The sequence below is a fragment of the Erinaceus europaeus genome, chromosome 4 (assembly GCF_950295315.1).
Source record: "Erinaceus europaeus chromosome 4, mEriEur2.1, whole genome shotgun sequence".
NCBI classification, from domain to species: domain Eukaryota; kingdom Metazoa; phylum Chordata; class Mammalia; order Eulipotyphla; family Erinaceidae; genus Erinaceus; species Erinaceus europaeus.
The window spans coordinates 35,164,054-35,450,267 of record NC_080165.1 but is presented as its reverse complement, the minus strand read 5'-3'; the positions used below and the strand labels follow the sequence as shown (position 1 = coordinate 35,450,267).

The window sequence follows — 286,214 nt, the reverse complement described above, 5'->3', positions numbered from 1 at the left end:
GTAGCTCTATTTGCATCATCTTATTATTTCTCTCTACTTATTTACTTAATCAACATCTAGTATAATTTTTGGTACATAGTAAATACTCAAGAAACGTTCCTTAAATTAATGAATCATCTTCTATTGGTTATGAGATAGGGAGATATGGAGAAACAGAGATTGAGAGATGAAATAGAAGAACATTGCACCATCCACCTTCTCTTATTGCTCACCTGTGGTGTTAGGCATCAGACTCAAGACTTCACTGATCCAACTCGGGTGCTCTACGACAGAAATCTTCCCAGCAATGAGGAAATAATATTATTTTAATCTTTCACATTTTTACTCAGAACTTTCAGCCTGACTCATGATTTTTCTACTTGTTTTTTTTAACCCACAATATTCTCTTTATTGCACTCTTTACATCTTTGTTTCTTAAAGTATAGATCAGAGGGTTAAGGCTGGGTGTAATGATTGTGTAAAAGAGTGTAAGGAATTTCCCCTCATCTAAGGAGGTGCTATTATTCTGTGGTTTCATGTACATAGAAATAAGTGTTCCATAAAACAGAGTTACAACTGTGAGGTGAGAACCACATGTATTAAGGATCTTGCGCCATCTTCCTGCTGACTTGATCCTCATGACAGCTTGCGTGATGACTCCATATGAGATGAGAATGAGTGACAGAGGTACAAGAAGAAACACCACTCCAAGAGTAAAGACAACAATCTCAATTACTTTTGAATAGACACAAGCCATTTTGATCAATGCTGGCATCTCACAGAAAAAGTTGTCCACTTCCCGTTGTCCACATCTTGGCAACTTCAAAGTCAGGGAACAAAGAATTAAGGCACTTCCCAGACCACCTAGCCAGGAGGCCAGCACCATCTTCTGGCAGAGCTGAGGGTGCATGATGACTGTGTAGTGAAGAGGTTGGCAGACAGCAGCATAGCGGTCATAGGCCATCACAGCCAGGAGGAGACATTCTGTGGCTCCCAAGTCAAGGGCAAAGAAGAATTGCAGCACACAGCCTCCATAAGTAATGGACTTTTTAGGGCCCCAAAGATTCACCAGCATCTGGGGCACAATGCTAGTTGTATAACAGAGGTCCAAAAAGGACAAATTGGATAAGAAGAAATACATGGGAGTATGGAGGTGAGTGTCTAGACAGGACACAAGAATGATAGTTGTGTTTCCTACTAGAGTCATCAGATAGAAAATGAAGACAAACACAGAGATGATGTGTTCTAATTGGGGTCTATCAGAAAATCCTAGGAGAATGAAATCTGTTCCATAACTTGCATTTCTTGTTTCCATTACTTCTTATGAAACTAGGAATCAATACCAAGATAATAAAAAAAAGTCATCATTCTTACATATTTCTGAAAAACTTTTTTGTCATGGATACCCCAGACTCACTTACTTGTACATTTTCTCCCAATAGGAACATATCTTTCAACACTTGTCTTGTGTTCCGTGCCCAAGGCATCTCAACATTAAAGATTATTCACAGTCATTGTAAATGTCCTCTTTTAGTCATATATTTGGTTTCCGGATTATTTAATTGTCTTTTTTATTATCCTTTATATATTTGTAAATCATATGCCATTTATTACTGCTACTGATCCATCTAAGACTATTAGCTTTCTTCTTTCTTCCTTTCCTTCTTTCTTTTTTAAATAATTTATTTATTTATTAAAAATATAGGAGGAGAGAAAGAACCAAACATCATTCTGGTACATATGCTGCCAGGGATCGAACTCAGGACCTCATGCTTGAGAGTCTAATGCTTTATCCACTGTTTTACCTCCCAGATCATAGCCCCTCTTAGCTTTCAAAGTTAAAAGTCAATCTCGTTCTAAAATTATTTGGTTACTTCAAACACATAAAAAGAATATATATGATCCTACTAACCTGGGCAATAGGCAAAATTAGTAAGAAAGTATTCTTTTTCTTTTTATATTTTGAACAAAACACTGCTCAGCTTTGGTTTGTGATGGTACAGTTGGTTTGAATCTGTATCTTTGTGGCCTCAGGCATTAATGTTTTGGGTTTTTTTTTTTGCATAACCATTATGCTATCTCCCCTACCCAATAAGACAGGTCATTAAAAAGGAGTTCATTAAATAATCATTGAGTTATTTTTTTCCCCTGTGGAATTTACCAATCACATGAGTCAATCCTCTGGCCACTTTGAACTCAGTTAAAATCATAATTTCATATTGATTCTAGAATAATACAGATAAAGGATAATAATTGTATGAGTCTCACTGTTTATGAAACTGTATTATACATTAAGTAGAATGTTTTTAAAAAAATCTTTACTTATTTACTGGATAGAGACAGCTAGAAATTGAGAGGGAAAGAGATAATAGAGAAGGGAGAGAGACAGAGAGAATCTACAACACTGCTTCACCCTTTATAAAGCTTTCTGCTTTCAGGTGGGGACCAGGGGCTTGAACCCAGGTCCTAGCACATTGCACTATGTGTGCCCAACCAGGTGCGCCACCAACCAACCCCAAACAGAATGTTTAATGATTGATTTAGTCTGTATTTTTTTGTATATGATTTCTGATCATGAAATTCAAATCCAAGATAGTGTTTATAGCATTTTGTGGCAAGAATACAATGTATTCTGTGATTACAGTAAAATGAGTAAAGATAAATTAACTACAGTACATCATTGTAAGCATTTTTAGTTAGAACATTAAAATAGTAAAGTTGTTATTATCAGGTATCTGAAATTAAGATGTAGTTTGGTTTATGGCCATACCACCCTGAACACGCCTGATCTCATCTGATGTAGTTTGTCTCACTGCAAAGTGAAAACTTAATAAAATAAACTAGTTTTCAGTATCAATAGACAAGGGCCAGGCAGCAGGACACCTGGTAGAGTACATACTTAACCATGCACAAGGACCTGTGTTCAAGTCTCCAGTCCCCATCTGCAGGCACAGTGCTTCAGGTGTCTCCCTTTCGTCCCCTCTCTCCAACTTTCTCTCTCTCTGTCTCTATCAGAAAGAAGCAAAAAAAAAAAAAAAAAAAAAAAAACCAAACCAAACCAAACAAACAACAATAAATCAACAGTGAGAATGGTGGAGTCATCAGGCAGATATCAAGCCCCAGTGATAACCCTGATGCTGGTGATTATTGTTTACTTATATCACAGTAGGATGTGATATAAGTAAACAGTCATGTGTAAATTGTGAACTAAGAATTCTAGGAACAAAAGCACTTGGAAACAATGTGTCATTGTATAATCAATCATTTAATAGGTGTACCAGGCAATTTATAAAGATAAAATGTGTCTATTCTTAAAAAGAGGCTGCCCCAGGCAGACCACCTCACCAATGTGTCCTGAAACCCCATCTCTCTGGGGAAAGATAGAAATAGTCTGGGAGTATGGATCGACCTGCCAACACCCATGTTCAGTGGAGAAGCAATTACAGAAGCCAGACCTTCCACCTTCTGCATCCCACAATGACCTTGGGTCCATACTCCCAGAGGGTTAAAGAATAGGAAAGCTATCAGCTATCTGGGGAATGTTATGCATGTACAAACTATTGTATTTACTGTTGAATGTAAAACAATAATTCCCCAATAAAGAAATAAATTATAAAAAAAAAGTATAGGAAAGCTATCAAGGGAGGGGATGGGATGTGGAGTTCTGGTGGTGGGAATTGTGTGGAGTTGTACCCCTCTTATCCTATGGTTTTGTTGATATTTTCTATTTTATAAATAAATTAAATAAGAAGAGACTGTTTAACATTATCAAAACACTTGGAACTGTGCTTGGTCATATTTAATCCTAAAAATAAAGAACCAGGGGCCTAGGTGTGGCACACCCAGTTAAGTACACATAGTACTAAGCACAAGGACCCATGCAAGGATCTGGGTTCGAGTCCCAGGCTCCTAACCTATAGGGGAGACACTTCACAAGTTGTGTAACAGGTCTGCAAGTGTCCATTTTTCTCTCTCCCTCTCTGTCTCTCCCTCCTCTCTCAATTTCTTTTTGTCCTATACAATAAAGTGGAAAAAGAGCTGCCAGGAGCAGTGGATCCGTAGTGCCAGCACTGAGCCCCAGCTATAACACTGGAGACAAAACCAAACCAAACAAACAAAAAGAGCCACATTCATTCATATTATTATTCTAGCTAGTCTTCATATTTGTCTATGGTGACTTTATCATGATGGATCTAGAACTGTTTGGAATGTATAACTTTTTTGCATAGCTTAAAAATGTACAAACATACTCATGTTCAGAAAAATGACCATGAACACAAATATGTACTGAAATGATAAACCTCAGAAACAGGAAAAGACTTGAACTTCAAAATGCTTTCATTATGAAATTTTCCTGGCTTTTTATTATTGTTATCACTTATAGTTTAGATAGAACTTGGAGTTAAAGTTATCACATTTTGGAGTTGAAAATAGACATCAGAAGGCATCCATTTTGTCTCTGAACTACATAGGACATACTGATACAGAATATTCACAAAATTCTATTCCTGTCACTTCAGTAACATGGAAATAAACTGCACAGGAAATAGCCTCTTACCTTTGTTCAACATCTCAGTTTAGTGAGTTCAAAAAGGAACACAGTAGTCCAGGTGTGCTCATATACTACAAGGAAAAGAGTGAAAATCCATCAGCTACTTACATAATTAACTAATTTATGAGAAAGGAGGAGAAAGTGAAAGACCCAGACACCACTCTGGTACATGTGTTTCTGGTGATTGAATCAGGACCTCATGCTTGAGAGTCCAGTGCTTTATTCACCTCCCAGACCACACTCTACTTACATTTTGTAAGATACAGATCAGCAAGATTTAGCAAGGAAAAAACACTGTTGACTCGACAGTATCTTGTGTCACATAAACTCCCAGTTATCCTTAGCAGAAGTGTTGTCAAGTCAGGAATTAGCTTATTTATTTATTTATTTAAAATATTTATTTAATTTATTTATTCCCTTTTGTTGCCCCTTTTTTTTATTGTTGTAGTTGTTGGATAGGACAGAGAGAAATGGAGAGAGGAGGGGAAGACTGAGAGGGGACGAGAAAGATAGACACCTGCAGACCTGCTTCACCGCTTGTGAAGCGACTCCCCTGCAGGTGGGGAGCCAGGGGCTCAAACCGGGCTTCTTACGGTCCTTGCGCTTTGCGCCACACGCGTTTAACCCACCGCTCTACCGCCCGACTCTCTTTTTTTAAAAAAAATATTTATTTATTTTCTTTTTGTTGCTCTTGCTATTTATTTATTGTTGTTGTTATTGATGTCGTCATTGTTATATAGGACAGAGAGAAAGGAGGGTAAGACAGAGAGGGGGAGAGAGAGATAGACACCTGCAGACCTGCTTCACCGCCTGTGAAGCGAACCTCCTGCAGGTGGGGAGCAGGGGTTCAAACCGGGATCCTTATAGCGGTCCTTGCACTTAGCACCATGTGCGTTTAACCTGCTGCACCACCACCTGGCTCCTGGAATTGTCTTTTTATATTATTTATCTTGTGAGTTCAAATATAGGAATTTTCTTTCTCTCTTTCTTTTTTTCTTTCTTCCTATATTTCTTTTTTTCTATATTTCTTTCTTCCTTTAATATTTATTTATTTATTTGAGAGATATATATAGAGAGAGATACCAGAGCACTGTTCAATTCTGGTTTATGGTGGTGCTGGGGATTGAACATAGGACCTCAGAGCTTTAGGTATGAGTCTTTTGCATAACACTTATGCTATCTCCCCAGGCCCAAAGATAGGAGTTTTCACATTAATTTTAAAAGTGTTTTTCTATATGGAATATATTCTAAATACCATTTTAATTTTCCTTTAGAATTATGATATTAAAATGATACTTAGAGCGTGAGGTGCAGATGTATCTGTTAAACTAGACTATTATTCCATTTTATCTGAAACTCATTTTCACAGTATGAACTACAGTTTCTTATAATACATCATAATTTAATATCTTGTACTTTTTAATAAGATATTGAACAGTGAACCAAATATATTTGGATGTACACAAAGATATGAAGAGAAAAATAGAATAATAAAATTTATTAGGTAACCAAATTTTATTAAAAATGTAGAGATTAAATTGATCTTTCACTAATTTTAAAGAGGCAAATTACTGATACAAAATTAAAGCAGGAAAAGACAATATAAAAATAGTTAAACCTAGAGTTTAGCAAGAGACAAGTATGATTGTTTTAGAGCAAACCTCAGTCTCTTCCTAACTGTGCTAATCAAGCTAATTAAGTTCTTCAAACCCATGATTTTGAGAAAGTGTAAGCAATATCAACTATAAATTATTTAGTATTGTATTTGGCATGTAATGAATATTTAGTAATTTCAAGATCCATTAACTATTCTTGTTGAAACTTAGTATAAGCTCTATTCCTAGTAGACCATTAGTATACTGATATTTATTTAAATCTCATAAATCTTTCACATTTTTCCATAAATGGTAGACCAAAGCCTATGATATCTGAGATCTATGCCATCTTGGATCTGTCTTGTATTAATTTTCTTGTCTTTTTCTTCTTGTTGCAACAGCATAAAATACTTACCAGAAGGTAAAGTGTTAGAATACATTTGTCAAGGAGGAACTCATTGTTGTCATTCTTATGTTCCAAACTCGTATTTACCTCAGGACTCATCAATTCATAATAATTCAGATAAATTCATGTTCAGAAAATTACTGTGTCTCAGACACATTGAATTAGCCACCAGTTTCTTATACTAATATCACAATCACATTAATATTTTAATGAAACAGCCAAGCTAAGATTTAAAACAATCACTTCCGTGGAAGATGGAGCAAAATTAAATGTAGAACTGGTGGAAGAATTGATCAATTATGTCTAATGCAATACATTTTTAATAAAATATTTTTAGTGTGTATTTTTGCTAGACACATTTTTAGGTAAGTTTCTGATTAATTAAGCCAAGAGAGCACTGTGTGGATCTAAGTATAGTGTAAGAATCATTACCCTGAAGCAAGGAAGTATTTATGCACAACTCTAAAGGCTACTGTGTTAATAGGATTTAGACCTTGGAGACTGGTGCTCACAGAGGTGATTAAGAATTCTATGTCAGTGGTCAGAGGTGATCCAAACAACAATTTTCATGAAAGTTCCCTTAAGATAGTACTTCATCTTTTCTTCTTAAAAAAAAAAAAATTTCTTCCATGGAAATTAATTTCAAAGATGAATTAATATGTGAATTATATTAAGTTTCCTATTAAAATAAAAAATAAAATGTAAACCATATATGTGACTATATATATAATTTTAGTTTTTCACAATTTTTTAAAAGAAGCTTACTTTTTTTTTTTTACATTTTTTATATTTATTTATTCCCTTTTATTGCCCTTGTTTTATTGTTGTAGTTATTATTGTTGTTGGATAGGACAGAGAGAAATGGAGAGAGGAGGGGAAGACAGAGAGGGGGAGGGAAAGATAGACACCTGCAGACGTGCTTCACTGTCTGTAAAGCGACTCTTCTGCAGTTGGGGAGCCAGGGGCTTGAACTGGGATCTTTATGCGAGTCTTTGAGCTTTGCGCTACCTGCGCTTAACCTGCTGCGCTACCACCCGATTCCCTAGTTTTTACTATTTATTTATTTATTTATTTATTTATAAAAGGAGACATTATCAAAACCATAGGACAAGAGGGGTACAACTCCACACAATTCCTACCACCAGATCTCCGTATCCCATCCTCTCCCCTGATAGCTTTCCTATTCTTTAACCCTTTGGGAGTATGGACCCAAGGTCATTGTGGGATGCAGAAGGTGGAAGGTCTGGCTTCTGTAATTGCTTCCCCTCGGAACATGGGCATTGACTGATCCATCCATACTCCTAGCCTGCCTCTCTTTCCCTAGTAGGGTGGGGATCTGGGGAAGCGAAGCTCCACAGCACATTGGTGGGGTCATCTGTCCAGGGAAGTCTGATTGGCATCATGCTGTCATCTGGAACCTGGTGGCTTCATTACTCAGGGGAGACCTTTCCTTTCATAGTATTCTCTAATTCCATTCTAGGTGGTTCACTTCTTAACAAAGTCCCAAACCCTAGATATAGACTGATCCCGTGAGATAGAACGTACGTTCACACATATCCATAAACTAGGGCAAAATATCTACCTGAAAGCAAAAGTACACAATAGTCTGCAGTGAGTCCTCCCCCAACACTTCATCTGCACTATTCCAGTCTTTAGGTCCATGATTGTTAAACAGTTTGTTTGGCTTCATATGTTAACTCTCTTTTCAGCCACCAGAACTCCGTATCCCATCCTTTCCTTTGAAAGCTTTCCTATTTTTTTACTGTTCTTTTTTTTAAGGACTAACTTTTTTTCTATTGACTTAATAATGATCGACAAGTCTGTTGGATAGGAGGGGTACAATTCCACACAATTCTCACCACCAGAACTCTGTATTCCATCCCCTCCATTGGAAGCTTTCCTATTCTTTATCCCTCTGGGAATATGGACCCAGGATCATTATGGAGTGCAGAAGGTGGGAGGGCTGCTTCTCCATTGAACATGGGCATTGGCAAGTTGATCCATACTCCCAGCCTATTTCTGTCTTTCTCTAGTGAGGCAAGACTCTGGAGAGGTGGGGTTCCAGGACACATTGGTGAGGTCGTCTGCACAGTGAAGTCAGGTTAATGTCATGGTAGCATCTGCAACTTTGTAACTGAAAAGCACTAAGATACAAAGCAGAACAATTTGTTTAATAATCAGGAACCTAAAGGATTCACAATCTTACATGACCCACCTCCATGAGTTCAAGTTCATCAGGTCCCCATTAGCCATCCTCCTCTCTTCTTCTGGCCTTGCCGCTTCTCCTGGTCTCTAGGTAGATTTCTTTCACTCTGCTTGTGGATCACCTGACTCTGCTTGTGATCCCCAAATCATACATCATAATTTGTTAAGATTACTTAGATTGACTCCCTAGAGCACACCTCCAATGTCAAAGAGAGTGATGTTACCATAGTTGCATACTGCTGCACACTTCACTGTCCCTCCACACATCATGTACAGATTCTGGCACAGCATTAGAGGGGAATGATAGTTTACTTTTTATTTTAAATGTTGGCACCCTTTTTAAAACTTTATTTCTCTTGGGGTAGGGCGGTAGCTCAGCAGGTTAAGTGCACGTGGCACAAAGCACAAGGACTGCTGTAAGGATCCCGGTTTGAGCCCCTGGCTCCCCACCTGCAGGGGACTCTCTTCACAGGCTGTGATAAAGGTCTGCAGATGTCTATCTTTCTCTCCCCTCTTTGTCTTCCCCTCCTCTCTTCATTTCTTTCTGTCCTAACAATGACAACATCAATAACAACAATAACTACAACAACAATAAAAACAAGGGCAACAAAAGGGAAAGTAAGTAAATAAATAAATATAAAAATTATCTTAAAAAATTTTATTTATCTGATAGAATAGAGATAAATTTAGAGAGAAATGTGATAGAGAGGGAGAGAGACAGAGAGACACCTGCAGCACTGCTTCACTGTTCATGAAGCTTCCCCCTCCAAATGGAATCTGAGTTTTTGTGCACTATAATGTGTGCACTTAACCAAGTCATCACCACCAGCTCCAAAATGATAGTTTTATACTTAGATAAAAGCCTAAAAATGAGGTATCTCTGTTCCCATGTTAGTCCTCGAAAGGCCCTTTCTTTCCACTATTGGAGTGTTAGCACTGAGTAAAACTACGATTGAGGAGAATATTATGCTGCTCAGAAAGTAATGTTGTAGCTAGATTGTTGTATTAAAAAGCACGAGGTCAATATTCCCAGCAGGGGAGAAGTAATGGGAGGAAGAAGATAAGAGGGCTTTGAACTCTAGTTCCATTAGCCCCCAGAGAGAGGAGGAAAAGGAGAGGGACATTCGGAGTTACTCATGTTGTCATGAGTGGCTTGGAGGGGAAGAGAGGGTTGGATCAGGAAGAAAAAGGGAGAAACTATGTATAAATGTGGACAGATAGTTGCAGAGATGATGGTTGGTCCATGTCTACAAATTTAGGGGAACTACATTGGCTTGCAGTGGGGAGACTGAAGATTCAGAACCCTGGTGGTGAGAATGGAATGGATTTATACACATGTTGACATGCAATTATGTAAGTCATTATAAAATCACTAATAATTTCTTTTTAAAAAGCATGAGATCATGAGTTTAACTACGTATGCCAGAGTGATGTTCTCTCACACATTAGTTTAAAAAAATTTCACCAGAACTATAAGGTGAAAAATGAAGTAGGACATCACAAAAGACGAGTGGTGTTCTGCTCTCTCACAGATAATAAAGAAAAGACTGCTGACTTCTCTGATCTCCTGAAAATTATTCATAACCATGTCATAGCATCTAATTATATTTTTTAATGATTTCAAAATAATGCTGAATGATAATGAAAATAAAGGTCATCTTTGCCTTTCTTGATCATTGTGTCCAAATCATGTGTGTCTACAATATTATTATTTTTTTAAATTTTTATCTATAAAATGGAAACACTGACAAGACTATAGGATAAGAGAGGTACAATTCCACACAATTCTCACCATCATAACACCATATCCCCTCCCCTCCCCTGAGAGCTTTCCTATTCTTTAACCCTCAGGGAGTATGGACCCAGGGTCATTATAGGGTATGGAAGGTGGAAGGTCTGGCTTCTGTAATTGCTTCCCTGCTGAATGTGGGCCTTCACAGGTTGATCCATACTCCCAGCCTGTCTCTCTCTTTCCCTAGTGGGGTAGGGCTCTCAGGATGCAGGGCTCCAGGACACATTGGTGAGGCCATCTGCCAGGGGAAGTCAGGCTGCCGTCATGGTAGCATCTGAAACCTGGTGGCAGAGTAATGAAACTGGAGGGTTGACATTCCATACCTGATGTTTCTGGACACAGTCTAAAGTGAAACATGCCAAGGTGGTGCTGGTTGCATGGATTAAATCATTTATATTCTGATGAACAGTGTACAAGAGGTTACTCCTTTTTTTTTTTTTTTTACCAGTGATTTAATAATGAAAGTGATCCCTTATTTTCACATCATCTTTGTCACTATTGCTTCTCATTCCTTGGATAATAGCCGTTATCATAGGTATAAGGTGATATTCACCTGTGGTTTTGATATACATTTCCCTAGTAATAGGAGATAAAAAAATAACATTTTAATGTGCTTTTTGTTTTCCTTCTTTGAGGATGTCCAGATTTAATATCCATTTAAAAATCATTTTTCAATGAGAGAGAGAACCAGAATATCACTCTGCCACATGTGATACCAAGTATCAAACTTGGGACCTCAGGCTCACAGGTCAGATGCTCTGCCTGCTGTGCCATTTCTGGGTGGCTCAGTGCCTATTCTTAAATCAGGTTGTTTGTTATTCTTTGTTTATTAAATTTGTTTTGTATTCCAACCTATGGTCTAGCCCTAAGGACCTATGTGCACTTGAGAAGCCTGTGTATTTAGCTGATTTTGAATGGAATATTCTGTATATGTCTGTTATGATCATATGATCTAGTTTTACATCCATTGTTTTTTAATTCACATTTTATTTTGCCTGCATGATCCATTCATGGGCATGAGTGGTGCATTAAAGTCTTCTGTTTCTTTTAGTTTCTCCCTCCAGATCTATTTAGAATTATGCATTTTGGTGGTCTTGTGATGGAAGTATTTTACTGTTATATTTTCTTGATGGATCAACACATTCAACATTAGATAATGATTTATTTGATTCTTACTACTATTTTATTTTAGCAAAAGAACTATTTTGTCAGATATGAGTATAGCTGTACCTACCTTTTTAAAGTGTTCATCTGATTTTAGTGTTCACTTGATCTAGCTTACCACAAATTTTCATTGTGAGTGTAATTTTAAAACTAATGATATTTGGGAGTCGGGTGGTAGCGCAGTGGGTAAAGCACAAGTTAACCGGCATAAGGATCCCGGTTCGAGACCTTGGCTACCCACCTGCGGGGGAGTCGCTTCACAAGTGGTGAGGCAGGTCTGCAGGTGTCTATCAGTCTCTCCCCCATCTCTCTTCCCCTTCTCTTTCCATTTCTCTCTGTCCTATCTAACAATGACAATGTCAGTAACAACAACAATAATAACTACAACAATAATGAAAAACATCAAGGGCAACAAAAGGGAAAATAAATATAAAAAACTAACTAAATAAATAAATAAAAATAAAAAAACTAATGATAATTTTATAGTTGGAGCCACCTGTCTACTTCCATGTACTCCATGAGTTTAGTTCTTAAATTTTTGATTTCTTATTGGCATACTATGAATTTTAGGAGTATATACTTATATGTCTTTAAGACTCACCAAATATCTAGTGGTTTTACACCAAAAAAGTTTCTTCTAGGTAATACCTAGCCCCTACTTCTCCTCACCTTTCATTCTGATAGCCACCACAGTCTTCACAGTGTCTAATAGTCAGTTGTTATTATTATTGTAAAATCATTTGTCTTTAGCTTATTTATTTATGTAACTATAAACCATCTGGAAGTTGCCTTTCACTTCTTTGCTTATTTCATTTAGCATAATCACCTCCATTTCCATCCATTTTCTCCTGAAAGACATGATGCCATCTTTTCTACAGAGCGCTTTTTTATACTCTCCCCCCCAATTCAGTTGTCATACCACATCTACCAATAAAATGTCCAAGTCTCAGTCTGCTGTGCTCCCTCCACCATTTGTGCCTGTTCTCCCTCCCTATCCTCTTTACATTGCTCCAGAGAGGTTTGGAAAGTTGTTTATTGTCACTGTGAAAAATGAAATTAACTCAGAAGTTCTTGAAAGCAGCTACCCTGCAGCCTTGGTTCTCTGGGGGCCAAAAAGCCATATGTGGGAGTGCCACCTCCTGGAGAAGCAATTTAACTAATTATCTCTTAGTTTAGTTTAGTTTGGTTTTTATTTTTTCTGGCTGAAGGATTGATTGATAAAGGAACATATATCTCACACTATGGAGATGGAAATCTCCAGGGAGTAAAAGAGGATGGTGATCAGGGTCTCAAGAACTTTTCTCAAGTTAGTTCTGCCCAATTTGGATTTGTTGAACTGTCGGTTCCCTTATAAAGATGAGTGTTTTAGTCTTGCATAGTTACACTACAAGGAGAATGGAGATGAGAATTTTTCAAACTGAAAACCCTGAAAAAGAAATTATGACTCCCAGTGAGACCCAATTACAAGGACTATGTCAAGAATACTTAGTTCTCATTACAATACAGATAGTCAGGAAAGAACTTTCCCCCCCTATTATGGCAACTTCATGGCAGTCAGCAAAATGTCAATATTAGACAAACACTGGAGTCTCTTTCTATTTAGTTGCGCAAACTGAGACGTTCTTATTTTTGAGATTTGGGATTTGGAGATAATTTGGGGAGATAGTCTTTTTTTTTAAGTTTTTTTATTTTATTTTATTTTTATTATTTATTCCCTTTTGTTGCTCTTGTTGTTTTTTTATTGTTGTAGTTATTATTGATATCGTTGTTGTTGGATAGGACAGAGAGAAATGGAAAGAGGAGGGAAAGACAGAGGGGGGAGAGAAAGATAGACACCTGCAGACCTGCTTCACCGCTTGTGAAGCGATTCCCCTGAAGGTGGGGAGCTGGGGGCTCGAACCAGGATCCTTAAGCTGGTCCTTGTGCTTTGTGGCATGTGTGTTTAACCCGCTGCTACCACCCGACTCCCTTTTTTAAAGTTTTTATTTATAAAATGGAAACATAGACAAGACCATAGCATAAGAGGGGTACAATTCCACACAATTTCCACCACCAGAAATCCACATTCCATTCCCTTCCCTTATAGCTTTCCTATTCTTTAACCCTCTGGGAGCACGGACCCAGGGTCATTATGTGGTGCAGAAGGTGGAAAGTCTGGCTTCTGTAATTCTTCCATTCTAAATATGGGCGTTCTCAAGTCAATGCATATTCCCAGCCTGTCTCTCTTTTTCCCTAGTGGGGCAGGTCTCTGGGGAGGTGGGTCTTCAGGTCACATGGTGGGGTCATCTGCCCTGGGAAGTCCGGCTGGCATCATGGTAGCATTTGGAACTGGGTGACTGAAAAAGCATTAAGACAGAAAACAGAGCAGACTGTTGACTAATCATGAATCTAAAGGCTGGAATATTGCAGATGAAGATTTGGGGTCTCCATTTTGGAAAAAGCTAGTAGGTCTATTTTAGGTATATTCCAAGGGGCCCATGACTCTACTAGTTTTTGCCTGCACCTGACATTTGATATGCAGGTGACCTAAGCTATTGTCTGGAGGGATTGTGTCGTAGTTGGAAAAAGGACCAGAAAGCTGGATCAGAAGAAAGTAGCTCCCAAATATGGGAAAAGTATATAAATCTTGTTAACTATAAACTTCATCAATTTGATCTGGGGCCCATATTCAGCTTTGGAGCCTATGTAACATCTGTATCCCTGTAGGTCTGAGCTCCCATTCTGTGGTCACAGCTAGGAACATTCCAGGCTGTGCCAATTTCAGGACCCATCATCCTTGGGTGATGGGTAGAGTATGCTATCCATCCTCCTTCCTGAGAATGGAACATTCTCTACTATTGTTGATCCACATTGAGGGCAAGGTCTATAGGGGCCCACAAAGGGGTCCAGTATGTTGTTCCTGATGGAAATGACCAGTGACAGTGGTGAGAGGGATCTGTTAGAGGTTTGGGCCCATCATGTCTGTGTGAGAATCCCAGGACTCCCTGACTAGGGCCCCATTTGATGGTGTGACCTGGTAGTAACTAAAAAGTCATCATTAAAGTATTCCAGTCTCTTGCCCTTATTCAACTTTTGTAGTCCTTGCTTTGTCTGACAAGGTTAGCTTTGGAGTGATTGAGGGACATGCAATAGAATGTAGGTGAGGGGATCAGGTGGCAGCATAGTGGGTTAAGCACACATGGTGCCAAGCACAAGAACCAGATGAAGGATACCTGTTCTGGCTCTCCACCAACAGGGAAATCACTTCACAAGCAGGGGAGTCGCTTCACAAGCAGTGAAGAAGCTCTGCAGGTGTCTTTCTCTCCCCCTCTATATCTTTCCCTCCTCTTCTTATTTCTCTCTGTCCTATCCAACAACAACAACAACAATAAGGACAATAATAACCACAACAATGATAAAACAACAAGGGCAACAAAAGGAAAAAAGTAGCCTCCAGGATCAGTGGTTTCATGGTGTAGGCACTGAGCCCCAGTAATAACCCTGGAGGCAAAAAAAAAAAAAAAGGTAGGTAAGAAAGATATCTAGGTCTAAATAGAAATTAGGTATTTTATGGTGTCTTTTTAGATCTTTCTGCTTGCTTGCTACATTTATTGACTCACTGAAAACTACTGTGCACATTTTCCCCAACTTCTGGGTATATATAGATATGCCCCATCTCATGGGCCCTGGTCTATATCTAGGATTTGAGGTTTGTTAAGAGATAGTTTAAAAAAATAAATTAGTGATAATGTACATGTGAAATGCTAATTTACTGTCTCTTATAAGGATTGTTTTCATTTAACATAAATATGCCTTTGTTTACTGCAACCAAATATAAAGATTGGGAATAATGTTACATTAGTTTAAGTAAACTTTTTACTAAAACAGCAGTGAAAAAATTAGTTTTTTTAAAAATTTAGTTTAGACTGTGACCCATCCCTCCCACCCACTCCCACCCCCCACTGGCCCAGGAAGCTGCATGTCTACCCCTCACCACAGGGTTTTTACTTTGGTGCCGACCACAACCTAACCAACGCAACGATTGCCACCTCAACATGCTTCACCTCAGACTGTGTCCAGAGACTTCACGTGTGGAATGACAATCCTTCAGCTTCATTACTCGGGTGAGACCTTTCCTTTTATAGTACACTCTAATTTCATCTCAGGTGGTTCACTTTCTAACAAAGTCCCAAAACCTGGATATACACCAGTTTCTGTGAGAGAGAGCTTATGTTCACATGTATCCATAAACTACTGCAAAATATATACCTGAAAGCAGAAGTACACTAGAGTTTGCAGTGAGTACCTCCCTAACACTTCTTCTCCACTATTCCAAGCTTTGGGTCCATGATTGCTCAACAATTTGTTTGGCTTTGTATGTTAACTCTCTTTTCAATCACCAGGTTCCAGATGCCATCAGGATGCTGGCCAGGCTTCCCTGGACTGAAGACCCCACCAATGTGTCCTGGAGCTCAGCTTCCCCAGAGACCCACCCTACTAGGGAAAGAGAGAGGCAGACTGGGAGTATGGACCGACCAGTCAATGCCCATGTTCAGTGGGGAAGCAATTACAGAAGCCAGACCTTCCATCTTCTGCAACCTACAATGACCCTGGGTCCATGCTCCCAGAGGGATAGAGAATGGGAAAGCTATCAGGGGAGGGGGAGGGATATGGAGATTGGGTGGTGGGAATTGTGTGGAGTCGTACCCCTCCTACCCTAAGGTTTTGTTAATTAATCCTTTCTTAAATAATAAAAAAAATTTTTAGTTTAGAATTGTGAATTGATGTTTTTAATAGATACTTATAGAAGTCTTGCTCATTTCTTTTATAAGTTTGTGAAAGGCATGAGAGACATCTCAGTGGTAAGAGTACAGAGCTTGTGTGCATGAGATGCCAGTTTTGATCCCCAGCACAGCATAGTCTAAATGGTACTCAGAACTCTTACTTTTTCTCTTCCATAAAAATAAATGAGTCTTAACAAGTATACTCTTGCTTTCTTTTTATTTATTTATTTATTTATTTATTTATTTATTTATTTATTTTAAAAAGGAGACATTAACAGAATCAACCGTAGGATAGGAGGGGTACAGCTCCACACAATTCCCACCACCAGACCTCTATATCCCATCCCCTTCCCTGATAGCTTTCCCATTCTTTATCCCTCTGGAATTATCGACCCAAGGTCATTGTGGGATGCAGAAGGTGGAAGGTCTGGCTTCTGTAATTGCTTCCCCAATCAACATGGGCGTTGACTGGTTGGTTCATACTCCCAGTCTGCCTCTCTCTTTCCCTAATAGGGTGGGTCTCTGGGAAAGCAGAGCACCAGAACATATTGGTGGGGTTGTGTGTCCAAAGAAGTCTGGTCGGCATCATGCTGGCATCAGGAACCTGGTGGCTGAAAAGAGAGTTAACATACAAAGCCAAACAAATTGTTGAACAATCATGGACCTAAGGGCTGGAATCGTGCAGATGAAGTTTTGGGGGGGTACTCACTGCAGACTATTGTGTACTTTTGCTTTTAGGTATATATTTTGCCCTAGTTTATGGATACTTGTGAACATATGCTCTATCTCACGGGACCTGGTCTATATTTAGGTTTTGGGACTTTGTTAGGAAGTGAACCACCTGGAATGGAATTAGAGAATACTATGAAAGGAAAGGTCTCACCTGAGTAACGAAGGTGAAGGGCTGTCATTCCACACCTGAAGTCTCTGGACACAGTCTGAAGTGAAGCATGCTTCATTGCGTTGATAAGGTTGTAATGAGCAGATGCAATATTATTTGATATGAATTGAGAGAAGCATGCAGGAAAGTGCGCCCCACCCTAAGGTTCCAGGACTGGGGGTAATATAGGCTCTATAGTGGAAATGTGAGGTTCCTGCTGTCCTAGGGTTCAAGAACACAATGGATAGTTATTGTTATCATCACATTATTTGGTAATTGGGTTAACATAAAAAAGTCTCTTTGTTAAGATTTGTTGTATGATACCCAACATCTTGTATATAGTTGTGCCACCGGTTGCTTCTGTTCTCCCTGGTCTAGGCTTTTGAGAGAGTCAACATATCAAAGACTCAGCCTATGTATTAAAAAGACTCAGTCTGTGTTTTAAAAAGTTTGAGACATACAATCAAATTCTCCCCTCTAACATTAATTAAATAGTGATTTATGTGACAACAATTTAATAAGAGTGTACATAAACACCATTCCCACCACCAAAAGACTGTGTCCCTTCCCTCCCACCCCCCCAACCCCAAGAAGCTGAATGTCCACCCTCCCCCTCACCACAGGGTTTTTACTTTGGTACCCTACTCTAGATTTAGTCAAATCATGCTTTTAATTTCCCTTTCTGTTCTTCTTTCTCAACTTCTGCTGATGAGTGGGATCATCCTATACTCATCTTTATCTTTCTGACTTAGCTCACTTAACATATTTCCTTCTAGCTTCATCCAAGATGGGTCAGAGAAGGTGGGTTCATTGTTCTTAATAGCTGTGTAGTATTCCATTGTGTATATATACCACAGCTTTCTCAGCCACTCATCTGTTGTTGGGCACCTGGGTTGACTCCAGGTTTTAGCTATTATGAATTGTGCTCCTATGAACATAGGTGTACATATATATTTTTGGTTGGGCACTATGGAATCCATATCCCAAGGAGAGGACTTACTGGGCCATATGGAAGGTCTATGTCTAGCCTTGTGAGAGTTCTCCATACTGCTCTCCAGAGAGGTTGGACCAATTTACATTCCTACCAGAAGTGCAGAAGGCTTCCTCTGTCCCCACAGTCTCAGCATTTGTTGCTACTGTCCTTTTTGATGTATGCCATTCTCACAGGAGTGAGGTGATATCTCAGTGTTGTCTTTTATTTGCATTTCTCTGGCAATCAGCAACCTGGAGCAATTTTTTATATGTTTGTTAGCCTTTTGGATCTCCTCTGAAGTGAATGTTTTGTTCATATCCTCTGCCCATTTTTGGATGGGGTCATTTGATTTTTTTGGTGCTAAGTTTGCTGAGCTCTTTGTATATTTTGGTGATTAGTCTCTTGTCTGATGTATGGCATGTGAAGATCCTCTACCATTCTGTGAGGGGTCTTTTGTTTGTGTGATAGTGTCTTTGGCCATGCAGAAGCTTTTCAATTTGATGTAGTCCCATTGGTTTGTTTCTGTTTCAGTCTTCCTTGCAACTGGGTTTGTTTCATCAAAGATGTCCTTGAGGTTTAGGTGGTAAAGTGTTCCACCAATGTTTTCCTCTAAGTATTTGATAGTTTCTGGTTTAACATCCATGTCCTTGATCCATTTGGAGTTGATTTTTGTTTCTGGTGAGATAAGGTGGTTCAATTTCATTCTTCTGCATGTTTCAACCCAGTTTTCCCAGCACCATTTATTGAAGAGAACCCCCTTCCTCCATTTAATACTTTGGGGCCCCCATCAAAGATTATATGTCCATAGGTGTGGGGGTTTAGTTCTGGGCTTTCAATTCTCTTCCACTGGTCTGTGTGCCTAATTTTGTTCCAGTACCAGGCTGTTTTGATGATGATGGCCTTATAATATAGTTTGAGATCTGGGAGTGTGATACTTCCATTTCTGTTTCTTTTCTTCAAGATTATTTTGGCAATTCTAGGTGTTCTCTGGTTCCAGATAAATGATTGTAGTTTTTATTCTATTCTCTTAAAGAAGCTTGGTGGAACTTTGATGGGTATCCCATTAAATTTGTATATGGCTCTGGGGAGAATATTCATTTTGATGATATACACTCTTGCTTTCTTAAAAAGAAAAAAATCATGAAGCAACAGATACAACTAGAGTAAATGTCATTTTTACAAACTCTTGATAATAAAGTATGTTATCAAAATCATAAATTAGTGTAAGACAAGGATTTCAAAGATTTCCCAGAGTTTTAACCTGATTAATGGAGTTTTTTTTTTTTTTAACTAGAGCTCTTCTCAGCTTTGGCTTACAGTGGTGCAGGGGACTAAACCTTGGACTTTGGATCATCAGGCGAGAGTCACTTTGGAGGTCAAGTTTTAATAACTGTCTTGAGTCTAGATAGACACCTGCAGACCTGCTTCACTGCTTGCAAAGCATCCCCATTGCAAGTGGGGGGGGTACTGGGGGCTTGAATCCAATTCCTTGCACAAGGTAATAAGTTCTTTTAACTAGATGTGCCACTGCCTGCCCTTACTCCCTATGTATAATTGCCACCACTGTCTCTATCATAAAAGAAGGAAATCCCTATAAGGAATGATAGGGTTGTCATGTAGGCACTGAACCCCATTTTAAACCCTGCTGGCAAAAACCCAACCAAAGAATAACAACATCAAGACAAACAAAGGATCACTGATTTAATATTTCTACAGAACTTTACTAAATATTTAATTTCTGTCAGTAACCAATGTAGACAGAGCAAAATCACAAATGAGTAGGAAAGAGGTTCTATATTGTTGTAAACCTCCCTAATACTGCTTACTCAAACAAAAATGCACACAGATAAATTACATATCATAAAACTAGTATGTTCAGAGTTTGGAGGAAATTAAGATGATGGATTGACAAAGTTTTTAAGGGCCTTTCAGATGAGGTAAAATATTAACAGTATAGGTGATTAAGAGGATTTAAGTGGTAAATCAAATGTGTCTCAATTTTATCAGCCCCTCTCACAGGGACATTGAGGCTTCTTTCCCATGATTATACCTTCAAATTCTATATTCTATATTCTATATTCTTCTTCTATTATGTTCCTACAATAACATAAAGGATTTTTTTCCCAATAACATCAAGCTTATGCTGTTTTTATTCTGTCATTTGATGTCAATAGTAACATCTTCTCTCAGATTCTTCACTTTTCACTCAGCTTATATAACTTAAAAAATTTGAGTTACCTATAAAAAGTACTAAGATTCTTGTACTAAATCTATATGATACTCTTACTAAGGAAATTTGGGTCAAGACTAGAGCAGAAGATGATAAATCCTTATAGCTCCCCATAGACCAAAGAAATATTTTATGTAGATGGTGGCTATACTACCTGTGAGACAGAACAGAAAGGCACTGAAAAGTGAGTGATCTTTCACTTATAGAGAAGGTTTTCAGTCTCTGAAATGTCAGACTCTCAGAGTTGTGGCATGATTTATTCTCCAACTTGGTGATCTCCAGATTTTGAATGTAGTTTCCATAAAATAAACTAAAAGCAAAGTTACACTAGATTGTGATTTTTTGTTTTGAAAATTCAGAGCATCATTTTTCCCCCCATTAAAGTACCAGATAATTCCACCATTATTAAATAAAGTATAGCATAAGAGCTGTGTAAGAAGGTTCTATTACAGAAGGAATACCATTTGTAATGAAATTAACCTCAGGTGAAACTTATTTTTTTCCTTTCCCCAGGTTGGTGAAAAAGATATCCCATGATCTGGCCCAAGTAGAGTAGGCAGACTTCTCCACACAAACACTACAGGCCAGAAAAGAATGGCAAGACATCTATCGAGTGCTCAATGAGAAAGGCTTTCATAAAGACTACTGTATCCTGCTAGACTGTCATTCAGACTAGATGGATGCATAAAAACTTTCTCAGACAAGCAATAGTTGAAGGAATCCACATCACCAAGCCTGCCCTGAAAGAAGTTCTGAAATATCTCCTGTAAACAATCACATTACCATAAACATGCCATATATCAGAACACTCTAAAAATCTACAATATTGGCATTAAAATATCTTCAATCTATGTTATCAATAAATGTTAATGGCCTGAATTCACCTATTAAAAGTCACAGAGTAGGAAGATGGATCAGAAAACATAACCCAACCATATATTGCCTGCAGGAAGCCCACCTAACTACACAAACACAAACTCAAAGTCAAGGGATGCAAAACTACCATATAAGCCAATGGACCACAGTAAAGGGGCAGGAATAGCTATTCTCATATCTGACACAACAGGCCTTAAAATAAATAATATTTAAAAATATAGGGGTGGACATTACTTAGTGCTCACAGGATCAATCAATCAAGAGGACTTAATGATTATCAACATCTATGCACCCAAAGAGAGGCCATCTAAATACATCAGACATCTACTGAAAGAGCTACAGCAATATATTAACAGCAACACAGTAATAGTAGGGGACTTCAACACCTCACTCTCTCAACTTGACAGATCATTCAGGCAGTAAAATCAATAAAGAAACCAAGGATTTAAATGAAGAGACAAATAAACTAAAACTATTGGACATGTTTAGAGTAAAAATGGTGACCACCGTTTTAAGCCCATCTTGGATAGAGCTTGAAGAAATCATGTTAAGTGAAATAAGTCAGAAACAGAAGGATGAATATGGCATCTCATTCACAGGCAGACGTTGAAAAACAAGACCAGAAGAGAAAATACTAAGCAGAACTTGGACTGGAGTTGGCGTATTGCACCAAAGTAAAAGACTCTGGGGTGGGTGGGGGAGGGGGAGAGTTCAGGTCCTGAAACATGATGGCAGAAGACCTAGTGGGGGTTGTATTGTTATGTGGAAAACAGAAAAATGTTATGCATGTACAAACTATTGTATTCACTATCAAATGCAAACTATGACATCTTCCTGCTAACTTGATCCTCATGATAGCTTAGTGATGACTCCGTATGAGGTGAAAATGAGTGACAGAGGTACTAGAAGAAACAACACAGAAAGACCAAAGGAAACAATCCTAATTACTTTGAATTGATACAAGCCATCTTGAACAAATGCTGTTGTTTCACGGAAAAAATTACCCATCTCCTGGTGCCCACATTTTGGCAACTTCAGAATCAGAGAACACAGAAGCAAGGCACTTCCAAGACCATCTAGCCAGGCAGTCAGCACCATCTTTTGGTAGAGCTAAGGGTGCATGATGACTGTAGTGAAGAGGTTGGCAGACAGCAGCATAGCGGTCATAGGCCATCACAGCCAAGAGGAGACATTCTGTGGCTCCCAAGTCAAGGGCAAAGAAGAATTGCAGCACACAGCCTCCATAAGTAATGGACTTTTTAGGACCCCAAAGACCCACCAGCACCTGGGACACCAAGCTAGTTGTGTAACAGAGGCTCAAAAAGGACAAATTGGATAAGAAGAAATACATGGGAGTATGAAGATGAATGTCTGGAAATGACACAAGAATGATAGTTGGGGGCCAAGTAGTGGTGCACCTGGTTGAGCACACATGTTACAATGCACAAGGACCCAGGTTTGAGCCCCTGGCCCCCACCTGCAGGGGAAAGTTTCACAAGTGGTGAAGCAGGGCTGTAGGTGTCTCTCTGCCTCTCTCCCTCTCTATCACCCCTTTCCCTATTGACTTTTGTCTGTCTCTATCCAAATTAAAAAAAAATGATAGTTATGTTTCTTACTAGAGTAACAAGGTAGAAGATGAAGACAACCAAAGAGATGATATATTCTAGCTGGGGCCAATCAGACAAATCCCAGAAGAGTAAACTCCATTGTAGAATTTATATTGCTTATTTTTATTGTTCCTTATGAAACTTAAAGGACAATATCAAAATAACAAAAACAGCACATCTGTTTCTCTCCTCTCCTCTCCTCTCCTCTCCTCTCCTCTCCTCTCTTCTCCTCTCCTCTCCTCTTCTCTCCTGTCCTCTCTCCTGGATCAACTAGGAATACCAAAGGAGACCACCTGGGACTGAAACAAGATAGGACTAGAATGACTACAGGAACCCACCAAATCACCGGTGAGTGCAAATACGTGGCTGGTGACAGAGAGGAGCCTAGGGAGAGACTAAGTGGCTGGTAAGAGTCTGACACTCTATCAGTTGAGACACCACCTCCAGTCTGTCCCACCAACAAGGGGACAGCTGAAGGGAGGAGAGGACTCCCCGGAGACTCACCAAGTGCAACTCTGAGTCTCCATTGTTATTGCCCTCAAAATCTGGAGCACCGGCAGGGAGGGACACCCGGGGACAGAGATCTAACCAGGAAATTCAGGAGAAGACCTATACCTCGGTGGCATAGCTGTGGGGCTGTGAAAGTCTCTTTGCATAACCACTGGACTATTTCTGCCACACCCTGCCTTATCTCTTGGACAGGAGTCAGTGATTAAGTTAGAAGCCCTCAGACTCCCATAGTCTACAGAGAAGAAAAAAAAAAAAGAGGCTTTTAAATCACTGAGCTCCAACTCAGGGATTAAAATACTACTGAAACAACTGTTAACTTCCACCACTGTGAACCCTTTAATTACCTTATTTAGACACAAGTCAATCTAGGAAATAGTGATCAGTAATTTGAAAAGTACTAAGAGAGGGAACTCATAACATAATATATAAAATGGGTAAACCAACAAGAATATTGGAGAAACAAATGAGGACAACAAAAAAAAAGCACCTCAAAGGGTGAAGCACAAAATAATGAGTTCAACATCCAAACATTAGCTAAGGAAATAATCACAGGAGTGAGTAAAGAGTTTGAAAGAACTGTAATCAGAAATACAGGAAAAACAAATGAGACTCTGGAAGAAAACACTAACTATCTCAAGGTTATTAGAGAGCTGAAAGCTGAAATAGCTGAGCTAAGAACGCAACTAGCTGAACAAGCTAAAACAGTATTAGAACAGGGAAACAAAATAGATGAACTCCAGAAAACAGTAGAGGGCAGAGAGAATAGAATCAATGAGGCTGAAGACAGAATTAGCAAGACTGAGGTTGAATTAGAGACAACAAAAAAGAAGTAAGAGATCTCAAAAAGAGATTAAGAGATGCTGAAAACAACAAACGAAACCTATGGGATGACTTCAAAAGAAACAATATATGCATTATTGGCCTACCAGAGGAAGAAAGACAGGGAGAGGAATAAAGCATTCTTCAGGCCATAATAGCTGAAAACTTCTCTAGTCTAGACAACATCAAAGACATAAAGATTCAAGAAGCCCAGAGGGTCCCAAACAGAATTAACCCAGACTTAAAGACACCAAGACACATCACATTTAGAGTGGAAAGGAATAAGGATAAAGAAAAGATCCTGAAGGCTGCAAAAAAACAGAGTCACCTACAGAGGAAAACCAATAAGATTAGCAGCAGACTTCTCCACACAAACACTACAGGCCAGAAGAGAATGGCAAGATATCTGTCGAGTGCTCAATGAGAAAGGCTTTCAACTAAGACTACTGTACCCTGCTAGACTGTCATTCAGACTAGATGGAGGCATCAAAACCTTCTCAGACAAGCAACAGTTGAAAGAATCAACTATCACCAAGCCTGCCCTGAAAGAAGTTCTGAAAGGTCTTCTATAAACAGTCAGACCATCATAAATAGGACAGATATCAAATCACTCTAAAACTCTACAAGAATGGCATTATATATCTTCAATCTTTGATATTAATAAATGTCAATGGCCTGAATTCTCCTATTAAAAGATACAGAGTAGGAAGATGGACCAGAAAACACAACCCAACAATATGCTGTCTACAGGAAACCCACCTAACTCAACAAGACAAACACAGACTTAAAGTGAAAGGATGGAAAACTATCATATAAGCCAATGGCCCACAAAAAAGGGCAGGAATAGCTATTCTCATACCTGACATGATAGACTTTAAAATAGATAAGATTAAAAAAGATAGGAATGGACACTACTTAATGCTCAGAGGATCAGTCAATCAAGAGGACTTAACAATTATTAACATCTATGCACCCAATGAGAAGCCATCTAAATACATCAAATGTCTACTGAGAGAGCTACAGCAATATATTAACAGTAACACAATCATAGTAGGGGACTTCAACACCCCACTATCTCAACTTGACAGATCATCCCAGGCAGAAAATCAATAAAGACATAAGGGAGCTAAATGAAGAGATAGATAAACTAGAACTATTGGACATTTTCAGAGTCATTCATCTCAAGAAACTGGAATACACATTTTACTCAAATCCACATGGGTCATTCTCAAGTATAGACCATATGTTAGGCCAAAAAGACAGCATCAGAAAATTCAAGAGCATTGAAATCATCCCAAGCACCTTCTCAGACCACAGTGGAATTAAACTAACACTTAACAATCAACAAAAGATTAGTAATAGTCCCAAAATGTGGAAGCTCAACAGTACACATCTTAACAACTTCTGGGTCAAAGAGGAAAGAAAGGAAGAAATCAAAATGTTTTGAGAATTCAATGAAAATGAAGACACAAGCTATCAAAATATTTGGGACACAGCTAAGGCAGTACTGAGAGGGAAGTTCATAGCTATACAAGCACACAATAGGAAACAAGAAAAAGCACAAATAAACAGCCTGATCGCACATCTTAAAGACCTAGAAGAAGAACAACAAAGGAACCCTAAAGCAACCAGAAGGACAGAAATCACTAAAGTTACAGCAGAAATAAATAACATTGAGAATAAGAAACCCATACAAAAGATCAATGAAAGTAAATGTTGGTTCTTCGAAAGAGTAAATAAAATCGACAAACCTTTAGCCAGACTCACAAAACAAAAAAGGGAGAAGACCTAAATAAATCAGATACTAAATGGAAGAGGAGATATCACAATAGACACCGCAGAAATTCAACATATCATGCGAGGCTTCTATGAACAACTATATGCCACCAAACTAGAGAACCTGGAAGAAATGGACGATTTCCTAGATACCTACCAACTTCCAAAACTAAGTAAAGAGGAAGTGGATAACACGAACAGGCCCATCACAGCCAATGAAATTGAAACAGTTATCCAAAATCTCCCCAAAAATAAAAGTCCTGGACCAGATGGTTTTACAAATGAATTCTACAAAACCTTCAAAGAAGAACTAATACCTCTACTTTTAAAAGTCTTCCAGAAGATTGAAGACACTGGAATACTCCCTGCCAGCTTCTATGAAGCTAACATCACTCTGATACCAAAAGCAGACAGGGACACAACCAAAAAAAAAAAAAAAACTACAGACCAATATCTCTGATGAACATAGAGGCTAAAATATTGAACAAAATTCTAGCCAACTGGATTCAGCAGTATATTAAAAAGATTGTTCATCATGACTACGTGGGGTTTATCCCAGGCATTCAAGGTTGGTTTAATATATGTAAATCAATCAATGTGATCCACCACATCAACAAAAGCAAGACCAAAAACCACCGTATCAATAGATGCAGAGAAAACCTTTGACAAAATACAGCATCCCTTTATGATCAAAACACTACAAAAAATGGGAATAGATGGAAAATTCCTGAAGATAGTGGAGTCTATATATAGCAAACAGACAGCCAACATTATACTCAATGGTGAGAAACTAGAAGCATTTCCACTCAGATTAGGTACTAGACAGGGCTGCCCACTATCACCATTACTCTTCAACATAGTGTTGGAAGTTCTTGCCATAGTAATCAGGCAGGAGCAAGTAATTAAAGGGATACAGATTGGAAGAGAAGAAGTCAAACTCTCCTTATTTGCAGATGACATGATAGTATACACAGAAAAACCTAAGGAACCCAGCAAGAAGCTTTTGGAAATCATCAGGAAATACAGTAAGGTGTCAGGCTACAAAATTAACATTCAAAAGTCAGTGGCATTTCCTCTATGCAAACACTGTTAGAAGAAATTGATATCCGAAAATCAATTCCTTTAACTATAGCAACAAAAACAATAAAATATCTAGGAGTAAACGTAAGCAAAGAAGTGAAAGACTTGTATACTGAAAATTATGAGTCACTACTCAATGAAGTTGAAAAAGACACAAAGAAGTGGAAAGATATTCCATGTTCATGGGTTCGTAGAATTAACATCATCAAAATGAATATACTACCCAGAGCCATCTACAAATTTAATGCTATCCCCATCAAGAACCCAAGCACATTTTTTTAGGAGAATAGAACAAATGTTTCAAATGTTTATCTGGAACCAGAAAAGACCTAGAATTGCCAAAACAATCTTGAGAAAAAAAGAACAGAACCGGAGCCATCACACTCCCAGATCTCAAACTGTATTATAGGGCCATTGTCATCAAAACTGCTTGGTACTGGAACATGAATAGACACACTGACCAGTGGAATAGAATTGAGAGCCCAGAAATGAGGCCCCACACTTATGGACATCTAATCTTTGACAAAGGGGCCCAGACTATTACATGGGGAAAGCAGAGTCTCTTCAACAAATGGTGTTGGAAACAATGGGTTGAAACATGCAGAAGAATGAAACTGAACCACTGTATTTCACCAATACAAAAGTAAATTCCAAGTGGATCAAGCACTTAGATGTTAGACCACAAACTATCAGATACTTAGATGGAAATATTGGCAGAAATCTTTTCCACATAAATTTCAAAGACATCTTCAGTGAAACGAATCCAATTATAAAGAAGACTAAGTCAAGTATAAACCTATGGGACTACATCAAATTAAAAAGCTTCTTCACAGCAAAAGAAACCACTACCCAAACCAAGAGACCCCCTCACAGAATGGGAGAAGATATTTACATGCCACACATCAGACAAGAGTTTAATAACCAACATATATAAAGAGCTTGCCAAACTCAACAACAAGACAACAAACAACCCCATCCAAAAATGGGGGGAGGACATGGACAGAATATTCACCACAGAAGAGATCCAAAAGGCTGAGAAACACATGAAAAAATGCTCCAAGTCTCTGATTGTCAGAGAAATGCAAATCAAGACAACAGTGAGATACCACTTCACTCCTGTGACAATGTCACACATCAGAAAAGGTAACAGCAGCAAATGCTGGAGAGGGTGTGGGGTCAAAGGAACCCTCCTTCACTGCTGGTGGGACTGTAAATTGGTCCAACCTCTGTGGAGAACAGTCTGGAGAACTCGCAGAAGGCTAGAAATGGACCTACCCTATGACCCTGCAATTCCTCTCCTGGGGATATATCCTAAGGAACCCAACACATCCATCCGAAAAGATCTGTGTACACATATGTTCTTGGCAGCAGAGTTTGTAATAGCCAAAATCTGGAAGCAACCCAGGTGTCCAACAACAGATGAGTGGCTGAGCAATTTGTGGTGTATATACACAATGGAATACTACTCTGCTGTAAAAAATGATGACTTCACCATTTGCAGCTGATTTTGGATGGACCTTGAAAAATCATGTTGAGTGAAATAAGTCAGAAACAGAAGAATGAATATGGGATGGACTCACTCTCAGGCAGAAGTTGAAAAACAAGATCAGAAAAGAAAACAGAAATAAAACTTGAAATGGAATTGATGTATCACACTAAAGTAAAAGACTCTGGGGTGGCTGGGTTGGGAGAATACAGGTTCAAGAAGGATGACAGAGGACCTAGTTGGGGTTGTATTGTTATATGGGAAACTGGGGAGTGTTATGCATGTACAAACTATTGTACTTACTGTTGAATGTAAAACATTAATTCCCCAATAAAAAAAAAGTGAAAAAAAAAAGAAAGAAATCACTAACAGTGATCTGGGAGGTGGCGCAGTAGGTAAGGCATTAGACTCTCAAACATGAGGTCCTAAATTTAATGCCAGGCAGCACATGTACCAGAGTGATGTCTGATTCTTTCTCTCCTATCATTTCTCATGAATCAATAAATAAAATCTTAAAAAAGAAAAAAGAAAAAAAAAGAAACCACAAACACAGGAGCAAAGATGCTTCTGATGTGTAGCAATGTAGAATCACATATGAGAGAAACACATTCTGATTGGCTTAGTGACACCACACCCGACTTCAAACAACCACAAGGAATGGTGGAGCGGCTGCTCTGGCATTGAAGGAGTTGCGGAGTTTCTCAAATACATAGGTCTACAGTTCAAACATACGGTAATTTTAATTGTAATTGTAATACAGGGGCGTGTAACTGACTCATATGACCAAGCACGTGATGTAACATTTTCACTGCTTCGATCAACTTTTCTTTTTTTTTGCCTCCAGGGTTATTGCTGGGTTATTATTATTATTATTGCAGGTTATTATTGTGTAGTGCCTGCACCATGAATCCACTGCTTCTAGTGGCCATTTTTACCCCCTTTTGTTTTTTGTTGCCCTTGTTGTTCTAGCCTTGTTGTGGTTATTATTGTTGTTGATGATGTCGTTTGTTGTTGGATAGGACAGAGAGAAATGGAGTGAGTAGGGGAAGACATAGAAGGGGAGAGAAATATAGACACCTGCAGACCTGCTTCACCACCTGTGAAGCGACTCCCCTGCAGGTGGGGAGCTGGGGGCTGAAACCAGGATCCTTAAGCTGGTCCTTGTGCTTTGCGCCATGTGCACTTAACCTGCTGCACTACTACCCAACCCACACCCCCCATCAACTTCATAATGAATATATTTGAAGAAACCACAATAGAGTGAAGCGATGTAGCCTGGGATAAAATGGGCACATGGATTTCAGTAGTCATAAACAGACCCCAAGCCCCACCACGGTCATCTCCCCTTTACGTTTCTAAAATTGCTGGTGCTGCTGCTTTCTGCCTTTAAGGATTCTCTGTAAGAATGGACTTGTGCACAGTCAGCTTTTCCGGGCTTGCTAGGTTATATAGCTCCAGTCCATGTGGGACCCAGCTTCTAAAACTCCCTTTATTTCCTCTCTCATTCTCCCCATCCAGGTGAAGGGATTGATTTTTTTTTTATTGTATGTTTGGTTTTGGTTTGTTTATTTCATGAGCTAGATAAACAGGAGAGAGACACAGAGAATTACTTTTGCAACTCCGGCATGTGTGGCACCAGAAGTTGATCTCCGGACCTCATGCTGTGTGTTTCTGTCACCCGTGCCTCAGGACCCACATTCCTAGTGAAGTCTTTCTGGATTGGTTTCTTGAATCAGAACACCCAAGGCATGACTGGCAGTAAGCAAACTACCTCACTCCCTGTTTTCCCTACTTCATGACATGACTCTCTCTGCTCTCATGTAGGCTGTAGGTGTTGCCTTATACCAGTCTATGCATGAATGTGAAGATTCAAAATCTGGGCACAGGAGTGGGATAATATCTGACCATAGAAGAAACAACTTGTCCCGACAGAACATGTGGAGATGGGAAGGTAGGATTATGTTCATCTCAAAATATAGGTAGTGTTGCAAGGGAAACTGTCCAGGGTCCAATGCCCCACAGCCCCCAAGCCAATATTCTTCCGAGAGAAGGGTCCTTCAAGAAATTTTCTTGTAATGCATTACAAGTGACTCTGCTCAATTGTTCAAAATATAACCTCATTATTGCAAAGAAGGGAGGGTCAAGTCATGCAGAAAGAATACTAAGGAGCAAAGAATGATTGTGGGGATAGAGCCCATGAGGGCCATGGAGGGTATGGCCCACCCATGCATTTTTTCTTCTCTTAAATCCCTGATCATTCTCACACCTGGAGCTAGCTTCTCATTGGTCTGCTGAGTTCACCCATCTTTCCAATGAGTTGTAGTTTCCCAGCTATGGCTACCTTTCTAGAACTCCTCCTAGTGTGAAATGGCTGCTTCCTTTGTGCACTAGAAAACCTCACCCCACTACTTCCTGTGGCTACCTATAAATTCTGCTCCACTTGTAAGGGGAAACGTGTGATAACATAAAGCAAATTGACTATGTCCCAGCTATTCAGAGCTCCAGGCCTTCTGTGCCTTAGAATTGTTCCTTACAGTAAGATAGAGGTGGTGGGGGTAGGAGAAGTCTGAAGAGACAGGATACTGCTGAGAAATCACAGGTTCCACCTGCCTCACTGTGCCCTCCACCTTAAGAAAGGGTGAAGACCATCTTGCCCTGGGTACCGTGCATAGACCTCTCAGGAGCAGAAAGAAGCTGTGTGGAGGGCAAAGGAAGAAGCAACTTCTCACCTGCAGGCACCCTCAGAACTCAGCAGCATTTTCTCCCAAGACAAAGATGGCTAGTATCCAGGGCTTGGGTATAGGTCCAGCTACCTAACTGTCCAGGAAAATTTCCTTCTCACTTTTGGGGCTTCACTGTCTCCTGTGGAGGAGGAGGTGTCCCTGATGGAGGAGCCAGCCACCTGCCTTCAGGTAGGCCAGCTCAGATCTCTGCAAGGTTCTGTGCCTTCCTCTACATATGACTCCAAAGCCACTCACTCCAGAATCTTCCAAGAAGAAAATTTAAGCATCCAATTAGATATTTGACAAGGTTAAAATATATATATATTGTATTGGGAAGGTAACATAGTGGTTATGTAAAAAACTCTCATGCCTGAGGCTCTAAGGTACCAGGGTTCAATGCCCAGCACCACCATAAGCCAGAGCTGAGCAGCACTCTGGTTATTTGTCTATATCTGTATCTCTCTCATTAAAATACACTGATAAAATATTTTTAGAATAGTCTAAGTTTTAATTTTCATTTTATGGTTCTGCATTCCCTGCTCTTTCTCTTTTGAATTTAAATGGTACATCATGGGACAACAATAAACCAATGGGACTGTGTCAAACTGAAAAACTTCTCCATAAGTAAAGGAATGCTCAGCAAAACACAAAAGACATTTGATTAAATGAGAGAATTCACATAAAACAAAGGGCTTATAATCAAAATATATAAAGCTCAACAAAAACAACAACAACAGCAACAATAAAAATATTATTAAGATGGGAAAAGGATCTGAATAGATGTTTTATAAAAGAAGATATTCAGGTGACCAGAGGCATATGAAAAAATGCTCAAAGTCACTACTCATCAGAGCAATTCAAATCAAAACAGTAATGACATACTATCTACCAGCTGTGAGAAGATCTTACATTAAAAAGTACAGAAGGTGGGGGCTGGGGGGGGGCAGAAGATTAGTCACCTAGTAGAGAACACACTTTATTTACCATGCACAAAGACTTGATTGGGTGTGGTGTGCTGGCCACCACTTGAAAACACCTTGCAAAGGGGAAGCCTCATGAGTAGTGATATGGTGCTACGTGTCTCTCCTCACTCTGTGTCTCTCTTCAACCTTCATCTTGAAAAAAGGACAGAGTCCACTAGGAGCAGTGAAATCACACAGACAAAAGACTTGGGGCTACAAACTTGAAGAAATAACAGACAAACAATGTCTACGATGTGGCTGGAAGGGAAACTCTTCTACACTGTTGGTGGGAGTGCAGATGGGTCCAACTCCTAAGCAAAACAGTCTGTAGTGTCTTCAAAATACTAAAAATGGGCCTACCACAAAATCCTGAAATGTATCTCTTAAGGACTTATCCAAAGAACATAAAAATCCTTATGCCAAGAGATCCTTGTACACCCATGTTCATTGTGGGGATATTTGTAATAGCCAGAACTTGAAAACAACCCAATTTTTCAGCGACAGCTATAAAAGCTGATGAAATTTTCACTTTTGTTACAACTTTGCTGGAACTGGAAGAAATCTTGTTAAATGAAACAAGTCAGATGGAGAAGAAATGAACACCAGGTGACCTCATTCATAAGTGGGACTTAAGAAACAAAGAGGGGGGAGTCGGGTGGTAGCACAGTGCACGTGGATCAAAGTGCAAGGACCAGCTTAAGGATCCAGGTTTGAGCCAATGGCTCCCCACCTGCAGGGGGGTTGCTTCACAGGTAGTGAAGCAGGTCTGCAGGTATCTACCTTTCTCTCCCCCTCTCTGTCTTTCCCTCATCTCTCCATTTCTCTATGTCCTATCTAACAATGACAACATTAATAACAATAATAACTACAACAACAATGAAAAACAAGGACAACAAAAGAGAAAATAAATAAATAAAGTATTTTAAAAAATAGGGCACCAAAGTAAAAACCCTGTGGTGAGGGGTAGACATGTGGCTTCCTGGGCCAGTGGGGGGTGGAGGTGGGTGGGTGAGATGGGACATAGTCTTTTGGTGGTGGGAATAGTGTTTATTTACACTCCTAGTAAAGTGTAGTCATATAAATAACTACTTAATTAATATGAGAGGGGGAAAATTAATTGTATGTCTCAAAGCTTTTTTTTTTTAATTTTTATTTATTTTTCCTTTTGTTGCCTTTGTTGTCTTTTTATTGTTGTTGTAGTTGATGTCATTGTTGTTAGATAGGAAAGAGAGAAGTGGAGAGAGGGAGGGGAAGACAGAGAGGAGGAGAGAAAGACAGACACCTGCAGACCTGCTTCACCACCTGTGAAGCGACTCCCCTGCAGGTGGGGAGCCAGGGGCTTGAACCGGGATCCTTTGGGTCCTTGTGCTTTGCGCCACATGCGCTTAACCCGCTGCGATCTCGAAGCTTTTAAAACACAGACTGAGTCTTTTTTTTTTTTAATTTAAGAGAGGATTAATTAACAAAACCATAGGGTAGGAGGGGTACAACTCCACACAATTCCCACCACCCATTCTCCATGTCCCAACCCCTCCCCTGATAGCTTTCCCATTCTCTATCCCTCTGGGAGCATGGACCTAGGGTCATTGGGGGTTGCAGAAGGTAGAAGGTCTGGCTTCTGTAATTGCTTCCCCGCTGAACATGGGAGTTGACTGGTTGGTCCATACTCCCAGACTGAGTCTTTTTAATATATAGGCTGTGTATTTGATATGCGGACTCTCTCAAAAGCCTAGACCAAGTAGATCAGAAGCAACCAGTGGTACAGCTATATACAAGATACTGGGTACTATACAGCAAACCCTAACAAAAAGACTTTTCAAAGTTAACCCAATTACCAAATAATGTGATGATAACAATAACTTTCCACTATCTTTTTAAACCCTAGCAGGAACCTCACATCCCCACTATAGAGCCTATATTTCCCCCAGTCCTGAAACCTTAGGATAGGGCCCAATTTCCCGCATGCCTCTCCCAATCCATATCAAATAATATTGCATCTGCCGATCACAACCTAATCAATGCAGCGATTGCCACCTCAACATGTTTCAGCTCAGACTGTGTCCAGAGACTTCAGGTATGGAATGACAACCCTTCAGCTTCATTACTCGGGTGAGACCTTTCCTTTCATAGGTGGTTCACTTTCTAACGAAGTCCCAAAATCTAGGTTCTGTGAGAGACCAGATTCTGAGTCCCAAAACCCAGGTTCTGTGAGAGACCAGGTTCTGTGAAAGAGAGCATTTGTTCACACATATCCATAAACTAGTGCAAAATATATACCTGAAAGCAGAAGTACACTAGAGTTGGCAGTGAGTACAACCCTCCCCCCCCCCCCAACACTTCCTCTCCACTGTTCCAACCTTTGGGTCCATGATTGCTCAACAATTTGTTTGGCTTTGTATGTTAACTCTCTTTTCAGCCACCAGGTTCCTGATGCCATCAGGATGCCGGCCAGGCTTCCCTGGACTGAAGACCCCACCAATGTGTCCTGGAGCTCTGCTTCCTCAGAGACCCACCCTACTAGGGAAAGAGAGAGGCAGACTGGGAGTATGGACCGACCAGTCAACGCCCATGTTCAGTGGGGAAGCAATTACAGAAGTCAGACCTTCTACCTTCTGCAACCCACAAGGACCCTGGGTCCATGCTCCCAGAGGGATAGAGAATGGGAAAGCTATCAGGGGAGGGGATGGGATAGGATATGGAGATTGGGTGGTGGGAATTGTGTGGAGTTGTACCCCTCCTACCCTATGGTTTTGTTAATTTATCCTTTCTTAAATAAAAAATAAATTAAAAAAATAAAAAGAAAAAAATATTAAAAAAAGAAACAAAGAGGGAAAATGGGGGGACCTTTACTTAGCTATGGTCTGTTGCACAGATCTAGGAATTCTAAATGGAGGACATGGGGGGGTTGGAGCTTGACAAAGGGATGGGGAGCCAGAGACCTATGGAGGAGGAAGACGACAAGTTGGTAGATGGTGTGGTCTGCTGATAACTATCAGCTGGAGATGAGAAGCTGTAGACCTGTGACGACAAAAGCCTATAAACCAGTGTTTCCCAAGTAAAGTGATGTCAGAAAGAAATTGTAGTAGTGGGGGTCGGGCGGTGGCGCAGTGGGTTAAGCGCATGTGGCGCAAAGCACAGGGACCGGAATAAGGATCCCCACCTGCAGGGGAGTCGCTTCACAGGCGGTGAAGCAGGTCTGCAGGTGTCTATCTTTCTCTCTCCTTCTCTGTCTTCCCCTCCTCTCTCCATTTCTCTCTGTCCTATCCAACAACGAATTGCGTCAACAAGGGCAATAATAATAACCACAACGAAGCTACTACAAGGGCAACAAAAGGGGAAAAAAAATGGCCTCCAGGAGCGGTGGATTCATGGTGCAGGCACCGAGCCCAGCAATAACGCTGGAGGAGGAAAAAAAAAAAAGAAATTGTAGTAGTAATTATTATGACTAAAAAATAAGTCTACAACAAAAGACAGTATGCTTGCTTTTTTACTTTATCCAGGATGACTGAATGTGTCCACAAAGATCAGGCTGGTCTTCTTGGCTGATAGGGAGAATGAAGATGCAGGGTATGGTATTCTGCAGGTAGCTGGGGAAGGGAGCTCAGTGGTAGAGTACAGGACTTGCATTGTAAGGTCCTGAGTTCCATCCCTGGCACTGCTTGTGCCAGAGTCATGCTCTGATTCTCTCTCACATTTTTATTATTTCTCATAATAAAAATAAAAAATATGAGAAGTAATAAAAATGTGACTGAAGAAATGAACCTGTGTTTATTTGGTAGTGAACCTGGTTGGGCGCACGTGTTACAATGCACAAGGACACAAGTTCAAGCCCCCGGTCCCCACCTGCAGGTGGAAAGCATTGTGAGTGGTGAAGCAGTGCTGCTATTTCTCTTTCCTTCTCCCTCTTTCTCATTTCCTATTCTCTAGATTTCTGGCTATCTCTATCTAATAAATAAAGATAATTTAAAATTTTTATTATTAAAAAACACATAAACTTTATTTATTAATTAAAAATATTTCCAGGTGTGGGTGGTACACCTAGTTATGGGCAGGGCAAATACTACTACACACAAGGACCTGGGTTCTAGTCCTTGCTCCCCACCTTCACAGGGGACATTTCATGAGTGCTGAATCAGGTCTGTAGGTGTCTTTCTCTCTCCCTCTCTATTTAACCTCCCCCTCTCATTTTCTCTATGTCAAGATGAGTAAAAAAGGAGGGAAAAAAGACTACTAGAAGCAGTGGATTCATAGTGTAGGTCCTGAGTCCCAGCCAATGAAGGCAAAAAAAAAAGTTGAAAAAATTATCTTCACCAGGGTTATTGCTGAGGTTAAGTGCCTACAGGAAGAATCTGCTGCAACCCCTACACCTTTTTTTCTCTTTTCCTTTTTGGAAAGAGTCAGAGACAAGTTGAGAGAGAATGGGGAGATAGAGATAGAGATAGAGATAGAGAGGGCAGGAGCTGCAGTAGTCTTCACTGCTCATGAGGCTTCCTGCTGCAGGTGGGGACTGGAAGCTTAAACCCAGGCCTTTGCACATGTAACTTGTGTGCTCTACTTCTACCTGCACCATTGCCCGGCCCCTCAAAAAGAAGGTGTTCTGCAGGAAAGGGTGCTATAGAGGGAAAGGCAGAGTTGGAGTAGAGGGAATGATTTAAAAAATATCACCAGTGACAAAGCAAGGATTCAGATATATGTACACCAATGTCCAGAGCTACCTTATTCACAATAGCCAAAAGCCAGGCGTAACATAAGTACTTGTACATGGATTAGAAAATTGTTCAGTGTATCATCTAAACACAATGGATGTGATATTACTCAGTTTTTAAAAGGAATGGGGATGGGAACTGGAGGAAGGGATATGGGAAGTAGGCATTTAATGAAGACAGTTGCATCTTTGCAAGATGGAAAGAGTTCTGTGGGTAAATGGTGCAGGTAGTTGCATAGCAAGTGAACATAACACTCATGTATTTGTACAGTTAGAAGTGGTGAAATGGTAACTTTTCTTTTACGTGTATTCTGTTACAAGTTTTTAAAATGAAAGGAAGGCAAATTTGGACCCATGCTACAGAGCAGATGAACCTTAGAACATTAGGTTCAGTGGAATAAGTCAGTCCCAAAGGACAAGTTCTGTGTGATTCCATGTCTTCAAGGTGCCTGGACTAACCAGCTTCATGCAGACAGGAAGCAAAATGGTGGGGGCCTGGAAACACTTTATGGACCAAATTCCAGTTGACACCAGTACCCATGGGACTCCGCAGTGGAAATGGACAGTGACGTGTTCCAGAACCTGACCAGCCTCAGAACCAGGTGTTTCAACTTTCAACTTAAACTTCCAGCTTTACTATCACTCATGCCCAGACATTCCACTTGGCCTCTATAATCTAAAGTCGATGTGCTGGAAATAAAAACTGTTTCTCAGATAAATGACTCTAGTTCAAGAGTGCTATGTCATGATCAAGAACAAAAATAGATTTTCAGAAATTGGTAGAATGGGGAGGACATTTCTGTCAACCCACCTCAAAGGGTTGGTTTATAATAGAAATTATGGGCTTGACAAAAGGATGTTTGAAAAGGTTTAGGGTTTTTCTTAAGTATTTTTTTCTTAACTCATATTCATTATCTTATAGGTAAAGAGAAGATTCTGGCATTCAGTGATTCTTGTATTTCTGATGAAATGGGACAATACTAGGAAAAAATATGGAATATTATCTCTTACTGCCACCAGATTTATTGCTGGGACTGGATGCTGGCAGTATGAATCCACCATTCCCCATGGGGATTTTACCTTTTTTTTTTTTTCTTTTCTTTCTATTTACTTGATAGGACAGAGAGAGATTGAGAGGGGAGGAGAAATAGAAAGTGAGAGAGACACCTGCAGATCTACTTCACTGCTTGTGAAGTCCCCTTCCCCCCATCCCGCCCCACAGGTGGGTAGCAGGGGCTCAAACACGGTTTCTTCTGCACAGTAATATGTGCACTTAACCAGGTGCATCACTGCCTGGCACTCCCACATCCAGTGGAATTTTTAAATACTCCTAAGATTACATTGGCTGGTTTTATACCTGACCATTATCCATAAAAATCCAAAGATGAAGTTGTATGGATCCAGAGAAGCATGAAAGAAAACAAGCAAGCTCCAGAGGTTCCTGGACTGGGAGAAATATGGGTTTTATAGAGGACGCAGAAGGTTCCTGCTCTCTTAGAGTTTAAGAAGGCAATAGCTAGTTATTATTATAGCCAAGTTATTTGGGAATTTGATTTACTTTGAAAATCCCATGGGTAGGATTTACTGTAACAAACAAGACCTTACCATGATTTATGTCATTTAATGTTATTTATAAATAACATTAGTATGTCTTACCTACTAATAAGATCAGTTGCTTCTGGTCTCCCTTGTCTAAGATTGTAAGTGATTTCATATTTCAGCAAAAGTCATTATTAGAAATGCTTTAATAATTTAAACCCAGTGTTAAAATACAATCAGGTTACTAATTTGAAACCTTAGGTGCTTAGATTGAAGGGATATATATATATACTCAGAACTGAGGTCTTTGCGTTAAAAAGTTCGAGATCTTCTGATCACAACCAAATCAATGCAACCAGTACCACCTCAACATGTTTCACTTCGAATTGTGTCCAGAGACACTAGGTTGAGATGTCAACTCTTCAGCTCCAGTACTCAGGTGAGACCTTTCCTAGCTCATAGGACTCCTTAATTCCATTTCAGATGGCACACTTCCTAATAAAGCTAGAGAACCTGGATATAGAGCCCATGAGACAGAGCACATGTGCTCCTGTATCCATAAGTTAGGGGGAAAGCAGAATCCTCTGGAGGGTAAGAAAGCCAGACTTAGAAATGATGAGGCCAGAAGCAACACCAAATCACATTGAAGAATTCACTCCAATGAAAACATCATCGTTGCCAAACACTTGGCTACACTTCGGTTTCTGGAAGAGACTCTGTAGTTTGCACTGATCATTGTGAGTGGATAATGGATCCTGGAACTCAGCCACTGAACCCATGTGGTCACACTGAGGTGGAATGAATGCTATTCACATCTGTCTCCTGACAGCAAGCTTTTTACCTTAAAGTACAAGTGTACTATAGTTTGCAGTGACTCAATAAGCACAGCAAGCAAGTAGAAAGACCTAAAGATGATATCAAGTAATTAGTTTTTGCTTAGACCTTGACACTCTCCTCACCTACTTCCCATTTCACTTTCCTCATTCACTGTAAGTTCAGCCATGTCAGATAAAGTAAGGACTACAAAAGCTGGATAAAGGCAAGAGACAGGCACACGTTAATGATGGCCCTTTAGGTCACTTCCAGCCCCCCCCATCATACAAGGTCCTAGTCAGGGAATCTTGGGATTCCCACATAGATATGATAGGCCTAGACCTCTAACAGATCCCTCTCTCCACCATCACTGGTCATCTCCATCATAAATACTGAGTAGCAAAGTATAGGATATACTGGAACATCATCATAAATCCTCTGGTGGGCCTTTACAGGACATTCCCCTCAAAGTAGAACAATATAGTAGTGCCAGGAACAATTTCTCTGCTTGATAGATGATAAGCTTTGAAACAATGGAAGCCCTCGAGACAAGTTTCATTCTCCCCCCCTGGGCAGACCATTTTCCCCTCAGGTAGACCATTTATCAGAAATAGTGACACAACACATAGTTGTGGTAGCAAACATGATTTTATCCATTTTATGTTGCAAGGAACATTCCACTATGAAGATTGCTCCCCCTCTTCCTCCTCCAGCATTTCCCCCCTCCTTCCCCAAAGCCTTATAATGCCTGTGAACACAATAAAATTTTGCAGCTTGATCAGAAACTTGTCTTGCTGTCGTTCTTTCGTGTCTTGTGTCCCTATCATTCCAGGTCTTTTAGGTTCCTAGCCCCTGTTCACCGCCCTGCTGGTCAGGGCATAGTAGGAACTGCCCCACTCTCCAAAGGGAGGCTGAGTCAACATACTCTGCCCTTGAGGAAGACTGGCTCTGCAATGAGTGCAGCCTACAAGGTATCTAGCCGTGACTATTAAAATATGAGCTCAGACCTACAGAGATGTAGAGGTTACACAGGCTCCTGTGCTGAATATGAATAGATATGGGCCCCAGTCTGATCTGTGGAGTTTACAGTTGGCAGTATTTATAGTTTCCCATATTTGGGAGCTACTCTACCCTGATCCAGCTTTCTAGTCCTGTTTCCAACTCTGACAACAACTCTCCAGAAAATACCTTTAGCTAACCTGCATATTAGCTGTCTGGCTCAAGCAAAAATTACAAAAGTCATCTTGATGTTGCCCAGGACATGAATTTGCTGTGAAGAATGGGCTTGTGTTTGGTGCTGTCCAGTGGTTATTACTGGAAAAGCAGGTAGACTCTCGTAATCTTTGCAGGGTTTTTATATCCTATACTTTGCAACTCAGTATCTTCTAGCTTTCTCTGTTCTTTGTCAACTTGTTGGAATTCCTTAATTGGTAGACTGATAGTCCTTTTTTTTCCCCCCATTTTTTACTTTTTAAAAGTGTTATTCACTTATTTATTTATTTTGAATAATAGAGAGAAAAATAGAGAGGGAAGGGGGGATAGAGACAGAGATAGAAACAGGGCCAGTTGGTGGCACACCAGGTTAAACACACACATTGCAGTGCATAAGGACTCAGGTTCAATCCCTGGTCCCCACCTTCATGGGGAAAGTTCCACAAGTGATGAAGCAGGACTGCCAGTGTCTCTTTGTCTCTTTCCCTCTCTATCTTCCCCTTTCATCTCAACTTCTCTGTTTCTACCCAATAAGTAAATAAATATATTTAAAATAAAAAATAGAGGGAGATAGGAAGAGACACCTGCAGCAGTCCTTCACCACCTGTGACACTATCCCAGTCCAGGTAGGGAACAGGGGCTTTTCCCCTGGTCCTTGAGCACTGTAACATGTGCACCCTATCTGGTGCAGCACTGCCTGGACCCACTCATACTTTCTCTCTTTTTTACTTATTTAATATAGATATACAAAAATCACAAGATAACAGGGGTACTATCTGCACCATTACCACCACCAGAGTTTTTAATGCTCAATCCCTCCATTGTAAGCTACAGCAGTTCTCTTAAGGTTATAGATATGGATTAGTTATTATCTCTACAACCATCTATTATTTATTTTTTAAGATTTTATTTATTTATTAATGAGAAATATAGGAGGAGAGAGAGAAAGAACCAGACACCACTCTGGTACATGTGCTGCCAGGGATCAAACTCAGAACCTCATGCTTGAGAATTCAGTGCTTTATCCACTGAACTACCTCCTGGACCATAACTATCTATGTATATTTGTATATATTTGCCTTTTTTCACCCCTATGGTTCCATGTTCTTTTCCTTTCCAAGTCATACATAGACCTGTTACTATATCCAAATGTCCCTTCATCATTCTTCTTCTCTCTCTGGGATCTGAGGAGTTGGAGTTCAGAGCACTCTGGTCATCTTCCTCCTATCATTTCTGCCCCATTGGGGATATGGATCAAAATTATTGTTGTGGTGCAGAAGGAGGGAGTTCTGGCTTCTTTAATTGCTTCTCTGTTGGGTGTGGACATTGGCAGGTCGATCCGTATCCCCAGCCTCTTTCTTTTTTTAAATTTTCATTTATAAAATGGAAATATCCTGACTATAGGATAAGAGGGGTACACTCCCACACAGTGCCCACCCCCAGAGCTCCATATCCAATCCCTTTCCTTGATAGCTTCCCTATTCTTTATCCCTCTGGGATTATGGACCCAGGATCATTTTTGGGTGCAGAATGTGGAATGTCTGGTTGAACATGGGCATTGGCAGGTTGATCTATATTCCCAGCCTGTTTCTCTCTTTCCCCATTGGGGCAGGGATCTGGGGAGGCAGGGCTCCAGGACACATGGTGGGGTCATCTCCTCAGGGAAGTCCAGTTGGCATCATGGTATCTGGAACCTGGTGGCTAAAACAGAATTAAGACATAAAGTAGAACAAATTATTGACTAATCATGACCCTAACGGCAAGAATATTGCAGATGAATATTTGAGGTCTCCATTTTGGAAAAAGATAGTAGGTCTATTTTGGGTATATTCCAAGGGGCCATGACTTTACTAGATATTGTGTGCGCCTGACATCTACTATGCAGGTCTCCCCCCTTCTGTTTCTATCTTTCCCTAGTGAGGTAGGGCTCTAGAGAAGTGAGGTTTCAGGACAAATTGGTGAAGTCATCTGCCCAGAGAAGTCAGAATGGAATCATGAGAGTGTCTGCAACTTAGTGGCTGGAGGTGGCAAGATATAAAACATCCCAAAATGATCAACGAACAGGAAACAAAAAGTAGAAACAGAGCAGATGAGACTAGGGATCTTAGGGTGAAAAGAAACTAAGAAGTCCATTTTAGGCATGTTCCTAGAGGCCCACAACCATGGTAGTTTCTGCTTGAGTTTGATAGCTAACATGGAGGTGGACTAAAATAGAGTATGTCCTAGAATATGATGTTAGAGTGGAGAAAAGGGATAGAAAATTGGATTAGGGCAGAGAGTAGTTTCCAATTTGGCAAATATATATGAATAAAATTGACTGGTTACCACCTACACCTGACCCAGGGCCCATATTTATTTATAGTTAGCACAGGAGCCTGTGTAACCTCAGAGTCCCTGTTGGTCTGAGCTCTCAGTTCACTGCCACAGCTGGGAACCTTCCAGGCTGCACTCATCTAAGGCCCAGTCTTCCCTGAGTGGTGGGGCAGGATGACCCAGCCTCCGTTCAGAGTGGGGTAGTTCCTAATACTGCTGCTTTATGATGAGGGCAAGTTCCTAATGGAAGTGACCAGTAGGCAGATGTTCTTACAGATATTCTCTCCTGCTTTCCATTTCTTTTCCATCTGTACCATCTTTTGGTAGGAAAAAATTAGTATTCTAACTAATCTCTTAAAACATTAATTTCTGTGATCACATTTTTAGTCTGCAAGTTATGATAGAGAGGATGAGACTAGGGAGGGAAAGGGTGAGAGAAGCAGCGCACTGCTCAGCTCTGGCTTGTGATGATGGTTCTGGGGATTGAATTTGCTGCCTCTGGGGACTCAAGTAAGTTGAGGCTTTAATGGGCTGACCTTTCTTCTCAATACTAACTAACTTTTCTATTAGAACAAATGTTAAGATTAAAACAGGTGCCATTTATTTGTTTATTTATTTACTTATCGCCACCAGAATTTTGCTAGAGTTCATTGTCTACAGGATTCTGCCACCATTTTGGAAGCTATCTTTTTTGTTTTCGTTTTCTTTTTTACATTTATTTACTTTGCATAAAGACAGAGAGAAATAGAGAAGGGGGAGATAAATAGAGAGAGAGAGAGAGACCTACAGTACTGCTTTCCTGCTCATGAAGCTTTCTCCTTGCAGGTGGAGGTTAGAGGCTTGAACCTGAGTCCTGGTGTATTGTAACATCCACACTCTACTAGGTGCCCCACCTCACAGTCCCCACTTTGCCTTTTCTTTCTTCCTTACTTTTTTCTTTCTTTTTAGTCTTTCTGTTCATTGCGAGAATGTGAGAGAAAGATAGAGACAGAGAAGGAAGCAGAGGAAGAGAGAGGGTGAGAGAGAGAGAGAGAGAGGAGCCACCTACAACACTGCACCACAGGATAATGGAATATTTAGCCTACAGGGGCTGGTGGCCAGGGAGTGTCAGGGATTTGAAGTTTGATCTTCATGCATGGGAATGTAGCCTCTACTGCAAGAGCCTTTACCCAGAACCATAAATGTGTGTGTGTGTGTGTGTGTGTGTGTGTGTGTGTGTGTGTATAATTTGATACCAATGTAGTCCACACTTGAAGATCTATATGACCTAGTGAATCAATGCAGTACTTTAAAACAAAGTGTTACTATAATGAGTATGCAAGATAGTTCACACTTGAAGATCTATATGACCTAGTGAATCAATGCAGTACTTTAAAACAAAGTGTTACTATAATGAGTATGCAAGATAGTTCCATGACATTAATATAAAAGAACAAGAAATAGTTAATGACATTGTTTCAGTTTTTACTCTTCAAGTACTCTTGGAGATGCCACCACTTGTCTAGTTTCAGTTTAATATCAAACTTGAAAATACACATTTATCTGACAAGGTTGCTGAACAGACTACTACTACATATTTGGGTGAAGCTTTGTTTTTCCCATATAGTTCAACCAAAATAACAGGTAGAGTGCAGAGGAATATGTGAAAATCCAGCTATCTGTTAATGAGACAGACAAGATTTTGACAGTTGCCAGTGATGCACTCACTTTTCACTCATCTAATTATTTCCAGAAACTCACTTTTCTGAAAAGTAACATGAAATGAGTTTTAATATTTGGTGTGACATGATACAAACATAGAACTACTTTTTATACGCGGTGTGGTAAATCGTGACATATAACCAACGTGAGTAAAATTGTACATTGAGTCCACACTAATTTGTAAATCTCTGAGCTGAGATTGAAAAATTTGAGAATCGCTGACTCAGTCCGAGGCAGGACACAGGGAGCCAGTGTGACAAAGCTCTTGGTGCAGAAGAGTCAGGGCCATGTGCCAGGTCACCAGCAGTGGCTCTCAGGGTTCCTGCAAGCTGAACAGTGTAGGGATGGTGGGGTAGTGCTGGGGATTCCCCACCACCCAGGAGTTTCACTTCTCTTTTTGAAAAGTGTTGTCAGGTCATTCTGCCTGGAAACTGATGATGCAAGCCAGCGCGTACTCCCATTGCAGGCCGGGGTCCACAGCAGTCAATCAGCGTCCCACGAGTCTGGTAAAATTGTCTACAGTGCCTGGTCTGAGCCCAGTCTTCTGGGGCGATGGGGGCCCGCAACCTCCTCCTGCTGCTGTCGGGGTTCTTGTCCCTGAGCCTGACCTGGGCGGGTGAGTGCGGGGTGGGGAGGGAACGGGCTTTGCGGGGAGCAGCGCGGGGACCGGGAAGGGGGCTCCGCCGCCGCCGCGTGGAAAGTCCCCCGGGCCCTGCCCGTCGGGTCCGTCCCCGACTTTCGTCTCCCACCCCCCGTACACCTGCGCCCTTTCTGGTCCGCAGTCGCTCTCACTCTCCCGACCCCCCTCCCCACCCCCGTCTCCCTCGCCGCCTCCTCTGGCCCCAGCGCCCTCGGACCCCGGACCCGCGCGGAGGAGGGTAGGGCCGGGTCTCACTCCTCCCTCCCCCAGGCCCCCACTCCATGAGGTATTTCGTCACCTCCGTGTCCCGGCCCGGCGGGGAGCCCCGCTTCCTCGTCGTCGGCTACGTGGACGACACGCAGTTCGTGCGGTTCGACAGCGACTCGGAGGAGCCGCGAATGGAGCCGCGGACGCCCTGGATGGAGGCGGTGGGGCGGGAGGACCCGGGGTACTGGGAGCTGAACACGCAGCGCGCCAAGGAAAACGCACTGACTTTCCGAGTGAACCTGAACACCCTGCGCGGCTACTACAACCAGAGCGCGGGCGGTGAGCGAGGCCCCGGGTGCAGGTCCCCCCACCCCGCAGGGTCTCGGGTCAGAGGTCACCGAGGGCGGGGATCCCCCACACACACCACCCGGGAGGAGCCCTCGGGGCGGGAGCCTGTTGTGCTTTCCGTTCAGGATTGATCTCTGCGGGCGGGGCAGGGGCTCACACCATCCAGGTGATGTCCGGCTGCGACGTGGGGCCCGACGGCCGCCTCCTCCGCGGGTACTTTCAGTTCAGCTACGACGGCGCCGACTACCTCGCCCTGAACGACGACCTGCGCTCCTGGACCGCGGCGGACACGGCGGCTCAGATCTCCAAGCGCAAGTGGGAGACGGCGGGTGCGGCTGAGCACCATAGAGCCTACCTGCAGGGCACGTGCGTGGAGTGGCTGCACAAGTACCTGCAGATGGGGAAGGAGACGCTGCTGCGCGCAGGTGAGAGGCCTGGAGTCGCCTGGGCTCCCCTTGGGCAGGCTGGGCTCCTCCAAGGGCGCAGACCCCGGAGTCCCTGTCCACAGCTGCCTGGGCAAGGCCTGAAGAGCCAGGAGCCCCTGGGCTGCCGTGTTCTGTCACAGCGACCTCGTGGATCAGTGGGCTCCTGCCCTGGAGGAGGAGGGCAGAGCCTCCCTGACACTCCCCACAGGACCCTGCCCCAGGCCACCTAGAGAGCCAGGACTGTCTTCAGACTGTGCTCTCCTCTGAGAGATGGTGGAGGCCTGGCTGCAGCTTCTCTGAGTCCCACCCTCCTCCCGGGTCAGGGCGCCTGGGTCCCTGCGCCCCTAGAGACCCGCGGTCTCCTGCCGGAGGAGAGGCGCCTTTCAGGGCTTTGCAGGGAATAGGAGGTTGTCCCCAATAACCGAGGCCTGGCCGGGGTCTGGGTTTGATGCTTTGTCTTCAAAATGAATCATCTATTAGGAGGGTCGTCATGGTGGCCTGCGTGGGTGACCCGAGTGTGGATTTTATGCGTCTTCCCACTCAGATCCCCCAGAAACACTCGTAACTCGCCACCCCAACGCTGAGGGTGAAGTTACCCTGAGGTGCTGGGCCATGGGCTTCTACCCTGCGGAGGTCAGCCTGACCTGGCTTCGAGATGGGGAGGACATGACCCAGGAGATGGAGTTTGTGGAAACCAGGCCTGGAGGAGATGGAAGCTTCCAGAAGTGGGCGGCTGTGCGGGTGCCTTCTGGACAGGAGCAGAGATACACCTGCCGGGTGCAGCATGAGGGGCTGCCCGAGCCCCGCACCCTGACATGGGGTAAGGGCAGTTGTGAGGGGCTGAACTTGTGAGAGAATGCAAAGTCCTCTGGACACCCTCAGAAAATAAAGAGCAAGTCTGAAGGTTGGGCCTTTCACTTTCCTTCACAGAGCCAACCTCTCAGTCCTCTGCCCTCATCATTGGCATCGTGGTAGCTGTTGTTGTTCTTCTCTGTGTCCTTGGAGCTGTGGTGGGAGCTGTGGTGTGGAGCAAGCAGCAGTCAGGTAGGAAAGGGCTGAATGGTTCTGAGCTTTCTAGTCTCCAGTTTGCTGTGCTTCACTAGTGGGGGTGCTGTTGTATGTTGTCTGTCTGATTTGCTGACACTCCTTGTTGTGAAGCAGTTGTGAACATGAAAGGGATACTTTTCACATTGGCAATTCTGGTGATGGGTCCTGATGTCCAGCAGTCAGAAGTCACAGGGGATGTTCCTGCTGAGGAGAGACCTCTAGGAGGAGATTGGTCTCATCCACCAGCACTTTCTTTCTCTCTTACTCCTTTATTTTTTTCCCCAACTCCAGTATCACTTTCTTGATGGAATGTTGATTATAGGAATATAATTGTGATGGGGGTGGGGAGAGGCTGGACATTTCATTTCCTTGTGTTTTTTTATTCTGTCCTGGTTCTCGTCACAGATCTAGAGACTCCCTTCTGGTCAGAGACCATAGAGTTTTTCTAGAATTTCCTGACCCAGTCTTCTCCCTGACCTCTCAAGTCCTGTTTTCTTCCCACAGGAGGAAAAGGAGGGATCTACAACCGGGCTGCAAGTAAGAATGGGGGTGGGTGGTCATGGAGACCCTTGGGCTGTTATAGATGGGAGTCCTTGGAGGGAAGTCACACCCCATCTTCCTCCTGATGTCACCAGTCATGGATGACCTGCCATTTGTTGTTGTCCCACAGACAGTGACAGTGCCCCGTGATCTGATTCATCTCTTCTGCTGCACAAAGGTGAGGAGACTTGATGTGAGAAGGGTTTGGAGCAGAGGAGACAGGACTGGGTTGTGGAGATTCTTCGGATTGGATGTTTTGAACATGTGGTTGTCTGTTCAGAATGTTTCTGTTACTGTGACTTAACAAAGCTGAGTTTATTGTTTTCTTTCACAGTGTGAGCCAGCTGTCTTCCATGGAACTGAATTGATGGAGGACTTCTTCACACCCCCTTTGTGACATGAAAATCCACTGATTCTCTTTCTGCTAAGGGCATCTCAAAATGTCTGTATACCTTTAACATCGAGTGAGGCTGTGGGGAGAGTGAGCCACCTTACCCACCCTCCGGCACCCCTTTCCCCAGCTGACCTGTGTTCTCTTCCCTGACCACTTTCCTGCTCCCTGGGATGTGGGTCTGCTATATTCTCCCCCTGTTTGCTTGCTAATTTCCAATTAAGAATGGCACATAAAAATGAGAATATAGGATCGCATTTGTTCTTTCCTTATTTCAGGGAGGGTTGTAAATGAATTGGCTATTTTCTACTTTTGTTTTGTGGGGCCCATGACTGAATACAGGAGTATATTCCTAAAATTTGAGAGATAAAATAAATGGAAACACCAGAAGTTTCCAAAATTTTCATGATTGTTGTGCTATGTCTGTTGCAGATGAGGGTGGCAGAAAGTTATGAGGAACTGAGTATGGATGGGTCTGAGTCTAGTCAGTGCTCAGTGCCAAGTGGCTTTGATGTGGCCATTCATTGAAGTGGGTCATTTTATCCCATTCCTTGTCCCAGTTTCTTCAGTAGACCCTTTGACACCAGGACCTGTGATCACAAGGACTTAGCCATCACCTAAGTAGAGCCTAACTTTTATTCACAATGATTAGACAATAGGACCCATAATCCTAAGATCCTCTTTCCTGTAGAGACAACTATGTGCAGGAGGGCTGGAAAATGGTTGGTGGAGAGGAAGTTGAGGATGGAAAACAGCCCTGCTGAGGAAAGTGGAGCTGACATTAATGAACATTGTGCTATAGCTGCCAGCAGAGACCCTGTGGCCTGAGGCTGACTAATGCAGACACTGCCTCCACATTAGAGAGGGGCTCTACACCCCACACTCATTCCTGTGATATTCATTGGATCTAGGAAATTTTGGTGAACTGGAGACAGCCAAGACTTCTGCATCTGTGTAGCTTATATTCTAGTGGGAATGCTGCTGTCTGGGACTAAGGTGGGTGTTTATAAAGACAGAAGTTGCCAAGTACTGTGATGTGGAGATGTGAGCTAGAGTGTAAGTGTGTAGAGACAGGGAAGAGGGCTACTTTCCTAAGGTGTTAGTGTACCTTCCCTGGGAAGCTGACCTTTGAGAAAGGCTTAAAAGACATGAGGACTTACCCTCAAGAATCTCTGTGGAATGTCCTTCTAAGCAAAGGGAGATTCAGTGCTAATGAACTAGGGCTGGAGAGTGTGATCTGGAGAAGGGGAGGGCAGGGAGGAGACTGATGTAGCTGGAGCAGAGAGTAACTGAAGTGAGGCCCCTGTGCACTCAGGCCATGTGGGTCTCTGGGTATATTAGAAGGCGGTTTGTTTTGCTTCCCTCTCAGTCAGATGTGGAGTTACCAATGTTTTATCAAAAGTCTGGCCTGAATCATTTTCTCTTCAGAGTGCTGGTCCAGCTTCTGTTTCAAGCTGAGAGACAAGCTGGCCATGTGACTTGTGGCAGAATTAGGAAACTAGTGCAGGTTCTGGAGTAGAGATGTTGACTGCTTCTTCATCTAGGATGTGAGAAAGGAAAACAAGCGTGATTGCACACACACACACACACACACACACACACACACACAGGCTGAACTTCAGTGTCTTCTAAGTATTCATTGTGGCTTATGGAGAAGTCAAGGGAAAGATCCACAGTTTAGACTGTGCAAACAGAAATATGAAGTTTTTCTTCTGTGAAGATAGGAAAGGCTCTGGAAGTTTTTTATTTGAAGACATAGTGTCATAGGTATTCAGTTTAGGAATGTTGAAGCTGAGATGTATTAGAAAGGTTGGTGATGTTGACAAGTGGGCAATCCTGGAGTTTAGATGATCTATCTCTGTCAGATTAGTATATCTGTATATCTGGAGTATCCTGTATAAATCATAAATAAATGCTTGAGATTGAACGAGTTCACCAAAGGACTTTTACTATGAGAAAGGAACTGGGCTAAACCCTGAACAATGCTCTGCTCAGACCACACATCAAGCACAGTTCTGACATTGTGGCTGGAAGGTACATTCAAACTTTACTGAGCACAGTAGTCATTTTGTATCTTGTAAAAAAAGATTCAGAAAGCTGGAGTAGACTGCACCTTTTCCTGTCTTCGTTACAAGGCAATTGCTGATGCTGCTGGGTTTCAAGAATATAGCAAGAATAGAACCAGATTTCGACCAGATAGTGTATCAGCCTCACCTATGGGGCTTGGGAAATAAGTGACACCTGCACTTTCTGTCCAGTATCCCCACCCAGTGGTGTTGGAAAGAAGTTGAAGTAGCAAATTCAAAGCAAGGCTCAGTTGGGCTCAGCTAGATTTGCAAGCACTGAAGCCATTTTTCATAGTGTGCTCAGGGATGAGGAGTCTTAAATTCACATTTAAGTGTTGGCTTTGTATTGGGGGGAAAAAAAGTAAGACATGTTTAGTAAGATATATTTTGTTTCTTTTCCAGTGAGGAGTAAAAAGGTAAAAATTAGGAAATGATTACAGTTCAGCATGAACATTTCTGGGGTGTCGGGTGGTAGTGCAGCAGGTTGAGCCCACATGGTGCAGAGTGCAAGGATTGGGGTAGGAGTCCCAGTTTGAGCTCTGAGCTCCCCACTTACAGGGGATTCGCTTCACAGGTGGCGAAGCAGGTCTGCAGGTATCTTATCTTTCTTTCCCCCTCTCTGTTTTCCCCTCCTTTCTCGGTTTCTCTTTGTCCTATCCAACAATGAATGATATCAACAGCAACAATAATAACCACAACAAGGCTACAACAACAAGGGCAACAAAAGGGGAAAAAAATGGCCTCCAGGAGCAGTGGATTCGTGGTGCAGACACTGAGCCCCGGCAATAATACTGGAGGCAAAAAAAATTTTTTTTAATTAAAAAATAAAGAATATTTCTGAATCTGTTCCCTAGGTGTATTTCTTACTTCTTAGTGCAAAGAACAGGATCATTTTTTTCTAATTGTAATATGTTAAAGGGTTTAATACATAGATTTAAAACATACCTGGTCATTGTGATAATATTGATTAATTTATAAAGTATTATAAATATTTTGTAAAACATTTCCACAATAAAAATGTATCTGTTGTCTGTGTTAACTTTTAAATGCTAGATACAGTATATATTATATAGAAAACAGTATAGTATGGGAACTATACAAATATAAACATATATATGTCATGGAACAGAGGTGGGGAGGCTCATTTCATTGGGGGGAAGCCAGAGAACAACTGAAGGCTCAGCATTCAGGAGGAAAATGCACAGTTTACTCTCAGCACCCATGGGGGAGCCACTATCTCTGCTGCTGCCACAGATGTCACTGCTCACACCACTGACACCCACGGTGCTGACACTGGATCCTGTGACTGGGAAGCTGTCTCTCACACTACTTTGCCTAATGCGCTCTGCACAGCCCCGGTCATTCCACATCACCACATCCTAGTCAGAGTCCAGCATGTGGTGACCTGAGTGGTGGAGCCTCACACCATGTCCAGCTGCAGGAATGTTCATGAAAGTGACTCCCTCTCTGTGCAGGGAGGTGTTCTCTGCACCCCACCCAGTGTAGAACTCCATTAACATGAAGACGGTACACACTCTAGGTCAATATTAAAGGTTGAGGGATTGGGCTGAAAATGACATATTTCAATTTGATTAACTGTGTTTTTACTTTGTGCTTTCTGTTTCTTCTTTTTCAATTTTGTCTAGAAGTGATCCTCTGTCTGTCCCTGCATCATATCTACTTCACAGCCCCCAGTCCTACAGGAACTGGACTACAGAAGTGCTTCACTTACTTACATGCCCTTCTGGGCCCTTATTCATACCCTGCCTGATTTTCTTGATGAAATTCAATATTTTGCAGTAGTCCTGTCCTGAAAGAGACATTGAGGAAGCTTGGGCAGGAGGGACTTTATTTTGAATGTGGGAGAAGTATAATGTGTGACCAGAAAGCAGATGGTGGTTTTTTTTTTCCTGCCTACTTTTTTGGGGGGTATCAGTGGCTTAAAGTAAATACAGTTGTTGATATGTGTAAAATTTGTTTTGTGCACATTCTCATCCCTAGCTAAAGTCCTCCTCCGAAATTGTGCACCAGGACCTGAACACTGTTCCCCACCTCCCACCTCACCACCCACTCTTGCTGGTGATTATTTTATTGTTTTCTGTAATTACAAATTTAATTATCTATTTTATTTATTAGATAAAACAGGAGTTTAAGAAGAAAGGGGGGTGAAAGGGCAAAAGATAGACACCTGCAGCATTGCTTCACCATTTGCAAAGCTTTCCCCCTGTGTGGGATCTGATGGCTGGAACCCAAGTCCTTGTGCACTGTAGTGTGTGTGCTCAAGCAGGTGTGCCACCACCTGCCCTCACTTGCGATTATTTTTTTTATAGTCTACAAGGTATCTAGTGCTTGAGCCATAGAAACAGTTCCTTTCTCCCTGACTATGGGCTGCACTTGTTGGCTCACTCCTCATGGATAAAGTTCAGTGAGAGTCATGAGTACCACTTCTCAGAGTAAGATAGAAAAGGCACTGTCATTCCCTGCATGGTCACATGCTTTGGGATAACTTACTTTCCCCACTGTGTGGATACTCAGCTAAGGACACACCCATTATAGCAAGGAAATGAAGCTTTTCATACTTACTAGAAGACTGACATTTTGAAACAGGCCTTTCTGTGTCATCAACTGTTCTGTTATAGCAGAGTGACTGGTTGCAACCTTGTGAGACTCAGAGCTTAAACCCCTAAGATAAGTCATTGGTGGATCCCTCACATGCAAAGTGTGTGTAGTAATCTTTGCTAATAAACATCAAAGTACTGAGTGTTGGACCATTTATTACAAAGTGGCATATACAGGGTTGCAACAGTATGATTAATTTCTGGCTGCTCATTAAGAACAACAAAGGAGCTTCAGGAGGTGGGGCAGTGGATAAAGCATTGTGTTCTCAACCATGAGGTCCTGAGTTCAATCCCTGGCAGCACATGTACCAGAGTGATGTCTGGTTTCTTCTCTCTCCTATCTTTCTCATGAATAAATCCAGAGAGAGAGAGAGAGGGAGAGGACAAAATATAGAAAAAAATGAAGTGACAATAAAATCCTGAGAGAAAAATAAAAAAAGCAGCCAGGGCTAGCAAACTATCTCAGGTGGGTAGCATGCCTGCGTAAATTAACAATGCACACAGCCCAGGGTTAGACTGGCCCCCACCACACTGGAGGGAGCTTCAGGACCATGGTGCCCTTCCCACTCTCTCTATCTGAGAAAGCCCTGGGTAACAAAGTCCTAGCAAGACAAGGAGAACAATCAAGTTTCCTCGTGAGAATCTCTATCACCTGATAGATAACTGAAATAATCAGTTTCACTCTTCTTAGGTTATATTTTATTTTTTGTGGCTGTGGGATCATATAGTTTTCATAGTGGTTGTCAGTAGGGATTTCAATTCACCAAAGGAGCCTGAGCTGTGACCCAGGACTAGACTCAGACCTGCCTGCACAGTCACACGTCGGGTTGGGTGAGGCTGACACCGCAGAATAAGTGACCAGGCTGGAGCCTCCAAGACTTCAGAGACCTCGTTCTCCCTTTCTTTTAATTGCTTGACTTTTCCCTCCACCCCAGCACTGGGGGCCCTGTGGGAGGATGTTCTGACTGTAGGGGAGGAGCACTCCCCTAAACATCATCTCCCTGATCCCTTCTGTCAGCCTTGTGTTTGTCTTAGTTGGTGTATAATACTATTCCTGGAAATACAGAACAATGACTAAAACTCAAGGAGTCTGAAAATCTACCTCAGCGCCAAACTCTGTGTAAATCCACTCAGTGGGAACAGAGTTTCTCCCAGAACCCAGCCAGGAGCCCCTGTTTCTTCCACCCCACACCCCACCCCTCCTCACTTAGGTGTTCCCTAAACTGACCCCTTCCCTGCACTTGCTTCTTTGCCTCCTCCCCATCTACTTTTTCTGACCTTCGTTCTCTATGTCTCTGTTTTCTCTCCTCCTCCTCTCTCCAGGAACTACACCCTCCCCCAGCCCCCCCCCCACACACACACACTGTAGTCAATGCCCTGGGGAATCTTCTTGTTCCTCACTCCTCCTGGAAGTGGAGATTTCAGGGATGTTTTCCAGTAAAAGTCCCTTTTTCATTTTTCTGACCTGGGCCGGTTCACCCGTCCTTAGGCAACCTGGTGGCCTCCGGTTCTTAGTAGGTCACCATATTGATATCGAACTTAGGTGTGGACACCGGATCCGCATAGTGCACTGCAGCCCAGAACTCCTGGACTCAAGCGATCCTCCAGCCTCTGCCTCCCAAGCAGCTGGGTCTATAGGTGCACGCCACCGCGGCCGAGGGCTTTTTCATTCTTCAAAGTGTTGTATGCTTCACAATGGTTTGGTCTTGCTCTTCTCCGCCAGGAGAATTGGTTTGGCCCTTGCTAGTTTCGCGCCTCTCTTTCTCCCCGCCCCCTATGCTACGTAGTTTGAGAGTTCTGGTGTGGCCAGGGAAGAGAAGGATGCAGGACAGATCTGTGTGGTGATTAGTTTGGTTTAGTTTATGAATCGTTGTTCGTGATTAAACAAATACAGCTTCCTGGCCCAGCCGTGTGTCCCAGAGTCTCTGTCTCTGTCTACCGCCACAGAGCTAGCCCGGCCAGCTGGAGCCTCTGAACATTAACAACATCAAAACAGCTGTAGGTACAAGTGTGAGAGACTCTAAAGTCCAAGGTTCCACCCCAGCAGAGAGCACCCGTATCCTTTGTTGGCCCACCAGGCACCCAGTAACTGTGTCATGGAGATCTGCCCTGCTCTGAAGTTGGAGTTCATGTGGGGACAAAAATCTACTGGCCTAGCACTGGAATTGGGGCGCCCCCTTGTGTGCAGGATCCTGTCCTGTTGCTTGAACCCAGGAGAGGTCTGGCCCAGCAAGATGAAGTCCAGGGATGGCATTTGTTCTCAAGTCCACAGCCACACGAGGGCGCCTTTGCGTTACTTCAGATTCTGCTTGCACAACCCATTTTGGGCAGTGGTCTGAAGTCAGGCAGAGTTGGGACACTGGGCATCAATGGGGAGTGGAGCATGCTTCATGAAGGGGTGGAGAAGCAGGTCTCAGAAGAGAAGAGAGCTCAGCTAGGTCTGCCTGCCTGCACCTGAGATTCTCATCTCCACACCCATCCGCAATCCTTCTGTCTCCTGAGCAACACTTGGGAAAAAGGTAAAGCAGATATATATTTTTTCCTTCTAAAGCTTATTTCTTCTACGAAGGATATTTTAAAAAATATTTTTGAAATGTTAAATCATTAATGAAAAGGCATAAAAATAAATAATGTTTTTGTTTTAGAAAAACTGTTAGATTTAAAGAAAAGTTGCAAGTTGTACAGAGTCACACTGCCTCCACCAGTGTTACATCTTACACCACATTCTCTCCATAGTGAAGCAACATTGAAGTACTTTTTTAAAACCCAGTAATCCAGATAGAGCTGAAACAAAATTTTCAAAACACTGGGATATGTTGGGTTGCCATAACAGTAACTGTGTGTTATTAAGTTCCGGGGCTCCAGCAGGCCAGGTTAGCGTCGCGGCGGTAGACAGAGACAGAGACTCGAGGACACACGCTGGGCAGAGAAGCTGCAGTTTAATCTTTATTCGCGAGCTGGCAAATCACCACACCATGTGCTTCCCCATCTTTCTCCCTCAGCAGCTGCTCCTGGAACCCTGCAAGTCCTTAGCATAGGGGGCGGCGAGAAAACGGAGTGAAACTAGCAAGGGCCAAACCAATTCTCTCAGAGGGGGGGAAGGGGAGCAAACCAATATGAAACATACCAACAATTGTGGGCTGCTGCTCCGGGTCCTCCACCCCAATGGAGACTGGCAGTGAAGGTCAGAGCGGCCCCCTGGAAGTCCTGGGGTAGCTCCGTGTGGTGAGGGCAAGTGCTCAGAGAGACAAACAGTCAGCTCTGGGAGCCTCAGTGGGGTGACTCATTTATTGAGAGAGAAAGCAGGCTAATATACCCATTGCACAGGGAGAAGATTAAGGTAATCATTAACTCAAACACAAAGCAACACAGTGCATAGTCACATTTTGACCTGCAAACTATTTGATCACAAGTGAAAGGTTACCATACAAGGTTTGATCACAAGCTCACAATGCAATTTTCCCTGGGGCAAATTACAGGCACTTCAGAGTCAGGGGCCAGTTGAGTAACAGGAGTTTGCAGTGGTTTTCAAGTTTGGCCATACACAATGTACAGTAATTTATGGCCTTTGTTTTAAGGGGAGAGGAGGGCATGTGCAGAAAGGTAGCCCTCATCCAGAGAAGCCATCCATCATTACTTCAGGAAGTCAGGGGAAGCTCTCATTGTCTTGACCCGGGGGTGGGGGGGAATCCTGGGGTCTACCCACTTCATGGAAACAACAGCCTGGACTTCCCAGGCAGCAGGCCCACTCTCCAAGAAATAATGGTGTATTTTTCTATGTTTTTCTATGTAAAAACACATCATGATTTTTCTGACAACCCAATACTTCTACCTGGAGAGCATCTACTTTCTCCTATTTGTGCACTGGATTCAAACACCCGGCCAACACAGGAGAACAACTGCTCTGGGAAAGTTTACATGAGGTGGAGCACTGCAGAGGTGACCCTTTCTCTCTCCTGATCAGCCTCTCCCTCCCTCAGTCACACTCTCTCCCTCTCTAACATGCACCTTTTATCTGATTAAAGCAAAAGGTTTTCCATCATGATCTGTGAAATGATGGCACCTACTTCCATATTCCATGGTTACAGTGACACACTCCTCAAAATGTGTTTGTTGAATACATCACAGAAAAATAAACATCTCATGAATAATTGGTGAAATTCTCATGTTAAAAGACACCCTGTAAAAAGCCTGTTCTCTGATTTTAAAGATACATTTAGGAGAGTGGATATAGTGCAGGGATTTCACACTGCTTTGGTGCATGTTGATGGCCTCTTACACTCCAGGTGTATGCAGACATGGTGAAGGAAATTGCTATGGAGTAGAAGTTACTTTGAATACTCTTCATTTTATGTGTTAAGCTTTTCTGTGATTTTTCTCATCTTGCATTTATTCTTGTGAATAATTCCTTAAATTAAAAAAAGCTGTCCTTTAAATACCTCCCCCTTGCCACATACAGAAACACACACACACACACACACACACACACACACACCACCACCACCACCACCACCACCACCACCACCACCATCAGGATCACCACCACCACCACCACCACCACCACCACCACCACCAAAAACTTCACAGAAACACTCTGGTTTGTGGTGCTTTTCTGCCCCCTTGTGGACATGCTACAGATTGCATCTGACCGGGGAATCTGTCTAACAAGTCTATGTAGATAATAATAAATAAAACAGTAACAGAAACCGGAAAGACAGTAGCTGGAGGCCCATCTAAAAAAGTGAAGCCCCAGTGATGACAAAAATAATTTTTTGTTATTTTAAGAAAGCTCTAAAGTAGTTGTTCATAAAGATGATAGTGGGGACACAATAGCAACACAACACCTGTGAAAGTCCAGAATCCTTATAGAAATGCCTGTAGCTGTCAGGTGGAGCCCACATTACAGCTTGACTTCTCTCTCCACTCCATCTTGCATCTCCCTTTCCTCCAAGATGTCTGTCCCAGTGGCATTTTCACAGGGACCGTCTTCACAATAAGTTACCATCTTCACAATAAGTTACCTTGCCAGGTCTCTTCCCAGAGAACTACATCGGTAACAAGAAGCCTCTGGGTGTTTGTGAGCTGAGCATCACAGGCATGAATAGGCTGCGACTGAAGGGAGGCACAAGGTGAGGCAGAGCGATGTCTGCAGATCCACTGCAGGCGTCCCTCATTTACGGCAGCAGATCAGTTCCAGACTCTACCGTGATAAATGACTTTCCTCAAAGAAGGATACCTTATTTACAAATTGAATATTTTCATAGTCAGAACATAGAAATCCTATCCTGTTTATGAACTTCTAAGCACTGTTTTTTTTTTAAACATTATTAGAGTCCTCTAGACATGAAATAACATCCTTTTAGCTTTGCTTCCTTGTTGAAAGAGATAGTAGCCATTGTTGGGATGTTCTTTTCATCTTTACGCATAGAGCAAAAGGCAGCCTCATTCAAGTCATATTGGCCGGCGACCTCCATGGTTTTCTTGCCATCTTTGATCATATTCAAGAGTTTCTCCTGGATGGTAACCATCTTCTTCTGGTACTTCGTTTCACTGTCAGAAGTCTTAGATGAAGAGCATGTTTAGAAGCCATCAATAAAGAAAACTAACAAATGTTAAAAAAAAAAAATAACAAAAATACCATCAGTTTTAGGTACAAATAAAAATCTCTGAAGATTGTCATGAGTAGAAAAGAATTTATTTTCATGCTTTTTCTCAACTGGAACATCACTTTAACCAGAATCTTCAATACCCAAAGTCTCTGAGTATTTAATCATATCCAGAGTGGTACTAAAATGTGTTAAGCTCCTTCATACCAAAAGGCTCAATATGCTATGTCAGTCATTTCTATACATCAAGATTAAATAATAAGTCTATAAAATTAATTTTATAATTTGATGGTAGGATATATTTTTAGGAGTTGTTACCTCCTTGAAACTGTTAGTAAAGGGGCTAGGCGGTGGTACACCTGGTTAAGCTCATACATTACAGTGCACAAGGACCCAGGTTCAAACCCCTGGTTCCCACCTGCAGGGTAAAAGCTTCACTAGAGGTGAAGCAGGGCTGCAGTTGTCTCTCTGTCTTTTTCTCTCTCATAAGGACCCAGGTTCAAATCCCTGGTCCCCACCTGCAGGGAGAAAGTCTCACTAGAGGTGAAGCAGGGCTGCAGGTGTCTCTCTGTCTAACTCCTTCTCTATTTCTCTCTGTCCCACTGTCCCCTCTCAATTTCTGTCTCTATCCAATAATACATAAATAAAATATCTTTTAAAAAAAGAATCTATTAAGTAAAATAGATGGTAGAGACATCATGTGATCATGACAAGCCACTCCTGGAGGTTATTATTATTTTTCACTTTTGTTTATCGTTGTGGTTATTATTATTGTTGCTATTGATGCCATTGTTGTTGTATAAGACAGAGAGAAATGAAGAGAGGAGGGGAGGACAGAGAGGGGGAGAGAAAGATAGACACCTGCAGACCTGCTTCACCGCTTGTGAAGCGACCCCCCCTGCAGGTGGGAAGCTGGGGGCTCGAACCTGGAGTCTTACATGTGTCTTTGCGCTTCCTGCCATGTACACTTAACCCACTGCACTACCTCCCTACCCCCTTGCTTGAGTTAAAATGAAAGTAACTTTTAAGGATTAGTCTCACCATTTGGTAGCAGAATCACTTTCTGTTTTCAACCCAAAAGTCTAATCCAATTTTTAAAAAATACTTTATTATGAGAGAGAAAGAATGACAGAGCAGGAAGAGAGAGAAAGAACCAGAATGCTGTTTAGTTCTGGCATAAAATGGCAGAGGGAGTGAACCTGTGGTTTCCAGTGCCTCAGGCATATAAATTGGTTTTTTAACTGCTCACTACATTCAATCTTTATAATCATAATCACAATCCATCATCAACTTTCTCCTCCTTATATATGTCCTAATCATTTAACAATGCAGACATTTTATTCTTGTATCAGTTTTTCTTTTCACTATGACACTGCCCTTTTTGATGATAGGAAAAATTATCTTTATTGTCAAGATTATCTTTATCTTAAGTACAGAGGTCAATTCTTTCTTTGACTGTCTTCTGTAATTGCTTACAGTATGTAATAGACTTATTAATTTGTTGGAGTATTAAAAATTGAATTCTGAAATCATTTCTTTATTATGTACACATAGCAACAATTGTGTTGGCTCTCAATCACCTGGCCACTCAACACAATTAACAAAGCAGGTAATTCAACAAAAAAGTAGTTGATTATAGAGTATGGGGCAATGGCACAGTGGTTAATCACACACAGTATTAAGTGCAAGGACCTGAGCCCCAGCAATAACCCTGGAGGCAGAAAAAAAAAAGCAGTTTGTTAAATAGTGTGTTATTTCTCCCCATGAGATCTACCAATTGCATGGAAAAGTTCTTACAGTTAGACTGGAACCAAACAATGAATACTATCAGATCATTTTGATGCCTGAAAATACTGATAAGTGGTAAAAATGACATAAATTTTACTAATTATGAGACCATATCTTTTATTTTTATTATTATTTTTTTATTTTAGTTTTTTAAATTTTATTTAAGAAAGGAGACATTAACAAAATCATAGGATGGGGGGTACAACTCAACACAATTCCTGCCACCCAATATCTATAACCCGTCCCCTCTCCACTAGCTTTCCCATTCTCTATATCTCTGGGAGCATGGACCCAGGGTCGTTGTGGGTTGCAGAAGGTGGGAGGTCTGGCTTCTGTAATTGCTTCCCCGCTGAACATGAGCATTGACTAGTCGATCCATACTCCCAGTCTGCCTCTCTCTTTCCCTGGTAGATTGGGTCTCTGGGAAAGTGGAGCTCTAGGACATATTGGTGGGATCTTCAGTCCAGAGAAGCCTGGCCAGCATCCTGATGGCATCTGGAACCTGGTGGCTGAAAAGAGAGTTAACATACAAACCCAAACAAATTGTTGAGCAATCATGGACCCAAAGGATGGAATAGTGGAGATAAAGTGTTGGGGGTACTCACTGCAAACTCTAGTGTATTTCTGCCCTGGTTTATGGATACTTGTGAACATATGCTCTATCTCACGGGACCTGGTCTATATCTAGGTTTTGGGACTTTGTTAGGAAGTGAACCACCTGGGATGGAGTTAGAGAATACTATGAAAGGAAAGGTCTCACCCGAGTGATGAAGCTGAAGGGTTGTCATTCCACACCTGAAGTCTCTGGACACAGTCTGAAGTGAAGCATGCTGGGGTGGCACTCGTTGTGTTGATTAGGTTGCGATCAACGGATGCAATATTATTTGACAAGAATTAGGAGAAGCATACGGGAAGGTGGGCCCTACCCTAGGGTCCCAGGACTCTGGGAAGTTTAGACTCTATAGTGGAAATGTGAGGTATCTGCTGTCTTAGGGTTCACGAAGACAATGGATAGTTATTGTTAACATCACATTATTTGTTAATTGGGTTAACTTTGAAAAGTTCCTTTGTTAGACATAAAATCAACTTTCCCACCTCTCATATTAATTAAATAGTGATTTATATGACTACAATTTAATAGGTGTGTACATAAACACCATTCCCACCACCAAAAGATTGTGTGCAACCCCCCCCACCACCGGCCCAGGAAGCTGAGTGTCCATCCTCCCCTTCACCACAGGGTTTTTACTTTGGTGCCCTAAGACCATATCTTTTTTTTTAATATTTTATTTTATTTATTTATTCCCTTTTGTTGCCCTTGTTGTTTTATTGTTGTAGTTATTATTGTTGTTGTTGTTGGATAGGACAGAGAGAAATGGAGAGAGGAGGGGAAGACAGAGAGGAGGAGAGAAAGATAGACACCTGCAGACCTGCTTCACCGCCTGTGAAGCAACTCCCCTGCAGGTGGGGAGCCGGGGTTCGAACTGGGATCCTTATGCCGGTCCTTGTGCTTTGTGCCAACTGCACTTAACCCGCTGCGCTACAGCCCGACTCCCAGACCATATCTTATATTTAGTTTGATGGAATGTTTTATGTATGACTTAGTTTGCACATTAAAATATTTTTTTTATTAAAGTGGCATTGCACCATTACAGTGTATAGTAGAAAGATTAAGTGTGCATCATTAAAAAGCAACATGTGTGACTCTCTCAAAAGCCTAGCCCAGAGAGAACAGAAGCAACCAGTGGCACAGCTATATACAAGATGTTGGGTATTATACAGCAAATCCTAACAAAAGGACTTTTCAAATTTAACCCAATTACCAAATAATGTGATGATAACAATAATTATCCATTGTGTTCTTGAACCCTAAGACAGCAGAAACTTCACATTTCCACTACAGAGCCTATATTTCCCCCAGTCCTGGAACCTTAGGGTGGGGCGCACTTTCCTGCATGCTTCTCTCAATTTATATCAAATAATATTGCATCCGCCAATCACAACCTAATCAACGCAACGAGTGCCACCCCAGCATGCTTCACTTCAGACTGTCCAGAGACTTCAGGTGTGGAATGACAACCCTTCAACTTCATCACTCGGGTGAGACCTTTCCTTTCATAGTATTCTCTAATTCCATTGCAGGTGGTTCACTTCCTAACAAAGTCCCAAAACCTAGATATAGACCAGGTCTTGTGAGATAGAGCATATGTTCACACGTATCCATAAACTAGGGCAAAATGTATACCTGAAAGCAAAAGTACACAGTAGTCTGCAGTGAGCACCCCCCAACACTTCATCTGCGCTATTCCAACCTCTAGGTCCATGATTGTTGAACACTTTGTTTGGCTTTGTATGTTAACTCTCTTTTCATCACCAGGTTCCAGATGCCAGCATGATGTCGACCAGACTTCCTTGGACAGACGACCCCACCAATGTATCCTGAAGCTCCACTTCCCCAGAGCCCCACCCTACTGGGGAAAGAGAGAGGCAGGCTGGGAGTATGGACCAACCAGTCAAAGCCCATGTTGATCAGGGAAGCAATTACAGAAGGCAGACCTTCCACCTTCTGCATCCCACAATGACTTTGGGTCCATACTCCCAGAGGGATAAAGAATGGGAAAGCTATCAGGGGAGGGGATGGGATATGGAGATCCGGTGGTAAGAATTGTGTGGAGTTGTACCCCTCCTATCCTATGGTTCTGTTTATGTCTCCCTTTTTAAATAAATAAATTAAATAAATTTTAAAAAACCTGATAGTAAAAAAAAAAAAAAGCAACATGTGTGCATACCACACTAGGTTTACCAATGGAAATAATCTATATTTTCCACCAGGTTTCAGATGACACTATTATGCCAACCCGACTTTCTTGGCAAGAGGACTCCAGCATGTGTCTTAGAACCCTGCCTCCCCACCCTCCGGCCCCACCAGGGAAAGAGAGAGACAGGCTGGGAGTATGGATAGACTTTCCAATGTCCATATTCAGCAGAGAAGCAATTACAGAAGCCAGACCTTCCACCTTCTGCACCCCACAATTATCCTGGGTCCATACTCCCAGAGGGGTAAAGAATAGTGAGGGGACTGTATTTGGAGCTCTGGATTGGTTGGAATTGTTTGGAAATGTATCCCTCCTATCCTATAATATTATCAATATTTCCATTTTATAAATAAAAAATAAAAATAATTAAAAAGGAATAAAGGACTGCAAGGGAAAATATAAGGGGAGTCTTGGATTGGGTATGGTGTATTGCACCAAATTAAAGGACGGAGGAAGAAGGGAGAGGGACAGGATGAAGGGACATAGGGCTCTTGTTGTGTCTCTTAGGTACCACTCAGGGGGAGATGAGAGGTTGTGCCTATTTTTTAAAGACTATAATGTAAACGATTGACTCCCATTAAAAAAAGAATTTAATCAAAAAAAAGAAAAGAAAAGAAAAGAAAAAAGGCCACTGGGAGCAGTGGAGTTGTCATGCAATCACTTGAGCCACAGTGATAACCCTGGTGGCAATATATATCATACAAACATATGTATGTACACAAAAATGCTCCAACATTAATGTAGCTATTGAACTGGTTAACCTCAAAGAAGTAGGGCAGGACACGAGCTTTCAAAATAACTTTTTTTTTTTTTTTTTTTTTTACCACTTTATGTTGGGGAAATTAAGTATCAGCAATTCTGAGGCCATGGAGTTTCAGGGATTGTATTGAAGCTCAATGGTAGAGTACATACCCTGCACATATAAGTCTCTGTGTTTGATTCCTTGAAACACACCCTACTCCTGTGAATGTTAGACTTACCTTATGACTGAGCTATTGCAATCTTAGGTAGCCATACACAATTCTAATATATATGATGATGGGGAGAAAACTAGAAATAAAAATATTCTTAATCATCTAATAGTCTGGATCTTTTATTAATGCTTATTAATGGCAGGAGAGATGGTATACTACTGTAGCCATATACAAACAATGCAGAAAATTATTTAAACATAGTTAAGATGCTAGAGAATAGTAGATCATTATGCTTGAATTAAAGCAAATCTTGGTCATTTTCTCACTGACTATGTGAGCTTGAGCAAGCTAATTCAGTTCTTTAGCTTCAGTTCCCTTACCTGCAAACAATTATCCTAATATTGTCTCATTTTTTGAATGACTGTGAGGAAAATTAAGCGATATAGTAAACATAATGTCCCAAGTATGATACCTGACATATAGAAAATATTCATTAACTTCAAAATACAGTAATTACTCTTATAGAAATTTAATATAGTTCTTACTCCTAAGTGTTAATATATTATTTATTTATTTATTTATATTTCAGAAACTTTTTCCATATTTCCTTTTATTTAGACTGAGGTTTGTCCTACCTAGGATCTGTTTTTATTCCATAGCTTTTTTCTCATGAATGTCAGAGAATATACAGACCAGAAGACAAATATTAGAATATCTTTTGTTTTCCTCAGAGATCTCATACTTGTTATTCCTCATGCAGTCCATATGTCTTTATGTTCCTATTATGATAATTCATTTCATAATTCAGAATAAGTCTAGTCTTCAAAATAGACCCAGCAACTACTGAGTCTCTGAAATAGACTCAGGTCATCAATTTTTTATACAAATAGTACCATCATCTGCAATTGAGAAAAAGACTGAACTAAGACTTAGTAGAAGTTACTGTTTTTTTATTTAATTTTTTATTTATAAAAAGGAAACATTGACTAACCATAGGATAAGAGGGGTACAACTCCACACAGTTCCCACCACCAGAACTCCGTATCCCCTCCCCTCCCCTGATAGCTTTCCTATTCTTTATCCCTCTGGGAGCAAGGTCATTGTGGGTTGCAGAAGGTGGAAGGTCTGGCTTCTGTAATTGCTTTCCCAATGAACATGGACATTGTCAGGTTGATCCATACTCCCAGCCTACCTCTCTCTTTCCCTAGTGGGGTGGGACTCTAGGGAAGTGGAGTTCCAGGACACATTGGTGGGGTTGTCTGTCCAGGGAAGTCTGGTTGGCATCATGCTAGCATCTGGAACCAGGTGGTTGAAAAGAGAGTTTAATATATAAAGCCAAACAAATTGTTGACCAATTATGGGCCTAAAGGCTGGAATAGTGCAGATGAAGAGTTGGGGGGGTCCTCCATTTTGTAGATAGCTAGTTGTCAGAGTTTGGGGCACCAGTATGCCGGGCTAGCTTCACGGGTGGGAGACAGAGACCAGGGACACACGGTTGAGCAGAGAAGCTGTATTTCTTTATTCACGAGCTAACAGTTAAAAAAAACTAATCTAATCTAATCACCACAAGTTCTGTCCTGCATCTTTCTCCTCCCGAGGCAGAGTCAGGAACTTGGGAAGTACCTCAGGTAGGGGGCGGGGAGCAGCGAAACTAGCAAGGGCTAAACCAAATCTTCAGGAGGCAGCGGAGTGAGAACAAACCAATGTAACAGAAGAGATCGTGTAAATAGACCACAACGTCAAGCAATTTAACAGAAGAGATCCCAGAAGCAGAACCAGAAGCATACCAACAGCTAGTGGACATATTTTAGTTATATTCCAAAGGGCCTGTGGCTATACTAGTGTTTTGTTTTGTTTTGTTTTTTGCCTGAGCCTGAAATCTGATAAGCAGGTGGGTCCTAATTATTGTTTGGGGAGGTGATGTCATGACTGGCAGAAGGACCAGAAAGCTGGATCAGGGAAGAGAGTAGCTCCCAAATATCGGAAAGGTATATAAAATGGATGATGGGGCAAGAGTGCTGGAAACGTAGTTCACCAAGTAGGGTGTGTGCCTTGCCATGTGTGTTACTCAAGTTTGAGTCCCAGCACCACATGGGAATACCACAAAACAGGGGAAGCTCTGGTACTGTGATGTCTCTCCCTTTTGTTCTCTCTCTCCTCTATCTGAAGCAAAAAGGATAAAAATAAAATGGATGATGGAGCAAAACTAAGACTACTGGAAGAGTTGACGATCTGATTTAATTAGCTGTGGCTTTGATAGAAAATTTGTAGTTGTCTAATTACTTAGTTTGCTCTTGTTAGGTACATTTGTAGGTAAATTTCATGTTCACTTCAGCAGCACATGTACTAAAATTGGAACATTTGTAGGTTAATTTCTATCTAATTATACAAAGAGAGTAGTATGTGGTCCATAAGTAAAGCAAGAGTCATTACCATGTAGTATGGAAGTATTTATTTACAACACTAAAGGCTACTGTGTGGATTTGGTTTAGACCTTGGGGACTGATGCCCCACAGAGCTGATTAAGAAGTATGTGACTATCATGAGAGACTTAATCAAACAACACTTTTGTGAAACATTCCCTTAAGACATTTGGTTTCATGTTTTCCTTTTCTGTCTAGACTTCTTACATGAGAATGAATAATAAATGAAACAATAAATGAACATACTTGAAAATTAGTTTGCTATTGAATTTTGGAAATATAATATACAATTTCCCACTTCCTCAAACTTTAATATAGGTAAAAGTCAGTGAACTGTAATATAGGTAAACTTTAATATAGGCAAAAGTTAGTGAACTCTCATATATACATAGGTTAGCCAGAAGAGAGCCCCTGTGGTTTGTGCTTACTTTACAACAGAAGACTTCTTTAGATAAGACAGTTTTCTAGATTTTAGAATAGTGTTACTTAGTTAGACCCATCCTAGAATGGGTTAAGAAGAAAAGCAATTAGACTGAGCTCCAGAAAAGATATGCTAACCCAACACAGACAGCTGAAACAAAGAGAATAATGTTTGAAGTTATTTTGGCTACACCAAGGCCACACAAAACCTAGGGGAGGGCAGGCTGTCGCAGACCAAAGAAACCTTCAAGAAGAACATGCCTACAATGATAATAATGTCTATAATGATAATAATGTCTGGAGTTGTTTACTTTTTCTTCTTTTTTAAAATTTTATTTATAAAAATGAAACATTGACAAAAACATAGGATAAGAGGGGTACAACTCCACACAATTCCCACCACCAGAACTCCATATCCCCTCCCCTCCCCTGATAGCTTTCCTATTCTTTATCCCCCTGGGAGTATGGATCATTGAGTATGGTCATTGTGGGATGCAGAAGGTGGAAGGTCTGGCTTCTGCAATTGCTTTCCTGCTGAACATGGGCATTGTCAGGTTGATCCGTACTCCCAGCCTACCTCTCTCTTTCCCTAGTGGGGAGGGGCTCTGGGGAAGCGGAGCTCCAGGACACATTGGTGGGGTTGTCTGTCCAGGAAAGTCTGGTTGGCATCATGTTCGCATCTGGAACCTGGTGACTGAAAAGAGAGTTAACATATAAAGCCAAACAAATTGTTGACCAATCATGGACCTAAAGGCTGGAATAGTGCAGATGAAGAGTTGGGGGGGGGGGGTCCTCCATTTTGTAGATAGCTAGTAGGCATATTTTAGTTATATTCCAAAAGGCCTGTGGCTATACTATTTTTTTCCTCCTTTTTTTCCCCTCTGAGCCTGAAATCTGAAATGCAGATGGATCCAAGTTATTGTCTGGGGAGATGATGTCATGACTGCATAAGGGACCAGAAAGCTGGATCACGGTAGATAGTAGCTCCCAAATATGGGAAAGGTGTATAGATATTGTTGACTATAACTCTCATTGATTTGATGTAATCTAGGGCCCATATTCAGCTTAGGAACCTGTGTGACCTCTGTATCCCTGTAGAGCTGAGCTCATATTCTGTGGTCATGAGTAGGAACATTCCAAGCTGCCCCAATATCAGGACCCATCTTCCCCAGGTGTAGCATAGAGTATGTTGTCCAGCTTCCTTTTGGAGGATGGAACATTCTCTATTGTTGTTGATCCATATTAAGGGCAAGGTCCTATGGGGGGGCCCACAAAGGGGTCTATTTTGTTGTTCCTGATAGAGATGACTAGTAGCAATGGAGAGAGAGATTTATCTGAGGTCTAAGCCCATCATGTCTATTTGGAAATTTCAAGACTCCCCAAATAGGGACCCAGCTGATGGGGTGGCCTGATAGTGACTAAAGAGTCATCATTAAAGTATGCCAGTCTCTTGCCCTTATTCAACTTTTACAGTCCTTGCTTTGATAAGGTTAGCTTTGGAGTGAGTGAGGGAAAGGTAATAGGAAGTAGGTGAGGAGGGTATCTAAGTCTAAGTAGTTACTATTTCATTATGAACTTATACTGACCCACTGCAGACTATTGTGTACTTTTGCTTTCAGGTATATATTTTGCCCTAATTTTTGAATACATGTGAAAATATGCTCTATCTCATAGGACCTGGTCTATATCTAGGTTTTGGGACTTTGTTAGGAAGTGAACCACCTGCAATGGAATTAGAGAATCCTATGAAAGGAAAGGTCTCACCCAAGTAATGAGGCTGAAAGATTGACATTCCACACCTGACGTCTGAAGTGAAGTCTGAAGTGAAGCTTGCTGAGGTGGTACTCATTGCATTGATTAGGTTGAGATTGACAGATACATTATCATTTCTTTTTTTTTTATTTTAATTTTTTTTATTTAAGAAAGGATTAATTAACAAAACCATAGGGTAGGAGGGGTACAACTCCACACAATTCCCACCGCCCAATCTCCATATCCCACCCCCTCCCATGGTAGCTTTCCCATTCTCTAGCCCTCTGGGAGCATGGACCCAGGGTCATTGAGGGTTGCAGAAGGTAGAAGGTCTGGATTCTGTAATTGCTTCCCCGCTGAACATGGGCGTTGACTGGTCGGTCCATACTCCCAGTCTGCCTCTCTCTTTCCCTAGTAGGGTGGGTCTCTGGGGAAGCTGAGCTCCAGGACACATTGGTGGGGTCTTCAATCCAGGGAAGCCTGGCTAGCATCCTGATGGCATCTGGAACCTGGTGACTGAAAAGAGAGTTAACATACAAAGCCAAACAAATTGTTGAGCAATCATGGACCCAAAGCTTGGAATAGTGGAGAGGAAGTGTTAGGGAGAGTACTCACTGCAAACTCTAGTATACTTCTGCTTTCTTACTTTGGTGCCATACTCCAAACTCAGTCAATTTCTGCTTTGCGTTTCTACTTCTTTTTTTTTTTTTTTTACATGCATAACATTCCCCAGATTCCCATTTAACAATACAACCCCCACTATTTCATTCATCATTTTTCATGAACCTGTATTCTCCCCACCCACCCACCCACCCACCCCAGAGTCTTTTACTTTGGTATAATACTCCAATTCCATTTCAGGTTCGACTTGTGTTTTCTTTTCTAATCTTGTTTTTCAACTTCGGCCTGAGAGTGAGATCATCCCGTATTCATCCTTCTGTTTCTGACTTATTTCACTCAACATGATTTTTTCAAGGTCCATCCAAGATTGGCTGAAAACAGTGAAGTCATCATTTTTTACAGCTGAGTAGTATTCCATTGTGTATATATACCACAACTTGCTCAGCCACTCATCTGTTGTTGGACACCTGGGTTGCTTCCAGGTTTTGGCTATTACAAATTGTGCTGCCAAGAACATATGTGTACACAGATCTTTTTGGATGGATGTGTTGGGTTCCTTAGGATATATCCCCAGGAGGGGAATTGCAGGGTCATAGGGTAGGTCCATTTCTAGCCTTCTGAGAGTTCTCCAGACTGTTCTCCACAGAGGTTGGACCAATTGACATTCCCACCAGCAGTGCAGGAGGGTTCCTTTGACCCCACACCCTCTCCAGCATTTGCTGCTGTTACCTTTTCTGATGTGTGACATTCTCACAGGAGTGAAGTGATATCTCATTGTTGTCTTGATTTGCATTTCTCTGACAATCAGAGACTTGGAGCATTTTTTCATGTGTTTCTCGGCCTTTTGGATCTCTTCTGTGGTAAATATTCTGTCCAAGTCCTCCCCCCATTTTTGGATGGGGTTATTTGTTGTTTTGTTGTTGAGTCTGGCAAGCTCTTTATATATGTTGGTTATTAAACTCTTATCTGATATATGGCATGTAAAGATCTTCTCCCATTCTGTGAGGGGTCTCTTGATTTGGGTAGTGGTTTCTTTTGCTGTGAAGAAGCTTTTTAATTTGATGTAGTCCCATAGGTTTATACTTGCCTTAGTCTTCCTTGTAATTGGATTAGTTTCATTGAAAATGTCTTTAAAATTTATGCGGAAAAAAGTTCTTCCAATATTTTCCTCTAAGTATCTGATAGTTTCTGGTCTAACATCCAAGTCCTTGATCCACTTGGAATTTACTTTTGTATTTGGTGAAATACAGTGATTCAGTTTCATTCTTCTGCATGTTTCAACCCATTGTTTCCAACACCATTTGTTGAAGAGACTCTGCTTTCCCCATATAATAGTCTGGGCCCCTTTGTCAAAGATTAGATGTCCATACGTGTGGGGCCTCATTTCTGGGCTCTCAGTTCTATTCCACTGGTCAGTGTGTCTGTTCATGTTCCAGTACCAAGCAGTTTTGATGACAATGGCCCTATAATACAGTTTGAGATCTGGCAGTGTGATGCCTCCGGTTCTGTTCTTTTTTCTCAAGATTGTTTTGGCAATTCTAGGTCTTTTCTGGTTCCAGATAAACATTTGTAGCATTTTTTCTATTCTCCTAAAAAATGTGCTTGGGATCTTGATGGGGATATCATTAAATTTGTAGATGGCTCTGGGTAATATATTCATTTTGATGATGTTAATTCTTCCAACCCATGAACATGGAATATCTTTCCACTTCTTTGAGTCTTTTTCAATTTCTTTGAGTAGTGACTCATAATTTTCAGTATACAAGTCTTTCACTTCTTTGGTTAGGTTTACTCCTAGATATTTTATTGTTTTTATTGCTATAGAAAAAGGAACTTATTTCTGGATTTCAATTTCTTCTAACTTAGTGTTTGCATAGAGGAATGCCACTGACTTTTGAATGTTAATTTTATAGCCTGACACATTACTGTATTGCCTGATGATTTCCAAAAACTTCTTTCTGGATTCCTTAGGTTTTTCCATGTATACTATCATGTCATCTGCAAATAAGGAGAGTTTGACTTCTTCTCTTCCAATCTGTATTCCTTTAATTCCTTGCTCCTGCCTGATTGCTATGGCAAGAACTTCCAACACTATGTTGAATAGTAATGGTGATAGTGGGCAGCCCTGTCTAGTACCTGATCTGAGGGGAAATGCTTCCAGTTTTTCACCATTGAGTATGATGTTGGCTGTAGGTTTGCTATATATAGACTCCACTATCTTCAGGAATTTTCCATCTATTCCCATTTTTTGTAGTGTTTTGATCATAAAGGGATGTTGTATTTTGTCAAAGGCTTTCTCTGCATCTATTGATATGACCATGTGGTTTTTGGTCTTGCTTTTGTTGATGTGGTGGATCACATTGATTGATTTACTTATATTAAACCAACCTTGCATGCCTGGGATAAACCCCACTTGGTCATGATGAACAATCTTTTTGATATACTGCTGTATCCGGTTGGCTAAAATTTTGTTCAATATTTTAGCCTCTATGTTCATCAGAGATATTGGTCTGCAGTTTTCTTTTTTGGTTGTGTCCCTGTCTGCTTTTGGTATCAGGGTGATGTTGGCTTCATAGAAGCTGGCAGGGAGTATTCCAGTGTCTTCAATCTTCTGGAAGACTTTTAAAAGTAGAGGTATTAGTTCTTCTTTGAAAGTTTTGTAGAATTCATTTGTAAAACCATCTGGTCCAGGACTTTTATTTTTGGGAAGATTTTTGATAACTGTTTCAATTTCATTGGCTGTGATGGGCCTGTTCATGTTATCCACTTCCTCTTTACTTAGTTTTGGAAGTTGGTAGGTATCTAGGAAATCATTCATTTCTTCCAGGTTCTCTAGCTTGGTGGCATATAGTTGTTCATAGAAGCCTCGCATCATATGTTGAATTTCTGCAGTGTCTGTTGTGATATCTCCTCTTTCATTTACTATCCGATTTATTTGGGTCTTCTCCCTTTTTTGTTTTGTGAGTCTGGCTAAAGGTTTGTCGATTTTGTTTACTCTTTCGAAGAACCAACATTTACTTTCATTGATTTTTTGTATGGTTTTCCTATTCTCAATGTTATTTATTTCTGCCCTAACTTTAGTAATTTCTGTCCTTCTGGTTGCTTTAGGATTCCTTTGTTGTTCTTCTTCTAGGTCTTTGAGATGTGCAATCAGGCTGTTTATTTGTGCCTTTTCTTGTTTCCTAATGTGTGCTTGTATAGCTATGAACTTCCCTCTTAGGACTGCTTTAGCTGTGTCCCAAATATTTTGATAGCTTGTGTCTTCATTTTCATTGAACTCTCAAAACATTTTGATTTCTTCCTTGATTTCCTCTTTGACCCAGAAGTTGTTAAGAAGTGTACTGTTGAGCTTCCACATTTTGGGACTGTTACTAATCTTTTGTTGATTGTTAAGTGTTAGTTTAATTCCACTGTGGTCTGAGAAGATGCTTGGGATGATTTCAGTGCTCTTGAATAGGCTGATGCTGTCTTTGTGGCCTAACATATGGTCTATCCTTGAGAATGATCCATGTGGATTTGAGTAAAATGTGTATTCTAGTTTCTTGGGATGAATGACTCTGAAAATGTCCAATAGTTCTAGTTTATCTATCTCTTCATTTAGCTCCCTTATGTCTTTACTGATTTTCTTCCTGGATGATCTGTCAAGTTGAGATAGTGGGGTGTTGAAGTCCCCTACTATGATTGTGTTACTGTTAATATATTGCTGTAGCTCTTTCAGTAGAAGTTTGATGTATTTAGATGTCTTCTCATTGGGTGCATAGATATTAATAATTGTTAAGTCCTCTTGATTGACTGATCCTCTGAGCATTAAGTAGTGTCCATTCCTATCTTTTTTAATCTTATCTATTTTAAAGTCTATCATGTCAGATATGAGAATAGATGTTCCTGCCCTTTTTTGTGGGCCATTGGCTTGTATGATAGTTTTCCATCCTTTCACTTTAAGTCTGTGTTTGTCTTGTTGCGTTAGGTGAGTTTCCTGTAGACAACATATTGTTGGGTTGTTTTTTCTGATCCATCTTCCTACTCTGTGTCTTTTAATAGGTGAATTCAGGCCATTGACATTTATTGATATCAAAGACTGAAGATATATATTTTTTATTGTTGTTGTTGTTGTCATTGATGTCGTCGCTGTTGTTGGATAGGACAGAGAGAAATGGAGAGAGGAGGGGAAACAGAGAGGGGGAGAGAAAGACAGACACCTGCAGACCTGCTTCACCGCCTGTGAAGCGACTCCCCTACAGGTGGGGAGCGGGGGGCTTGAACTGGGATCCTTACGCCCAAAGACTGAAGATATTTTAACACCATTCTTGTAGAGTTTTAGAGTGTTTTGATAGATGTCCTATTTGTGGTGGTCTGGTTGTTTATAGGAGACCTTTCAGAACTTTTTTCAGGGCAGGCTTGGTGATGGTTGATTCCTTCCACTGTTGCTTGTCTGAGAAGGTTTTGATGCTTCCATCTAGTCTGAATGACAATCTAGCAGGATATAGTATTCTTGGCTGAAAGCCTTTCTCATTGAGCACTCGATAGATATCTTGCCATTCTCTTCTGGCCTGTAGTGTTTGTATGGAGAAGTCTGCAGCTAATCTTATGGGTTTTCCTTTGTAGGTGACTCTTTGTTTTTCTCTTGCAGCCTTGAGGATCCTTTCTTTTTCCTTATTCCTTTCCATTCTAAGTATTACATGTCTTGGTGTCTTTAGGTCTGGGTTAATTCTGTTTGGGACCCTCTGGGCTTCTTGAATCTTTATGTCTTTGGTGTTGTCTAGACTAGAGAAATTTTCAGCTATTATGGCCTGGAGAATGCTTTCTTCCTCTCCTTCTCTTTCTTCCTCTGGTAAGCCAATAATGCGTATATTGTTTCTTTTGAAGTCATCCCATAGGACTCTGTTGTTGTTTTCAGCATCTCTTAATCTCTTTTTGAGATCTCTTACTTCTTTTTTAGTTGTCTCTAATTCATCCTCAATCTTGCTAATTCTGTCTTCAGCCTCATAGATTCTATTCTCTCTGCCCTCTACTGCTTTCTGGAGTTCATCTATTTTGTTGCCCTGCTCTGATACTATTTTAGCTTGTTCAGCTAGTTGTTTTTTAGCTCAGAGATTTCAGCTTTCAGCTCTCTAATAACCATGAGATAATTAGAATTTTCTTCCATATTCTCATTTGTTGTTCCTGCATTTCTGATTACAATTTTTTCAAATTATTTACTCACTCCTGTTATTATTTCCTTAGTTAATGTTTGGATGTTGAACTCATTGTTTTGTGCTTCACCCTCTGGAGGACTTTTAGCTGGACTCTTGTCCTGGTTCGAGTCTCCAATATTTTTTCTTGTTGTTTTAACCATTTTATATATTATGTTATGAGTTCCCTTTATCAGTACTTTTCAAATTATTGATCACTATTGCCTGGATTGACTTGTGTCTAAGTAATTTAATTAAAGGGTTTACCGTGGTGGAAGTTAACTGTTTTTTTTCAATCCCTGAGTTGGAGCTCAGTGGTGTAAAAGCCTCTTTTTTTTTCTTCCCTGTAGGTTATGGGTGCCTGAGGGCTTTTAAACTATCAATAGGCTTCTTCACTTAATCACTGACTCCTGACCAAGAGATAAAGCAGGGTGTAGCAGAGATAATCCAGTGGTTATGCAAAGAGACTTTCACAGCCCCTCAGCTATGCCAAGGAGGTATAGGTCTTCTCTTGAGTTTCCCGGTTAGATCTCTGTACCCTGGTGTCCCTCCCTGTTGCTGCTCCAGTTTCTGAGGGTAGTAGCAATGGAGACTCAGAGTTGCACTTGGTGAGTCTCTGGGGAGTCCTTTCCTCCCTTCAGCTGTCTCTTTGTTGTGGAGCAGACTGGAGGTGGTGTCTCCACTGATAAACTGCTGAATGTTAGCAGTCACTTAATCTCTCCTTAGGCCCCTCTCTCCTCTCTGTCACCAGCCACGCGTGTTTGTACTCACGGGTGATTTACTGGGTTCCTGTGGTCATTCTAGTCCTGTCTTGTTTCGGTCCGGGTGGTCTCCTTTGGTATTCCTAGTTGATCCAGGAGAGGAGAGGAGAGGAGAGAAAGCGATCTGCTGCTCGTAGCTCCGCCTCCGGAAGTCGAATCTCACATTATCATTTCTTATGAATTGATAGAAGCATGAAGAAAAGTGAGCCCCACCCTAGAGGTTCCAGAACTGATTCCCTTTCCTTCAGAAGTCCCTAATAATTGTGGCTAGGGCTGGCCCCCAGCAAGGACTCAAGCCTGGGATGTCCACATGACAAGGCACATGCCCAAGCAGATGAGCTATTTTCTGTGCCTTAATGTGTTTCTTGGTGATCACACTTTCCTAATTTAAACATGGGAAAATTATTTCACTTATTTCCTTAAGAATTCTTTTTCTGGGAGTTGGGCAGTAGCGCAGCGGGGTAAGCATACATGGTGCTAAGCACAAGGACCTGCATAAGGATCCTGGTTCAAGCCGCCCACCCCCGCCCCCTGCTCCCCACTATTAGGGGGTCACTTCACAGGCAGTGAAGCAGGTCTGCATGTGTCTGTCTTTCTCTCCCCCTCTCTGTCTTCCCCTCTCTCTCCATTTCTCTCTGTCCTATCAAACAACCATGATATCAAGAACAACAACAATAATAACTACAACATAAAAATCAACAAGGGCAATAAAGGGAAAAATAAATAAAAAAGTATATTAAAATATATAAAAAAGAATTCTTTTTCTATTTCAAAGTCATAAAGATACTAATGCATAGTTTCCTTTGCAAGTAACAAGTTTTAAAGTTGTTACTTCAGTTCACATGAAATAATTTATATGCATGATAGAAGGTGGAGGTCAAATTTGTTTTTACATATGGATGGCAAAAGTCTAACTAAATTAACTGAATTTCTCCAGTGATCTCATAATCTTGACTATATCAAAGTTGTATGTGTTAGCCTGTGAAGGCATCAATATATTTTGTGTCTTTTATTTTGCTCCATTGCTCAATTGTCTTTTTTTGCACCAATATCATTTTCTGTACTTTATTATACATTTATTTTAAATGTTAATATCTGGTAATATTTTTTTTCCAGCAGTTGTTCCTCACTAATATTTTCTTCAGAAAGGTGTCGATATTTTTGCTTAAATCTTTTTTTTTTCCTTTTGCATGTTTGAAGCACCCTGTTGGATTCTAAAAAATACTGTGGGACTGGGCAGTGGTGCACTTTGTTGAGTGCACACTTTGCCAGCTGTAAGGACTCAGGTTCAAATCCCTGGTCCCCTCCCACAGGGGGAATGTTCATGAGTGGTGAAGAAAGGCTGCCAGTGTCTATCTTTTTACCTTCACTTTATTCTCTCTCTCACTTTAAAATACTTATTATCTTTATTTATTTATTGGCTAGAAACAGCCATAAATCAAGAGGGAAACAGGAGATAGAGAGGAAGAGAGACAGAGAGAAACCTGCAGTACTGCTTCACCACTTGCAAAGCTTCCCCCCTGTAGGTGGGGACCCGGGGCTCAACCAGGTGCGCCACCAACCAACCCCTTTCTTCCCTTTTATTCTCAATTTCTCACTCCTACCAAATAAAAAAAAATAAATATTTTTAAAAACTCATAATGTGATTATGGATTGACTGAATCTGTAGGTCTGTATAGGTCAACTGACACATGCTGTTTAAACATTCTTACTACTGATCTGAGCTACAGTTTCATTTATTGAGGTGTTTCATAATACTTGGTAGTAAAATTTGAGAAATATATTTTTTCTCTTTTTGTCTTATACAATTAATACAAACATTGTGCAAGTTTAGAGAGTACAAGTTGATTTTGATGTTCTTAGAAAATAATCATCACAAAGTAGTTGTCAGCATTAGGTAGTTAACACATCCAGTTTTTGCAAAAACTCTTTATGTTTTAGGAGTTTAATTTCATACCAGTTCAAGATATGTCAGTGCACATCACCTACCACCAAAGCAACAATCTCCTTCCAGGTAGAACATTGCACCCTCACTTCCAGCACCTCCTTCCCTGTCTCCTTGGCAACCTCAGATCTATAGTCACAGGCTGAGCATTTATGTTTCCCTTTGTCAGATCCTCTAATTTGTCTCTTTATATTGCAAATGCTAATGAGATCTTTTGGTAATTGTCTTTATTTCATTTAGTATGGTCCCCTCCAGTCCCATCAATACTGCAAAGGACAAGATTTTATCTTTTTTAATAGCTATGTTGTATTCCATTATATCCTTCTTTATCCATTCATCTGTCATTTGTCACCAAAGAAGACATACTGATGGTCAACAACAAAAAAAAAAAAAAAAAAAAAAAAAGCTCATCAGTACTTCTTTTCAGGGAAATGTAAATGTAAACAACATTGAAATAATGCTTCACACCTGTGAGAATGACTTATAATACAACCACAAATAACAAACACTAAGTGTCCTGTGTCTCTGAAACTGCCATTGAGCTTTTGGAAAGCATTGAATTGAGTTGTTTTTTGTAGCATGCACATTTAGACTGTATTAAGTCTTGCAAAACATGAACATGGATTAACTTTTCAAATGTTTCTTTCTAGTTTTTTTCTCTCTCATCAGTGTCTTAACAGTTTTTAGTGTATGGATCTATACCTGCTCAGTTACATTGTTACAGATATTTTATACTTTGATTCAAGTACAAATAGATTGCTTCCCTAATTTCCCTTGTAGAGAGTTTCTCTTAGTTACTAATTTATTAAAATACAAGTTATTTTTATCTATTTATATACCTATTTTTATTTATTTACTTATTCCCTTTTGTTGCCCTTGTTGTAGTTACTATTGTTGTTGTTACTGATGTTGTCATTGTTGGATAGGACAGAGAGAAATGGAGAGGGAGGAAGACAGAGAGGGAAAAGAAAGACACCTGCAGACCTGCTTCACTGCCTGCCAAGTGACTCCCCTGCAGGTGTGGAGCTGGGACTCGAACTGGGATCCTTGGGCTGGTCCTTGCGCTTTGCACCAGGTGTGCTTAACCCACTGAACTACCACCCAACTCCCTTATATACCTATTTTTATCCATGAGTCCTCAATGTAATTGAAAATTGTTAGTTCTTCCAATAGTTTTCTGGTTTTCTTTATGATTTTCCTGTAAGATTTATTTTTTTAGTTCATGAAAGGTATAGATAGTGACCAGAGAAATGCTATGGTCACATGTGGTTTCCAGGAAAGAAATTGTGGTTCACGTCTTCAAAACATACACTTTACTGTCTGAACACCTCAGTCAAGCATTGCTTAACAATCTGCCTATGTTCTCAGAAACGTATCATTAGTTGAATTCATTACTGTTCCATTGTCATGGAGTGCATTTACACATATATAGTTAGTATAGCCCACTGAATGCCTAGGCCATATGGTGTTACCTTTAGCTCCTAGAATAAAAAACTATAACTGTATTGAAACTATAGGAAATTGTAACACAATTGAATTCATGTATCTAATTTAAATATTTAGTGTGAATTAAAACTACACTAAGATTCCAATGTTATGCATGTACAAACTATTGTATTTACTGTTGAATGTAAAACATTAATTCCCCAATAAAGAAAAAAAAAAAAGATTCCATCTCAGTCCTGTGAGAATGGTCTATATCAACATAGAAAATGACAGATGTTGGTGAGGTTGTGGAGAAAAAGGGGTTCTTCTACACTACTGGGGGAATACCAATTGGTGCAGGCCCTTTGGAAGATGTATAGATAGGCCTTAAACAAATACAAATCAAATTACTTTATGATCCAGCAATACCACTCTTTGGCATTTATCCAAAGAATGCTCAAATACTAATTTGAAGGGATACAAGCCCCTCTGTGTTTATTGCTGCAATATTCATAGCCTACTGAGGGACAGGAGATACCTGGAGGGTACTTCCCAGAAAATGGGAGTAGTGACAGGCATGGCTTGGAAAGGTAGAGGCGGGGCTTGGGTGTTAAAAACAAGACTGGTGGGTGTTGCTTGTCTGCCCAGGTTGCCCCAGCAACATGTCGGTAAGGGAGCTAGCTCTGGGGGCATCTCCCTCTCGCTTTCTCTCAGCCTAATATGTGAATGTTCTCAATTTTCCTGAATAAAGATTAAAATTCCTGAAAATCATGCTTTCTCCTCAATTCTTTGTTGAGATAATGCATGACAAACTTTTTAAATGTTGAGGAAACAAGTGCTGGTCTCTCTTCCCTAAGGCATATGCTAGGGCTCAATTCAGTACCTTATGCTTATGAGTCCAATGTTTTATCCTACTGGGCTCTGTAATATTTTAGTTCATAAACTTTTAAAATTATTTATTTACTATTGGATAGAGACAGAGAGAAACTTAGAAGGGAGGGAAAGATAGAGAGGGAAAGAGACAGAGAGACACCTGCAGTCCTATTTTACCACTCATGAAGCTTTCATCCTGCAGGTGGGGGACCAGGGGCTTGAACCTGGGTTCTTGCGGACTGTAATGTGTGTTCTTACCCAGGTGTACCACCGCCTGCCCACTGCCCCCTTTTTTTAAATCAGAGCACTGATCAGGGGGATTGAACCTAGGACTTTGGAGCCTCAGGCATTAGAGTCTCTTTGCATAACCATTATGCTATCAACCCTCCCCTTTCCTCTGCCCAAACTTTAACCTTTTAACTCATTTGTAATAACACTTTGGGTAAAACACCAACACAGTACATCTAAGCAAAGTTAATGTTTTTTTCTTCCTTCCTTCCTTCCTTTTTTTTTTTTTTTAACAAATGTATTTGTAGAATTATTTAGTTATTTGTATTTACCAGAACACTGAACAGTTTTGACTTATGGGGGCAGGGGTTGGCATGGGCTAGGGGGGTTGAAACTGGGGACATACACACACCTTAGCTCTGGTTTATGGTGGTGCTAGGAATTAAACCTGGGACATCAGAGAGCCTCAGGCATGAAACTCTTCTGCATAAACATTGTGCTGTTTTCCTAGTCTCAGACTAGAAAACCATCAATGTCTCACTTAGATGCTGGATCAAGGGCCTGTGTACTCTTGTTAATTAAGTGTTAGGGAGTCTTTTAAGTTCAATACAACCTTCATGCCTGAGGGTGCACTACCAGAAGCTGGTGTTTAGCAGTGCTCTGGTAAAACAAAAACAAAAACAAAACGACGACAAAAAAGCTAAAATAGAAAAAAGTGCTCCAACAGCAAGATGCAACTTTCTTCATATATTTTTCATTACCACCATCTCCCTCCCAGTGAATTTTACTGTCACAGTGCCATTGTATACCTATTTACAGTGACTTTTTGGAGATTCATCAATTATTGCACCAAAATATTTGCCACTTCCCCAAGAATAGCTGAATACCTCACTAGAAGTGATACCTCTGATAGGGATGTATACTGGGGGTTGGGGAGATAAAGCAAGATACTGAATGTGGCTCAAACTTTAATGCAGATGGGAATGAGTTAAATGAAAAGTATTAAGAAGTTTACAGGTAGAGCGCACATGCTGCTATGCTCAAGTCTCCCCTCTATCTGTGGAGGGGGAAACTTTCCAAGTGGTGAAGCAGTGCTGCAGGTTTCTCTTTATCTTCCCCTTTCTTCTCCCCCTTTCTCTCCCCTCTTTCTTTTCTATCTCCCATCCCCTTTTAACTTTTCTCTGTCTCTATCCAAAATAACTAAATCAATATTAAAAAAAATAAACAAGAGTGCAACCATATCTGAGCTATGAGAAAACAATAATTGTTTAGTTCTCTTATTTTCTAGTCCCCAATACCTAATTATAGTTATCTCTGAGTTATGATATGAAGATTCTGTAATATGACATGTGTGAAAGAAAAACTAACTTCCTACCCATGTAACAACAGCCATACTGTAAGCCATTAAACCCTTCAATTAAATGAGAAAAAGGAAAACAGATGAAAAAGGAAAAACTGAAACTTCTTGCTCTTTTAATCTCAGGTGTCACTTGTGACTTAAAAGTAAAGTCAATCTGAAGATGATACCTAGTGTTCATCAAACATTGAACATTTTCTTTTCTTTTTAAATATTTATTTATTTATTCCCCGTTTTTTTGCCCTTGTTATTTTATTGTTGTAGTTATTATTATTGCCAGTGTTGTTGGATAGGACAGAGAGAAATGGAGAGAGGAGGAGAGACAGAGAGGGGGAGAGAGATAGACACCTGCAGACCTGCTTCACTGCTTGTGGAGACTCCTCTGTAGGTGGCGAGCTGGGGGCTTGAATCGGGACCCTTATGCCTGTCCTTGCGCTCTGTGCTACCCGCGCTTAACCCGCTGAGCTACCGCCTGACTCCTGAATATTTTTTCGTACTATACAGAATTGATAGATTTGCCCTGCAGGTTTATTAGAAAACTCTTCAATCCTAAATTATTCCATTGACATTTATTGAATATGTAATTCATGTAAGAAACTAATAAGCGCAGCAAAGTCAAGCATAAGTAAGGTTCTATATTGTTGTAAAACTCACCAGTATTTTTTCTCAGCCATACTTTAAAATTAAGATATATTCTTCTGGCTTATTTGATTTTGTATGAGTTCCATCCAAGATGAAGCAAAGGAAAAGATTCCATACCACAACTTTCCCCTTCCTCCTCCTTCTCTTCTCCTTCTCCTTCTCCTCCTTCTTCTCCTTCTTTTAATTGGGAGGTTAATTGTTTACGGAAGATAATATCACTTATTGGTTGATTTTAAGAAACAATGAAGGAAAGGTAAAGCATAGGATGAAATTTGGACTAAGCACAGTCAATTGTAGCAAGGTCAAGAATGAGGGTGGAGTTGTTACAGAAATGATCTCCAAAGCACAAGACTAGACCCAGTTCTTGGTGAAAGAGAGAAGTTTTATTACACCAGTGTATAGAAGACTCCAGATCACTCCGGGAAGTTCTCCTAGCACCTTCATAAAGCACACAGTTTTACTGAGAACCCCCTCCCCAAAGGGGTGGAGGTAGCAGGTTTGTTTCACCATTACAAAGTAGGCAAAAACAGACAAAGGCAATCTTTCATGTAATTCCTATACATCTTCCTTATCTGTAGCCTTGGTATGGGTAAAGAAAGGGGAGAACTAGTGTCTGGTATGTATAAGTTTTGAGACAGCTGAATTAGTCATATTTTACCTTTAGCACTGTTGTCTTGGGTCTATTAGCTTAGGAATGTGGAGGGGAGGAGGGGTAGCAAATAAAAATATTTGATTAAATTACATATAATCACGTTGCTATGATCATGAGCCATATCTTTATTGTTCCTCTCAAGGAATTTTTAAAAATCCATATTTCCATCTATGTTTTATAAGAATCTTTAGTGACTCAGTTCAATTTAAAGGAAAACAAAAACTAAACCAATGGAACTATATTAAATTGAAAAATTCAAAAAAAAGAAAAGAAAAAAGAAAGAAAAGGAGAGCTTCTGCATGGCAAAATGAGGCACTACCCAAACAGAGATTCCTTACAGAATGGAAGAAGATCTTTACATGCCATACATCAGACAACAGAGTAATAACCAAAATATATAAGGTGCTCACCAAACTCAGCAACAAATACAACAAATGACCACATCCAAAAGTAGGGATATGGACAAATTATTGGATATGTATATGGATATGGATATGGATATAGAAAAATTATTCACCAAAGAAGAGATCCAAAGGGCCAAAAGACTCATGAAAAATGCTCCAAGTCATTGGTTGTTAGATAAATGCAAATAAAGACAACAACATGATACCACTTCATCCTTGTGAGGATGTTATACATCAGAAAGGATATAGAGGTTGCAGTCTATATGGATATGTGTGTATGCATGTGTGTATGAAGGAACCCTCCTGCACTGCTTGTAGGAATGTAAGCCTATCCAACCCCTGTGAAGAGCAGTCTGGAGAACTCTCAGAAGACTAGAAATGGACTTACCCTATGACCTAGCAATTCCTTTCCTGGGAATATATCCTAAAGAATCAAATACATCCATCCAAGGAGATCTATGTTCATAGCAGAATAATATGTAATACCTCTAACTTGGAAGCAACCTAGGTGTCCAACAACAGATGAGAGGCTAAGAAAGTTGTGATATTTACACACAAACACATACTCACAATGGAATACTACTCAACTATTAAGAATGATGAAGTTGGGCTTCCTAATGATTATGAAGCATAATCGTTATGCAATCAGGCTTTTTATGTATGAGGCAGCAAAAGGTCCCAGGTACAGTCCCCAGCACCACCATAAACTAGAGCTAAGCAGTACTCTGGTGAAAGGAAAAAAAAAAAAAGAATGGTGAAGTTACCTTTCTTACCTCATCTTGGAAAGATTTTGAAGGAATTATGTTAAGATAAACCATGACATCATCTCCTCAGACAATAACTTAGATCCACCTGTATATCAGATGTCAGGCTCAGAAAAACAACAACAACAAAAAACTAGTATAGTCATGGGCCCTTTAGATTATTACTAAAACAGTACTACTATCCACAACATGGAGACCAACTCTTCATCTGAGCTATTCCAGCCTTTAGGTTCATGATTAGTCAACAATTTGTATGACTTTATATGTTAACTTTTCTTTCAGCCACCAGGTTCCAGATGCCACCATGATGCCAGCTGGACTTCCCTAGGCAGACGAGTCCACCAATGTGTCCTGGAACTTTGCTTCCCCAGATGCTGCGCCCCATCATGAACGCCAGGGAGCCTGACAGGGTCATCTCCTCTGGACCTGCATTCAGACTTCAAGGAAGCTGGCAGGAGGACGAGAATGGGCCGATGCATTCTCCCCCCATTATTGTTACAAATAATTATACTGTCACAATCGATTAATAACACTTTGACAGTGCCTTCTGGGAATGGAGAGTCAGAAGCACCCCCTCTTCCTTACACAGGGGCATATTTGAAAGTTACATTATGAAAGTGGGGAAGGTGGGTCAACATAGATGGACAAAAGAAGTCATGTTATGACCTGCCCCTCAAAGAAAGAATACAAAGATTGAGGCCTCCCAGGTACAAGATGACGTATCAAAACAATGAAAGATTAATAGTTAAACTCTACCAGACCTAGATGAGCAGTGGCCCACGACTAGGCAAAGATCCATATGCCCCCCATAGAAAATTAATAATAGAAAGAGCTCTCAGCAAAAGTCAAAAACAATTCTAAATATGACCTCCCCTGAGAACAGGGTGATCCTAAGTATTGTACCATTCTTTACAGTAAAAAGGGGGAGTGACATGTACCCAGTCAAAGTCACAAGACTATGATGCTTATTGCTACTTCCTTATGAGCTAGATGTTTATGTACCCTAAATGTAACCTGAAAAAGTATAAAAGCTAATACAGTTTCACTATTAAAATGAGTCCAGATTCACCCTCCAATAGAGTGTGGTGTCTATCTGTTCTCCCTCGCGCCGACTCCTGACCCACCGGGGAGGTTGCCTTAGAGACCCCTGACCCTCCTGCTGCTCATCCGCTGTGGTGGTCTGCCGCACCCAGAGCTCTGCCCCACTAGGGAAAGAGAGAGACAGGCTGGGAGTATGGATCTACCTGTCAATGCCCATGTTCAGTGGGGAAGCAAGTACAGAAGCCACACCTTCCACCTTCCGTACCCCATAATGACCCTGGGTCCATACTCCCAGAGGGATAAAGAATAGGAAAGCTATCAGGGGAGGGGATGGAATACGGTGTTCTGGTGGTGGGAATTGTGTGGGAATCTCTTACCCTATGAGAGTTTTTGTCAGTGTTTTTTTTTTATAAATAAAAATTAGAAAAAAAGAGAACCAGAAAGGGAAGGATGAATATGGGATGAATTCACTCATGAGAGAAGTTGAAAAACAAGAACAGAAAGGAGAAACACAAAGGAGAACTTGGACTGGGTTCAGTGTATTGCACCAGAGTAAGGGACTCTGGGGACGGTGGGAGTGGGGTGTTGCTTTCATGTCCTGCTTCATGATGGTGAAGGGGGACCTAGGCCAGGGGTGACAGTGTTTTGCAGACAACTTTCATGGTGAGATGAGGAATATTACCCATATATCAACTACTGTACTTACTAGAAACCATTAATTGCCCCAATAAAAAGTAGTGAAAATATCCATATGAATGAATACCTCTGAGTCTGCCATTCAGTGTAAAATGGGAAGCTTGCTAGCAACTGAATGTTGCCTATATGCTTTTTTTCCCCTTTCTTTCTGACTTGAGTTTTGGTATAGTCTTGACCTTGAATTTTGTGTTCAACAACACACTCACATATGTATATGAATGACTAAATAGCATTTATTTAAAGTTTAGGTTTTTTCAACTTACAGAAAGGGTATAAGGTTTGATATTTGCTATGAAAAGTTTATTTTTTAAAAAAAAATTATTGTTTTGGATTTCAAGGCAGTTGAGCTCAAACTCTTTTTTTTAAATTTCTTTATTGGGGAATTAATGATTTGTAGTCAACAGTAAAATAAAATACAATATTTTGTACATGTGTAACATTTCTTAGTTTTCCATATAACAATAGAAACCCCACTAGATGCTTCTTTGTCTTCCAGAAAAACTTTATTTTTTTCACTTGAAATATTGCTATGAAAATTATTCAATATGTTTTGTGTAGCTCTGGCTCATTTATTCCCAAGAAAGTGATTTTATTCCATTGTATAACTTTATCACAATTATTTGTGTATTCATTAATTAGAGTACTTTTTTGTTATTTATCCTTTTTGCCTTGTATGAAGGGCTAAGTGTTAATGAACAATTTTGTATATGTCTCTTGGGGCATATTTTCAAGAATGTCTTTGGAGTATATATCTAGGAAAAGAATTGATGAATCATGTAATCATTATGAATTAAATTGTACAAGTCATTTCCTCAAAGTAATTATATCAATTTATTCTATACTAGGTGTGTATAAATTATTCCATTGTTTCACATTTTCTTCAACACTTGGTCTTGCAGACTTTTAAATTATTTCCATCTTAAAGTTTCTAAATACTATCTAATACTACCTTTATTTTAATTTTTTAACAAGAGATGAAATTGCTTGACAATATAGTTATATGATCACATAGTTATTACTATGTATAATTTACTTTTTATAAAAAAAATTGTCATTATGGCAGAGAACCTAGTGAGGGTTGTATTGCTCTGTGGAAAACTGAGAAATGTTATGCATGTACAAACTATTATATTTACTGTCAACTGTAAAACATTAATCTCCCAATAAAGAAAGAAAAAAAAGAAAAAACTGGTGATTTTGACATTTTTTTCTGTTACGTTGCTTCTCTTTTTCCTATTGTTTCTCTTCCTACATAAGAGTCTTTAGGGCAGGGGAGATAGCATAATGGTTATGCAAACAGATTCTCATGCCTGAGACTCCTAAAGTCCTAGGTTAAATTCCCGGCACTACCATAATCCAGAGCTGAGCAGTGCTCTGGTGTTTCTCTCCTTCTCTCTCTGCATTTATCTCAAAAATAAAATATTTTTTAAAAGGAGAGTCTTTACATTTGTTTCTAATTTTATTAAAACTTTTTTTTTTTTCCCCAACCAGAGCACTGCCCAGCTCTGGCTTAAGGTGGCACAGGGAATTGAACCTGTGACTTTGGAGCTTCAGGAATGAGAGTCTCTTTATAATCATTATGCTATCTCCCCTACCCTAATTTGTTAATTCTATAAAATGACCCCTACTATTTCAAATTTATAAATACATTAACAAAGACCAGGAAGTGTCACAGTGAAGAGAGCACTGAACTTGGAAGCATGAGGTTCTGAGATCCCCGACATCTCATGTACCAGAATGATGCCTTTGTTTCCTTTCTCCCTTTCTACCTCATGCTAGTACATAAATAATTTTAAATATTTTACATATTTATTGCATAGAGACAGAGAAATCAAGAGGAAAGGAGAGGTAGAGAGAGACAGAGAGACACCTGCAGCCCTGTTCATGAAACTTTCCCCCTGCAAATATGGACTAAGGAGCTGTAACATGTGTCCTTAACCAAGTGCTTTGTTTCTTGCTTTATCCATCTTGAGAGAGATCATTCAGTATTTTCCGTTTTTTGTATGTCACTTTAATATTTCTTGTAGAGTTGGTTTAATATTATTGAATTCCCTTAGCTGTTGTCTGCAAACTTTTTCCTCATTCCTTCCTAGATTATTGATAACCTGTACTTGGATAGAGTATTCTTTTCCATTCAAAATACTGATAATCTCTTGTCAATTCTTTGGAGTTTGTTCTGAGGAGTCAGCTGATAATCTTTTTAAAAAAAAATTTATTTATAAAAAGGAAATACAGACAAAAACCCTCATAGGACAAGAGGGGTACAACTCCACACAATTCCCACAACCAGAAGAACTTGGTATCTCATCCCCTCCCCTGAGAGCTTTCCTATTCTTTAACCCTCTGGGAGTATGAACCCAGGGTCATTATGGGGTGCAGAAGGTGGAAGGTGTGGCTTCTGTACTTGCTTCCTAGCTGAACATGGGCCTTGACAGGTCGATCCATACTCCCAGCCTGTCTCTCTCTTTCCCTAGTGGGGCAGAGCTCTAGGGAAGCAGAGCTCCAGGACACGTTGGTTGGGTCGTCTGCCCAGGGAAGTCCAATTTGTCGGGCTAGCCACGTGAGAGAGAGATGACCCCAGAAACTAAGCTTCAGGTAGCGAGGCAATTCAAATCTTTATTCATCAGAGCGCCTGGTTAAGCCACGTGGTGCAAACCGCAATGTCCAGCCTCAGCTTCCAGTTCTGCCTCCGTGCTCCTCCCAGCCCAGACAAAGGAAGAGGCAAGTCAGAAATGGAAGTGGCTTGACAATACCATACATGGTTAGAGAAGGAGAGGAGAAAGGTAAAAGGGAACTGGGAAAGGTAGGGACTTCCTTAGCAACTGTTTCTAGGGGCTTAATTGGTAGGATTAATAATACCCTGTGGTCTTGAGGATAGGAAAAAATATATTAAATGAGCAGAATGGGTGGGGGAATAGGGAGGAGGCCTTAAGTCATTTGTAAGACAAAGCAGATTGATATGTAGATAATAAAAGGGCAGGCCATAGTATCAAGGAATGCAGGGTGGAGCAGGGGGAGCTGGCTTAATGTTTTCAGGAATGCCGGGCTCCTGAAGACAGAAAAATGCAGGGTGCTTTGTGAGGCAGGGAGTCTGATTAGAAGAGGCAAACCTTGGGGGTTGTGTCCCTCCTCGCTCAACTTCTCAGTAGAGAGAGAGAGACTGACAGGATGGATGTCCCCTCAAGTCAAGCCCTGCCAAGCTCAACCACATCCTTACAATTTCCCTGCACCAATTGGCATTGTGGTAGCATCTGGAACCTAAGGGCTGAAAGAAAAGTTAACATATAAAGCCATACAAATTTTTGACTGATCATGAACCTAAAGGCTGGAAAAGCTCAGATGAAGAGTTGGTCTCCATTTTGTAGGTAGTAGGCCTGTTTTAGTTATAATCTAAAGAGCTCATGACTATAATAGTTTTTTTTTTTTTCTGAGCCTGACATTTGATATGCAGGTGGATCCAAATTATTGTCTGGGGAGATGATGCCATGGTTGTAAAAAGGACTACAAAGCTGGATCTTGGAAGAAAGTAGCTCCCAAATATGGGAAAGGTGTATAAATATTGTTGACTGTAAACCCCATCAATTTGAATAAGCCCATATTCAGCTTAGGAGCCTATGTGATCTCTGCATCCCTGTAGGGCTGAGTGCTCACATTCTGTGGTCATGAGTAGGGACATTCTAAGCTGCCCCAATTTCAGGATCCATCTTCTCAGGTGTAGCATAGAGTATGTTGTCCAGCCTCCCTTCGGAGAATGGAACATTCTCCACCGTTGTGATCCAAGTGTGGGCAAGGTCCTATGGGGGTCCACAAATGGGGTCTATTGTGTTGTTCCTGATAGAGATGACTGGTAACAATGGAGAGAGGGATCTATTCGAGGTCTAGGTCCATCATGGCTGTTTGGGAATCTCCAGACTCCACAACTAGGGTCCCAGTTGATGGGTGGCCTGATAGTGACTAAAGAGTCGTCGTTAAAGTATGCCAGTCCCTTGCCCTTATTCAACTAATAATTTTATGGGGTTTCATCTTTAGGTGATATTTCTCTTTTTAAAAAATATTTATTTATTTATTTCCTTTTGTTGCCCTTGCTTTATTGTTGTAGTTATTATTGTTGTTGTTATTGATGTCATCATTGTTGGATAGGACAGAGAAAAATGGAGGGAGGAGGGGAGGAGAGAGAGGAGGAGAGAAAGATAAACACCTGAAGATGTGCTTGTGAAGTGACCCCCTCACACACACACACACACACACCCGCAGGTGGGTAGCAGGGGCTGGAATCAGGATTGCGCCATGTGTGCTTAACTAGCTGCACTACCACCTGACTCCCAATATTTCTTTTTTTTCACTGCTTTAAAAATATATTCTTTTTCTTTTTTATCAACTTATTGTATGTAAGCTTTGTTTGTTTTTTATTATGACTTAATGCCATGCAGGGCAATTTTTTTTTACATGTTTAATGAGGGTAGCTTTCTGTGTTTTAATTTCCTGGATGCTGAACTTTTATCCCTTGTTACTTATTGTTTTTAAGTTGTAACTCAATTCACCTGAATATGATGTATATTTGTGTGTGTGTGTGTGTATTTATATGATGTAGGGTAGAAGTTAAACTTAATTTTTTTTATATAGATAAACAAATCCCAGCTTCATTTCTTGAGATACTTTTTCTTTAAAACCTACCAGAAAGGTAGGGGAGATAACAGTTACACAAAAAGCTTTTTGTACCTAAAGTTCCAAAGTCCCAGGTTCTGCCACTCACATTACCATAAAGTAGAGCTCAGCAGTGTTCTGGTAAAAAAAAAAATTAAAATATTACATAAACAAAACAACAACAAAGAAGCATATAAAATATATGTAAGCTCTCCAAGAATACCATGCTAGTTAGGAAAAAATTAATTTTAATATGCTCTAGTTTTTTCATTTCATGGTTTCCAAATCTCTCATCCCCACTTCTTACCTGCTGTCTTATAAGTCAAGACCTTAGCTCCATAAGAAAATGTGAAAAAGGGGTCGGGTGGTGGCGCTCCTGGTTGAGCGCATGTTATAATGTGCAAGGTGTTGGAGCCCCTAGTCCCCACCTGCAGGGGGAAAACTTTGTGAGTGGTGAAGTAATGTTGCACATGTCTCTCTGTCTCCCTCTCTATCTTCCCCTTCCTTCTCTATTTCTGGTTGTCTTTATCCAATAAATAAATAAAGATAATAAAAAAATTAAAAAAAAAAGAAAATGTGAAAAAAAATTATGTCAGTACAAACCCACTTCTTTCATTATGACTAAAACTCGTAGTAATTTTTCCCATGTGAAGTGGTGATAAATTCATTGCCATAACTATATGAATACATTGTCATGCTAAAGGCATTTATGCAGAGTCTTACATCATGAGCATATACTATTTTAGCCAGGCCAGCTCCTTGAAGAGCATTCATTGCATCTTTGGGATTTATTCTCCCAATGGCTCCAGTCAAGGAGAGAAAGTCATCTTATTGCTTTTACATCCATAAGGGACCCATTTGCTCTGGGATAAGAGGTTCGTCCCCTGACACCTGAAATGCCCTTAAGATTTTCCATGGTTTGGTAAAAGCAAATCTTTTAAACAAATTCAGACTTTCTCTTTTATGACAGTGATAACCAGTAATTTTCAGACTCTGGTTTCTACAGTTATTTTTGGTACAGTTACAAAGATGGTATAGAGAGAGCAGTACATCAATGTTTTCTGACTGATAACAGTCAGAGTCTCCCTTCAGTTTATACACGAGGGCAAAGAGTGACAGAGACTGTGGACAAACACAAAAGGTCAGTACTGAGAGAAGTTGATAGGGCACTACTGAAAAACAAGATTTAGTATAAAGGAATGTCTATGACAGAAATTAGAATAATGTCTTTTAGTTATAGGGGAGGTGAGAAGAGAGTGCTAAAATCCTTCATTTCCCCAGAATGCTTGACTTGAAGAGGGAAAATATTCCATAATACATAAAAGCTACCTTTGACAGGGTCTTCATTTCTCTTTTCCTTATTCTTTTTAAAAAATATTTTATTTATTCCCATTTTGTTGCCCTTGTTGTTTTTGTTGTCCTTGTTGTTTTATTGATGTAGTTATTATTGCTGTTGTTGGATAGGACAGAGAGAAATAGAGAGAGGAGGGGAGACAGGAGGGGAGAGAAAGATAGACACCTGCAGACCTACTTTACTGCTTGTGAAGCGACTCCCCTACAGGTGGGGAGCCTGGACTCAAACCGGTATCCTTATGCCAGTCCTTGTTTCTTTTTTTCTTTTTTTGATAAGAGAAAATTTAAATTTATTTGTAACAAATATATGTCCTGTATATATGAAAGAGACCTGGAAACACTCAATAAAATATCACATGGTCTTAGACCCTGCATTTAAGTCATTTAATAAAGGCAGAGGATTTGTGGTAGATGAAAGGGAAGGTCATCAAGAAAGGATATCAAGGAAGGCACAATAAACAAAGGCATCAGATTTAAATTATGCTCTCTCCATTAATTATATCTTCCCCACACGGAAACTTCTTTCTCAAAGGTAATTTCTATTCTGCCTTCCTGGTCCCTCCTATGAGATTTATATTTTAGCAAAGACATATTTGAGGCCAGTCCTTGTTTCACGCCACATGCGCTTAACCCGATGTGCTACCATCCGACTCCCTATTTCTCTATTCCTAAGAAGTAAGCTATAAAATAATAATTAACTTTTATCTTCAATAATTTTGAATTTTTTGGTCCTTTATTTCTTATCCCCCCCCTTTTTTTTACTCTAGAAGAATACAGCAATTAAAGGAAATATTTCACAACTGCTATTTTCTTTTAATCAATGAAATAAATTCAGGCTACTTTATGAAAGAAGAAAATTATATCTGCACTGCAAAAGTAGTCACAGCATCTGAATTCAAATATTCTGTGAGGTATCATCTCTTATTCTAGTACATGAAAAAAGAATCCCATGGTTTTTTCCATCATACTACGAAGAATTAGCGATAATTTATTTTATTGGTAATATTAAATTGTGTATAAATATGTTTGTGCATTCCTGATGCCGTCTTAAACAAATCCAATGTTTCTAACTCTATTTTATTTAATTATTTTTCTTCAGCTTTAATTCTCCTACCTAGTCACCCATTATATCTTATTTAAAAGTCAAGATTACAATATCTGAGCAGGTTAAAAATCCAGTCACCAGCTAGAGGTGGGTCTGTTTTGGTTGAATTTATCTTTTGCTACATTCTACCAAGACATGAAAGAAACAGAAGTGACAAGACAGAGCCATTAAAGAATTTTTAAATGGTGGGTGACTACTATATAATAAATGCATAATAAAGGTCTTTATTGTTTTCGGTGAAAGACTGATAATGTATAAGAGAAAAAAAGTTGCAGAAAATCTAGCTATTAACATGCATTTGAATTTCCTTAATTTTTACAGAACCACAAGGTGAACTTGTCATGAGATTTTATACAATATTCACATCTCTTTGCCTACTAAAAATAGAGATTTTTCTATTCAGAAGCTGTACCCACAATGTAGAAAATCTGAGACTTATTAATTAATGACAAATTATGACTCACTTTAAATAATGCTTTAATTATTGTCTTATCACATGTGATATTTTGTGGAAACTACTGGAAAGTCCTGCTATGCAGGAATTATAGTTCTGTGATGCTCACTTCAATTCTTCTTTTTTAAATTTTTTATTTATAAAAAGGAAACATTGACAAAACCATAGGATAAAAGGGGTACAGCTTCGCACAATTCCCACCACTAGAACGCCATATCCCAACCCCTCCCCTGATAGCTTTCCTATTCTTTAACCCTCTGGGAGTATTGACCCAGGGTCATTGTGGGATGCAGAAGGTGGAAGGTCTCTGCCTTCTGTAATTGCTTCCCTGATGAACATGGGCATTGAGAGGTCGATCCACACTCCCAGCCTGCCTTTCTCTTTCCCTAGTGGGGCAGGGCTCTGGGAAAGTGAAGCTCTAGGACATATTGGTGGGGTTGTCTGTTCAGGGAAGTCTGGTTGGCATCATGTTAGCATCTGGAACCTAGTGGTTGACAAGAGAGTTAACATACAAAGCCAAACAAATTGTTGACCAATCATGGACCTAAGCAGATGAAGAGTTGGGGAGGGGGTCCCTCCATTTTTTAGATAGCTAGTAGGCATATTTTAGTTAAATACCAAAGAGTCTGTGGCTATACTAGTTTTTTTTTTCCCCTTTTTCTTTTTGCCCCTGAGCCTGAATTCTGATATGCCAGTGGATCTATGTTATTATCTGGGGAGATGATGTTATGGGTGGAAAAAGGACCAGAAAGCTGAATCAGGGAAGTATAGGAAAGGTGTATACATATTGTTGACTATAAATCCCATTGATTTGATGTGATCTGGGGCCCATAATTAGGAGTCTGTGTGACCTCTGCATCCCTCTAGATCTGACCTCACATTCTGTGGTCATGAGTAAGAACACCCTCACTTTCTCTCTCATATCCCTGTTGACTGTCTGTTCAACTCTGCATTTTTGACTTGAAAATTAGTTCTGTCCTCATTAATGTCTGGAAGAATGCTACCACTGAATATTTTAATCTATTTCACTTCTCAGTTAGCCATAACTAATACCTTAAGCTTAGCTAATATTGTGAATATTAATAAGTTGTGTACATGTCTTTATTTTTATTTCCACATACATTTCATTTTTGTTTGGAAATAAACAATTAACATAAATAGATAAGAATACTTTCTTCATACCATATCAAGTGATGTTGACTTTTTCTTTTTTTTTTTTTCTGATGTTGACTTTTTCAATACCCATAAGAACTACAGAATTGTTTTTCATTTCATGGAGAACTTACATCTACACAAAAATTACTAAGAGAATAGTTATTCTCTTCTCTGTAACCACAAAATTGGGTATAGTTTAGAAATTCAGAAAAAGGTCATAAATAAAAAATCCATTTTTTATGAAATAAATCTTTTCTTGGTATGCAATATCTTTTTTTGTTTATTGATTTAGTAATGATCAACAAGACCATAGGATAAGAGGGTACAATTCTACACAATTCCTACCACCAGAGTTATATATCTCATCCTCTCCTCTGGAAGCTTTCCTAGTCTTTTTTTTTTTTTTTTTTTACCTCCAGAATTATCGTTGTGGCTCAGTGCCTGCACTAGGAATCCACTGCTCCTGTAGGGCATTTTTTTTCTTTTTTCTTTTTTTTTTTTTTGCCTTTGTTACAGCCCTTGTTGTTGTCATTATTATTGTTGTTGCCATTGATGTTGTTGGATAGGACAGAGAGAAATGGAGGAGGGGAGACAGAGTGGGGGAAAGAAAGACACCTACAGACCTGCTTCACTGCTTGTGAAGTGAGCCACCCCCCACACACACACACACAGATGGGGAGCCTGGGGCTCAAACTGATGCTGGTCCTTGTGCTTTGTGCCATGTGAGCTTGTCCCTACTGCCTGACCCCCATATTCCTATTTTTTTTCTTTCTTTCTTTTTTTTTTTTTTTTTTTGCTTCCACGGTTATAGCTGGGGCTTGGTGCCAGCACTATGAATCCACGAATTGACTGCTCCTGGAGGCTATTTTTCCCATTTTGTTGTCCTATTCTTTACCTTCAGGAAGCATGGACCCAGGGCCATTATGGGGTGCAGAAGGTGGAAAGTCTGGCTTCTATAATTGCTTCTCTGCTGGACATGGACGTTGGCAGGTCAATCCATACTCCCAGCCTCTCTCTCTCTCTCTCTTTCCTTAGTGAGGCAGAGCTCTGGAGAGGTGTGGTTCCAGGATACATTGGTGAGGTCATCTGTCCGGGAAAGTCGGGTTAGCATCATGGTAGCATCTGCAACTTGGTGGCTTCAACAGATACAGTACCAGCAGAGGCAGAGAGCTAAGCAATGTCTTCAATCTTCACTTACACAAATGCTAACTTAAGGATACATTAAAAAAAACCCTCATTCACTTGAGAGGTTATAGATTGTATCTGCAACAAGACAAATGCCTGAAGGAAGCAAAAATAGTTATATTTTGGTAGTGTGATGCCACTGGACATTTAATGAGGGTGTAGTGAGACATCTATGCATTTAGAGGGGTATAGGTATAGTCCTGGCATTTTATAGTATCATTAACCAATAATAAATCAATAAAACTTGATTTTAAAATTTACTGACATAATGACAATATTTGCAAACAGCATAGGCTCTTTTCCAGTCTATTTGCAAGGGTTTGACAAGTGGGAAGTTTTTGAGTTTATGTGATTCTTTTTTAAGGTATAGGAAAAAAAAATGAATGCAGGAACAAATGCAAGCTATGAAGACTATTTTGTTCTACTGGGTTTTTCTAATTGGCCTCATCTGGAAGTGGCTCTCTTTGTGGTTATCTTGATGTTCTACTTGATTACACTGACAGGAAACCTGTTCATTATTATCTTGTCATACCTGGACTCTCATCTCCACACTCCCATGTACTTCTTCCTCTCAAACCTCTCCTTTTTGGATCTCTGCTATACCACCAGTTCCATCCCTCAATTGCTATTTAACCTCTGGGGCCCAGAGAAGACCATCTCTTATGCTGGCTGCATGATTCAACTTTACTTTGTTCTTGCTCTGGGAACCACAGAGTGTGTGTTACTGGTGGTGATGTCCTATGACCGTTATGCTGCTGTATGTAGACCCCTGCATTACACTGTCCTTATGCATCCTCGTTTCTGCCATCTATTAGCTGTGGCCACTTGGGTAAGTGGCTTTACTGCTTCAGCACTTCATTCTTCTTTTACCTTCTGGGTACCACTGTGTGGACATCGTCAAGTGGATCACTTCTTTTGTGAGGTTCCGGCACTGCTGAGACTGTCATGTGTTGATACCCGTGCTAATGAGCTGACGCTCATGGTCATGAGCTCCATTTTTGTTATTATACCACTCATTCTCATCCTCAGCTCCTATGGTGCCATTGCCCGGACTGTGTTGAGGATGCAGTCAACAACCAAACTTCAGAAAGTCTTTGGGACATGTGGATCTCATCTTATGGTTGTATCCCTTTTTTTCATTCCAGTCATGTGCATATATCTCCAGCCACCATCAGGAAAGTCTCAAGATCAAGGCAAGTTTATTGCCCTCTTTTATACTGTTGTCACACCTAGCCTCAATCCTCTCATCTACACCCTCAGAAACAAAGATGTAAGAGGGGCACTAAGGAGACTTATGGGAAGGGAGAGGGAGATGTGACAAAGAGAACAGCTGTTAAAACTTTTTCATTGAGAGAAGTTTATTCGTCTTAAATTGTGATTTCTCTGCTCCTTTATAACTTATTTTTGGTCTATGACTCAAGGATTCAGTCCCAAATTTGTTGTCTCTTTTATTAGCTAATTCTGGAATATTATTTAGAGATTTTGAGCACTAACATCTACTTAAAAATGGGGAAACAGGAAAAAGGTTATTTCCTTATTGAAAAATATAAAATTCATCATTAAATTGTAAAAATATACACAGCAATTCTTTGAGTTATATTTTTCCCACTGTTCTATCTTGTGAGTCTACATGCTTGTCACACTGAACAGTGCAGAAGTATTTGTTTATAATCTGGGAGGTATTACAGTGGTAGAATGCCGAACTGCAAGTATGAGATTTGATCTGTTTGATCACTGTTGTGGGAAATGCCAGAGTGTTACTCTGGTTCTTTCTCTCTTTGGTTCTCACTAATGAAATAAATAAGTCTTTAAAAATATTTGTTCAAAATGTTTCTTTCTTTTTAACATAAATGAATAAAACACTCATTTAAAATAATTGATTAAGTTATTTGAGGCCATTGATTTATAAGATTGTTGTCACAAGGGTACACTTTATATATATATATATATATATATATATATATATATATATATATATATATATGTTGGTATGCTTCTAATTCTATTTCTAAAAACCTCTTCTGTTTCATTTGGTTTAATCCCCCCCCTCCGCTTAACACTGCATTCTATTTACATAACCACTGTATTCTATTTACATAACCACTGTTAACAAGCACCACCCTCCCTCCAGGGCATTGGTGGTTCAGTGGTAGAATTCTTGCCTGCTCCGCCCCCTCTTCTTGTCACACCCTGATTTTCACCAGTCAATTTTCTCTCCACCCTCTCTACATCACATCCTGTTCACACCCTACTTGGAAAGTATATATAAGGACAGCATTGTTCGTTTTAGTTTTAGTTTAGTTTAGCTCGGCTTAGATTGTGCTGCATCCTGCATGAATAAAGAGATACTGCCTACAGCCCAGCCATGAGTCCCTGGTCATCTGTCTCCCATCAGTGAAGCTCAGGAACTGACATATATATTATTGTATACAGTTAGAGAGAATTTGAGAGGAAAAGGGGAGATAGAGAGAGAGAAAGACAGGAGGCACCTGCATTCCTGCTTCACCACTTGTGAAGCTTTCTCTCTACAGGTGGGGACCAGGAGCTTAAACCCAAGCCCTTGCACACTGTAGTATGTGCGCTTAACCAGGTGTGCCACCATCTGGCCCCACAGCAGTGCAATTTTATATCTCTCCAAAATATGTGTCAGCATGCAGCTTACTCACCACGAAGTGAAATCTCTTTCTACCATAAGACACAGGGTTCTCAACCCTTATTTGTTTGTTTGTTTGTTTATTTATTTGCAACAATGGTTATTGATTATACAGTGCCTCAGTGCCATGATTGTTCAACAATTTGTTTGGCTTTGTATGTTAACTCTCTTTTCAGCCACTAGGTTCCAGATGCTAACATGATGCCGACCAGACTTCCCTGGACAGACAACCCCACCAATGTGTCCTGGAGCTCCACTTTTCCAGAGCTCCACCCTACTAAGGAAAGAGAGAGGCAGGCTGGGAGTGTGGATCGACCTGTCAATGTCCATGTTCATCGGGGAAGCAATTACAGAAGGCAGACTTTCCACCTTCTGCATCCCACAATGACCTTGGGTCCATATTCCCAGAGGGTTAAAGAATAGGAAAGCTATCAGGGAAGGGAAGGGGATACAGAGTTCTGGTGGTGGGAACTGTGTGGAGTTGTACCCCTTTTATCCTATGGTTTTGTCAATGCTTCCTCTTTATATATATAAAAAAGCTCCACTAGGAATATGACAAAACATGAACTGTATTAAAATGATCATGGGGATGGGTGGTAGCACACCTGGTTGAGTGCACATGTAACAATGTGCAAGGACTGGGGAGCTCCTAGTCCCCACCTGCAGGGGGAAAGCTTTGCAAGTGGTGAAGCAGTGTTTTAGGTGTCTCTCTTCCTCTTTATCACCCCCTTCCCTATCAATTTTTGGCTGTTTCTACCCAGTAAATAAAATAAAGATAATTAAAAATTTTTAAATGAGCTAAATTTGCTTCCAGTTTCTTTCCTTTTAAAAAATTTATTTATTTTATTTGCTAGGACAGAGAGAAATTGAGAGGAAAGGGAGAGCTAGAGAGAAAGAGAGACACCTACAGTCCTACTTCACCTCTAGTGAAGCATCCTCTCTGCAGGTGGGGGCTGGGGACTTGAACCAGGGTACTTGAGCATTACAACATGAGTGCCCAACCAGGTGCATCACCTACAGGCCCCTGCCATTTCAAACTAATTTTGGAAAGTGACAAATTCATTTGTTCAACAAAATTACAGGTTTGTCTGGCTTCCTCATCAAATCAATTAATTATATTTTTACCCCGCTACTTCTCGTAAATGGTAATTAAGTCTAAAGGTTTTTATAAGACTTGGATTTAATTTTTAAGGTGCAGGTACACCCTAAGTGGCATTGTGTAACTACTGCATTAGATGAGCAGATATATAACCTCTGTCCCACTTTTAGTGACAGTAAGTTTGCCAGAGGATTCAGGTATTATTCAAGATAAGTGTTTGACCACTATGTTGGCATAAATTTATTGCTTCTCTGTTCAAAACCAGACTTGAGCCTTTTAAACAGTTTTGATTCCTTTGTGAGCAGGCACTGAGTTTGTCAGTAGAGGGCACTAGAGAGTCATCATAAACAAGAATGCCTTTGCTTCCAGACACTGGTAAAGAGCCTGATTCTGCAGGCAACAACTAGTATTTCCAACACTGACTCTTGAGGCACGGGAAACCCAGTGGCATCCAGCCTCTGCAAAGCACAATGGTCACCAACAAACCTGACAACAGCCTACTAGGTCGCCCCCCCCCCCCCCGGGTTAATATTGGAGCCACTCTGTAATGAACAGTGGATGGTTTCTTCTGTCTCCTCCCCAAGGAAAGATTTCTGGGGGGAAATACAGGGTAGCTTTCCAGTAAGTCCTGCTGCAGCAGATCTACCTTGACTTTCCTGTCACCCAGTGAAGCACCGCTGCACCTGCCCTACCACGTTCATTCTAATCACTCCCTGGGTTTTTTCCCCCCAAGATTCTGTATCTATAATCACCTCATCTTCTGCATTAGCACTTTAAGCTTCTCCATGAATTTATCCTCACTAGCACAAACCTACTTTAAAAAAAACTTAAAACTCCTTGATAACCTAAGTTTTTAAGAATTTTTTGCTCAGCCAACTCTGCTGGCACTTCTCTGTTCTGAGCTGACTTTATTCAAATAGAAGGAGATAGAGAAGGAAAGGCTGCAGCATGGAGGCTTCCCCCAGTGCTGTGGCATCAGGCACGGACCTGGGTTGTGCACATGGTAAAGCAGGTGCGCTATCCATGGGAGCAATCTCGCTGGCCCCACTGATCTTGTTTGTATTTGCTATCTCCATTTCCTTTCTTTCCTCTCTCAAAAAACTAAAACATAGCTATGTTAAAAATAATATGCATTTAATGTATATGTTTTAAAATATTAGTAATAATAGATTCTGGCATTCACCTTTCATTCTAATAAGTGAGACATTTCTAGTATCTTTCACTGTGTCCCCCTACCAGACACACCACTCCCTTTCTTGTCTGGAGATAATGCAGACTGTTGTATTTTTTGTGATAATCATTTCTTAGTTTTTCTTAATACTTTCTTGACATGTGTATGTATTCCTAGATGGGGACAATTACCTTTGATGACTGATGCAATTTCTGTGTGAAAAATGTAAGGAGATAAAACTCATCATGATAAATGCTTCTTTTTTGTGTGTGAATTATAGCAGTAGTTTTTTCTGGTAGGAGCAGCCATCATGGGGAGGGCTGAAGAAATGGTGGACAAGAACTAAGGGTGCCCCACCAATGTGTCCTGGAGCTCAGCTTCCCCAGAGACACACCCTACTAGGGAAAGAGAGAGGCAGACTGGGAGTATGGACCGACCAGTCAACGCCCATGTTCAGCGGGGAAGCAATTACAGAAGCCAGACCTTCTACCTTCTGTAACCCTCAACGACCCTGGGTCCATGCTCCCAGAGGGCTAGAGAATGGGAAAGCTACCATGGGAGGGGGTGGGTTATGGGGATTGGGTGGTGGGAATTGTGTGGAGTTGTACTCCTCCTACCTTATGTTTTTGTTCACTAATCCTTTCTTAAATAAAAAATTTAAAAAAAAATAAATAAAATAAAAAAAAAAACTAAGGGTGCTTCACAGCAATATCTTTGAACAGTGATGTGGTTAATTTAAAACTTCTGCAGGTTATTTACTGTGTCCAGATTTTGCTAGCTTCTTCCACACTTAGCTTAATTCACTTTCATTCCTGCATAGTATTTCAAATATGAATAGTTTGCTTCTTTAAAAAATATTTGCTTATCAATGGGAGGGATGGAGGGAGGAAGAGAGAGAAAGAGAGAGATAGAGAGAGAGAGAACCTGAGATTCGCTCTGGCATATGCAATTCCAGTTATCGAACTCAAGACTTCATGTTTCTAAATTCAGTTCTTGCACTTTGCACTACCTGTGCTTAGCCTACTGTGCTACCGCCTGACTCCCAAGTTGATCAATCTTTAATACTTTGAACTCAGGCAAGTTTAGTAAATTCTGTCAGCCTGAGATCACAAGGATAACCTATACTATTTTTAAAATAGTTCAAATTTGTCTTTTAAATTCAAATTTTAATCTATATAGGCTTAATTATTTGTGTGTTTCAAGAATGATTTTTGCTTTTCTCTTCTCGATAGTTAACTAATTATCTTAGGATCTTTTATTTTCTAAGTTCTCTTTTTCTACACTGTCAGCTCTACTGTATACTATTTCACCCATTCATTTGTTCATTCACAAATTTTTATTGAGCATCCACTTTGTGCTAAATACTTCCATAGTTGCTGGGGCTATAGCTATGGAAAGCCAGAAAAGTACTGATGGGGTTTACATTGGGCTGTAGGAAGAAAAACAATGGACACAATGAATAAATTAAAAGTTTACTGTGTTGCACATTGATAAAGAATCCCTATAGGAACTGGATGGTGGCACCCCAGGATGAGTGTATGTTACCATGTGCAATGACTCAAATATTAGCCCCAGCATTTTGGAAAAAAACCCCAAACTTTCATTATGCAAATAATCTTTGGAATCACCACTTGTGATTCCAAATTTCATTTTAGTATCAAAAATGAAAATAAGGGCAGAGGAAAGAGCACACTGGTTATGCAAACAGATCTTATGCTGGAGGCTCCAAAATCCCAGTTTTTGGAAATACAGTTTCCTGCACCACTGTAAGCCAGCACTGAGCAGTGCTCTGGTAATATAAAATAAGTAAATTATTTCAAAACTGAAAGTACATGCACTTATTGGAAAAAGTTGTTGAATAAGACTACTACATATTTGTGTGAAGCCTTATGTTTTTTCTATATACTTCAACCCAAACAACAGGTAAAATGCAGAAGCATGTATGAAAATCCAGCTCTCTGTTAATGACAGACAGGAACAAACAGTGGGAAAACGCTCTTTTTATCACCATAATTATTTTCAGAAATAATTACTGACTACTTCAGAAAGCTATTTTTCTTGAGTGCTTGTTTGGAGGTTTGAGCAGAGGAGCACAGTTACTCCTATATCTGCCACTGGAGATGATTTGAGTTCAGAGAGATTAGTCAGTCTCTATTCCAGGAAGGCAGGCCAGTCAGTATTCCGGGAAGGCAGTCCTCTTTGACAAAGGCTTTGAGAGGGACACACATGGAGCAGTGAGGGAGGAAGGGGGACACCCACTTAGCCAGCCAGACCTGCCAAATCAACTCTGATCATCAATGGGGTGATAGATTTCGCAGCCAGATAGTGCTCTCACTCAAAAAGTTTTCTTAAAAGCAACACGCAACAGGTTTTAATATTAAATGTGAGATAATAAAAATGTCAAAACAGATTTTATTCCTAGTATGGTAAATTCTGATGTGTAACCCAAAAGAACTAAATGATACTTTGGGTTCCCACTAATCACTGTGTACTACTATTCTGAAGTTGAAATGTTTGAGAATCATTGAGTCCTGAGCCAGGACACAGGGAGACAGTGTGAAAAAATTCTTGGTGCAGGAGAGGAGAGGGCTAGGGCTAAGTCTCAGATCACCAGGAGTGACTTTCTGGATTTCACTGGAAATACAGATCTGGGAAGTTCAGTGTTGGGGATTCCCCAAAGTTTCACTTCTCCCTCTGATAACCTGTATCTTATCCTTCCACCTGGATACTGATGACGCAGCCTCAGTGCTAACTCCCATTGGATGGTGGTCTAGAGAAGCCAATCAAGAGGTCAGCGGTTCTGGTTATAAAATTCACACCGACAGACCCTCTGGACACCCGCCGTCGGGGCCTATACTCTCCTCCTGCTCTGGCCTGCGGTGGGGGGTGCTGGCCCTGACGCAGAGATGGGCGAATGCAGGACTGGAAGAAAACGGTCTTTGCAGGGAGTAGCGACGGGACGCCAGTAGGAGGGTTGGAGCCTGGACTCAGCCCTTCCCGCGCCCAGGCCCCCACCCCATGGGGAATTTCCACACCTGTCCCGGGCCGGCGGGGATTCCCACTTAGCGCCGTCGGCCACGTGAACCACAAGCAGTTTGCGCGCTTCAGCCGGGAAGGGAGGATCCAGGCGGCGGCCGCGGGCGCGGGGGATGGAGCGGGGCGGGGGCGGGGGGACCCGGGGACACAGAGCGCGAGACGCGCCAAGTCCGGAGCGAAGCAGCGAGTCCAGAGCCCGAGTCTGAGCAGCGCGCGGCTACTACAACCGGGCGAGGCGGGTGAGCGAGGCCCCGGGTCCGAGTCACTCCCCGCGCCGGGTGGGGCCTCGGGTCAGAGGTCACCGAGGGCGGAGACACACCCACCCCTGCCCCCACCCCGGAGGAGCCGGCGGGGCTGCGAGCGGGTTTCGCTTTCAGATCAGGATTGATTTCTGCGGGGCGGGGCAGGGGCTCACACCTTCCCGTCCTTGTGGGGCCTGATGGCCGCCTCCTCCGCGGGCATAACCGGTACGGCAAGGACGGCGCCGATTACCTCGCCCTGAACTAGGACCTGCGCTCCTGGACGGCGGCGGACACGCCGCAAGTGGGAGGCTGCGGGCCGGGCTGAGCGCCTGGGAGCCGCCCTGCAGGGGGAGCGAGCGGAGTGGCTGCGCCAGTGCCTGCAGCCAGCAGCTGCGAGTGCCCAGTGACATTTTCAATCTTTCTTTTGTTCTGGAGTTGCTACAAGAAAAAAAGGAATCATTGTCCGATTCTGTTTTTATTTCTAGTCTGAGGAAGGAGGAGTCCACCTAGGTCTTCATACTGTGCACAAGAGCGACTCACCTGCAGAACCAGCCCCAGCTTACTAAAGGTCAGTTAGGAATCTCTCTCTCCTGGGATGAAGGAGGGAAGATCATCCCTGAAATGACGGATGAGAGGTTCCCTCCGACCCAAATGCCTTCTTGTGAGCCATGACTTTGAAGACTGAGAACATACTTGGAGATCTGATGCCAGCTTTTTTTTTTTTTTTTTTCCCCTTTTCCCCTCCAGGGTAATCTTTGAGTGCCAAACACCAAGTGCCTACACTACAGGTGGCATTTTTTTTTTTCCTTATAGAGGAGGGAGGAAGAAAGAGAGATATACAACACTGATCCACCGTTTGTGAAGTTTCCCCTTGCAGGTGGCGATTGGGGACTGAGGACTTGAACCTGAGTCCTCATGCATTGCAATATGTGAGCTCAAGCAGGAGTGCTACCACCCAATTCCAGTTTTTATGTTCTCCTACGTGACCTGGAGGCTCCTACCTAACTCGCTTTCTAGATATATTTATTTATTTATTTATTTATTTATAGAAAGGAAACATTAACAAAACCATAGGATAAGAGGGGTACAACTCCACATAATTCCCACCACCAGATCTCCGTATCCCATCTCCTCCACTGATAGCTTTCCTATTCTTTATCCCCGCTTTCTAGATCTTGCCAGTAAATAGATCACCTGAGACTCAAGACTTTATGGTGATGTCTGGACTTTATTCTTACTCTTTTTAAACTCATTATCCATTTTGAAGACAGTTACACTGGTTAAGTGGCCCATGGGGTGACTCAAAATTTATGACTTCCCACTCAGAACCCCCAGGCACACATCACATCAGTGAATATAAGGCCACCCTGAGAGTTGCTGAGCCCTGGGCTTCTACCCGGTGGAGATCACCCTGGCCTGGCAGTACCATGGGGAGAACCTAAGCTAGGACATAGAACTTGTGAAGACCAGACTTGGTGGGGATGGAACCTTCCAGAAATGGGCAGCTGTGGCAGTGCCTTCTGAAGAGGAGCAGAGATAAACCTGCCATGTATAGCACGAGGAGCTGCCTGAGCCCCTCACCCTGGGAATCCCGCAGAGCTGAGAGGAGGATACTGAGCCCTCTGGACGTCCTCAGTAATTTCAGAACTCAAAGCTACGGCCTGGACCCCTCACCTTCCCTCCACAGAGCCACCTTCTGAAGTCCTCCTTCCTCCTCACTGGCATCATTATTGGTCTGGTCCTCGTTATGGTCACTGGAGCTGTGACTGGAGCTGTGATGCAGAGGAAGATCAGTTCAGGTAGGATGGAGTGAGCTGCTTCTAAGTTGTCCCCAGAACTTTGCTCTGCTTCATCACTGGGAAGTACAATCATATGTTGTCCAGTCTGATCTACTAATTATTTGCTTAGCACTTAAAATAAAAGGCATGTTTTTTACTTTGATAATTCACAGATATTCCTATTGGGCATAGATTTCTGGAGGAAATTGGTCTAGTCCAGGAACAACTTCTTTCTTCCTGTTCCTTAATCTTGCCCTGAATCTTTTGTCATAGGTTTTAGAAATTTCCCTGGGATTCCTCTAGAATCTTATGACCCAGTCTTGTTCCCTGACCTTTCACATAATGTTTTCTCCCCACAAGTGAAAAAGGAGGGAGCTACACTTAGGTTGCAAATAAGCAGAGGGAAGGCTTGATCACTGAGACTCTGGAGTTGGTATAGACATGAACCCATGGAGGGAAATTACACCTCCTTTAGTCTCATCTATTGTGGGTTCTGACCATGTCCTTTTTCATTGTTCTCTAGAGAATGATAGTACCTAGGGCTCTGATGTGTCTCACACAGATCCAAAGGTGAGGAGACTTGAAGTGGGTAGGGAATGGGGTATAGGCCTGAGTTGTGGGGATTCTTTGATGCATTGTGAACATGTTTGTTCAGAATGTCACTAATGTGCTACACCAAAATTGACATTATTTTTTTTTCCACAGTGTGAGAAAATGGCCTGGCTTGTGACTATGTGATAGAAGATATCTGCGTGATCCCACTTTGACTTTAAGATTCTCTTTGTGTAAATGGCATTTGATTGTGTCTGTGTTCTTCTTACATAATGTGAGGTGGTGAAGAGACTGGGCCACACTGCCCATTGTGACGCCTTCCCCACATTAAACTTTGCAGTTTTCCCTGACCCACTTTGCTGTTTCAGGAGACACGAGGCTAGGCTGTGTCTGTCCCTGCAATAATTGCCTGTTTTTCTGAGTAATTGTGTCAGTTTCCCATTTGCAAATAAGAATCTAGTCTGGACTATGTCATTATCTAATTTTCCTTTTGTAGGGCTGACGGGTTAATAGAAGATCCCTAAAATTTGAGAGGAAAAATCAATGGAAGCACCAGAACTTCCTAGAACTTGAATATTTTTTTCTTACATTGTTATAGGTGGAGACATGAGAAGTTGTCTGTGAGGAGCTGAGCATGAATGGGACCTGTGTTTAGTCAGTGCTGAGTGCCTCAAGGTCTCTGATGTGGTCACTCATCATGGGTGCTATTGTTCCTACTCCTTGTCCTTTTTTATTCATTAGAAACAGGTACTACCCGGTCCTGTGATCACAGAGACTCATAACACCTAGAGCTTGTTCTGTCTATAGAACCATGCAAAGCATGTAGTTTCTGGGATCAAGTTAACCTCAGGTCTGCATCTGATTCCCCAGCCCACATATTTGTGTGTTTCTTGTATATTTAGACTATTGAAACTTTTTAAAAATTTATATCTCATTCTCTGTTGTGTGTACCTATCTCTAAGAGTAACAGGAGACATTTTTGCCTGCCATTGTCCCCACAAGACACAGACTAGCCCCTACACAGAAGACTTTTGGGAAAAAACTTTTCTTTTGTTTTATAATTTTTCCTGTTTTTTTTTTTCTTTCTTATATGTGATAAGATAGAGAGAAATTGAGGATGAATGGATGGGAGGGGAGAGAGTGAAGCTTCCCCCTGCCAGAGGGAACTTGAGTCCAGGACTTTGAGCATGGTAATATATATGTGCTCAATCTGGTGTGTCACTGCCCAATCTCCTTCAAAGAAGAATTATCAATTGCCCAGATCTTACCTTCTCTCTAGAGTTCCTGGATTATACATTCCAATTTCTCTCTGATTCTATTGATTAAATTTCACATTCTAGAATTAGTAGAGTGGAGAAATCATATAATTTCTCATTTTCACTAAACTTCTATTGGGGATGGAACTTTTGGGAGGCATGGCTATGGAGTAACAGATGCCACAAAGTTGCTCTCAAAAAACAAGGACTACTGAATTTAGCCAACCATGCCAAAATCCAATGGAGACATCTAGAGAAGCACTTTAGCCACAAGTAGGTGCTCATGATCAGGCTGTGAGAAGCTGGAGAAGACAGAAGCCAGGAACAAAAAAATCCACAAGAATTGGAGCTGGTACCATTTTTGTAACTATGCAATAGAGCACAGTGCTAGATGTGAGAAAGGGGGAACTCTGGGCTCTTAAGCCATGACCTCAGGTGAGTCAAGGTACTGAACTTCTGGCAAGGCCTTGCCACAGTGGCACAGAAAATACCTGGCAAAGAAGCTGTGTGGTCTGTCCCTGAACTAAGGTAGACTCACCTGGCAACTGGTGGCTGGGGAATCGGGACTGGCAGCTGGTAACTGGTGACTTACTTGAACATTAAGCCACACTTTTTCAAACACAGAAGAAAATAGACACTGCATAGCTACTCCCTGAGGTCTGTGTACAGAGAAGCCTTATATCCTGTATACTTTAGAAACAGTTCAAGAAAATAACAGGAAACAAACTCCCACCCCAACCACCCAATATATCAACAAAATAAAACTCAGTATCATATCAACAGCACCTTTTGCTGGCTTAACACTAAATGCACCAACAGCAGAGAACTTCCCAAAACAGAGCCCCCCAAATGACAGACTGTACAGGTAGGAAAAAAAAACAAAACAGAAGATATCCAGGGAAATAAAGATCTGGAGGATTTATCAGAGAAAAACTTTAGAAAGTTCATTATGAGAGCTATCCAGGAATCTAAACTTAGCATTAATATTCAAAAAAACTGAAAGAATATTTCACGAAGGGGTTAGGAAACACAAAAGAAAAGCTCCAAGTAGATTTAGCAATGAAATTAGAAACTCTAAGGGGCTAGGTGGTAGTGGACCTGGTTAAGTGCACATATTACATTGCCCAAGGAACTGGATTCAAGTCCCCTATCTAAACTGGCAGGGGGAAAGCTTCGCAAGTGGTAAATCAGTTCTGCAGGTGTCTCTATCTCCCCTTTACCTGTAAACTTCTTCCTCTGTCTATAACACACACACACACACACACACACACAATAAATTAGGAAATATGAAAGGAAAACATTGTAGTTCACTAAGGAGCTAGGGATCATGAAAGAAAGACTCCAAACAGTGTTCACTAAGGAATTAGGAAGTATGAAAGAAAGACTAGTTTCAGGATATAAAAGATACTTTGAATGTAGTTACAGGTTTGGGAACTAGACTTAACCATGCAGAGAGAATGTCTGGGCTAGAATATACAGTGATCTCATGGTAAATTTAAAGATAATGGAGAAAAAGGTTTAGGAAGAATGAAGCAATTCTATGCAAAATAGCAGACTGTCAAAAGGCTGGATGTGAAGTGATAGAAATTCCACAGGGAGAGGATGGGGTGAAGGGAACAGAGACCACATTCAAGAAAACCTTGCAGAAAAAAATATCCTTATCTGGCTGATCTTTAGGACATAGGCATTCAGTAAGCTGAATGAATACCCAAATTCCTGATTCAAAAATGATCAATAACAAAATGCATCATAATAAAACCATCAGAAATCAAGGACAAAGAAAAAATATTGCAGGCTGTGTGGGAAAGGAAAGAAGTGACATACAGAGGTAAATTTATGAGACTTTCATCAGGTTCTTATTACAAACCACAGATTCAAGGGGAAACTGGAATGATATATTCAAAATATTAAAATATTACAATTTCAAGACAAGAATACCCTACTGTGCAAAACCATCCTTCAAACATAAAGAAGAAATAAAGGTCTTTTCAAAAACAGAAAAGTTAATGGAATTTTGCACTACCAACCCTGCCTGGCAAGAGTTACTGAAAGGAGTCCCATTAAGAAAAAAAGAAGGGTGAGTCGGGTGGTTGTGCAGCGGGTTAAGTGCAGGTGGCACAAAGCGCAAGGACCGGCAGAAGGATCCGGGTTTGAACCTCTGGCTCCCCACCTGCAGGGGAGTCATTTTACAAGCAGTGAGGCAGGTCTGCAGGTGTCTATCTTTCTCTCCCCCTCTGCTCTCCATTTCTCTGTCCTATCCATCAACAACAATAACTACAACAATAAAACAACAAGGACAACAAAAGGAATAAATAAATATTTAAAAAATACAAAAAAAGAAAGAAGCAGAAGAGTACACATTCTAAGTGAAGTAATAAGCAGTTCTTAGGATAGAACTAAGGACATAATAGTAACAGGAAAGAGCAATGAAATTGGAAAAGGGAGGGAAATAATGATCAGATTGATACTATCAAATTCTGAAATCAAAAGCAACCAAAATAATTTCTTAGATATAATAAATTAGATACAGTAGTTCATGAGGTGGCACAGTCTATATAGATAGCGTTAGACTCTCAAGCATGAGGTCCTCAGTTCAATCCCTAGCAGCACATGTACCAGAGTGATATCTCTCTCTCTCTGCCTATATTCTTCATGAATAAACAAAGTATTAAAATAGATAAATAAATTAGATACAGCACTTTTTAAATTTTTTATTACCTTTATTTATTTATTGGATAAAGACAGCCAGAAATCAAGAAGGGAGAGGGCATAGAGAAGGAGAGAGATAGAGAGATACCTATAACAGTGCTTCACCACTTGCAAAGCTTCCCCCCTGTAGGTAGGGACTGGGCGCTTGAACCTGGGTCCTTGTGCATTGTAATGTGTACACTCAACCCAGTGTGCCACCATCTGGCCCCATTACAGCACTTATTAACCACAGTAGAAAACATGGAACAGAGATCTATAGAAAGAACAAGTGAAATCAGTAAGGAAATAATTATAGAAAGCCATCCACTAAAGGCAAGAGACCAGCACATTTTAATGATGGCCCTTTTGGTCACTTCCAGGTCACCCCATCATCCAGGGCCCTAGTCAGGGAATCCTGGGATTTCCACATAGATATGATGGGCCTAGACCTCTCTCCACCATCACTGGTCATCTCCATCAGGAACAACATCATAAACCCTCTTGTGGTCCTCTACAGACATTGCCCTCAACGTAGAACAACAGTGGTAGAAACTGCCCCACTCTCCAAAGGGAGGCTGGGTCAATATATTCTGCCACCTGAGGTAGACTGGTCCTGCAGTGAGTGCAGCTTACAGTGGTGACCATGGAATGTGAGTTCAGAACAACAGGGATGCAGAGGTTACACAGGCTCTTGTGCTGAATATGAATAGACATGGACCCTAGGTCAGACAGATGAGGTTTATAGTTAGTGGTATTTATATACTTTTCCCATCTTTGGGGACTATTTTCTGCCTTGATCCAGATTTCTGGTCCTATTCCCAATTCTGAGACCATCTCCCCATACAATAAATAACTTCAGCCCAACTGCATGTTAACTATTGGGCTCAGGCAAAAATTAGTAAAATCATAGGCCACTTGCAATATACCTAAAGTAGATTCGTAGCCTCCTTCAACATGAAGACCCCAGATCTCATCTGCTGTATTCTTGCCTATAGGTTACTGATTATTAAACAATTTGTTCTGTTTTATATCTTAAAGCTTTTTAGTCACCAAACTGTAAATGCTACCATAACACCAATCAAACTTTCCTGGGCAGATGACCTCACCAATATGTCCTGGAACCCCACTTCTCCAGACCTTTAACCCACCTGGGAAAGGTAGATACAGGTTGGGGATATGGGTCAACCTGTCAGCACCATGTCTAGTGAAGAAGCAATTACATAAGCCAGACCTCTCACCTTCTGCACCCCATAAAGATATTTGGTCCATACTCCCAGATGGATAAAGAATAGGGATGCTTCCAGATAAGCCAAGAAGGGAAGGATGGTCTCACTTATAGGTGAACCTTAAGAAACAAGGAAAGAAAAGGAAATCACAATGTGAAACTAAGGCTGGTTATACAACACCAAATAAAGGGCTCTGGTATGTGGGAGTGGGAAAGGACCTAAGTTGTGGGTGACAGTATTCTGCAAATACCTATCACAAGAAGATAAGAAGTCATACTCATGTGTCAATAACTGTGCTGTAAATACTATCCCCCTAATAAAAGAATAGGAAAGCTTCCAATGGAGGGGATGGGATATGGAACTCTGGTGGTGGGAATTGTTTGGAATTGTCCCCCTCTTACCCTACAATTGTGTCAATCATTATTAAATCACCAATGAAAAATAAAAGTAATAAAAAGAAAGGCATAAACACAAAATGACATAAGCATATAGAAAAAGAATCAATGGGAGTCTGGAGGTAGCGCCCCGGGTTCAGCGCACATGGCACAAAGCGCAAGAACCTGTGTAAGGATCTCGGGGGCTCCCCACCTGCAGGGGAGTCGCTTTACAGGCAGTGAAGCGGGCCTGCAGGTATCTATCTTTCTCTCCTCCTCTCTGTCTGCTCCTTCTCTCTCCATTCCTCTCTGTCTGATCCAACAACAATAACAATAACAACAATAACTACAACAATGAAAAACAACAAGGGCAACAAAAGGGAAAATAAACATAGAGGGAGTCGGGCAATAGTGCAGCAGGTTAAGCATAGGTGGTGCAAAGTTCAAGGACTGGCTGAAGGATCCTGGTTTGAGTCTTTGGCTCCCCATCTGCAGGGGAGTCACTATACAGGCAGTGAAGCAGGTCTGCAGGTGTCTATCTTTCTCTCCCCCTCTCTGTCTTTCCCTCCTCTCTACATTTCTCTCTGTCCTATCCAACAACAACGGCATCAGTAACAACTGCAACAATAAAACAAGGGCAACAAAAGGGAATAAATAAATAAATATTTAAAAGTAAATAAATAGGGAGTCGGGCAGTAGCGCTGCAGGTTAAGCGCAGGTGGCACGAAGCACAGGGACCAGGTATAAGGATCTGGGTTCGAGCCCCCGGCTCCTCACCTGCAGGGGAGTTGCTTCACAGGCGGTGAAGCAGGTCTGCAGGTGTCTTTCTCTCTCCCTCTCTGTCTTCCCTCCTCTCTCCATTTCTCCCTGTCCTATCTAACAACAACGATATCAATAGCAACAACAATAATATCTACAACAACAATAAAAAACGAGGGCAACAAAAGGGAAAATAAATAAATATTAAAAAAATTAAAAATAAATATAGAAAAAAATTTAAAAAGAAAAGAAAAAATCAACAATAATTTGCAACAACCTCAAAACAAAAATCAAAATTGATGTAAGCAAATCACATGTTTCAATAATCACCCTATATGTGCATGGTCTAAATTCACCTGCCAAAAAACTCGGAGTAGCTCTAGGGAAATGCCCAGGAAATATATCTTAGCATGTCAATCTTATGCCTGTGACAGGTTTGTACTGCTAGTGGACTAATTACTCTCTGTGACAGCAGAAATTTGTAACTTCTCAAATGCTTCTTCTTCTAGCATTTGCCCTTCTTCCGTAGCCAGTCAACAGCGTCAGGTTGAGCCTGATGTAAAGTTTCGAGACCTCCTTTGAATCTGGAGAGGTGGCAGTCGTTGACTATGTGGGTCATTGTCTGTAGCCGCAGGGGCAGTTCGGGTCGCCTCTGGCTCCCCAGCGATGGAACATAGCGGCGCACCGGCCATGGCCTGTTCGATAGCGATTGAGGAGGGCCCAATCATAACGTGCTAGGTCAAAGCCGGGTTGACGCTTGCAGGGGTCTGTGATGAGGTGTTTGTTCTTTACCTCAGCTGACTGCCAGCTCTGTTTCCAAGAGACTGGAACAGAGAAGTTCAGTGTAGGCGTAGGGGACCAGATTGGATGACGAGACGTCAAGCGTTGGACAGGGTGGGCGAAGATATCCGCGTATATTGGCAGGTCCGGTCGAGCGTAGACGTGGGAAATGAACTTAGATGATGCCGCATCCCGACGAATATCTGGCTCAAATGCTCTGGGTCTCAAATGCTGAAAGTTATCAATGAAAGCCAAAGGTCCACGAGCCATGGCACTAGGTCATAGCATATTTCATGCCTAATATGAATAAGAGGGTATGTGACTTGCTAATTACTGCAGCTATTAATTTGCTGAGATTGCTTTGGAATTGACAGTTAGAAGACATCTTGAAATATAGTATGTCAGAAGAGACTTCATGGCCTTTCTACCCCTAATCAATAGCACAGCCCTTTTACAGATGATACTCCTACTCCTTTTTGTTCCATTTTTAATGAACTGTTATGCTATTTACAGTTATAGGTTGTTTTGGCTCCTCTGATGTATCCTGTAATAAGTGTAGGGAATGGGCCCTACACTTTGTGTTTCCCTTTCTGTCCTTATGTCTCAACTTATGCCCATGAGTGAAACCAACCCATATCCATTCTTCTATTTCTGGCTTATCTCACTTAACATGATCCCTTTAAGTTTGGAAGTATCATACTCCCCAACTTCAATTTATACTACAAAACAGTAGTAATTAAGACAGCATGACACTGAAATAAAAAGACATTTAGACTAGTGGAACTGTATTAAGAACCTTCCAAGTTAAGTTCATTTTTAAAATTCAGGTTCTATTATGCAAATAATTTTTAGATATTTCTTTTTTACAAAATATTTTATTAGTGAATTAGTGGTGGTTTACAAGATTACAAGTGTATAACCTACTACTATCCCCTGTAGATAACCACTATAGTTTTAAAAACTTCTTATAGTCCTCTCCTCCTCCTTTTCTCCCTCTTCATCCTCCTCCTTTATCAGTTCCTATGTTTCAGTTCTTCATATTGCATATATGAGTGAAACCATATATGGTCTTTGAGGGAAATGCAGGTCATCTGGTAATAGATATAAACTGTAGCAATAGGAGACTTTATTGAACATGTCTCCCGGTGTGGAGCTATGGAGAGGTAGTCTCAGGAAGTCAGCTCTCTCCCCAAACAAATATTACAACAAAATAATGAATTTTATCAGAGAATAAGTAGGTTTTCTGATAAAGAGACAAACATCACTGTCTGAAGACTGGTGATTTCTCCTGGACACCAAGAACAGGAAAGGAGGGAGAAAAGAACCCAGCAGAGGGAGTCTGGTGGTAGCTTAGTGGGTGATAGCTTAGTGGGTTAAGCACAGGTGGTGCAAAGCTCAAGGACTGGTCTAAGGATCCCGGTTCGAGCCCCCGGCTCCCCACCTGCAGAAGAGGCACTTCACAGGTGTTGAAACAGGTCTGCAGGTGTCTATCTTTCTCTCTCCCTCTCTGTCTTCCCCTCCTCTTTCCATTTCTCTCTGTCCTATCCAACAACAATGACATCAATAACAATAATAATAACTACAACAATAATACAACAAGGGCAACAAAAAGGGAATAAATAAATATTAAAAAAAAATTCCAGCAGAAATGCAGCACTGCATTGCTTGTGGACACCATCTTTGCAGTTGTTTCAAATCCACAAGGTGGGACCCCTTACAGAACTACTCTGTCACGGAGTGGAAAATAAAAGGCTTGGGATTTCTGTTTAGAGTCATAGAAGCTGTTTAGAAGTCATAGAAGTGTCCACTGTTGTTTTGTCTCTTGACTCACATTACAATTGTTGGCCACCCTCTCCCCCCAGTTCAGACCTAGTCCTTTTTGATCCTGACTTCAAAAATTTAGGGACATTATGCATTTTAGTTCAAAAGTTAGTATATATGTATGTGTGTGTGTGTGTATACATATATATATATGTGTATATATATTGAACAATAAGAAGTTCAGCCTTGGGTCTGGGAGCTAGCTCAGCCTGTTAGAACACCAGCTTGCAATCTGTAGGACTTTCTGTGTATACTATCATGCCATCTGAAAAAAGTGCTGATTTTACTTCTCTTCCAATTTGGATTGTTTTTTTTCTTTTTCATTTTAATGTATTTTACATTTTTTTCCTCATAAATACTATTTCTGGGGAGTCGGGCAGTAGCTCAGCGGTTTAAGCACATGTGGTGCAAAATGCAAGGACCGGCATAAGGATCCCGGTTTGAGCCCCCGGTTCCCCACCTGCAGGGGAGTCGCTTCACAAGTGGTGAAGCAGGTCTGCAGGTGTCTATCTTTCTTTCCCCCTCTCTCTTCCCCTCCTCTCTTCACTTCTCTTTGTCCTGTCTAACAATGATGACATCAACAACAACAACAATAATAACTACAATAATAAAAAGGGCAACAAAAGGGAAAATAAATATAAAAAAATTTTTAAAATACTTTTTCTGATATTATTATTTTGATCCTATAAGGACATATATGTTTTCCCTGATTTTTCTACCATGTTGTGACTCACTTCCAGAGCTGATGATTCTATGTTGTGCTGGTCACCCCAGAATCACTTCCATCTCACGGTGAATGCAGGGCAGAATGAGCACAGGCAGAGCTGAGGTCAGACACAATCCAACTTCATCCTCATTCTACTTCCTTTCATTCACTGGCTCTTTATCTTCTTCTAATCTCCAGGATTTCATGAAGGTCAAGGCATAGATGAGCAGGTCATGAGAAATACAGAACTGACCCATAGTGCTGCTACAGGAAGGCCTTTCTGAAGTCTGCCCGCTCCATTTCAGCTGTAGTATTGATGTCTTCCCAAATGGAGCTCAGATCTGTGACTGATCCTAGAATAACACTCTTCCTCCCAGTAACTAAGGGCTTACTCTTCAGAATATGAGGGCAGAGGCTGGCTCTGGGAGAGTAGAATTCCTGTAACCACTTTCCCCTGCAACCTTACATGTTTGACTTATACTATACTTGTAGTACAGAAACATGTCTAAAAGTTAATGTAGTTGATAGAGATAACCTCTGTATTTTTAAACAAAGACTCCATAAGCATCCCAGTAAAAAGCTGTATTTCTCACCATACAGATACTCACTAAGCTGACCCCTCCCCTGTTAATTTCCTGTGTCTTTCTCATTTTTTGTTCCTCTATCTCCCAATGTTCATCTTTCCTCTATCTCTCTCCTTACCCTTTCAGGAATCTCCCCACTTTCTATGGTCATAATCCTGAGGTATTCTCCCCCCCACTCCCACCCTTCTACTCCAGTTTAAGAATGGAAAATACAGAATTTATTCTTTGGAAAAGGAGCCTTCATCTATAGCATCATTAGCTGCAACAAGTGACAGGAGTTCCTGGGATCATGTTTTCATTCCAGGAGACTGAGAAACTTCAGCGTGTTTGTGGGACCCAATCAAGTCCTAGGTGACAGTTATGGTCTAGAAAGAATTCTTCTGCCTTAAGCCAAAGTTCAGGGCGATACATGGTTTGTGTAATTATTAATTCGAGAAATAATTCAGAAATTATACCTGATTTGGAGTGGGACAGGGTCCCTTTGCACAACTCTGTCCTGCTGTTGGGAACCCAGGGAAAACCCTAGGGAACCAAAGAAAAAGATCTTTTGTGTTCACTTCTGTTACCACACGGGGGCGCTGCTGCTCTCTCAGATTGGGCACTGCCAGGGTTGAGGAGGGACTGTGCTTTGACTCAGGTTGAGATGGTGCACTAGGAGACTGGACATAGATGAGAGTGCAGGAAGCCAGTATGAGCTGGAGGATGAAAATAACTTGTGAGAAATCCTGCAGTTAGGGTCGAGGGTGAAGCTGGAATGGGAAAAGACAGGATCTGGAGCTCAGTGCCATGATTAAGGTTTTAATTCCCACAAACTTCTCTCTGATGACAACACTCTAGAAACCGCAAAACAGAATTTATTTCTTCTATTTATTATTCCTGTTACAAGTGATTAGTATCATTGTTGTTCTTACTATCACCAAGGTTATCTCCAGGGCCCAGTGTCTACACTAGTCTATTTTTCCTGGTGGCCAGTCCTCCTTCTCCTCCTTCTTTCCTTTTTCTCTTGATGGAGGGTGAGAGACAGAGTAAAAGAGAGAAGGAAAGAGAGACACAAAGAAGGAAAGACACCTGCTTTACTGCTTCCTTCCTCTAAATGGAGATCAGGGACTGGAATCCAGGACCTTGCACATAATAACATGTGTGCTCTACCAGGTACACCATCACCCAGCCTCCTGAGAACTATTTTTTTATATTTATTCATTTCCTTTTTGTTGCCCTTGTTGTTTTATTGTTGTTGTAGTTATTATTGTTGATGTCGTCGTTGTTGGATAGGACAGAGCATCTTTTACTTCACTAAACATAATCACCTCTAGGCTCAACCATTTTGTCCTTAAGAACAGTATGCCATCTTTTAAAATTACGGAGTAGTATTCTATAATTTCTTTTTTTAAAAAAATATTTATTTATTTATTCCCTTTTGTTGCCCTTGTTTTTTTATAGTAGTTATTGTTGTTGTTGTTATTGATGTTGTCATTGTTGGATAGGACAGAGAGAAATGGAGAAAGGAGGGGAAGACAGAGGGGGAAGAGAAAGATAGACACCTGCAGACCTGCTTCACTGCCTGTGAAGCGACTCTCCTGCAGGTGGGGAGCCGGGGGCTGGAACCGGGGTCCTTATGCCCTCTCTTGCACTTTGTGCCAACTGAGTTTAACCCGCTGCGTTACTGCCTGACTCCCAACTTCTTTTTTTTTAAGTGTAAATATGCATAGATTTGTGAAAATATTTACAGAAGAATTGTTAGAAATGTAATAAAAGGACGTTTGTATTTTTTCTATTTTTGACTAGTGGCTTAATAATGTTTTAGGAGATTATAAGATTACAGAGGTATAGTTCCACACCACAGCTATCACCCAAGTTCAGCGACAACCCCCACCCCAATGATAAGCACTATAGTTCTCACAAAGGAGACTATAGAGAGGATCCTTAATTGACTATAGTTTATCACAGCAGACTTCAGGACTCAGAAGGGGAGAAAGGAGAACTACTAAGGGGGGTGGGATAGGGACCTAAGTATCTCTGGTAGAATAAGATGCTGATTTGCTTGAAGGTGAAATGCACTGACACCTATTTTGTGGAAATGTATTCTTCTGACAACAAAAATTCCGTAAATCAACATTTCCTCAATAAAGTGATAGTGGAACTAGGAAAAATGAATGTTAAAAGAGAAACACTACAAATTAAGAACAACTATAATCCCTATACTTGAAGATATCTTGTTACATTTTCTTCTGCTCTGTTGTATATCTCCCTCCTCATTCCTGGGTATCTCTCTCTCTCTCTTTCCCTCTTATTTAGAACTTAGCAGACTCTCATTACTTATCCTTTTTATTTAATAAAAAGGTTTTTTTAAATGTGAAATCACCATTTATTTATTTATTACTATTGTTTTATTGTTGTAGTGGTTGCTATTGATGACATCTTTGTCGGATAGGACAGAGAGAAATGGAGAGAGGAGGAGGGGATGACAGAGGTGGGGAAAGAAAGACACCTACTTCACCTACAAAAGATAGCAAACCTACTTCACGGCTTGTGAAGTGACTCCCCTGCAGGTGGGGAGCTGGGCCTCGAACCAGGATCTTTATGCTGGTCCTTGTGCTTTGTGCCACATGTGCTTAACCCCTGAGCTACCACCCAACTCCCTACTGTGTCATTTCTATGACACTACTTCTAGAAAAATTCCTCAGTCCTGTTCAGACTTATTATAATTCCTTCTTAATTTTACCAAATAGATATTTGTTTTTTAAAATATTTGTTTAATTTTATTTATTTATTCCCTTTTATTGCCCTTGTGTTTTTTTTTTAATTGTTGTAGTTGTCGTTGTTGGATAGGACAGAGAGAAATGGAGAGAGGAGGGGAAGACAGAGAGGAGGAGAGAAAGATAGACACCTGCAGACCTGCTTCACCACCTGTGAAGCGACTCCCCTGCAGGTGGGGAGCCGGGGTTCGAACCGGGATCCTTATGCCGGTCCTTGTGCTTTGCGCCACCTGCGCTTAACCCGCCCAAATAGATATTTGAACAATTTCAAAAGCCCAATGTAGCTACAAGTCTTACACTACAGTTATCCCAGTCTTTCACGTACCCCATTTCTTACATTTTAGAGGCCCATTTGACATTGTTTAGCTAGTCCTCAGGGTGTTACTTCTATGTCTCTAACTATCATGATTATAATACTTCCCTTTGTGCTTCATCATACATGCTTCAGCCATTCTCTCATAGCACCTTGCCCCATCCAGCCATTTTAAGTGTGGTTAGCTCACTGTACAATATTTACATTACAATAATCATGGCATACACTGAGAACTTAACAGACTCTCATTACTTGTCCTTTCTGGAATTGATTTTTTTTATTATATCTTGTTAATAATTTTCTTTTTTTGTCTTTGAAAACAATGAGTATTTATTTGCATACACTTTAAACAGTTCAAGAAAGTATTTCCCTCCTTCCTTATTTAATATAACAGATTTTTCAATTGGAAACAAAGAAAAAAACCCATCTAAATAATTCATAGATATAATGATTCCACTAAATGCAAGGCTTGCAACCTTTGTTTCATCATGTCCTTTCTGTAGATGAGCCCTGCTTGAAGAGGAGGCAGCTCAACTTTAAGCAGTCACTGTTTGCATCCATCCATCCACCCACCCATCCATCCATCCATCCATCCAATCATTGAGGAAGCCACCACTGAATCCAACAACTCTGTATTTGATACTCAAAAATAAGTCTAAATAAGATAGCTAAAGGATTAATCAGTGGGGCAGAATTGCTGACAGAAACAAATTTCTAAAATCTTTCTGTCACTGTTGACTTACATGCAACTTGAGCAGTTACTAAAATCTACTTTAAACTTTGAACAGTTACAAGAGAAGCATGAACTATTCATGACACTAGAAACTGTTCAAGACAGAAGTCATTTTAAAAAGGAAATATGGGAATTCCTTTATGACTCCAGGATTTTACTAACATAGTTTTCCGTAGATGACATTGGTGTTATTTCTATTTTATTCTATTGATATTGTGAGGCATGGAAGTGATTATGAAAACCAATGCTTGATTTCTTGAGATAGCTGCTATGAAGTTGATATCTGGGAAATCCAGTCAGTTTTTCACAAGATTTGACTTTTGCTCAGTTTCCCTCTGTCAGAAAGAACTAACAGGTGACTTAACAATTCCTCCTGACCTTTATCCCTTCCTTCCCCAAGTGAGAGCCTCCTGCCAGAACAGTCCTTGTTCTGGGCTTCTGGGCATTCTTGGGTGAAGGAAGGAAGCAGCTTACAAAGATATCTTCCCTCTAATCTTAGGGATCATGTCCTTCCTTCACAGAAGATGACTCTGGGGTATGGATATCAGGTGGAATTAATTGAATTGTACATGTAAAGTAAATTTTGAAGTAGATGTGCTGACAGTTCCTCATATCTGGGGACTAAGCATTGGAACTAAGGACTTTCCAGGAATGTAATTTTCTCATTAAATGGGTCTTTCGCCTAACTAAAGTAATTCCAACTGTGACTGAAGCTAAAGACAAGTGTAGCTTCTCAAAGATTAGATGTGAAAAAAAATATGGATGTGAAAGTTGGAAATGGGAGATTTATTTTTTTGTTGTTTGAATTTTTTTTTGCATTTTGTTTGAATTTTTTTTTTCTGTGTGGGGACATTTCCTGTAGTTTAGGAGTCTCCTGTCAGCTGCTGTATTAAATTGAGATGTTGCCCAGAATGAATTTGCTGTGAAAAGTGGGCTTGCTGGACAGTATGGTACTGGTGTTTGGTGCCCTCCAGTGGTTGCTATTGGAAAAGCAGGTAAGCTGGTAGACTTTCTTGTAACTTCTGCAAGTTTTTTTTTTAATGTCCTGTACTTTACAACTAAGTATCTCCTAGCTTTCTCTGTTCTTAATCAACTTGTTGGAGTTCCTTAATTGGTAGACTTATATTCAAACATTTCTCTCTTGCTTTCCATTTCTTTCCCATTTATTCTATCGTGTGGGAGTAAAAAAAAATAGTATTCTATTTAGCTTCTTAAATTACTCATTTCTATGATTACACTTTTAAATTTCCAAGTTCTTATGATAGAACGAGAATAGGGAGTGGAAAGGAGAGAGAATCAGGATGCTGATAAACTCTAGCCTATGACAGTGCGAGGGACAGAATTTGCTGCCTCTGAGGACTTAAGTAAGCAAGTTGAAGTTCTAATTGGCTGACCTCTCTCCCCAATTCTAAGAAAGTTTTATATTAGAATTTATGTAAAGATTTTTAAAATGTGATTTATTTATTTTTATTTACTTTTTGTCACCATATTTTGACTGGAGTTTAGTGTCTATAGGACTTTGCAACCATTTTGGGTGGCTATCTTTTTCCTTTTCTTTTTTATATTTATTTACTTTGGATAAAGACAGAGAAAAATTGAGATGAGAGGGGGAAATGATGGGAAGAGAGAGAGAGAGAGACAGAAATATAGTACTGGGTGCTGGGGGGGTTGAACCTGGGTACTGGTGTATTGTAACATCCACACTCTACTAGCAACCCCACCTCTCAGTCCTCTCTTTCTTTCTTTTTATTTTTCTTAATTTAAAAAAAATTATATTTATTTATTTTCCCTTTTGTTGCCCTTGTTTTTCATTGCTGTTGTAGTTATTTATTACTGTTGTTGTTATTGATGTCATTGCTGTAAGATAGGACAGAGGGAAATGGAGAGAGGAGGGGCAGACAGAGAGGGGGAGAGAAAGATAGACACCTGCAGACCTGCTTCACCGCCTGTGAAGCGAACCCCTGCAGGTGGGGAGCCGGGGGTTTGAACAGGGATCCTTATGCCAGTCTTTGCGCTCTGCACCACATGAACTTAATCCGCTGTGCTGCTGCACAACTCCTTATCTTTCTTAATTCTTTCTGTTCTTTGAGAGAGAGTGTGAGAGAGAAATAGAGATAGAGAAGGCAGGAAGGAAAGGAAAAGAGAGACAAAGAAGAGAGACATCTACAACACTGCACCACTGCTAGTGAAATTTCAACCTTTTAGGTGAGGGTTAGGGACTTGAGCTTTGGTCCCCATGCATGTTAATATGGCCCCTCTACCAAGCACCACAAATGTGATTATTATTTTTTTTTCAATCTGATACCAATGTAGTCCACAATTGTAAATCTAAATGGCCCAGTCAATCAATGCAGCACTTTAAAACAAAGTGTTGATAAAGTGAATATGTAGGATAGCTCCATGATATTAATATAGCAGAATGGGAGACACTCAATGACATTGTTTCAGTTTTCACTTGAACAGTAAAATCTTCAAGAAACCACTTGTTGTCTAGTTTCACTCATCAAACTTGAAAATATACATTTATCTGCAAGGTTGTTGAATAGACTACTACCACATATTTGAGTGAAGCTTTCTGTTTTCTCGATAACTTCAACCAAGACAACACGTAAATTTCAGAGAAATATATGGAAGTTCCGCTTCTTCTAGCGTTTGCCCTTCTTCCATAGCCAGTCAACAGCGTCAGGTTGAGCCTGATGTAAAGTTTCGAGACCTCCTTTGAATCTGGAGAGGTGGCAGTCGTTGACTATGTGGGTCTGTTAATGAGACACACAAGATAGACAGTTGCAAATGGTGCATTCACTTTCTTTTCTCTCTCTTTTTACTTATAAAAGGAAACATTGACAAAACCATAGGATAAGAGGGGTACAACTCCACACAATTCCCACCACCAGACCTCTGTATCCCATTCCCTTCCCTGATAGATTTCCTATTCTTTATCCCTCTGTGAGTTTGGAACCAGGGTCATTGTGGAATGCAGAAGGTTGAAGGTCTGGCTTCTATAATTGCTTCCCCCGCTGAACATGAGCATTGACAGGTCGATCTATAGTCCCAGCCGGTCTCTCTCTTTCCTTAGTGGGGAAGGGCTCTAAGGAAGCAGAGCTCCAGGACACACTGGTGGGGTTGTCTGTCCAGGTCAGCATCATGCTAGCATCTGGAACCTGGTGGTTGAAAAGGGAGTTAACATACAAAGCCAAACAAATTGTTGACCAAGATGCACTCACTTTTCACTAATCTAATTGTTTCCTGGAAGCCACTATTCTTAAAAGCAACAAGAAGTGGGTTTTAATACCAAATGTGAAATAATAAAAATTTTTGCATTCAGGGTGTGGTAAATATTGACACATAACTCTTATGAACAAAACCATACCTTATGGTTCAGCTAATTTGTAAATCTGTACAGCTATATGAAACTAAAACTACTAAAAATCGCTGACTCTGTCCCTGGGGCAGGACACAGGGAGCCAGTGTGACAAAGTCCTTGGTGCAGGAGAGAAGAGGGTCAGGGCCAAGTCCCAGGTCACCAGGAGTGGCTCTCAGGGTCCCTGCACCCTGGACAGTGTAGGATCTGGGCGGATCAGTGCTGGGGATTCCCCACCAGCCTGGAGTTTCACTTCTCTTTCTGACAACCTGTGTCGGGTCGTCCCGCCTAGATACTGATGACGCGTTTTAACCTTCATTCCTATTGGAGGCCGGGGTCGAGAACAGCCAATCAGCGCCCCGCGGGTTTGGCTATAAAGTCTCCATCTGAGCTCAGTCTCCACAGACACGGAGGACAAGCGACATGGGGTACCGAACACTCCTCCTGCTGTCGGGGGTCCTGTCCCTGACCCAGACCTGGGCGGGTGAGTGCGGGGTGGGGAGGGAACGGGCTTTGCGGGGAGCAGCGCGGGAACTGGGAAGGGGGCTCGGCCGCCGCCGCGTGGAAAGTCCCCCGGGCCCTGCCCGTCGGGTCCGTCCCCGACTTTCGTCTCCCACCCCCCGTACACCTGCGCCCTTTCTGGTCCGCCGCCGCTCTCACTCTCCCGACCCCCCTCCCCACCCCCGTCTCCCTCGCCGCCTCCCTCTGTCCCCAGCGCCCTCGGACCCGGGACCGGCGCGGAGGATGGGGGGCCGGGTCTCACTCCTCCCTCCCCCAGGCCCCCACTCCATGAGGTATTTCTACACCTCCGTGTCCCGGCCCGGCGGGGAGCCCCGCTTCATCTCCGTCGGCTACGTGGACGACACGCAGTTCGTGCGGTTCGACAGCGACGCGGAGGAGCCGCGGGCTGAAGCTCGGGCGCCCTGGATGGAGGCGGTGGGGCGGGAGGACCCGGGGTACTGGGAGCGGAACACGAATATCTTCAAGGGCTCCGCACAGACTTACCGAGTGGACCTGAACACCCTGCGCGGCTACTACAACCAGAGCGCGGGCGGTGAGCGAGGCCCCGGGTGCAGGTCCCCCCACCCCGCAGGGTCTCGGGTCAGAGGTCACCGAGGGCGGGGATCCCCCACACACACCACCCGGGAGGAGCCCGCGGGGCGGGGGTCGGTTTCGCTTTCAGTTCAGGATTGATCTCTGCGGGCGGGGCAGGGGCTCACACCCTCCAGGTGATGTACGGCTGCGACGTGGGGCCCGACGGCCGCCTCCTCCGCGGGTATGAACAGTACAGCTACGACGGCGCCGACTACATCGCCCTGAACGACGACCTGCGCTCCTGGACCGCGGCGGACACGGCGGCTCAGATCACCAAGCGCAAGTGGGAGACGGCGGGTGCGGCTGAGCGCTACAGAGCCTACCTGCAGGGCACGTGCGTGGAGTGGCTGCACAAGTACCAGCAGATGGGGAAGGAGACGCTGCTGCGCGCAGGTGAGAGGCCCGGTGTCCCCTGGGCTCCCCTCGGGCGGGCGGGGCTCCTCCAAGGGCGCAGACCCCGGAGTCCGTGTCCACAGCTGCCTGGCCGAGACCTGAAGAGCCAGGAGCCTCCGGGCTGCCGTGTTCTGTCACAGCGACCCCGTGAATCAGTGGGCTCCTGCCCTGGAGGAGGAGGGCAGAGCCTCCCTGACACTCCCCACAGGACCCTGTCCCAGGCCACCTAGAGAGCCAGGACTCTCTCCCCACTGTGCTCTCCTCTGAGAGATGGTGGAGGCCTGGATGCAGCTTCTCTGAGTCCCACCCTCCTCCCGGGTCAGGGAGCCCGGGGTCCCTGTGCCCCATAGAGACCCGCGGTCTCCTGCCCGCAAGGCGCCTTTCATGGCTTTGCAGGGAATGTGAGGTTGTCCCCGATAACCGAGGCCTGGCCGGGGTCTGGGTTTGATGCTTCGTTGTCAAAATAAATAACCTATTCGGAGGGTCGTCATGGTGGCCTGCGTGGGTGACCCGAGTGTGGATTTTATGCGTCTTCCCACTCAGATCCCCCAGAAACACTCGTAACTCACCACCCCAACGCTGAGGGTGAAGTTACCCTGAGGTGCTGGGCTCTGAGCTTCTACCCTGCGGAGATCAGCCTGACCTGGCAGCAAGATGGGGAGGATATGACCCAGGAGATGGAGTTTGTGGAAACCAGGCCTGGAGGAGATGGAAGCTTCCAGAAGTGGGCGGCTGTGCGGGTGCCTTCTGGACAGGAGCAGAGATACACCTGTCGGGTGCAGCATGAGGGGCTGCCTGAGCCCCACACCCTGACATGGGGTAAGGGGGCTTGTGAGGGGCTGAACTTGTGAGAGAATGCAAAGTCCTCTGGACACCCTCAGAAAATAAAGAACAAGTCTGAAGGTTGGGCCTTTCACTTTCCTTCACAGAGCCAACCTCTCAGTCCTCTGCCCTCATCATTGGCATCATGGTAGCTGTTGTTGTTCTTCTCTGTGTCCTTGGAGCTGTGGTGGGAGCTGTAATGTGGAGCAAGCAGCAGTCAGGTAGGAAAGGGCTGAATGGTTCTGAGCTTTCTAGTCTCCCAGTTTGCTGTGCTTCACTAGTGGGGGGAGCCAGAGACGACCCGAACTGCCCCTGCGGCTACAGACAGACTATGACCCACATAGTCAACGACTGCCACCTCTCCAGATTCAAAGGAGGTCTGGAAACTTTACATCAGGCTCAACCTGATGCTGTTGACTGGCTATGGAAGAAGGGCAAACGCTAGAAGAAGAAGTGGGGGTGCTGTTGTATGTTGTCTGTCTGATTTGCTAACACTCCTTTTTGTGAAGCATTTGTGAAAATGAAAGGGATACTTTTCACATTGGCAATTCTGGTGATGGGTCCTGATGTCCAGCAGTCAGAAGTCACAGGGGATGTTCCTGCTGAGGAGAGACCTCTAGGAGGAAATTGGTCTCATCCACCAGCACTTTCTTTCTCTCTCTTATTCCTTTATTTTTTCCCCAACTCCAGTATCACTTTCTTGATGGAATGTTGATTATAGGTATATAATTGTGATGGGGGTGGGGAGAGGCTGGACATCTCTTTCTTTGTGTTTTTTTATTCTGTCCCAGTTCTCCTCACAGATCTAGAGACTCCCTTCTGGTCAGAGACCATGGCGTTTCTCTAGAATCTCCTGACCCAGTCCTCTCCCTGACCTCTCAAGTCCTGTTTTCTTCCCACAGGAGGAAAAGGAGGGATCTACAAACCAGCTGCAAGTAAGAATGGGGGTGTGTGGTCCTGGAGACCCTTGGGCTGACATAGATGGGAGTCCTTGGAGGGCAGTCACACCCCATGTTTCTCCTGTGGTGTCACCAGTCATGGATGACCTGCCATTTGTTGTTGTCCCACAGACACTGACAGTGCCCAGGGATCTGATGCATCTCTTCCGCTGCACAAAGGTAAGGAGACTTGATGTGAGAAGGGTTTGAGCAGAGGAGACAGGACTGGGTTGTGGAGATTCTTTGGATTGGATGTTTTGAACATGTAGTTGTCTGTTCAGAATGTTGCCGTTACTGTGACTTAAGTCTGAGTTTATTGTTTTCTTTCACAGTGTGAGGCACATTCCTTCCATGGGACTGAACTGATGGAGGACTTCTTCACACCCCTGCTTTGTGACATGAAAATCCACTGATTCTCTTTCTGCTAAGGGCATCTCAAAATGTCCGTATTCCTTTAACACCGAGTGAGGCTGTGGGGAGAGTGAGCCACCTTACCCACCCTCCAGCACCCCTTTCCCCAGCTGACCTGTGTTCTCTTCCCTGACCACTTTCCTGCTCCCTGGGAGGTGGGTCTGCTACATTATATCCCTGTTTGCTTGCTAATTTCCAATTAAGAATGGCACATAAAAATGAGAATATAGGTTCGCATTTGTTCTTTCCTTTATTTCAGGGAGGGTTGTAAATGAATTGGCTATTTTCTACTTTTGTTTTGTGGGGCCCATGACTGAATACAGGAGTATATTCCTAAAATTTGAGAGAAAAAAATAAATGGAAGCACCAGAAGTTTCCAAAATTTCCATGATTGTTGTGTTGTATCTGTTGCAGATGAGGGTGGCAGAAAGTTATGAGGAACTGAGTATGGATGGGTCTGAGTCTAGTCAGTGCTCAGTGCCAAGTGGCTTTGATGTGGCCATTCATTGAAGTGGGTCATTTCATCCCATCCCTTGTCCCAGTTTCTTCAGTAGAACCTGTGACACCAGGACCTGTGATCACAAGGACTTAGCCATCATCTAAGTAGCCTAAGTTTTATTTACAATGATTAGACAATAGGACCCATAATCCAGGATCCTCTTTCCTGTAGAGACAACTATGTGCAGGAGGGCTGGAAAATGGTCACTAGAGAGGAAGTTGAGGATGGAAAACAGCCTTGCTGAGGAAAGTGGAGCTGACATTAGTGCACATTGTGCTGTAGCTGCCAGCAGAGACCCTGTGACCTGAGGCTGACTAATGCAGACACTGCCTCCAGAATAGCGAGGGGCTCTACACCCTGCACTCATTCCCGTGATATTCATTGGATCTAGGAAATTTCGGTGAACTGGAGACAGCCAAGTCTTCTGCATCTGTGTACCTTATATTCTAGTGGGAATGCTGCTGTCTGGGACTAAGGTGGGTGTTTATAAAGACAGAAGTTGCCAAGTACTGTGATGTGGAGATGTGATCTAGAGTGTAAGTGTGTGGAGACAGGGAAGAGGGCTACTTTCCTAAGGTGTTAGTGTACCTTCCCTGGGAAGCTGACCTTTGAGAAAGGCTTGAAGGACATGAAGACTTACCCTCAAGAATCTCTGTGGGATGTCCTTCTAAGCAAAGGGAGATTCAGTGCTAATGAACTAGGGCTGGAGAGTGTATCTGGAAAAGGGGAGGGCAGGGAGGAGACTGATGTGGCTAGAGCAGAGAGTAACTGGTGAGGCCCGTGTGCACTAAGGCCATGTAGGTCACTGGGTGTATTAGAAGGCGGTTTGTTTTGCTTCCCTCTCAGTCAGATGTGGAGTTACCAATGTTTTATCAAAAGCCTGGCCTGAATCATTTTCTCTTCAGAGTGCCGGTCCAGCTTCTGTTTCAAGCTGAGAGACAAGCAGGCCATGTGACTTGTGGCAGAATTAGGAAACTAGTGCAGGTTCTGGAGTAGAGATGTTAACTGCTTCTTCATCTAGGATGTGAGAAAGGAAAACAAGCGTGATTGGACGCACACAAAGGCTGAACTTCAGTGTCTTCTAAGTATTCATTGTGGCTTATGGAGAAGTCAAGGGAAAGATCCACAATTTAGACTGTGCAAATAGAAATATGAAGTTTTTCTTCTGTGAAGATAGGAAAGGCTCTGGAAGTTTTTTATTTGAAGACATAGTGTCATAGGTATTCAGTTTAGGAATGTTGAAGCTGAGATGTATTAGAAAGGTTGGTGATGTTGACAAGTGGGCAATCCTGGAGTTTAGATGATCTGTCTCTGTCAGATTAGTATATCTGTATATCTGGAGTGTCCTGTATAAATCATAAATAAATGCTTGAGATTGAACGAGTTCACCAAAGGACTTTTACTATGAGAAAGTAACTGGGCTAAACCCTGAACAGTGCTGGTGGCTCTGCTCGGACCACACATCAAGCACAGTTCTAACATTGTGGCTGGAAGGTATATTCAAACTTTACTGAGCACAGTAGTCATTTTGTATCTTGTGAAAAAAGATTCAGAAAGCTGGAGTAGACTGCACCTTTTCCTGTCTTCGTTACAAGGCAATTGCTGATGCTGCTGGGTTTCAAGAATATAGCAAGAATAGAACCAGATTTCGACCAGATAGTGTATCAGCCTCACCTATGGGGCTTGGGAAATAAGTGACACCTGCACTTTCTGTCCAGTATCCCCACCCAGTGGTGTTGGAAAGAAGCTGAAAGTAGCAAATTCAAAAGCAAGGCTCAGTTGGGCTCAGCTAGATTTGCAAGCACTGAAGCCATTTTTCATAGTGTGCTCAGGGATGAGAGGAGTTTTGAATTCACATTTAAGTGTTGGCTTTGTATTGGAAAAAAAAAAGACACATTTAGTAAAATACATTTTGTTTCTTTTACAGTGAGGAGTAAAGAGGTAAAAATTAGGAAATGATTACCGTTCAGCATGAACATTTCTGGGGGGTTGGGTGGTAGCGCAGCAGGTTGAGCCCACGTGGCGCAGAGCGCAAGGATTGGGGTAGGGATCCCGGTTCAAACCCTGAGCTCCCCACTTACAGGGGAGTCACTTCACAGGTGGTGAAGCAGGTCTGCAGGTTTCTTATCTTTCTCTCCCCCTTGTCGTTTCCCCCTGTCTCGGTTTCTCTCTTTCCTATCCAACAATTACTGATATCAACAGCAACAATAATAACCACAACAAGGCTACAACAACAAGGGCAACAAAAGGGGGGAAAATGGCCTCCAGCAGCAGTGGATTCGTGGTACAGGCACTGAGCCCCGGCAATAATAATGGAGGCAAAAAAAATTTTTTTAAATTAAAAAATAAAGAACATTTTCTAATCTGTTCCCTAGGTGTATTTCTTACTTCTTAGTGCAAAGAACAAGATCATTTTTTTCTAATTGTAATATGTTAAGGATTTTAATACATAGATTTAAAACATACCTGGTTATTGTGATAATAAATGTTAATTAATTTATAAAGTATTATAAATATTTTGTAAAACATTTCCACAATCAAAAATGTATCTGTTGTCTGTGTTAACTTTTAAATGCTTGATACAGTATATATTATATAGAAAATGATATAGTATGGGATGTTTACAATATATATATATATATATATATATATATATATATATATATATATATATGTCATGGAACAGAGGTGGGGAGGCTCATTTCATTGGGGGGAAGCCAGAGAACAGCTGAAGGCTCAGCATTCAGGAGGAAAATGCACAGTTTACTCTCAGCACCCATGGGGGAGCCACTATCTCTGCTGCTGCCACAGATGTCACTGCTCACACCACTGACACCCACGGTGCTGACACTGGATCCTGTGGAAGCTGTCTCTCACACTACTTTGCCTAATGCACTCTGCACAGCCCCGGTCATTCCACATCACCACATCCTAGTCAGAGTCCAGCATGTGGTGACCTGAGTGGTGGAGCCTCACACCATGTCCAGCTGCAGGAATGTTCATGAAAGTGACTCCCTCTCTGTGCAGGGAGGTGTTCTCTGCACCCCACCCAGTGTAGAATACCATTAACATGAAGACGGTACACACTCTAGGTCAATATTAAAGATTGAGGGATTGGGCTGGAAATGACATTTCAGTTTGGTTAACTGTGATTTTACTTTGTGCTTCCTGTTTCTTCTTTTTCAATTTTGTCTAGAAGTGATCCTCTGTCCCTGCATCATATATGAGGGTTCATGGGGCAGGTAACCGTCTCTACTTCACAGCCCCCAGTCCTACAGGAACTGGACTACAGAAGTGCTTCACTTACTTACATGCCATTCTGGGCCCTTATTCATACCCTGCCTAATTTACTTGATGAAATTCAATATTTTGCAGTAGTCCTGTCCTGAAAGAGACATTGAGGAAGCTTGGGCAGGAAGGACTTTACTTTGAATGTGGGAGAAGTGTAAAGTGTGACCAGAAAGCAGATGGTGTTTTTTTTTTCTCTGCCTACTTTTTTGGGGGTATTAGTAGTTTAAAGTAAATACAGTTGTTGATACGTGTAAAATATCTGTTTTATGCACAACATTCTCTCCCCTAGCTAAAGTCCTCCTCTGAAATTGTGCACCAGGACCTGAACACTGTCCCCACCTCCCAACTCACCACCCACCCTTGCTGGTGATTATTTTGTTTTCTGTAATTACAAATTTAATTATCTATTTTATTTATTAGATAAAACAGCAAGAGTTCAAGAAGAAAGGGGGGTGAAAGGGCAAAAGATAGACATCTGCAGCATTGCTTCACCATTTGCAAAGCTTTCCCCGTGCAGGTGGGATCTGATGGCTCGAACTCAAGTCCTTGTGCACTGTAGTGTGTGTGCTCAAGCAGGTATGCCACCACCTGCCCTCACTTGCGATTATTTTTTTTATAGTCTACAAGGTATCTAGTGCTTGAGCCATAGAAACAGTTCCTTTCTCCCTGAGTATGGGCTGCACTTGTTGGCTCACTCCTCGTGGATAAAGTTCAGTGAGAGTCATGAGTACCACTTCTCAGAGTAAGATAGAAAAGGCACTGTCATTCCCTGCATGGTCACATGCTTTGGGATAACTTACTTTCCCCACTGTGTGGATACTCAGCTAAGGACACACCATTATAGCAAGGAAATGAAGCTTTTCATACTTATTAGAAGATTGACGTTTTGAAACAGGCCTTTCTGTGTCATCAAGTGTTCTGTTGTAGCAGAGTGACTGGTTGCAACCTTGTGAGACTCAGAGCTTAAATCCCTAGTCATTCCTGGATCCCTCACATGCAAAGTGTGTGTAGTAATCTTTGCTAATAAATATCAAAGTACTGAGTGTTGGACAATTTATTACAAAGTAGCATATACAGGGTTGCAACAGTATGATTAATTTCTGCCTCCTCATTAAGAACAACAAAGGAGCTTCAGGAGGTGGGGCAGTGGATAAAGCATTGTGTTCTCAACCATGAGGTCCTGAGTTCAATCCCTGGCAGCACATGTACCAGAGTGATGTCTGGTTTCTTCTCTCTCCTATCTTTCTCACGAATAAATCCAGAGAGAGAGAGAGAGAGAGAGGGAGAGGACAAAGTATAGAAGAAAATGAAGTGGCAGTAAAATCCTGAGAGAAAAATAAAAAATAAAAGCAGCCAGGGCTAGCAAACTATCTCGGGTGGGTAGCATGCCTGCGTAAATTAATTCTGCACACAACCCAGGGTTAGACTGGCCCCCACCACACTGGAGGGAGCTTCAGGACCCTGGTGCCCTTCCCACTTTCTCTGTCTGAGAAAGCGCTGGGTAACAAAGTCCTAGCAAGACAAAGACAGCAACCAAGTTGTCTCGTGAGAATCTCTATCACCTGATAGATAACTGAAACAATCAGTTTCACTCTTCTTAGGTTGTATTTTATTTTTTGTGGCTGTGGGATCATATAGTTTTCATAGTGGTTGTCAGTAGGGATTTCAATTCACCAAAGGAGCCTGAGCTGTGACCCAGGACTAGACTCAGACCTGCCTGCACAGTCACACGTCGGGTTGGGTGAGGCTGACACCGCAGAATAAGTGACCAGGCTGGAGCCTCCAAGACTTCAGAGACCTCGTTCTCCCTTTCTTTTAATTGCTTGACTTTCCCATCACCCCAGCACTGGGGGCCCTGCGGGAGGATGTTCTGACTGTAGGAGAGGAGCACTCCCCTAAACATCATCTTCCTCATCCCTTCTGTCAGCCTTGTGTTTGTCTTAGTTGGTGTATAATACTATTCCTGGAAATACAGAACAATGACTAAAACTCAAAGAGTTTGCTAATCACCCTCAGCGCCAAACTCTATAAACCCACTCCGTGGGAACAGAGTTTCTCCCAGAACCCAGCCAGGAGCCCATGTTCCTCCCCCCCACACACACACACACACTCCACCCCTCCTCACATAGGTGTTCCCTAAACTGACCCCTTCCCTGCACTTGCTTCCTCTCCATCTACTTTTTCTGACCTACATTCTCTCTGTCTCTGTTTTCTCTCTCCTCCTCTCTCCAGGAACTACCCCCCCCCCCCCAATGTAGTCAATGCCTTGAGGAATCTTCTTGTCTCTGACTCATCCTGGAAGTGGAGATTTCAAGGTTGTTTTCCAGCAAAAGCTCCTTTTTCATTTTTCTGACCTTGGCCGCTGTCAGGCTGTGCCGCAGGGGAAGGAGAAGAGACAGGAGAGGGAACACAAATCTTTATTCACGAGGGTACTTAGAGTTAGGTGAGCATACAGCTGTTTGGGCCACGTGGAGCTAGCAAAATGGCCGCCTCCCGCTATGCTATGCACAGCAACCCTTCTTGCTGAGGTGAAAAGAGACAAAGAGGGCTAACCCGGAACAGCGCCAGGCTTTATAGGATAAAAGCCAGAAGTGGCAAGTCGGGATGGGACTGGCTAGGAAACAAGGCTCTCCATAGAGTTACAGCTCTATAGGGAATGGGAAGGGGAGGAGGCAATCTGGTAAGCTTGAGTTACCCTGAGGGTATCTTCACAATACCCAACAGGCTGCTTCACCCCTCCTTAGGCAACCTGGTGGCCCCTGGTTCCTGGTAGGTCAGCATATTGATGCCGAACTTAGTGCAGACACCGGATAGGCATAGCACACTGCAGCCCAGAACTCCTGGACTCAAGCGATCCTCCAGCCTCAGTCTCCCAAGCAGCTGGGTCTATAGGTGCGCACCACCATTCTGGATGGCTTTTTCATTCTAAAAAACAGCTGTAGGTACAAGTGTGAGAGACTCACAAGTCCCACAAGTTCAAGGTCCCACCCTAGCAGAGAGAACACCCGCGTCCTTTGGTGGCCCACCAGGCACCCAGTAACTGTGTCATGGAGATCTGCCCTGCTCTGAAGTTGGAGTTCATAGTCACTAAGTAGGGTCAAACATCTACTGACCTAACACTGGAATTGGGGCGCCCCCTTGTGTGCAGGATCCTGTCCTGTTGCTTGAATCCAGGAGAGGTCCTGGCCCAGCAAGATGAAGTCCAGGGATGGCATTTGTTCTCAAGTTCACAGCCACACGAGGGCGTCATTGCGCTACTTTCAGATTCTGTTTACACAACCCATTTTGGGCAGTGGTCTGAGTCAGGCAGAGTTGGGACACTGGGCATCAATGGGGAGTGGAGCATGCTTCATGAGGGGGTGGAGAACCAGGTCTCAGAAGAGAATAGAAGAGAAGAGAGCTCAACTCAATCTGCCTGCCTGCACCTGAGATTCTCATCTCCACACCCACCTGCAATCCTGTCTCCTGAGCAACACTTGGGAAAAAGGTAAAGCAGATTTTTTTTTCATTCTAAAGTTTATTTTTTTCTCTGAGGGATATTTTAAAAAATATTTTTGAAATGTAAATCATTAATGAAAAAGCATAGAAATAAATAACCTTTTTGTTTTAGAAAAACTGTTAGATTTAAAGAAAAGTTGCAAGTTGTACAGAGTCGCACTGTCTCCACCAGTGTTACGTCTTACACCACATTCTCTTGAAAGTGAAGCAACATTGATGTACTGTTTTTAAACCCAGCAATCCAGATAGAATTTACTAAGTGTGTGTGTGTGTGTGTCCTTTTAATGTTCTGGGACTCTTTGGCTTCATTCATGCTGTAACATTTGAGAGATATAGCACTGGAGAGCTGAAACACTCGAGAGCTGAAACAAAATTTTTCAAAACACTGGGGTATATTGGGTTGCCATAACAGTAATTGTGGGCTGCTGTTCCGGGTCCCCCGCCCCACTGGCCACTAGCAGCGAAGGTCAGAGCAACCTCCTGGAAGTCCTGGGGTAGCTCCGAGTGGTGAGGGCAAGTGCTCAGAGAGACAAGCAGTCAGCTCTGGGAGAGCCTCAGTGGGTTGACTCATTTATTGAGAGAGAAAGCAGACAGATAAACCTATTGCACAGGGAGAAGATTAAGGTAATCATTAACTCAAACACAAAACAACACAATGCATAGTCACATTTTGACCTGCAAACTATTTGATCACAAGTGAAAGTTACCATACAAGGTTTGATCACAAGCTCACAATGCAATTATCCCTGGGGCAAATTACAGGCACTTCAGAGGCAGGGGCCAGCTGAGTAACAGGGGTTTGCGGTGGTTTTCAAGTTTGGCCATACACAATGTACAGTAATTTATGGCCTTTGTTTTAAGGAGAGAGAAGGGGCATGTGCAGAAAGGTAGCCCCCATCCAGAGAAGCCATCCATCATTACTTCAGGAAGTCAGGGGAAGCTGCCATTGTCATGACCCCGGGTGGGGGTGGGGAGAGCCTGGGGTCTACCCACTTGGACCTCATGGAAACAACACCTTGGACTTCCTAGGCAGTGGGCCCACTCTTCAACAAGTAATATTGTATTTTTCTATGTTTTTCTATGTAAAAACACATCATGATTTTTTCAGACAACCCAGTACTTCAACCTGGAGAAACCCCACTTTATCCTATTTGTGCACTGGATTCAAACACCCAGCCAACACAGGAGAACAACTGCTCAGGTAAGTTTTATGTGAGTTGGAGCACTGCAGAGGTGACCCTTTCTCTCTCCTGATCAGCCTCTCCCTCCCTCAGTCACACTCTCTCCCTCTCTGACATGTACCTTTTATCTGATTAAAGCAAAAGGTTTTCCATCATGATCTGTGAAATAATGAAGGCACCTAATTCCATATTCCATAGTTACAGTAACACACACCTCAAAATGAATTTGTTGAATACATGACAGAAAAATAAGCATCTCATGAATAATTCATGAAATTCTCATGTTAAAAGACACCCTGTAAAAAGCTTGTTCTCTGATCTTAAAGATACATTTAGGGGAGTGGATGTAATGCAGGGATTTTACACTGCTTTGGTGCATGTTGGTGGCCTCTTACACTTCAGGTGTATGCAGACAGGGTAAAGGAAACTGCTACAGAGTAGAATTTACTTTGAATAATCTTCATTTCCTGTGTTAAGCTTTTCTGCGATTTTTCTCATCTTGCATTTATTCTTGTGAATAATTCCTTAAATAGAAAAAAAGCTGTCCTTTCAATAGCCCCCTTGACACACACAGAAACACACCCATCACCACCACCACCGCCACCCTCACAGAAACATTCTGGCTTATGGTGCTTTTCTGCCCCCTTGTGGACATGCTACAGATTGCATCTGACCGGGGAATCTGTCAAACAAGTCTATGTAGGTAATAATGAATAAAACAGTAACAGAAACCAGAAAGACAGTAGCTAGAGGCCCATATAAAAAGTGAAGCCCTAGTGATGACAAAAAATAATTTTTTTATTTTAAGAAAGCTCTAAAGTAGTTGTTCACAAAGATGATAGTGGGGACAATAGCAATACAAACACCTGTGAAAGTCCAGAATCCTTATAGAAATGCCTGTAGCTGTCAGGTGGAGCCCACATTACAGCTTGACTTCTCTCTCCACTCCATCTTGCATCTCCCTTTCCTCCAAGATGTCTGTCCCAGTGGCATTTTCACAGGGATGGTCTTCACAATAAGTTACCATCTTCACAATAAGTTACCTTGCCTGGTCTCTTCCCAGAGAACTACATCGGCAACAAGAAGCCTCTGGGTGTTTGTGAGCTGAGCATCACAGGCATGAACAGGCTGCGACTGAAGGGAGGCACAAGGTGAGGCAGAGCGATGTCTGCAGATCCACTGCAGGCGTCTCTCATTTATGGCAGCAGATCAGTTCCAGACTCTACTGTGATAGTGACTTTCCTTGAAGAAGGATACTTTATTTATAAATTGAATATTTTCATAGTTAGAACATAGAAAGCCTGTTTATGAACTTCTAAGCACTGTTTTTTTTAACATTATTAGAGTCCTCTAGACATGAAATAACACCCATTTAGCTTTGCTTCCTTGTTGAAGAGATAGTAGCCATTGCAGGGATGTTCTTTGCATCTTTAAGGATAGAGCAAAAGGCAGCTTCATTCAAGTCATAGTGGCAGGCAACCTCCATGATTTTCTTGCCATCTTTGATCATATCCAAGAGCTTCACCTTCTCCTGGATGGTAGCCATCTTCTTCTGGTACTTCATTTCATTGTCAGAAGTCTTAGAAGAAGCAGCATGTTTAGGCGCCATTATGAGCCTCAGATAAAGAAATCACAAACAGTGATCTGGGAGGTGACACAGTGGTTAAGGCATTAGACTCTCAAACATGAGGTCCTAAATTTAATGCCCGGCAGCACATGTACCAGAGTGATGTCTGATTCTTTCTCTCCTATCATTTCTCATGAATTAATAAATAAAATCTTAAAAAAGAAAAAAGAAAAAAAAGAAACCACAAACACAGGAGCAAAGATGCCTCTGGTGTGTAGCAATGTAGAATCACATATGAGAGAAACACACTCTGATGGGCTTAGTTACACCACACCCGACTTCAGACAACCACAAGGAATGGTCGAGCGGTTGCTCTGGCACTGAAGGATGTGCGGGGGTTCTCAAATACATAGGTCTACAGTTCAAACATACAGTAATTGTAATTGTAATACAGGAGCGTGTAACTGACTCATACGACCAAGCACGTGATGTAACATTTTCACTACTTTTATCAACTTTTTTTTTTTTTGCCTCCAGGGTTATTGTTGGGCCTTAGTGCCTGCACCATGAATCCACTGCTCCTAGACGCCATTTTTCCCCTTTTGTTTTTTATTACCCTTGTTGTTGTAGCCTTCTTGTGGTTATTATTGTTGTTGATGATGTCGTTTGTTATTGGATAGGACAGAGAGAAATGGAGTGAGGAAGGGAAGACAGAGAGGGGGAGAGAAAGATAGACACATGCAGACCTGCTTCACCAACTGTGAAGTGACTCCCCTGCAGGTGGGGAGCCGGGGGCTGGAACTGAGATCTGCCACATGCACTTAACATGCTGCGCTACTATCTGACCACCCCCATAAAGTTTTTAATGAATATATTTGAAGAAACCACAATAGAGTGAAGCGATGTAGCCTGGAGTGAAATGGGCACACAGATTTCAGCTATAGGTTATATAGCTCCAGTCCATGTGGGGCCCAGCTTCTAAAACTCCCTTTATTTCCTCTCTCATTCTCTCCATCCAGGCGAAGGGATTGATTTGTGGCTGTTTTTTTTTTTTTTAATGTATGTTTGTTTGGTTTTGGTTTGTTTATTTCATGAGCTAGATAAACAAGAGAGAGCCACAAAGAATTACTTTTGCTACTCTGGCATGTGTGGCACCAGAAGCTGATCTCTGGACCTCATGCTGTGTGTTTCTGTCACCCCTGCCTTAGGACCCACATTCCTAGTTGTCGTTAAAACACCTAGTAAAGTCTTTCTGGGTTGGTGTCTTGAATCAGAACACCCAAGGCATGACTGGCAGTAAGCAAACTACCTCACTCCCTATTTTCCCTACTTCATGACATGACTCTCTCAGTTCTCATGTAGGCTGTAGGTGTTGCCTTATACCAGTCTATGCATGAATGTGAAGATTCAAAATCTGGGCACAGGAGTGGGATAATATCTGACCATAGAAGAAACAACTTGTCCCGACAGAACGTGGAGATGGGAAGGTAGGATTATGTTCACCTCAAAATATAGGTAGTGATGCAAGGGAAACTGTCCAGGGTCTAAGGCCCCACAACCTCCAAGCCAATAGTCTTCTGAGAGAAGGGTCCTTCAAGAAATTTTCTTGTACCCCACCAATGTGTCCTGGAGCTCCGCTTCCCCAGAGACCCACCCTACTAGGGAAAGAGAGAGGCAGCCTGGGAGTATGGACCGGCCAGTCAACGCCCATGTTCAGTGGGGAAGCAATTACAGAAGCCAGACCTTCTACCTTCTGCAACCCACAATGACCCTGGGTCCATGCTCCCAGAGGGATAGAGAATGGGAAAGCTATCAGGGGAGGGGGTGGGAAATGGAGATTGGGTGGTGGGAATTGTGTGGAGTTGTACCCCTCCTACCCTATGGTTTTTTTAATTAATCCTTTCTTAAATAAAAAATAATAAAAAAAGACATTTTCTTGTAATGCATTACAAGTGACTCTGTGCTCAAGTATGCAAAATATAACCTCATTATTGCAAAGCTGGGAGATTCAAGTCATGCAGAAAGAATACTAAGGGGCAAAGAATGATTGTGGGGATAGAACCCATGAGGGCCATGGAGGGTATGGCCCACCCATGTATTTTTCCTTCTCTTAAATCCCTGATCATTGTCACACCTGGAGCCAGCTTCTCATTGGTCTGCTGAGTTCACCCATCTTTCCAATGGGTTGTAGTTTCCCAGCTATGGCTACCTTCCTAAAACTCCTCCCAGTGTGAAAGGGTACTTCCTTTGTGCACTAGAAAAACTAACACCACTACTTCCTGTGGCTACCTATAAATTCTGCTCCACTTGTAAGGAGAAACATGTGATAACATAAAGCAAAGTGACTATATCCCAGCTATTCAGGCCTCCAGGCCTCCTGTGCCTTATAATTGTTCCTTACAGTAAGATAGAGGTGGTAGGGGTGGAAGAAGGTTGAAGAGACAGGATATTGCTGAGAAATCATAGGTTCCACCTGTCTCACTGTGCCCTCCACCTTAAGAAAGGGTGTGGACCATCTTGCCCTGGGGCACCGTGCATAGACCTCCCAGGAGCAGAAAGAAGCTGTGTGGAGGGCAAAGGAGGAAGCAGCTTCTCACCTGCAGGCACCCTCAGAGCTTAGCAGCATTTTCTCCCAAGACAAAGATGGCTAGTACCCAGGGCTTGGGTATAGGTCCAGCTGCCTAACTGTCCAGGAAAATTTCCTTCTCACTTTTGGGGCTTCACTGTCTCCTGTGGAGGAGAAGCTATCCCTGATGGAGGAGCCAGCCACCTGCCTTCAGGTAGGCCAGCTCAGAACTCTGCAAACCTTTGTGCCTTCCTCGAATATGATGTGGAGCATCACTCTGCTCCAAAGCCACTCACTCCAGAATCTCCCAAGAAGAAAATTTAAGCGTCCAATTAGATATTTAACAAGGTTAAAAATATATATATATTGGATTGGGAAGGCAACATAGTGGTTATGTAAAAAACTCTCATGCCTGAGGCTCTGAGGTACCAGGGTTCAATGCCCAGCACCACCATAAACCAGAGCTGAACAGCACTCTGGTTATCTGCCTATATTTGTATCTCTCTCATTAAAATATACTGATAAAATATATTTAAAATAGTCTAATTTTTAATTTTTCATTTTCTGGTTCTGCATTCCCTGCTCTTTCTCTTTTGAATTTAAATGGTACATCATGGGACAACAATAAACCAATGGGATGTGTCAAACTGAAAAACTTCTCCATAAGTAAAGGAATGCTCAGCAAAACACAAAAGACATTTGATTGAGTGAGAGAAGACACATAAGACAAAGGGTTTATAATCAAAATATATAAAGAGCTCACAAAGCTCAACAAAAACAACAACAACAGCAACCACAAAAAGATCATTAAGATGGGGAAAGGATCTGAATAGATGCTTTACAAAAGAAGACATTCAGGTGACCAGAGGCATATGAAAAAATGCTCAAAGTCACTAATCATCAGAGCAATTCAAATCAAAACAGTAATGACATACTATCTACCAGCTGTGAGAAGATCTTACATTAAAAAGTACAGAAGGTGGGGGCTAAGGGAGCAGAAGATTAGTCACTTAGTAGTCACCTAGTAGAGAGCGCATAAAGACTTGGTTGGGTGTGGTGTGCTGGCCATCACTTGTAAGTTGTACCTTGCAAAGGGGAAGCCTCATGAGTAGTGTTGTGGTGCTGCGTGTCTCTCCTCACTCTGTGTCTCTCTTCAGCCTTCATCTTGAAAAAAGGACAGAGGCCACTAGGAGCAGTGAAATCACACAGACAGAAGACTTGGGGCTACAAACTTGAAAAAATAACAGACAAGCAATGACTACAATGTGGCTGGAAGGGAAACTCTTCTACACTGTTGGTGGGAGTACAGATGGGTCCAACTCCTAAGCAAAACAGTCTGGAGCATCTTCAAAATACTAAAAATGGGCCTACCATAAAATCCTGGAATGTATCACTTAAGGACTTATCCAAAGAACATAAAAACCCTTATGCAAAGAGATCCTTGTACACCACTGTGGGGATATTTGTAATAGCCAGAATTTGAAAACAACCCAAATTTTCAGCGACAGCTGTAAAAGTTGATGAATTTTCACTTTTGTTACAACTTTACTGGAACTGGAAGAAATCTTGTTAAATGAAACAAGTCAGATGGAGAAGAAATGAACACCAGGTGACCTCATTCATAAGTGGGACTTAAGAAACAAAGAGGGGTGAGTCGGGCAGTAGCGCAGCGGGTTAAGTGCACGTCCGCAAGGACCAGCTTAAGGATCCTTGTTCGAGCCAATGGCTCCCCACCTGCAGGGGGGTTGCTTCACAGGTGGTGAAGCAGGTTTGCAGGTATCTACCTTTCTCTCCCCCTCTCTGTCTTTCCCTCATCTCTCCATTTCTCTATGTCCTATCTAACAATGACAACATCAATAACAATAATAACTACAACAACATTGAAAAACAAGGACAACAAAAGAGAAAATAAATAAATAAAATATTTTTTAAAATAGGGCACCAAAGTAAAAACCCTGTGGTGAGGGGTAGACATACAATTCCTGGGGGGTGGGGGTGGGAGGGTGGGATGGGACACAGTCTTTTTTTGGTGGGAATAGTGTTTATGTACACTTCTAGTAAAGTGTAGTCATATAAATCACTACTTAATTAATATGAGAGGGGAAAAATTAATTGTATGTCTCAAAGTTTTTAAAACACAGACTGAGTCTTTTTAATATATAGGCTGTGTATTTGATATGTGGACTCTCTCAAAAGCCTAGACCAAGTAGATCAGAAGCAACCAGTGGCACAGCTATATACAAGATACTGGGTATTATACAGCAAACCCTAACGAAAGGACTTTTCAAAGTTAACCCAATTACCAAATAATGTGATGATAACATTAACTATCCACTGTCTTTTTGAACCCTAAGACAGCAGGAACCTCACATCCCCACTATAGAGCCTGTATTTCCCCCAGTCCTGGAACCTTAGGATAATGGCCCACTTTCCCACATGCCTCTCCCAATCCATTTCAAATAATATTGCATCTTCTGATCGCAACCTAATTAACGCAATGATTGCCACCTCAACATGCTTCAGCTCAGACTGTGTCCAGAGATTTCAGGTGTGGAATGACAATCCTTCAGCTTCATTACTCGGGTGAGACCTTTCCTTTCATAGTATTCTCTAATTCCATCCCAGGTGGTTCACTTTCTAACAAAGTCCCAAAACCTAGATATAGATCAGGTTCTGTGAGAGAGAGCGCATATGTTCACACATATCGATAAACTAGTGCAAAATATATACCTGAAAGCAGAAGTACACTAGAGTTTGCAGTGAGTACCCCCGCCCCAACACTTCCTCTCCACTATTCCAAGCTTTGGGTCCATGATTGCTCAACAATTTGTTTGGCTTTGTATGTTAACTCTCTTTTCAGCCACCAGGTTCCAGATGCCATCAGGATGCCGGCCAGGCTTCCCTGGACTGAAGACCCCCCCAATGTGTCCTGGAGCTCTGCTTCCCCAGAGACCCACCCTACTAGGGAAAGAGAGAGGCAGACTGGGAGTATGGATCAACCAGTCAACGCCCATGTTCAGCGGTGAAGTAATTACAGAAGCTAGACCTTCTACCTTCTGCAACCCACAAGGACCCTGGGTCCATGCTCCCAGAGGGACAGAGAATGGGAAAGCTATCAGGGGAGGGGATGGGATATGGAGATTGGGTGGTGGGAATTGTGTGGAGTTGTACCCCTCCTATCCTATGGTTTTGTTAATTTATCCTTTCTTAAATAAAAAATAAATTTAAAAAAAGAAAAAAAGAGGAAAAATGGGGGGACCTTTAATTAGCTATGGTCTGTTGCACAGATCCAGGAATTCTAAAGGGAGGACATGGGGGGATTGGAGCTTGACAAAGGGATGGGGAGCCAGAGACCTATGGAGGAGGAAGATGACGGTAGACGGTGTGGTCTGCTGATAACTATCAGCTGGAGATGAGAAGCTGTAGACCTGTGACAACAAAAGCCTATAAACCAGTGTTTCCCCAGTAAAGTGATGTTAGAAAGAAATTGTAGTAGTAATTATTATGACTAAAAAATAAGTCTACAACAAAAGACAGTATGCTTGCTTTTTTACTTTATCCAGGATGACTGAATGTGTCCACAAAGATCAGGCTGACCTTCTTGGCTGATAGGGAGAATGAAGATGCAGGGTATGGTATTCTGCAGGTAGCTGGGGAAGGGAGCTCAATGGTAGAGTACAAGACTTGCATTGTAAGGTCCTGAGTTCCATCCCTGGCACTGCTTGTGCCAGAGTCATGCTCTGATTCTCTCTCACATTTTTATTATTTCTCATAATAAAAATAAAAAATATGAGAAGTAATAAAAATGTGACTGAAGAAATGAACCTGTGTTTATTTGGTAGTGAACCTGGTTGGGCGCACGTGTTACAATGCACAAGGACACAAGTTCAAGCCCCCAGTCCCCACCTGCAGGTGGAAAGCATTGTGAGTGGTGAAGCAGTGCTGCTGGTGTTTCTCTTTCCTTCTCCCTCTCTCTCACTTCCTATTCTCTAGATTTCTGGCTATCTCTATCTAATAAATAAAGATAATTAAAAATTTTTATTAAAAAAACAAACTTTATTTATTAATTAAAAAACATTTCCAGGCCTGTGGGTGGTACACCTGATTATGGGCAGGGCACATACTACTACACATAAAGATACACTCAAAGACCCGGGTTCTAGCCCTTGCTCCCCACCTTCACAGGGGTACTTCATGAGTGCTGAATCAGGCCTGTAGGTGCCTTCCTCTTTCCCTCTCTAGCTAACCTCCCCCTCTCATTTTTTCTCTGTCAAAATGAGTGAAAAAGGAGGAAGAAACACTACTAGAAGCAGTGGATTTATAGTGTAGGTCCTGAGTCCCAGTCAATGAAGGCAAAAAAAAAAAAAAAGTTGAAAAAAATTATCTTCACCAGGGTTATTGCTGAGGTTAAGTGCCTGCAGGAAGAATCCACTGCATTCAGCAGCCAACTCAACCCCTACACCTTTTTTTATCTTTTCCTATTTTGGAAAGAGTCAGAAACAAGTTGAGAGAGAATGGGGAGACAGAGATAGAGATAGAGATAGAGATAGAGAGGGCAGGAGCTGCAGTAGTCTTCACTGCTCATGGGGCTTCCCGCTGCAGGTGGGGACTGGAAGCTTAAACCCAGGCCTTCGCACATGTAACATGTGTGCTCTACTTCTACCTGCACCATTGCCCGGCCCCTCAAAAAGAAGGTGTTCTGCAGGAAAGGGTGCTATAGAGGGAAAGGCAGAGTTGGAGTAGAGGGAATGATTTAAAAACGTCAGGAGTGACAAAGCAAGGATTCAGATATATGTACACCAATGTCCAGAGCTACCTTATTCACAATAGCCAAAAGCCAGGCGTAACATAAATACTTGTACATGGACTAGAAAATTGTTCAGTGTATCATCTAAACACAATGGATGTGATATTACTCAGTTTTTAAAAGGAATGGGGATGGGAACTGGAGGAAGGTATATGGGAAGTAGGCATTTGATGAAGACAGTTGCATCTTTGCAAGATGGAAAGAGTTCTGTGGGTAAATGGTGCAGGTAGTTGCATAGCAAGTGAACATAACACTCATGTATTTGTACAGTTAGAAGTGGTGAAAATGGTAACTTTTCTTTTAGGTGTATTCTGTTACAAGTTTTTAAAAAGAAACAAAGGCAAATTTGGTCACATGCTACAGAGCAGATGAACCTTTAGAACATTAGGTTCAGTGGAATAAGTCAGTCCCAAAGGACAAGTTCTGTGTGATTCCATGTCTTCAAGGTGCCTGGACTAACCAGCTTCATGCAGACAGGAAGCAAAATGGTGGGGACCTGGAAACACCTTATGGACCAAATTCCAGTTGACACCAGTACCCATGTGACTCCACAGTGGAAATGGACAGTGACGTGTTCCAGAACCTGACCGGCCTCAGAAACATCATGGTGTTTCAACTTTCAACTTAAACTTCCAGCTTTAGTATCACTCATGCCCAGACATTCCTCTTGGCCTCTACAATCTAAAGTCGATGTACTGGAAATAAAAACTGTTTCTCAGATAAATGACTCTAGTTCAGGAGTGCTATGTCATTATCAAGAACAAAAATAGATTTTCAGAAATTGGTAGAATGGGAGGTCATTTCTGATTTCTGTCAACCCACCTCAAAGGGCTGGTTTACAATAGAAATTATGGGGCTTGACAAAAGGGTGTTTGAAAAGGTTTAGGGTTTTTCTTAAGTATTTTTTCTTAACTCATATTCATTATCTTATAGGTAAAGAGAAGATTCTGGCATTAAATGATTCTTGTATTTCTGATGAAATGGGACAATACTAGAAAAAAATGGAATATTATCTCTTACTGCCACCAGATTTATTGCTGGGACTTGATGCCAGCAGTATGAATCCAACATTCCCATTGGGGATTTTACCTTTTTGTCTTTTCTTTCTATTATAATTGATAGGACAAAGAGAGATTAAGAGGGGAGGGGAAACAGAGAGTGAGAGAGAGATATACCTGCAGATATACTTCACTGCTTGTGAAGTCCCCTTCCCCCCATCCCACCCCGCAGGTGGGTAACAGGGGCTCAAACACAGTTTCTTCTGCACTTAACCAGGTGCATCACTGCCTGGCACCCCCACATCCAGTGGAATTTTTAAATACTCCTAAGATTACATTGGCTGGTTTTATACCTGACCATTATCCTTAAAAATCCAAAGATGAAGTTGTATGGATCCAGAGAAGCATGAAAGAAAACAAGCAAGCCCCAGAGGTTCCTGGACTGGGAGAAATATGGGTTTTATAGAGGACGCAGAAGGTTCCTGTTCTCTTAGAGTTTAAGAAGGCAATAGCTAGTTATTATTATAGCCAAGTTATTTGGGAATTTGATTTACTTTGAAAATCCCATGGGTAGGATTTACTGTAACAAACAAGACCTTACCATGATTTATGTCATTTAATGCTATTTATAAATAACTATGTCTTACCTACTAATAAGATCAGTTGCTTCTGGTTTCCCTTGTCTAAGATTGTAAGTGATTTCATATTTCAACAAAAGTCATTATTAGAAATGCTTTAATAATTTAAACCCAGTGTTAAAATACAATCAGGTTACTAATTCGAAACCTTAGGTGCTTAGATTGAAGGAATATATATATATACTCAGAACTGAGGTCTTTGCGTTAAAAAGTTCGAGATCTTCTGATCACAACCAAATCAATGCAACCAGTACCACCTCGACATGTTTCACTTCGAATTGTGTCCAGAGACACTAGGTTTGGGATGTCAACCCTTCAGCTCCAGTACTCAGGTGAGACCTTTCCTAGCTCATAGGACTCCTTAATTCCATTTCAGATGGCACACTTCCTAACAAAGCTAGAGAACCTGGATATAGAGCCCATGAGACAGAGCACATGCGCTCCTGTATCCATAAGTTAGGGGGAAAGCAGAATCCTCTGGAGGGTAAGAAAGCCAGACTTAGAAATGATGAGGCCAAAAGCAACACCAAATCACATTGAAGAATTCACTCCAGTGAAAACATCACCGTTGTCAACACTTGGCTACACTTTGGTTTCTAGAAGAGACTCTGTAGTTTGCACTGATCATTGTGAGTGGATAATGGATCCTGGAACTCAGCCACTGAACCCATGTGGTCACACTGAGGTAGAATGAATGCTATTCACATCTGTCTCCTGACAGCAAGCTTTTTACCTTAAAGTACAAGTACACTATAGTTTGCAGTGACTCAATAAGCACAGCAAGCAAGTAGAAAGACCTAAAGATGACATCAAGTAATTAGTTTCTGCTTAGACCTTGATACTCTCCTCACCTACTTCCCATTTCACTGTCCTCATTCACTGTAAGTTCAGCCATGCCAGATAAAGTAAGGACTACAAAAGCTGGATAAAGGCAAGAGACAGGCACACGTTAATGATGGCCCTTTAGGTCACTTCCAGGCCCCCCATAATGCAAGGTCCTAGTCAGGGAATCTTGGGATTCCCACATAGATATGATGGGCCTAGACCTCTAACAGATCCCTCTCTCCACCATCACTGGTCATCTCCATCATAAATACTGAATAGCAAAGTATAGGATATACTGGAACATCATCATAAATCCTCTGGTGGGCCTCTACAGGACATTCTCCTCAATGCAGAACAATATAGTAGGAACTGCCCCACTCTCCAAAGAGAGGCTGAGTCAACATACTCTGCCACTTGAGGAAGACTGGCTCTTCAATGAGTGCAGTCTACAAGGTATCTAGCAGTGACTATTGAAATATGAGCTCAGACCTACAGAGATGTAGAGGCTACACAGGCTCCTGTGCTGAATATGAATAGATATGGGCCCCAGTCTGATCTGTGGAGTTTACAGTTGGCAGTATTTATAGTTTCCCATATTTGGGAGCTACTCTACCCTGATCCAGCTTTCTAGTCCTATTTCCAACTCTGACACCAACTCTCCAGAAAATACCTTTAGCTAACCTGCACATTAGCTGTCAGGCTCAAGCAAAAATTACAAAAGTCATCTTGATGTTGCCCAGGACACGAATTTGCTGTGAAGAATGGGCTTGTTGGGCACTATGGTACTTGTGTTTGGTGCTGTTCAGTGGTTATTAGTGGAAAAGCAGGTAGACACTCTCGTAATCTTTGCAGGGTTTTTATATCTTATACTTTGCAACTCAGTATCTCCTAGCTTTCTCTGTTCTTTGTCAACTTGTTGGAGTTCCTTAACTGGTAGACTGATAGTCCTTTTTTTTCTTTCCATTTTTTACTTTTTAAAAGTGTTATTCACTGATTTATTTATTTATTTATTTATTTGAATAATAGAGAGAAAAATAGAGAGGGAATGGGTGATAGAGAGGGAGATATACACAGGTCCATTTGGTGGCACACCAGGTTAAGCATACACATTGCAGTGCATAAGGACTCAGGTTCAATCCCCTGGTCCCCAACTGCAAGGGGAAAGCTTCACAAGTGATGAAGCAGGGCTGCCAGTGTCTCTTTGTCTCTTTCCTGCTCTATCTTCCCCTTCCATCTCAACTTCTCTGTTTCTATCCAATAATAAGTAAATAAATATATTTAAAATAAAAAATAGAGGGAGATAGGAAGAGACATTTATAGCAGTCCTTTACCACCTGTGACACTGTCCCAGTCCAGGTAGGGAACAGGGGCTTTCCTCCTGATCCTTGAACACTGTAACATGTGCACTCTACCTGGTGCAGCACTGTCTGGAACCATTCTTACTCTTTTTTTTCTTTAGTGATTTAATTTTGATATACAAAATCACAAGATAACAGGGGTACTATCTGCACCGTTCCCACCACCAGAGTTTTCAATGCCCAATCCCTCCATTGTAAGCTACAGTAGTTCTCATAATGTTGTAGATATGGATTAACTATTATCTCTATTATTTCTTTTTTTAATATTTTATTTATTTATTAATGAGAAAGATAGGAGGAGAGAGATAAAGAACCAGACACCACTCTGGTACATGTGCTGCCAGGGATCAAACTCAGAACCTCATTCTTGAGAATTCAGTGCTTTATCCACTGCACCACCTCCTGGACTGCCGGGATAGCCTGAGGGTACTTCTTCCTGAGCTAGTGCTCTCTGGGTTGGAGAGAACTCAACTGGAGCTGATCTAGGCTGCTGTGTGGGAGAGGGATCAGGAACTCGTGCTTGCACCAACTTCCGCAGGAGATACACTCTGGAACTCTCGGAGCCGGAAAGCAATTTCCAAGTGTCTTTAATCAGAAGAGCAGCTGTTTTTATACTCTCCAAGTAGGGTGGAAACAGGATGTGATATAGAGAGGGTGGAGAGAAAAGTGACTGGTGAAAATCAGAGTGTGACAAAGAAGGGATCAGTGTGTGACAAGGAGGGGGTGGAGCAGGAGAGAATCCTATCATAGAACCACCAATGCCCTGGAGTGCTTTATGTAAATAGACCAAAGCTTTGGATCAGTAAAATCCCTATATAGGCATATGGTTAAGCAGAAGCCAGGGGGAGGTGGCAACTACCCAACATCTCCCCCTTTCTTTTTAACTTTTTGCCATAGTATCAGGAGTGCGGGGCACTTTGTGAGGCAGGGAGACTGATAAGAGGCACACCTTTTTGGGGGTTCTACTGTCCCTCCTTGCTCAACCTCTCCGTGGAGAGAGAGACTAACAGGATTGACACACCCCTCAGGCTCAAGCCCTTCCAAGCTCAACCATATCCTCACAATTCCCCAACATCTCTCTCTTACTTAATGGCCATATATAACTGGGTCAATGTCTGTAAAAGGCTTCATCTCTGTCAGGGGAATAGCAGTGTAGGGTTGAACGGAAACCTGTTGGGAAGAAAGCAGAATGATAGTGTGTAAGTGTCTTTAAAAAGAACTAGCACAAGACGGAGGGATAAGTAAGAGTAGCAAGAGACAGAGTGAGCCTGATGGGTGGAGGAGTGGGGGCCTGATAAGCCGAGGGGCTAGAGGGGTGATCTGGTATTGCAAAATCCCGAGTCAGCTGGCGGTAAGTTCTATGAATTGCTACAGTCATTCTTCAAGAAGTCCAGCAGTATAAAAGGAGTGTCCAGCAAGTTCTATAGAAGCATCAATCCAATGTCAAAGGCCAGGAAATAAATGTCACACGTCTATCTTGATGGAGGAGGACGGCCACTGGAACTTTTCTTCTCTACAGAGAGTGACCTGGAACCGCCAAAACATGGTGGGCGAAACAGAAGCAGGAAGAGCAGACACCGATGGTTGAGAGAAAGGCAGTAGGAAAGTCTTGTCCTTTGGAGTCTGTGAATCAGGTTCTCCAGATCGTGTCAGGTCACATCATGGGTTTCGGGGGATGGCTGTAATTGTGGGTGATGTCAGAGGTCAGGGGTCCAAGATGGATTTCTGGGGATTCTATATGAGCAGATGCTTCTTTATGCGAAGGCTTGTCATAGCTGTAGTCAATTACTTATGAAAAAACTTTGTAACAAATTAGAAGTTTACTACAATTGATAACTCAATGATTATAACTGGTTTAGGTATCTTTATAATTTCGTGTAAAGGTCATCTTACGTGACCTCATGTAGCAGTCTTTATATAGCAAAGTTTTCATACCGAATTTAAGTCACATATATTGATTCTTAACTATTTTTACATTGGGTTTTTAAGCAAACTCAGGTTACTAGAGTTAACACATTTTAGTGACTTTTTTTTTGTACATTTACAATATCGGATTGATGCCAAATTTGTTGTGGATTAATTTCCACAAGATAGCTTACAGGACATTTTTGGGGGGCCCTCAAAAAATGTCCTGTATAGAGAATTTGTATTTTAACTTAGGAGATGATGAATTGTCACATTGAATATTTAGAGTTTTACCTTAAACACTCAGTTACTTAAATGAATTGATTTTACCTCTTCTCGTAAAAATGTAACTTCGAAGTTACAATTTAACTGTTAAGTTAATGTTTACCAAACTTGAAACACGCATATTAAACATATAGTTTATAACACACAGGAGGAGAAAAACTTGTAAATAAGATATATCATTTCAAATGTGAATTTAGAACTACTGTCATAGTTGAACCATCTTTACTCACAGTTTAAGACTAAACATTTCATATTGATATCAAGACTTAAAAAAGAAATCAAAAGGGGGAATGAACAATTTTTGGACTGTTTCTGGACGTCTCCAGAAACCATGGCTGTGTCCAGCCATTTGATATAAAGTCAGTTAACTTTCAGAGTACTCTGAGCACAATGGGTCATACAAAAATTTTGGTCACTCAACTCACTCAATTTTTTTTTTTTCACTCACTCACTCACTCACTCACTCACAAAACACAACTGGCCAGTCATAGCATAAGACATTCATTCGAGGGGGGGGGGAAGTTCTGTGAATCAGATTTTTTTTTTTTGATTCTGCCATGCTGTATTATGGATCCTGGGGTGCATCCTGTAGCCAGTCTTCTTGCAGCCAGTCTTCTTGCAGTGCTTCTTGTTCTTCAGGGATATCAGCGCCATCATGTGAGTATTGCCGGACATGGCGGGCAGGAACCCAAACAGGCTTGGAGTAATTTTGTGGAAAAATACATGCGAAACCCCTCCCCATAGTCAACAGGGGGTCAGGTCCTTTCCAAATTTTATCAAGTGGGTCTTTCCATTTGACTTTAATAGCTGGGAGGGTGGGTGGTGTTTGCCAATGAAGAATTATAGGAGGTTGGTCGGAGTTTTTGTAAATATTAAAGAGATTTAATGTAGCTAAGGCTTTTGCCAGCTGGATATTAGGGGGGTACATTTCCCCTTTTTCTTTATTTAATTGAGCCTTAAGAGTTTGATGGGCCCTCTCAACAATGCCTTGTCCCTGTGGATTATACGGAATGCCTGTAGTATGAGTAATGTTCCAGAGGGAACAAAAATCTTTAAATTGTTTGCTGGTAAAAACAGGTCCATTATCCGTTTTAAGTTGAAGATGTAAGCCCATTACAACAAAACAGGAGAGCATATGGCTTATAAGCTTTTTTGAGTTTTCTCCAGTCTGAGCTGTAGCCCACATAAACTTAGAGAAGGTATCAATTGAGACGAACACATATTTTTGTTTGCCAAAGTTAGGTATGTGGGTAACATCAATTTGCCAAAGAGCGTTGGCTTTTAAACCTCGAGGATTAACCCCTAGAGTCTGAATAGCAGGTGTTTTGATTAGACCTGCACAGGAGGAACATGTAGCAAGAATACGTTTTAACTGTGGCAGAGGAATATCAGGAAATCGAGCTCGAAGACCTTTAAGATTAACATGGGTTAGGGAATGAAAGTCAGCAGGATTAGAGACAGAGGCTAGGAGAATTCCTGTGGAGGCAAGGCGGTCAGCTGCAGCATTCCCTTCAGACAGGGGACCAGGAAGAGGGCTGTGGGAACGTAGGTGCTGAACATACAGTGGATGGGTTCGAGAACAGAGCATAGAGGCAATTTGAATTAAAAGAGGAGAAAGTGGGTTGTCATCAATTTTTACATAAGATCGAGCAAGCCATGGAAGTAAGTTAACAGTATACACACTGTCAGAAAAAAGGTTGAAGGATTCTGGTACAGCTTTTAATGCAAGGAAAACAGCATAAAGTTCTTTGTACTGAGGGGAATTATCAGGAAGTTCAGTAAAGAGAGGTTTGGGGTATTGCTGGTCTGGATAATATATAAGGGCAGCAGCTCCCTTTTTTCCACCATCAGTGAACACTGTAGGAGCAGAGGGGATGGGATCTCGAGAGAAAAGTTTAGGTACTAGTAGAGGCAACAGAGGTAAAGAAGCTATCAAATTATTAGAGGGAAAATGATTATCTAATTGTCCTGGAAAACCCATTAAACTTATGGCAAAACAAGAATGGTGGCGTATGAGCCATTCTGTATCAGTGAGAGAAAAGGGAAGAATGATTGAATCTGGTTCCCTTCCTAAGACCTGAACCGATCTGTTTCTTCCTTGGCGAACCATAAATGCTAAGGCATCAATCTCGGTAAGGAGTCTTGGAGCTCCACCTACTGGCGTATGAAGCCATTCGAGAACGCCATGTTTCTGCCACAATGCCCCCACTACCGTGGGGGTGGAGTTAAAGATTAGAAGATTTACTGGAGAGGAGGGGGAGAACCGAACGAGGTGCATGTCCTGAAGAGCCTGGTTAACTTTTTCCAGAGCCAAGGATGCTTCGGGGGTTAACATACGCTTTGAGGAGGGCTGTTTGTTTCCTTTTAACAGATCGAACAGTGGTTGCAGGCAGCTTGTAGGCAGATAAAGATACTGCCTAAGCCAATTCAAATTTCCAAGAAAACTTTGTAAAGAAGCAAGAGTGAGATTAGAAGGAAAAGTAACACAAGGTTTTAAAGGACGAATCTGCGTTAGGGAAATCTCTGAGCCTAAGAAAGATATTGGAGGGATTAGCTGTATCTTCTCAGGAGCTACATTAAGTCCACTTCTCTTTAAGGCAGGGATTAGAAAATCACATAGGGCGGAGAGATCTGTATCTAATTCTCCCCATATTAACACATCATCCATATAATGAAAAACCTTAAGGCCCTTATGAATATATGGAAAAAGGGCAGATTTAACAACCTCTTGACAAATAGTAGGACTATTAGCCATGCCCTGGGGCAGTACCACCCATTCAAATCTATCGGCAGGGCTGGCATTATTAATAGAAGGAACAGAGAAAGCAAAATGTTTACAATCTTGTGGGTGTAAGGGAATAGAGAAAAAACAATCCTGTATATCAATAGCTATGATTGGAATTCCTGTGGGAATTGTGGAAGCAAGAGGCAAACCCCTTTGGGGGGAGCCCCAAACCTGCATGGTTTTATTAACTGCACGAAGATCTTGGAGGAGGCGCCATTTTCCTGAGCGCTTTTTAATTACAAAGACTGGAGTATTCCATGGGCTCCGAGAATGACGAATGTGTCCCAAAGATAACTGCTCTTGGACGAGTTTTTTAAAAATTCCTAGCTTCTCCCTAGGCAAAGGCCACTGTTCCACCCAGACAGGCTCATTAGAAAGCCAATCTAAGCGGGGAGTTCTGTTACGAACAGTGGCAGTTAGTATTGGGGGTGCTGGTTGAGTCTAGCAGTCTCACAGGAGTGAGTGTGGTGTCCTGCAGAGGTGTCTGAGGATATCACTACATCTAAAGATTCCAGCAAGTCTCTTCCCAACAAATTGGTGCTTATATCAGCTATTAAAGGCTGAAAGCATCCGGTAGTCCCTTCTGGATCTTCCCACACAAGGGAATCTCGTGTGCGGAATGCCTGAGTCAATCCTCCAACACCATGTAAGCGTGGTCCTGGGAGGAGTTCCCAACTCTGGGGGACCTCTGCTTGTCTTAATATTGTCTTATCTGCTCCTGTGTCAATCAAACACTTAAAAGGAATATTACCAATCTTTACTGTCATAGTTGGGTGACCCCTTTCTAAAACAAGGGTGGTCCATAAAATCTCAGGCTCTGAATTCGAGCTGTTCTCTTGCTCCAGCCGGTTATTTCTATGCTGGAAGTTCCCACATACCGCGGGTTCCTCCTTCTGCTCACCCTCTGTTATTGTTACTTGGCGTGGTGGGTGTAGCGATGGATTGGGTCCCAAGCTGGGCTTCTGTTTGTGGAAGAAGGGCACAGCACCAAGCGGGCGACCTGCTTCCTTCCCTCTTGGGGGCGGGGCTAAGGGAAGCCCCATACCTAGTTTAAATCCCTGTTTACATTTGGCAGAGGCGTGCCATTCCTATGGAACCTTGACCAACAATCTCTCCTCCAGTGAAATCCTTTCTGGCATCTGGGACAAGGCATTCGTGGTCTCTGATTCCCTGTCTGGAGGCGGGGTTGCCCTGATTGGAGGTGGGGTCGCCCTGACTGGAGGTGGGGTTGCCCTGACTGGAGGCGGGGTCGCGGTCTATTTTCTGGACATTGGTTACGCCAATGCCCTTGGCGACCGCACTGAAAGCAAGCTCCTTTTTGCTTATGTAAGGTAGCTGCATAGGCCTGTAACATAGGTCCTTGAAAAGAGCTTGATCTGAGATCCTGTGTAGCTAGAATCCAAGTATCTGGGTGTTCGTTTTTAAGAGTGATACAGGCCTGTCGAAAATGCGGAAGCATTCCATCCCAGACTATGGATCGCAGAAGGAGAAAACGAGCGTCAGGATTATAAATCTTCCTTTCCAAACTCGACTGGACCCTGGCAATGAATTTAGCGAGGGATTCATCAGGTTCTTGTTGCAGGGAGAGCATGGGGGCTGAGGCTGTTCCCATGGGTGGTGTTAATCGCTCCCATGCTTTTAATGCACACAGGCGTACTTGATCAAAATACCCCGCTGGAAACTTGGCTTCTGCCTGTTGAATCCCTGTTTCTAATTGGCCTGTTCCAAACAATGCATCAAAATTACCCTCTGGCTGATTTTGAATATTTTTCCGCGATTGTTGTAAACATTCGTCGCGAAAGAATGCCTCCCATTGCAGGAAGAGGGGGCCTGGGAGCGTAGCACGAGTCACATCTCTCCAATCTTGAGGGGTATTAAGGTTCTGAAGCAGGCCTTGTAAAATGGACCTGGTCCATGGGGCATGAACACCGTCATCTTTGATAGCCTGGCGTAGTTCCTTCAGATCTGTGGCGGAATATGGATACCAGGCCCGAGGTTTTTGTCTATTGGGGGCAACATTGACCGGAAATGTGTGGACTTGCTCTGATAAGTGTGTAGCGGTAGGAGGAGTCACCAAAGTGGAAGCTTCTGGACAAGTGGCCGAAGAAGTGGTTTTGGAGGCTACAAGAGAATTCGGACATGTGTCTATCAAAACAGGGGTGGGTGAAGAAGCAGCCGTGGAGGCAGCAGGAGGTTCTGGACACGTTTCTTCCAAAATGGGGGTGGCCGAAGAAGTGGCTGTGGAGTCCAAAGGAGAATTCGGACACGTGTCTGCCAAAATAGGGGCCTCAGGGCAAGATGCAGAGGAATTAGGGTGGGTCAAGATCACGACAGGCCTTTGCTTCTTCTTGTTTTTAAGGCGCTGGTTAAGTTCTATGATTACTTCCTTTATCTCTTGGACCTCAGCCTCTAGTTTCTTAAGCCTTTTGAGAGGTTGCCCTATATATCCCTTAAAAGCTGCTATGATGATCAACAGGATATAAGGTGAAGCCCCAAGAAAAATGTCCCAGATATATAAAAATTGTATACTGGAAAAAGAATGCAGGATTTGGAAAAGATTTTCCATGGTGGAGAGATCTCAGGAAAACAATAAGAAAGAAAAAAAAATCACAGTGCCTTAACACAATATTGCAGATACCCAAAAGCTGTGTACTTATCTAAGATGTCTTCTTGTAAATCTGCTGCTTACGGGTCCCTGTTCAGGCGCCAGATGCCGGGATAGCCTGAGGGTACTTCTTCCCGAGCTAGTGCTCTCTGGGTTGGAGAGAACTCAACTGGAGCTGATCTAGGCTGCTGTGTGGGAGAGGGATCAGGAACTCGTGCTTGCACCAACTTCCGCAGGAGATACACTCTGGAACTCTCGGAGCCAGAAAGCAATTTCCAAGTGTCTTTAATCAGAAGAGCAGCTGTTTTTATACTCTCCAAGTAGGGTGGAAACAGGATGTGATATAGAGAGGGTGGAGAGAAAAGTGACTGGTGAAAATCAGAGTGTGACAAAGAAGGGATCAGTGTGTGACAAGGAGGGGGTGGAGCAGGAGAGAATCCTATCATAGAACCACCAATGCCCTGGAGTGCTTTATGTAAAAGTGATTTATGTAAATAGACCAAAGCTTTGGATCAGTAAAATCCCTATATAGGCATATGGTTAAGCAGAAGCCAGGGGGAGGTGGCAACTACCCAACACTGGACCACAACTATCTATGTATATTTGTATGTATTTGCCTTTTTTCTCCCTATGGTTCCATGTTCTTTTCCTTTCCAAGTCACACATAGACCTGTTACTACATCCAAATGTCCCATCATCATTCTTCTTCTCTCTCTGGGTTCTGAGGAGTTGGAGTTCAGAGCACTCTGGTCATCTTCCTCCTATCATTTCTGCACCATTGGGGATATGGATCAAAATTATTGTTGAGGTGCAGAAGGAGGGAGTTCTGGCTTCTTTAATTGCTTCTCTGTTGGGTGTGGTCATTGGCAGGTCGATCCATATCCCCAGCCTCTTTCTTTTTTTAAATTTTCATTTATAAAATGGAAATATCCTGACTATAGGATAAGAGGGGTACATTCCCACACAGTGTCCACCCCCAAAGCTCCATATCCAATCCCCTTCCTTGATATCTTCCCTATTCTTTATCTCTCTGGGAGTATGGACCCAGGATCATTGTGGGGTGCAGAATGTGGAAGGTCTGGCTGAACATGGGCATTGGCAGGTTGATCCATATTCCCAGCCTGTCTCTCTCTTTCCCCCGTCGGGCAGGGATCTGGGGAGGCAGGGCTCCAGGACACATGGTGGGGTCATCTCCCCAGGGATGTCCAGTTGGCATCATGGTATCATCTGGAACCTGGTGGCTAAAACAGAATTAAGACATAAAGTAGAACAAACTATTGACTAATCGTGACCCTAAAGGCAAGAATACTGAAGATGAAGATTTGGAGTCTTCCTTTTGGAAAAAAGATAGTAGGTCTATTTTGGGTATATTCCAAGGGGCCATGACTTTACTAGGTATTGTGTGTGCCTGACATCTACTCTGCAGGTCTCCCCCAGTCTGTTTCTATCTTTCCCTTGTGAGGTAGGGCTCTGGAGAGGTGAGGTTTCAGGACAGATTGGTGAAGTCATCTGCCCAGGGTAGTCAGAATGGAATCATGAGAGTGTCTGCAACTTAGAGGCTGGAGGTGGCAAGATATAAAACATCCCAAAACGATCAATGATCAGGAAACAAAAAAGTAGAAACAGAGCAGATGAGAATAGGGATCATAAGGTGAAAAGAAGCTAAGAAGTCCATTTTAGGCATGTTCATAGAGGTCCACAACCATGGTAGTTTCTGCTGGAGTTTGATAGCTAGCATGGAGTTGGACAAAAATAGAATATGTCCTAGAATATGATGGTAGAGTGGAGAAAAGGGCTAGAAAATTGGATTAGGGCAGAGAGTAGTTCCTAATTTTGAAAAATATATATGAATAAAATTGACTGGTTACCTCCTACACCTGATCCAGGGCCCATATTTATTTATAGTTAGCACAGAAGCCTGTGGAACCTCAGAGTCCATGTTGTTCTGAGCTCTCAGTTCACTGCCACAGCTGGGAACCTTCCAGGCTGCACTCATCTAAGGCCTAGTCTTCCCTGAGTGGTGGGGCAGGATGACCCAGCCTCCGTTCAGAGTGGGGCAGTTCCTAATACTGCTGCTTTATGATGATGGCAAGTTCCTAATGGAAGGCTGATATTCTTACAGATATTCTCTCCTGCTTTCCATTTCTTTTCCATCTGTACCATCTTTTAGTAGGAAAAAATTAGTATTCTATCTCTTAAAACATTAATTTCTGTGATCACACTTTTAGTCTGCAAGTTATGATAGAGAGGATGAGACTAGGGAGGGAAAGGGTGAGAGAAGCAGCGCACTGCTCAGCTCTGGCTTGTGATGGTGGTTCTGGGGATTGAATTTGCTGCCTTGGGGACTCAAGTAAGTTAAGACTTTAATGGGCTGACCTTTCTTCTCAATACTAACTAACTTTTCTATTAGAACCCATGTTAAGATAAAAACAAGTGTGATTTATTTGTTGATTTATTTACTTATAGCCACCAGAATTTTGCTAGAGTTCATTGTCTACAGGATTCTGCCACCATTTTGGAAGCTATCTTTTTTGTTTTCGTTTTCTTTTTTACATTTATTTACTTTGCATAAAGACAGAGAGAAATAGAGAAGGGGGAGATAAATAGAGAGAGAGAGACCTACAGTACTGCTTTCCTGCTCATGAAGCTTTCTCCTTGCAAGTGGAGGTTAGAGGCTTGAACCTGAGTCCTGGTGTATTGTAACATCCACACTCTACTAGATGCCCCACCTCCCAGTCCCCACTTTACCTTTTATTTCTTCCTTCCTTTTTTCTTGCTTTTTAGTCTTTCTATTCATTGCGAGAAGGTGAGAGGAAGATAGAGAAGGAAGCAGGGGAAGAGAGAGAGAGGGTAGAGACATGTACAGCACTGCACCACAGGATAATGGAATTTTTAGCCTACGGGGGAGTGTCAGGGATTTGAAGTTTGATCTTCATGCATGGGAATGTAGCCTCTACTGCAAGAGCCTCTACCCAGAACCAGAAGAGTGTGTGTGTGTGTGTGTGTGTGTGTGTGTGTGTGTGTGTGTGTGTGTAATTTGATACCAATGTAGTCCACACTTAAAGATGTATATGGCCTAGTGAGTCAATGCAGTACTTTAAAACAAAGTGTTGCTATAGTAAATATGTAAGATAGTTCCATGACATTAATATAAAAGAACAAGAAATAATTAATGACATTGTTTGAGTTTTTACTCTTCAAGTTCACTTGGAGATGCCACCACTTGTCTACTTTCAATTTAGTATCAAACTTGAAAATATACATTTATCTGAATAAATAAATAAAGGTTGCTGAATAGACTACTACTACATATTTGGGTGAAGCTTTATGTTTTTCCCTTATAGTTCAACCAAAATAACAGGTAGAGTGCAGAGGAATATGTGAAAATCCAGCTATCTGTTAATGAGACAGACAAGATTTTGACAGTTGCCAGTGATGCACTCACTTCTCACTCATCTACTTCCAGAAACTCACTTTTCTGAAAAGTAACATGAAATGAGTTTTAATATTTGTTGTGGAATGATACAAACATAAAACTACTTTTATTCCTGAACACCCTGCGCGGCTACTACAACCAGAACGCCGGAGGTGAGCGAGGCCCTGGGTGCAGGTCCCCTCCCCCGGATCGGGGTCTCGGGTCAGAGGTCACCGAGGGCAGGGGATCCCCCCCACCACCTGGGAGGAGCCCGCGGGGCGGGAGCCCGTTCCGCTTTCAGTTCAGGATTGATCTCTGGGCGCGGGGCAGGGGCTCACACCCTCAAGGTGATGTCCGGCTGCGACGTGGGGCCAGATGGCAGCCTCCTCCGAGGCTACAGTCAGCACAGCTATGATGGCGCTGATTACATCGCCCTGAATGACGACCTGCGCTCCTGGACCTCAGCGGACACAGCAGCTCAGATCACCAAGCACAAGTGGGAGGCGGCAGCTGATGCTGAGCACCTGAGAGCCTACCTGGAGGTGGAGTGCGTGGAATGGCTGCAGAAACACCTGCAGATGGGGAAGGAGACGCTGCTGCGTGCAGGTGAGAGACCGGGAGTCGCCTGGGATCCCCTCGGGCGGGTGGAGCTCCTCCTGTTGTACCTGGGTCCCTGATATAAAGAAATCCACAAGGAACCAAAGGAGATGTAGAAGCAGAGAGCCTTTATTGTTTTCTAGCCGGCTAGGGTCGAGTTAGCGAGGGCTGACACTCCAGCTCTCTGGTAATCGACCCTGTACCCAAGTCCTATTAAGGTTTATATACATTTCAGATTACATGGCTACATGACAAGGTTCAGCTACACAATGTGGTTACATGACAGTTTTACATCTATAGACCACAGGTGCAGGGAAGGGGAAGGGGTCTTTTTTGTCCTTGGAGTTACCTCTTTTTCCTGACTCCAAGTTCCCAGGCTGTTTTCTCAGAGTCTGCCCTTGTATTTATCTCCAGCCTTGGAGACTCCCAGGCCTGTCTTGTAATTGCTTTCTTAATCCTTGGATTGCCTGAGTCTAGGTTCATTTGTCTATTTATATGTTGGGGTCTCTGCCGGGGTGATCTCCAGGGGAAAGGTAACAGACCAGTTCTTTTCTCGCTCATGCAAGGGACGACACAAATTAAAGACACCAGGGAGACTGCCGCGTGCTCAGATCTCGTTTGTTAGCAGGTGGACATGAGCTAAGTAGAAAACCAAACAAAGGGAATTATTGAAATATGTCAGAAACTACAGGTTTCTTAAAGGTCAGCTTGCCCTTATGGGGCTGGTATAACAGGAATTGATGAGATACAAGACAGTTATTCTCCATGACACAAGCAACTTAATTATCCAAAGGTATTTTTGAGAGAAGCATAGGGGTTAAACCAGTAGGGTGAGACAGAGAGAAGATGGATATCAAAAGGCCATATAATTTGGAGTTTCTCTTGTCTAGGGTCTGAGGTGTATGATGGAGTGTGTGATAAGGTGTGTTCTCTGTGATCAGAAGGTAAGGTGACTTTGAGTAAGTGAATCTTTAAAGTAGGCGGCCATGTGACCTACAGTTAATGGAGAGAAGTATTGGGGTTTCTGTGGGCCTGAGAGTCAAGAAGGAAAGAACTCAGTCTGAGTTTCTCCCCTTTTACTCACCTCAGTTGAGAGAGACTAACCAAGAGGGTATCTTCTCAGACCTCCATCCAAGGATGGGGGAGTTCTCCCTAAGCTCTATCAAGCTGACACATAGTCCCAACATTTATAAACCATTTTACATTTATTACTTTTTGCTCAGTTCCTACACTCCAAAGCACAGACCACGGAGTCAGTGTCCACAGCTGCCTGACTGAGACCTGAAGAGCCAGGAACCCCTGGGCTGCCGTGTTCTGTCACAGCGACCTCATGGACCAGTGGACTCCTGCCCTGGAGGAGGAGGGCAGATCCTCCCTGACACTCCCCACAGGTCCCTGCCCCAGGCCACCTAGGGAGCCAGGGCTCTCTCCCGACTGTGTTCTACTCTGAGAGACTGTGGAGGCCTGGCTGAGCTTCTCTGAGTCCCACCCTCCTCCCAAATCAGGATGCCTGGGTTGCTGTGCCCCTTAGAGACCCGCGGTCTCCTGCCCAAGGCACCTTTCAGGGCTTTGCAGGGAATAGGAGGTTGTCCTCCATGTCCAGTCTGGGTTTGAAGCTTAGTTTTCAAAATGAATCGTCTATTCAGAGGGTCGTCACCTTGGCCTGCGTGGGTGACCTGAGTGTGGATTTTATGCGTCTTCCCACTCAGATCCCCCAGAGACACGCATAACTCGCCACCCCAACGCTGAGGGTGAAGTTACCCTGAGGTGCTGGGCCCTGGGCTTCTACCCTGTGGAGATCAGCTTGACCTGGCAGCGAGATGGGGAGGACATGACCCAGGAGATGAAGTTTGTGGAAACCAGGCCTGGAGGAGATGGAAGCTTCCAGAAGTGGGCAGCTGTGATGGTGCCTTCTGGACAGGAGCAGAGATACACCTGCCGGGTGCAGCATGAGGGGCTGCCCGAGCCCCGCACCCTGACATGGGGTAAGGGCAGTTGTGAGGGGCTGAACTTGTGAGAGAATGCAAAGTCCTCTGGACACCCTCAGAAAATAAAGAGCAAGTCTGAAAGTTGGGCCTTTCACTTTCCTTCACAGAGCCAACCTCTCAGTCCTCTGCCCTCATCATTGGCATTGCGGTAGCTGTTGCTGTTCTTCTCTGTGTCCTTGGAGCTGTGGTGGGAGCTGTGATGTGGAGCAAGAAACAAGTCAGATAGGAAAGGGCTGAATGGTTCTGAGCTTTCTAGGCTCCCAGTTTGCTGTGCTTCACTAGTGGGGGTGCTGTTGTATGTTGTCTGTCTGATTTGCTGACACTCTTTGTTGTGAAGCATTTGTGAAAATGAAAGGGATACTTTTCACGTTGGCAATTCTGGTGATGGGTCCTGATGTCCAGCAGTCAGAAGTCACAGGGGATGTTCCTGCTGAGGAGAGACCTCTAAGAGGAGATTTGTCTCATCCACCAACACCTCCTTTCTCTCTCTTATACTTTATATTTATCCCCAACTCCAGTATCACTTTCTTGATGGAATTTTGATTATAGGAATATTATTGTGACAGGGGTGGGGAGATGGAGGACATCTCTTTCTTTGTGTTTTTTGATTCTGTCCTGGTTCTCCTCACAGATCTAGAGACTCCCTTCTGGTCAGAGACCATGGCGTTTCTCTAGAATCTCCTGACCCAGTCCTCTCCCTGACCTCTCAAGTCCTGTTTTCTTCCCACAGGAGGAAAAGGAGGGATCTACAAATCGGCTGCAAGTAAGAATGGGGGTGTGTGGTCCTGGAGACCCTTGAGCTGACATAGATGGGAGTCCATGGAGGGCAGTCACACCCCATGTTTCTCCTGTGGTGTCACCAGTCATGGATGACCTGCCATTTGTTGTTGTCCCACAGACACTGACAGTGCCCAGGGATCTGATGCATTTCTTCCACTGCACAAAGGTGAGGAGACTTGATGTGAGAAGGGTATGGAGCAAAGGAGACAGGACTGGGTTGTGGAAATTCTTTAGATGGGATGTTTTGAACATGCAACATTCTGTTCAGAATGTTGCCATTACTGTGACTCAACACAGCTGACTTTATTGTTTTCTTTCACAGTATTAGGCAGCTGTCTTCCATGGGACTGAATTGAAGGACTTCTTCACACCCCTGCTTTGTGACATGAAAATCTACTGATTCCCTTTCTGCTAAGTGCATCTCAAAATGTCCGTATTGCTTTGACATCGTGTGAGGCTGTGGGGAGAGTGAGCCACCTTACCCACCCTCCAGCACCCCTTTCCCCAGCTGACCTGTGTTCTCTTCCCTGACCACTTTCCTGCTCCCTGGGAGGTGGGTCTGCTACATTATATCCCTGTTTGCTTGCTAATTTCCAATTAAGAATGGCACATAAAAATGAGAATACAGGTTTGCATTTGTTCTTTCCTTTATTTCAGAGAGGGTTGTAAAAGAATGGGCTATTTTAAATTTTAGTTTTGTGGGGCCCATGACTGAATACAGAAGTATATTCCTAAAATTTGAGAGAAAAAAATAAATGGAAGCACCAGAAGTTTCCAAAATTTCCATGATTGTTGTGTTGTACCTGTTGCAGATGAGGGTGGCAGAAGGCTATGAGGAACTGAGCATGGATGGGTCTGAGTCTAGTCAGTGCTCAGTGCCAAGTGGCTTTGATGTGGCCATTCTTTGAAGTGGGTCATTTCGTCCCATTCCTTGTCCCAGTTTCTTCAGTCGAACTTTGTGCCACCAAGACCTGTGATCACAAGGACTCAGCCATTCACTGCTGGGCCCATGTCCTGACTCCATGACAATGGGCATCATGGGTTTTGTATGACCAGGTCAGGCCGTTGTGGTGCCCAGCACAGTCTTTGAGTGATTGTTATATCTGTAAAAATTGAGACTTGGGGCTGGATGGTGATGCACCTTGTTACTGCACATGCTAACATGCAGAAGGTCCTGGCTTCTAGCTTCCTGTCCTCTCCTGCAGAGAGGAAACTTCATTCCTTGTGAAGCAATGACTACACACGCCTCTCTCCCCCTCTGTTTTTCTCTAATTACACAATTTATTTCTGCCCAGTGATGTAAAAAAGAAAAAACAAAACAAAAAGGAAATACCACTGACATCCAGTGATAATTCTGGTGAAAAAAAATCTGAGGCTCTTTCCTAGTGGAAAAATTCATTTCATTCTTTTCTGTGTGTCCTCATGTTTTGACAGTAGTAGGAGGCTTCTTACTTGTAGTTCTCACAAGAACGATGGTGGCCCCTGCAACAATATCAGAATAGGGCTTTTTAGTCATCCTGGTCTTACCATCCTAGAACTACCATGGATTACTCTTCCCATATTTTCCCCAACATTTCTTTAAAGATCCACATTCAGACATTGTCAGACTGAAGGAATCATATACTTTCTCATCTTCATCAGGTGTCCCTATAGGATTTCTATCTTCTCTACAGGCTGTCTTGCTCCCTGTCCTCAACTGGGAGCTGGCTCAAACCAAACTTAAAGATTTCTAGAGTCCTCATTGTATTCACAATAATTAATCAATAGGCCCCATAATCCTAGGATCCTCTTTTCTGTAGAGAAAACTGTTCTGTGTGCTGTATGCAGGAGGGCTGGAGAGTGGTAAATGGAGAGGAAGTTGAGGATGGAAAACAGCCCTGCTGAGGAAAGTGGAGCTGACATTAGTGCACATTGTGCTATAGCTGCCAGCAGAGACCCTGTGGCCTGAGGCTGACTAATGCAGACACTGCCTCCAGATTAGAGAGGGGCTCTATACCCCACACTCATTCCTATGACATTCATTGGATCTAGGAAATTTCAGTGAACTGGAGACATACAAGACTTTTGCTTCTGTGTAGCTTATATTCTAGTGGGAATGCTGCAGCCTGGGACTAAGATGGGTGTATATAAAGACAGAAGTTATCATGTATTGTGATGTAGAGATGTGATCTAGAGTGTAAGTGTGTGGGGACAGGGAAGAGGGCTATTTTCCTAAGGTGTTAGTGTATCTTCCCTGAGAATCTGACCTTTGAGAAAGGCTTAAAAGACATGAGGACTTACCCTCAAGAATCTCTGTGAGAAGTCCTTCCCAGCAAAGGCTGGCTCAGTGATAATGAACTAGGGCTGGAGAGTGTGTGATCCGGGGAAGGGGAAGGGAAGGGAGGGCAGGGAGGAGACTGATGTGGCTGGAGCAGAGAGGAACTTTAGTGAGGCCCATGTGCACCCAGGCCATGCAGGTCTCTGGGTATATTAGAAGGGGGTTTGTTTTGTTTCCCTCTCAATGAAATGTGTAGTTACAAGACAGAGTTTACAAAAATATAGTCTGAAACAATTTCTCTTCAGAGCACCAGTCCAACTACTGTTTCTAACTGAGAGACATGGTGAACATGGGACCTGTGGAAAAACTAGAAAACTAGTGCAGATTCTGGAGTGGAGATTATGGCTGCTTCTTCATCTAGGATGTGAGAGCAAGAACAAAAGAGTGATTGGATTACACACACACACACACACACACACACACACACGTATCTCAGTGTTTTCTAAGGATTCAGTCTGGGTTATGGAAAAGAGAAGTCCAGGAAAACATGCACAATTTAGTCTGTGCAAATAGAAATATGAAATTCCTTCAGTGGAGATAGGGAAGGCTCTGGAAGAAGTTACTTGAAAACATGGTTCATAGGTATTGCACTTAGGAAAGTTGAAGCTGAGATGTATTAGAAAGGTTAATGATGTTAACAAGTGGGTAATTCTGGAATTTTGATGATCTGTCTCCAAATAGTAGATTTGAAAGGTGACCTATATAAATAACAAATAAATACTTGAGAATGAACGAGTTCATCAAAGGACTTTTACTATGAGACAGGAACTGGGCTAAATGCTGAACAGTGCTGGTGGCTCTGCTCGGACCACACAGCAAGAACAGTTCTGACACTGTTCCTGGAAGGTATATTCAAACTTTACTGAGCACAGTAGTCATTTTGTATCTTGTAAAAAAAGATTCAGAAAGCTGGAGTAGACTGCACCTTTTCCTGTCTTCATTACAAGGCAATTGCTGATGCCCTGGGTTTCAAAAATGTAGCAAGAATATAACTAGATTTCCAGTTGATATAGTGTGTCAGCCTCACCCATGAGGCTTGGAAAATTAAGATACACCTGCACTCTCCACTCAGTGGTGTTGGAAAAAAGCTCAAAGTAGCAAATTCAAAAGCAACTCTGGGCTCAGACAGATTTGCAATCACTGAAGTTATTTTTCAGTGTGCTCAGGGATAGGAGATGTCTTAAATTCACATTTAAGTGTTGGTTTTGTACTGAAAAAAAATAAGACAAGTTTAGTAAGATATTTTTATTTTACTGTGAGGAGTAGAAAGGTAAAAATTAGGAAATGATTACCAGTTCAGCATAAAGAACTTCTGAATCTATTCCCTAGGTGTATCTCTTACTTCCTAGTGTAAAGGACACAGTCAATTTTTTTCTAATTGTAATGTGTTAAAGGGTTGAATACATAGATGTAAAATATACCTGGTCATTGTGACAATAAATATCTTGTAAATCATTTCCACAATAAAAAATGTCTTTGGTCCTTGTGTATATTTTAAAATGCTTGATAGAGTATATATTATATAGAAAATGGCATGGTTTGGGATCTATATGGAATATACATTAGACACACATAGATGTATATATGTATGTCGTGATACAGAGGTGGGGAGGCTCATTTCATTGGGGGTGGGGGAGAGCCAGAGAACAGCTCAAGGCTCAGCATTCAGGAAGAGAATGCACAACTCACTCCAGAACCTATGGGGAGCCACTATCTCAGCTGCTGCCACAGATGTCACTGCTCACACCACTGACACCAGTGGTGCTGACACTGAATCCTGTTACTAGGAAGCTGTCTCTCACACTATTTTGCCTAATGCGCTCTGCAGAGCCCCGGTCATTACACATCACCACATCCTAGTCAGAGTCCAGCATGTGGTGGCCTGAGTGGTGGAGCCTCACACCATGTCCAGCTGCAGGAATGTTCATGAAAGTGACTTCCTGGCTGTGGAGGGAGGTGTTCTCTGCACCCAAGCACATGTAGGATTCCCTTAACATGGAAGACAGTACACATTCTAGGTTAGAATATTAATGATTGAGGGACTGGGCAGGAAATGACACATTTCAATTTGGTTAACTGTGTTTTGTGCTTTGTGCCCCCCCCCTTTCAATTTTGTCTAGAAGTTGTCCTGTGTCTGTCCCTGCATCATATACTAGGGTCCATGGAGCAGGTTACTGCCTCTACTTCACAGCCCACAGTCCTTGAGGAACTGCACTACAAAAGTGCTTCACCAGTTACAGAAGCCAGACATTCAACCTTCTGCATCCCACAATGACCTTGTGTCCATACTCCCAGAGGGTTAAAGAATAGGAAAACTATCAGAGGAGGGCATGGGATACAGAGTTCTGGTGGTGGGAATTGTGTGAAGTTGTACCGCTCTTATCCTATGGTTTAGCTAATATTTCCTTTTTATAAATAGTAAATTAAAAATTAAAATAAAATACCTACCTTTTAAAATAAAAAAAAAGAAATGCTTCACTTCGTTACATGCCCTCATTCATACCTGACCTGATTTACTTGAGGAAATTCTGGATTTCATAGTAGTTCTGCCCTGAAAGACATTCAGGAAGCTTGAGCAGGAGGGAGTTTATTTTGCATATGGGAGAAGTGCAACTAACATGTGACCTGAAAGTGGATGATGGTAGTTATTTTTTTTTCCTGCCTTCCTTTTTTTGGGTGGGGGTATTAGTGGTTTATAGTAAATATAGTTGTTGATACACGTGTCATATTTCTCAGTATTGTGCACAACACTCCCCCCCAGCCAAAATCCTCTACCATTGTGCACCAGGACCTAAAATCTGGCCCCCACCACCTCTTGGTGGTGATTTTTTATTGTTTTTTTGTAATTAGAAATAATTTTAATTATTATTTAAATAATTATCTTTATTTTATTTATTGGATAGAAACAACCATAAGTTGAGAGGAAATGGGGGTGAAATGGCAAGAAACAGAGACACCCCTGCAGCACGGCTTCACCACTCGGAAATCTTTGTCCCTGTACTACAGGTGGTTACTGGGGTCATTGTGCACTTGATGTGTGTGCTCAAGCAGGTGTGCCACCTGGAACTGCTGGTGATTATTTTTTATTGTCTACAAGGTATCTGATCCTGAGCCATAGAAACAGTTCCCCTCTCCCTTGTCAGGCATTAAGCCAGCTCCCCCTGCTCCATCCTGCATTCCTGATACTATGGCCTATCTACATAATCACTGAAAGATCCCCACCCATTCCATTCCTTTGATCTATCTTCTTTCTACCTCAAGACTTGCCCTGCCTGCAGTATAACAGTAATCCCACTGGTTAAAACCCTCACAACAGTTGCTAAGGAAGTTACTACCTGCAGCGTCCTTTTGTCTTTCTCCACCCCCTTCCTAGCCATTTCTGTTTCTGACTTGCCACTTCTGGCTCTATCCTATAAAAGCATTGTCTCTCTGATCAATAGACATTGCATTGCCATTCCACCACGTGTTTGGTTCCTGAGTCATCTGTCTCCCACCTCACTGAGTCATTAGCTGCCCAGCCTGGCTCTGGTCGAGTTCTCTCCAACCCAGAGAGCACGTGCACAGGAAGAGGCACCCCCACACTAGCCAGGCATCAGGCCACCCCCCCCCCCCAGCTTACAACACAGCAGACCTACGAAGACACCCAGGTAAGTACATGGATGCTTGGCTCTCCGCAGGCTTGTGTTTACAAAGGCACTGCGGTTCTTTTTCTCCCTCTTCTTATTTTCCTGAGACCCCTCCATCATGGGCAAACTTCCTCCTTATAAAGAGGATTTCCAAATCCTCTACTCCTTTTTTGATAGTTTCTCTGTCTCTGGGACATTTTTCTCTGGGCCACACCTTGGTTCCTCTTGACCATGGTCACAGCATTCAGGAGATATGCAGGGCCCTTTCCTAAAAGGACTGAGGAAGTTCCTTCTAAGACTTCCTTAACAGAGAGTAGCAACTCTAATTTGGGAAACGGTGCCAGTCTAAGGGACCTTGAGGCTGCGATCCAAGACTTAAAGGAGATGGTCATTCTGCTTGCCCAACACTATACATGGTCTCTAGAGAAAGTAAAACCTGCCCTGATCCTGACCCACCCTAAGTCCTCTGCATTTCACCCAGAGGTTCCCCTTTAGGCAGACACATCTCTAGCTGCTGCCACCACTTCTGTGGCTCCCCCCCCCCCCCACCGCTATGCCGCTATTAATACCTTTGCTGGCTTTGTGACAGAGCTTTTCCTCCAGAGCAAGTCCACACAATCCTGGTAAATGTTACCCCCAATAGACAGAGACCTCAGGCGTGGTACCCATATTTCCCCACAAATCTTAAGGAACTTCATTAGGTGATTAAGGAGGATGTAGTTCATGCTCTATGGACCATATCTATTTTACAAGGCCTTTTCCAGAACCTTAACACTCACCAAGACTGGTGGGACGTAGCTTGTGCTATGCTCCAGGCCCACTTTTCCTTCAATGGGAAGCATTTTTCAGGGACAAATGCCTGCAGCAATCCTGCAGGAATAGTCAAAATCAGCCTGAGTGGGATTTTGAGGCTCTGTTTGGAATGGGTCTTTGGGAACCGGAATTCAACAGGCAGAGCTGGGGTTTCCACCCGGTTACTTTGACCAGGTGTGCCTCTGTGCCTTATAGGCTTGGGACAGGATGACGCCTCCTATGGGAGAAAGTCCCACCCCTATTCTCTCCCTCTGCCAGGAGTCAGATGAGTCACTAGCTAAGTTCATAACTAGAGTACAATCTGGTTTAGAAAGAAAGATTTCTGACACAGACATCTGCCGCCTTTTATCAAAATCCATAATCTGGGATGGAATGCTACCAGACTTCCATCAGGTGTGCCTTGCATTAAAAGATGAACATCCAGACTGTTGGATAATAGTGACTCAGAAGAATGGATCAAGTTCTCATCAGGCAACTACCATGGCACAGGCCTTTGCAGCCGCCCTAGAGAAACAAAAAGGGGACTGCTTTAAGTGCAGTGGTTCTGGCCACTGGTGGAATTAGTGCCCCAATCCTAGGCGTAACTTCCACCCCTGGCCAAATTCCTGGAAGCCCCGAATGCCTTGTCCTAGATGCCAGAAAGGTTTTCATTGGAGGAAAGATTGTTGGTCTAAGTTTCACAAAAATGGTAGCTGCCTTCCACTTTTACCAGAATTAGGACAGCCCTCAGCCCAATGTCCAAAAGGAACCCCAGACACAGTGCTTAGTGCTTTGTGGGCCACTCCTGTCTTGGAACAGAGCCCCAAAACAAAACCTTCCTATCGCTTCTCTCTCCCCCCTTGATCTCTCTGAATATCTTAAGCTTTCTGTCTGCCCCCTTGCTTCTAGTTGTGCTTTGTAAGAGAGTGATTTGAATGACTGAATTTTTTGTACAACACATCTTGCTCAGAGTACTCTGAAACTTAGTTGACCCTATATGGAAATGCCAGACATGGCAGAGGTTTCTGGAGATGTCCAGAAACAGTCCTAAAAAATTTTTGTTTGTTCCTCTTTTGATTTTTTTAAGTCGTGGTATGAATGTGAAACATTTAGTCTTGAAAACTGTGTGAATAAAAATGGCTCAAATAAGACAGTACAGATCTAAATTTGTGTTTGACATGTGTCTTCATAACAAAAGTTTTTCTCCTCTTGTGTGTTATGGACTACATGTTTATGTGTCTGTTTGAAGTTTGGTAAACATTAACTTTAAGGTTAAAAGTGTAACTTTGAAGCTACATTCTTACCAGGCAAAGTTAAATGTAGGAGTTTTCAACACGATTCTTATAAAGGTAAAATTAATTGACTAAAGTAACTGAGTATTTAAAGTAAAAGTCTAAATATTTAATGTGACAAGTCTTCATCTCCAAAATTAAAATAATTTTAAAAAATTAAAAATTTTCTATACATTTAACTAAAAAGAGTTATAGGACATTTTTGGAGGGCCCTCCAAAATGCCATGTGAACTTGTCATGCTGCGATGCAGAGGAGAGAGAGAGAGAGAGAGGAGATCTGGAGCAGAGAACACAACTCTTTATTTGCATGGGCACCTCAGAGTTGGATGAGAAAGCAGTGGTTTGTGCCACGTGGAGGTAGCAAAAATGGCCGCCTCATGCAGCACCCTTTTCTCCGTCTAACCACTGAGGTGAAAACCGGGCAAGAGAGCAGGCAAGAGAGTGGGCAAGAGAGAGAGAGGCAGAAGAAGAAGGACTTTATAGGACAAAAACTGGGAGTGACGAGCTGGGACAGGATTGGTTGGGAAGGGCACTTCGAGAATATTGTATTAACTCTTGTGGGAACTGGCACTAGCCTGAGGGGACAACATGGCAGAACAGGTGCTCCAAGAATGTCCCAACTCTCGCGGGAACTGGCACTAGCCTGAGGGGACATTTGCACAGCATCTCTCCCTTTCTTTTTACCTAATGGCCACAGTATAGGAAATTTAGAGTGGAGCAGGCTTAAACTTTTTTTAAGGAATGCCATGCTCAGGTAGGAAGATATAGGATGTTTTTGTGGGGGAGGGAAGACTTACATGGCTGACAACCTTGTGAGATTTATGTGTCCCCCCTGTGCTCAACCCCTCTGTAGAGAGAGAGACTTAACTGGAGGGACTCATCTCATAGGTTAAGCTCTGCCAGGCTCCACCATCTCCTCACAATATTTTTACATCTTGTTTATCTTTTTATCTAGTCATCGCATTAAGATGGTTCAATGTCTGTAAAAGACTCCATCTGTGACAGAGGAATAGTAGTGTAGGGGTGAGCAGAAACCTTTTGGGCATAAACCTGAATGCTATAACAAAACAGGAAGGGACAAGTAGGGGAGCAGTAAGAGCCAGTGTGATGCCAAGGGAAGTCTTGGTGCACAAAGGGGCATTTCTTGCCTCTGGGGGTGTCCCCTGCCTCTGGGGGCAGGGCTTAGTAATGGGGGATTCTGCCTCTGGGGGCATCTCTTGTCTCTGGGGGCAAGGCCTAGTAATGAGGGAGCATTTCCTGCCTCAAAGGGCAGGGTCTTCAGGCGGGAGGGTATGCCTACCAAGCGAAGGGGCTGTTTGGCACTATACAGTCCCCAAGGCAACTGGCTGCAAGGTCCATGAACTAGTGTGGGTCAGTCTTTGAAAAACTGGCAGCATGAAGGGAAGGAAGCTGCTGTAAAATTGTGTAAAGTGTCCAATGGGTGTACCAGCAAGTCCAATAGAAGTCTCAGTCTAATGCAGATGACCAGGAGAAATGCCAGGGGATGAAACGCTGCACATCTGTCTTGATGGGGAAGGTCAGCCACCAGAATTCCACTTTTCTGTAGAAAGTGAGCTGGAACTGCCAAAACGTGACAGGCAAAGCAGAAGCAGGGAGGGCAAACAGGTCCTTGGAGTCTGTGAATCAGGTTCTTCAGCTCGTGTCAGGTCATATCACGGGTTTCGGGAAGTGTGCCACTGTAGTCATGCCATCTAGTGGTGATGTCAGAGTGTGCAGGGGTCCAGATGGTTTTTGCCAGGATTCCTGTGAGAGAAACACAAACAATCTGCTTCCCGTGGTTAGCAGGGCATCTGATGCAAAATTTTTTATAGAAAAAGAGGTTTGGTGCCTTAGCCAACTGAATATTGGGGGGATGTATCTCCCTTTATTTCTTTCTTTACTTAATTGAGCCTAGGCATTTGGCGGGCCTTCTCAACAACCATTTGTCTCTGGGGGTAGTAAGGGATGTCTGTTGCATGGGTGATGTTATAAAGAGAAACATCTTTAAGTTGTTGGCTGACAAAGGCAGGCCTATAGTGGCAAAATGAGATACACCAGTTAAGTGTAGAAAAATATGTGAATGTCATTAATTTACATAAGTTGTATATGGAGGAACTTTTTATAGTTTAATACCTTACCATATGAGCAGATGTTTCTTCATGTGAAGGTTTGACAGCTGTAATCACTTACTTGTGAAAAAAAAACAAAACTTGTAACAAGGTAGAGGTTTACTATAATTGATAACTCAATGATTATAATTTGTTTAAGTATCTTTATAATTTTGGAAGGTCTTTTTCATATCATTTTAAGTATGTTTAGCCAATTTAAGTGTAATAAAATGTGGTAAGGCAAAGAACCATTGCTAGAGCCTCAGGCATGAGAATCATTAGCATAACTATTGTGTGATCTATGATTTGACTGGGCTGATTCTACCTTTAATTGAGAAGGTATTTGAGAGCTTTACATATCAATAACATCTTTTCTTTTTTTTGTTACACCCATTTAAGATGGAGACACACCCTAGGTGTGTGCGGGATTTTCAGAACAATTTTAGTTAAAATATATTGATTTTTAACTAAATTTTACCTCAGACTTTAAATGCAAATTAATTTTACCTTTATGAGCATTATGTTGAAAACTCTTTCATTTACCTTTGCCTGGTAAGAATGTAGCCTTAAAGTTACATTTTTAAACTTAAAGTTAATGTTTACCAAACTTTAAACACACACATAAACATGGTCTTTAATACACAAGAGGAGAAAAACTTCTGTTATGAAGACATGTCATTTTAAACACAAATTTAGATCTGTACTGTCCTAGTTGAACCATTTTTACTCACACAGTTTAAGACTAAAATGTTTTATATTTATTCTAAGACTTAAAAAATATCAAAAGAAGAGAAAAACAATTTTTGTACTGTTTTTTTTTTTTTTTTTTGATGTCTCTAGAAACCATGGCTGCGTCTAGCATTTTTTTAAATAAAGTCAATTAAGTTTCAGAATACTCAGGGAAAAATAGGTCATACAAAAATTCTGTCATTTAAATCATTCTCTTAAAAAACACTACTGAAAGCAGAGGGGTTAGACAGCAAGCAGGCTTAAGATATTTAGAGAGAGTGAGGGGGGAAGACAGAAATGGTAGGGAGGTTTTGTTTTTGGGCTCTAATGTTTTTTAGATTTTGTATTATGAGTCCCAGAGGATGTCCTGCCCCTGGGAAAAGTGGCAGGGGGAGGGGCCGTAGAAGCTGTGGCAGCAGCCGAAGATGTGTCTGCCGAAACAGGAGCCTCTGAGCGACAGCCTCATGCTTGGTTAGATTAGGGCTGTTTTTCAGGTTAGAGTCAGTGCTTCCTGAGGGAGACATGGGAGGAGATCCCGCACATCTCCCAAGTGCTATGATCACAGTCAAGAGAAATGAAGGTGTGGCCCAGCGCAAAATGTTCCAGAGACAGAGAAACTGTCTCATAAAGAGAGTAGAGGCTTTGGGAAACCTCTTCATAAGTAGAAAGGCAGCCCATAGTGGATAGGTAGCCAAACGGCTTTACTTATCTGCGGGATGGGATGGTTAGGTCCCACGTTGGTGCCGGTCCCTGTTCAGGCACCAGGTGTCGTACTGCGATGTGGAGGAGAGAGAGTAAGAGGAGATCTGGAACGGAGAGGAAACACAATTCTTTATTTGTGTGGGCACCTCAGAGTTGGGTGAGAGTGCAGTGGTTTGGGCCACGTGGAGGTAGCAAAAATGGCCACCTTGTGCCGCACCCTTCTCTGCGTCTAACCACTGAAGTGAAAACCGGGCAAGAGAGACCGGGCAAGAGAGTGGGCAAGAGAGAGGTGGGAGAAGAAGGGCTTTATAGGGCAAAACCCGGGAGTGCCAAGCCCAGAGAGGATTGGTTGGGAAGGGCACTTCGAGAATATAGTATTAACTCTCGCGGGAACTGGCACTAGCCTGAGAGGACATCTGCACAGCATGAACTGATCTTGTGGAAATTAATCCACAACAAATCTGGCATCAATCTGGCATTGCAAATGTTCTAAGAAACATTGTCACTAATGTCTGTTAACTCTCTAAGTAACCTGAGTTTGTTTAAAGTTTAAAGTAAAAATTACTTAAAAATCAATATACTTTAACAAAATTTGGTCATAAAGATATTTAAACCAATTCTAATCATCCAGTTATCAATTACAGTAAACTACTAACTTATTACAAGTTTTTTCTTCACAAGTAAATGATTACAGCTATGTAAAGCCTTTACATGAACAACCAAATGCATATGGAATCCCTTAAACTATCTGGACCCCTGCCCTCTTACATCGCCCACAAGGTGGCACAACTATAATGCCCCCTGAAACCCATGATGTGACCTGGCACAATCTGAAGAACCTGATTCACAGAGTCCAAGGACAAAACTTTCCTACTGCCCTTCTCTCATCCATCACTGTCTACCCTTCCTGCTTCTGCTTCACCTGTCACCTTTTGGCAGTTTCAGCTCACTACAGAAAAGCAAAATTCCAGTGTCTGTCTTCCCCCACCAGGTGTCTCTATCCCTGTTCATTGGCATTGGACTGACACTTCTATCGGACTTGCTGGTGAAGCTCTTAGACACTTCCTTTACACTGCTGGACTTCATGACTGTAGCAGTCCATGGACTTTGCATCAGGCTGTCTTGGGACTCTGCAAGGCCAGATCACCCTCTTGCCACTCGGCCTATGAGGCCCCCGCTCCTCCACCTATCAAGCAATGCCCCCTTCCATCCATCAGGCAGCCCCTCTCTGCCTACCAGGCCTCTCTTCACCCTCACACTGGCCCTTGATACTCTTACTTATCACTCGCTGTCTTATTTCAGTTCTTTTAAAAACACCTCCATGACATCATTCAGGTTTCTGCCCAAAAGGTTTCTGTTTACCCCATACACTGCTAATCCTCTGACAGAAATGGAGTCTTGTACATACATTCACCATTTAAATATGACCATTAGATAAAAAGAAAGAGGGACATGTTGGGAAATTGTGAGGATTATGGTTGAGCTTGGCAGGGCTCAACCTGAGGAGTTCGTTTATCCTGTCAGTCTCTCTCTCTACCAAGAAGTTGAGCAAGGAGGGACAGGAGTAACCCCAAAGGTTTGCCTTGCCTTATCAGACTCCCTGCCTCACAAAGAACCCTGCATTCCTGATGCTATGGACATTAGATAAAAATAAAGGGGGAGATGTCAGGATATTGTGAGGAGCCTCACATTTCTTAAAACATTAATCCAACTCCCCCTGATCCAAGCTACATTCCTGATACAATGGCCTATATACATAATCATTGAAAGATCCCCACCCATTCCATTCCTTTGATCTATCTTCTTTTTACCTTGAGACCTGCCCTGCCTGCAGGGTAACAGTAATCCCACTGTTAAAACCCTCACAACAGTTGCTAAGGAAGTTTCTACCTTGTTGTTATTATTGATGCCATTGTTGTTGGATAGGACAGAGAGAAATGGAGAGAGAAGGGGAAGACAGAGGGGGGAGGAGAAAGATAGACATCTATAGACCTGCTTCACCACCTGTGAAGCGACTCCCCTGCAGGTGGGGAGCCAGGGGCTCTAACTGAGATCCTTATGCCAGTCCTTGTGCTTTGCGCCACCTGTGCTTAACCTGCTGTGCTGCTGCCTGACTCCCCTTTTTTGTGATTTTAAGAAAGCTCTAAAGTAGCTGTTCACACAGTTGAATAGTGTGAAAGTGTTGTATAGAGTTTCACCTGTGAAAGTGTTGTATAGATTCATCTACAGGATCAGATTTTAGCATGTTGTGTGTTATCTTAAACATTATGTTCTATATGAGTTTTTTAACAGGAGGTAAGTAAAGGTTTGTGTGTTATTATTTTGCTTTGTATCATTTGTCACTTCTGGGGCTTCACTGCTGCTAGACAATCTATTTAGATAGGCCTGATCTCCCACAAAACTAAATGAAGACATTTAAAGGAAAGAGGTTGATTTCTGCCAAAATCCAGAAATCTTTCCTCATTTTTAGGAGATTATGGAAGAGATGAGGAAGAAACTATGAAAACTGAAAGAAGAGATTGCCTTTTACTTTAAGCATTTACTTCTCTTAGAGGCATGCTGTCCCACGGTGTCCCCATACATTTGCATTAACAATGGTGATTATCAATAAGGATTAATGATTGTTTAATTCTCTGTTGGTCATGGAACTCTTATTCTTTACTCCCCTCCTCCTCCTGGAATTGGAACTCAGAGTCCCTTGGTATTCTTCGCCTACCCTTTACCCCTCTGGAAATAGGAAGCAAAGTTCTTTTTTTTTTTTTTTTTTTGGGCAGTATCAGGTATAGAGCTTAACTCAAATACAAGGGGTCAAGGCTCTGATCTCCAGGTGCATATGGTAAAGCCTCACTTGTGGTGAAGCAATGATGCAGTTGTCTCTTTTTCCTTCTCCCTATCTACTTCTTCCCACCCAAATTCTCTCTGTCCTAGAAAATAAGAGGGGAAAAAAGGAAATAATGGCTTCTGTGTGCAGCAATTTGTGGTACCAGCAAAGAGCCCTAGTGATCACCTTGGTGGCAATAAAACAAAAGACATTATTAGTCATTTATAGGATAATAAGATTACATACTGCACCCACTACCAAAGTTCTAGACCTTCTGTTTTCCAACTATAAGTACACTAGTTCTCACAAAGCCTTAGAAAATTTTGATTACTATTTCTGTTTACTTTTTTTGAAAGTCACTGTATTTTCATTCTCTAGATTCCATATGTGAGTAAAATCATCCATATATATATAAAATTTTTTTCTCCAGGGCTATCACTGTGGCATGGTGCACTATGAATCCAGTGCTCATGGTGGCCATCTTTTTTCAATTTTTGTTGCTGTTATTGTTGTTTTTGGATAGGACAGAGAGAAATTGAAAGAGGAAGGGAAGACAGAAGAGAGAGAGAGAATGATAGACACCTGCAGACCTACTTCACTGCTTATGAATTGACTATCTTGCAGGTGGGGAGCCAGGGCTCTAGCCCGGATCCTTGTATTTCACACTCTGTGTCTTAACCTGATGCGTTACTGTCTGGCCCCCCATATCTATATCTTTATGTTCCCCCCTTATTTTCTGTGTTCCTGCCTTCAATTCCTTTCTTTTTTCTTTTTCTTTTCCTTTTTAACCAGAGCATTCATCAACCCTAGCTTATAGTGGGCTGGGGGATTGAACCTGGAACTTTGAAGTCTCAAGCATGAGAGTTTCTTTGCATAACCATTATGCTACTTAACCTCTACCTTACTGCCTTTCTAAGTCACACCTACACCTATTGTTACTTCGAAGTGTCCTTCCTTCCCCACCCCTCCTCTCTGATAATGAAAACAGTACCTTTTTACTTACTTCACTAAGCATAATCACCTCCAGACTCATCCATTTGGGTCAAAGGGAACCATGTCATCTTTTTGAATTAAAAACTAGTATTCTATGTAGTATATATCCTACCACTTCTTTTTTTTTTAATGAAAGTATGCAAGTTTTTTGAAATACCTACAGAAAAAAAACCTAGAAGTGTAATATGTAATAAAAGGATGTATTTTTCTATTTTTGAATACTTATTTAGTAAAGTTTTACAAGATTATTAGATTATAAAGGAATAATCACCAGAGTTTGGAGACACCCCCCCCACACCACACCAATAATAACCACTATAGTACTCACAAAAGAAAATATTGGGAGAATATTCAATGGACTATAGTTTATCACAGCAGACTTTAGGACTCATAAGAAGGCAGGGAGGATTACTAAAGGCTGGGGGCCTACATCCTTATGGTAGAATAAGATGATGATTTGGTTGAAGGTGAAATATACTGATTATTTGGGGGGTTTGGGAGGTTTTTGTTTTTGTTTTTTGTTGTTTGCCTCCAGGACTATGATTGGGGCTCAGTGCCTGCACTTTGAATCCACTGCTCCTGGAGACCATTTTTCCCATTATGTTGCCCTTGTTATTGCTCTTGTTGTACTTGTTATCATAGCTGTTGTTGTTGCTGTTGGATAGCACAGAGAGAAATCAAGAGATGAGAAGAAGACAGAAGAGGAGAGAAAGATAGACACCTACAGGCCTACTTCACATCTTTTGAAGCGACCCCTTCAGGTGAGGAGCTGGGGTCTCAAAATCCTTACGCTGGCCCTTGCGATTAGCTGTTGGGCATTATGCCAACTCCCCCCTGCTCCATGCTGAATTGCTTGATGCTGTGGTTTATTTACATAATCATTGTTTGGCCTGAGACCCACCCTGCCTGTAGGGCATTAGTTTAATCCCCACTGGTTAGATGGAAGCTTGCTACATTAGCGCTCTTTTTTTCTCTCCACCCCCTCTCCTAGCCATTTCCTTTTCTGACCTGCCACTTCCATTACAGAAGACATAAAGGCATTTTTCTCTGGTCAATAAAGGCATTGCATTGTGTTCTCGCTCAGCCACGAGTTCCTGGTTCCTCTCCCGTGTCGCTGAGTAAGCAGCAGCCCATGTTGGCTCTGGTCGAGTTCTTTCCAACCTAGAGAGCACATGCCCGGGAAGAAACACCCTCACACTAGCCCAACATTGAAGGATCAAAAAGTGATGTTGCTATGAATGTTTGGCCACCACAAGCCAGTTATCCCTGTGGTAACTTTTCTGACACCTCCTGCTTAAAACCCCAAAGGTCAGAAGGATCATGAGGCCCTGCTTTTTTTTTTAATTTATTTTTTTATTTAAGAAAGGATAAATTAACAAAACCATAGGGTAGGAGGGGTACAACTCCACACAATTCCCACCACCCAATCTCCATATCCCATCCCCTCCCTGATAGCTTTCCCATTCTCTATCCCTCTGGGAGCATGGACCCAGGATAGTTGTGGGTTGCAGAAGGCAGAAGGTCTGGATTCTGTAATTGCTTCCCCGCTGAACATGGACATTGACTGGTCAGTCCATACTCCCAGTCTGCCTCTCTCTTTCCCTAGGGTGGGTCTCTGGGGAAGCTGAGCTCCAGGACACATTGGTGGGGTCTTCAGTCCAGGGAAGCCTGGCCAGCATCCTGATGGCATCTGGAATCTGGGGGCTGAAAAGAGAGTTAACATACAAAACCAAACAAATTGTTGAGCAATCATGGACCCAAAGGTTGGAATAGTGGAGAGGAAGTGTTAGGGGGGTACTCACTGCAAACTCTAGTGTACTTCTGCTTTCAGGTATATATTTTGCAGTAGTTTATGGATACGTGTGAACATATGCTCTCTCTCACAGAACCTGGTCTATATCTAGGTTTTGGGACTTTGTTAGAAAGCAAACCACCTGGGATGGAATTACAGAATACTATGAAAGGAAAGGTCTCACCTGAGTAATGAAGCTGAACAGTTGTCGTTCCACACATGAAGTCTCTGGACCCAGTCTGAGCTAAAGCATGTTGAGATGGCAATCACTGCATTGATTAGGTTGCAATCGGCAGATGCAATATCAGTTGATATGAATTGGGACAGGCATGTGGGAAAGTGGGCCCTATCCTAAGGCTCCAGGACTGGGGGAAATATAGGCTCAATAGTGGAGATGTGAGTTTCCTGCTGTCTTAGGGTTCAAAAAGACAATGTATAGTTAATGTTATCATCACATTATTTGGTAATTGGGCTAACTTTGAAAAGTCCTTTTGTTAGGGTTTGCTGTATAGTACCCAGTATCTTGTATATAGTTGTGGCAGAGGCCTTGCTTTCATGGTCTGTATTCATACTGAAAATCAAGATCAAGCAAGCTTTTACCCTTCCACTCCACGGAAGGTTTCTGTCCTCCCTGAGCTTGCTTTAGGACACCTGCGTTACCATTTGACAGGTGTACCACCCCAATCAAACTCCCCACCTGGCACTGTCCCCAAATCAGAGACTGCTACACGATGTCACATAAGATGACCTTTTAACAAAATTATAAAGATACTTAAACCAATTATAATCATCGAGTTATCAATTATAGTAAACGTCTAACTTGTTAAAAGTTTTTTTTCTTCACAAGTAATTGACTACAACTATGTCAAAGCCTTCACATGAAGAAGCATCTGCTCATATGGAATCCCCAGAAATCCATTTGGACCCCTGTCCTCTGACATCACCCACAAGGTGATATGAGTACAACACACCCCCTGAAACCAATGATGTGACCTGACATGATCTAATGAACCTGATTCACAGACTCCAAAGACAGAACTTTCCTACTGCCTTTCTCTCTCCCATTTCTGTCTGCCCTTCTTGCTTCTGCTTCGCCTGTCATCTTTTGGTGGTTCCAGCTCACTTTCTACAGAAAAGCAGAATTCCGGTGGTTGACCTCCCCCATCGAGATAAATGTGCAGCATTTTATCCCTTGGCATTTCTTCCCCTGGTCATTGGTATTGGACTGACACTTCTATTGGTCTTGCTGGTACACTTCTTGGACACTTTACACCACTTTACAGCAGCTTCCCTTTACACAGCTGGGTTTCTCAAAAGACTGATTACAGCAGTCCATGGACATTACAGGCTGCTGTCTTGGGTCTCTAAAGGCCACACCTCCACCTCCAGGCCATGCCCTCAGAGGCAGGAAACCCTTCCTCGTTACTCCAAGGGCAGGAGATGCCTCCAGAGGTAGGAAACACCCTTTTGCCTGATAGGCCCTGCCCTATGAGGCAGGAAACTCCCCTTCACCAACCAAGCCTCCCCTTGGTATCACACTGGTTCTTGCTGCTCTCCTACTTGTCCCTTCCTGTCTTGTTCCAGTTCTTTTTAAAAAACGCCTTCACAATATCATTTAGGTTTCTGCCCAACAGGTTTCTGTTCACCCCTACACTGCTATTCCCCTGACAGAAATGAAGTCTTTTACAGACATTCACCCATTTAAATATGGTCATTTAGAAAGAGGGAGATGTCAGGAAATTGTGAGGATGTGGTTAAGCTTGGCAGGGCTTGAACCTGAGGGGTGCATCCAATCCTATTAGTCTCTCTCTCTCTACCTAGAGGTTGAGCAAAGAGGGACAGTAGTACCCCAAAGGTGTGCCTCCTCTGATCAGACTCCCTGCCTCACAAAGTGCCCCGCATTCCTGATATTATGGCCATTAGATAAAAAGAAAGGGGGAGATGTTGGGTATTATGCCAGCTCCCCCCTGCTCCATGCTGCATTGCTTGATGCTGTGGTCTGTTGGGTAGTATGCCACCTCCCCCTGGCTTCTGCTTAACCATATGCCTATATAGGGATTTACTGATCCAAAGCTTTGGTCTATTTACATAAATCACTTTTACATTTACATAAAGCACTCCCTCCAGGGCATTGGTGGTTCAGTGATAGGATTCTCGCCTGTTCCGCCCCCTCCTTGTCACACTCTGATTTTCACCAGTCACTTTTCTCTCCACCCTCTCTATATCACATCCTGTTTCCACCCTACTTGGAGAGTATAAAAACAGCTGCTCTTCTGATTAAAGACACTTGGAAATTGCTTTCTGGCTCTGAGAGTTCCAGAGTGTATCTCCTGTGGAAGTTAGTGCGGCACGAGTTCCTGATCCCTCTCCCACGCAGCAGCCTAGATCGGCTCCAGTTGAGTTCTCTCCAAGCCAGAGAGCACTAGCTCGGGAAGAAGTACCCTCAGGCTATCCCGGCAGTGGTCTATTTACATAATCATTGTTTTGCCTGAGACCCGCCTTACCAGCAGGGCATTGGTTTAATCCCCACTGGTTAGATGGAAGCTTGCTACATTTGCACTCATTTTTCCTCTATACCCCCTCTCCTAGCCATTTCCTTTTCTGACCTGCCACTTCCGTTTTAGAAGATATAAAGGCATTTTTCTCTGATCAAAAAGGCATTGCATTGCGTTCTTGCTCAGCCACAAGTTCCTGGTTCCTCTCCCACGTCGCTGAGTAAGCAGCCCATGTTGGCTCTGGTCGAGTTCTCTCCAACCTAGAGAGCATGTGCCTGGGAAGAGACACCCTCATGCTAGCCCAGCAGTTTGCACCATGTGCGCTATCACCAGCATCCTTGATTATCTGTTTTGATGAAAAGTAGGATTGTACTCTTCTTTAACTTTTTAAAAATATTTATTTATTTTCCCTTTTGTTGCCCTTGTTTTTTATTGTTGTTGTAGTTATTATTGTTATTGATGTTTTTGTTGTTATATAGGACAGAGAGAAATTGAGAAAGGAGGGGAAGATGGGGGAGAGAAAGATAGACACCTATAGACCTGCTTCACTGCTTGTGAAGCAACTCCCCTGCAGGTGGGGAGCCAGGGGCTTGAACTGGGATCCTTATGCAGGTCCTGTGCTTTGTGCCACATGAGCTTAACCTTCTGCTCTACCGCCGGACTCCCAGGAATGTACTCTTCTGACAACAAAAATACTACAAATCAACATTTCCTCAATAAAATGATAATGAAATATTGGAATTGGGAAAAGTCATAGTGTTAAAAGTGGAAAATGACAAAGTAAAAATAATGAAATTCTTATACTTGAAGAAATTTTGTTATATTTTCTTCTGCTCTACTGTCTTCCTCCTGCTGCCTGAATGTAGCTTGCTCTTTCCATGTCTCTCTCTCCCTCTCCATCTCTTGTCCCTCTCCCTGTCTCTCTCATAATGAGTAGAGTTTAGTGCCCCGGCCCTTCACTCTCCAGATGTCATCTCCTTAATTAGTTCACTCATCACATCTAAGAGAGCCATTTCTCAATTCCTCTGTCTCCTCAGTTCCTTTCCTCCTCCCCAAGCCCAAGGTTGCTCTTATCCACCATTGTATCATTCCTATGATACTACTTTGAGAAAAATCCCACAAACCAGTTCTGACCTACCAGGATGTCTTCTGATTTTTGCCAAATGGGTAAGTGCACAGCTTGAAAAGTCCAGTGCAACTACAAGTCTTACCCTAAAGATGGTTGTCCCTAATTTTTCATGTATCCCATTTCTTGAATCTTAGAGGCCTGGATGACATTAAGGTGATGCTCTAAGTGTTTCAGCTATGTGTCTACACACCATGAACATAATACTTCCCTTTGTGGTTCATCATTCATGCTTCAGCCCTTCTTTCACACCCCAGCCATTATAAGTGTGGTTAGCTCACTATGCAGTATTTGTATTATATTAATAATGGCACATGCTGAACACTTAGCAGACCTCAATACTTTTCCTTTATTGGATTAATTTAGATTATTCCTTGATAATGATTTCCTTTTTTTCTTTGAGAAGAATCCACTTAAAGTGTATATACAGGGAGGCTCGGGGCTGAGGGAGCGGGACAGAAGTGATCTGGGCTACCTCATCCTGGCTCGTTTTCTGCACTAACCTGCTCTTTCTCTCCGGCTCCTGAGTCTCCTTGCTGTAGCCTCGGTCCCAGGCAGGCCGCTTGGAGCTGGGATGCTCTGCTCCTGCTGTGGGGCCTCGTCATGGAGACCAAAGGAGTAGAAATTCCTGGCAGCGTCCTGGATGATCTCTGCAGCCAATTCATTTTGCATATTCCCAGTGAGGAAAGAGACAATGCTATCCACGTGTGATTTCAGATTGAACTTACCCATTGGTTTTACTTGGATTTCTACATGCAGAACACACCAGGATTACCTCAGTGTGGGATAAGAGACTTTGCTAAAGCTGTTTTCAGTCATTGCCCATTTTTGCTGCCTCAAGGTGAAGATGTGGAAAATGCTTTAGATGAGTGGAAGGAATATAGAATGGGAGTACCAACATATGGTGCCATTATTCTTGATTAGACACTTGAGAATGTACTACTAGTTCAGGGATACTTAGCAAAAACAGGCTGAGGATTTCCAAAAGGAAAAGTTAATAAAGAAGCTTCTCATGACTGTGCTGCTAGAGAGGTCTTTGAAGAAACTGGATTTGATATCAAAGATTATATTTGTAAGGATGATTACATTGAATTTCGAGTCAATGACCAGCTTGCTCATTTGTACATCATTCAAGGAATTCCAAAAGACACAAAATTTAACCCAAAAACCAGAAGAGAAATTTGGAATATTGAGTGGTTCTCCATTGTGAAATTGCCCTGCTATAGAAATGATATGACCCCAAAGTCTAAACTTAGTTTGGCACCTAACAAATTTTTTATGGACATTCCCTTTATCAGACCTTTAAGGGACTGGCTTTCTCAGAGATTTGAAGATTCTTCAGACAGTGACAATGGATTTTCTTCAACTGGTAGCACTCCAGCTAAGCCTACATGTGGAAAAATTGAGTCGAACCAAATTTCACCAATGTCAGCAATTATTTCCTGAAGGTTCTCCTGGTGACCAGTGGGTAAAGCACAAGAAGGCACTTTAGCAAAAGCCATATAATAATCATTAGGAGATGTCTGACCTTTTTAAAGCAAGGAATCAGAGTATGAAGGGAAACGGCAGAAAACAGTACCAGGACTCACCTAAATAAAAAGAAAAGAACAAATGGGGTCCACAGCCAGCCAGCCAAGCAGCAGAATTCCTTGATGAAATGTGAAAAAAAATTCATCCACAAAAACTTCAGGATAATTTTGAAACAGATGCTGTATACGACTTATCTTGCTCCAGTGAAGACCAGTCGCTTGAACATGCCGAGGGACAGTCATCTGTGGCATGTAATGGACATTGTAAGTTTCCCTTTTAATCCAGAGCCTTTTTGAGTGTCAAGTTTGATCATAATGCTATAATGAAAAATTTGAACCTTTGATAGCAGCAGTTATGTTGTGAAAGTCTCAAGAATAGAGACCTGTTGCATTTGAGTGGGTGTCTCTTTGAGCCTTACCTTTCTCAGGTGTTTTTAAAAAAACGCAGGGAGGCAATGATATTTCTGGGCAAATTCTCTGTACAAGAGAAAGCAGAATGAAACATGAGTTTGCACTGCATTTTTAACCTTTTATACAAGTAAACCTTTTCAGTGTTTGGCTAATGAATTTTAATTTTGAGGGCATTTTTCCTCCGTGTATGATTGTTTTATTTTGTATTCTGTCAAAAAGACAGTGTTTGAGTCATCAAATAACCAAGCTAATGGTAGTGTTCCATCTGCCCACTAGAGTATGATTGCAATAATGATTTAAACTGTACAAAATTATTAAATGAACTCATTGCTGAAATGTCACAGAAGTCAAGATTGCTGGTCATCTGCTTCAGTGGCATTTTGCACATTTTGCTGGTGAGAGGGGAGCAGAGAGCGTGGAGGCCGGAACCCAGCAACTACTTCAGTTGTGTCTTACCCTGCCACCAGCATGCTAGTATTGTATAATAATTTCATTCTTGTGAAAACTTATTCTGTATTACAATTGTGTAAATATGTATGAAAACTAACATTACTGGGTTTTACATCACATCTCAGTGTTGACCTCTGGAAACTAGTGTTCTTTTAGATTCTAATTTGCAGTAGAGACAGAGACTGACACTTTTATTAGATTGCTGGCACCCCTGAGTGATTGAATGAGGAAGAAAGGATGGTATGCAGATTACCCATGTACAAATAAAGCATTTCACCCTGGGAGGATGTATCATGGAAGTAACATAAATAATTCACTTCTAGGAATGTGTTTTCCCTTTTAAGTTCTGTAATCCAAATAAGGATGTGAGTGCCCATTTTTAGAAGGACTTTAGCTCTAATTGAGAACAATTACTAGGCCTTTAAAGAGGAATTTAGTGTTTGGGCCACTTCCAGACTCATTGAAGATACTTCTCTTGGGAGGAGTAAGTGAGCATGTGCATATGTGTACACCTGTCATGTGAGTTTTAGAAACAAAAATTGTACATGTGGTATCCACAAAATATATCTGCTTGTAAATTTTATCATAGAAATCTTTATTCTCTATATATAGCCTAATAAATAGGGGTTCTGTGTAACCCAGTGGAACTTTCAAAAGAAGTGCTATTATAGGGATTTACTTACTACTTTACTATAGCTATCAAATGGCTTAATTTTAAAGGAGGTAGTCTATTTATTAATGAAAGTATCACTCTCGGTACTAAAAAGGAGAATTCACAGTGACAAGTGCATTTAGAGTTAAGTTAATCACAATTCTGCATCTTTCAATGTGACAAATTTGTGAATCCTTCTGTGACTTTTTACAAAATGCATTGTATTATCAATTTTGGAAGCTCTTACTGTTCTTTCCAAAAACACAGCTGCCTTGCTTGGGTCTCCTTGAGCCATATTTATAGTTGGTTCCAGCATTCCATATCTATTGCTATAAAAGAAGTGAAAATACAGTTTGCCTGGCAGGTAGCTAATTTTCACTTGTTTACTCTCATCTGGAAATCATTAATTTTTTTAGTGATTTTATGGATGTCTTCTTTTTTATTCCCCCCTTATTTAGTACTTAAGTCAGTCTTTTGGTGCCTAGAGTTGGAACTTTTGAGTTTATTACTAAAGCAAAGGAGATTAGTTACCAAAAGTATATCCTCTGATGGCATTGGGCCTTTCCAAGAACCAACAGATTATTTTTCTATAATAGATTAATTATGGTTAAATGTTGTTACTGTTATGTTGCTTCATTTAATGCACTGTGGAACACAATAAGGATGTTGATGGGATAGAATTTGGTAACTTCAAGCTTTTAGCTCTCTTGATAGTCTGAGATTTAAACGCATTTGAGATGTAAGTGAAAGTGTGTAATGTGACTTAACTATGCAGAAAATGTGTAAGTTGGATGTACCCGTTTTATGTACATCTGCTGTACTTACTTGGGTATTAGTTTTTCAGTATTCAGGTTACCTTGAAAAAGGCCATGCTAAGTAAGAATAGAATTAAATTTCTTCTTAGAGAAATTTTAGCATTACTTAACAAATCAAGTAATAAAGGAGTAATCTGAATATGCAGTAAAAAAGTGTATATATACTTTAAGCAGTTGCTACAAGAATTCATTCCCCCCAGGGAATCAGGCGGTAGTGCAGCAGGTTAAGCGCATGCGGCACAAAGCAAAAGGACTGGTGTAAGGATCCTGGTTCAAGCCCCCGGCTCCCCACCTGCAGGGGAGTCGCCTCACAAGCAGGTGAAGCAGGTCTGCTGGTGTCTGTCTTTCTCTTCCCCTTCTCTGTCTTCTCTCCCTCTCTCGATTTCTCTCTGTCCTATCCAACAACGACAACAACAATAATAACTACAACAGTAAAACAACAAGAGCAACAAAAGGAAGTAAATAAATAAATATTTTTTTTTAAAAAAGAATTCATTCCCCCCAACCAACTTTTTTAATATAAAATTTTCTTTTTCAGTTAGAAACAGAAAAATTAAAACACAGTCAGCCTAGATAATTTGTAGACATCATGAGTCCACTAAATGTAACATTTGTTTCATCATGTCCTTTCTGTAGAGGAGCCCAGGTTTCAGAGGAGGCAGCTCAACCGTAAGAAGCCACAGTTTGCTGTGATGTTTTCCATCCATCAGTCACTGAGGAAGCCACCATGGAGTCCAATAACGCTGTAGTTGGTACTCAAATTTTGTTTGAATAGTGCAGTTAGACGATTAGTCAGTAGAGCAAAATTGCTGCATTGATGATAGTCAGAAGCAGAATTTTTAAAAGTATTTCTGCCATTATTTATTTGCATACATTTTGAATACTTAAGTGAAATCTATCTGAAACTAAACAGTTGTAATGGAAGTGCTAACTTCCTGACACTAGAAACTGTTCGAGGTAGAAGATGTTTTATAAAGGAATCCTGGGAATTCCTTTATAACTCCAGAACTCTACTAAGATGTTTCTCTGTAGATAATAGACACTATTTTCATTGTATTCTGTTGATAAACTCTCTTGTGAGGCACAAAAGTGACTGTGAACACCAGTGGTTGATTTCTTGAGACAGCTTCTAAGAGGCTGATATCTGGGAAATCTGGTCAATTTGTCCTGAGTTGATTTTCGCTCAGTTTCTCTCTCTCTCTCAGAGCTAAATAAATGGGTGATCTCAAAAACTCCTCCTGACCTTGATCCCATCCTTCTCCAGGGAGAGTCTCCAGTGAGCACAGGCCCTGTTCTGGGCTCCTGGACACCCTTTAATGAAGGGATCAGATGGCTAGTCTATTTTCCCTCTGATCTGGGGAGCAGGCCCTATCAGGTGGAATGAGCACATAAAGTAAACTTTGAAGTGGATGTGCTGACATTTCCTCACATTTGGGGTCTAAACATAGGAACTAAGGGCTGTCTAGAAATGTGCTTCTCTGATTAAATGGGATTTTCCCTTAACTAAAGTAATCCCAACTGTGACTAAAGAAAAACTGTAGCTTCTCAAAACAAAGATTGTGTGAAACTTGGATATGTTAGATGTTTTATTGTTTGAATACATTGCTTTGCCAATGTGATGACCTTTCCCACAATCTGGGAGTCTGCTGTCAGTAAATTGAGATGTTGCCCAGGACAAGAGTTTGTTGTGAATTGTGCTGGACACTATGGTTCTGGTGTTTGGTGCCCTGCAGTGGTTATTATTGGAAAAGCATGTAGACCCTCATAACCTTTGCAGAGTTTTGATGCCCTGTACTTTGTAACTCATTACCTCATGGCTTTCTCTGTTCTTTGTTAACTTGTTGGAGTCCCTTAATAGGTAGACTGATCATCTTTTTTCTTCTTCCATTTTTCTTTTTTAAAAATGTTGTTCGTGAATTTATTTACTTATATATTTGAAAGATATAGAGAAGGAGATAGAAACACCTGTAGCAGTGCTTCACCACTTGTGAAACTGTCCTACTCCAGGAGTGGAGCAAAGGTCCTTGAACACTGTAACATGTGCACTCTACCTGGTACAGCACTACCTGAACCCACTGTTAATCTTTTTTTTTTTTTAATGATTTACTACTGATATACAAAACCACAAGATAATAGGGGTACTACCCATGCTGTTTCCACCACCAGAGTTTTGAATGTCCAATTCCTCCACTGTAAGCTATAGCAGTTCTCTTAAGCTTGTGGACATGGATTAACTATTATTTCAACATCTGTCTCTTATATTTGTATATATTTGCCTCCCCCACCCCGCCATGGTCTCATCTTCTCTTCCTTCCTAGGTCACACACGTATATACCTGTTACTACCTCTAAGTATCCCTTCCTTCTTCCTCTTCTCTCTCCGGGTTCTGATGGAGTTGGAGTTCAGAGCCCTCTGGTCATCTTCCCTCTATCTGTTCTCCCCCATTGGGGATATGGATAAAAATTCTTTTGGGGGTGCAGCAACTAGGAGTTCCGGTTTCTGTAAATGCTTCTCTGTTGCATTGGCAGGTTGATCCATACCCCCAGCCTGTTTCTTTCTTTCTTTTTTTCCTTTATTGGGAGACTAATGTTTTATATTCGACAGTAAATACAATAGTTTGTACATATAACATTTCTCAGTTTTCCACATAACAATACACCCCCCACTAGGTCCTCTGTCATCATTTTCTAGGACCTGTACTCTCTCCCCCCCCCCCCATTCCCAGCCTGTTTCTATTTTTCCCTAGTGAGGTAGGGCTCTGGAGAGGTGAGGTTCCAGAACATATTGGTGGAGTCATCTGCCCAGGGAAATCAGAATGGAATCATGATAGAGCCTGCAACTGAGTGGCTGAAGGTGGCAAGACATAAAACATCAAAAAATGAGCAATGAACAGGAAACAAAAAGTAGAAACAGAGCAGATGAGAATAGGTATCTTGGGGTGAAAAGGAGCTTGGAAATCCATTTTAGACATACTCCTAGAGGCCCACGACTATGGTAGTTTCTGCTTGAGTTTGATAGTTAACATGGAGTTGTCTGAGAAGATGGTGTTAAAGTAGAGAAAAAAGGTTAGAAAGCTGGATTAGGGCAGAGAGTAGCTCCCAATTTTGAAAAATATATATGAATAAAATTAACTATTTACCACCTACACCTGACCCAGGGCCCATATATATTTATAGTTAGCACAGGAGCCTGTGTGACCTTAGCGTCCCTGTTGGTCTGAGCTCTCAGTTCACTGCCACAGCTGGGAACTTTCCAGGCTGCACTCATTTCAGGACCAGTCTTTCTTGAGTGGCAGGGCTGGATGACCCAGCCTCTTTTCAGATGGTAGGTCTGTTCCTAATATCACTTTATGCTAAGGGCAAGGTCCTTATGGAAGAGGCCAGCAGAATGATATTCTTACAGTTATTCTCTCCTGCTTTTCACTTCTTTTCCATTTATATAATTTTTTAGTAGTAGAAAAAAATTAGTATTCTAGTTAATCTCTTAAATTATTCATTTCTGCGATCACACTTTTTAATGTCCAAGTTATTATCATAAAGAGGTTGAGACTTGGGAGGGGAAGGGTGAGAGAAGCAGTGCACTGCTCAGCTCTGGCTTGTGATGGTGCTGGGGACTGAATTTGCCACCTCTGCAGACTTGAGTAAGCAAGTTGAGGCTCTGATGGGCTGACATCTGTCCCTAATTTTAACTAACATTTCTATTAGAATCCATGTTAAGATTAAAACAAATGTGATTTGTTTATTTATTAACTTATAGTCACCAGATTTTTATTAGAGTTCAGTGTCTACAGGACTCTGCCACCAATTTGAGTGGACATCTTTTTTCTTTTTATATTCACTTAATTTGGATAGAGACAGAGAGAAATTGAGAGGAGGGGAAGACATGTGGAGAGAGAGAGAGAGAGAGAGAGAGAGACCTACAGTACTGCTTTACAGCTCATGAAGCTTTCCCCCTGCAGGTGAAGGTTGGAGGCTTAAACCTGGTTACTTGTGTATTGTAACATCCACAGTCTAAGACATGCCCCACATCCCAGTCCCTTCTTTTACCTTGTCTTTTTTTTTTTTTAAGTCATTCTGTTCATTGCAAGACGGTGAGAGATAAAGACAGAGAAGGAAGGAGAGGAAGAGAGAGGAGACAAAAAAGTAGAGTCACCTACAACACTGGACCACTGCCACCACCACTGGTGGGGATCAGGGACTTGAACTTTGGTTCTCATGCATGGTATTGTGGCCTCTCTCCTGTGAAAGTCAGTTCCCAGCACCACAGTGTGTGTGTGTGTGCGTGTGCGTGTGAGTGTGTGTAATTTGGTAATTATCTGTGTGAAGCTTTATGTTTTTTATATACTTTAACCAAAACAACAGGTAAAGTGCAAAGGAATATATAAAAGTCTGTTAATGAGACAGACAAGATTGACAGTTGCCAATGTTGCATGCATTTTTCACTAATTTCCCAAAAGTCCCTTTTCCTAAAAGCAACATGAAGTGGGTTTTAATACTCGGTGTGAAATGATAAAAATATAAAAATATTTTTATTTCTGGTGCGATAAATCTTGATATATAATCAACGTGTATAAAATTGTATGTTGAGTGCTCGCTAATCTATAAAAGTCAACAGCTGCCTTTGAGACTAAAACATCTGAGAATCTTTGACTCTGTCCCTGGACCTGGACACAGGAAACCAGTGTGACAAAATTCTTGATGGAAGAGGGTAGGGTAGGGTAGGGTAGGGTAGGGTAGGGTAGGGTGGGGTGGGGTGGGGAGGGGGGGGGGGAGGGGAGGGGAGGGGAGGGGAGGGGAGGGGAGGGGAGGGGAGGGGAGGGGAGGGGAGGGGAGGGGAGGGGAGGGGAGGGGAGGGGAGGAGAGGAGAGGAGAGGAGAGGAGAGGAGAGGAGAGGAGAGGAGAGGAGAGGAGAGGAGAGGAGAGGAGAGGAGAGGAGAGGAGAGGAGAGGAGAGGAGAGGAGAGGAGAGGAGAGGAGAGGAGAGGAGAGGAGAGGAGAGGAGAGGAGAGGAGAGGAAGTCAGTGTCAAGTCCCAGGTCACCAGGAGTGGCTTGCAGAGTCCCTATACTTTGGACAGTGTAGGGTCTGAGTTGCTCAGCGCTGGGGAGTCTCCAGCTCCCTGGAGTTTCACTTCTCTTTCAGGCAACTTGTGTCGGGTCATTCTGCCTGGAAACTGATGACACTTCAGCCAGCGCGCACTCTCATTGCAGGCCGGGGTCGAGAGCAGCCAATCAGTGCCCTGCAGGTCTTATCATGAAGATTTATTTCTTTGGACCCGTCTAAGTCAACAACCCTTGACTGAAGTACAGGGTCATGGGGGCCCGCACCATCCTCCTTCTGCTGTCGGGGGTGCTGTCCCTGACCCAGACATGGGCGGGTGAGTGCGGGGTGGGGAGGAAACGGGCTCTTTGGGGAGGAGTGCTGGGACCGGGAAGGGGGCTCGGCCTCTGCCGCTTGTAAAGCCCCCCTGCCCGTCGGGTCTGTCCCCGACTTCCCTCTGCAGACCAGCACTTGCGCCCTTTCTGGTGCGCCGCAGCTTTCACTCGCCCGACCCCCTCCTAAGCCCATGTCCCTCGTCACTTCCCTTGGTCCCCAGCGCCCTTGTACCGGGGGCCTGAGCAGGGGAGGGTGGAGCCGGGTCTCAGCCCCTCCCTCCCCCAGGCCCCCATGCCATGAGGTATTTCTACACCTCTGTGTCCCGGCCGGGCAAGGAGCCCCGCTTCCTCATCGTCGGCTACGTGGACGACACGCAGTTCGTGCGGTTCGACAGCTACGCGGAGGAGCCGCGGGTGGAGCCGCGGGCGCCCTGGATGGAGGCGGTGGGGCGGGAGGACCCGGGGTACTGGGAGCGGGAGACGCAGGCCGCCAAGGGCCACGCACAGACTTTCCGAGTGAACCTGAACACCTTGCGCAGCTACTACAACCAGAGCGAGGGCGGTGAGCTACGGCCGGGGTCCAGGTCCCCTCCCCCGGGTCGGGGTCTCGGGTCAGAGGTCACCGCGGGCGGGGACCCCCAACCACCACCACCCTGGGGATCCCGCGGGGCGGGAGCCTGTTGTGCTTTCCGTTCAGGATTGATCTCTGCGGGCGGGGCAGGGGCTCACACCCTCCAGAGCATGTACGGCTGCGACGTGGGGCCTGCGGGCCGCCTCCTCCGCGGCTACAGTCAGTTCAGCTACGATGGCGCCGACTACCTCGCCCTGAACGACGACCTGCGCTCCTGGACCGCGGCGGACACGGCGGCTCAGATCTCCAAGCGCAAGTCAGAGGCTTCAAGTGATGCTGAGCTCAGCAGAGCCTACCTGGAGAGCATCTGTGTGCGGTGGCTGCACAAGTACCTGCAGATGGGGAAGGAGACGCTGCTGCGTGCAGGTGAGAGGCTTGGAGTCCCCTGGACTCCCCTCGGGCAGGCTGGGCTCCTCCAAGGGCGCAGACCACGGAGTCCGTGTCCACAGCTGCCAAGACCTGAAGAGCCAGGAGCCTCCGGGCTGCCGTGTTCTGTCACAGCGACCTCGTGGATCAGTGGGCAACCGCCCTGCAGGAGGAGGGCAGAGCCTCCCTGACACTCCTCACAGGTCCCTGCTCCAGGCCACCTAGAAAGCCAGGACTGTCTTCAGACTGTGCTCTCCTCTGAGAGATGGTGGAGGCCTGGCTGCAGCTTCTCTGAGTCCCACCCTCCTCCAGGGTCAGGGCGCCTGGGTCCCTGCGCGCCTTAGAGATCCGCTGTCTCTGGACTTAGGCGCCTTCCACTGCTTTGCAGGGAATAGGAGGTTGTCCCTGATGTCCACTCCGGAGTCTGAGTTTGAAGCTTTGTTTTCAAAATGAATCGTCTATTCAGAGGGTCGTCATGGTGGCCTGCGTGGGTGACCCGAGTGTGAATTTTATGCGTCTTCCCACTCAGATCCCCCAGAGACACGCGTAACTCGCCACCCCAACGCTGAGGGTGAAGTTACCCTGAGGTGCTGGGCCCTGGGCTTCTACCCTGCGGAGATCAGCCTGACCTGGCTGCGAGATGGGGAGGTCATGACCCAGGAGATGGAGTTTGTGGAAACCAGGCCTGGAGGAGATGGAAGCTTCCAGAAGTGGGCAGCTGTGCGGGTGCTTTCTGGACAGGAGCAGAGATACACCTGCCGGGTGCAGCATGAGGGGCTGCCTGATCCCCACACCCTGACATGGGGTAAGGGGGGTTGTGAGGGGCTGAACTTCTGAGAGAATACAGAGTCCTCTGGACACCCTCAGAAAATTGAAAACAAGTCTGAAGGTTGGGCCTTTCAGTTTCCTTCACAGAGCCAACCTCTCAGCCCTTTGCCCTCAAAATTGGCATTGTGGTTGTTTTTGTGCTTCTCTGTGTCCCTGGAGCTGTGGTTGGTGCTGTGGTGTGGAGCAAGCAGCAGTCAGGTAGGAAAGGGCTGAATGGTTCTGAGCTTTCTAGTGTCCCAGTTTGCTGTGCTTCACTAATGGGGGTGCTGTTGTATGTTGTCTGTCTAATTTGCTGACACTCCTTGTTGTGAAGCATTTGTGAAAATGAAAGGGATACTTGTCACATTGGCAATTCTGGTGATGGTTCCTGATGTCCAGCAGTCAGAAGTCACAGGGGATGTTCCTGCTGAGGAGAGACCTCTAGGAGGAGATTGGTCTCATCCACCAGCATTTTCTTTCTCTCTCTTACTCCTTTATTTTTTCCCCAACTCCAGTATCACTTTCTTGATCAATGGGATGTTGATTACAGGAATATTATTGCAATGAGGGTGGTGTCATCAGTCATGGATGACCTGCCATTTGTTGTTGTCCCACAGACAGTGACAGTGCCCCGTGATCTGATTCATCTCTTCCACTGCACAAAGGTGAGGAGACTTGATGTGAGAAGGGTTTGGAACAGAGGAGACAGGATTGGGTTGTGGAGATTCTTTGGATTGGATGTTTTGAACATGTGGTTTTCTGTTCAGAATGTTGCCATTCATGTAACTCAACAGAGTTGAGTTTATTATTTTCTTTCACAGTGTTAGGCAGCTTCCTTTCATGGGATTGCATTGATGGAAGACTTCTTCACAACCCTGCTTTGTGACATGAAAATCCACTGATTCTATTTCTGTTAAGGTGCTTTTCAAAATGTCTGTATTCCTTTAACATCGAGTGAGGCTGTGGGGAGAGTGAGCCACCTTACCCACCCTCCAGCACCCCTTTCCCCAGCTGACCTGTGTTCTCTTCCCTGACCACTGTCCTGCTCCCGGGGAGGTGGGTCTGCTATGTTCTATCCTTGTTTGCTTGCTAATTTCCAATTAAGAATGGCACATAAAAATGAGAATACAGGTTTGCATTTGTTCTTTCTTTTATTTCAGGGAGGGTTGTAAAGAATTGGCTATTTTCTAATTTTGTTTTGTGGGACCCAAGTCTGAATACAGAAGTATATTCCTAAAATTTGAGAGAAAAAAATAAATGGAAGCACCAGAAGTTTCCAAAATTTACATAATTGTTGTGTTGTATCTGTTGCAGATGAGGATGACAGAAGGTTATGAGGAACTGAGCATGGATGGGTCTGTGCTCAGTGCTCAGTGCCAAGTGGCTTTGATGTGGCCATTCATTGAAGTGGGTCATTTTATCCCATTCTTTGTCCCAGTTTCTTCAGTAGAACCTTGTGCCACCAGGACATGTGATCATAAGGACTCAGCCATTCATTGCCTGGCCTATGTCTTGACTCCATGACAATGGGCATCGTGGGTTTTGTATGACCAGGTCAGGCAGCTGTAGTGCCCAGCACAGTCTTTGGGTGATTGCTGTATCTGTGAAAGATTGAGACTTGGGGCTGCATGGTGGTGCACCTTGTTACTGCACATGCGAACATGCAGAAGGACCTGGCTTCTAGCCCCCTGTCCTCACCTGCAGAGAGGAAACTTCATTCCTTGTGAAGCAATGACTACAAATGCTTCTCTCCCCCTCTGATTTTCTATAATTACACAATTTATTTCTGCCCAGTGATGTAAAAAATAAAAAAAAAACAAAAAGGAAATGCTACTGACCTATAGTGATAATTCTGGTGAAAAAAAAAATCTGAGGCTCTTTCCTAGTGGACAAATTAATTTCATTCTCTTCTGTGTGTCCTCATGTTTTGACAGTAGCAGGAAGCTTCCTACTTGTAGTTTTCATAAGAACCAGGGTGGCCCCTGCACCAAGAATATCAGAATAGGGATTTTTAGTCATCCTGGTCTTGTCGGGCTGAGCTTCACTGACGGGAGACAGACGACCCGGGACTCATGGTTGAGCTGTAGGCAATATCTCTTTATTCATGCAGGATGCAGCACAATCTATGCTGGGCTAGACTAAAACTAAAACTAAAACAAACAATGCTGTCCTTATATACTTTCCAAGTAGGGTGTGAACAGGATGTGATGTAGAGAAGGTGGAGAGAAAACTGACTGGTGAAAATCAGGGTGTGACAAGGAGATGGGGAGGAGCAAAACCACATCATGGACCAGTGGGGATTGAACCAATGCCATGCAGTGGTTATGTAAATAGAATGCAGTGTTAAGCAGGGGGGGATTAAACCAAATGAAACAGAAGGGGTTTTTAGAAGCAGAATTAGAAGCATACCAACATGGTCTTACCATCCTTCAAGAAGTATACCATGGATTACTCTTCCCATATTTTCCCCAACATTTCTTTAAAGATCCACAATACTTTGCAGCTTCTGTCTTTATAAACACCCACCTTAGTCCCAGACCGCAGCATTCCCACTAGAATATAGGCTACACAGAAGCAAAAGTCTTGGCTGTTTTCAGTTCTTTATTCCTCTGGGATTATGACCGCAGGCTATTTCTATCTTGCCCTAGTGGAGTAGAGCTCTGGAGAAGTGAAGTTCCAGGACACACTGGTGAGGTCATTTTCCCTGGGAGGTCAGGATCTGCAGCTAAAAGTCAGTGAACACAACAACATGTTTAATAAATAGGAACCTAAAAGGAGGAGTAAAGCAGATGAAAATAGGGATCTTTGAGTGGAAAGAAGCTAGGAAGTCTACTTTAGGGGTTGAGTGGCAGTATCAGGTATACAGCTTAACTCAAATACAAGGGGTCAAGGTTCTGATCTCCAGGTACATATGGTAAAGCCTCACCAGTGGTGAAGCAATGATGCAGTTGTCTCTTTCTCCTTCTCCCTATCTACCTCCTCTTCCCTCCCAACTTCTCTCTGTCCTAGAAAACAAGAGGGGGAAAAAAAGGAAATAATGGCTTCTGGGTTCAGCAATTTGTGGTACCAGCAAAGAGCCCTAGTGATCACCTTGGTGGCCATAAAACAAAAGACATTATTAGTCATTTATAGGCTAATAAGATCACAGAGTATAGTTCCACACTGCACCCACTACAAAAGTTCTAGACCTTCTGTTTTCCAACTGTAAGTACACTAGTTCTCACAAAGCCTTAGAAACATTTGTTTACTACTTCTGTTTACTTTTTTTGAAAGTCACTGTATTTTCATTCTCTAGATTCCACATGTGAGTAAAATCATATATATATATTTTTTTTTTTTCTCCATGGTTATCACGGTGCCTACACTACGAATCCACTGATCCTGGTGGTCATCTTTTTTCAATTTTTGTTGCTGTTATAGTTGTTTTTGGATAGGACAGAGAGAAATTGAGAGAGGAAGGGAAGACAGAAGAGAGAGAGAGAGTGATAGACACCTGCAGACCTGCTTCACTGCTTACCAATTGACCCTCTTGCAGGTGGGGAGCCAGGGCTCTGTTAGAAGCAGTAACTTTAGAATTGCTTTAAGTAAAATTTTAAGCATGAGTTGTAAGTATAGGTGCTTTTCTGCCTGCAGTGGAAAATTCCTGTAAAAATTGGGGGCTAGACAAAACCCACACACCAAGATGTAAGCCACCTGTTGTTTGTCTTAAAGAGAATAGCTAGCCTAACCAAGTCCTTGAAACCCAACCCCTTGCTCAAGGTCGAGGGAGCTGATAGCCCAGTGGTCTTAGCTGACAATGAGAAAGTGTGGTGACCCTATTTTGCATAAAGGCTTGAAATTAGACAATTCTTATAAGCTGCTTAGGGTATTGCAATGTTTGAAATGATTGGATCCTGCGTTTTCTGTAAAATGCTATTGAGTGTGTGATAAAATTCTAGTTTTGCATATTCCCCACCAAAATGTACTCTAAAATCCTATAACTTGTGTGGTTTGAGCCTTGTTCAGGGTCGAGCTTGGTAGACTAACATCAGTCACCACTCGGCCCGGATTGCAATTCGTAAATAAACATCTTTTGCTTCCTTGCAGTGGATGGAGATTTGATTTTTGCTCTGTAACAGGCTTAAGCCTGGATCCTTGCATTTCACACTGTGTGCCTCACACTGATGCACTACTGCCTGTCCCCCATGTCTATATCTTTATGTCCCCCCCCCTTATTTTCTGTGTTCCTGCCTTCATTTGATTTCTTTTTTCTTTTTCTTTTCCTTTTTAACCAAAGCATTCATCAGCTCTAGCTTATAGTGGGTTGGGGGATTGAACCAGAACTCCTCAGGTATGAGAGTCTCTTTGCATAACCATTATGCTACTTACCCTCTGCCCTACTGCCTTTCTAAGTCACACCTATACCTATTGCTACTTCTAAGTGTCCTTCCTTCCTTCCCCCCCCACTCTGTTAATGAAAACAGTACCTCTTTACTTACTTCACTAAGCATAATCACCTCCAGACTCATCCATTTGTCTCAAAGGGCACCATTTCATCTTTTTTCATTACAGACTAGTATTCCATGTAGTATATATCCTACCACTTCTTTTTTTAATGAAAGTATGCAAGTTTTGTGAAATACCTACAGAAAAAAACCCAGAAGTATAATATGTGTTGGGTAGTATGCCAGCTCCCCCTGGCTTCTGCTTAACCATATGCCTATATAGGGATTGATTGATCCGATTCAAAGCTTTGGTCTATTTACATAAATCACTTTTACATTTACATAAAGCACCACACTCCCTCCAGGGCATTGGTGTTTTAGTGGTAGAATTCTCACCTGCTCCACCCCCTCTCCTCTCCTTGTCACACCCTGGTCCTCTCCTTGTCACACCCTGATCTTCCACCAGTCACTTTTCGCTCCACCCTCTCTATATCACATCCTGTTTCCACCCTATTTGGAGAGTAGAAAAACAGCTGCTCTTCTGATTAAAGACACTTGGAAATTGCTTTCCGGCTTCGAGAGTTCCAGAGCGTATCTCCTGCGAAGTTAGTGTGGCACGAGTTCTGGATCCCTCTCCCACGCAGCAGCCTAGATTGGCTCCAGTTGAGTTCTCTCCAACCCAGAGAGCACTAGCTCGGGAAGAAGCACGTTCAGGCTATCCCGGCATCTGGCGCCTGAACAGGGACTGACATAAGCCCTGAAACAGAGACCGCCACCGGCGGACATGGGACCTAACCCGCCCATCGCCCAGATAAGTAAACTTGGCTACCCATCCACCATGGGTTGCCTTTCTACTTATGAAGAGGTTTGCCAAAGCCTCTACTGTTTCATTATGAGACAGTTTCTCTGTCTCTGGAGCATTTTACTCTGGGCCACATTTCGGTTCCCTGACCAGGAACTTTGGCTTCTTATGACCGGGATCATAGAGCTTGGGAGATGCACGGAGATTTCTTCTTGGACTTTCTGGATTCCCTCTCCCATGTTTCCTGAGGAAAAGGACTACATTTTGCTCCAGGCCACGTTTGGTTCTTTATGACCGTGATCGTAGACCTTGGGATATGCATAAGGATTTCCCCTGGGACTTTCTGGACTTCTTCTTGCATGTTTCCCATGGAGAAGGACTACTCTAATTTGAGGAGCGTTCTCCAGTACCCTGGCAGTCCCCAAGAATGGAGACACGTGGTTAGTTCTACTCTCCTGATTGGATTCTTTCTTCGATGGGAAGACGCTTTTAAAAGTAGATGCCTGAAGCAATACAGCAGGAACAGTCAGAAGCACCCTAAATGGAATTTCGAGGAGCTTTTTGGACTAGGTCGCCCTCTGGGGACTCATGATACTACATGCTGTCAAGTCTTCACATGAAAAAGCATCTACTCAAAGGAATTCCTGGAAATCCATTTGGACCCCTGACCTCTGACATCACCCACAATTACAGCCATCCCCCGAAACCCATGATGTGACCTGACACGATCTGGAGAACCTGATTCACAGACTCCAAAGGACAAGACTTTCCTATTGCCTTTCTCTCAACCATCGGTGTCTGCTCTTCCTGCTTCTGTTTCGCCCATCATGTTTTGGTGGTTCCAGGTTACTCTCTACAGAGAAGAAAAGTTCCAGTGGCTGTCCTCCTCCATCAAGATAGATGTGTGGCATTTATTTCCTGGCCGTTGACATTGGACTGATGCTTCTATAGAACTTGCTGGACACTCCCTTTATACTGCTGGACTTCTTGAAGAATGACTGTAGCAGTTCATAGAACTTTCCGCCAGCTGACTCAGGATTTTGCAATGCCAGATCACCCCTCTATCCCCTCGGCTTATCAGGCCCCCACTCCTCCACCCATCAGGTTCACTCTGTCTCTTGCTACTCTTACTTATCCCTCCCTGTCTCGTGCTAGTTCTTTTTGAAGACACTTACATGCTATCATTCTGCTTTCTTCCCAACAGGTTTCTGTTCACCCCTGCACTGCTATTCCCCTGACAGAGATGAAGCCTTTTACAGACATTGACCAAGTTATATATGGCCATTAAGTAAGAGAGAGATGTTGGGGAATTGTGAAGATATGGTTGAGCTTGGAAGGGCTTGAGCCTGAGGGGTGTGTCAATCCTGTTAGTCTCTCTCCCTATGGAGAGGTTGAGCAAGGAGGGACAGTAGAACCCCAAAAAGTGTGCCTCTTATCAGTCTCCCTGCCTCACAAAGTGTCCCGCACTCCTGATACTATGGCAAATAGTGAAAAAGAAAGGGGGAAATGTTGGGTAGTATGCCAGCTCCCCCTGGCTTCTGCTTAACCATATGCCTATATAGGGATTGATTGATCTGATTCAAAGCTTTGGTCTATTTACATAAATCACTTTTATATTTACATAAAGCACCACACTCTCTCCAGGGCATTGGTGGTTTAGTGGTAGAATTCTCACTTGCTCCACCCCCTCTCCTCTCCTTGTCACACCCTGGTCCTCTCCTTGTCACACCCTGATCTTCCATCAGTCACTTTTCGCTCCACCCTCTATATCACATCCTGTTTCCACCCTATTTGGAGAGTAGAAAAACAGCTGCTCTTCTGATTAAAGACACTTGGAAATTGCTTTCCAGCTCCGAGAGTTCCAGAGTGTATCTCCTGCAAAGTTAATGCGGCATCGAGTTCCGGATCCCTCTCCCATGCAGCAGCCTAGATCGGCTCCAGTTGAGTTCTCTCCAACCCAGAGAGCACTAGCTCGGGAAGAAGCACCTTCAGGCTATCCCAGCAATATGTAGTAAAAGGATGTATTTTTTCTATTTTTGAATACTTATTTAATAATGTATTACAAGACGATTAGATTATAGAGGAATAGTTTCACACTGCTACCATCACCAGAGTTTGGAGACACCCCCCATACCACACCAATAATAAACAACATAGTACTCACAAAAGAAAATATTGAGAGAATATTCAATGGACTATAGTTTATCACAGAAGATTTTAGGACTCAGAAGAAGGAATGGGAGGATTACGAAAGTCTGGGGCCTACATCCTTATGGTAGAATAAGATGATGATTTGGTTGAAGGTGAAATATACTGATTATCTGAGGTTTTTTGTTTTTGTTTTTTTGTTGTTTGCCTCCAGGACTGTTGCTGGGGCTCGGTGCCTGCACTATGAATCCACTGCTCCTGGAGGCCATTTTTCGCACTATGTTGCCCTTGTTGTTGCACTTGTTGTAGTTGTTATTGTTATTATAGCTGTTGTTGTTGCTATTAGATAGGACAGAGAGAAATCAAGAGATGAGAGGAAGACAGAGGGGAGAGAAAAATAGACACCTATAGACAGACCTGCTTCACTGCTTGCGAAGTGACCCCCTGCAGGTAGGGAGCTGGGGGCTTGAACTGGGATCCTTGTGCTGGCCCTTGTGATTTGTGCCATGTGCGCTAAATCTGCTGTGCTATCACCCAGCATCCTTGATTATCTGTTTTAATGAAAAGTAGGAATGTACTCTTCTTTAACTTTTACTAAATATTTATTTATTTTCCCTTTTGTTGCCCTTGTTTTTTATTGTTGTTGTTGTTATTGTTGTTATAGATGTTTTCATTGTTAGACAGGACAGAGAGAAATTGAGAGAGGAGGGGAAGACAGAGAGGGGGAGAGAAAGACAGACACCTAGAGACCTGCTTCATTGCATGGGAAGCGACTCCCCTGCAGGTAGGGAGCCAGGGGCTTGTGTTGCTGAGGAGTTATTCTGATGCAGTCTCCGCCCCCAGGTTTTACTATGCCGCACGAAACCCTAGCATTGCCCCCTTCAACCAATCCTGGCCCTACACATCATGCCTCGTGAAACCCTAGCATTGCCCCCTTCAACCAATCCTGGCCCTACACGTCACCTCTGGTTGTCGCCCAATAAAAAGCCCCCTCACCCCCCCCTCTCTGGGCTCTCAGCTCTCCCTCTCTGAGGTCTCGCTCCCTGCTCTCCCCCCGTGGTCGGCCATTGCCGGCTGGCTCCACGTGGTCTGAACCAAAACCCCCCCATCCTATAATAAAGATTTGTGTACCCCTTTGCTCTGGACGTCCGCTCTCTTCTCCGCAGTGCAGCCCGACACCAGGCCACCTCAACAACATCTGGCGCCCATCGTGTCCCGTACCCACACCACGCCCGGCCTGAGGTCTCTGAAACCGCCCAGACACAGGTAAGTGGCATCTGCCCACTTCTGTGGCCCTGCGTTTCCCTCCACCATGGGAAATTTCTCGTTTTATGAGGAGGTGTCCCAGTCATTATCTCTTGACCTGGGACAGATTCGCGCTGTCATAAACGGTTTAATTTTCGCTACCCCTTGGATTTTTTTAACTGTGGTCGCCACTTTCAAGATATGTAAAACGTGGTATGCCATAAGGATAAGTGACCTTGAGGCTGAGGTACGAGAGTTAAATCACATGTGCTTAAGACTTAGACGTCCTAAGCGATCAGCGGCTAAACCCAAGAATTCCGTTCCCACAGACACGCACACATGTTCGGACGCTCCTCCTCTGACCCCGCCCCCTGCCTCCCCGGTTTCAGCTCCACCTGAGGTTTCTGAGTCCCTGACCCTGCCGCCCGGGTTTCAGCTCCGCCTGCATCTTCCTTGTTCCTGACCCCGCCCCTGGCCCCTGCAGCCCAGTTTCAGCTCCGCCTGCAGCTTCTGCATTCCTGACCCCGCCTGAGGCCCCTGCCGCCCTGGTTTCAGCTCCGCCCCCGGCACCTGCCGTCGTGGTTTCAGCTCTGCCTGAGGCTTCCTCCTCCCTGACCCCGCCCCCTGCTGATACGTCACCATTAAGGGACCTAGTGGCTGAGATACGAGAGCTAAAGGATATTTTTTCAGCATTTAAGGATTTTAAACCATGTGCAGTCCACCCCAGGAGCTCCGTCCCCATAGATATGCATTTAGTCTCCCCTGCAGCCACTACAGCAGTTTCTACAGCACTTTCCACTTCTGTAGCTCCCTCTCCCACGCCATCGGACCAAATCCACACATTCCCGGTAAACTTGGCCCCTTCTAAACAAAACCCTCAGCCGTGGCAGCCTTCTAAACAAAAACCTCAGCCGTGGCAGCCATATTCCTCTATAGTATTTGGAGCACTCAGACAAGCAGTCAGGGAGGATGGAATGCATTCTCAGTGGACCAAGTCCGTCTTGAGGAGCTTTTACCAGCATTTAAATACACCACAAGACTGGAAAGATCTGGCTCGTGCTGCACTCCCAGACCCACTCTATCTTCAGTGGCAGGCATGCTTCCGCGATGAGTGCTCTAGACAATCGCAGGAAAATAGTAACAAACAGGTAGAATGGAATTCTGATGCCTTGTTTGGAGCAGGAGCTTATGAATCTGGAGCTCAGCAGGCAGAAGCCAGGTTTCCAACCGGTTATTTTGAACAGGTACGCATCTGTGCAACACAAGCATGGGAAAGGGTGACCACACCTGATGTAGATCCGTCAGCTCCCATTAACTCTTTTCACCAAGGCTCTGATGAATCATTGGCGAGCTTCATCTCAAGGGTGAAGAGAAGCTTAGAGAGAAAGGTTTATAATCCTGATGTCCGCAAACTACTCCTGGGCTCTATTGTCTGGGAAGGCATGACACCACAATTCCGTCAGGTATGCCTTAATCTTAAACACCTACACCCAGATAATTGGATTCTAGCGACACAGGAACTTACATCAGGCAATTATGGGGCACCTGCTATGACATAGGTCTATGCAGTTGCCCCACGTAAGCAAAACGGGGCCTGCTTTCAGTGCGGTCTCCAAGGACATTGGCGTAACCAATGTCCTGATAAGTTGCGACCATGCCTCCAGTCAGGGAAACCACGGCTCCAGCCAGAGCAACCCCGCTTTCAGTCAGGGAGCCAGAGACCACGTACTGTTTGTCCAAAATGTCGTAAGGGGTTTCATTGGAAGAGAGATTGTTGGTCCCAATTTCATAAAGATGGTTTGCCCCTGAATGGTACAAATTCGGGGCATGAGATATTGTGGACCACTCCGGTTTTAGAATGGGGCCACCCTTCTATGACAGTAAAGATTGGCAATATTCCTTTTAAATTTTTGATTGACACGGGGGCAGAAAAGACGATTTTAAGGCAAGAAGAGGTTCCCCAAGATTGGGAACTTATCCCTGGACCCAGTTTACATGGAATAGGAGGGATGACCAGAGCATTTTGCACACGAGACTCGCTCATGTGGGAAGACCCAGAAGGTTCTACTGGACACTTCCGCCCTTTGGTAGCTAATATTAGCACCAACTTACTGGGCAGGGATCTTCTGGAATGTCTTGATGTTAGGATATCCACAGACGCCTCTACAGAGCGTAAAACTCATTCCCGCGATACCAGGTCTATTCAGCACCCCCAATACTAAATGCCACTGTTCGTAGCCAAACACCCCGCTTAAGCTGGCTTTCTAATGAGCCTGTCTGGGTGGAACAGTGGCCTTTACCTAGGGATAAGCTAAAAATTCTAAAATAGCTCGTCCGAGATCAGTTGTCCTTGGGACACATTCGTCGTTCTCGAAGCCCATGGAATACTCCTGTCTTTGTGATTAAAAAGCGCTCGGGAAAATGGTGCCTCCTTCAAGATCTCTGTGCAGTAAATAAAACCATGCAGGTCTGGGGCTCCCCCCAAAGGGGTTTGCCTCTTGCTTCTGCAATTCCCACGGGAATTCCAATCATAGCTATTGATATACAAGATTGTTTTTTCTCTATCCCCTTGCATCCGCGAGATTGTAAACGTTTTGCCTTCTCTGTTCCATCTATTAATAATGCCAGCCCTGCTGATAGATTTGAATGGGTAGTGCTGCCCCAGGGTATGGCCAATAGTCCTACAATTTGTCAGGAGGCTGTTAAATCTGCCCTTGTCCCATATATTCATAAGGGCCTTAATACTTTTCATTATACAGATGATATTTTAATATGGGGAAAGTCAGATACAGATCTCTATGCCTTACATGATTTTCTCATTCCTGCATTAAAGAAAAGCGGCCTTAATGTAGCCCCTGAGAAGATACAGCTAATCCCTCCAATATCCTTCCTAGGTTCAGAGATTTCTCTAATGCAAATTCGTCCCTTAAAACCTAATATTACCTTCCCTTCTAACCTTACTCTTGCTTCTTTACAAAGTTTTCTAGGAAATTTAAATTGGCTTAGGCAGTATCTCTATCTGCCCACAAGCTGCCTCCAACCACTGTTTGACCTGTTGAAAGGAAACAAACAGCCCTCTTCAAAATGTAAGTTAACTCCTGAGGCCTCCTTGGCACTGGAAAGGGTTAACCAGGCCCTCCAGGACATGCACCTTGTTCGATTCTCCCCGTCCTCTCCGGTAAACCTTCTAATCTTCAACTACACCCCCACAGTAGTAGGGGCACTGTGGCAAGACCATGGGGTTCTCGAATTGCTTCACACGCCAGTAGGAGGAGCTCCAAGACTCCTCACTGAGATAGACACGTTAGCATTCATGATTCACCAAGGGAGAAATAGGTCTGTGCAGGTCTTAGGGAAAGAACCAGATTTAATCATTCTGCCCTTTTCTCTCACAGATACAGAGTGGCTTATACGCCATCATTCCCGCTTTGCCATAAGCTTCGTGGGGTTTCCAGGACAAATAGATAACCATTTTCCTTCTAGTAAATTGATAGCTTCTTTACCTCTTCTGCCTCTACTAGCACCTAAACTTTTCTCTTGGGATCCCATTCCCTCTGCTCCTACAATCTTTACTGATGGCGGAAAAAGGGGAGCTGCTGCCCTTATATATAACCCAGACAAACAATCTCCTAAACCTCTCTTTGCTGAGCTTCCTGATAATTCCCCTCAGTACAAAGAACTTTATGCTGTTTTTCTTGCACTAAAAGCTGTACCAGAATCCTTCAACCTTTTTTCTGACAGTGTGTATACTGTTAACTTACTTCCATGGCTTGCTCGTTCTTATGTGAAAATTGATGACAACCCACTTTCCCCTCTCTTGATTCAAATCGCCTCTGTGCTCTGTTCTCGAACCCAACCACTGTATATTCAACACCTTCATTCCCACAGCCCTCTTCCTGGTTCCCTGTCCGAAGGGAATGCCGCAGTTGACCGCCTTGCCTACACAGGAACTTTCCCAGTCTCTGTCTCTGATCCTGCTAATTTTCATTCTCTAACCCATGTTAATCTTAAAGGCCTTCAAGCTCGATTCCCTGATGTTCCTGTACCACAGTTAAAACATATCCTCGCTACATGCTCTTCTTGTGCAAGTCTCATAAAGACACCTGCTATCCAGACCCTTGGGGTTAACCCCTGAGGTTTAAAAGCTAATGCTATTTGGCAAATTGATGTCACCCACATACCAAACTTTGGCAAACAAAAATATGTGTTTGTCTCAATTGATACCTTTTCTAAATTTATGTGGGCTACAGCTCAGACAGGAGAAAGTGCTAAAAAGCTTGTAAGCCATATGCTCTCTTGTTTTGCCGTTATGGGGATCCCATTATTTTTGAAAACAGATAATGCACCTATGTTTACAAGCAAACAATTTAAAGATTTTTGTTCCCTCTGGAATATCACTCATACCACGGGCATTCCCTACAATCCACAGGGACAAGGCATTGTCGAGAGGGCCCATCAAACTCTGAAGGCTCAACTAAATAAAGATAAAGGAGGAACATATCCCCCCAATATCCAGCTAGCAAAAGCCTTAACTATGTTAAATCTCTTTAATATTTACAATAACTTGGCCTTACCCCCTATTATTCTTCACTCGGCAAACACCATCTACCCTCCCATCTATTAAGGTCAAATGGAGAGACCCACTCGATAAAATTTGGAAAGGGCCTAACCCATTATTGACCATGGGAAGGGGTTTCGCATGCATTTTTCCTCAAAATTTCTCTAAACCTGTCTGGGTTCCTGCCCACCATGTCCGACAATACCCGCAGGATGGCGCTGTTATTCCTGAAGAACAAAAAATACTACAAGAGGACCAGATGCAGGATACATCCCAGGATCCGTAATACGACATGGCAGAACCTGCAAAATCTGGCTCACAGAGACCTCTCTCCTACCCTTTCCCTGTATGTCTTATGTTATAACTGGCCAGTTGTTTTTGTGAGTGAGTGTGTTGAATGACAAAAAAATTTTTTTTTGCATGACCCATCTGCTTGGAGTACTTTAAAAGGTAATTGGCTTTATATAAAAATGCTGGACGCAGCCAAAGTTTCTGGAGACGTCCAGAAACATTCCAAAATTTTTTTTCTTTTTCTCTCTTTTGAATTTTATATATAGTTTTGGTATATATGTAAGTGTTTAGTCTTAAACTGTGTGACTAATGACGGATTTAAATTTGTTTTTAAATAATGTGTTTTTATAACAAAAGTACTTTTTCCTCCAGTTTGTTATAACTAAATGTTTATGGGTATGTCTCAAGTTTGGTAACACTAACTTAACGGTCAAAAGTGTAACCCTACAGCTACACTTTTACCAGACAAGGTAAAAATTAATTTGTTAAGGTAACTTACTATTTAGGCAAAAGTCTAAATGTTCAACGTGACTATTCATTCCCAAAACTAAACTATATAAATTTTATATACAGGACACCTTTGAAGGGCCCCCAAAGGTGCCCTGTAAACTATCTTGTGGAAATTAATCCACAACAGATCTGGCATCAATCTGGCACTGTAAACGTTAAAATCATTGTCACGAATATGCGTTAACTCTCTAAGCAATTTGAGTCTGTTTAAAATACATATTTTAGCTAAAATTGGTCTCAAGATCCTGTGGTAGAGGCTGCTACAGGAGGTCACATTAGATGACCTTTAAATAAAATCATAAAGAGATTCTAAACCAATTATAATCATCTAGGTATCAACTATAACAAACCTATAACTTGTTACAAGTTCAAATTAACCACCAGAAGCAGATTGTTTGTGTTTCTTTCACAGGAATCCCGGAAAAACCATCTGAACCCCTGCACACCCTGACATAACCCACTAGATGGCACGACTACCGTGGCACACCCCCTGAAACCCTAGATGTCACTCAACGCGATCTGAAGAATCTGATACACAGACTCCAAGGACAGAACTTTCTTCATGCCTGGTTACCGTTCCTGCTTCTGACCTGCTTATCACGTGTTGGCAGTTCCAGCTGGCTATCTACAGAAAAGCAACATTCCAGCAGCTGACCTCCCTCATGCAGCGTTGCATCCCCTGCCAATTTCTTCCCCTAGCCATCTACTTCGGACTGAGACTTGTATCGGACTTTCTGACATACCCTATATACATTTTACACAATTTTGAAGCAGCTTATTTCCCTTCACGCTGCTGGTTTTTCATAGACTGATCCTGAGTAATTCATAGACTTTACAGACCGTTGCCTTGAGGACTATACAATGCCAAATAGCCCCTCTGTTTGGTGGGTCATGCCTCCCGCCTCCCCCTCATTATGTACCCTTGCCCCTTTCCCCACCCAAGCAGGGAATGTTCCTTTACACACCAACCCCTCCCTTCACACCACACTGGCTTTTACTACTCCCCTACTTGTCCCTTCCTGCTTTGTTATATCATTTAGGCTTATGCCCAAAAGGTTTCTGCCCCATGATACTCTTTTACAGACTTTGTACATCTTATGCAATTACTAGATAGAAAGATAGAAAAGATGTAGAGATACTGTGAAGAGATGGTTGAGCAGGCTGTGCTTAAACCTATGAGATGAGTCTCTCCAGGTAAGTCTCTCTCTCTAAAGAGGGGTTGAGCACAGGAGGACACATAAATCTCACAAGGTTCGCAGCCATTTAAGCCTTCCATCCTCCACAGAAAGTCCTACATCTTCCCACCTGAGCATGGCATTCCTCTAAAACATTTAAGCCTGCTCCATTCCATTTTTCTTTACTGTGTCCATTTAGATATAAAGGGATAGGAAGAGATGTTGCTGAGGAGTTATTCTGATGCACTCTCCAACCCCAGGCTTTACTACGTCGCGCGAAACCCTAGCATTGCCCCCTTCAACCAATCCTGGCCCTACACGTCACCTCTGGTTGTTGCCCAATAAAAAGCCCCCTCGCCCCCCCTCTCTCTCTGGGCTCTCAGCTCTCCCTCTCTGAGGTCTCGCTCCCTGCTCTCCCCCCGTGGTCAGCCATTGCCGGCTGGCTCCACGTGGTCTGAACCAAACCCCCCCCATCCTATAATAAAGATTTGTGTACCCCTTTGCTCTGGACATCCACTCTCTTCTCCGCGGTGCAGCCCAACACCAGACCACCTCAACAACAGGCTTGAACTGAAATCCTTACACAGGTCCTTGTGCTTTGCGCCACTTGAGCTTAACCCGCTGCTGTACCGTCGGACTCCCAGGAATGTACTCTTCTGACAATAAAAATACTATAAATCAACACTTCCTCAATAAAATAATGAAATATTGGAACTGGGAAAAGTCATAGTGTTAAAAGTGGAAAATGACAAAGTAAAAATAATGAAATTCTTATACTTGAAGAAATTTTGTTATATTATCTTCTACTCTATTGTTTGTCTTCCTCCTGCTGCCCGAATGTAGCTTGCTCTCTCCATCTCTCTCTCTCTCTCTCACACTCTCTCTCTCCTGCCCCTCTCCCTCTCCATCTCTCTCTCATAATGAGTAGAGTTTAGTGCGCTGGCCCTTCACTCTCCAGATGTCATCTCCTTAATTAGTTCACTCATCACATCTAAGAGAGCTATTTCTCAATTATTCTGTCAACTCAGTTCCTTTCCTCCTCCCCAAGCCCGAGGTTGCTCTTATCCACCATTGTATCATTCCTATGATACTACTTTGAGAAAAATCCCACAAACCAGTTCTGACCTACGAGGATGTCTTCTGATTTTTGCCAGATGGGTATGTGCACAGTTTGAAAAGTCCAGTGCAACTACAAGTCTCACAATAAAGATGGTTGTCCCTCATTTTTCATGCACCCCATTTCCTGAATCTTAGAGGCCTCTTTGACATTAAGGTGATGCTGTAAGTGTTTCTGCTATGTGTCTACACACCATGATCATAATACTTCCCTTTGTGTCTCATCATTCATGCTTCAGCCCTTCTTTCACACCCCCAGCCAGCCATTATAAGCGTGGTTAGCTCACTGTGCAGTACTTGCATTTTATTAATAATGGCACATACTGAACACTTAGCAGACCTCAATACTTTTCCTTTATTGGATTAATTTAGATTATTCCTTGATAATGATTTCCTTTCTTTTCTTTGAGAAGAATACACTTTAAGCAGTTACTACAAGAATTCATTCCCCCAAGGAGTTGGGCAATAACACAGTGGTTAAGCGCATGTGGCACAAAGCACAAGAACTGTTGTAAGGATCCTGGTTCAAGCCCCCAGCTCCCCACCTGCAGGGGAGTCACCTTATAAGCGGGTGAAGCAGGTCTGCTGGTGTCTATCTTTCTCTCCCTTTCGGTATCTCTCTCTCTCTCTCTCTGGCAGGGTGGTCTCCAGGGGAAAGGTAATGGGCTGGTTCTTTCTCGCTCACGACAGGGGTGACACAAAGTAAAAGACACCAGGGGACTCATAGCATGTCTAGAATCCGTAGAATCCTAGAGTCCTAGAATCCTAGAGTCCCAGAATCCGTAGAATCTGTAGAATCCTAGAGTCCGATTATTAGCAAAGTAGACATGAGTTAAATAGATAAGCAATGAAGGAAATTATTGTTGAAATATGTCAGAAATTACAGGTTTCTTAACGGTCGGCATGCCCCTAAGGTAGGGGGCTGATATGACAGGAATTGATGAGATACAAAACAGTTATTCTCCATGACACAAGCAACTTAATTATCCAAAGGTATTTGAGAGAAGCATAGGGGTTATACCCATAGGGTGAGACAGAGAGAAGATGGATATCAAAAAGCCATATAGTTTGGAATTTCTCTTGTCTGGGGTCTGAGGTGTGTGACGAAGTGTGTGATAAGGTGTGTTCTTCTGTGATGAGAAGGTGACTTTGAATAAGTGAATCTGTGGCCTGCAGTTAATGGAGGGAAGTACTGGGGTTTCTGTGGGCCTGAGAGTCAATAAGGAAAGAACCAAGTCTGAGTTTCTCCCCTTATGCTCACCTTGGTTGAGAGAGACTTACAAAGAGGTTATCTTCTCAGACCTCCATCCAAGGATGGGGGTGGTTCTCCCTAAGCTCTATCAGGCTTACACATGGTCCCAACATCTCCCCCATCTCTGTCTTCCCTTCCTCTCTCGATTTCTCTCTGTCCTATCCAACAACGACAACAACAATAATAACTACAAGAGTAAAACAACAAGGGCAACAAAAGGAAGTAAATAAATTAATATTAAAAAAAAAGAATTCATTCTCTGAACCAACTTTCTTAATATAAGATTTTTTTTCAGTTGGAAACAGAAAAAATTAAAACACAGCCAACCTAGATAATTTGTAGACATCATGAGTCCACTAAATGCAACCTTTGTTTCAGCATGTCCTTTCTGTCAATGAGCCCAGGTTTCAGAAGAGGCAGCTCAACCATAAGAAGCCACAGTTTGCTGTGATGTTTTCCATCCATCAGGTCACTGAGGAAGCCACCACGGAGTCCAATAACGCTGTAGTTGGTACTCAAATTTAGTTTGAATAATGCAATTAGACGATTAATCACTAGAGCAGAATTGCTGCGTTGCTGACAGTCAGAAGCAGAATTTTCTAAAATATTTCTGTCATTATTTATTTGCATGCACTTTGAATACATTTTGAAATCTACCTGAAACTAAACAGTTGTAAGGGAAGTAGGAACTGTTCCTGACACTAGAAACTGTTCGAGGTAGAAGATGTTTTATAAAGGAACCCTGGGAATTCCTTTATAACTCCAGAATTCTACTAAGATGTTTCTCTGTAGCTGATTGGGACTATTTTCATTATATTCTGTTGATAAACTCTCTTGTGAGGCACAAAAGTGACTGTGAACACCAGTGGTTGATTTCTTGAGACAGCTTCTAAGAGGCTGATATCTGGGAAATCTGGTCAATTTGTCCTAAGAGTTGATTTTCACTCAGTTTCTTCCCCCCCCCCCCCCCCGCCTCAGCTAAATAAATGGGTGATCTCAAAAACTCCTCCTGACTTTGATCCCATCCTTCTCCAGGGAGAATCTCCAGTGAGCACAGGCCCTGTTCTGGGCTCCTGGACATCGCTGAATGAAGGGAGCAGATGGCTAGTCTATTTTCCCTCTGATCTGGGGGAGCAGGCCGTATCAGGTGGAATGAACACATAAGGTAAACTTTGAAGTGGATGTGCTGACATTTCCTCACATTTGGGGTCTAAACATAGGAACTAAGGGCTTTCTAGAAACATGCTTGCTTTTCTGATTAAATGGGATTTTCCCTTAATTAAAGTAATCCCAACTATGACTAAAGAAAAACTGTAGCTTCTCAAAACAAAGATTGTGTGAAACCTGGATATGTTAGATGTTTTATTGTTTGAATACATTGCTTTGCCAATGTGATGACCTTTCCCACAATCCAGGAGTCTGCTGTCAGCTGCTGTATCAAACTGAGATGTTGCCCAGGACATGAGTTTGTTGTGAATTGAGCTTGCTGGATACTATGGTTCTGGTGTTTGGTGTCCTGCAGTGGTTATTATTGGAAAAGCAGGTAGACTGTTGTAACCTTTGCAGGTTTATTTATTTATTTATTCATTTATTCATTTATTTTCCCTTTTGTTGCCTTTGTTTTTTTATTATTGTTGTAATTGATGTTGTCATTGTTGGATAGGACAGAGAGAAATGGAGAGAGGAGGGGAAGACAGAGGGGGAGAGAAAGAGAGACACCTGCAGACCTGCTTCACCACTTGTGAAGTGAATCCCCTGCAGGTGGGGAGAGGGGGCTGGAACCCAGAACCAACCATGATTCTTAGTCAGTCTTTGCACTTAGCGCCACATGCACTGAACCCGCTGAGCTACTGCCCGCATCCCTGCAGGGTTTTTTTTTTTTAATGATTATTAATTAACTAATTTATTTTCAGTAGAGACAGAAGTTGAAAGAGAAGGATAAACATAAACAGAAAGACAGAAAAAACAGACACTAACAGCTCTGCTTCACTTTTTATGAAGAATTCCTCTTGTAGTTGGTGACTTATTCATTCATTTATTTATTTATTCATTCATTTATTTTAAAAAGGAGACATTAACAAAACCCTAGGACAAGAGTGGTAAAACTGCACAAAATTCCCACCTCCAGATCTTCTTATCCCATCCCCTCTCCTGATAGCTTTCCTATTCTTTATCCCTCTGTGAGTATGGACCCAAGGTCATTGTGGGATGCAGAAGGTGGAAGGTCTGGCTTCTGTAATTGCTTCCACATGGAACATGGATACTGACTGGTTGATCCATACTCCCAGCCTACTTTGAAGGTTTTTTATGCCCTGTAATTAGCAATTCATTACCTCATAGCTTTCTCTGCCTCTTATTAACTTCTTGGGGTCCCTTAATTAGTAGATTGATCATCTTTTCTCTACTTCATTTTTCTTTTGTAAAAAAGTTGTTCATGTATTTTTTTATTTACTTATATATTTGAAAGATAGAAAAAAAAGAAAGATGGAGAGAAACATAGAGAGGGAGATAGAAACATCTACAGCAGTGCTTCACCACTTGTGAAACTGTCCTACTCCAGGAGTGGAGCAAAGGTATTTACCTTGGCCCTTGAACACTGTAACATGTGCACTCTACCCGGTGCAGCACTACCTGAACCCACTGTTAATCTTTTTTTTTTTTTAGTGATTTATTATTGATATACACAATTATAAGATAATAGGAGTGCTACCCATGCTGTTTCTACCACCAGAGTTTTGAATGTCCAATTCCTCCATTATAAGCTATAGCAGTTCTCTTAAGGTTGTGGACATGGATTAACTATTATTTCAACATCTGTCTCCTATATTTGTATATATTTGCCTCCCCCACCCCGCCATGGTCTCATCTTCTCTTCCTTCCTAAGCCACACACATATATACCTGTTACTACCTCTAAGTATCCCTTCCTTCTTCGTCTTCTCTCTCTGGGTTCTGATGGAGTTGGAGTTCAGAGTCCTCTGGTCATCTTCCCTCTATCTGTTCTCCCCCATTGGGGATATGGATAAAAATTCTTTTGGGGGTGCAGCAACTAGGAGTTCCGGTTTCTGTAAATGCTTCTCTGTTGCATTGGCAGGTTGATCCATACCCCCAGCCTGTTTCTTTCTTTCTTTTTTTCCTTTATTGGGAGACTAATGTTTTATATTCGACAGTAAATACAATAGTTTGTACATATAACATTTCTCAGTTTTCCACATAACAATACACCCCCCACTAGGTCCTCTGTCATCATTTGCTAGGACCTGTATTCTCCCCTCCCCCCATTCCCAGCCTGTTTCTATTTTTCCCTAGTGAGGTAGGGCTCTGGAGAGGTGAGGTTCCAGAACATACTGGTGGAGTCATCTGCCCTGGGAAATCAGAATGGAATCATGATAGAGCCTGCAACTGAGTGGCTGAAGATGGTAAGACATAAAGTATATATATAAAAAAAAAGAGCAATGAACAGGGGAAAAAATTAGAAACAGAGCTGATGAGAATAGGTATCTTGGGGTGAAAAGAAGCTAGGAAGTCCATTTTAGGCATGCTCCTGGAGGCCCACAACCATGGTAGTTTTTGCTTGAGTTTGATAGTTAACATGGAGTTGTCTGAGAAGATGATGTTAGAGTAGAGTAAAAAGGCTAGAACGTTGGATTAGGGCAGAGAGTAGCTCCCAATTTAGAAAAATATATATGAATAAAATTAACTATTTACCACCTACACCTGACCCAGGGCCCATATACATTTATAGTTAGCACAGAAGCCTGTGTGACCTTAGTGTCCCTGTTGGTCTGAGCTCTTAGTTCACTGCCACAGCTGGGAACCTTCCAGGCTGCACTCAGTTCAGGAACAGTCTTCCTTGAGTGGCACGGCAGGATGACCCAGCCTCCTTTCAGATAGTGGGGCTGTTCCTAATATCACTTTATGCTAAGGGCAAGGTCCTTATGGAAGAGGCCAGCAGAATGATATTCTTACAGTTACTCTCTCCTGCTTTTCACTTCTTTTCCATTTATATAATCTTTTAGTAGTAGAAAAAAATTAGTATTCTAGTTAATCTCTTAAATTATTCATTTCTGCTATCACACTTTTTAATGTCCAAGTTATTATGATAGAGAGGTTGAGACTAGGGAGGGAAAGGATGAGAGAAGCAGTGCACTGCTCAGCTCTGGCTTGTGATGGTGCTGGGGATTGAATTTGCCACCTCTGCAGACTTGAGTAAGCAAGTTGAGGCTCTGATGGGCTGACATCTGTCCCTAATTCTAACCAACCTTTCTAGTAGAATCCATGTTAAGATTAAAAACGAATGTGATTTGTTTGTTTATTTATTAACTTATAGCCACCAGATTTTTACTAGAGTTCAGTGTCTACAGGACTCTGCCACTAATTTGGGTGGACATCTTTTTTCTTTTTATATTCACTTACTTTGGATAGAGACAGAGAGAAATTGAGAGGAGGGGAAGACATGTGGAGAGAGAGAGAGAGAGAGAGAGGGAAGGAGAGATACAGTACTGCTTTACAGATCATGAAGCTGTGAAGGTTGGATTCTTGAACCTGGGTACTTGTGTATTGTAACATCCACAGTCTAAGACATGCCCCACATCCCAGTCCCTTCTTTTACCTTGTCTTTTTTTTTTTTAAAGTCAATCTGTTCATTGCAAGACGGTGAGAGATAAAGACAGAGAAGGAAGGAGAGGAAGAGAGAGGAGACAAAAAGTAGAGTCACCTACAACACTGAACCACTACTAGTAAAATTTCCCCCTACAGGTGGGGATCAGGGACTTGAAGTTTGGTTCTCATGCATGGTATTGTGGCCTCTCTCCTATGAAAGTCACTTCCCAACACTACAGTGTGTGTGTGTGTGTGTGTGTGTGTGTGTGTGTGTGTGTGTGTGTAATTTGGTACTTATCTACAACAGGTAAAGTGCAAAGGCATTTATAAAAACACTGCAGTCTGTTAATGAGACAGACAAGATTGACAGTTGCCAATGATGCACGCACTTTTCACTAATTTCCAAAAAGTCTCCTTTCCTAAAAGCAACATGAAGTGGGTTTTAATACTCGGTGTGAAATGATAAAAATATAAAAATATTTTTTATTTCTGGTGCGATAAATCTTGATATATAATCAACGTGTATAAAATTGTATGTTGAGTCCTCGCTAATCTATAAAAGTCAACAGCTGCCTTTGAGACTAAAACATTTGAGAATCTTTGACTCTGTCCCTGGACCTGGACACAGGGAGCCAGTGTGACAAAGGGGAGGTGAGGGGAGGGGAGGGAAGGGGAGAGGAGAGGGGAGGAAGTCAAGGTCAAGTCCCAGGTCACCAGGAGTGGCTTGCAGAGTCCCTATACTTTGGACAGTGTAGGGTCTGAGTTGCTCAGCGCTGGGGAGTCTCCAGCTCCCTGGAGTTTCACTTCTCTTTCAGGCGACTTGTGTCGGGTCATTCTGCCTGGAAACTGATGACACTTCAGCCAGCGCGCACTCCCATTGCAGGCCGGGGTCGAGAGCAGCCAATCAGTGCCCCGCAGGTCTTATCATGAAGATTTATTTCTTTGGACCCGTCTAAGTCAACAACCCTTGACTGAAGTACAGGGTCATGGGGGCCCGCACCATCCTCCTTCTGCTGTCGGGGGTGCTGTCCCTGACCCAGACATGGGCGGGTGAGTGCGGGGTGGGGAGGGAACGGGCTCTTTGGGGAGGAGTGCTGGGACCGGGAAGGGGGCTCGGCCTCTGCCGCTTGTAAAGCCCCCCTGCCCGTCGGGTCTGTCCCCGACTTCCCTCTGCAGACCAGCACTTGCGCCCTTTCTGGTGCGCCGCAGCTTTCACTCGCCCGACCCCCTCCCAAGCCCATGTCCCTCGTCACTTCCCTTGGTCCCCAGCGCCCTTGTACCAGGGGCCTGAGCAGCGGAGGGTGGAGCCGAGTCTCAGCCCCTCCCTCCCCCAGGCCCCCATGCCATGAGGTATTTCTACACCTCTGTGTCCTGGCCCGGCAAGCAGCCCCGCTTCCTCATCGTCGGCTACGTGGACGACACGCAGTTCGTGCGGTTCGACAGCTACGCGGAGGAGCCGCGGGTGGAGCCGCGGGCGCCCTGGATGGAGGCGGTGGGGCGGGAGGACCCGGGGTACTGGGAGCGGGAGACGCAGGCCGCCAAGGGCCACGCACAGACTTTCCGAGTGAACCTGAACACCCTGCGCGGCTACTACAACCAGAGCGCGGGCGGTGAGCTACGGCCGGGGTCCAGGTCCCTTCGCCCGGGTCGGGTTCTCGGGTCAAAGGTCACCGCGGGCGGGGATCCCCAACCACCATCACCCTGAGGATCCCGCGGGGCGGAAGCCTGTTGTGCTTTCCGTTCAGGATTGATCTCTGCGGGCGGGGCAGGGGCTCACACCCTCCAGAGCATGTACGGATGCAACATGGGGCCTGCGGGCCGCCTCCTCCGCGGCTACATTCAGTTCAGCTATGATGGCGCCGACTACCTCGCCCTGAACGAGGACCTGCGCTCCTGGACTGCGGCTGACATGGCGGCTCAGATCTCCAAGCGCAAGTCAGAGGCTTCAAGTAATGCTGAGCTCAGCAGAGCCTACCTGGAGAGCATCTGTGTGCGGTGGCTGCACAAGTACCTGCAGATGGGGAAGGAGACGCTGCTGCGTGCAGGTGAGAGGCTTGGAGTCCCCTGGACTCCCCTCGGGCAGGCAGTGCTCCTCCAAGGGCGCAGACCACGGAGTCCGTGTCCACAGCTGCCTGGCCGAGACCTGAAGAGCCAGGAGCCTCCGGGCTGCCGTGTTCTGTCACAGCGACCTCGTGGATCAGTGGGCTCCTGCCCTGCAGGAGGAGGGCAGAGCCTCCCTGACACTCCCCACAGGTCCCTGCCCCAGGCCACCTAGAAAGCCAGGACTGTCTTCAGACTGTGCTCTCCTCTGAGAGATGGTGGAGGCCTGGCTGCAGCTTCTCTGAGTCCCACCCTCCTCCAGGGTCAGGGCGCCTGGGTCCCTGCGCGCCTTAGAGATCCGCTGTCTCTGGACTTAGGCGCCTTCCACTGCTTTGCAGGGAATAGGAGGTTGTCCCTGATGTCCACTCCGGAGTCTGAGTTTGAAGCTTTGTTTTCAAAATGAATCGTCTATTCAGAGGGTCGTCACCGTGGCCTGCGTGGGTGACCCGAGTGTGGATTTTATGCGTCTTCCCACTCAGATCCCCCAGAGACACGTGTAACTCGCCACCCCAACGCTGAAGGTGAAGTTACCCTGAGGTGCTGGGCCCTGGGCTTCTACCCTGCGGAGATCAGCGTGACCTGGCTTCGAGATGGGGAGGACATGACCCAGGAGATGGAGTTTGTGGAAACCAGGCCTGGAGGAGATGGAAGCTTCCAGAAGTGGGCGGCTGTGCGGGTGCTTTCTGGACAGGAGCAGAGATACACCTGCCGGGTGCAGCATGAGGGGCTGCCTGAGGCCCGCACCCTGACATGGGGTAAGGGGGTTGAGAGGGGCTGAACTTCTGAGAGAATACAAAGTCCTCTGGACACCCTCAGAAAATAAAGAGCAAGTCTGAAGGTTGGGCCTTTCACTTTCCTTCACAGAGCCAACCTCTCAGCCCTTTGCCCTCAAAATTGGCATTGTGGTTGTTGTTCTTCTCTGTGTCCCTGGAGCTGTGGTGGGCGCTGTGGTGTGGAGCAAGCAGCAGTCAGGTAGGAAAGGGCTGAATGGTTCTGAGCTTTCTAGTGTCCCAGTTTGCTGTGCTTCACTAATGGGGGTGCTGTTGTATGTTGTCTGTCTGATTTGCTGACACTCCTTGTTGTGAAGCATTTGTGAACATGAAAGGGATACTTTTCACATTGGCAATTCTGGTGATGGGTCCTGATGTCCAGCAGTCAGAAGTCACAGGGGATGTTCCTGCTGAGGAGAGACCTCTAGGAGGAGATTGGTCTCATCCACCAGCACTTTCTTTCTCTCTCTTACTCCTTTATTTTTTCCCCAACTCCAGTATCACTTTCTTGATCAATGGAATGTTGATTACAGGAATATTATTGCAACGAGGGTGGTGTCATCAGTCATGGATGACCTGCCATTTGTTGTTGTCCCACAGACAGTGACAGTGCCCCGTGATCTGATTCATCTCTTCCACTGCACAAAGGTGAGGAGACTTGATGTGAGAAGGGTTTGGAGCAGAGGAGACAGGACTGGGTTGTGGAGATTCTTTGGATTGGATGTTTTGAACATGTGGTTTTCTGTTCAGAATGTTGCCATTCATGTGACTCAACAGAGTTGAGTTTATTGTTTTCTTTCACAGTGTTAGGCAGCTTCCTTTCATGGGATTGCATTGATGGAAGACTTCTTCACAACCCTGCTTTGTGACATGAAAATCCACTGATTCTATTTCTGTTAAGGTGCTTTTCAAAATGTCCGTATTCCTTTAACATCGAGTGAGGCTGTGGGGAGAGTGAGCCACCTTACCCACCCTCCAGCACCCCTTTCCCCAGCTGACCTGTGTTCTCTTCCCTGACCACTTTCCTGCTCCTGGGGACATGGGTCTGCTATGTTCTATCCTTGTTTGCTTGCTAATTTCTAATTAAGAATGGCACATAAAAATGAGAATACAGGTTTGCATTTGTTCTTTCCTTTATTTCAGGGAGGGTTGTAAAGAATTGGCTATTTTCTAATTTTGTTTTGTGGGACCCAAGTCTGAATACAGAAGTATATTCCTAAAATTTGAGAGAAAAAAATAAATGGGAGCACCAGAAGTTTCCAAAATTTCCATAATTGTTGTGTTGTATCTGTTGCAGATGAGGATGACAGAAGGTTATGAGGAACTGAGCGTGGATGGGTCTGTGCTCAGTGCCAAGTGGCTTTGATGTGGCCATTCTTTGAAGTGGGTCATTTTATCCCATTCCTTGTCCCAGTTTCTTCAGTAGAACTTTGTGCCACCAGGACCTGTGATCATAAGGACTCAGCCATTTATTGCCTGGCCTATGTCTTGACTCCATGACAATGGGCATCGTGGGTTTTGTATGACCAGGTCAGGCAGCTGTAGTGCCCAGCACAGTCTTTGGGTGATTGTTATATCTGTGAAAGATTGAGACTTGGGGCTGCATGGTGGTGCACCTTGTTACTGCACATGCGAACATGCAGAAGGACCTGGCTTCTAGCCCCCTGTCCTCACCTGCAGAGAGGAAACTTCATTCCTTGTGAAGCAATGACTACAAATGCTTCTCTCCCCCTCTGATTTTCTATAATTACACAATTTATTTCTGCCCAGTGATGTAAAAAATAAAAAACAGAACAAAAAGGAAATGCCACTGACCTACAGTGATAATTCTGGTGAAAAAAAAATCTGAGGCTATTTCCTAGTGGACAAATTAATTTTATTCTCTTCTGTGTGTCCTCATGTTTTGACAGTAGCAGGAAGCTTCCTACTTGTAGTTTTCATAAGAACCAGGGTGGCCCCTGCACCAAGAATATCAGAATAGGGATTTTTAGTCATCCTGGTCTTGTCGGGCTGAGCTTCACTGACGGGAGACAGATGACCCGGGACTCATGGTTGAGCTGTAGGCAATATCTCTTTATTCATGCAGGATGCAGCACAATCTATACCGGGCTAGACTAAAACTAAAACGAACAATGCTGTCCTTATATACTTTCCAAGTAGGGTGTGAACAGGATGTGATGTAGAGAAGGTGGAGAGAAAACTGACTGGTGAAAATCAGGCTGTGACAAGGAGATGGGGAGGAGCAAAACCACATCATGAACCAGTGGGGATTGAACCAATGCCATGCAGTAGTTATGTAAATAGAATGCAGTGTTAAGCAGGGTGGATTAAACCAAATGAAACAGAAGGGGTTTTTAGAAGCAGAATTAGAAGCATGCCAACATGGTCTTACCATCCTTCAAGAAGTATACCATGGATTACTCTTCCCATATTTTCCCCAACATTTCTTTAAAGATCCACAATACTTTGCAGCTTCTGTCTTTATAAACACCCACCTTAGTCCCAGACTACAGCATTCCCACTAGAATATAGGCTACACAGAAGCAAAAGTCTTGGCTGTTTTCAGTTCTTTATTCCTCTGGGATTATGACCGCAGGCTATTTCTATCTTGCCCTAGTGGAATAGAGCTCTGGAGAAGTGAAGTTCCAGGACACACTGGTGAGGTCATTTTCCCTGGGAGGTCAGGATCTGCAGCTAAAAGTCAGTGAACACAACAACATGTTTAATAAATAGGAACCTAAAAGGAGGAGTAAAGCAGATGAAAATAGGGATCTCTGAGTGGAAAGAAGCTAGGAAGTCTACTTTAGGGGTTGAGTGGCAGTATCACGTATACAGCTTAACTCAAATACAAGGGGTCAAGGTTCTGATCTCCAGGTACATTTGGTAAAGCCTCACCAGTGGTGAAGCAATGATGCAGTTGTCTCTTTCTCCTCCCTATCTACCCCCTCTTCCCTCCCAACTTCTCTGTCCTAGAAAACAAGAGGGGAAAAAAAAAGGAAATAATGGCTTCTGGGTGCAGCAATTTGTGGTACCAGCAAAGAGCCCTAGTGATCACCTTGGTGGCCATAAAACAAAAGACATTATTAGTCATTTATTAGGCTAATAAGATTACAGAGTATAGTTCCACACTGCACCCACTACAAAAGTTCTAGACCTTCTGTTTTCCAACTGTAAGTACACTAGTTCTCACAAAGCCTTAGAAAAATTTGTTTACTACTTCTGTTTACTTTTTTTGAAAGTCACTGTATTTTCATTCTCTAGATTCCACATGTGAGTAAAATCATATATATATATATTTTTTTTTTTTTCTCCATGGTTATCACGGTGCCTACACTACGAATCCACTGATCCTGGTGGTCATCTTTTTTCAATTTTTGTTGCTGTTATAGTTGTTTTTGGATAGGACAGAGAGAAATTGAGAGAGGAAGGGAAGACAGAAGAGAGAGAGAGAGTGATAGACACCTGCAGACCTGCTTCACTGCTTACCAATTGACCCTCTTGCAGGTGGGGAGCCAGGGCTCTGTTAGAAGCAGTAACTTTAGAATTGCTTTAAGTAAAATTTTAAGCATGAGTTGTAAGTATAGGTGCTTTTCTGCCTGCAGTGGAAAATTCCTGTAAAAAAATGGGGGCTAGACAAAACCCACACACCAAGATGTAAGCCACCTGTTGTTTGTCTTAAAGAGAATAGCTAGCCTAACCAAGTCCTTGAAACCCAACCCCTTGCTCAAGGTCGAGGGAGCTGATAGCCCAGTGGTCTTAGCTGACAATGAGAAAGTGTGGTGACCCTATTTTGCATAAAGGCTTGAAATTAGACAATTCTTATAAGCTGCTTAGGGTATTGCAATGTTTGAAATGATTGGATCCTGCGTTTTCTGTAAAATGCTATTGAGTGTGTGATAAAATTCTAGTTTTGCATATTCCCCACCCAAAATGTACTCTAAAATCCTATAACTTGTGTGGTTTGAGCCTTGTTCAGGGTCGAGCTTGGTAGACTAACATCAGTCACCACTCGGCCCGGATTGCAATTCGTAAATAAACATTTTTTGCTTCCTTGCAGTGGATGGAGATTTGATTTTTGCTCTGTAACAGGCTTAAGCCTGGATCCTTGCATTTCACACTGTGTGCCTCACACTGATGCACTACTGCCTGCCCCCCATGTCTATATCTTTATGTCCCCCCCCCCTTATTTTCTGTGTTCCTGCCTTCATTTGATTTCTTTTTTCTTTTTCTTTTCCTTTTTAACCAAAGCATTCATCAGCTCTAGCTTATAGTGGGTTGGGGGATTGAACCAGAACTCCTCAGGTATGAGAGTCTCTTTGCATAACCATTATGCTACTTACCCTCTGCCCTACTGCCTTTCTAAGTCACACCTATACCTATTGTTACTTCTAAGTGTCCTTCCTTCATTCCCCCCGACTCTGTTAATGAAAACAGTACCTCTTTACTTACTTCACTAAGCATAATCACCTCCAGACTCATCCATTTGTCTCAAAGGGCACCATTTCATCTTTTTTCATTACAGACTAGTATTCCATGTAGTATATATCCTACCACTTCTTTTTTTAATGAAAGTATGCAAGTTTTGTGAAATACCTACAGAAAAAAAACCAGAAGTATAATATGTGTTGGGTAGTATGCCAGCTCCCCCTGGCTTCTGCTTAACCATATGCCTATATAGGGATTGATTGATCCCATTCAAAGCTTTGGTCTATTTACATAAATCACTTTTACATTTACATAAAGCACCACACTCCCTCCAGGGCATTGGTGGTTTAGTGGTAGAATTCTCACCTGCTCCACCCCCTCTCCTCTCCTTGTCACACCCTGATCCTCTCCTTGTCACACCCTGATCTTCCACCAGTCACTTTTCACTCCACCCTCTCTATATCACATCCTATTTCCACCCTACTTGGAGAGTATAAAAACAGCTGCTCTTCTGATTAAAGACACTTGGAAATTGCTTTCCGGCTCTGAGAGTTCCAGAGTGTATCTCCTGCAAAGTTAGTGTGGCACGAGTTCCAGATCCCTCTCCCACGCAGCAGCCTAGATTGGCTCCAGTTGAGTTCTCTCCAACCCAGAGAGCACTAGCTTGGGAAGAAGCACCTTCAGGCTATCCCGGCAATATGTAGTAAAAGGATGTTTTTTTCTATTTTTGAATACTTATTTAATAATGTATTACAAGATGATTAGATTATAGAGGAATAGTTTCACACTGCAACCATCACCAGAGTTTGGAGACATCCCCACACCACACCAATAATAAACACCATAGTACTCACAAAAGAAAATATTGGGAGAATATTCAATGGACTATAGTTTATCACAGAAGATTTTAGGTCTCAGAAGAAGGAATGGGAGGATTATGAAAGTCTGGGGCCTACATCCTTATGGTAGAATAAGATGATGATTTGGTTGAAGGTGAAATATACTGATTATCTGAGGTTTTTTTTGTTTTTGTTTTTGTTTTTTTGTTGTTTGCCTCCAAGACTGTTGCTGGGGCTCGGTGCCTGCATTATGAATCCACTGCTCCTGGAGGCCATTTTTCCCATTATGTTGCCCTTGTTGTTGCACTTGTTGTAGTTGTTATTGTTATTATAGCTGTTGTTGTTGCTATTAGATAGGACAGAGAGAAATCAAGAGATGAGAGGAAGACAGAGGGGAGAGAAAAATAGACCCCTACAGACAGACCTGCTTCACTGCTTGCGAAGTGACCCCCTGCAGGTAGGGAGCTGGGGGCTCGAACTGGGATCCTTGTGCTGGCCCTTGTGATTTGCGCCATGTGCGCTAAATCTGCTGCGCTAAATCTGCTGCGCTATTGCCCAGCATCCTTGATTATCTGTTTTAATGAAAAGTAGGAATGTACTCTTCTTTAACTTTTACTAAATATTTATTTATTTTCCCTTTTGTTGCCCTTGTTTTTTTTATTGTTGTTGTTGTTGTTGTTATTGTTGTTATAGATGTTTTCATTGTTAGACAGAAGAGAGAGAAATTGAGAGAGGAGAAGACAGAGAGGGGGAGAGAAAGACAGACACCTAGAGACCTGCTTCACCGCTTGTGAAGCAACTCCCCTGCAGGTAGGGAACCAGGGGCTTGAACTGGGATCCTTTACACAGGTCCTTGTGCTTTGCACCACTTGAGCTTAACCCACTGCTGTACCGCCGGACTCCCAGGAATGTACTCTTCTGACAATAAAAATACTATAAATCAACACTTCCTCAATAAAATAATGAAATATTGGAACTGGGAAAAGTCGTAGTGTTAAAAGTGGAAAATGACAAAGTAAAAATAATGAAATTCTTATACTTGAAGAAATTTTGTTATATTTTCTTCTGCTCTACTGTTTGTCTTCCTCCTGCTGCCCGAATGTAGCTTGCTCTCTCCATCTCTCTCTCTCTCTCTCACACTCTCTCTCTCCTGTCCCTCTCCGTCTCCCTGTCTCTCTCATAATGAGTAGAGTTTAGTGCCCCGGCCCTTCACTCTCCAGATGTTATCTCCTTAATTAGTTCACTCATCACATCTAAGAGAGCCATTTCTCAATTCCTCTGTCTCCTCAGTTCCTTTCTTCCTCCCCAAGCCCAAGGTTGCTCTTATCTACCATTGTATCATTCCTATGATACTACTTTGAGAAAAACCTCACAGCCCAGTTCTGACCTACCAGGATGTCTTCTGATTTTTGCCAGATGGGTATGTGCACAGTTTGAAAAGTCCAGTGCAACTACAAGTCTCACAGTAAAGATGGTTGTCCCTCATTTTTCATGCACCCCATTTCCTGAATCTTAGAGGCCTGTTTGACATTTAGGTGATTTTCTAAGTGTTTCTTCTATGTGTCTACACACCATGATCATAATACTTCCCTTTGTGTCTCATCATTCATGCTTCAGCCCTTCTTTCACACCCCCAGCCAGCCGTTATAAGCGTGGTTAGCTCACTGTGCAGTATTTGCATTTTATTAATAATGGCACATACTGAACACTTAGCAGACCTCAATACTTTTCCTTTATTGGATTAATTTAGATTATTCCTTGATAATGATTTCCTTTCTTTTCTTTGAGAAGAATATACTTTAAGCAGTTACTACAAGAATTCATTCCCCCAAGGAGTTGGGCAATAGCACAGTGGGTTAAGCGCATGTGGCACAAAGCAAAAGAACTGTTGTAAGGATCCTGGTTCGAGCCCCCAGCTCCCCACCTGCAGGGGAGTCACCTTATAAGCGGGTGAAGCAGGTCTGCTGGTGTCTATCTTTCTCTCCCTTTCAGTATCTCTCTCTCTCTCTCTCTGGCGGGGTGGTCTCCAGGGGAAAGGTAACGGGCTGGTTCTTTCTCGCTCATGACAGGGGTGACACGAAGTAAAAGACACCAGGGGACTCTTAGCGTGTCTAGAATCAGTAGAATCCTAGAATCCGTAGAATCCTAGAGTCCTAGAATCCTAGAGTCCCAGAATCCGTAGAATCCTAGAGTCCATTTATTAGCAAAGTGGACATGAGTTAAATAGATAAGCAATGAAGGAAATTATTGTTGAAATATGTCAGAAATTACAGGTTTCTTAACGGTCGGCATGCCCCTAAGGTAGGGGGCTAGTATGACAGGAATTGATGAGATACAAAACAGTTATTCTCCATGACGCAAGCAACTTAATTATCCAAAGATATCTGAGAGAAGCATAGGGGTTATACCCATAGGGTGAGACAGAGAGAAGATGGATATCAAAAAGCCATATAGTTTGGAATTTCTCTTGTCTGGGGTCTGAGGTGTGTGATGAAGTGTGTGATAAGGTGTGTTCTTCTGTGATCAGAAGGTGACTTTGAATAAGTGAATCTGTGGCCATGTGGCCTGCAGTTAATGGAGGGAAGTACTGGGGTTTCTGTGGGCCTGAGAGTCAAGAAGGAAAGAACCAAGTCTGAGTTTCCCCCCTTATGCTCACCTTGGTTGAGAGAGACTTACAAAGAGGTTATCTTCTTAGACCTCCATCCAAGGACGGGGATGGTTCTCCCTAAGCTCTATCAGGCTTACACATGGTCCCAACATCTCCCCCTTCTCTGTCTTCCCTTCCTCTCTTGATTTCTCTCTGTCCTATCCAACAACGACAACAACAATAATAACTACAACAGTAAAACAACAAGGGCAACAAAAGGAAGTAAATAAATTAATATTAAAAAAAGAATTCATTCTCTGAACCAACTTTCTTAATATAAGATTTTTTTTCAGTTGGAAACAGAAAAAATTAAAACACAGCCAACCTAGATAATTTGTAGACATCATGAGTCCACTAAATGCAACCTTTGTTTCATCATGTCATTTCTGTCAATGAGCCCAGGTTTCAGAAGAGGCAGCTCAACCATAAGAAGCCACAGTTTGCTGTGATGTTTTCCATCCATCAGTCACTGAGGAAGCCACCACTGAGTCCAATAATGCTGTAGTTGGTACTCAAATTTTGTTTGAATAATGCAATTAGACGATTAATCATTAGAGCAGAATTGCTGCGTTGCTGACAGTCAGAAGCAGAATTTTCTAAAATATTTCTGTCATTATTTTTTTGCATACATTTTGAATACTTAAATGAAATCTACCTGAAACTAAACAGTTGTAAGGGAAGTGCTAACTTCCTGACACTAGAAACTGTTCGAGGTAGAAGATGTTTTATAAAGGAACCCTGGCAATTCCTTTATAACTCCAGAATTCTACTAAGATGTTTCTCTGTAGCTGATTGGGACTATTTTCATTATATTCTGTTGATAAACTCTCTTGTGAGGCACAAAAGTGACTGTGAACACCAGTGGTTGATTTCTTGAGACAGCTTCTAAGAGGCTGATATCTGGGAAATCTGGTCAATTTGTCCTAAGAGTTGATTTTCACTCAGTTTCTCCCTCCCCCCTCAGCTAAATAAAATCCTCCTGACCTTAATCCCATCCTTCTCCAGGGAGAGTCTCCAGTGAGCACAGGCCCTGTTCTGGGCTCCTGGACATCGCTGAATGAAGGGAGCAGATGGCTAGTCTATTTTCCCTCTGATCTGGGGAGCAGGCCCTATCAGGTGGAATGAACACATAAAGTAAACTTTGAAGTGGATGTGCTGACATTTCCTCACATTTGGGGTCTAAACATAGGAACTAAGGGCTTTCTAGAAACATGCTTGCTTCTCTGATTAAATGGGATTTTTCCCTTAATTAAAGTAATCCCAACTATGACTAAAGAAAAACTGTAGCTTCTCAAAACAAAGATTGTGTGAAACCTGGATATGTTAGATCTTTTATTGTTTGAATACATTGCTTTGCCAATGTGATGACCTTTCCCACAATCCAGGAGTCTGCTGTCAGCTGCTGTATCAAACTGAGATGTTGCCCAGGACATGAGTTTGTTGTGAATTGAGCTTGCTGGATACTATGGTTCTGGTGTTTGGTGTCCTGCAGTGGTTATTATTCGAAAAGCAGGTAGACTGTTGTAACCTTTGCAGGTTTATTTATTTAATTATTTATTCATTTACTTTCCCTTTTGTTGCCTTTGTTTTTTATTATTGTTGTAATTGATGTTGTCATTGTTGTATAGGACAGAGAGAAATGGAGAGAGGAGGGGAAGACAGAGGGAGAGAGAAAGAGAGACACCTGCAGACCTGCTTCACCACTTGTGAAGTGAATCCCCTGCAGGTGGGGAGAGGGGGCTGGAACCCAGAACCAACCATGATTCTTAGTCAGTCTTTGCACTTAGTGCCACATGCACTGAACCCGCTGAGCTACTGCCCGCATCCCTGCAGGGTTTTTTTTAATGATTATTTATTTATTTATTTATTTATTTATTTATTTATTTATTTTCAGTAGAGACAGAAGTTGAAAGAGAAGGATAAACATAAACAGAAAGACAGAAAAAACAGACACTAACAGCTCTGCTTCACTTTTTATGAAGAATTCCTCTTGTAGTTGGTGACTTATTCATTCATTTATTTATTTATTTATTCATTTATTTTAAAAAGAAGACATTAACAAAACCCTAGGACAAGAGTGGTAAAACTGCACAAAATTCCAACCTCCAGATCTTCTTATCCCATCCCCTCTCCTGATAGCTTTCCTATTCTTTATCCCTCTGTGAGTATGGACCCAAGGTCATTGTGGGATGCAGAAGGTGGAAGGTCTGGCTTCTGTAATTGCTTCCCCATGGAACATGGATACTGACTGTTTAATCCATACTCCCACCCTGCTTTGCAGGGTTTTTTATGCCCTGTAATTAGCAATTCATTAACTCATAGCTTTCTCTGCTCCTTATTAACTTCTTGGAGTCCCTTAATTAGTAGATTGATCATCTTTTCTCTACTTCATTTTTCTTTTGTAAAAAAGTTGTTCATGTATTTTTTTTATTTACTTATATATTTGAAAGATAGAAAAAAAAGAAAGATAGAGAGAAACATAGAGAGGGAGATAGAAACATCTGCAGCGGTGCTTCACCACTTGTGAAACTGTCCTACTCCAGGAGTGGAGAAGAGGCATTTCCCTTGGCCCTTGAACACTGTAACATGTGCACTCTACCCGGTGCAGCACTACCTGAACCCACTGTTAATCTTTTTTTTTTTTTTAGTGATTTATTATTGATATACACAATTATAAGATAATAGGAGTGCTACCCATGCTGTTTCCACCACCAGAGTTTTGAATGTCCAATTCCTCCACTATAAGCTATAGCAGTTCTCTTAAGCTTGTGGACATGGATTAACTATTATTTCAACATCTGTCTCCTATATTTGTATATATTTGCCTCCCCCACCCCGCCATGGTCTCATCTTCTCTTCCTTCCTAGGTCACACACATATATACCTGTTACTACCTCTAAGTATCCCTTCCTTCTTCCTCTTCTCTCTCCGGGTTCTGATGGAGTTGGAGTTCAGAGCCCTCTGGTCATCTTCCCTCTATCTGTTCTCCCCCATTGGGGATATGGATAAAAATTCTTTTGGGGGTGCAGCAACTAGGAGTTCCGGTTTCTGTAAATGCTTCTCTGTTGCATTGGCAGGTTGATCCATACCCCCAGCCTGTTTCTTTCTTTCTTTTTTTTCTTTATTGGGAGACTAATGTTTTATATTCGACAGTAAATACAATAGTTTGTACATATAACATTTCTCAGTTTTCCACATAACAATACAACCCCCACTAGGTCCTCTGTCATCATTTTCTAGGACCTGTACTCTCCCCCCACCACCCTACTCCCAGCCTATTTCTATTTTTCCCTAGTGAGGTAGGGCTCTGGAGAGGTGAGGTTCCAGAACATATTGGTGGGGTCATCTGCCCAGGGAAATCAGAACGGAATCATGACAGAGCCTGCAACTGAGTGGCTGAAGATGGTAAGACATAAAGCATAAAAAAAAAAAAAATCAGCAATGAACAGGGACAAAAAGTAGAAACAGAGCTGATGAGAATAGGTATCTTGGGGTGAAAAGAAGCTAGGAAGTCCATTTTAGGCATGCTCCTGGAGGCCCACAACCATGGTAGTTTTTGCTTGAGTTTGATAGTTAACATGGAGTTGTCTGAGAAGATGGTGTTAGAGTAGAGAAAAAAGGCTAGAACGTTGGATTAGGGCAGAGAGTAGCTCCCAATTTAGAAAAATATATATGAATAAAATTAACTATTTACCACCTACACCTGACCCAGGGCCCATATACATTTATAGTTAGCACAGAAGCCTGTGTGACCTTAGTGTCCCTGTTGGTCTGAGCTCTTAGTTCACTGCCACAGCTGGGAACCTTCCAGGCTGCACTCAGTTCAGGAACAGTCTTCCTTGAGTGGCACGGCAGGATGACCCAGCCTCCTTTCAGATAGTGGGGCTGTTCCTAATATCACTTTATGCTAAGGGCAAGGTCCTTATGGAGGAGGCCAGCAGAATGATATTCTTACAGTTACTCTCTCCTGCTTTTCACTTCTTTTCCATTTATATAATCCTTTAGTAGTAAAAAAAAAAATTAGTATTCTAGTTAATCTCTTAAATTATTCATTTCTGCTATCACACTTTTTAATGTCCAAGTTATTATGATAGAGAGGTTGAGACTCGGGAGGGAAAGGATGAGAGAAGCAGTGCACTGCTCAGCTCTGGCTTGTGATGGTGCTGGGGATTGAATTTGCCACCTCTGCAGACTTGAGTAAGCAAGTTGAGGCTCTGATGGGCTGACATCTGTCCCTAATTCTAACCAACCTTTCTAGTAGAATCCATGTTAAGATTAAAAATGAATGCGATTTGTTTGTTTATTTATTAACTTATAGCCACCAGATTTTTACTAGAGTTCAGTGTCTACAGGACTCTGCCACTAATTTGGGTGGACATCTTTTTCCTTTTTATATTCACTTACTTTGGATAGAGACAGAGAGAAATTGAGAGGAGGGGAAGACATGTGGAGAGAGAGAGAGATACAGTACTGCTTTACAGATCATGAAGCTGTGAAGGTTGGAGGCTTGAACCTGGGTACTTGTGTATTGTAACATCCACAGTCTAAGACATGCCCCACATCCCAGTCCCTTCTTTTACCTTGTCTTTTTTTTTTTTTTTAAGTCATTCTGTTCATTGCAAGACGGTGAGAGATAAAGACAGAGAAGGAAGGAAAGGAAGAGAGAGGAGACAAAAAGTAGAGTCACCTACAACACTGGACCACTGCTAGTGAAATTTCCCCCTACAGGTGGGGATCAGGGACTTGAACTTTGGTTCTCATGCATGGTATTGTGGCCTCTCTCCTGTGAAAGTCACTACCCAGCACCACAGTGTGTGTGTGTGTGTGTGTGTGTGTAATTTGGTACTTATCTGTGTGAAGCTTTATTTTTATATATATACTTTAACCAAAACAACAGGTAAAGTGCAAAGGCCTTTATAAAAACACTGCAGTCTGTTAATGAGACAGACAAGATTGACAGTTGCCAATGATGCACGCACTTTTCACTAATTTCCAAAAAGTCTCTTTTCCTAAAAGCAACATGAAGTGGGTTTTAATACTCGTTGTGAAATGATAAAAATATAAAAATATTTTTTATTTCTGATGCGATAAATCTTGATATATAATCATCGTGTATAAAATTGTATGTTGAGTCCTCGCAAATCTATAAAAGTCAACAGCTGCCTTTGAGACTAAAACCTTTGAGAATCTCTGACTTTGTCCCTGGACCAGGACACAGGGAGCCAGTGTGACAAAATTCTTGATGCAGGAGAGGAGAGGAGGGGAGGGGAGGGGAGGGGGAGGAGGGGAGGGGAAGGGGAGGGGAGGGGAGGGGAAGGGGAGGGGAGGGGAGGGGAGGGGAGGAGAGGAGAGGAGAGGAGAGGAGAGGAGAGGAGAGGAGAGGAGAGGAGAGGAGAGGAGAGGAGAGGAGAGGAGAGGAGAGGAGAGGAGAGGAGAGGAGAGGAGAGGAGAGGAGAGGAGAGGAGAGGAGAGGAGAGGAAGTCAGTGTCAAGTCCCAGGTCACCAGGAGTGGCTTGCAGAGTCCCTATACTTTGGACAGTGTAGGGTCTGAGTTGCTCAGCGCTGGGGAGTCTCCAGCTCCCTGGAGTTTCACTTCTCTTTCAGGCGACTTGTGTCGGGTCATTCTGCCTGGAAACTGATGACACTTCAGCCAGCGCGCACTCCCATTGCAGGCCGGGGTCGAGAGCAGCCAATCAGTGCCCCGCAGGTCCTATCATGAAGATTTATTTCTCCGCCCAGTCTAAGTCAACAACCCTTGACTGGAAGTACAGCGCCATGGGGGCCCGCACCATCCTCCTTCTGCTGTCGGGGGTGCTGTCCCTGACCCAGACATGGGCGGGTGAGTGCGTGGTGGGGAGAGAACGGGCTCTTTGGGAAGCAGGGCGGGAACCGGGAAGGGGGCTCGGCCTCTGCCGCTTGTAAAGCCCCCCTGCCCGTCGGGTCTGTCCCCGACTTCCCTCTGCAGACCAGCACTTGCACCCTTTCTGGTGCGCCGCAGCTTTCACTCGCCCGACCCCCTCCCAAGCCCATGCCCCTCGCCACTTCCCTTGGCCCCCAATGCCCTCGGACCCTGGACCTGAGCAGAGGAGGGTGGGGCCGGGTCTCAGTCCCTCTCTCCCCCAGGCCCCCACTCCTTGAAGTATTTCGTCACCTCCCTGTCTCGGCCCGGCGAGGAGCCCTGGTACCTGGAAGTCGGCTACGTGGACGACACGCAGTTCGTGCGGTTCGACAGCGACGCGGAGCAGCCGCGAATGGAGCCGCGGGAGCCCTGGATGGAGGCGGTGGGGCGGGAGGACCCGGGGTACTGGGAGCGGGAGACGCAGGCCGCCAAGGAAAACGCACTGACTTTCCGAGTGGGCCTGAACACCCTGCGCGGCTACTACAACCAGAGCGCGGGCGGTGAGCGAGGCCCCGGGTGCAGGTCCCCCCACCCCGCAGGGTCTCGGGTCAGAGGTCACCGAGGGCGGGGATCCCCCACACACACCACCCGGGAGGAGCCCGCGGGGCGGGGGTCGGTTTCGCTTTCAGTTCAGGATTGATCTCTGCGGGCGGGGCAGGGACTCACACTTTCCAGTGGATGTACGGCTGCGACGTGGGGCCCGACGGCCGCCTCCTCCACGGGTATGAACAGTACAGCTACGACGGCGCCGACTACATCGCCCTGAACGACGACCTGCGCTCCTGGACCGCGGCAGACACGGCGGCTCAGATCACCAAGAGCAAGTCAGAGGTTTCAAGTGATACTGAACTCAGCAGAGCCTACCTGGAGAGCATCTGTGTGCCATGGCTGCACAAGTACCTGCAGATGGGGAAGGAGACACTGCTGCGCGCAGGTGAGAGGCCTGGAGTCGCCTGGGCTCCCCTTGGGCAGGCTGGGCTCCTCCAAGGGCGCAGACCCCGGAGTCCCTGTCCACAGCTGCCTGGGCAAGGCCTGAAGAGCCAGGAGCCCCTGGGCTGCCGTGTTCTGTCACAGCGACCTCGTGGATCAGTGGGCTCCTGCCCTGGAGGAGGAGGGCAGAGCCTCCCTGACACTCCCCACAGGACCCTGCCCCAGGCCACCTAGAGAGCCAGGACTGTCTTCAGACTGTGCTCTCCTCTGAGAGATGGTGGAGGCCTGGCTGCAGCTTCTCTGAGTCCCACCCTCCTCCCGGGTCAGGGCGCCAGGGGTCCCTGGTCGCCTTAGAGACCTGGGGTCTCCTGCTCGAGGCGCCTTTCAGGGCCTTACAGGGAATAGGAGGTTGTCCCTGATGCCCGAGTCTAGGCCGGGGTCTGGGTTTGAAGTTTGTTTTAAAAATGAATCGTCTATTCAGAGGGTCGTCATGGTGGCCTGCGTGGGTGACCCGAGTGTGGATTTTATGCTTCTTCCCACTCAGATCCCCCAGAGACACGCGTAACTCGCCACCCCAACGCTGAGGGTGAAGTTACCCTGAGGTGCTGGGCCCTGGGCTTCTACCCTGCGGAGATCAGCTTGACCTGGCTGCGAGATGGGGAGGATATGACCCAGGAGATGGAGTTTGTGGAAACCAGGCCTGGAGGAGATGGAAGCTTCCAGAAGTGGGCAGCTGTGCGGGTGCCTTCTGGACAGGAGCAGAGATACACCTGTCGGGTGCAGCATGAGGGGCTGCCTGAGCCCCGCACCCTGACATGGGGTAAGGGGGCTTGTGAGGGGCTGAACTTGTGAGAGAATGCAAAGTCCTCTGGACACCCTCAGAAAATAAAGAGCAAGTCTGAAGGTTGGGCCTTTCACTTTCCTTCACAGAGCCAACCTCTCAGTCCTCTGCCCTCATCATTGGCATCGTGGTAGCTGTTGTTGTTCTTCTCTGTGTCCTTGGAGCTGTGGTGGGCGCTGTGGTGTGGAGCAAGCAGCAGTCAGGTAGGAAAGGGCTGAATGGTTCTGAGCTTTCTAGTCTCCCAGTTTGCTGTGCTTCACTAGTGGGGGTGCTGTTGTATGTTGTCTGTCTGATTTGCTGACACTCCTTGTTGGGAAGCATTTGTGAAAATGAAAGGGATACTTTTCACATTGGCAATTCTGGTGATGGGTCCTGATGTCCAGCAGTCAGAAGTCACAGGGGATGTTCCTGCTGAGGAGAGACCTCTAGGAGGAGATTGGTCTCATCCACCAGCACTTTCTTTCTCTCTCTTACTCCTTTATTTTTTTTCCCCAACTCCAGTATCACTTTCTTGATGGAATGTTGATTATAGGAGTATAATTGTGATGGGGGTGAGGAGAGGCTGGACATTTCCTTTCTTTGTGTTTTTTGATTCTGTCCCAGTTCTCGTCACAGATCTAGAGACTCCCTTCTGGTCAGAGACCATGGCGTTTCTCTAGAATCTCCTGACCCAGTCCTCTCCCTGACCTCTCAAGTCCTGTTTTCTTCCCACAGGAGGAAAAGGAGGGATCTACAAACCAGCTGCAAGTAAGAATGGGGGTGGGTGGTCCTGGAGACCCTTGGGCTGACATAGATGGGAGTCCATGGAGGGCAGTCACACCCCATGTTTCTCCTGTGATGTCACCAGTCATGGGTGACCTGCCATTTGTTGTTGTCCCACAGACACTGACAGTGCCCAGGGATCTGATGCATCTTTTCCACTGCACAAAGGTGAGGAGACTTGATGTGAGAAGGGTTTGGAGCAGAGGAGACAGGACTGGGTTGTGGAGATTCTTTGGATTGGATGTTTTGAACATGTGGCTGTCTGTTCAGAATGTTGCCGTTACTGTGACTTAACAAAGCTGAGTTTATTGTTTTCTTTCACAGTGTGAGGCAGCTGTCTTCCATGGGACTGAATTGATGGAGGACTTCTTCATACCCCTGCTTTGTGACATGAAAATCCACTGATTCTCTTTCTGCTAAGGGCATCTCAAAATGTCCGTATTCCTTTAACATCGAGTGAGGCTGTGGGGAGAGTGAGCCACCTTACCCACCCTCCAGCACCCCTTTCCCCAGCTGACCTGTGTTCTCTTCCCTGACCACTTTCCTGCTCCCGGGGAGGTGGGTCTGCTATGTTCTATCCTTGTTTGCTTGCTAATTTCCAATTAAGAATGGCACATAAAAATGAGAATACAGGTTTGAATTTGTTCTTTCCTTTATTTCAGGGAGGGCTGTAACTGAATTGGCTATTTTCTACTTTTGTTTTGTGGGGCCCATGACTGAATACAGAAGTATATTCCTAAAATTTGAGAGAAAAAATAAATGGAAGCACCAGAAGTTTCCAAAATTTCCATGATTGTTGTGTTGTATCTGTTTCAGACAAGGATGGAAGAAAGTTATGAGGAACTGAGCATGGATAGGTCTGTGTCCAGTCAGTGCTCAGTGCCATGTGGCTTTGATGTGGCCATTATTTGAAGTGGGTCATTTTATCCCATTCCTTGTCCCAGTTTCTTCAGTCGACCCTGTGACACCAGGACCTGTGATCACAAGGACTCAGCCATTCATTGCCTGGCCTCTGTCCTGACTCCATGACAATGGGCATCATGGGTTTTGTATGACCAGGTCAGGCAATTGTGTTGCCCAGTATAGTCTTTAGGTAATTTTTATATAAGTAAAAGATTGTGACTTGGGGCTGCATGGTGGTGCAACTTGTTAACTACACATGCTGCTAACATGCAGAAGGACCTGGGTTCTAGCCCCCTGTTCTCACCTGCATGAAGGAATCTTCATTCCTCATGAAGATATGATGGCAGGTGTCTCTCTCCTCTTCAGTATTTATTCCCCTAATTATTTAATTCCTTGATGCTCTGTCAAGTAAAAAAAAAAAAAAAAAGAAGAGAAAAAGAAAATAAAGAAGAAAAACCACTGAGTCCTAGTGATAATTTTGCTGAATAAAAATATCTGAGGCTCTTTCCTAGTGGATAAACTAATCTCATTCTCTTCTGTGTGTCTCCACCTTTTGACAGTAGCAGGTGGCTTTTGGTTTGTCATAGTTCCCACAAGAACCAGGGTGGCCCCTGCACACAGAATGCCAGAAGTGGGCTTTTTAGTCATCCATATCCTTCTAGAACTATACCTTGGATAACTATACCTTGTCCCATATTTTCCCCAACATTTCTTTAAAGATCCACATTCAGACATTGTCAGACTGAAGGAATCATATACTTTCTCATCTTCATCAGGTGTCCCTACAGGATTTCTATCTTCTCTACAGGCTGTCTTGCTCCCTGCCCTCAACTGGGAGCTGGCTCAAACCAAACTTAAAGATTTCTAGAGTCCTCATTGTATTGACAATAATTAATCAATAGGCCCCATAATCCTAGGATCCTCTTTTCTGTAGAGAAAACTGTTCTCTGTGTTGTGGGCAGGAGGGCTGAAGAGTGATAAGTGGAGAGGAAGTTGAGGATGGAAAACAGCCCTGCTGAGAAAAGTGGAGCTGACATTAGTGCACATTGTGCTATAGTTGCCAGCAGAGACCCTGTGGCCTGAGGCTGACTAATGCAGACACTGCCTCCAGATTAGAGAGGGGCTCTACACCCCACCCTCATTCCCGTGATGTTCATTGGATCTAGGGAATTTCAGTGAACGGAAAACAACCAAGACTTCTGCATCTGTGTAGATTATATTCTAGTGGGAATGCTGCTGTCTGGGACTAAGGTGACTGTTTATAAAGACAGAAGCTGCCAAGTATTGTGATGTGGAGATGTGAGCTAGAGTGTAAGTGTGTGGAGACAGGGAAGAGGGCTATTTTCCTAAGGTGTTAGTGTATCTTCCCTGGGAAGCTGACCTTTGAGAAAGGCTTGAAGGACATGAGGACTCACCCTCAAGAATCTCTGTGGGAAGTCCTTCCCAGCAAAGGGAGGCTCAGTGCTAATGAACTAGGACTGGAGAGTGTGTGATCTGGGGAAGGGGAGGGGAGGGAGGAGACTGATGTAGCTGAAGCAGAGAGTAACTGAAGTGAGGCCTGTGTGTACTCAGGCCATGCAGGTCTCTGGGTATATTAGAAGGGGGTTTATTTCCCTCTCAATAAGATGTGGAGTTGCTATTGTTTTATCAAAAGTCTTCCCTGAAGCAATTTCTCTTCAGAGTGCCTGTTCCACTTCTATGTCAAGCTGAGAGACAAACAGGGCATGGAACCTGTGGGAAAACTAGGAAACTAGTGCAGATTCTGTAGTAGAGATGTTGCCTGCTTCTTCTTCTAGGATTGTGCAGGGAAAGTAATAGAATGATTGGATTCTGCACACACACACACACACGTACACGTGCACAATGTACTTCAGTGTTTTGTAAGGGTTCAGTGTGAGTTATGGAAAAGAGAAGTCAAGGAAAACATCCACAGTTTAGACTGTGCAAATAGAAATATGAAGTTCTTTCTTCCTGGAGTTTAGATGATCTGTCTCTGTCAGATTAGTAGATTTGGGAAGTGACCTATATTTATCATAAATAAATGCTTGAGAATGAACGAGTTCACCAAAGGACTGTTACTGTGAGAAAGGAACTGGGCTAAACCCTGAACAGTGCTGGTTGCTCTGCTCAGGTCACACAGCAAGAACAGTTCTGACATTGTACCTGGAAGGTATATTCAAACTTCACTGAGCACAGTAGTCATTTTGTATCTTGTAAAAAAAGATTCAGAAAGCTGGAGTAGACTGCACCTTTTCCTGTCTTCATTATAAGGCAATTGCTGATGCTGCTGGGTTTCAAGAATGGAGCAAGAATAGAACCAGATTTTGACCTGATAGTGTATCAGCCTCACCTATGGGGCTTGGGAACTAAGTGACACCTGCACTCTCTGTCCAGTATCCCCACCCAGTTGTGTTGGAAAGAAGCTGAAAGTAGCAAATTCAAAGCAAGGCTCAGTTGGGCTCAGCTAGATTTGCAAGCACTGAAGCCATTTTTCATAGTGTGCTCAGGGATGAGGAGTCTTAAATTCACATTTAAGTGTTGGCTTTGTATTGGGGGGGAAAAAGTAAGACACGTTTAGTAAGATACATTTTGTTTATTTTACAGTGAGGAGTAAAAAGGTAAAAATTAGGAAATGATTAATAGTTCAGCATAAAGAACATCTCTGAAACTGTTCCCTATGTGTATTCCTTACTTCTTAGTGCTAAGAACTTGATCAATTTTTTTCTAATTGTAATATACTAAAGGGATTAATACATAGATTTAAAACATACCTAGTCATTGTGACATTTTGTAAAACATTTCCACAATAAAAAAATGTATCTGTTCTCTGCGTATACTTTAAAATGTTTGATACAGTGTATATTATATAGAAAATGATATAGTATGGAATCTATACAGAATATATATTAAACTCATATATATATATATATATATATATATATACATATATCATATATATCATGGAACAGAGGTGTGGAGGCTCATTTCATTTGGGGGAAGCCAGAGAACAACTCAGCATTCAGGTGAATACACAATTCATTCTCAGCACCTATGGGAGAGCCACTTTCTCAGCTACTGCCACAGATGTCACCACGGCTCACACCACTGACACCCATGGTGCTGAACACTGGATCCTGAAACTAGGAAGCTGTCTCTCACACTACCTTGCCAAATGCACTCTGCACAGCCCCGGTCATTCCACATCACCACATCCTAGTCAGAGCCCAGCATGTGGTGGCTTGAGTGGTGGAGCCTCACTCACACCAGGTCCAGCTGCAGGAATGTTCATGAAAGTGACTCCCTTTCTGTGGAATGAGGTATTCTCTGCACCCCACCAAGTGTAGAATTCCCTTAATATGGAAGATGTACATATTCCAGGTCAATATTAAAGGTTGAGGGATTGGGCTGGAAATGACATACATCAGTTTGGTTAGCTGTGTTTTTACTTTGTACTTCCTGTTTCTCCTTTTTTAAATTTTGTCTAGAAGTTGTCCTGTGTTCATTCCTGCATTATATACTCAGGTTCATTGGGCAGGTAACCGTCTCTACTTCTTGAGGAACTAGAATACAGAAGTGCTTCAGTTACATGCCCTTGTGGGCCCTCATTCATACCTGACCTGATTTACTTGATGAAATTCTGGATTTCACAGTAGTTCTTCCCTGAAAGAGACACTGAGGAATCTTGGGCAAGAAGGACTTTACTTTGAATGTGGGAGAAGTGTAATGTGTGACCAGAAAGTAGATGGTGTCTTTTTTTTTCTGCCTACTATTTTTTTTGGGGGGGGAGTATTAGTGATTTATAATAAATACAGTTGTTGATACATGTGTAAAATTTCTGTTTTGTGCACAACATTCTCACCCCTAGCTAAAGTCCTCCTCCAAAATTGTGCACCAGGACCTGAACACTGGTCCCACCTCCCACCATACCACCCCCCTTGCTGGTGATTATTTTACTGTAATTTTTTAAAAAAATTTTTTAAATTATTTTTATTTTATTTATTAGCTGAAACAGCAGGAAATCAAGGAGAAAGGGGGGAGGTGAAAGGACAAGAGATAGATACCCACAGCACTGCATCACCACTTGCAAAGCTTTCCCCCTGTAGGTGGGAACTTGAGGCTCGAACCCAAGTCCTTGTGCACTGTAATATGTGTGCTCAACTTGGTGTGCCACCACATGGTTCCACTTGTGATTTTTTTTTTTTATTGTCTAAAAGGTATCATCTAATCCTTGAGCCTGAGCCATAGAAACAGTTCCCCTCTTCCTGAGTATGGGCTTCACTTGTTAGCTCACTCATCGTGGATAAAATTCAGTGAGAGTCATGAGTACAACTTCTCAGAGTAAGAGAAAAGGCACTGTCATTTCCCTGCATGGTCACATGCTTTGGGATAACTTGTAATTTTAACTTAAAAAGGGTTTAACTTTAGGGCTAATGTCCCTGATTCGGGCTGAAGTCATTTGTATGCTAATAGTCCCAAACTCCTGTTGGGGTCACAACATAACTTACTTACTCCACTGTGTGGATACTCAGCTAAGGACACACCCATTACAGCAAGGATCTGAAGCTTTTCATACTTACTAGAAGGATGATTTTTTCTGAAACAGGTCTTTCTGTGTCATACAGTGTTCAGTTCTGGCAGAGTGACTGATTGCAACCTCCATAAGAGACAAAGAGCTTAAATCTCTAAGATAAGTCATTCTTGGATGGATCTCTCACCTGCAAAGTGTGTGTAGTAATCTTTGCTAATAAATATCAAAGTACTGAGTGGTGGACAATTTATTACAAAGTGGCATATATAAGGTTGTAACAGTATGATTAGTTTCTGGTTCCTCATTAAGAACAACAAAGGACAGAAGAAAATGAAGTGACAGTAAAATCCTGAGAGAAAAATAAAAACAGCCAGGGCTAGCAAACTATCTCAGGTGGGTAGCATGCCTGCTTTATCTTGCACACAACCCAGGGTTAGCCTGGCCCCCACCACACTGAAGGGAGCTTCAGGACCATGGTGTCCTTCCCACTTTTTCTCTCTATCCAAGAAAGCCCTGGGTAATTCCTAGCAAGACAAAAACAGCAACAAAGTTGCCTAGTGAGACTCTCTATCACCTAATAGATGATTCAAATAATCAATTACACTATTCTTAGCTTGCATTTTAACTTTTCTGGGAGGAGGGGGTTCATATAATTTTCATAGTGGTTGTCAGTAGGGATTTCAATGCACCAAAGGAGCCTGAGCTATGTGACCCAGGACTAGACTCAGACCTGCCTGAACAGTCACACTTTGGAGTGAGGCTGACACCGCAGAATAAGTGACCAGGATGGAGTTTCCAAGGCTTCAGAGACCTTGTTCTCCCCTTTATTTTAAGTGCTTGGCTTTCCTGTTCACCCCAGCAATGGGGGTGCCACATTGTGTGCAAGATCCTGTCCTATTGCTTGAACAAGATGAAGTTCAAGGCTGGCATTTGTTCTTAGATCTGCAGTCACATGAGGGCGCCACTGTGTTACTTACAGATTCTGTTTGCACAACTTATTCCAGGTAGTGGTATGAGTCAGGTAGAGTTGACACTGGGCATCAACTGGGAGAGGAACAAACTTCATGAAGAGGTGAGAACCAGGTCTTGAGAGAGATCTTTTCTTTACCCTTACCTCTTTCCATTGTTACTATGATGTGTTTTGGTTTCTTCAGGCCTGGGTTGATTCAGTTTGGAACTCTCTGGGCTTCTTGAATCTTAATGCCCTTTCTGCTGTTTATGGTGGAGAAGTTAACTTCTATTACTTCCTTTAGGATGTTTTCTCCCTTTTACTTTCTTTCTCTGGTAGCCCAATTATGCATATATTAACTTATTTTTATTTATGTATTTATTTAAAAAAGGAGACATTAACAAAACCGTAGGATAGGAAGGGTACAACTCTACACAATTCCCACCACCAGATCTCTATATCCCATACCCTCCCCTGATAGCTTTCCCATTCTTTATCCCTCTGGGAGTATGGACCCAAGGTCATTGTTGGTTACAGAAGGTGGAAGGTCTGGCTTCTGTAATTGCTTCCCCACTGAACATGAGCCTTGACTGGTCAGTCCATACTCCCAGCCTGTCTCTCTCTTTCCCTAGTAGGGTGTGTCTCTGGGGAAGCAGAGCTCCAGGTCACATTGGTGGGGTCATCTGTCTAAGGAAGTCTGGTCAGCATCATGCTGGCATCTGGAACCTGGTGGCTGAAGAGAGAGTTAACATACAAAGCCAAACAAATTGTTGAACAGTTATGGACCTAAAGGTTGGAATAGTGCAGATGAAGTGTTGGGGGATACTTACTGCAGACTATTGTGTAATTTTGTTTTCAGGTATATATTTTGCCCTAGTTTATGGATATGTTAACTTCTACTGAGGTTATCCCATATGTCTTTGTTGTTGTTTTCAGTGTCCCTCAATCTCTCCTTTTTTTTCTTTTTTTTTTTCCTTTTAGCTCTTTTCTTTCTTAGTTTCCCCTAATTCATCCTTGGTCTGTTTTCTGCTTCTGTTATTCTACTCTCCCTTCCCTCAGCTTCCTTTTTCAGTATATATATGTGTGTGTGTGTGTGTGTGTGTGTGTGTGTGTGTGTGTGTTTTTACCTTGTTCAGTTATAGTGTTAGCTTGTTCTGCTAGCTCGACTTTTAGCTCAGCTATTTCAGCTTTCAGTTCCCTAATTACCTCGAGATAGTTTGTGCTTTCTTTCAGGGTATCATTGGTTATTTATTTACTTATTTATTATTTATTTATTTATTTATTCCATTTGTTGCCCTTGTTGTTTTATTATTATAGTTATTATTGTTGTTGTCATTGTTGAATAGGACAGAGAGAAATGGAGAGAGGAGGGGAAGACAGAGAGGAGGAGAGAAAGATAGACACCTGCAGACCTGCTTCACTGCCTGTAAAGCGACTCCCCTGCAGGTGGGGAGCTGGGGCTCGAACCAGGATCCTTATGCCAGTCCTTGTGCTTTGCGCCACCTGCGCTTAACTTGCTGCGCTACAGCCCGACTCCCATCATTGGTTATTTTCCTTTTTCTGATAACATTTTCCTCAAAAGCTTTTCTTACTTCTGAAATTAATGCATCAATTAATGTTTGAATATTTTCTTCATTTTTAGTTGCTTCTGACTTTCCTGGAATTCTGTACTCCTCTCCTGACTCATTGTTGTAGTTGACTGAACTGTTTTTGATTTAACCTTTTTTTTTTTTTTGGTGTGATTTGTAGTTTGTGCCCTGGATGTTGCTGTTCAGTTATTGTGTTGTACAAAGGAAAGCCACGCTAAACTGAAGTCCTCTCACAGGTGGGATCACAAATTTCAGCAAATGCAACAAAAGCAAAGATGAATTAAGCCATAAAGCAAGCAAAAAAAAAAGAAGAAGAAGAAGAAGAAAGAAAAATAAATAAATGAGTAAGATAAAACGGAAAGAAAGTAGAAAAAAAAAAAGAAACAAAAACAAACAAAATATCCCAGCTAGACCCATTCAAATCTCTCCCACTGAAGAGAACACCATCCACCACCAGACAATGTAATAAAAGCAACCTCAGAAGCTTAACCAAGCTAGGGAGAAGGAAGGAAAAAATATTTAGAAGGCAAAGGCACACAACACCAGATTTCTCTCACATATGAAATCACAAACAAACCTCAGTAAATCTAACAATGATAGCAACAAAATCATGGAATGGTCAAACCAGAGAGAAAAAAAATCAATAATAAAAACAAAAGAGCAGCTCCAAGCCAAAGGTTTCACCAGAAGAGAAGCAAATCAATCACTATCCAATATGATAACCACAACAAAGATGAAAGGAAAGTTTTATCAAACCAGAGAGAAAGAAGAAAAGTAAAATAAAATAAAAATAAAGGGGGGGGGGTGTCAAAACCACTACAACACAGATGCCTCTCACAGGTGAAATTACAAGAAATCCTTTAGCCAATATTCAACAATGTCCTAAAAAGCTAACAATATAACACAATAACAGAGACAGCTTGTAAGTCAAGTCAGACTAAGGGGAGGAAAATACCATCCCACCTAAACAGTCCCTTAACTGGGTTGTAGTGAGGCAGTTTTAGGTGACTCACCACCTTTCTGACAAAAGGTTCCCCTTTGGCGATTTTAACTCCACAGGTGGCCTGGCCCTTTATTCTCTACCCTATGTCCCCAAACCAGTCACCTCTGCCTGGGCACTGGGGGTTGGGTAACTCACAATTTTGCTTCCTTTGCCCTTTCAGCTACTTTTTGCTGGTTTATATAGATGGTTTATAATTTTCCACTGTGGTTCCTTTTTTGACCCATCTCCTATTGGTCTAAAAATCCTATTTCTACTTAGAATCCCCAGGGTTTGAATCAGTTTTTATTCTTAATCTTTCTTCCTTTCTTCCTTTCTCTCTCTCTTTCTCTCTTTCTATTTCTTTATTGGAGGATTAATATTTTACAGTCGACAGTAAATACAATAGTTTGTGTATGCATAACATTTCTCAGTTTTCCACATAACAGTAGTAGTAGTAGAAGAAGAAGAAGAAGAAGAAGAAGAAGAAGAAGAAGAAGAAGAAGAAGAAGAGAGAAAAAAGAAGTGGCCCAGAAATAATCACCCAATCCCTAGAAATATAGATAAGAGGGGGAGAGAGAGAGAGAGAGAGGAAGAGAGAGAAAGAGGCAGATGCTCTGTGTCTTTAAATTTCAAAACTTTTTCAAAGATAAAGTGCTATTATATCATTGTATCACCCATGCCTTCTCCTGCTCTTTGTGCGTGGGTACACCCAGGATGGGTCTGAGACAGAAAAAGTGACCAGCTAATACTCCTATGAATTTGTGGAGAAGGATTTATCTTTATCTTTATTAATTGACAAGACCCCTTTACATGGTCCTAGGCCTAGGGAAATTTTATAATGATTATGTGAACATAATCATAATAAAAGAAGAAGAAAGAGAGAGTGAAAAAGAAAGAAAGAAAGAAAAAAAGAAAGAAAGAAAGAAAGAAAGAAGTGGTCTATTCTAGCACATCTGGTTGAGCTTACATATTACCGTGCACAAGGAGCCAGGTTCAAGCTCCTGGTCCCCACCTGCAGGGGGAAAGCTTTGTGAATGGTGAAGAAGGTCTGCAGGTGTCTCTGTCACTCTCCCTTTATTTTTATTATTTTTTTAAATTTTTTATTTAAGAAAGGATTAGTGAACAAAAACATAAGGTAGGAGGGGTACAACTCCACACAATTCCCACCACCCAATCCCCATAACCCACCCCCTCCCATGGTAGCTTTCCCATTCTCTAGCCCTCTGGGAGCATGGACCCAGGGTCGTTGAGGGTTGCAGAAGGTAGAAGGTCTGGCTTCTGTAATTGCTTCCCCGCTGAACATGGGCGTTGACTGGTCAGTCCATACCCCCAGTCTGCCTCTCTCTTTCCCTAGTAAGGTGTGTCTCTGGGGAAGCTGAGCTCCAGGACACATTGGTGGGGTCTTCAATCCAGGGAAGCCTAGCCAGCATCCTGGTGGCATCTGGAACCTGGTGGCTGAAAAGAGAGTTAACATACAAAGCCAAACAAATTGTTGAGCAATCATGGACCCAAAGCTTGGAATAGTGGAGAGGAAGTGTTAGGGAGGGTACTCACTGCAAACTCTAGTGTACTTCTGCTTTCAGGTATATATTTTGCAGTAGTTTATGGATACGTGTGCACATAAGCTCTCTCTCATAGAAACTGGTGTATATCTAGGTTATGGGACTTTGTTAGAAAGTGAACTACCTGAGATGAAATTAGAGTGTACTATAAAAGGAAAGGTCTCACCTGAGTAATGAAGCTGAAGGGTTGTCATTCCACATGTGAAGTCTCTGGATACAGTCTGAGGTGAAGCATGTTGAGGTGGCAATCATTGCTTTGGTTAGGTTGTGATCGGCGGATGCAATATTATTTGGTTTGGATTGGGAGATGCATACGGGAAAGTGGGCCCTATCCAAGGGTTCCAGGACTGGGGGAAGTAGGGGCTCTACAGTGAAGATGTGAGGTTCCTGCTGTCTTAGGGTTCAAAAAGACAATCAATAGTTAATATTATCATCACATTATTTGTTAATTGGGTTAACTTTGAAAAGTCCCTTTATTATGGTTTGCTGTACAGTACCCAGTATCTTGTATATAGCTGTGCTATTGGCTGCTTCTAATCTACTTGGTCACTCTCCCTTTCTATCTCCCCTCCTCCTGTCAATTTCTGGCTGTCCAATAAATAAATAAAGATAAAAAAAAGAAGTAATAAAGAAGAAGTAGTCCAGAAACAATCACCCACCCCCTAGAAGATTCTAGTTCTTAACCGCTAGAAATGTCAGAACTTGAACCTGTGAGATAGGTCATCATGGAGGGTGCTTGCTAGGTGTGGCCTGAGCCCCAGGCACACCTGAGGACTACAGCAGTGAGGGAAGTTTTGGTGCTGTGATGCCTCTCCCTCTCTCTCCCTCTGCCACCGTCCCTTTTAAAAGTCTCAACATCGGGGGTCGGGCGGTGGTGCAGTAGGTTAAGCTAAGCGCAAGTGGCACAAAGCCTAAGGATGGGGTAAGGACCCCGGTTCAAGCCCCTGGCTCCCCACCTGCAGGGGAGTTGCTTCACAGGCAGTGAAGCGGGTCTGCAGGTGTCTATCTTTCTCTCCCCCTCTCTGTCTTCCCCTCCTCTCTCCATTTCTCTCTGTCCTATCCAACAACGAATAGCATCAACAATGGCAATAATAATAACCATAACTAGGCTACAACAACAAGGGCAACAAAAGGGGGAAAAAATGGCCTCCAGGAACGGTGGATTTATGGTGCAGGCACCGAGCCCAGCAATAACCCTGGAGGAAAAAAAAAGTCTCAACACTTATATTGAAATTGTTTTTTAGTATAATGAACGTTTTTCACTTTTAAATAAATGTTATCTTTCTTGTTTTACTTTGTGTCAACTGTATGCATCTTTTAAAGTTATTGGAGAGTCTTCATAATGAGCTTTTTGTGATCTTTCTCTGATAGTCTCTCTAAATTTGTAGTTCCTTGGAGTTCTTCTGTTTCTTTTTTTTTTAGTTTAGTTTTTTTTTTATTTAAGAAAGGAGACATTTAAAAAACCATAGGATAGGAGGGGTACAACTCCACACAATTCCCACCACCCGATCTCCATATCCCATCCCCTCCCCTGATAGTTTTCCCATTCTCTGTCCCTCTGGGAGCATGGACCCAGGGTCCTTGTGGGTTGCAGAAGGTAGAAGGTCTGGCTTCTGTAATTGCTTCCCCGCTGAACATGGGCGTTGACTGGTCGATCCATACTCCCAGTCTGCCTCTCTCTTTCCCTAGTATGGTGGGTCTCTGTTTCGTTTCTATCTGACTGATAATGGCATAGTTATCTGTTTAGTTGTTTCTCTGCTTGCACATCTATTATGCTGGTTATTGCTGGCCAGCAGGTGGTGCTATTGTGATCGCTAGGCTTCTCTTGTGTATATGATCCCTGGCAGGTGGGGTCTGGTCCAGTTCTTTTGGGCTATCTTGTGGTCTCAAATTCTGTTTGTTCTGTGTCTTTGCCTTAAATTCGGAAGGATAAAACTCCCCTGAATCAAAGATTGAGAGGTTTTAAGCTTCTTTCTCTTTTGTTCTAGCACAATGAACAATCTTCACTGCTTGCTGTGCTTAAAGCAAAATCGCAAAATGGTGCAGCTCAGCTCTGTGCTGCAGATCTTTGGTTTAACTATGCTGTTCTTTTAACCCATGCCCCTCTCTGCCCCAGTGGCACAAGAGCACCTATCTGATCTTTCAGCTGTAGATTTTGAGTTCAGTTAGGTCTCTCGTATTTATTTGTTGTTTTGGTTGGGGAGATCCCAGTTACTCTATGGCCATGCTTCAAAGAAATATCTGGGTTTTGGGGGGGAGTCCAGTGATAGCGCAGTGGGCTAAGTGCATGTGGCACGAAGCGCAAGGACTGGCGTAAGGATCCTGGTTTGAGGCCCCGGCTGTTGTATTGATGTATAAAACAACATCAACCAAAACAAAAACATTTCCATGGGGGTTGGGCGGTAGCACAGTGGGTTAACTGCACATGGCGCGAAGTGCAAGGATCGGGATAGGGATCTCGGTTGGAGCCCCTGGCTCCCCACCTGCAGGGGGGTCGCTTCACAGGCGGTAAAGCAGGTCTGCAGGTGTCTATCTTTCTCTCTCCCTCTCTGTCTTCCCCTTCTCTCTCCATTTCTCTCTGTCCTATATATATATAAAATATTTGTTTTTCTTTTTGATATTTTTACTCATTTATTTATTGGATAGATATAGTTATAAATTGAAAGAGAACAGGAGATAAAGAAGGAGAGAAAGAGAGACCTGCAGCACTGATCACTGCTCATGAAGCTTCCCTCCTTCAGATGGGGAATAGGGGTTTGAACCCAGATCCTTGCATGTGGTAATGAGTATGTTCAACACCACCCAGCCCTATTTATTGTCTTGGATTAGGGAGACTAGAGAACTGCTCAACTCTGGTGCTGGGGATTGTACCTGGGATCACAGGAGCCTCAGGTGTGAGAGTCAATTACATAGCCATTATGTTGTCTCCCAGCCCTGATTTACTGTTTCATACCTTTGTCTCTTTGTTCTGGGTGTTTTCCAATCTTATCTCTACTTTTGGTATCTGATATAGTTTTAAGATACAATTGTTCTCATTTTATTCTTAAATGTAACTTTTTTTATATCAACCCCTTTCTTTATGAATACACTTTCTTTTCTACCTAGCTCTGCAACGTAGCATTGTTTAATGCTATCTTGACCCACTTCTGAAGTCTTGAGGTACTGGCTGGAGGTGGGTCAGTTCCTGTTTTTTCTTTCCTTAAGATTAATTTTAATTATTTCATCAAAGACTGAGGTAGATTTGTTATTTCCAACAACATAGCTTCATTTAAGATCAAGTATATGAGAGAGAACAAGAGTGAAAGTGATCTCAGGCAGAAGTTGAACAAGATCAGAAGAGAAAACACAAGTAGAACCAGAACTGGAATTGGTGTATTGCACCAAAGTAAAAGACTTCGGGGTGGGTGGGAGGGAGAATACAGGTCCAAAAAGGATGACAGAGGACCTAGTGGGGGTTGTACTGTTATATGGAAAACTGGGAAATGTTATGCATGTACAAACTATTATATTTACTGTGGAATGTAAAACACTAATTCCCCAATAAAGAAATTGAAATAAAATAGAGTGAGAGTGATAGAGAGAGAGAGAGAGAGAAGGAGGCCTGAGCACTACTCCAGTACAAGCAGTGCTGGGGATAGAACAGGCAACTTCTGGTTTGCAAGTGCTGTACTCTACCAGTTGAGCTGTTTCCCCAGGTCACCAGCTCCTTTTTTTTTTTTAATGCTGGGGTGTATTGGAAGTTACCGTTCCTCTGCAAGCTTTTATCTGCTCCATTCTACATTCCCTGTTTGTTAGGGCCTCTTTGATCCTCTAAGAGCTCGACTTCTGACCCAGAATCTTTGTGTAGGTGACTTTATTAAAAATTTTTAATTTATTAATTTTTATGAATTAATGAGAGAGAGAGGACCAGAGCAACATTGTCATATATGATGTTGAGAATCACAGTCTTCATCTCATGCATTTTGGTCCAATGTTCTAGCTATTATACCACCTCCGAGTGGACTTTTAACTGCTTCCATCCTCAGTGTGTGGACATTCTTCCATCATGCTGATACTACTTTTAGTAAAGTCTCTGAGGCTCAGGCCATCCCAGTTGGAGGGCCATAGCCTCATCTCCGTGGAGATGGGACAGGCTGGGCTTCAACAATACTCTGGGCTTACAGACTAAGTGTTCATAATAAAATGATTATTCACACATCTCACTATGCACAAAAGAAAACTAAGCAAATTGAGATGAGGGTGTCAAACTGGAAACCATAGCATCCATAGGAAAAAACATCTGTCAAATATACCATGAAATCAGGTTTGGAAATGTCATCAGAGACTGGAGTCTAACAACAGGGACAAAATGACAAAAATAAAGCAATGGGACTGTATCAAACTGAAAAATTTCCGCATAACTAAAGAAACCATCAGCAAAATACAAAGACATCTGGCTGAATGAGAGATATTATTATTATTGCCTCCAGGGTTATCACTGGGGCTCGGTGCCAAAACTACAAATCCCCTGCTCCTGGAGGCCATTTTTCCCATTTTGTTGCCCTTGTTGTGGTTGTTATTGTTGTTATTATAGCTGTTGTTGTTGTTGGATAGGACAGAGAGAAATGGAGAGAGGAGAGAAAGACAGAGAGGAGGAGAGAAAGATAGACACCTGCAGACCTGCTTGACCATCTGTGAAGAAACCTCCCTGCAGATGGGAAGCTGGGGCCTCAAACAGGGATCCTTATGCTGGTCTTTGTGCTTTGCATCATGTGCGCTTAACCCACTGCACTACCGCCCAGCCCCCTGAGAGAAATTATTTACACATCACACATCAAGCAAAGGGCTTGTAATGAAAATATATACAGTCACAAAGTTCAACAGAATAATCCAGTTAAACATGAGGAAAAGATCCAAGCAGATTTTCACCAAAGAAGATATTCACATGTCCAGGAGACATATGAATAAATGCTCAAAGTCACTGATAACCAGAGCAATGCAAATCAAGGCAGTTATGAGAAACTACCTCCCACCTGTGAAAATATCATACAGTAAAAAATACAGAAGGGAGGGCCGAAGAGAAGTCACCTGGTAGAGCACACGGTTCATTTATCATACGTGCACACAGACTTGGGCTAGGTGTGTTGGCCACCATGTGGAAGTACCTTGCAAAAGGGAAGCTTCATGAGTAATGGTGTAGTGCTGTGCACCTCTCCTCACTCTTGGTTTCTCTCCTTATGTTCCATCTGGGAAAAAGAGGAGATTTCACTAGGAGCGGTGGAATTATGCAGACACAAAGCTTTCAGGTCAAAAACTTGAAAAAATAAAAATGAAAAAACAAGTACTGACTAGGATTTGGTGGGAAAGGAACCCTTCTACACTGTTGGTGGAAATGCAAATTGGTCCAACTTCTGTGCAAAACAATCTGGATATTTCTCAAAATATTAAAAACAGACCTACCAGAAGATCCTGCAGTTCCTCTCCTAATGATTTACTGAAACAACAAACACTTACTCAAAGAGATCCATGTACATTTATGCTCATTGTGCAGCCATTTGTAATAGAATTTAGAAACAATCCAAATATTCAATGACAGCTGTACAGATGATGAAACTCTTTTTTGCTACAACTCAGGTGGGACTTGAAGGAATCATGTTAAATGAAGTAAGCAAAAAGGAGAAGGATGAACACCAGATGACCTCACTCATAATTGAATTAGGGAAAAAAAATGGAAATAAGAAAGAAAGAAAGGAAAAAAGAAAGAGATAAAGAAAGAGGGTAAATGCAGAGTGAAATTTTAATTAGCTATGGTTTGCCACCTCCGATCTAGGTATTCTAGAGAGAAGGTGGGAGGGGCTATAAAAAGGGGTGGGGATCCAGTGACCTGAGGAGGAAGAAGACAAGTTGGGGGAGGGTGTGGTGTGCTGATACCTATCACAGGGACTTTACACCTGTGACAATCGCCTTAAACTAACGTTTTCCCAATAAAGTGATTTTATAAAACAGCTTATTAGTAACTATGATTGCAAAAAATAACTCTCCAAAGAAAGGCAGTATGCTTGCTTTTTTTTTACTTGATCCAGAATGAACAAACATGACCATGAAGATCAGGCTAATCTTGGCTGAAAGGGAGAATGAAAGGCAGGTTGAGCTATTCTGCATGTGGCTGGGGAAGGAGGCTCAGTGATAAAGTATAGGACTTGCCTGTGTAAGTTACTTAGTTCTATCCCTGGCACTGCCTTGCCAGAATCATGCTTCCATTCTCTCTTAATTTTTGCCTCCAGGGTTATCACTGGGGCTCGGTGCCTGCACTATGAATCCATTGCTCCCGGAGGTCATTTTTTCCCATTGTTTATTGGATAGGACAGAGAGAAATTGACAGAAGAGGGGAAGATAGAGATGGGGAGAGAAAGATAGACACTGCAGACCTGCTTCACCACTTATTAAGCGACCACCCTACTGGTGAGGAACCAGGGGCTAGAACTGGGGATCCTTGCACAAGTACTTGTACTTCCTACCATGTACTCTTAATCTGATCCACTACCACCTGGTCCTAAGTAATAAATTTTTAATTAAAAAATTATTACCACTAGGGTTATTGCTGGGATTCAGTGTCTGCAGGAAGAATCCACAGCTTCTGGACACTGTCTCCTCCACTTTCTTTTTTGGACACAGAGAGAAAGAAGAAGATGAGAGGGAATAGAGAGAGAGAGAATGGAGAGAGAGAGAGAAAAAGAGAGAGAGAGAAAGAGAGAGAAAGGGCTTGGAGAGAGAAAATGGAGAGAGAGAGAAAGAGAGAGAAAGGGCTTGGAGAGAGAGAATGGAGACAGAGAGAATGGAGAGAGAAAGGGCTTGGAGAGAGAGAGAGTTAGGGAGGGGCTTCCCAATACAAGTGGGGACTAGGGGCTTGAACCCACTTCCTTGCACATGGTAACATGTGCTCTCTACCTCTACCTGGTGCACCATTGCCCAAGCCTAAGAAGTATTAAGAGGAGATGTTCTGCTGGAAGAGGGTAATATAGAAAGACTGAGTAATAGCAGAGGAAGTGATAGAAAAACTGTGAGGGGAGAAGCTCAAAGAAGGAAAGGGAAGATCCTACTTAAATGAAAATTGTACAGCAGCAACAAATGCTGGAGAGGCTGTGGGGACAGAGGAACCCTTTTGCATTGCTGGTGGGAATGTAAATTGGTCCAGCCTCTGTGGAGAGCAGTCCGGAGAACTCTCAGAAGGCTAGACATGGACCTTCCATATGATCCAGTAATTCCTCTCCTGGGATTATACCCCAAGGATTCCATAACACCCAACCAACAAGAGGTGTGTACTCCTATGTTCATAGCAGCACAGTTCATAATCGCTAAAACCTGGAAGCAACCCAGGTGCCCAACAACAGATGAGTGGCTGAGAAAGCTGTGGTATATATACACAATGGAATAAATACTATGCAGTTATCAAGAACAATGAATCCACCTTCTCTGACCCATCTTGGACAGAGCTAGAAGGAATTATGTTAAGTGAGCTAAGTCAGAAAGATAAAGATGAGTATGGGATTCTTCTTCTTCTAGCATTTGCCCTTCTTCCGTAGCCAGTCAACAGCGTCAGGTTGAGCCTGATGTAAAGTTTCGAGACCTCCTTTGAATCTGGAGAGGTGGCAGTCGTTGACTATGTGGGTCATAGTCTGTCTGTAGCCGCAGGGATGATCCCACTCATCAACAGAAGTTGAGTAAGAAGATCTGAAAGGGAAACTCAAAGCAGGATCTGACCAAATTGTAAGTAGGGCACCAAAGTAAAAACCCTGTGGTGAGGGGTAGACATGCAGCTTCCTGGGCCAGTGGGGGGTGGGAGTGGGTGGGAGGGATGGGTCACAGTCTTTTGGCGGTGGGAATGGTGTTTATGTACACTCCTAGTAAAATGTAGTCATATAAATCACTAGTTAATTAATATGAGATGGGGAAAATTAATTGTATGTCTCGAAGTTTTTTAAAACACAGACTGAGTCTTTTTAATATATAGGCTGTGTATTTGATATGTGGACTCTCTCAAAAGCCTAGACCAAGTAGATCAGAAGCAACCAATAGCACAGCTATACACAAGATACTGGGTACTGTACAGCAAACCCTAACAAAAGGACTTTTCAAAGTTAACCCAATTACCAAATAATGTGATGATAACATTAACTATCGATTGTCTTTTGGAACCCTAAGACAGCAGGAACCTCACATCTCCACTATAGAGCCTCTACTTCCCCCAGTCCTGGAACCCTTGGATAGGGCCCACTTTCCCGTATGCCTCTCCCAATCCATATCAAATAATATTGCATCTGCCGATCGCAACCTAATCAACACAACGATTGCCACCTCAACATGCTTCACCTCAGACTGTGTCCAGAGACTTCACGTGTGGAATGACAACCCTTCAGCTTCATTACTCGGGTGAGACCTTTCCTTTCATAGTATACTTTAATTCCATCCCAGGTGATTCATTTTCTAACAAAGTCCCAAAACCTAGATATACACCAGTTTCTGTGAGAGAGAGCTTATGTGCACACGTATCCATAAACTACTGCAAAATATATACCTGAAAGCAGAAGTACACTAGAGTTTGCAGTGAGTACCCCCTAACATTTCCTCTCCACTATTCCAAGCTTTGGGTCCATGATTGCTCAACAATTTGTTTGGCTTTATATGTTAACTCTCTTTTCAGTCACCAGGTGCCAGATGCCATCAGGCTGCTGGCCAGGCTTCCCTGGACTGAAGATCCCACCAATGTGTCCGGGAACTCCACTTCCCCAGAGACCCACCCTACTAGGGAAAGAGAGAGGCAGACTGGGAGTATGGACCAACCAGTCAACGCCCATGTTCAGCGGGGAAGCAATTACAGAAGCCAGACCTTCCACCTTCTGCAACCCACAATGACCCTGGGTCCATGCTCCCAGAGGGATAGAGAATGGGAAAGCTATCAGGGGAAGGGGTGGGATATGGATATTGGGTGGTGGAAATTGTGTGGAGTTGTACCCCTCCTACCCTATGGTTTTGTTAATTTATCCTTTCTTAAACAAACAAAAAAAAATTAACAAAAAAAAAAAGAAAATTGCACTTTTTTCATAAGTGAACCTGAAGTTATTTGAAATGTGCTTTTAAACGTGTACATGAAATTCCCATTCTGTGGCAGTGTACACTGGCCAGTTCTTGTATTGAATATTCAGAAACCTTAGAACCACTATAGATCAAAGGTTTGCATTCCTGTAGCCTTATTCATAGTAACCCAAATGTAGGGGGCTGGTGGTGGTGTACTGGGTTAAGTGCACAGAGTACAAAGTACAAGGACTCTCGCAAGGATTCCGGTTTGAGCCCCCAGCTTCCTACCTACAGGGGGGTCACTTCAGAAGTCATCAAGCAGGTCTGCAGGTGTCTCTATCCTTCTCTCTTTCTAAGTACCCCCCCCAAATTTCTCTCCTATGCAATAACATGAAAAATGGCCACCAGGAGCAGTGGCTTTATAGTGCTGGCACCAAGCCCCAGTGATAACCCTGGAGGCAAAATAAATAAATAAATACCCAAATGTGGAAACAACTCACCACCTGTCCATCAACTGATAAACTGAACAGATCTATACTGGAATAAAAGAAAAAGAGCTCTGAAAGAGAGGAGTGCTGAAAACATAATGTTCATTGAGAGAGCTCAGACCAAAGGACCCATATTATGTGAGTCCATTTACATGAATCGTCCAGAGTTGGAAAATCCATAGAGACTGCAAACACACTGACGGTTGCCAAATGTTGGAAGGGAGAGATAGAGCATGACTGCTGATACTGGGTTCCCCTTGGAGGGATGAGTTATTTAGGTAGCAGTGGTAACTGTCTAGTGTTCTGTGTATACTAAAAGCCACTGAACTGTACAACTAATTAATTAATTAATTAATTTTATCATTCCTCCTTTACTACTCTGGATAGCATTTTTCAGATAGAAAGAAACAAAGAGAGAAGGAAAAATACCCCAGCCACAAAGGGTCCTCCATTGTGCCAGAACTGGCTTAAACCTGTGTTGCACACATTAAAACAGTAAATTTTATGCTCTGAAAGTTAGAACTGAATTTCAAAAATAAGAAATGTACACACTTATGATTTCTCATCTCAACACCAGGCCTACTTAAGATATTTTTTTTATTTAAACTTCCCTCCCCCACTGAAGTAGTGTTGAATCATGTTTCAAAATTCAAAGAATACAAAGTGAAAACTCTCTCCTGATCTTTCACCCCCAGCTCTGCAGTTTCTTTCTTCAAAGCTAAGAAATCCAACCATCTGTGTGTGACTTTAATAGATTTCTTGTCCACAAGGAAATATCCAGGAAAATATTCTTACATTTCCCTCTTTGACACACAGTGACTTTCAAGTGCTTCTGCACTTGTTTCTTTCACTAGAGAAGATTTAAAAAATTAGGATTTGTTTCACATATGTATAGTTTACCTGCTCTCTATCTCACTTACATGTCATTTAACTCATACACAAGGTTTTCCATTTAACAAAAGCAGTTGCTTCCTTGAATGGATTCTTTTGGGATATTCTCAGAAACACAAAGAAAAGATGACACAAGTTTTTTAAATTATTGGTTTACCGTTGGTTTACAATACTGTAAGATTGGGGGTACAGCTTCATACTTTGGTATGGACAGAACACTCACAGCACACATCACCAACGTTCCAGGCTTTCTTACTATCAGAATGAACCCCCTTGGGCTGGGACGCTAGCATAATGGATTTGCAAAAAATCTTTGTGTCTGAAGCTTCAAAGGTTCCAGGTTCAATCCCAACAGCACCATAAGCCAGAGCTGAACAGTGAGATGGTAAAAAAAAAAAGAATACAAAACAACAAATATCTGCTTATTTCTTCCACTTCTCCCTTTTCCCATTGGTAACCCCTACAAATGTCACAGTCTGAGCTATTAGACTTCCCCTTCCTTAACTGCGCTATTGACATTTAACACTTGAATATTTTGAAAGTAGAGAACAAAGGCCAACTGAGCAGATTCTGTTACCAAGTTTTCAAAATAAACTCATTAAAACTTTCCTGTTTGAATGCACCTCTACTTCAAAAATCTGGAAGTCAAAAATGGAAAACTTTCTCTCATTGCAAATATCCATGCCAAGCTTTTCCCTCCACCCCTGCTTCTCTGGTAACCTTAGTTCTGTTGCTCTGTGTGTGTGTGTGTGTGTGTGTGTGTGTGTGTGTGTGTGTGTGTGTGTGTCACTGTTTTTATTTTGCTTAGTCCATCAGTTTTGTTTCCTCACATTGCCCACATAGGTAAGGTCGTCATTCAGTGTTTGTTTTTCTCTTTCTGACTTATTTTTCTTTGCATAGTCTTCTTGGGTCCCTTCCATTTTGCTGCAAATTGCAAATGTTTATCTTTTTATAAATAGTTGAGTCGTGTCCCACTACGCATATGTACCATATCTTTATCCGATTATCTGTTGATAGACACAGAGGCTGTTTCTATAACTTAAGGAGTGAAAAATGCTGCAATTGACATTGGAAATGATATACTCTTCCAATTAATGCTTTCTTTTTCTTCAGTAGTTACCGAGAAGTGAGATCACTAGATGACATAATAGCTCTATCATATGAATTAATATCATATATGTTTCCATTAATGTGATATGATATTAGTGTTATATTTGTTGACCTCTCATATGGTTGGTGATCTTAAGAGAAAGATAGGATGATGGTCTGGAAAGTGATGCAGTAGGTATAGTTTTGGACTAAAAAACATGCGCTTCTGAGTTCATTTCCTGGGATCACATGTGCCAGAGTAATGCTCTATTTCTTTCTCATTATCTCTCTCTCTCTGACTCTCTCAGAAAGGAAATAAGTAAGAAAATATTAAAAATAAAGAGGGAAGGAAAGAGAGAGAAAGGAAAAGTCCACTGGGAGCAGTGGAATAATGCAGTGTGGAACGTAGCAGTAATTTTGATGGAGGCAAAAAACAATGAAGAAGTAAAAAGCACAAATGTGTTACAACTTAAAAATATGTAGTCTGGGAGGTAGTAAAGTGCATATAGCATTGGACTTAGAAGAATGAGGCTCAGAGTTCAATTCCCAACAGCACATGTATTCATATATTAGAGTAATGTTCTGGTTCTCATTCTCTCCTCTTCCTCCTCCTCCTCTCTCATAAATAAATAAATGTTTAAAAATTTTATATATGTGACACCACTGACAAAGCAGGGACTTATACAGATACATGTACACCAATGTCCACAGCAATGTTATTCACAATAGACATAAGGTAAGGGTAATGTAAATGTTGTTTGTTCATGGATAAGCAACCTATTGAATATATCATATACACACAGTAGGTGTGCTATTATTCAGCTTTGAAAAGGAATGAACTAGAGGAAGGGATGGGGAGTTGATGTTTAATGGAGACAGTTACATATTTGCAAGATGGAAAGAGTTCTATGGGTAGATGATGCTAATGGTTGCACAGCATGTGAACACTTAGCACTTGTGTATTTGGACAGTCAAGAATAGTGAAAACAGTCAATTTTCTTTTACATGTATTTTGTTACATTTTTTTTCTTTTTATTAGTGATTTAGTAATGATTGACAAGATTGTAGGATAAGAGGGGTAAAATTTCATACAATTGTCACTGCTAGGTTCTGTATTCCATCCTCTCCATTGGAAGCTTCCCTACTTTTTTATCCCTCTGAAAGTACAGACCAAAGATCTTTATAGGGTGCAGAAAGTAGGCGGTCTGACTTCTTTTTTTAAAAAAATTTTTATTGGAGGATTAATGTTTTACAGTCAACAGTCAGTACAATAGTTTGTACATGTGTAACATCTCCCAGTTTTCCACATAGCAATACAACGGCCATTGGGTCTTCTGCCACCATGTTCCAGGACCTGAATCCTCCCCTCTACCCACCACAGAGTCTTTTACTTTAGTGCAGTACACCAACTCCTGTCCTAGTTCTGCTTAGTGTTTTTCTCTTCTGATCTTGTTTTTCAACTTCTGCCTGTGGTTGATACCATCCCATATTCATCGTTCTGTTTCTAACTTTTTTCAGTTAACATGATTTCTTCAAGCTCCATCCAAGATGGGCTGAAAATGATTAATCACCATTTTTAATAGCTGAGTAGTATTCCATTGCTCAGCTACTCATCTGTTGTTGGACAACTGGGTTGCTTCCATGTTTTGGCTATTACAAATCATGCTTCTAGATCATAGGTATACACAAATCTTTTTGGATGGGTGTGTTTGGTTCATTAGGATATATTCCCAGGAGAGGGATTGCAGGGTCATAGGGTAGGTCCATTTCTAGCCTTCAGAGAGCTCTCCAGACTGCTCTCCACAGGGATTGGACTAATTTGCATTCCCACCAGCAGTGCAGGAAGATTTCTTTGTCTCCACAAGAAGGTCTGACTTTTGTAATTGCTTCTTTGTAGGACATGGGCATTGACAGGCCAATCCATACCCCCAGCCTGTTTCTATCTTTCCCTAGTGTAGTAGAGTTCTGGGGAGGTGGGGTCCCAGGACACATTGGTAAGGTTGCCTGCCCAGGGAAGTCATGATGGTGTCATGGTATTATCTGCAACTTTGTAGCTAACAGTTGGTTAGATATAAAGAAGGACAAATTGTTTAGTAAACAGGAAACTAAAGGTAAGAATAGAGCAGATGGAAGAAGCTAGGAAGTCTATTTTAGGTGTATTCCATGGGGCCCATGACGTTAGTAATTTTTGCCTGAGCCTGATAGTGAACATGCAAGTGGGCTAAAAGTGCTGTTCGGGTTCATCCACCAAGTCGCAGATGGATGGGATGGGATGGGATGCAGAATTCTGGCGGTGAGAACTGTGTGGGATTTTATCACCAGCCCCTTATCCAACAGACTTGTTGATCATAATTAAATCAATTTTTAAAAAGTATTGTCTGGGAAGATAGTGTAAAAGTTGAGAATAGGACTAGAATGTTCACTGTGGAAATGGAATTTGATATGTTCCAGAACTGACCAGTTACAGAAACATCATGGTGATAGGCCCTGAACTTCTAGTTTTACTACCACTCACCCCAGGACATTCCCTTTGGCATCTATAGTCTAAAACCTATGTGTTGGGAAGAAAAACTGCTTCTCTGATAAATGAGTTTCCATTCAGGACTGATATGTGGTGATCGAGAACAAAAATAGGTTCCCAGAAATTGGTAGAAAATGGTGTTTGTTTCTGTTACCCATCTTAAATAGTTGTTTTAGAATAGAAATTATGGTACTATGCAGCTATGAAGAACAATGAACCCACCCTCTCAGACCCATCTTGGATGGAGCTAGAAGGAATTATGTTAAGTGAGCTAAGTCAGAAAGACAAAGACTAGTATGGGATGATCCCACTCATAAACAGAAGTTGAGAAAGAACAGGAAAGGGAACTCAAAGCAGGATTTGACTGAATTTGGAGTACGACATCAAAATAAAAATCTCTGGGTTGAGGGAGAGGGCGAGGGCAAGGGAGAGGGAGAGGGTAAGGGAGAGGGTGAGGGTGAGGGCGAGGGAAAGGATGAAGGCAAGGGTGAAAATTTGGCTTCACTGGGGGGGATGATAAGGGATGAAAGACAGTCTTTTGGTGGTGGGAATGGTGTTTATGTACACTATTATTAATTTGTAGTCATATAAATCACTATTTAATTAATATGAGAGGGGAAAATTGAATGTCTCAAACTTTTTTAATGCACAGACCATAGGCTGACTTTTTGATATGTTGACTCTCCTAAAAGCACAGACCAGGGAGAAAAGAAGCAACCGGTGGCACAGCTATATACAAGTAATGGCAAAGGACATAAATTATGGTGATGTTGTGTATGATACATACAGTAAATACTAACAAAGGGATTTTTCAAAGTTAGCCCAACAGCCAAATAATATGATTATGGCAGTAACTATCTATTGCCTTCTTAACCCTAAGATAGCAGGACCTCCTGCTTTCTCTATAGAGCCTATATTTCCCCAGTCCTGAAATCTCTAGGGTGGGGCTCACTTTCCTGCATGCTTCTCTCAATTCATACCAAATGATATTGCATCCGCTGATCCCAACCTAATCAACGCAACCAGTACCACCTTGGCATGCTTCACTTCAGACTGTGTCCAGAGATGTCAGGAATGGATTGTCAGCCCTCCAGCCTCATTACTTGGGTGAGACTTTTACTTTCATAGGATTCTGTAATTCCATTTTAGGTGGCTCACTTACTAACAAAGTCCCAAAACCTATATATAGACCAGGTCCCATGAGATAGGGCTTATGTTCACATGTATCCATAAATAAGGGCAAAATATATACCTGGAAGCAAAAGTACACAATAGTCTGCCGTGAGTCAGTATAAAGCTCATAATGAAATCATGTCTACTTAGACTTAGATACCCTCCTCACCTACTTCCTATTACACTTCCCTCACTCACTCCAAAGCTAACCTTATCAAAGCAAGAACTGTAAAAGCTGAATAAGGGCAAGAGACTGGCATACTTTAAGGATGACTCTTTAGTCACTATCAGGCCACCCCATCAGCTGGGGCCCTATTTGGGGAGTCCTGAGATTCCCAGACAGATATGATGTGGGCCTAGACATTGAATAAATCCCTCTCCCTAATATTACCAGTCATTTCTATCAGGAACAACAAAAAAGACTCCTTTTTGGGTCACCATAGGACCTTGGCCTCAACTTGGATCAACAACAGTAGAGAATATTCCATCCTCTGAAGGGAGGATGGACAACATACCTGAGGAAGATGGGTCCTGAAATTGGGGCAGCTTGGAACATTCCTACTCATGACTACAGAATGTGAGTTCAGATCTATAGGAATGCAGAGGTCACATAGGCTCCTAAGCTGAATATGGGCCCCAGATCAGGTCAAATCAATAGGCCTTACAGTCAACAATATTTATACACTTTTCCCATATTTGGGAGTTACTCTCTTCCCTGATCCAGCTTTCTGGTCCTTTTTCCAGCCATAACATCATATTCCCAGACAATAACTTGGATCCACCTGCATATCAAATTTCAGACTCAGGGGAAAAAAAAAAACTAGTATAGCCACAGGCCCTTTGGAATATAACTAAAATAGCTATCTATAAAATGGAGAGCCCCCTCCCCCAACTCTTTATCTGCACTACTCCAGCCTTTAGGTTCATGATTAGTCAAAAACTTGTTTGGCTTTATATGTTAAGTCTCTTTTCAGCCACCAGGTTCCAGATGCCACCATGATGCCAATCAGACTTACCTGGACAGACAACCCCACTAATGTATCCGGGCCCTGTTTACCTAGAGCCCCGCCCCACTAGGGAAAGAGAGAGACAGGCTGGGAGTATGGATTGACCTGCCAATGCCCATGTTCAGGGAAAGCAATTACGGAAGCCAGACCTTCCACCTTCTGCATCCCATGATGACCCTGCGTCCACATTCCCAAAGGGATAAAGAATAGGAAAGCTATCAGGGGAGGGTGTGGATACAGAGTTCTGATGGTGGGAATTGTGTGGAGCTGTATTCCTCTTATCCTATGGTTTTGTCAGTGTTTCCTTTTTATAAATATATAAATAAAAAGAATAGAAATTATGAGGCTTGCATGACAAAAGGATGTCTTTGAAAGGTACTCAAATAAGTATCTTCAGATTTTGGAGGTTCAGGGTTTTCCTTAAGTATTTTACTGCCAACACACACAGTCATTACCTTATAGGTAAAGAGAACCTCCTGGCATTAAATAATTCTTGTATTTCTGATAAAATGGGAAATTACTAGAAAAAATAGGATTTTTGTGCACTACTGAATTACACTGATTGCTACTATCCCTGGCCATTATCCTATATGGGCCCTGGTCAAATTGACGGGGTAAGTAGTTTATTGTATTTATATAGTTTCCTGAAGTTTGGGAGTTATTCTCTGCCCTAATCCAGCTTTCTAGCATTATTCTCAACTCTGACACCATCTTCCCAGACAATATTTTAGCCACCTGCATATTAGCTATCAAGCTCAAGCAAAAATTACTAATATTGTGAGTCATCATGGAACATACCTAAAATGCACTACCTCACTTCTTTCCACCCTCATCTGCTCTATTCCTATTTTTATTCCTGTTTATTAAACATTTTGCCCACTTTACATCTTACCTCCTTTCAGCCACCAAGTTGCAGATGCTACTATGACTCCATCCTGACTTTCCTGGACTGATAACCTCACCAATGTGTCTCACCTTCTCCAGAGCCCTACCCCACTAGGGAAAGGTAGAAACAGGCTGGGGTGGGTGGGGGCAGGTTATGGATCGACCTGACAATGCTCATGTCCTGTGGAGAAGCAATTACAGAAACAGAACCTTTTGCAACCCTGAAAGAATTTTGGTCCATACTCCCAGAGGGAAAGGAATGTTAGGGCTAGAGGAGCAGAGGGCTCTGAATCCCAATTCCAGAGAAAGAAGAGGAAAAAAAAAAAAGAAAGAATATTCAGAAGTAGCAATAGGTGGATGTGCGACTAAGGAAGAGGAGGCAGGGCCATAGGAAAAAAAGGCAAATATATAGATAGTTATAGAAATAATAGTCAACCCATCCCTGTGACCTTGGGAGAAATACTAGTTTCCAGTGGAGACAATGGGGACACAGAACTCTGGTGGTGGGAAAGGTGTGAAATTATACCCCTGTTATCTCATAATTTTGTAAGTCAATTTTAAATCACTAATAAAAAATTTAAAAAGTGAAAAAAAAGAATAATATACAGATTGGTTGGATTTAGCAGTTATTATTATTATTACAGTTATCTAGTTAATATATATATATAAAGTGCTTAGAATCATTTATAAATTTTTAAAAATTTTCCTAGATGAGTGAGTCAATTTCTAAAAAGAACAATTAAGGACCTGAGAGCAGAATGATCTTTAGCTTTGAGATATATTGATAAGTCTTTATTAAAGTTTCATTACATTTATTAAGTATCTGCAAAGTTCAGTTTACTTAATATTAACTTGAGCCAGAAAAGAAAAATAAACCAAAATATTATGTTAGGTAGGCTGTAGAAGGGCTGGGGGAGATAGCATGATGGTTATGCAAAAGATTTCCATGCTACAAGTTCTAAGGTTCTAGGTTCAATCCTCAGCGCCATCCTACACCAGAGTTGAGCAGTGCTCTGACCTTTTTTTTCCATCTCTTTCTCTCCGAATCTCTCATTAAGATAAAATAAAATAGGCTCTATTAAAAAAAAAAAAACGGAGGAGAGCTGGGGAAATAGTATAATGGTTATGCAAACTGATTTTCATTCCTGAGGTTCTGAGTTCAATGCCGAACTACCATAAGCCAGAGCTGAGCAGTGTTCTAGTAAAAGAAAGAGAGAGAAAAAGGGAAAGAAAGGAAGAAAGGAAGAAAGAAAGAAAGAAAGGAAGGAAGAAAGAAAGAAAGCTGGGGAAGAGGGGTTAAGAATCTCTATTTCGGAAGATAATAACTTTTTGGAAATGGATTTTGTAGGTGGCTGCATAACTTTATGAGTACAGCCATGCCACTGGATTATACACTGAAAATTACTCAGGTACTAATTTTTTTAACTGTATATTTTACCACTATGAAAAAAATCAGACAGCATGAACAGTGGGAAAAGTCATGCTTCAAGCTGAGAGATGCTGTCTGTTAATTTTATTGATTCACTCTTCAGGCTGGAAATAAGCAGATTCTGGATCAGAATCAAACCTATGATTGCTTATATATTGGTTGTATTGCCAACTTCCCAGAGCTGATGTGACAGTGAGTATCAGGTGACCCATTCACAACGGAACATGAACAAAGAAAGGAGAGCTCTTGAGGGTGGGACCTGCAGCAGAAAGTATGTTAGTCCCCTCTCCCCCCAATCTGGAGATGGACCTTTGCTCTCAGTGTAAACAAATCACTTTGGTGAGAGAAGAGAAAGCCCCTAGGATCTTAAGCCTTTGGAATGTAAACAAGAGCTCTTTATAGCTCCTGGGGAAGGGCCAGGAAAGAGCAGCATTCTCTGTCCTGTTCCCTCACTATCTGATGCTCAAAACAATCTAGATTGCTCCAGGCACCAGAAGTCCAGAGAGGACTGCTCTCCAGCACATCCTATGATGTATGTAACTCAAAAGAATGGTTTATATGCAGAATATCTAATTCCCAAAAATAACCTGGAGAGGATACAATACCTATTTAGAAATGGCTAAGCCAAATTTAAAATTAACCTAGGTGTCCAACAACAGGTGAGTGGCTAAGAAGATTGTGATACATATATATATATATATATATATATATAGAGAGAGAGAGAGAGAGAGAGAGAGAGATATCTGTATCTATATATCTATATCTATATCTATATCATCTATATCTATATATACACAATGGAATACTACTCAGCTATTAAGAATGATGAAGTCACCTTGAAATGAGTTTAAAGAAACCATGCTAAGGGAGATAGCCAGAAAAAGAAGAATGAACATGGGATGATCTCACTCATGGGCAGAAGTTGAAAAAATAAGAACAGAAAGGGAAAACACAAAGTAGAACTTGGACTGGATTTGGTGTATTGAACTAAAACAAAGGACTCATATAAATAAATAAATAAAATTAATCTTTTAAAAGGGAGTGTTTTGCAGAGAATTGAGAAATGTTACACATACATCAATATCTATATTTACTATAAACCATTAATCCCTCCAATAAAAATGAGTAAGAAAAGAAATGAGCAATTTGGAAAAGAGAAATTCCAAACAAATGGCCAATAAGTATATACAAGCCTTGTTAGATTTACTGGATAACAGGAACATTCAAATGGTATCAGAGGTTGAGAGAGGCTTACTCAGTATGGCATAACGCTTTATGGCACAAAGTCCTGGATTTTAACCTTGGTGACACCTGGGAGTACCACAGCACCCAGGGGAAGCTCCATGGATAGTATAGCGGTACTGTGCTATCTCTTTCTCTCTTTCTATCTTTCTGTCTCACTCCTGTTTCTCTCTATATATCTGAAATAACAATAAAAACTGAATAGGAGCAGTGGAATTATGCATGCATAAGACCCTTTCACTGCAATAAATAAATAAATATGGCACTAAGCACATGTTGTGATATTTCCCAATAATGAAGAAAAATGAGAAGCAAGGTGTTATATTGTCATGATGTAGGAATTTATGAGAAGTGTGACTCTACATGAAAGAAACACCCAGAACAGGTACATCTATACAGATAAAAAGTAGATTGAGGGTATCCTGATTCTTCAAGGGAGTAGCATCAGTTAAGAGAAGGCTTTCAGGGCCAGGTAGTGACTTACCTGATGGAATGCAAACATTACCATGTGTGAGGACCCAGGTGTAAGCCTGTGGTGGGGGAGGCTCATTCATGAGTGGTAGATAGAGCAATGCTGCAGGTGTCTCTCCTCTCTACCTTCCTTCATCTGTCTCTCACTCTATAAAAAGGCAAAGAAGAAAGGAAGGAAGGCCCAATAATAACTGATAACAGTGGAATTCTTTAATTTCTTTATTAGGGGATCAATGTTTTACATTCACAGTAAATACAATAGTTTGTGCATAAAATTTCTCAGTTTGCCACATGACAATACAACCCCCACTAGGTCCTCTGTCATCATTTTTTGGACCTATACTTCCCCCCACCCCAGCATTCTTTTATTATTATTATTATTATTATTATTATTATCTTTATTGGATAGAAACAGCCAGAAATTGAGAAGGGGGAGGTAGAGAGGGAGAGAGATAGACAGACACCTGCAGCCCTGCTTCACCACTTGTGAAGCTTTTCCCCTGCAGGTGGGGATCTGAGGCTTGAATCTGGGTCTCTGCACATTATAACATCCATGCTTAACCAGGTGTGCTACGACCTGGCCCCAACAGTGGGATTCTGATGTAGGCACTGAGCCTCAGCAATAAATAACCCTTAAAAAAAGTGCCACTTTCTTTCTAGTGAATGGATATATTGTAAAATTGAGCTGGTGGTTCACATGAGTCTGAAGACATAATACAAGCCATTGAGTATATTTTTTCAGAAAATATTCATTTATTCATTGATTAGTGAGAGGGAGAGAAGAGAGAGACAGAGACAGAGACAGAGACAGAGAAAGAAGTGGTAGAGCACCACATTGGCACATGCAGTGCTGGGAAATGGAGCTTGGGACCTCAATTAAAGTCGAACACTAACAATTGTGCTTCCTCCTGGGATGCTGGATATATACTTAAAATGAGAAGACTGTGTAATGAGTAGATTCTGTGTCTAAAAGGTGGACAGCAAAACCTTTTCCTTTCCACCGGGCTGCCAGAAAAGAGAGTCTGACTATTTTGTGTGTTGTTAAGGATGGGGAGAGACAGGTGCAGCCCTGTGCTGGTGGAAGTGTAACTGGCACAGGTGGGCGAGCAAAGTAGTAGTACCTACTGGAGGTAGAGGTAGGCCTATGTGATAGCCCAGCAATCGCACTGCTGCATAGAGCCTGGAGCTCTGGCACAAGGAGACTTGACAAGCATGGCAACCTTATTTGTAATAGCAAAAAGCTTAAGTGATTTAAATGCAAGGAACTAGATTATAGATAAGTAAATGGTTATAAATGTGTGGGATACTGCACAGCCAATGAAATTTAATAAATTGGAGTAGATACATATTTCCATGGAGATATTATATAATATTCTAGATATTATAGTTAGTAAAAAATATGAAGTTATCAAGAGAATGTTTATGGTAGAATGCCATACAAAAATATGAAGTTATCAAGAGAATGTTTACGGTAGAATGCCATACAAAATACGATATACTGTTAATAATTTTGAGCCAGCAAGATAGTGCACCTGGATAGTGCACCTACTTTGTCACATGAAGGACTCAGGTTTGAGCTTGGTTTAAGCCTGGCACCCACTAGGGAAAACTTCACTGGAACTCAGTGCCTACACAAATCCCTTACTCCTTGTAGTCATTTTTTCTCTTTATTTTTCTTTTTGACAGAAGGTAAGAGACAAAGAGAAACAGAGATGGCACACGTGCCTCTCTCTGGAAAACAAGGTCAACTCAGAATGGTGAAGCCTTGATGATGCCAAACAAAACAACACAGCATATATTTTTATTATCACACAACATGTGACATTAGAGTATAACATAAGCACGGGAATGACAAATAGCGAAGTCATGAGAATATATTCATCCGTTGTTTAACAGCAAGGACAAAATATAAGAAATGCTTTGTTAGGTGATTTTGTGTGAACATCATGGAGTGCAGTTACACATACCTAAATGGTACAGCCTGGGACATACCTAGACTGCATGGTGTCTCTTTGGCACCGCTGCTGTGTATGTGTCTGTCATTGAAGTGCATTTATATGGCACGTGAGTATAACTAGATTTGGAAAGAAGACTAGGAATGTGTGTTTGGGGGAAGGGAGATGAGAGGGGAGGAGGGTTATGAACTATACCTGTACATATGTTTCTTTCAAAAGTCAATGCCAGGGTTCAGGAGATAGAATGATGGTTATACAAAAGGCTTTCCCCCTAAGACTCTGAAGTCTCAGGTTCAATTCCTAGTACCACCATAAGCCACAACTGAACAGTACTCTGGTAAACAAACAAACAAAATAGCTAGTGTCAGTATTTGGTAATATTAGTATATATATTTATAATATTCTCTGCACTTAAATGTTAGTACATTTAAATGCAGAGAATGCACTTTAAATGTTCGTACATTTAAAACATTTCCAATATTGAAGAAAAAGTAAAGGTTTATGTTTCCAGGTTGTGGGAATTTTGTTGTTTTTAAGGCTTGTTGCCTGCATGATGAATCCACTATTCCTGGTGGTCAGTCTTTCTTTTCTCTCTCTCTCTCTGTTTCTTATTCCCCCTCTACTTTTAGAGATAGAAATTAAGAATGAAATGGGGAGATAGGAAGAGAGAAAGACAAACACCTTCAGCATTGCTTCACCACTCATGAAGCTTTCCCCTTGCAGGTGGAGACTAGGGGCTTGATCCTGGTTCCTTGAGCACAGTAGCATGTGCTCTTTACCAGATGTGCCATTGCTCCCTTAAATGTAATTTTATTTATTTATTTATTTATTTTTGTCTGACCACCTCTAATCTCTGGCTTATGGTGCTGCTTGTGATTGAACCTGGGAACTTTGGTACCTCAGACATGAATGACATTTCACATAACCATTATAATCTTTCCCCAGCCTGGGAGTTTTTGTTTTTTTTTTTTAAGAAAGGATTCATTAACAAAACCATAAGGTAGGAGGGGTACAACTCCACACAATTCCCACCACCCAATCTCCATAACCCACCCCCTCCCCTAATAGTTTTCCCATTCTCTATTCCTCTGGGAGCATGGACCCAGGGTCATTGAGGGTTGCAGAAGGTAGAAGGTCTGGCTTCTGTAATTGCTTCCCTGCTGAACATGGGCGTTGACTGATCGATCCATACTCCCAGTCTGCCTCTCTCTTTCCCTAGTAGGGTGTGTCTCTGGGGAAGCTGAGCTCCAGGACACATTGGTGGGGTCTTCAATCCAGGGAAGCCTGGCCAGCATCCTGGTGGCATCTGGAACCTGGTGATTGAAAAGAGAGTTAACATACAAAGCCAAACAAATTGTTGAGCAATCATGGACCCAAAGCTTGGAATAGTGGAGAGGAAGTGTTAGGGAGGTACTCACTGCAAACTCTAGTGTACTTCTGCTTTCAGGTATATATATATATATATAATTTTTTTTCCTCCAGGGTTATTGCTGGGCTCAGTGCCTGCACCATGAATCCACCGCTCCTGGAGGCCATTTTTCCCCCTTTTTGTTGCCCTAGTTGTTGCAGCCTCGTTGCGGTTATTATTGCCATTGTTGACGTTGCTTTTGTTGTTGGATAGGACAGAGAGAAATGGAGAGAGGAGGGGAAGACAGAGAGAGAGGGGAGAGAAAGATAGACACCTGCAGACCTGCTTCACCGCCCGTGAAGCGACTCCCCTGCAGGTGGGGAACCGGGGACTCGAACCGGGATCCTTAGGCCGGTCCCTGCGCTTTGCGCCACGTGCGCTTAACCCACTGTGCCACCGCCGGACTCCCTCAGGTATATATTTTGCAGTAGTTTATGGATATGTGTGAACATAAGCTCTCTCTCACAGAAACTGGTGTATATCTAGGTTATGGGACTTTGTTAGAAAGTGAACCACCTGAGATGAAATTAGAGTGTACTATAAAAGGAAAGGTCTCACCCGAGTAATGAAGCTGAAGGATTGTCATTCCACACGTGAAGTCTCTGGACACAGTCTGAGGTGAAGCATGTTGAGGTGGCAATCGTTGCGTTGGTTAGGTTGTGATCGGCGGATGCAATATTATTTGGTATGGATTGGGAGAGGCATATGGGAAAGTGGGCCCTATCCAAGGGTTTCAGGACTGGGGGGGGAAGTAGGGGCTCTATAGTGGAGATGTGAGGTTCCTGCTGTCTTAGGGTTCAAAAAGACAATGGATAGTTAATGTTATCATCACATTATTTGGTAATTGGGTTAACTTTGAAAAGTCCTTTTGTTATGGTTTACTGTATGGGAATTTTCAAAGAGGATGAAATTCCACTGAAACTAATGAGTGTTTGAACTCTCATTCCGAACACCACACCCACCTCTTGCAATGGGGAGGGGGCGAGGATACAGAGAAGATTATTAGCATCATTGCCACCATCATCATCCTCTCTTGGAGGCGTGGGCATAGTTGCTCACTTTGTTTCTCTCCTGGCCAGAATGTTTCCCTTTCTGGGCTGGCCCTGGGTTCAGTCTCAGTGAGGGAAGGATTTAGGCTTGGCAGTTCACCTTGTATTTCTGAACTTGTGTCTCTGTCCTAGGCTGTAGGATAAGGGCTGAAAGACTACAGAAGGAGACTGCCTGGGTGAATCAGATTCTCATAAAGTGTTGAGAAGCCACAGCTGCTTATCAGTGCTGCCATAGCAACACTGAAACCCAGCAGTAATGCTGGAGGTGAAAGGTCATGCCAGATATTGATAGATGTGGGTAGTAAAACCACTTTTGTGCCTGGACTATGTCCTTGAGACACATTTGATGGCTGGTTTGAAAGGTAATTTACCTTTTCACCGCCAAGTGACCTCCTATTAAATTTCTTCTTCTTTTTTTTTTTTCTGCAGTCTATTGCATGGCAATATTGCTCAGCAAACAAAAAAATATATACCTGGTGTTGCTCTCTTTAAAGAGCATGTCAATTAACTGTGTGAAGTATGATGAGAGGTAATATTGCTTCCCTGGTTTGCATAGACTTTTAACAACAGCAACTTTCTTGCCTCCATCTGGAGTTGTGATGTGCTAAGATTAGCATGACTTGGAAATCAGATTCTAAAGATTAAGAATAATTAAACTCTGCATAATTACAGACTAAGGGGGTAAGGTGGTGGTGTACTTGGTTAAGCATACACATTACAGTGTGCAAGGTCATGTGTCCAGGGAGGTCAGGATAATAGGTCATGGTTGTATCTGCAACTTGGTGGCAGAAAGGAAGTAAGCCATAAAGCAAATTGTTCGATAAACAGGCACCCAAAGGTGGGAACAGAGCAGATGAAACTTCTTTGTGTGGGAAGAAGCCAGGAAGTCTATTTTAGGTATGTTCCATGTGGCCGATGACTTTTGCAATTATTACTTGAGCCCGATAGAAAACATTCAGATGGGATCTCACCTCCATAGAGCCCTACCCCACTAGGGAAAGATAGAAACAGGCTGAGAATATGGATCGACCTGCCAACATCCATGCTTATTGGAGAAGCTATTACAGAAGCCAGACCTTCAACATTCTGCACCCCATAAAGACTTTTGGCCCATACTCCCAGAGAAAGATAAAGAATAGGGGAGCTTCCAATGGAGGGGATGGGACACTGAACTCTGGTGGTGGGAACTGTGTGAAAGTATACCCCTGTTATCTTACAATCTTGCTAATCATTATTAAATCACTAATAAAAATTATTATTTTTCTCTTTAAAATTTTTTTTATTATTTATTTATTTTCCCTTTTGTTGCTCTTGTTTTTTTATTGTTGTTGTTATTGATGTCATCATTGTTGGATAGGACAGAGAGAAATGGAGAGAGGAGGGGAAGACAGAAAGGGGGAGAGAAAGATAGACACCTGCAGACCTGCTTCGCCTCCTGTGAAGTGACCCCCCTGCAGGTGGGGAGCTGGGGGCTCGAACCGGGATCCTTATGCCAGTCCTTGCGCTTTGCACTACCTGCACTTAACCCTCTGTGCTGCCACCCTGACTCCATAAAAATTATTTTTAAAAAAGAATGGATAAATAAAATCACTTTGGAACAAGCTAAAAAATAAAATTAAAAGAAATAGATAAAATGGTCACCAGAAGGAGTGGCTTAACAAATACAAGCACCAGGATCCAGAGATAATTCTGGTGGCAATTTAAAAAAATTTTTTTAATTACCTGGAAAATGGCCTGGGAGGTAATACAATGGAAAATACATTGGTCTCTCAAGCATGAGGTTCAGAGTTTTATCTCTGACATTGCATATGCCAGAGTGGTACTCTGGTGCATTTCTTTTCTCTCTCTCCCTCCCTCCTTTTATAAACCATTAAAAAACAATTACTTGGAAGACCAGAGTTCTCACTGGCTCCTCCTCTGGTGTGATAAGCAGTAGGACTTCTAACCCAATCAGGCCTCAGTTTCCCCAGATCATTTCCCAGGACCTGTCTGAGGGTAGCTACACCTGTGCTTTGAAGCACTTTGCTATTTTAAAGGTGTGGGCAAGCTGCCAAGGCCAATCAGGGCCTGATTTAGTCCACCTTCAGCTTCATCCCCAACTAGCCTCTCCAGAGGAAAGAACTGATTGGGGCCAGAAGGGTGGGTCAAGGGAGATGGAGCAGCTTGGGCTGAGGTGAATCACTGAAGCCTCATTTGTGGCTGTCATACCCATTACTCACAGGCACTCCCCTGACAGCCTGGGGCACAGGGCCTCCTCACTCCACTTTACTTTGGTGAAATGGAGGGGAGCATCTTGCTCCCCTCAGTTTCCCCCTGGAAGGGCAGTGGCAGAGGACATTGTTACATAGCGGGCAGGTCCTCACACATGTATCAGCATAGATGAGCCTTTGACTGTGACCTCAGCCTGAGCATCCTTCCCCTGTAGGAGAGGGCATGTCAGTGGCCCTCACATGATTTTTCTGAAGTATTATAAACCGGCAGCTTTCCGAGCAAACATCTTAGGGTGGGGGCTAACTTTAGAAATTTTGATGCACAGAAATGTGATCAGCTAGGGGAAGCAGGTGTGAACATAAAAATTGCCATTTCAAGTATTTTTTCCTGTTCCCCACCCCCTACACACACACTCACACCCCACCAGAGCACTTCTCATCTCTGTTTTATCATAGTGCTGAAGACTGGAACTAAGCTCAGAGCCTCAGGCATGAAATACATTTGCGTAACCATTATACTGTCTCCCCAATCCCATTTTAAGCATTATCTAGAAGGAAAAAACTCTTTATTGAGTCGGGAATAATGATATACAAGACAGTTGTTACTACCTGTGTACAGTTTCTTATTCTTCCCATTTAATAAATACATAACCCAGTGGCACTAAGTAAATTTATATTGTTATGTAACCATCACCACCATCTCAGAACTGGTTCATCTGTCCAAAACTGAAACTGACTCCATAAGAACTTCCCTCTACTCCCAATCCCTGCCCCTCCCCACCCACTATTCTACATTCTGTCTCTATGAATTTGATTTCTCTAAGACCTCCTATAAATGGAGTCAATACAATATTTATACTTTTGTGTCTGACTTACGTCACTGAGCCCAGTGCCCCAAGGCTCACTTATGTTGTAGCTGGATCAGAACTTCCCTCCTTTTAAAAGCTGGATAATGAAGCCCTAGGTTCATTCCCCAGTGCTGACATAAATCAAAGCTGAGAAGTGATCTGGTAAAAACAAGCGAGGAAATACATAAATATCTTTTTTTTTTTTTTAAAAAAAGCTAAATTTGGGTGGGGCTGGCAAAACAGCCAACGGGCCTGTCCTCTCTCCCCCTCCCCCCATGTTGCACCGGAGGAATCTTTATTGCTGTGGTGTTTTTCCTCTCTTTATCTGAAGGGGAAAAAAGTCTGCTGGGAGCAGTGAAGCTCAGTGATGACAAAAATAAAAGTTGAATAATATGTATCCACTGTGCGTACTTAACGCCTTTGCTTTTCTATGGTCTGCTGTTGTGTACTGGGACTGTCCCCACCTATTGACCTCTGTGAATAATGCAGTTCTGAACATTCATGTGCAAACATCTTTCTGAGTCTCTGCTTTCAAGCCTTTTGGCTCTGTGCCACTGGGATTGCTGTCTCATCTGGTGACTCTAGGGTTAACTTTTGAGAAATTGCTATCTGATTGTACTTGCTGTGTTTTCACCTGTATATTATTTTTTCTTTAAACTATTTATTTATTTATTACTGGATAGAGACAGAGAAATTGAGAGGGGAGGGGAGGTAGAGAGGGAGAGACAGCAGCATTTCTTCACCAGTCTTAAAGCTTTCCCCATGCATCCTTGCACATTGTAATGTGTGTGCTTAACTAGGTGTACCCGACCTATATACTATTTTCTGTTTGTGTTTTTCTGAATCTGTCATTCTTATGGGTAAAGGTGTCTGATTTAAAAAATATTAATGATTTAATATTGACTTATAGAATTATAAGATAACAGGGGTATAATTCCACAACTTTCCCACCACCAGAGTTCTGTGTGCCTGTTCTCTCCATTGGAAATTATAGGAGTTCTCCCAAGAATACAGATATAGGTTATTATTTCTGTAACTATCTATCTATATTTACATAAATTTGCCCATTTATTCTATGATCCTGTCTTATTTTCTAAGTCACATCTACTACTTCTGTGTGTCCAATTTTTTTTTTCTTTCTCCAAGTCCTGATGGAATTGAAGTTCAGAGCCCTCTGGTCATCTTCCCCTAACCCCCCTGGGAGTTATGACCCCTGGGTCATCTTCCCTAAATCCCTCTGGGAATTTGGACCAAAATTCTTTATGGGGTTCAGAAGGGGAAAGGTCTGGCTTCTAGATTATATATATGAAATATATGTATATATATTAGAAATATATGTATATATATTAGAAATATATGTATATATAATAGAAATATATATATATTGCTTCTCTGCTGTTCATGGACATTGGCCGGCCAATCCATACCCCCCCCCAGTCTGTTTCTATGTTTCCCTGGTAGAGTAGGGCTCTGGAGAGGTGAGGTTCGAGGACACCTTGGTGAGGTCATTTTCCCAGGGAGTTCAGAATGAAATTGTAGTAGCATCTGCAACTTGGTGGCTGTTTTTTTTTTTTAATTTTTGTTGTTGTTTTTTTGTTTCCAGGGTTATTGCAGGGGCTCGGTACCTGCACTGAGAATCCACTGCTCCTGGAAGCCATTTTTTATAGGATAGGATAGGGCAGACAGAAATAGAGAGAGGAGGTGAAGATAGAGAGGAGGAGAAAAAGAAAGACACTTACAAACCTGCTGGTGCCTGTGAAGTGACCCCCTGCAGGTGGGTCTCATGGAGCTGGAACCAGGATCCTTGTGTGAGTCCTTAGGCTTCGCACCATGTGCACTTAACCCAGTGCACCACCGCTTGACCCCATGTCTGATTTTTTAAAAGCAGAAATATTTAGGGACCAGGCGGTAGCACACCTGGTTAAGAGCACCACATATTACATTGTGTAAGAACCAAGGTTGAAGCCCCAGATCCCTACCTGCAAGGGTAAAGTCTCACAAATGGTGAAGCAGGGCTGCAGGTGTCTTTCTGTCTCTTTCTCTATCTCCCTCTCTCCTCTCGATTTCTCTTGGTCTCTAGCCAATAAGAAAAATAAATATATAAATAAAACATATTTAATAAAAAATAAAAATAAACGTAGATTCTCAAACCAGAGAGACAATGCAATCTTAGGGCATAAATCTTGCATTCCTGAGGCCCCAGCTTCAATTCTCATACTGCCTTATGTCAGAACTAAGAGGACTCTGGTATTTCTCACTTTTTAATTTAATTTTATTTTTTTTAGGTTTTTTTCACTATTTTTTAAAGATTATTTACTTACTTACTTATTTTTTGATAGAGACAGAGAGAAACTGACAGGGAAGGGGGAGCTAGAGAGGAAGAAAGACAGGGCTTCACTGCTTGTAAAGCTTCTCTCCCTCTAGATGGGGACCGGGATCTCAAACTCAGGTCCTTGTTCATTCTAACATGTGTATTCTACTAGGTACACTATGGCCAGGCCCCTTGGACTCTGGGCTCTCTCTTATACACATTCTCTCTAATAAAAATGAATAGTAGTAAGTGTCCAAAATGTAGATTTTAGGATGACTATGGGATGATCTCACTCACAGGCAGAAGTTGAAAAACAAGATCAGAAGGGGAAACACTAAGCAGAACTTGGACTGGAGTTGGTGTATTGCACCAAAGTAAAAGACTGTGTGGGTGGAGGTGGGAGAGGGGTTCAGGTCCTGGAACATAATGGCAGAGGAGACCTAGTGAGGGTTGAATTGTTATGTGGAAAATTGGGAAATGTTATGCATGTACAAACCGTTGTATTTTACTGTCAACTGGAAACCATTAACCCCCAATAAATAAATAAATAAAATGTAGATTTTAATAAAAATTGTAATTGACATTTCCTATATTGGGTGCAGGATTGAACAAAGTTTTCCCTTTCAGTTTGTGTCACAAGAATCAAGGGATCAAACAGCACTTAAGAGAAATGTCAAAACCAGAAAGTCCCCATTGAGGAATTCAGAGAACTCAGGTGGAAGCAGACCACAAGAAGCGAATGAAGGGAGTCGGCCTATAGCGCAGAGGGTTATGCGCACTATGGAAAGAGCAAGGACCAGCCAGGTTTCGAGCCCTGGCTCCCCAGCTGGCTCCCCACCTGCGGGAGAGCCCCTTCACAGGTTGTAAAGCAAGTCTCAGGTACCTGTCTTTCTCTCCACCTCTGTCTTCTCCTCCTGTATTTCTCTCTGTCCTATCTAACAACAACATCAGTAACAACAACAGTAATTACAACAACAATGAAAAACAACAAGAGCAACAAAAGGGAAAATAAATAAATATTTAAAAAAAGGAAGGGAATGAAAACTCTTTGTGGTACAAGGTCAGAACCAAAAGAAAGTGGTCTTATCCTAAGTGGACATGGCTTAAGAATGGAAGCATTACTTCTGACTTATTTGATTTTTCATCTGGGTTTGATGGGGTGGGGAGATTATACATAGAATTATGACAGGGAAGCACACTAGAAATGTTAACAGACCTTGCCCTTGATGGAGGAATGATAGATGATTTGTTTCACTTCTTCACAGCTTTTTGTACTGAAATTTTCAAGTTGGGCATCAGGAGGAAGCTCACTTGGTAGTGTGTACAGTTCACCATGTTCAGGTCCCTGGTCAAGCAGTGAAGTAATGTTGTGGTGTCTCTCCTCTCTCCTCTTCTTTCCCTCTCTGCCTTCTACTCTCTGTCTTTAACAAACAAACAAAAAGAGTCTCTTGGAAGTAGTGACACTGTGCAGGCATGAAGCCCCAGTGAAGTCCTGGCAGAAGAAAAAAAAGTTTTAATAAAAATGCAAAAGAAAATTTACTCTGAAAAATCATTATTTCATTCAAAGGTCACTTGCCTAAGGAAGTCAGGTTGGCATCATGGTAGCATCTGCAAATTGGTGGCAGAAAAGATACAAAGCAGAACAAATTGTTTAATAACCAGGAACCCAAAGGAAAGAGTACAGTAGGTGAGATTTGAGGTCTTCCTGTTAGAAAAAGCTAGGAAGTCTATTTTAGCTATATTCTGACGGGCCTATGACTTTATTAATTTTTACCTTGGCTGGACAGCTAACTTCCAGGTGGGCTAAAAGTATTGCTGGGAGTATTGTGTTAGTTGGGAATAGGACCAGAAAGCTGGATCAGGGCAGAGAGAAGCTCCTGAGTATGAGGAAAGTATATAAATACTGTTAACTGTAAACCTCATCGATATGACCCAGGGCCCATGTTTATTCATATTTACCAGGAGCCTGTGTAACCTCTGCATCCCTGTAGGTCTGAGCTTGCAGTCCACTGTCACACCTGGGAACATACTAGGCTACACTCATTTCAGGACCAGTCTTCCTCGAGTGGCAGACTATATTGACCCAGCCTCCCTTCCAAGAGTGGGGCAATTTTTATCACTGTTTTTTTTTAATTTTTTTTTTTATTTAAGAAAGGATTAATTAACAAAACCATAGGGTAGGAGGGGTACAACTCCACACAATTCCCACCACCCAATCTCCATAACCCACCCCCTCCCCTGATAGCTTTCCCATTCTCTATCCCTCTGGGAGCATGGACCCAGGGTCATTGAGGGTTGCAGAAGGTAGAAGGTCTGGCTTCTGTAATTGCTTCCCCGCTGAGCATGTGCGTTGACTGGTCGGTCCATACTCCCAGTCTGGCTCTCCCTTTCCTAGTAGGGTGTGTCTCTGGGGAAGCTGAGCTCCAGGACACATTGGTGGGGTCTTCAATCCAGGGAAGCCTGGCCAGCATCCTGGTGGCATCTGGAACCTGGTGATTGAAAAGAGAGTTAACATACGAAGCCAAACAAATTGTTGAGCAATCATGGACCCAAAGCTTGGAATAGTGGAGAGGAAGTGTTAGGGAGGTACTCACTGCAAACTCTAGTGTACTTCTGCTTTCAGGTATATATTTTGCAGTAGTTTATGGATACGTGTGAACATAAGCTCTCTCTCACAGAAACTGGTGTATATCTAGGTTTTAGGACTTTGTTAGAAAATGAACCACCTGAGATGAAATTAGAGTGTACTATAAAAGGAAAGGTCTCACCCGAGTAATGAAACTGAAGGGTTGTCATTCCACACGTGAAGTCTCTGGACACAGTCTGAGGTGAAGCATGTTGAGGTGGCAATCATTGCATTGTATCACTGTTATTCTACATTGAAAGCAAGGTCCTGTAGAAGCCTGTAACAGGGTTTATGATGTTGTTCCTGTTGGAGATGACCAGTGATGGCATAGAGAGGGATCTGTTAGAAATCTAGGACTATCACATCTATGTGGGAATCCCAGAATTTCCTGCCTAGGGTCCTGGATGATGGGGTGGCCTGGTAGTGACCAAAAGGGCCATTATTAGTCTCCCACCACTGTCCAGCTTTTGTAGTCCTTACTTTATCTGACAGGGTTAAACTTAGTGTGATTGAGGGAAGTGAAATAGGAAGTAGGTAAAGAGGGTATCTAGGTCTAAATAGGAAATGTTTGATTAAGTACTTTATGGTGTCCTTTTTAGTTTTTTTTTTTTTTTGTACTTGCTTTCTGCACTTATTGAGTCACTGTACACTCTTGCACATTTTTACTTTAAGTTATATGTTCCCCTAACTTATGGATGTATGTGCACAGGTACCCTATCTCATGGACCCAGATCTATATCTATGTCTATAACTTTGATAAGAAGTGTGCCACTTGAGATGGAACGTAGGATTCCTGTGATCTAGGAAAGGTCTCACCAGAGTATTGGAGCTGGAGGGTTGATGTCCCAGGCCTGATGTCTCTGGACATAGTCTAAAGTGAAACATGTCGAGGTGGTACTGGCTGCATTGATTTGGTTGAGATCAGGAGATGCAGTATCATATGGTATGGATCAAAAGAAGCATGAAGGGGAGTCGGGCTGTAGCACAGTGGGTTAAGCGCAGGTGGCGCAAAGCACAAGCACCAGCATAAGGATCTCGGTTCGAACCCCGGCTCCCCACCTGCAGGGGAGTTGCTTCACAGGTGGTGAAGCAGGTCTGCAGATGTCTATCTTTCTCTCCTCCTCTCTGTCTTCCCGTCCTCTCTCCATTTCTCTCTGTCCTATCCAACAACGACAACAACAATAATAACTACAACAATAAAACAACAAGGGCAACAAAAGGGAATAAATAAAATAAATATTTTTTTAAAAAAGAAGAAGCATGAAGGAAAACGAGCAAAGCTCCAGAGGTTCCATACAAGACCTTACCATGATTTATGCCACTTAGTGCTATTTACAAATAACTGTATCTTATATACTGGGAAGACCACTTGCTTCTGGTCTAAAATTGTAGGTGATTTAACATTTTTTTAAAAGTTATTATTAGAAGTACATTAATAACTTAAGACCAGTGTAGAAATTCAATCAGTTTACTAATTTGAAACCTGAAGTACTTAGATTAAAGGAATATATACTCAAAAATGAAGTCTATGCATTAGAAAGCTTGAGACATTCAATCTATTTTCCCCTCTCATACTGACTACATAGTGAGACTACAACTTAATAGGAATATACAATTTAGATATTGGAGACAGAGAAACCGAGAGGTAGATAGGTAGATAAGAGACACTTGCAGCACTGTTTTATCTCTTGTGAAGCATACACTCCTCCACCAGGTTCCTGCTGGTGGGGACTGACTGGAGACTTGGGTGCACCACCACCCAGCCTCTGAAATTCACCTTAAAAGAATATTTGTTGGTAGGAAGACAGATGGAAATTGTGCTTAGAAGACATATCTTTTTTTTTTTTAATGTAATTCTCATTGGAAGAAAGGAATTGCTTTGCTTTGTTCTTTATTTTGAACAAAAAAAGTTAGTCTGACTTCTGCAAGCTGTTGCTTGTGCTGACAGGTGAGGGAACATGCCTCTACTGGTGGGGGTTCCTGCTTGTGCCTTTCTACACCCATTCCTGAATTGCAAGAAAGAAAACCTTCCCAGAAGCTGGAAGGAATCCAGAGGACATGGCCAAACCCTCAGCTCCTCCCTTGGGAAAGGGGTGTGTCCATTAATTTCTCAGGTGTACTAAAGCCTGAAGATTAATAGAGGGATTGCTTGCCTTGGAGGCATTTCACTCAAGCAGGCTGGGCTCTCATCAGCTATATGATGTCAGGAAAAGACACACACCCAGACCTTTGGTGAAATCTCAAAGAAGCCCAGGAGTGGATAAAGTCTCCCCTGCATGTCTCCAAAACAGATTAAGGTGGAAGATCACAGTTTAAATTGAAAAGTTAGCACAAGGACCGGCATAAGGATCCCGGTTCGAGCCCCCAGCTCCCCACCTGCAGGGAAGTCGCTTCACAGGCAGTGAAGCAGGTCTGCAGGTGTCTATCTTTCTCTCCCCGTCTCTGTCTTCCCCTGTTCTCTCCATTTCTCTCTGCCCTATCCAACAACAACGACATCAACAACAATGACATCAATAACAACAACAATAATAACTACAAGGGCAACAAAAGAGAATAAATAAATATTTTTAAAGGAAAATTTATTTAAAAAATTGAAAAGTTATTGGTGTAGTTTCTTAAATTATCCAGAAAGAAAAAAAATTCTGTGGAACAAAATCTGAATTCAGAATGCACGAGAACTCTTGAGGTCAATTTACAAATTCCACTGATTTCTTTCTCATGCAGGTATCCATCAATGATAGTTTGCTTCTTAGGGACTCAGCTTGACATATCTGCTCACAGAGAACTGTAAGAAAAAAAAAAAGAAAAGTCCAGATGCTGGCCCACCTGTAACTGAGTAATTTGCCTGAGTGAAGTAAACCAAAACGCTATAAATCAGGAAATTATTTTCATCTATTTTTGGCACTTCTACCCCTAATAATTTAGCTCCCATACTTAGGTCTATAATGAATTTTGGGTACAGTATGAGGTAACAACTATATTTTCCCTCTTGATATCTTTATAGAAAATTAATTGACTACAAATGTTTTGGTTTGTTTCTGGACATTCCATACAATTTCATTAATCTATTTGTCTATGATAAAACCAATATAAGTTTATCTCAGAAACTTTCACTTCATAGTAATTTTGAAATCAGATAGTATAAGTCCTCCAACTTCATTCTACCTTTTCAAAATTGATTGGCTCTCCTAGATTCGTTTTATTTCCACATAGATTCAGGTATTTGAATTCTGAAAAAACATTGTGCTGAGATTTTTCACAGAGATTATGTGGACTCGATTAGAACTACTTACAGGACCATTTTTCTTTTTAGTTTGACTAAGAGTAGACAAAAAAAAAAAACCTGGGAGTCGGGCTGTAGCGCAGCAGGTTAAGCGCAGGTGGCGCAAAGCACAGTGATCGGCATAAGGATCCCGGTTCGAACCCCAGCTCCCCACCTGCAGGGGAGTCGCTTCACAGGCGGTGAAGCAGGTCTGGAGGTGTCTATCTTTCTCTCCCCTCTCTGTCTTCCCCTCCTCTATCCATTTCTCTCTGTCCTATCCAACAATGACAACAACAATAATAACTACAACAATAAAACAACAATGGCAACAAAAGGGAATAAATAAATAAAATAAATATTTAAAAATTAAAAAAAATTTTTAAAAAAGTAAAAACTGAGAATTAATTAGCAGACATGTTTGTGTGTAGCTGGCACAATTGTTATTTTTCTTTCCTTCTTCTCTTACTTATTTTGTTTGAATTATCTGTTTGTCTCCCATGATTCTATTATTTTATTCTTACTGATCTCTAGTCATGCTATTGTAGGCATCTTTGCAAAAATTAATTTAAATTTCTTAGGGGGGGAAATGGAGTATAAGCAAAAGCCTGTAAGTTTGTATTTCCCTTTAGAGAGAGTTATGCAGTGTCAGAACTTCCTTTTCTCCATTAATCCATTTTTTTGAGGACTAACATAAGGTAGGCTAACTGGTTGGGGCAGGAGGACAAGAAAAACTAGGTAGACCTTTTTTCAACTTGGTCAGGAACAAGGACCAAGAAAGCCAACCTATTATTTTTCTATGGGAGATTGTGTAGATACTGTATGTCTATGTAGTGCACTTGATATTGTTCAGATTGGTCTGCTAAAGTTCCCAGTGATGTGGACTTGGGGATTATGTGCACATCTGTAAAATGACTAAACACATCTACCTCACAGGAATGTAGAGAGGAGTCAATAGGATCATATTTAGATTTAGAGTGCCATGGAATTCAACACACACTGGCCTTATAAATATGGTCTCCCTTCCTCTATCATATGTTGCAATGATTTACCAACCTTATTTTTGCTGCACAAATTACAAAAAAAAAAAAAAGTACAGTTTGTTTTTCACAGATGAACTTTATCATGTCTTGAACAGAGGGTATCTTGAATGTTTTTTTGGTCAGAGATGGGGGATGAAAGGAAAGGCTGACCTGTGATAAGACCCAGGAAGCTTTTGTCACTGAATAGCAGGGACATGAGGATGCCTGAAGAAACTGAGGGCAGTGAGGGCCAGGGAAGCAGTCAGGTGAGGCTGAGCACCATCAGCATGCCCCTCTGAGAAAGGAACCCTCTCTCTCTGCAGGAGTGTTCTCAATACTAAAGACTTCAGATCCCCAAGTCATATCCATATACGCCCCACTCTGCTACTTTACCTTCTCCCTGGACCAGCACCAGCACCCCAATGGCAGGGCCCTGGGGTTACTCCACCCACTGAAACTATCCTGGTAGCATCTGATTCTGACTGACCTCATTCTGTCTGACTTGTTTGTGATGAACTGATGACTTTTCTAAAGCTGGGAATGGGGGACAGCCAGAAGACTCTTCTTTGGTACTACTGCTTCTCTGAAAAGTATCGAGTATTAAGGTTCTTGGTTCAGTGGCTCTAAGAACTGTTCATTCTACCTCAATCATCTTTTACAACCCCATAACCCAATTTTTGTTGTGTATCTTAAGATAAAGACATATTGTCTATGCAATGAATTCCTGGTTACTTCCCGTGGAGGATAAAATACAGAGATTCTAGGCCTTATGCTACTTCAGGACATTTTCAGTCATACTTAACCACAAATCTGCCTCTTATCCACCAAATGGATCTAAAAGAAACTGTCCAAACATAACCACTACTTTTTACATCTCTTCACATGCTACTCATTCTTTCTGGAATGTTACCCTGACTCTTGTAGACCATGAAAATACCTATCCATGGTCAAGATGGCTGCATGAAGACAGCACCTAGGTGACTGTCCTCAAAAAACTCATTTCAAACCCTGGCAATTCCAAGTGGAAGCAGGGTTTCCAGACCAGTAGAAGAGAAACTACAGGTGGAGGGACAGAGAGAAACCACTATGAAAAATTATAATCCATCTATGAATGGGCAAAAGGGTGCTGAAGAGGACAAAGAAAAGTTGAGTGACATCAAGTTACTATGATGCCATTATGACAGGTGGAGGGACAGAGAGAAACCACTATGAAAAATTATAATCCATCTATGAATGGGCAAAAGGGTGCTGAAGAGGACAAAGAAAAGTTGAGTGACATCAAATTACTATGATGCCATTATGACTTCCCTGGGCAGATGACCTCACCAGTGTATCTCAAAGTCTCACTTCTCTAGAGCCCTGCCCCACTAGGGAAAGAGAGAAACAGTTTGGGGGTGTGGATTGACCTGTCAACGTCCATATTCAGAGAAGAAGCAATTACAGAAGCCATACCTTCTGCATCCTATAAAGAATTTTGGTCCATACATCCAGAGGGTTAAAGAATAGGGAAGCTTCACCATGATTCCATCCTGACTTCTCTGGGCAGATGACCTCATCAATGTGTCCTGGAACCTCACTTCCCAAGAGCTTTACCACATTAGGGAAAGATATAAATAGGCTGGGGGTATGGATCAACCTGTTAACACCCATGCCCAGCAGAGAAGCAATTACAGAAGAAGCCAGAACTCCTACCTTCTACACCCCCAAAATAAATTTGATCCATACTTCCAGTGGGAGAGAAGTGATAGGAGGAAGAGGATAAGAGGGTTCTGAGCTCCAATTCCATCAGGACCTGGAGAGAGAAGAGGAAAAACAGAGGGGCATTTAAATGTAGTAATAAGGTTATGTGTAGCTTGGAAAGGCAGAGAAGATGATACCTTTAAAAAAGAGAGAGAGAACAATTATATACAAATGTAGACAGATAGTTGTAGAAATAATAGTTAACCTGCATCTGTAACCTTAAGAGAACTGGTATACCTTATACTAGAGGGATTGGGGATTCAGAACTCTAGTGGTGGGAACAGTAGAAATTATACACTGTTGACATGTATTTTTATAAGTAAATATTAAATCACTAATAAAAGAATAGGGAAGCTTCCAGTGGAACATGGAACTCTGGTGGTAGGAACTGTGTGGAACTGTACCCCTGTTATCTTACAATCTTGTTAATCATTATTTAATTACTAATAAAAATACCTATTATTCAAAATTCCCATTAATTTGAAGACCACCACTAGTCTTCATCCCTACTCACTTCTTGTTTGTTGTCTTTATCAGACATAATTTCAAAGATTTGCTTTTATGTCAGTCTCATATAGAATTGTTAACTTCTTGGACACAAAATCTTTATGTTACTTGTATTTGTATTTCTAACTATGACATTTTCTTACACGTGCTGATATGATAAATGGGACAAATTCATGAAGGGAATTTTTGAACTTGTTGTACCCTAACAGGTTAATAATCTATTTGTATAGTTATTTTCATCTTATTTATTGGTTAGAATGAAAATTACACCCTTTGGGGGACACTCCCAGAAAAGCTAGTAAATGTTCTCAGCCTTTGTTTATCTATTGGCTGGCATGATGCCATAAAATAAGTAATTGCTTATGGGAGGTATATAATATACTGTGTAATTAAAGATGGGATGCTAATTGGATCTCCTTGCCAGCGAGATCTGTCTCTTAGCAGTGAGTGTTTAGGACCAGTTCAGGGTGGTATCAGCACAACACAATTGAGCCAAAGCAAAGGAAAGAAACTAGCTGTCATCTAAGTTCTTGTCTATGTTGAAAGTTCACTTTCCATTTTAAACTAATAGTACTTATTAGTCACACTTTTTAATCTGTGCACTTTGGGAAGCCTAGCTCATTTAGGAAGTTTAAATATTTGAGCACAAGTAATTTGTTGGCAGTTAAACTCTTCAACTCAATTATATATAGCTATGAGTATCAGTAACTGATATAATGTGAAAATGCATATATCTATCTATCTATCTATCTATCTATCTATATATCTATATATATTCAGAGGCATTTGAAATGAATAGGACAGGGGCTGAGTGGTAGTACACCTGGTAGTGTGCACATATTACCATGCATAAGGACCCAGGTTCAAATCCCTGATAACCATCTGCAGGGAGGACACTTCACAAGTGGTGGAGAAGTGCTGCAGGTGACTCTATCTCCCCCTTCCTTATCAATTTTTTTCTATCTCTATCAAATAAATAATTAAATTATTTTTTAAAGAAATATGGGTCAGGTGTTGGCACACCTGGTTGAGCACACCTGTTACGATGATCAAGGGTCCAGGGTTAAGCCCTGGTTCCACCT

General features: G+C 42.4%; 7 protein-coding genes, 3 long non-coding RNA genes and 2 pseudogenes across 17 annotated transcripts in view; 7 read left to right on the top strand and 5 right to left on the bottom strand.

Moving 5' to 3' along the window:
* Nucleotides 1-355: 355 nt before the first annotated feature.
* On the bottom strand, nt 356-1,294 carry LOC103127733 (putative olfactory receptor 2W6). Its single transcript, XM_007538616.1, has one exon. The coding sequence runs from the start codon at nt 1,292-1,294 to the stop codon at nt 356-358; it is 939 nt and encodes a 312-aa protein (XP_007538678.1).
* Nucleotides 1,295-21,501: 20,207 nt separating this feature from the next.
* Nucleotides 21,502-39,625, bottom strand: LOC103127734 (olfactory receptor 2J3-like; annotated as a pseudogene).
* A 5,536-nt stretch (nt 39,626-45,161) lies between these two features.
* On the top strand, nt 45,162-195,237 carry LOC103127729 (saoe class I histocompatibility antigen, A alpha chain-like). 4 transcript variants are annotated; one of them, XM_060189202.1, is made up of 8 exons: nt 45,162-45,277; nt 45,572-45,847; nt 46,006-46,281; nt 46,826-47,101; nt 47,212-47,325; nt 47,833-47,865; nt 47,964-48,046; nt 48,203-48,663. In XM_060189202.1, exons 1-8 carry the CDS (start codon nt 45,214-45,216, stop codon nt 48,263-48,265), a joined length of 1,185 nt encoding a protein of 394 aa, XP_060045185.1. In that variant the 5' UTR covers nt 45,162-45,213; the 3' UTR covers nt 48,266-48,663. The 4 variants fall into 4 exon arrangements, with proteins under 4 accessions (XP_060045185.1, XP_060045186.1, XP_060045187.1 ...); XM_060189203.1 differs by lacking the exon at nt 48,203-48,663 and adding an exon at nt 194,921-195,237 and having other exon boundaries at nt 45,163-45,277; XM_060189204.1 differs by lacking the exon at nt 48,203-48,663 and adding an exon at nt 194,921-195,237 and having other exon boundaries at nt 45,165-45,277; nt 47,999-48,046.
* Nucleotides 95,518-96,456, top strand: LOC107523555 (olfactory receptor 2J3). Its single transcript, XM_016195028.2, has one exon. The coding sequence runs from the start codon at nt 95,518-95,520 to the stop codon at nt 96,454-96,456; it is 939 nt and encodes a 312-aa protein (XP_016050514.2).
* On the top strand, nt 123,357-162,908 carry LOC103127735 (class I histocompatibility antigen, Gogo-OKO alpha chain-like). Of its 2 annotated transcripts, XM_060189207.1 has the most exons (8): nt 123,357-123,510; nt 123,805-124,080; nt 124,239-124,514; nt 125,058-125,333; nt 125,444-125,557; nt 126,239-126,271; nt 126,407-126,454; nt 162,596-162,908. In XM_060189207.1, the coding sequence occupies exons 1-8, from the start codon at nt 123,450-123,452 to the stop codon at nt 162,622-162,624; spliced, it is 1,113 nt and encodes a 370-aa protein (XP_060045190.1). In that variant the 5' UTR covers nt 123,357-123,449; the 3' UTR covers nt 162,625-162,908. The 2 variants fall into 2 exon arrangements, with proteins under 2 accessions (XP_060045190.1, XP_060045191.1); XM_060189208.1 differs by lacking the exons at nt 124,239-124,514; nt 125,058-125,333; nt 125,444-125,557; ... (1 more) ...; nt 126,407-126,454; nt 162,596-162,908 and adding exons at nt 159,239-159,514; nt 161,215-161,490; nt 161,601-161,737.
* On the top strand, nt 183,464-185,116 carry LOC103127730 (m7GpppN-mRNA hydrolase-like; annotated as a pseudogene).
* On the top strand, nt 191,995-195,237 carry LOC103127736 (saoe class I histocompatibility antigen, A alpha chain-like). 3 transcript variants are annotated; one of them, XM_060189211.1, is made up of 7 exons: nt 192,144-192,297; nt 192,582-192,857; nt 193,017-193,292; nt 193,822-194,097; nt 194,196-194,318; nt 194,717-194,764; nt 194,921-195,237. In XM_060189211.1, exons 1-6 carry the CDS (start codon nt 192,234-192,236, stop codon nt 194,734-194,736), a joined length of 1,035 nt encoding a protein of 344 aa, XP_060045194.1. In that variant the 5' UTR covers nt 192,144-192,233; the 3' UTR covers nt 194,737-194,764; nt 194,921-195,237. The 3 variants fall into 3 exon arrangements, with proteins under 3 accessions (XP_060045192.1, XP_060045193.1, XP_060045194.1); XM_060189209.1 differs by lacking the exon at nt 194,717-194,764 and having other exon boundaries at nt 191,995-192,297; XM_060189210.1 differs by lacking the exon at nt 194,717-194,764 and having other exon boundaries at nt 192,142-192,297; nt 194,208-194,318.
* Nucleotides 195,238-195,905: 668 nt separating this feature from the next.
* LOC132538032 (uncharacterized) lies at nt 195,906-212,225 on the bottom strand. The gene is made up of 3 exons (XR_009549443.1): nt 211,948-212,225; nt 198,578-198,721; nt 195,906-196,867 (listed from the first exon to the last, which is right to left on the bottom strand). It is a non-coding gene; the product is annotated as an uncharacterized LOC132538032 (long non-coding RNA).
* Nucleotides 212,226-217,191: 4,966 nt separating this feature from the next.
* LOC103114573 (saoe class I histocompatibility antigen, A alpha chain-like) lies at nt 217,192-236,222 on the top strand. Of its 2 annotated transcripts, none has more exons than XM_060189205.1 (8): nt 217,192-217,271; nt 233,126-233,401; nt 233,560-233,835; nt 234,376-234,651; nt 234,762-234,875; nt 235,387-235,419; nt 235,555-235,602; nt 235,759-236,222. In XM_060189205.1, the coding sequence occupies exons 1-8, from the start codon at nt 217,208-217,210 to the stop codon at nt 235,761-235,763; spliced, it is 1,092 nt and encodes a 363-aa protein (XP_060045188.1). In that variant the 5' UTR covers nt 217,192-217,207; the 3' UTR covers nt 235,764-236,222. The 2 variants fall into 2 exon arrangements, with proteins under 2 accessions (XP_060045188.1, XP_016044116.2); XM_016188630.2 differs by lacking the exon at nt 217,192-217,271 and adding an exon at nt 232,685-232,841.
* On the top strand, nt 217,543-220,365 carry LOC132538030 (saoe class I histocompatibility antigen, A alpha chain-like). The gene is made up of 5 exons (XM_060189213.1): nt 217,543-217,831; nt 217,991-218,266; nt 218,801-219,076; nt 219,186-219,293; nt 219,896-220,365. Exons 1-5 carry the CDS (start codon nt 217,567-217,569, stop codon nt 219,958-219,960), a joined length of 990 nt encoding a protein of 329 aa, XP_060045196.1. The 5' UTR covers nt 217,543-217,566; the 3' UTR covers nt 219,961-220,365.
* LOC132538031 (uncharacterized) lies at nt 220,979-227,687 on the bottom strand. Its single transcript, XR_009549442.1, has 3 exons — nt 227,328-227,687; nt 223,541-223,684; nt 220,979-221,828 (listed from the first exon to the last, which is right to left on the bottom strand). It is a non-coding gene; the product is annotated as an uncharacterized LOC132538031 (long non-coding RNA).
* A 44,973-nt stretch (nt 236,223-281,195) lies between the features above and the next one.
* The window catches only part of LOC132538266 (uncharacterized), a 15,652-nt gene continuing 10,633 nt past the window's right edge, over nt 281,196-286,214 (bottom strand). The window contains exons 2-3 of the long non-coding RNA XR_009549666.1: nt 284,578-284,677; nt 281,196-281,389 (exon numbers count right to left, since the gene is read on the bottom strand). This is a non-coding gene — a long non-coding RNA (uncharacterized LOC132538266). The remainder of the gene's footprint in view (nt 281,390-284,577; nt 284,678-286,214) is intronic.

Excerpts from the sequence above, each read along its gene's own strand:
- LOC132538030 (XM_060189213.1), top strand. The coding sequence starts at position 217,567 with ATGAGGTATTTCTACACCTCTGTGTCCTGGCCCGGCAAGCAGCCCCGC. Across the intron at positions 217,832-217,990 it reads CTACAACCAGAGCGCGGGCG|GGGCTCACACCCTCCAGAGC; the intron begins GTGAGCTACGGC and ends CGGGCGGGGCAG. Across the intron at positions 218,267-218,800 it reads GGAGACGCTGCTGCGTGCAG|ATCCCCCAGAGACACGTGTA; the intron begins GTGAGAGGCTTG and ends CTTCCCACTCAG.
- LOC107523555 (XM_016195028.2), top strand. The coding sequence starts at position 95,518 with ATGAATGCAGGAACAAATGCAAGCTATGAAGACTATTTTGTTCTACTG.
- LOC103114573 (XM_016188630.2), top strand. The coding sequence starts at position 232,718 with ATGAAGATTTATTTCTCCGCCCAGTCTAAGTCAACAACCCTTGACTGG. Across the intron at positions 232,842-233,125 it reads CCTGACCCAGACATGGGCGG|GCCCCCACTCCTTGAAGTAT; the intron begins GTGAGTGCGTGG and ends TCTCTCCCCCAG. Across the intron at positions 234,876-235,386 it reads GTGGAGCAAGCAGCAGTCAG|GAGGAAAAGGAGGGATCTAC; the intron begins GTAGGAAAGGGC and ends TTCTTCCCACAG.
- LOC103127729 (XM_060189202.1), top strand. The coding sequence starts at position 45,214 with ATGGGGGCCCGCAACCTCCTCCTGCTGCTGTCGGGGTTCTTGTCCCTG. Across the intron at positions 47,326-47,832 it reads GTGGAGCAAGCAGCAGTCAG|GAGGAAAAGGAGGGATCTAC; the intron begins GTAGGAAAGGGC and ends TTCTTCCCACAG. Across the intron at positions 48,047-48,202 it reads ATCTCTTCTGCTGCACAAAG|TGTGAGCCAGCTGTCTTCCA; the intron begins GTGAGGAGACTT and ends TTTCTTTCACAG.
- LOC103127733 (XM_007538616.1), bottom strand. The coding sequence starts at position 1,294 with ATGGAAACAAGAAATGCAAGTTATGGAACAGATTTCATTCTCCTAGGA.
- LOC103127735 (XM_060189207.1), top strand. The coding sequence starts at position 123,450 with ATGGGGTACCGAACACTCCTCCTGCTGTCGGGGGTCCTGTCCCTGACC. Across the intron at positions 125,334-125,443 it reads GCCCCACACCCTGACATGGG|AGCCAACCTCTCAGTCCTCT; the intron begins GTAAGGGGGCTT and ends TTTCCTTCACAG. Across the intron at positions 125,558-126,238 it reads GTGGAGCAAGCAGCAGTCAG|GAGGAAAAGGAGGGATCTAC; the intron begins GTAGGAAAGGGC and ends TTCTTCCCACAG.
- LOC103127736 (XM_060189209.1), top strand. The coding sequence starts at position 192,234 with ATGGGGGCCCGCACCATCCTCCTTCTGCTGTCGGGGGTGCTGTCCCTG. Across the intron at positions 192,858-193,016 it reads CTACAACCAGAGCGAGGGCG|GGGCTCACACCCTCCAGAGC; the intron begins GTGAGCTACGGC and ends CGGGCGGGGCAG. Across the intron at positions 194,098-194,195 it reads TCCCCACACCCTGACATGGG|TTTCCTTCACAGAGCCAACC; the intron begins GTAAGGGGGGTT and ends TGGGCCTTTCAG.